This window comes from Pleuronectes platessa, chromosome 16 (assembly GCF_947347685.1).
Source record: "Pleuronectes platessa chromosome 16, fPlePla1.1, whole genome shotgun sequence".
Lineage (NCBI taxonomy): Eukaryota > Metazoa > Chordata > Actinopteri > Pleuronectiformes > Pleuronectidae > Pleuronectes > Pleuronectes platessa.
This window is the reverse complement of record NC_070641.1, coordinates 16,657,807-16,926,575: the sequence shown is the minus strand read 5'-3', so window position 1 is coordinate 16,926,575 and position 268,769 is coordinate 16,657,807. Positions and strand designations below refer to the sequence as shown.

The 268,769-nt window shown below is 43.6% G+C and overlaps 3 protein-coding genes and 1 long non-coding RNA gene across 7 annotated transcripts; 2 read left to right on the top strand and 2 right to left on the bottom strand.

Annotated features, from left to right (window-relative positions):
- Positions 1–31,493: 31,493 nt before the first annotated feature.
- axin2 (axin 2 (conductin, axil)) lies at positions 31,494–47,731 on the bottom strand. The gene is made up of 11 exons (XM_053443030.1): positions 47,089–47,731; positions 44,721–45,640; positions 42,789–42,920; positions 40,260–40,362; positions 38,349–38,489; positions 37,757–38,265; positions 37,482–37,658; positions 37,147–37,362; positions 36,893–37,027; positions 36,006–36,173; positions 31,494–33,165 (listed from the first exon to the last, which is right to left on the bottom strand). Exons 2-11 carry the CDS (start codon positions 45,527–45,529, stop codon positions 33,039–33,041), a joined length of 2,517 nt encoding a protein of 838 aa, XP_053299005.1. The 5' UTR covers positions 45,530–45,640; positions 47,089–47,731; the 3' UTR covers positions 31,494–33,038.
- Positions 47,732–56,187: 8,456 nt separating this feature from the next.
- On the bottom strand, positions 56,188–182,575 carry cep112 (centrosomal protein 112). Of its 4 annotated transcripts, none has more exons than XM_053443026.1 (27): positions 182,510–182,575; positions 152,492–152,597; positions 152,107–152,297; positions 151,647–151,810; positions 146,299–146,383; positions 144,457–144,534; positions 141,465–141,512; positions 141,276–141,350; positions 134,017–134,103; positions 130,105–130,204; positions 129,544–129,662; positions 128,968–129,111; positions 125,558–125,712; positions 125,097–125,226; positions 124,882–124,974; positions 123,467–123,526; positions 122,201–122,280; positions 111,411–111,546; positions 107,661–107,768; positions 101,806–101,988; positions 93,372–93,602; positions 82,746–82,808; positions 77,811–77,960; positions 65,291–65,380; positions 58,974–59,075; positions 57,288–57,352; positions 56,188–56,537 (listed from the first exon to the last, which is right to left on the bottom strand). In XM_053443026.1, exons 2-27 carry the CDS (start codon positions 152,589–152,591, stop codon positions 56,534–56,536), a joined length of 2,841 nt encoding a protein of 946 aa, XP_053299001.1. In that variant the 5' UTR covers positions 152,592–152,597; positions 182,510–182,575; the 3' UTR covers positions 56,188–56,533. The 4 variants fall into 4 exon arrangements, with proteins under 4 accessions (XP_053299001.1, XP_053299002.1, XP_053299000.1 ...); XM_053443027.1 differs by lacking the exon at positions 182,510–182,575 and adding an exon at positions 153,000–153,064; XM_053443025.1 differs by lacking the exon at positions 182,510–182,575 and adding an exon at positions 152,709–152,922.
- LOC128458255 (uncharacterized) lies at positions 119,215–125,760 on the top strand. Its single transcript, XR_008342006.1, has 3 exons — positions 119,215–119,371; positions 124,921–125,231; positions 125,550–125,760. It is a non-coding gene; the product is annotated as an uncharacterized LOC128458255 (long non-coding RNA).
- A 1,754-nt stretch (positions 182,576–184,329) lies between the features above and the next one.
- prkcab (protein kinase C, alpha, b) lies at positions 184,330–266,103 on the top strand. The gene is made up of 17 exons (XM_053443029.1): positions 184,330–184,621; positions 184,889–184,920; positions 213,368–213,450; positions 240,932–241,043; positions 242,435–242,563; positions 250,195–250,351; positions 250,526–250,660; positions 251,837–251,930; positions 256,632–256,772; positions 256,880–257,053; positions 257,609–257,700; positions 261,107–261,169; positions 261,909–262,047; positions 262,386–262,466; positions 262,842–262,949; positions 263,030–263,170; positions 264,795–266,103. Exons 1-17 carry the CDS (start codon positions 184,455–184,457, stop codon positions 264,957–264,959), a joined length of 2,013 nt encoding a protein of 670 aa, XP_053299004.1. The 5' UTR covers positions 184,330–184,454; the 3' UTR covers positions 264,960–266,103.
- The last annotated feature ends 2,666 nt before the right edge of the window (positions 266,104–268,769 follow it).

The following is a 268,769-nucleotide window of genomic DNA, read 5'->3' as shown; positions in this document are numbered from 1 at the left end:
TCCCTTCTCCACGACCCTGCGTCCCTTCGATCCAGGCTGCAGCATCCACACACGAAATCAACTCAGAGCATTAAATCAATCGATCAATCTATTTATCGATCCCGTGTGTTCAGAACCCTGCAGCTTACACCTGGATCAGCTCCACCAGGTGCCCAGGGTTCCCAGCAGCGCAGCACACCCATCCGGAACGCAGCCTGCTGGAGTTCATCGCGTCAGATTGTGCGTGGACAGGCTGCCACCTACCGGGCCGAGGCGATTGCGTCAGAGGAAAGTGTCAAAGTCTCCACGGAGATCACAGCCTCTTCCTCCTCCACCCGATGACGTCTGCAGAGCATGGTTTTCATTATGAGAGAAGTTTAAAGGGATAGTTCACCCCAAAATGAAAAATCCACTAATTATCTACTCACCACTATGTCGATTGAGGGGTGATTAAAGTGTTTGAGTCCAATAAAATTGCATTTCCTAACTTTCTCGTTTCTTAGATGAAGTTTTACAACGCTCTTTATTCTGTGAGGAAACAGCTCAGCATCTTCTTCCTGAGTCAAAAGAGGCAGGATGGAAAAACCTGCAGACTGGGAAGGGCATGTGAACTGATTCATGGGCTAACAGCACCACCTTCAGGCCACAGTGGAAACTTGACACAAGAGTTATTTTTTTGGCTGCAACAGTAGATTCCGCTAACTGGTTGAAAGGAGCCACTGAATCTCTGGAGGACGGAGGTTTCTGTATCTGACCTGGGTGTGATCCCCCACTGATGCTCCGGGGTGTGAGCAGGATGCTTAACCGGATGTTCAGCACCGTCCCATTTGTGAGCAAAGCCCAATCCTCACCATAGCCTCCCGCTTCACCTGTTCAAAAAGCGATGACCCCAGTAGAGTTCAATTTAAGCCTTGCAGGACTTCTTCAGTATAAAGAGAAAACTATCAGGAAACATTTTGTTGGCATTTTATATTATTAACAATGAAGAAGAGACAAACTCCCATAGGGATTTGGCCCACACCTTACTCTGTCATCCAGCCTACATACTGCATGGAGTGATGGCATTTGGCCGGCCTGCTCCTTTTTGCCTGATCTGGGCCACAAGTCAACCATTTACCGCTACAAGGATTTTCTTGTGCTATCTGGGCCATATTCTCCATTTACCACCACTGTACGAACACATCCAGATTACACCTTGTTGAGAGCACTGCATGTTTTGAGATACTCTGGCCACTAGTTTAGAAGGGGGCCACTTAAGGTTCATAACTGTGTTGTGCGTGCCACAAGAGGGTCAGAAGTGCTGCATCATTGCCTGTAGTAGCCACATCTGTATGCTGCCTTTCTGGGAAACTCCCTTTTTGCATTTGAACCTGCAACATTGCCGTAGGTCATGGATTGTGTTTTAACCCCAAAACCTGTGAGGCCATCCCACGGGCTATGGGTCAGGGAAGAATAAGTTACATTTGCAGATCAGAGGGCTGATCCAGGAATTTATTTTCACTTGCCTAAACATTGCGTTATAGGGCCTTTTTTTTTTTTACATTATCATAGATTTTCCAGGACAAACGCATGGATCTTGATCATATTTAGAGGACATCTATGAATGCGTGCAATCTGATGCAGCTTGATTGAATTTAAGTAGACTGTTGGGCCTCGGTGGAGGCACGTGCTCTACTGAGTGATATTCTAGTTAATATTTTGATGACCAGGATAAGCTAGAATTTATTATAACATTTGTATGAGTATTACTAAAAACAGAGATACAGCAGCTTGTCTTCGGTGTGATGTCAGCAGCATGTTGCTCACTGTGTGTGATGATGGATTCATAATCTTTGTGTGTTGTCACGTTCGTGTAACTGCAGGTGTAAAAACAGAAGAAACACAGAAATAGAGAAAGGGTAAAAAAAAAACAAGCTCAATCATCCCTCATATAAGAGGAGCTTCGCCTCTTGTGAGGTGTCAGTTCCTCTCTCTTCCTCTCAAAGATATTTAACAGAATGATTCACATCAAAGCACTTGGGGACTCCTGCTGCTAAACTCAAATAGCAGACAGCTCATCTCCACTCTGATGCTCTAATAACCATCCCTTTATGAAGTTCATAAAACCCTCTCCTCACTGCATCACTGCAGATGGTGGGTGAAGCTAATAGCTGGAAAAGTAGCGCAGACCACCACCTCACTGTGACTCCTTTGAACTGAAGCATATGCAGATTGAACAGTGGGGAAGCAAGTATATGCATGTTTCTGTGTGTGTGTATGTTAGTATGTGTGTGTGTGTGTGTGTGTGTGTGTGTGTGTGTGTGTGTGTGTGTGTGTGTGTGTTAGTGTGTGTGTATACCTGTTTTTGTTGCCTCCTTGGGACCTTTTCCATCTTAAATTCTCACCTTGTCAGGACCAGTGAACCTCATGGGGACCACAGCCTGATCCTAATGAGGTAAAGCATAATTTCTGAGGTCCTGGTTAGGGTTAGTGGTAAGATGTGTATTGTGATTTTGTTAAAGTTAGGGTTAAGGTTTTCGGTAAGGCTGTCCACAATGAATGGAAGCCAATGCAAAACCCTAATAAGGATAACTGTGCAAACCTGCATGTGTGTGTCTTTGTCCTTGTGAGGACCATTTTGAACCTAAACCTATGAAGAGAGGATATATTGGGAAGGTTAGGCCACTTTGGGCCAGACCTCAGGGTTAGACATTTAGTCGTAATTCTTAAGGTTCGATTAAGGGACAACGAAATGCATTATACCAATGAGTGTCCTCAATGAGATAGAAGTATGTGAGTGTGTGTGTGTGTGTAAGTGTGTGTGTGCGTGTCCTCATACTTATCCCGTCGCAGCGGGGGAGAGACATGAAAGACTTTCTACAGTGTGTATGGTAACAGCACAGTCCTCCGCTCGGTCTAAACAGCAGAAGAGATGACAACCTCATCAGGACACGGTCGAATCCAGTCATCATCTCCTCTGTGTGTATCAATCAACACGCTCCTCCACACAGACACACACACATGTGCACACACCTTTCGGGGCAGCTGGCCAATCAGGGCTTCTGACTGTGTAAAAGCCCACAGAAGTGTGTGCATGGCACTTTCTCTTTTCCACACAGGCCTGTCTTTGTTGTGCGTAACCTTTTGATCTAAATGAAGAAAAAAGATTCGGGGCTTAGGTAGGCCAGTGTGTTTGAGCAGTGAGGTTGTGCTAAAGAGGGTAGAGGGAGGTGAGTCGCCACCTTTTCATCTCAACTCTCCTCTGCTTAGCTTTTTAACGAATGTCAACGCTGATAACAAAGCCTCATTTGCATATCATAATCCCCATCTCTCGACCTTCTGATCAGGTGTACTTGGAAGCACGGCTGTGTTCTTTCAAAAAGAGACAGAGATACAGAGCGAGCGAGAGAGAGAAAAAAAACTCTGCTCACTTTGAAAGCTGTTTGAAGTTTCCTGCCAGAGTTCAAATAACACTAAAACATGTGCATGGCATTGAGTGGCTGATTTGTATTAAAAAAGAAGAAAGGCGGAGGGATGGAGGGATGAAAGGAGGTCATGGAGGGAGACTGAGGGAACATTCTGGAGCTAGTGAGGCCAAAATCCTTTGGATCTCATGTGTGTGCACATACAGAGAAACAGGCCCTTTTTTATTCAGGCTTTGACCTTAAACGTGCTGTGTTAGGTTATCTTGTTGTTTCCTCAAATGTTGCACTTATTTTTTTGTATGGACTGGCGTGTCTGTGATCTGGGTTTGGCTAATGCTGAAGGAGCAAATTTGAGTCTAATGTTACGCAGTTTTTCAACATGGAAGAGAAGCAGCATTTTTCTTTATTTGTCCCATTGGTGCATCACATTTACAGACAGCTGAGCAAAACTGTTCTGCCAATCTTCCAAAGAGCTGCTGCTGTGTGATGGCAAAACGAGAGGAGGAAGCGTGGAATGGTGGCAACGCTTTCTGCAGAGGTCAAGGTGTGAGTCTGCATGAGTGAGAGAGTGTTATTAGCAGCTCTGCGTGTCATAGCAACAGATCCAAAGGTCACAGACCACCCCAACTGTGTGTTCACACACTCCATCATCAACCACCGTGCAATTAACAGTGGCTGGACTGTTCATACTGGGCGGAAGGTTTGGATGACTCCCAGTACACATATGTTTCTGCCCTCTCTCTGTCAGATAGTCCTCCTTGGCTTGGACACGCTGTTCTCCGCTGCCTATGGTTTCTGAATCCCAGTTGTGAAGACCAGACGTCCTTTCCCATGTGTGAAGAGGGGCCTCCAGCAGAGCCGCTTCAGCTCCTACTCATTCTAAGAGTCCTCCGTTTGGCCAGAGTTGTAAAAGCTGGGCCCTGGGAGTCGCCGGCCTCCACTCTGATCCACTCAGCCCGGCACTGCAGCAGAGGCTGTCCTGCCAGCTCCTTTATCCCAGCTACCGCACACCCAGGGCGGGCAAAGCCAGACTGACAGTCCCCCGCTGCCTCCAGAGCCTCCGTCTCATTTCCCCCGGTTGCCGCCCACCACCCCTCTCAGCTTTTCAATCTTCGAAGCAATTAGAAGGAGATCCCTTTCTTTTGTTGTCTGTCCGTGGAAAGAAGAAAAGGGAGAGAACCAGAAAAAAAGAAGAAGGAGGGCCAAGTTGTTGGTGGTGGTGGAGCCCAGGCCTAGCCAGGAGCCACTTGTGAAGCCCTGGGTATTAGGACTCACATGGTTTGTTTGGAAAGGCTTCTCCAGGGGCCAAAGTGGGATTACGTTGCAGATTGCAAGTTCCCATGGAAGGGGCCTATACCAGCGAGGGCTTTGGTGGGTGGGTTTCAGGTTGGGGGCCATAGAAGAGGTCTTTATGAGTTTGGGGTCCGTCTGAATGGAAAGGGCCAACTCCCAGCATGCTAGTCCTCCATATTAGATGGACACAGAGAGGCTATTGAAGTTACTCAGACACCATCCTTTATTTCTTTCCTTTTCTCTCTCTCTCTCTCTCTCTCTCTCTCTCTCTCTCTCTCTCTCTCTCTCTCTCTCTCTCTCTCTCTCTCTCTCTCTCACTCTCTCTCTCGCTCTCTCTCTTTCTCTTTCTCTGCTCTTGAAGGTTAAGCTGTTGGCCAGTTAAGAAGAGACTGTTCTCGGAGCTGAAATGATTCTTGTTTTCATTTTTACGATCAAAATACCATCTGTGATTTTGAGCAAACATAATATGATACGACTGTTAAGAGGCTTCACTTTTAACCACAGCGTGTGTGACATCAAAGCCGCGGCTCAGTGAACACAAGAGATCACAAAAATCGACTGGAGTGGAAACCTATCAGGCCCCTTTTTTTAGTGACGACAAATTCAGATTTTGACATTGGAAAAATATGAATTATTCACTAATCAATAACTGCATCACATTGGTTTTACAAACAAAGATATTATATGAAATGTTTATAGAATATAATATCACTTAATTACATTGAATGATCAGGGTCCCCTTTAAAAAACATATCTCATAAACAGACAAAATCTAATTTATAACTAAACGGGTCTTGTGTTCTAATCTTAATGAATTACTTTATTGGAGAAACACAGTTTTTCTGACAAAAAATGTGATAGCAAAACAACTTCCAAGAGAAAGAAAATTGAAAGAAAAGAAAACGAAAACAACAGACATTGGTATGAAGACAGGAGGAGGAGGATGAGAAGGAGCCGAGGGACCACGATGGGGCGTTTGAAGCAGATTTGTAAGGATTTTTATTTTTATTAGATGCTGCAGACCATCATTTAAAATTGTCAAGGAAATAGCCAAACCCCCACAGAGAGACGAAATAATGGTCATTTGGTTTTTTTAAGCAGGAAAAAAAACAGGCATCGTCGACGGGGGTGAAAAAGGAGGACGGACTACAGTGGTGTGTGTGTGGGGCCGCACCTCTGGAGCCACATCTGGTAGACAAGGTCTGAAATCCTGATCAAGTATTAATTCAGAATTTAAATGATTCAACGTGTCTGGGCTTCGTTTATGACTTGTTTTTGTTTGATATTTAACAAAGTTAATGTCAAATCCCTGTCACCGGCAACATAAGCCTTTAATTAACCAATTTGCAATGGAGTCTATCGAATTGTTTTTATTTAACACATTTCTCAACACAAGAGAACTAAGAAAATTAATGAAAAATGTATAAGAATGAGACATTTAAAAATCTGTATTATGGGTCTTATGTAGAGGCGCTCTTCTCTGCCCTCTAGTGTTGATCTTGTGCTACTTCAGGATAATAAAGATTGTTTTAAGAAACCATCAGTTTGCATTTAAAACAGTTTCAAATGTGATTTAGAAATACAGAGAAATACTTGCCTATGAAATAATTGAAGGATCAAAATAATATATAAATGTTTTTAATTATACATTTTTATTCTATTTTATGTTATTATCTATGAGAAACTGTATCTCCTCTGCCAGGGAATCCAGGTCAAGATGGGCAGCAGTGAAGTAAAAACATTTTCTCTCTCTCACACACACATACACACACACACACACACACACACACACACACAGCAAACACATTAAAAACATTCCTAAAAACATGTATGAATCAGTGGCTAAAATGAATTATGGAAAAAAAAGCACATGTTAAAAGCAATGATATTGTTTTACGAAAACAAATTTTAAAATATTATGTTAGATGCTAGATGATCTCATAGACTGAAATAGATACTTTGATTTTGTTCTACATTGGAAATGAATCCTAATTATCAGCAACTTTAAAGAGGAATAAAAAAAAACTTGAAATGATGTCTGAGACATTTCTCTGAACGTGTCCACATTAAAGCAAGAACTTCTGAATCAGCATCATCGCTCTCCAGATGTCCCCCCCCCCCCCCCACACACACACACACTACCCCATCACTCTCTGTCTGTAGACCTAACAGCCTCTATCCCCTTTTTCCTCTCCCCCAACCCCCTCCAGCCATAGCCCTTTGAGCTGTGCCGTCGCAATGCATAAATACATAAATCTGGTGTCAGTGTATGCATATGTGTGTCAGTTTGTGTGTGTGTGTGTGTGTATGTGTGTGTGTGTGTGTGTGTGGGCGGGGGACGTCGACATATAGACGACGGGTCGGCAGCCCCACAGGCAGACCTCTTTCATGTGTCACCAGATCACAGACGCTCAGTGTTTACACACCAGACCCATCCAGACACATGACCAGCACCCCCCCCCCCCCCCCCCCCCCCCAGACCCCGTCCCAGTCGCGTCCCTCCAGAACCTGTCACCCTGGCAGGGGCGGGGGGTGGGGGGGGGGGGTGGTGGGGGGGGACTCAGGGACAAAGGCTGGGAGTCGACCTGGAGGTGGTGGTGCCAGACTGACTCTCTGATCTGACCGACTGCCGCAGAGCGTATGGGAGATACGGCCCCGAGGTCAGAGGTCAAAGAGACCATTAAAAAAAGTCAGCTGACCTCGTCCAGTTTGGCTCCATCTTAGCTGCCCCCCCCCCCCCACACACACACACACAAACACACTTGATTTAATGCCATGTGATTACTGCGATTTGAATATCAAGTTATTGAACTCTTTACATGGTTACTGCTGAGTCACATCACTGAAAAGAGCCGTTGTTTCAGAGCGGTCGTCTTTCACAAAGCTCGTTCATATCGTGATCATCTACAAATGTACAAATCTACAAATGTCAGGTAATTAACAATTGATAATGTACAGTTAAGTGTCAGAGTGTGAGCGTGATGATTCCTGCAAAGAAGTCGATTTTTTTTTAAACGCTGTCAACCTCACAGGCACAAGTGATAAGGGAGGAAAGAACAGGCAGAGATCAGACAGTCAAATCACAACCGGGGCAGAGTGAAGATGACTTCTCTGATTCACTTTTGCTTTCGACAGCTGAATTCAACTTAAAGTTCTGTGGTAACAAGCGTGAATCAGTTTCCTACTTCCTGAATCAAAAAAGGTATTCAGAGAACAAGTCAGGAGGAAAAGAGGAGAGACCAACAAAGCTAAAGGGAGCACATTACCCTGCTGTGTTCAACTGGGTGTGACAACCAATTAATCTGAGGCCCGGAAAAGGGTTAGAAAACACACACACACACACACACACACACACACACACACACACACACACAGAGGTTTGCGCAGCTATCTTTATTCCAACTTTGCATTGACTTCCATTCAAACTGGACAGCCTATAACCAAACCTTCTCCTTCACCTTAACCAATTCGTGACTAACCCTAAACTTAACCTAACCACAATTCACATCTCACGTCTAACTTTGAAGAGGAGCTCAGAAATTGAGCTTTTCCTCATCGGGCTTTGGTCCCCATGAGGTCTACTGGTCCTGTCAGGGTCACAACATCAACCATACGTTCCTAAACCTTAAAACCTGTCTTTACCCTAAAATATAGTGATTTACATTATGGGGCCCAATAATGTGACTGTTAAAACAGCTTTAGGTCCCCACAGCATGAGTAATACAGTTGAATACACACACGCACACACAAACACGCAGACACACGCACACACACACTCACACACACACACACAACAAAAACAAATTAACATCTAAAATGCTCCAGCTCGTTTCAACCGTTCACTTCAAACCATCATCAGGCCTCTAATGGGGGCCAAGTTCAAAGCTTCACCAGACTCCCACTGCTTTGCTGACATGGAGGAACAACACTTTCGTCTCCCTCTCCCTCCCTCCCTCCGTTTGTTTATCCTCTGCTCTCTTTCAACTCTTTTCCTCCTTCGGTCTCTCTTTCCTTGCCTTCCCCCTTTGTTTTTCATCCCCTTTTTCTCTGAGAACATCCCTCGCTTTATTTAACGTCGACCGCTTCTCGTCAACAGATTTTTTTAGTTTCCCTTTCTCTCCACTCTCGCCCCGACACCTCTTATTCCTTCTTTCAACATTAGCACATTTGGTTCTTGTACTTTCGCTCTCTCTCTTTGTATCTCAAGCCAGCTTTCATCACATATGCCAGCTTTAAAATCTGACAGACATTGATCAGTGCTCGGCAGCAGGGATGCTGTCCGGTGAAAAGTCCGTTCAGAGGAGCTCCATCTATCCCCGGGTCCAAACAGAGCCTTGAACAGCAGAGCGCCTTCAGAAGACAACCACTGGTCTGAGATAGACAGTTGCTCAGCGCCGCCCTGCAGATATCTGCCAGGATCAAAAACCCCTTCCCGTCTCGCCCTCTTTCTCTCCTCTCCCTCTCTTTCTCTTCCTCTCCGCCCTTTACTCTCTCGAAGACGGCACTTCCACAAATGTTTAACTCCGGCTATCTGCTCATTAAGAGGTCTTCAAAGCCCTCCATTGATGTAAAAGCATCCATTTGAATTTGTAATCACCCTTTGCTGTTTGGCTGCTGCGCTCAGCGTAATTTTCCCCTGGATTTTCTGATAGCCGGCTCAAAGAGCTAACAACCCGTTTTCTCCTCTCTGAGCAGCGGGAGGAAGAAAGACAGAAAAGGACTTTATCAAGCTTTTGGAAGCAGGGAGGTGCGTATTTGTGAAGGCCTTTGGGTTTGTTTATATATGCTGACAAAGAGAGTAAGAACATAGAAATCCAGTTTGCCGACGACGCTCATCAGAAGATAAGAGCGGTGAGAAAAACCCACTAAGGTTTGTTTGAAGATTAAAGTTCTGTCGTCATCGCAGGACAGGCCACTCTCTTGAAAGGCTTTAAAACCGCCTATTAATTGGTTGGTCTATGGGGAGCACCTTCAACTGATACTGCCTTTAACGCGGGTTATTTTTTAATATTCCAGACTTAAAGCTGTCCGAGGCTGCGAGGAAGCACACTCTGCCTACATCATACATTTGAAAAGAATGTCAAGCGGCACATTCGGGAGAAACCTGTATGCATATTCGGCTCGAACGTCCTCTGTGTGTCGGGATGATGGAGAGCCAGACTCTGTCACTCCATCAAGACACCAAGAGGAGGAGGAGAATAATACCGGGGAAGGGAGAAGAAGAAACTCCTCAGATCCTGGAGGCAGAAGAACACTCCTTCACATCTGGATTTCCTCGCAGGACACGAGTGTTTGAAATCTAATACATAAACATTATTCCCCCGGCGAGCCAGTTCCCCCCTTCACCTGCAGAAAAAGCAGCGTCTTCTTCTGAGCCACTTTGGGCAACTTTTCCACAACACAGTCCATCAGCAGGTTCAATAACAGACTGACTGGGATTTAGCTCCTGTCATGTTTTCATCAAACACGTCTGTCTTAAACCAGCGCAGGCCTGTCTGTCTGCAGCAGCTCCTCGTAGACAGCAGGTCTCCACTGACGGGTAATCAAATGTGGATATTAAATGAGCCCTGGACCAGATAGAGGAATTTACGCCAAATTCTCAGGATGCTCAGGTGCAGACAAGTGGGAAACATATAGCTCACGGCCTGCTAATGCTAACACTAATGCACAATACTGCTAATAGACAGATGACACAAGCAGTGGCAGCGCACCCCACATACAGATATTCTCTTGCAGCAGGTTCCAGTCCAGCCCACTGCTGCTGCTGCACCCCGTCTCCCTCTCTTGTTTGTGTGTGTGTGTGTGTGTGTGTGTGTGACTTGAACTGGTGGCAGACATGTCACAAGCACCATTGACTCCCACCTAATCCCTTCCTGATGGTCTTTTCTTCAGTTGCAGATGGAGAGTAGGGGCTCTTGACCTTTGACCTGCGCCACTAAATCACATCAGTTGTTGGCTGCAGGGCCCTGGGACTCCGCCAGGCAGATGGACTGTTGCCCACACACACACACACACACACACGCACGCACACACACACAAACACACATGCCAATGTGTCTCCATGACTTCAGAAGACGTTCCACACAACCACACTGTGGGTGCGTCACTCTGACACACGAACGTTGACACAACCAGAGCGATGCAGTAACTGAGATGCTTTCATGCATGGATCTGTATGCCATGACTTCACATATATGACACACAAATCCATGCACCTTTCTCACACTAGCTTGCTTTCATGCACCAGCGTGGACAAACAGATCGATGTGAACACACACATCCACACACACACACACACACACACACACACACACACACACAACACCACTAAATGGTGGTCTTGCATCTCTGTGTTTAAAGTATTCTCTGTCATCTGTGTCCTTTTACCCAGCCACATCACACACTCTCTCTCTCCAGCCCTCTCCTACACTGTGTTTTAAACTCTTCTCTTCTCTTCTTTTCTCTTCTCTTCCATCCTCCTCAAACACTCCTGCGGCCCTGTGATGTGGCTTCTCTGTTTCTGCTGAATAAAACACAGACTCTGAGAGAGAGAGACAGAGAGGAGGAGAGGAGGAGAGAAATGGCGAGAAATGGAGTCGGCTAAGAGACAGAAAGAGAGTGAGAGAGAGAATAGACAGAACGAGTAAGAGAAAGCCAAGACTTGTTCACGGTCTCTTTTTAATGCGGAAGAATCTGTTTCTAGTTTTTCTTTGACAAGCAGGATAACACAGCAAACACAAAATAATCGTCAGCTACGTTGGACAAATACAGTTTGTCATCAAAGTAGTTTTCTCACATGAACTCCGGAAAATGACCTGAAGAATATCGGGACATTTTCTGGAGTTTGCCTCTCATACATGAGGAACGCAGCAGGAGATTGTCTGGGTCAATCATGTTCTCAACAACAGGAAAATGTGGGGAACGTGCAGGAAAGGGGGGGTGCATGAGTAGAGTATACAGGAGGCAGGACATGACGTGTGAATTCCACTGTGGAAATCACATGTTTGGTTCACATTGGTTTATAGCACATCGATAACAGCATCTGCCCTCAGCGCCAGAAGCTCTCGGATCTCATTGTCTTTCCGAGTTGACAGCTCCATCTGCATCTTCTTCATGTAAAGCTGCTTTTTTCATCCCAAGATATATATTCTTTTGGTTTGGAGTCTGCTGCGTGTTAGAAATGTCATCAATACACCCACTCACGCTGGGAATTTTCCTGCTGTGTTCTCACACGGGCTCGCTCAGAAATTCAGTACATCTGACAAGAGAAGTTCAAAAGAACACACGGAGCATCGGAATCAGACATTTGTGTTCTCGCATTAGAGTCGTGCTTGGGCTGCACGAACCCGATCTGACTGGTTTTCTGTTTTTGAGTCCGAGCCCATCCTGAGCCCGACCTGAGCCTGACTTTTTATATGTGCAGTGTAAAAAGTGAAGGAAATCGCAAAAATGACCCAATTCCAACGCAAATTCAAAGATGGGTTCCTCACTCATTTCATACAGTACCTCTGGAAATTTTAAGGAAAAGTTTCACGCATGTGTCAAAGCAGCTTTACAGAAAGCTTCAGTCATACGCATTGTATACGTTCTTCTGCAGTAAATATTCTGATGAATCTATCGAGGAAATCTTTCAGGCGGGTTTAAGTAAAGCTGGATAATCAGCTGGAGTGAAAGTACAAATTTCCTTTTATTCCCTCTCTCCGGATTTTCCGACCTGCTGTCACGTAGTATCTAGCGCAGCTTCACACAGCGACAAGGCAGCACCTTTGAAACTCAACTTTGAACAACTGCTTTGCATGAGAAGCAGGTTGAGGGTTGAAATGTGGGCTGGGCTCCCTCACACCGACGTGCTGCTTGCCCACGCTGTGCTCCGGCGGAGGTCCTCCTCACTTTGTTGTCTTCACAGCAGGCACCTGCATTCCTGGCATAGCTGTCTCCAAAGTTTCAAGAGCAGCTCACTATCTCTCCGTCGACCGGTTTCTGTTTCCCTCTCTGTTTCTCGCTCCGCTCAGAATTTCGTTGCCTTGTTGCCTGGAGACGAAAAAGAGCGAGAATGGGGACAACGGAGAGAGAGAGAGAGAGAGAGAGAGAGAGAGAGAGAGAGGAAGAGGGGGCCTTACCAGAGGGAGATGAAAGAGGAGAGAGATCAGAGGGGAGAATAGGCCAGGCAGGGGAGTGATGAAGTTTGTTTGGGATACTTTGGATTTCTGCGGCCAACATCCTCTGTCTACTCTCTGGCTTATAGGAAAACATTTCTTCAGGCTCCAGTTTACATTTCTCAACACAAAGAAGGAAATACATGTTTAGATCACTGATAGTGTTCACTTGAGTTATGCCGAGGCGGAGATGTGAGGTAATGTAGACAGGTAGTGATCTGATTGTAAGCAGCTGTGATGGTGTGCGTGCAGCTGAGACACAAGATCATAGCGAATATATAGAAAATGATATATGGTGATAACAAATTAGGTGTTCACATCTCAGGTCTTGAAAATGACATCAAATCAATTAATTTTTCTAGATTTTTCAGGGCATATAAAGTTGACATCTCCCCAAAAGTGGAGTGAAGGATAAAAGTCTTGATCACTACCCGGATGCTGGCTGCAGTACAGCTCATAAACCCAGCCTCCTCCATGTTAAAGGACGGGACATGCAACTAAAAAGTCAAAGTACGTTCATGGCAGCGTTCATATCTGGGACATTTCAGCTTTATTTCTGGATAGTGGAAGGGAGGTGTCGGCGTTTTGGTTTATCCTAAATATGAGAAGATGAGCCGAACTCGATTTGTTCAATAAAGTATTTATTTAGAAACCAATGACAGGGTATGAAAAGATCAGCAAATAAATGGGCATCGAACACACTACCCCAGAACTCTAGCAGCCCTGGGGAAGTCTTGAGTCGCATCAGAACACCAGACCCATCAGAACGCACCAAACAGCCGGCGTCTGTACGATTTTATAACAGTCCTTGGTTCCTCCTTGTGCGCACGCGTAGTCCATCCTCTTGGCTTTGGAATAAGGAAGTGAACAGGAGACACTCCCAAGGCCTTGAATCAGCTGATGCCATGAGGGCCAAACTGTTGTTGTTGGACAAAATATATTATTGTGTTCCTGCTATATCGGCTGTACATTCTGTTTGTGCAGACATTCGAAACAACTAAACCAAAACAAAATTTGACTCACTTACCTTCTAATTTCAAGATTACACACTAGGAAGGAAAAGGTTATTATTAATCATTTGTATAGAAGGCATTATATCTGGCCCAAACTGCTTCTATCTTTATTGTTAAGAGTACAGCTATAATTTGAAATGCTTCTATCTTTATTTATTTAGAGTTCAGTTAGACACAGACTATAGTTAAAATATTGAAATCCTGACAGAGGCGAGATGCATCTTCCATCTTAATGCACGGTCTATGGTGTCAGTGGACAGCAGCAGCATGTTCCAGTGTTTAACACCATTGTTGACAGTAAGTAACAGTTCCACCGTCGGCCCAATAAAAGAAACACTTCCTCCTGTATGGAGATGACTTCTGATTCAGAGCCACAACACTCATCCGGAATTGTTTTACTTTTAATAATCATAATAATAATAATCTTCTCCGTCAGAGGGGGGGACTCTCACAACAATCTCCCTTTTTAAATCTAGATGCGTCTCTGCTCCTGTGCTCCACACACAGAGTCCAGGCTCGCTCCCATATCCGCACAGTGCGGCCAGATCTTCAGCTGTTTTTACTCCGACGACTGAGAGTCTCAGTCTGAAGACGGAGAGTCATGATGTAAAACATACGCTCTCCACTGGCACGCAGCAGTGGAAGGGAGTTGTTGTGAAAGCCTGTCATTTTGAAAACATATCCATAACAAACTTCTAAAACTTGTGTTCCATGGTTACAGCACAAACACACACACACACACACACACACACACACACACACACACAGAGATGGAATAAGTGGTAAACAGATCTGTGTGCCTGTGTGTGTGTGTGTGTGTATTTGTGTGAGCGAGGGGGACAGATTTTTTCTTTTGGAATCTCAACATTCCCATTTCCTCCATGAGTCTCTTTGAGCCGCCATCCCGGCTTATTTATCTTTCCCTCCTATCCCAAACACGGGAACGCTCCCTGCTGCTCTCATCTCGCCTCCTGCCCTGATGCGTGCACGCACACCGACCCCCGTGAACCCATGTGCACTCTGGATCTCTGTTTTTCTCCCTCTTGCTCATTAAAACCTCAGCCCTCTTCTGCATCTTTGTTTTGTTTTGTCTCTCTCTCCCTGCTTTTGTGCTTTGAGAAATGCTCCGGGGCTGTGTGGAGTTTCTGGTTAACTGTCCTGTGCCCTCCATGACGTCATCAGCTGTTGTTCTCTGTCACAGCGCCTGAGGTTTGTCTTTGAAGCCAAAGGCTGCTCTTGAAGAGGCGTCTGATGGCTTTTGCCCTCTCTTTCATTCGCTCGCTTTCATCCCTCTGTGCAGCAACAGACATCAAGGCAGATTTTCTAACAAGCATGTTATTTAGACAGTGATGTCATGGCCGTGGGGACGTAGTGTTATGTCTGAGGCCGAGCAGCACCGGAAGGGAGAAAACACAGGATTTAGACGTGGTTAAATCTGGCCTTGGTTTCCAAAATATAATGACAGTCGGCAGTTATATCACAGACTGCTAAGTTCAGCTGTTTTTGCCCGACATGTTCCCTTCCCTTCAGATGAGTGTGGTGGAGAAAACTGTCTGTGAAGGGAACATGACAAAGCCACGACACTCTCTGGATAATATCCTTGTTTTGGGTGATGAGGTCATTGTTAGAGCCGCAGATAAACCACCATGTGCTGCATCGACAGGCTCACTTTTAAGCAACTCTCAGAAACGCCGTGGTCCAGATTCCGGTCCTTGATAGAGGGCGGCTGGATCAGCAGTGTGCCCACGCTGAATAAGGCCTCCATTGTTGGCTGCAGGTGTGTGTTTGTGCGTATCAGTGGTACTTGGCAGAGGGGTGGGAGGAAAGTGAGGAGGGTAAGCGAACACCTTGAGTCAGAACGTGCATGTGAGGGGGTCGGGAGTGGAGAAAACCACTGGAGATGGAGAGAGACATTTATAACCAAACATACACGGATGTTTTTATCAGTTATTGTAATATTATACTATATACACCCATCCTTCCACCAAGTTTTGTGTTAAAAAACCGAGCAACAAACAAACAATAACCTGTCAGGACAACTGTGTGTGCACATGAAGTATGGTTGGCTGAAGCTGAACGAGGAAGTCAGGTCATTTTCTATTCCAAAACCTGTAAGACCGTCTGACTGCTCGTGTTTCCTTGTAATAAAAAAAAGTGACAGGTTTTCTTCTAGAACATGTGATGTTTTTACCAAGGAAGGTCTCAAACCTGCCAGACTCGTGCTCCTCATGTTTATAGCTGCTTTCAGACATAAACTGAACTCTATATTACCCTGAGGAGTTCTATGAGAGAAAGAAAATGTTTGAATTAGTTTCCGCGGACTTTCTGCAGAGTTATTTCTTTCAGCTCCAGAGTGAGCGTGTGTTGATGACCCTGCTAAAATGTGACGGACACAAAACTTAAAAAACTAAAAAAATACAATTATATCAGGATTTAAGAGATGTGCAATATATGCGGAAGATGCTGAAGAAGATATCTCAAAATAGAGGGCAGACGATACGCTGTCAAATAAAATGTGATTCCCACAGCGGAATTATGCCGTGTTCCATTGTACCTAAAAAATCGGCCCTCGGAATTACGTCACAAGTTCATATTGTTCCAGTTGAACAGGAACAATGTTTACGTTAGCCAGCTAGCCATTGTTAGCAAAACTATTTCATAATAAAACCTTACACGACATAAATCATCAACAAACAGTGATTGGACAGCGCTATGTGTACGACAAACCTAATGACAGAAGTGCTGATAAACAGTAAAAACGGCAGCGTCTACTTCTGTTGATACACACAGTGGCCATCTTGGATTTCTAAGTCGGGGATGTGAGGTTCCTCCGACCTTCAGAGTCAGATTCCGACCTGAGGCGGCGTTCCAGTTGAAACTCCTGACTTGGGGGTTCTGGTGATTCCGAGCGCTGAGGTATAATGGGAACACGGCATTTTACATCATATCCTGCCTCCTGCCTGCTGGGCCCAGGTTCCACCCCTCGAATCAACGCTCTGGAGGTTTCACCGTTGTTAGGAACACATCTGACCCGGAAAATCTCCTGCAGTTTTCCTCATATGTCAAAAGGCAAAGTCAGCAGAAACTGTGGACACGATTGTTTGGACAATTTCCGGAGTTTATGTCTGATTGAACAATATTTAAATAAACAAAGAATACGAGTAGCAAAGGGTCATACCTCTTTGTGTCAAACAAAGATTGAGCAATGTGTAAATCCATGCATGGGCATTAATACACTTGTGAACTCTCAAGCATGCACTGTGAGATGCAAAACATGAAACCCGGTTGCAGTTAAAGAAGATTTGAACAAAAGACAAAGAGGATATGTTTACGATCCTGCAGAGAAAAATGATCACACCAAATATCTGTGAGTAAGCTACACCGAGACGTGTTGAAAAGTGTGCTGCTGAAACCTGGTATGGACCGTCCCAATGGAGGAGGAGGAGGTGGTGGTGGGACTAATTTGAGAAGATGAGAGGTGACAGTCATCCTATCTGGCCTAACTGGTCTGGCACTGCTGCACACACACACACACACACACACACACACACACTCACACACACACACACAGAGGCAATTACAGTGTTGGGTGACAGAGTGTCGCTTCCTTTGGCATCTCTAGTTGTAGCTGCCATCGGACAGTCTCTCTTCTTTTTCTTGTCTTTTCAAAGTCTGTGTTTTCCATTTGGACCGTCTAGATTTCTGGCTTGGTTGACTGACAGCCGGACTAAATGTTTGTCAGCTCGTCTGACTGATCAGCCGACTGACTGACAAGTTGACCGGCTTTTTCTCTCCGTCTATCTGGCTTCCTGTTCTTTTTCTGCATCCGCTGCTCCGATGTCCCCGTTTGCCAGCATGGCCGTCTGGCCGATTACATCCCTCTCACCTCCATCAACAATTTAGAAATCTGAGAGCAGAATGTGCACTTCCTTAAAGGCTCAGGAATTTGCAGATTCTTTTTAAAAAAAGGTGGAGGATGTGCCAAGCTGCAACCTAAGACAAGCCCTCGAGCGAGTGTATTCTCACATTTCAGGCACCAGGAATGGGCAAAGGTGAGACAAGAGGTAGATTCACTACAAAGAGTTGTGAGTGTGTGTGTGCGTGTGCACCTTGGTGTGTGTTCGGTGTGTAATCCAAGCCTGCCAGATAGCTCCGGGGAGAAGGACATTCTCTGTTGTTGTTTCCCCTATCCTGCATTCCTGCCTCCCCTTGACGTGTGGCACCAGAAGAGGTGAAGGAGGAGGAGGAGGAGGAAGGGATGTAACAGGTTGTTTCATGCCAAACTGATCGCCTCTGTGCTCCCTCCTAGAAACTAATCACATTCATTCCAGCAGACATCTGCTCTCATCAAGGCTGAAAGAAAAAAAAGAACCCCACAGATGTGCGCACACACACTTGGTCTGCACTGTCTCCTTTGAGCCACCTTCCAACCACACTGCTCTGCTGTCAGGACTCCGAGAAAACAAGAGTCTGCCCTGCTCTGAAGTAAGAGCAACACTCTATTTTTGAGTACAGTGGATGATGATGAGGCCACACAGACGCTTTGTGCCAAGCGCTCAGGGCTGGGAGAGCCAAGAATATACGAAATAAAAGCAGAGCGTGACAGCAGGAAAAGAAGGTATGCTCAGGTATTGTTTGGAGTCAAGCCTACTGTGTGTGTGTGTGTGCAGCGGATTCAGAAGTTTGTTACAAAGAGCAAAGTAACTCTGCTCCTGAGGGAGGCTCTACATCAGCCTGCTTGCACTGAATCCTAATACCAGCCACTTAAAGTATGTAAATACACGAAAATGAAACTGTGCAAATAATATTCAAACTGCGTGCTGTGTAAAACTGTTCAGACGGCATGTAACTGACGTGAGATATCAGCATTTCTGTTTACAGCACGTGTCCACATTTATAACATACCATGAGACATCCTCCTTGTTGGAGCTAGAAGTAGGACTCCAAAAATACTGTCCTTTCCTGGCTGATTGCATACATTGATTTAACATTTATATCAATTGTGCCTTCTCCATCAATTTTAGCCAAGTATCTCATTTGCATTCATACAGGACCAATTTGAAGGACATATCCAGTGCCAACGTTCATCACCCGAACAGCAAGTACAGAAAATACAAAAATCTAATCGGAGATAAAGACAAAATATCAGGAGAGATATTATTTTCTGCAAAGGGAGCAGCAATATTCTCTTCAATCAGGAATGTAAGTGTAATGCTGAACTGAATGTTGGATGTTTATTGATGTGGGTGTGAATGGGGAGCCATGGCTCTGGAGTTGCTCAAAGTTATAGACAAGAACATGAGTTCCAAACAAACGCACACACACACACACACACACACACACACACACCTCCTTGCTCTCTTTCTCTCGCCACTACTTTGAAAGTGATCAGAAGCCGAGACTTTTGCTCTCTTTCATACACACTGAATCCGAATCTGAACACACACACACACACTTATGTTACAGTAATTAAGTCACACACATCGACAGTTTGAAAGAACCGTAGCTTCTCCTACATCAGCTAATTAAAGCAGGGCGTGTTGCAGGGGGGTCAGCGGACCGGTGTGACGCGTCCCTGACATGATTGATTGTGACCGTCAGCCAGGGCTCTCAGCTGGGTGTCTCCCTACATCGGGCCCCAAAAAAAGGATTACACAGGCCCTTGGTAACCTTGGCTGGCTTTGTGTGCCTGGGTCTCGCATCAAAGACCCGGCAGGAGACATTAGCATTTTTAATCAGCGGGCCGGGCCCCGTGCTGGCACAGGATGCCTGATCACTTTCATCAGAACGACAAAGAGAGCGGAGATGGAAGGGTGGCACAACCTGAGGCCTGTGAAAGAAAGTACATACATGCACAGGCAGCCAGACACATGCACACATGTCCAAACGTCTAGGAGCGTAAACTCGTTCCTATAGGAAAGACTAAAGGAGGACCCCCACTGTACTTTGTGCACCTGCTGTGTCATCTCTCTTCCCCTACCTTTCTTAAAGAGATGAGTAAAGACATAAAGCTTCACATCTCTCTATGTATCTGTTATCTCCACCCCCTCTCTTCCTTGGAACCATGCTATTAAAGCCTCTTCTCGCAGGCGTAAAGACACGATGAAGTCCATTTTGTTTTAGAAAGTCTCCAATTAAACCGAGACCCCTGAGTGGCCTTCAAAAAAGTTCTGAAAAGACGCAGAGATCACCTGTTTTGCACACACTTATTCTTTGACCCACTTGTATATGTTGTGGAGCCATCTATAAATACATGCCTTGTGTACAACGTTAGACACGTATACAGAAACAGAGACAGATCCTTCTGTCTATACTCTGTGTTCATTCTGCCTGTATTTCCGCAAGTCCTCTGAAATCTCACAAATACGGACGAAATAGCCAAAACGGAGCAGTACTACAGGAAACCATGTGGGGGCAGTATATCAATGAACTTAGAGGAAGAAAATTTAACAATGGCGCAAGATTTGAGAAGACACTTTGCTATTGGTTAGTAACTATGAACATCGACAGTATATGAGATTACTGTGCCTGGGTCCTTGTCCCTTTCTTAAGAGGTACATATATCTAAACCTCCTTCATCGTCGACATGTTTTTTGTAGTCGGAAACTCTAAACTCTGAGCTGCCCTCTAGTGGATGTACTGCTTAACAACCATGCCAACGTAAAGGACGCTCGTGAAAGTATATTGGTTGTGAGTGACGGTAACATCATTTGAAACAGACTTTATCACTTTTCATATGTAAAGGCAACATAAAGGAGTCTTAAGAAGGAGGAGATATGTTCAAACTGAGCATCGCATAAAAAAAAAACTCAGACCAAGTTCATGACGAACTATATTTGTTAATTTGCTCAAGACACCAGCACGAGAACCTCTAGGACATGATGAATAAATCATGCCTCCTACCTTCTCTCTGGCTGAATACTGAGAAATTCGGCAACGGGGGCGAACATATGCCATTTGTGCCATGTGGCAAGCACATTAAATCTTCATCACAGGAAAAAGCCTCTTTATTGGCAGCTGTAGTTTTAACACGATGCCAACAAGAGCCAGAGGAGAAAACAATGGAGGAAAAATTTGAGAAGAAGAAGAGAAAAGAATACAACATCGTCAACAAAAGCAGCTATTCTGATAATAATGGCAGCAGCTACGAGGAAACTGGAAGGACAATGTGAATGAGAAGAAGAGGAGATAAAATTCAAATGCAGTCAGGTAACACCATCAATCTATCTGTGTTTGATGTTTCCTTTCTGCTCTCTGTGGTGCGCTATCATCACAGGCTCCTCACAAGCACATGACGGCTTGGAATAAAAACCCAAACTGAACAGTTGCTCCAATGTCTGAGATGCAAATTCATCACAATAGCAAGGATAGTGGCTAAATCTCTGTCCGTGAATAGCCTGGCATGAGACTTCCAAGACTTAATATCCCTTCAGAAGTCCATTATCTCTCCCTGGCAACTTGCATCTTGACAAAACAGCCAATCCCGTGCACACAGAGCTTTAAAGTAAACTGCAATCCTCGCATCTGGCGCTTTTAAATAAGAAAACCTTATCAACAGCTCGGGCCGGTAAAACAAATAAGACTGTTTGTTGTGTGTCTTTCTGAGCTTTTCTCTCTTTTTTTCTATTCCTCGATTTTTTGTGTATCTTCCGCACACGTACAAAAACCCACACACACCACCCCCAGTTTTTCCTTTGAGGATGACGTTTAGATATGGACATCGTTTGATGTGACTCATCAAAGCGCGGATCGGGGTGTGACAGGAGCGTCTCCCGATGTTTCCCTCGCTCCCCCGCTGTCAGCCAAGCGGACACACAGTCAGGAGCCGGGAGGAGACCACTGGAAACTTTTTATTTGATCAACTGATAAGCACATGCAGGCCCCCTCACCAGCTTAGTTCAAAACAGGAATCAAGGATATGAACATGGCAGGATGCAGATGCAGAGAAAGGTTCCCTGATGGGCTCGACTCTGTGCGTGGAACATAAAGGTGCAAGGACATGAAGGTGTGTCAAAGCTGTGTGTCTGTAGTGGTCTTTTCTCAACATCTTTACTGGACTGAGCCCTCTCCTGAGAGAAGGTGGAGAAAGATGAAATGAAACCAAACAAGTGCAGGAGAGGAGAGGCAGCTCCCAGCAGTGTCCTGCCTGTCGGACTTTAAAGAGCAGGAAAGAAACTGGTCAGCCTTTCTCGCCTCCGAGCATTAACAGATAAGGAGAGACAGAAACCACAAGGAACACAAGGGACGGAAAGAGGAAGGGAAATAAATGGACAAGCCTGTGCAAGACGATAACAGTTTATCAAAAATCCTCAGATCCATTTCTTTGTCAAGAATCCATGATGGCTATAACAAGCTATGTTTAATTAGTGTGACGAATAAAATAGGTTTTACTAAACGTTCTAACAAGACAAAAGCCGTTTTCAAACTTGACCTCCGGGTTAAATCTGGAGAATTGGGTACGGACTTCATATGCAGAGGATAAGTGAGCTTACTTCCACTTACTCTAGAAGGAAGATGGTAGCGGATGAACAGAACACAGTGAAACATATTAGGACAGGTGCAGTCACAAGGGTGGGAAACACAAGAGGAAGTAAAACAACCTACAATTAGATACAGGAACAGGAGGTGAAGTGATTGTCAAAATAAAACAGGAATCAAGACATCATACATGCGATTGCAAGAAAGTGACTTAACTGAGGCAGAGAAACACATGATAGTGTGAGTCAAGGATTAAAATATAAAACACAAGATTCACAGGGAAATCAGTGAGGATAAAAAGTCCTCAAACTGATGACAAAAAGAAAAAACAAAAGTTTCTCAAGAGTCTCTCACAAGTTCTTCAAATGGACGGGTAGGGGGTCTGGAGGGGCACTGGTTTGTACGTCTCCTCGTCTATCTCCCCTCCTCAGATGCCTCTCTGGAGGACAGGGAACTGCTGGCGTCTTGTTCCAGACGATAGAAGATGATAGAGCTTCCTGAAGGTGCTGTAAACAGTGAGTATGATCCAGAACACCTTGTATAGCTCCAGCCTCTTTACGTTTATCTAAGGACTAATACCATCCTTGTTACAGCTCTATAAGGGGTAATCAAGGACAAGAGCACTGGCCTGAAATTAGGGTCCACTACCAACATCCCTACTCCTACTAATACTCCAGGCCAGTGAGTGCAACAGACCTAGGTACCACTAGTCTTCTAATTAATATTACCAACTGTAAAACAACCATGAGAACATAAATTCATATCATTTCATCTTAAACTTCAGTTCTTCATTTAAACAAAGGTTAGATGTAGGAAACCATTCATCATCACTTGACTAACATATTTATGAAATGAAGAAAAATATAATATCTGTATCATACTAATATGAAGACTGGATCCAGACCTGCGTGTCCACTGTCCAGCGGTTGTAGAGTTGTGCCTGCTTGTTTCCATCCAGACTAAGTTGAGGTATTCCTTAAACCAGTTCTCCAAACTTAGGTTTTCTTACATTTCCAGTTGATGGCAGATTGTGTCATCGCAGCAGAGCCTTCACCGGAGCAATGACCTGCCGTATTTTAGTCGGGACCAAAGTGGTGGAATTTGGAAGTTGTTGACTACAAACAAAACATTAGATCAGCTCCGAAGGGGAAAAGCTGAGCAGATAAGAATCATGTTTTCGTATTTTTTTCCAAAACGCCTCTGATGCAGTTAATGTGACGGCTCTGGTGGTTTGTCGGGGCAGCTGGGATAGCGTGGCAGGTAGCGAGGGCAATTTTAGCTAGTTGAGCTAAAGTGGTGAAAAGACTGCAGAGTCTACAGCTGCAGCACAAAGCCGATCAGCGTTTGAATCTTAACAAGAAGGAAAAAAGGCCCCTGTGCACAGGGAGAGAGGGCAGAGCCTGGCTTAGATCTTCAACCTCTGCTCACTCACATGCAAACACACACAAACACACACACACACACACACACACACACACACACACAAATGCACGCACAAAGTCACGGCTCAGCCAAACACATACACTAACATCAAAACACAAACATTAAAGGGCACGCAGACAATCACATCAAGACACACAGCAAGAGCCACAAGAGCACCGACACACAATCACACAAAAAGAAAACAAGCTCATACACACGCATCAAGAAATAACGCACATGTGGCGTGGGTCCTGAGCCCCTGGCCAGCCAGCAGTGGGAGGTCACACGGACATGACAGCCGTGCTATCGGGCCAGCATTATGGCCTGCCGCTTTAAACACAGCCTTTTGAAGTCACACCAAAGTCAGACACTAGGATCTCTCATCTCCCATCTCCCTTTTAACACTGCAGTGCCGACATTTCATTCTGCCCCCACCGCACCCCCCCTCCACCTTTTCATGCTCCCAGCTTTGAATTCCGCCTTTTAAAAGACTAATTTTAACTTCTTCAAAGCTGGAAAACAGGCAGAGCATGTCGTTAAGATTCCTCCGCCTGATGTACTTCTTTTTCAGCCAAGTAATGGTGTTCAAGGCTACAGCCAGGGTGCACCAAAGGGAGGCCACGTCTCTGATGTTCAGGTTGCGTCCGAACTGATCCCGTCCGGCTCGCTATCAGGAATTAAAATACGCCCATACTGACACAGAATAAACAGATTGTCTACTCGGCAGCTGTTTACATGGCTACAGAAAATACCACAAACAGGGAACAGCAATGGCTGACCACTGACACTGAGGTGAATGACGACATGTCAGCAAAGCTTGTTATTTGTTATTGATGCTGCATTCACTGCTGCTAGTGGAGGCTATTATCGTTTTGTTTTCATCAGCATGTGATTGGAGGGTGACAAATAGGATGCAAGGTGACCGATATGACACAAACAGGAAGTTAATGTCTGACCCTCAGAGTTTTCAAACTAAAACGTGACCAGCAGAATTTCTAACAGTGGGTTTATGAGGGCCTAAAACAAGAAGTGTGAAAACCGCTGTTGGCCCTTTTTCCGTCCAAGCAAATAAATCTAACTTTTACATTTCAACATCGTTGTTTCAATCTGTTTCCTGTTAACACACATACCTTGTGTACGTGAATGGTCATTCGATAAATGTTTTACCAGGTTTTCACTGATGCATCACTTAAACGGGGATGAATTTAGTTTCCAAAATGTTGTTTTAAAATAAAAACATATTCGTATGGTTGTCGCTTCAGACACACTTGTGCTAGATGAAGTCCCATGGTCCTAAACTTCCCACTGTGCTGCTTTAACATAGATAGTAAAATAAGCTTTATGATTAAATGGCTGATGATGTTTGACTGGTGACGACAGTGCCTATAAACACAGGGAAGAAGAAACCTACATGATTTATCTACAGAAATCCGTTTGACTCGTTCCCCTGGTGGAATAACATCCTCCTCTAATTCAGAAGCCACTTTGTTGGAAGCTCAAGTCTCAGAATAAGCGACGACAGGCTGAATTCGAGGTGCTGAAAAGTGGTCATCACAGACCATGTGAGAACCCCCCCTTCTGTTTGCTTTTGGGTTGGAACAGCCAACTTGTTTTTGGCATGTATCTACCCACCACCCCCCGGCTAGCGCACACACACACACACATGCACGCACACACACTCTAGCTGACCCAGGCAAATTTTTCTGTTTACTCCACTCAGTGTTTCGCCGTTGAACAGATCAAATGTGCTGCTAAGCTGTGGGTTTGTTTACTCCGGCTCTGACCCACGCCCAGCCAGAGACGAGCTAGCGCTGCAGCCCTTTTTCCACTTTTTTATTTATATATTTTTTCCTTTTCATCTGGATCACAGCTCTCTCCTCTCTCCCCCCCTTGCCTCATTCCTACTTCTGATAACTCCCCCTGCCTTCTCTGCCCCTGAAAAGTTTTGTCAGCCGGATACTCAAGGTTACTTTTCTGTTCGCATTCAAACATAATCGATTATCCTCTTTCGCCTCTCCAGCACCTGTGGAGCCTTCATCCTCCGTCACACTCCTCACGACTTCTTTCATCACAATCGTGCAGCATTTTCTTCTTCAATCCCCCCCCCCCTCCTGCCTTCTCACACATTCCATGTTATCCTCTCTGATTCTCTGCTCTCCAACACTTCTCTCCCTGTGCTCTCTCACGCACAAGGATACTCACTCCCTTGCAAGGAACATGTGCTCGCATGCACGCTCATACGTATGTGCAGGATCTGTGTGATGTGACGCCAAGCCCCGTTCCTTTCCCAGGCAGGCCGGCTGGAGCGAGGACCCCGAGCTCATGGTCACCCTCCCTCCCTGGCCGTGACTCTCTCCTTCCTCCCTGTCTTCCTTTTTCTCTGTTGAACGAGGTAAAGGCAGAGGACGGTGAGATGACATCATTCAGGGGGAGCACAGAAGGATGTCCTAGCATGATGAAAGCCAAATAACCAGCGGTGATGACTGTGAGGCCCTGTTGTAATCAAGTAATGATATTGACCATGGTCCTCACTGGCCTCCATCTTTTGCATCACAGATTTTGCTCAGCTGTACTTTAATCCTTGGATCAGAGGGTTCAGACAACTTTGTCCTGGAGGTTTCTCAAGACACAGAGGGGCTCATGTAGAGACGGACATAATAGTCTCTGACTAGTCTTCTGTCTTACACTGTTCTTCTACAATGTCCCTTGATTTCCCATTAACTGTCGGAAACAGACAAGTATCACATTTGTGCGTGTTCAGCTGAGCTGCTGTGCACCGACAAAAACAGTCCCCAGGTTATAGCTGTTGATTATTAGAGCTCCATCACTTCATGGCCCTTGCATTATGGCCTCTCAGAGTTTTGGGGGTGTGTGAACATGTAAAACAGCTCATTACCCAGAGGGCTTTGGAGTTATGTGGGTGTTGCTTGTATGTAATAGACTGAAGGCGGGCTGTGGTTCACAGCCAAACTTTATTGCACACTGTAGTGAAATCACAGAGCCCAGAGGCATCACGCTAATATGCTCCCACGTAGTCACTACCGACAGGAAACCCGATCCAGGACATGAGAGATAGAGAATATCATAAGAGGAAAACTATTTGACAGATTAGTCTTATGAGAGTGTGTGTTTGAGTTGTGTGTGAACTTCAATGGAGGGAAAAGTTCAACCTTTGACAGTCTGAATTGAAAATAAAGAGAGTTGTGTGGCTGATTTGTTGTGATCCTGCTGTGTTTATCTGTTTCTGGTTCACGTTGAGGGGCCATGAGAGCATCCATATTGTTTGATAATCAGTGGGATGTTTAGATTGTGGACGCAGGTTGGAGCAAAGAGAAGCCAGACCCACCATCTCTTCATGCAGCGCCCCAAACAAGAACCACATGTCCACACTCCTGCTTCTTTAATTCTCTTCCTCCGAGTTCCATCTCTCTGCCCCATCCTCATGCTACAGACTCTCCCCAGCCCCATACCCTGGGAAAAAACGTGGAAGCTCAAAGATTCAAAAACACATGTGGTTAGCCATAAAACTTCACATGCACTCTGTGTACCCCCCCCCCCCCCATTCAATCCCCCCAACCCCTGAGCTCCCATCCCCTGTAACCACTCAGCACACATCGACCTACAAGGAGAAGAGTCATATATAAGAGGAGACGTGGAAACAATGGGACGAGAGGAAGCAACATCAGGCAACAATCTGAGCTGTCTGTGGCAGGGTGCAAAAACAAAGAGGTTTGGGGGGGTTGGTGGCGGGACAATGGCGACAGTAAGAAAGAAGGTGACTGCAGGCTACCATTCCTGCACGGGCCCAGAACAATGCCTATCCTGTGGCTTGGTGGGGCTATGGCGTGCACTAGGTGAAACTTAAGACAAACATAAACACCAAAGAAGGACAATGGCGCGTACTCTTTTTACAAAAGATGCTTTTCCTTCAGCTGCGGGGAGGATGCACACAGAATCCCCCGGTGCGTCCGGGCCAGCTATCATACCTCACGTCCTCAGTGCCCTTTTAGCAGCACAGCATCCGATACCTCCGCGCTACACTGATGGCAGATTAGGTTTCGGGCCCTGAATGTCAAACCCTTGTCTTCTTCATTTCCCAAAGCATTTGTGAGATATATAATCTTGCAATGTGATTAGAGAGGGACATATAATGCCTTTTTTCTGTCAGCGCCGTTGGAAAAAAGCCGACTTTGGAAGACTTACTTTCAGCCTTCAAATGTTTTCGGTCACATATGTTGGTCATTAAGTTACCAGGCGCTTGTCTCTGAAAAACAGGAGCGATCCAGTGTATTGTTCCAGGCCCCGAGACTCGAGATATATCCTCCAATGGTATTCTGTGTTACTTCACTCAGCTATAATATAAGTCCATGATGTCCATATTCCACTCGCTCAGTAGAACTGAACAGTCTACAAGCTTCAATAATAGCCTTGTTAATTTCTTTTTGATGGATAGGTTCTGATTCTCTTTGGCCAAGCAGCTGTCGTCTGAACATGTCCGCAAATTCAACATCGGTAAAGATCCAATGTGAGGGAGCTTGCCATTGGCTAGAGTAGAGAATCAGACAGTATACAGTCACATGATTGGTCACATGGTAGGGGGATCAGCTACCGCAGTGGCGCCTGGCCAGGATCCAGACGCGGCCCCCTGGTTGACCACAGTCCCTGGGCTGTCTGGGTCGATGCCTGTGTGGAACAACTCGCACGGCTGATCTAGGTTCCAAATGAAGGGGTTCAGGACCCAAAATTGGGGGTCTCGTTCACATCCGTCTATGGTGGAAGGATTTGAGTGTATTTAAAAGAGGCTGAGGTTCGCGGTGACAGAGATTTTTTTCCCAGGGCCTCCACTCTCATCCATGCTCTGGTTTGGTGTTTTAGTCTCTACTTTGACCTACATTATGTTCTAATCCAAGTTTCCATTACTGTGTTTGTGATCAAATCCTGATCCATATTTCAGACTGTGTGTACTTTGCCTTTACTTTGAAGGGGTCAAGGTCACATCTGTCTTACCATAACAACCCTTTTCGGAAAGTGACTGAACACAGACGTCAAAGCCTCGCCGTCAACAGTCAAAGCGCATCTGTGTGATCCTGGTTCTACTTCCTGTTTAGGTTCCTGTGTGGTGCCATTGTTCACAGCCGGAGCCTCTGATCTCGCTTCATTAGGGCGGGACAGGTAGCAGACTTTAGAACTCAGCGAGGGAAACAATAACAGGCTGAAATGTGGACATGAGGGAGATGAGGTGACTGAGTGGCACCGAGTTGTACTGAGTCATCCCAGTCCACAGCTGATTTCAGAGGGGAACAGTCAGTGGCCGAGACAGCTGTCAGTTCTCATGGTATAAGACAAGTTCGTCCAGAGTGAACAAATGTATGGAGGTGACGTGAAACTACAAAACACAGTGATTATGGTGAGGTCAGGCTGCTGACTGAGCCTGGAAATCACATGGAATCTCTTATGTGTGAGTCTTAGACTGTTGCTCATGGACGATGGGCGACATAACAGCTCCCGGAAAGTGAAGCCAAAGTGTCTCAATCGCCCCCTGGTGGTTGGCTGCCATAGAGGTCATAATAAATGTTATTGAATGGGACGTGGAACAAATACAATTTCCAAATACACATCGCATAACTCTCTCTCAAAGATGGTTTAATTTAAAGTTTATATCCCACCGATGTATGTCTAAGTGATGCTTTTTCCATTAATTTTTAATGAGTTATTTTGATTCTGGAATAATCTCAACTCAAGATCAATTCACTAACTACTTTGGATCTTATACAAGTATCTTATGTTTTTTTTCGTGAAATTGACTCATTTGTCATCCCGTCAAGGCTAAATGACCAAAATGCAACGTGAAAAACTGCCACTAGGCACCGGGGGTGCCCAGGAGTCTCAAGAGCCCAAACTTCTCTGTGTTCATTGATTTGATAACTTTAAGATTTGTGTGAGAATTTGCGCCTCTGTAGTAAAATATCAACTGGAGCCTGTATTGATGTGAAGCTTGTTATGAAGCTTATTTAGTTGAACTTATTTAGACTTTTCCTTTTCAGAGTTGTTATTTAAAGATCTAGAACCATCATCTTCACTGGTAAGTTTTTTTTTTAACATATGCTGTTTCTGCTCTTCTGCTCAGAGTTAGTCACTGTTGATCCTGAACAGCTCAACGGGCTTTAAAACATGAACACAGGACCGGCTATGCTGTGTAATCTTATCAAAAGATTGAGTAAACACCTCTTGTTGAAAGCTCTTACTTACCAACCTTCAAATGTCCCTAAATCTTCATACCCACCAACTAAAAAGCACCTTCGTTTATGAATAGCAGCCTGGAGTCGAGAGAAACCCAGTGCACTCTTCAAAAAGATGACCCCATCTAAAATAGCCCTCGACACAAAGATCGCTTCACACGGCTTTCTGACAGTGGAGCACCACTGAGAGAGAGCCTCTTAGTTCTTAAGGGTCCAGAGGATGGCCTTCAAGTGTATGCACTGACCTTTGCTGATGAAAGGACGGAAAATGGTATTTTAACAATATCATGATGCCCTTTCAATTTGAAAGGCGGCGTAAGAAACGCTCTTAGCCGATGAAACTTGAAAGGGGGGAAGTGGGTGTTGGAGGAATGTGGCGCGCAAAATGTGTGTTCAGATATCGGTGTGTGAAGCTATAAGCTATTACATATTGAAATTAATTGAGGTAACGTTGCCTCGTCGCACTCTATGATCCTCAATGGCTTTCCTCACATCTTACACAGCTGCGGGTCACTGCTGATACTGTGCCGAGAGAAAATCTGAACATAATTAATTTCATTAGCGGAGATATTTTAATATTTCCTGATGTCAACAAATACAGCTAAAAAGGAGAAATGTCTTATATTACTCGTCTGTGTCACAGACCTTAGACTAAAGCACCAAATGTGTGTTCATCCGCAGCTGAAAATAGTCCCTAACAAATGTTCTATTACCCCTATTGGTGTCATGTTTGCTAAAAACTAAAACGCCCATGTGTTTCAAGAAATTACCTATAGACTTTTTAGAAAATAATTTGTCCGACTCAAACATTTGAAGCCTCGTATTGAATTTAGGTGTTGAATACATACATGGAAGAAGGGCTGTGGTACAAGGATCGCACATCGGCAGGTCTTAAAATGATCAGTATGAACAAGGTACCTGACTATACCTTTTAGTTAGTGCTGAAAGTATGTCAACCTATCCTTTAACCTATTCTCCCTCTGAAAACATTTCACTCCCCAGGCTCCCTGATGGTTTATACAGTTAAATTCCATTCATGCAGCAGTCTGGTATCATCTATTCACTGGGATCTTAATTGGGTCTGAGCTAAAGACCAAATTACACTCACACAGATCATAAAGTGCCACAGGAGGCCAAACGGTTTATCGTGTAAATAGCCGGGTACTTGTACCTATGGCACATATTTGCCAAATGTCTCATTAACACATACTTAGATAGTCTCCCTCTCTCCTCCTTTCACTAAAACACACGGAGGCTCTGGTGGCCAAATTAATGCTGCATGTTTTAATTTACTCCCTGCTGGAAATTAAGAGCTGATAATGGATGCAAATCTGGCAGATTTCTCACTGGATCTACTGAGTTGCACTCTCCACAGCGGGGGGAGTGTGTGTAGTTAAGTTTGGCTCACACACACAAACACACACACAACCATCACAACATTCCAATTAGAGCTAGGAAAACCCATATATTTGCCTAGTCACAAGATACACACAAAAACATGGGAGGCCATTTGCTAATTTGAAAAATAGACCATTTTAATAAAGGCTACATCTCTTCGTAATTACAATAATTAAAGTACCGAGGCATCTTTTCAACTGAGCTCTATAGAACGTATAATTTACAGTTTACAAGTGGAGTTGAGGAAGCCATGAAAAATATTATAAAACATATACATGATGAAACGGATACTAAAAGGCATAAAAATATCTTTTTGACATAAGGCCCCTTGAAAAACCAAGGGAGTAACAGGACCCTGAAAACTGGGTAAAACACGGCAAGAATCCATGTAGGCACAGCTTCTGTACTCTATTAAAACACTATGGACATAGTGTATATCACCACCATCATGATCATCTGCAGCTCATAGAGCAGGTTTCAAACACACAGAGAGTAATCCTAGTTGAAAGCATCTCAGTCACATATACACATAAGTAAGCACGTAGGGGAGCACATCATAGAGCTTTTTGTTGGTAAATATTACTATTGGTGTAAACACATTTTGGGGACTCTAGGACCTGTTCAGGGCAGTTTCCTCTTAAATACATAGGCTATTTGTGCGATGCCTGCGCCGCTGAAACAAAGGCACTAAGACGCGACAGATCAAGGCTAAGCTGGGCAGAGACCCAGAATTAGGAATTAGACATTAAAAGCATTTTTCATAGTACACTCAGGGCCCTTCAGAGCAGATGGGGGACACGGCCACAAATAGCGCTGTAGTAGTAAATATATTATCAAACTTTAAGTGATGGAGAGCCGTTCTCAAAGCTTCAGCAGTGAGCTCTCCAGCAAAGAGATCACAGATGTCCAATTAAATTCTCCAGAGCAAGGAGTGGACATTTGGAAGAGGTATTTTTGGAGTTTACAGTTCAATATAAGGGGCTGAAAAGGAATACAACCATTTTCTTTGATCAAGAACTGATGCTCAGAAGGGGGGGGAGAAAAAAATCATGGATATGGAAATTGGAGCAGATCCTCCAACTCCAAGCAGCTCGTCCATGGCAGAGTAATTAGGGTGGGACAGGGATATCTTCAATAAATAGCAATAGAATTCTTTACACAGCAATACGAGCATCACAATACAATGCAATGTACATGTATATCTGCATATACATATTAGCGATGTGCGAGCAAGTGCCCAGGGGCAGACGCTGGCGCAGGCAGGGTCAGGTCGGGTATCGTGTCCGATTTAAAACCCTCTGCCCCATTTCTTGACAAGTGGTCATTCACCTAGAGTCTCTAGAAATTTCTCCTCTGGAACCATGGAGATGTTTCAGCCCAGCGACACAGTCCATCATTCTCTTCACTTCAAGGTGGGCTGTTCACATGATAGTCCTGCAATAGCGCCAACTTGCCCTCCTTCCTTTTTCCTTCTCCATATTCCATCCGATCCTTTCGCCAAGACCTCGACGACATTCCTTCAACAACGTCTCCAGTCCGACAGTCTTGGCTTCAGAGGACACAAGCTTTGTGTGTGTGGGCATGAGACAGAAGTACATCCACAGAGGTGCGAAGCGTTCGTAGGAGTTTATTCCACAACATGTAGGCGCCCCGGCCTCACTCCATCCTCTCCACCTTGCCCAGGATTTTGCCCTGGTACGTGGGCAGCAAGGAGCCTTCGTCTGACACTTCCTCGAACACCGCGCCGCAGTCAAACTCATCACTGGCTTTTTTGAAGTAGTACCTGCAACACAAAGACGTGACAATTAAAGTACATTCCAATCCTAGTACACTCAGTGCGCAATCAACCAAGCCTGCTGACCCACAGATGAATTTCGACGGGTGAGGTGGGACCTGCTGCTAAACAGTCTTGATCTAAAATAAGAGACCGGGTCTCCTTATCTACTCTCTCGCTCCTTCTCTCTTTAACATCTGTATTTCTTTTTTCTCTCCACTGTGCTGTTGTGAGTTTTGTCCCGGCTAACACAGGCCAATTAGGCCCAAGTGCTAATGAAGGGGTCCCTATGACATAAGCTGACATTTTGGGTGCCTGCGAGTCTGCCTGTCATTACCCCCCAACTCCTACACATCCGCTCGTGCACGTGTTAGAAGGCACATGTGCATGGGCATTCCCTCAGCCCAGTTTATTAATATTACAGTGACAAAGACGAGAACAGAGAATATGTAGAGGAGGGGAAGATGGAGGAAACAGTACACTGTGTCCTGGCTTACCCCTGTCGATAGCATGAGCTCTCACTGAGTGCTATGGGAAGGACAGAAGACGGACAACTTTCTGTGTGTGTGTGTGTGTTGTGAAGGAAAAGAAAGTAAATCTAAGGAGGGGCCTTATCGTCAGCCATGACTTCACTGGGCCATTAATGATGCAACCCCCCCTCCCCATCCTCATTTTGGAGGAAGAGAAACCAGCAGGGGTGGGTTTGTTAGGGGGGGGTCTCAGAATTCACTCATTAACTATGTAATGGAAAAATGCCTCAATTTGCTCCATGTGTGGGGCCAGTGGAATGTTTGTGTGTGTTTGTGAGACTTTTGTTTTTAACGAGACGAGAGGCTGACAACGCCAAACATGCAACACTTATAAAACGAGTGCTGTAGTCTTAAAATAAAAAAAAATCCTCGCAAAATAAAAAGGTGCCTGGGAGTGCACGTGCTCCAGTCAGCACAGGGGTGGTCACTAATAAAAAGCAGCTTCATCTGATATACAGGAAGGCTTCAACTTAGTGGAATGCAAGAGGCTTCTCTGAGGAAAATGAAGAGAGTTAATAAGACTAAGTAGATAAATAAGACGGCATGAAAGAGCACAAGACATGCCTGATAATTGTATCCTCCTTTCCTATCTGGAGGAGGAAGGAAAAAAAAGAAAAAGTTGAGCAGTCCTACTCTTATAAAAAAAAACTTCAAAGAGGCATGATCTTTTTTTGCTGAGAGAGACAGACAGAGACAGAGAGAGCCTGAATTTCCACTGGAACATGTTTTATGTGGCTAGATCTGTTTTTCCCCCCTTCTCCCCGGTCTCTGCGTTCGCACTGACATCTGGCACCAATATCGTCTGGCAGGGCCCAGCAGTACTGTTCTTTGTTGAACCGCTGCCATGTTGAAATGACCCAACTCCACACATTCTCTGGCTGCTATTAAAGCGCCGCGCAGCTCTCTTTCCCAAAAAATGTGGATGGTATGACACAGGAACTGAGACAGCGAGCCAGGGAGAAAAGAAGAGGTGCGGGGGGAAGGGGTGGGGTGCAAACAGACAGATGTGAAGAACTCGGAGCTAAGTGCCTGTCACATTTGTTGATCCAAAAACACTGCACACATCTGGAGGAGGAGGACATTTCTGGGAGTTCCTTTGCCTTTTTATTCACCCAGAAATCATAGTTTGATACCTATAATTATTAACACAATACTCAACCCGTGCTTATCCTGGAGACCGTGGCAGCCCAAACAATACGCTTTGATCTTTTCCCTTTAATGCCCACTGGTAAGAAGCAATCAAAGAAAAATCTCTCTGAGCAAACACACACTGAAGCGGTGCAGCCTCAGCCGGGGCCCTGTAAGTACGGCAAACAAGCGGATCTGGCGTTTAACAATCTGCCTTTCAAATATATCCATAAAATGATTACAACATGTGTAAACATTGTGCGTGTTTGACACAAGCACATTCATGCATGTGCACACACACACACACACACAACCACACACACTAAAGCTGAGGGAGAAAAAAAAGAGCCCCTGATAGCATCAGTGAAGAATTTGCACACTGGCCATTTGTGTGAGTCTTTGTTGGTTGAAATGAAAGGGGCCGGGGCTTCAAAGCCATGTGTATTAAGTGTGCCTTAGCATGGAAATCAATACCAGATGGGACCCAAATCGCTGCAGTTCAAACTCTCCCTCTAACCCCCGCTCCACCCAGCCTCCCTCCCTCTTGTCCTTTCCTTTTCAATGCAGCCCCCTCAAGAGACGCACACACACCACAGAGGCCTGAAACTGTTTGCACACACACATCGAAACAAACCCTGATAACGGCGCTTCACTTAAACGTGCATGAAACACATTTAAAGTGAGGAGGAGATTTTATATATTTTAAGGTCGTGAAGGTCACAGGTACTGACCAAAACCCAAAGATATACATTTACCACAAGATGGTGCAGCCTGGCCATGTCACCACATTATGAGATGGCAGTAATGATCACAGATCGCGAGGTCAGTAATACTGCTCCCATGCCATCGAAGATACCGGACATTGCTCATCTATATCCGTCCTCCACATCTTGCCTTTGTGTTGGCCATTTTGAGGAACTACACCAAGGAGGATATGGCTTAATGTGTTTGTTGGCATGATAACACAAAAACTACTGGACAGATTACCATAACACTTAATGGAAGGATGGGTCTGGAAAGAACCCATTCAAATGGAGCAGATCTGGATCAGGGGGCGGAGCCAGAATTTTTTAACCCATTTTAGGTAAGATGTTTTTCAAAATGTTTGTTGAATTCTAGTATATATAGATGCAGTTCCATGTAAAACTTTAAACGATAACCACTTCGTATTTAAGTTTTTTCTCTACACACCTGTAGTTGCCCTTCTTGCGGAGCTGCTCCTTGAAGTGGCCAAGGGTGAGACTGTGGCTCTTCATGCTCCTCCGGTAGGGGATCTCCTCGCCACAGAAGAAATATGTCACCACTGTCTCGCCACTGCAAACTCCATTGCTTCCTAACCCCTTCTTGCACTCCTTCACCCTGAAAGGAAAAGAAATGATATGTTAGCAGGAGCGAGCACAGTTATGATACGATCCAACCAATGATCGACAACTTGCAGCTACAGAAGACAGTGCTAGACTAGAGACACAAACAGCAGTCTGACTGAAGAACAACACTAGTGAGTGAGTGACCCAGTGCCATCAGTAAGTGTGTGTGTGTGTGTGTGTGTGCATGCAGAAGGGGCACAATATTAACAATTCCCCTTCAGCTATGTCCAAGGCTTTGTAGGCCCACTTCAGAGGAGCGCTCCCTTTGCTAGGCTCTGCTCGCCCCAGCTGACTGCCAGCTCACTGAAGGACAGCCAATAAAAAATGATACATTTATATGAAAGCGATGTCTAAGTCAGGTGGTGCAGTGACTACACAATCCTCACACACAGACATCACAAGTACACAAGAATCATGCAAACACAGAAGCAGAGCCAGGCCTGTATGTACAAAGCTTAAAATAGGCTTCGCAAAGGGAGTCACCTTCTCTTTTCAGTGACTGCGTGTGTAGGCGTGGGCACATGTGTTATGTGTGGTATTGGGCAAGGCTACGCGTCTGTCTCCCTACATGTGCGGCGAGGAGTGCGGGTGACAAGAAGGAAGAGTTAAAAGAGTAGAAGTACACTGCAAGGTGGAGGCTATGGCTGAGAGGAGGAAGAGGAGCAGAGAGGAGGAGAGGAGGGGGAGGGCAGGACGCTAGAGGCATCGTACTCTTCTGATTGGAGACTGGTGCTGGTTGCGAGGAGACTGGCAGGGCTGGGATTGGCTTGAGAGAGAGGAACGGACCCCCCACCCTGGACAGGCACTAGGTGGCTCTTCTCTCGCTGGAGACTGGAAATTGAATGCCTGGGAAGAGATCAAACCGAAAGTTTAATGCTATGATCAACAATACTAACCGATATTTCCTTGTGGGACAATTAGAAATCACAGCTTAGAGCAACATTCAACAACTGTTCTCTTTGTACCTTTGCTTGGTGGTCTTGGTGGAGACCTCCTCCAGTCTGCGACAGGCCTCCTCCAGCTGGGCCAATGTATTGGGAGGGGGCAGGGGAGGCATGGCAGGGTCTTGGATGAATGGCTGGGCAGGCTGGTGGCTACGTAAGTGGCCACAACTTCCTCCACCACCCCATGTGTGTGTCTGGGTGGAAGTGCCTCCAAATGATTTCTTGGTGGTCTGGGTACTGGGAGGGCAAATGGACAAAAAACAACATATATCAACAATATGCAAGGGTGGGGAATTTTAAAATAAAACAAAACTTATGTTAACCCTTAAGAGTTCCAGCAAAAAGCCACTGCTCACCTGTGAGCCTTATGCCTGCCCCGCTGTTTACTTTCCAGGATCCACTGCAACACATTTTGGGTGGGGTCCGTCGTGTCACTGGGCAGCTGTCCAAGCCCACAGTCTTCCATAGACCTCTCTGCCACTCCATCCTCAGCTCCAGAACGACACACACGCCTGGATAGAGAGCTGGAACGCCTGGAAGGAAGAGAGGAGTAAAGAGAGAATTGTTTATTTTTATGCAATCAACGGATGAAAAGAAGAAATATAATTGACGCAAAGTGCATGGAACTGACCCCATATTGTTTTCTGTTGTAATAGGCCCGCACATCTCTCTGCCCAGGCTACGGCTGCGTTGGTATGGCTGGCACTCTCCACTGCTGGAGCACAGGCCATGCACCCTGAGGGCGGCCTCTTTTTCAATTTGCTCTTGAGTCTTGGGACTGGCATGATGGTGAATGTAGTGGTGGTGGATGTGTTTCTGGCTCTGCCGGCTTACGAGGGTTCTGTTGGGGCCCAAAGCCAGAGTGAACGCCCCTAGGTCAGGACTGGGGCCCCCAGTCCTCACAGGGGCCTTGATTCCAAGGCCTGCCCGAGCGAAGGTCCTGTGTTCTGGGGAGCTGGAGCGAGGGGAATGACGGATGACAGCTGGGGACTGGCAGCCGGGGGTCTTCAGGACACGAGAGAGGTGTTCATCCAGGATGGCCTGGGGGTCCTCATCAGAGGAGCCCGAGAGAAGGGTCAAGGGGTGGGGGGAGAGCTGGGGAGCACTTCCCATGATCTCTGTATCTTCTCTTTCCTCCTCCTGGTTGAAGCAAACACCGTTATTGACTGACAAAAACACCACTTTAAAAAATGCAATTTTTCCAGTATGAACCAGTAACACACCTCCTGAATCTGCTGCAGCCTCTCCTCCAGAGAGCTGATGGTGTCCTGCTCTCTCTTCAAGCTCTCCAGGCGGGAGATGAGCTGTGCTGCGAAATCTGCCGGCTTCAGTGGGACCATCTCCTTTGGAGGACAACGAGTGCGCTTTTGGGGAGAAAGACATCCATTAGCTGTTGTTTCATATTGTTATCCACCCATGATAAAGCTCCCCAATTCCTACAAAGACATCCGTCCTCCTCTCGCCTCATCTAATTATGCATTGTTCTCCACCAGCGCCTACTCCACTGTTGGTGGTACTGATCGAGGCACTATCATAGGCACACAGGAGGCTGTTTAAAGGGGTGGCATGCCTGGTGTATGGTCACGCTGGGCCAGGCCTTGGCTGGTTCCCTCTGTCAGCATCAGCAGGCCTCTTTAAAGTCAGCTCACTTCAAAGACTTTCTCGTCAAATATCAAACACGCAGTAGGGGGAGAATAGGGTGGTGGTGGGAGGGATGGAGGGATAGATAGATGGGAAGCAGTGGCTTTACATCTAGGAATAAAAGCCACATATCGACAGGGGGTGGAAGAGAACTACAGGGAGGAAAGGATGGGGGATTAAAAAGTGGGAGAAGTTGAGATGCAGAGATGTGTGCTCGCAGGAGGGCAGAGAAAGAAGAAATGAAGAGAGGAAAGGATCGGAGGACAGAGATAAAGGTGCCAAGAAGGATGGGAGATAAGGTTGAGGTAATTTATTCCCCCCCTTGTCACACGCTGGGCACCTTTGAGGTACAGTATAGTGACAGTATGAGAGTCTGTGTGTGCACTTATTAAATTATTTGCATTTTTGCACTGGGGCTTTCTTGATTTTTTTTCCTCATTTTTGTTTCTTCCATTCCTTTGTAGTGGGGATGAAGGGAAGAGAAGACAGAGAAAAAGGAGGAGCCCGAGGCGGGTGCACCATGGGAATGGCAGCCATCGCCAAAAATCAGACGGGAAACAAAAACAAGAATAAAAGCGAAAATAAAGCAAAAAGGGGACAGCGGGGGGAAAAGTGGTGAGTACCAATCTGTGAATCTTTTTCTAATATAAGTAACACACTCCCATCATGTTGAAAAAGGGGCTGACATCAAGTTTATTTTAACAAGCTACTCCTGCATGATATCTTTTCCTATCCTTCTCTCAACCTTAAGTTAGCGTCTATTAAGCCTTAAGCTACCAACTCCCCTCTGACCCACTGAGACGTCACATGGCACGCTCAGACTCTTTGCTGTAGTTAGATCCCTCAGTTTTAGGGAAGGGGGGCTGGATGAGTGTGTGTGTGTGTGGGTGTGTGTGTTGGGGGGGGGGGGGGGGGGGGGGGGCAATGGAAAAAAAGGGGGCCAGCTCTGTTGGAAGTTGTCACTTCCCTGTGCGTTTGCTCCATTCATCCTTGGATCAAAGCGCTGCATGTGAGTGCGTGTGTGCGCGCGAGTGAATGTGTCGAGTATCTTTGTGTTTTTGTTGGGGAAGTTGGCTGATTTCAGAGCCCTCGGGATAAAGCGGCAGAGATCTTCCTCATCTCTCCCTATTCTCCATATTTACAGCATCAGTGGGGAAGAAAAGCCCTGGTGTGTTCCGAGCTCTGGGGCGATAAACAGCTTAGAGACCTCCCCGTTTCCCGCAGACTTCAAGGAACCCTAATGGGGGTGTAGGTGACACCAAAGGTAGCGGGTGTTTGTATGTGCGGGTGTGTGTGTGTGCGCGATAGTGGGAGGCTGGGTCTTTGACGTTACTCTTTAGATCTTTGCTGGTGTTGTCGAACTGAGGATGCCGAATACAGTTTGTGCGGTACTATTCATAGAACCAAGAGACCCGGAACAGAGGGTGGTATGGAAATTAGACAGTGCGACCCAGGTTCAAACAGACTGAGTATGTGTGTGTTTGTGTACTTACAGGGAAAGCAGGCAGAGAGACTTGGCTATTCATCCTCATGTTGCGTTGCATCTCTCTGTGTAGCTGTTTCTTGGAGCCCAGTTTATACGGAGGGATGCCATCTCTGGGGGTGTGCAGACAGATCACAAAGGTCAATTACCCAATCAGCTACATCATTAAAGACCAAACATCCATTCAGGAAGAAGCTTATTAGCCAACTGAGTAGATCAAACACAGTGCAAGCCAGAAGAAATCTAATTTATTAATTCTCCTAAGATTTTTTTTTTCATCTTTCAGGCTTAATTTGAGAACAAAGAAGATACTCAGAGGTAAATTATGCTCGCATTTACGGCCTCGTATGTGTGTCGGAGCCGATTTTGTAACGTGGTTCTGAGTGAGGTGGTAAGAGGTTCTATTTGCATTTGAAGTGACACAAATTCTTTGCTCTGGCTTCAGCACAGCACCGGGAAACCCTGCTGGTCAATTCCTTTCAACCTACACACACACACAACAACATCTACTAGCCAGATGTGAACCATTCTTTCATATGAACCCGATTCTTCAGAATCATCCAGAGTTTTCCTTTAACACCTGAAGCAAAAAAACATATATTGTCTGTATGGTATGCACTCTCACCTACTGGAAATACTTAGGGCTTAGTGCGTGCAGAAGAGATTATAGGACACGTCCATTCAACCAGCACCATTCACGCATGAGCTCAATCAAATATTACACAGATTTTATACGAGGGTAAAGTCTGTTTCAATTCTGGTCCAAATGATTCAGAAAATGTGTGTCGCATGCACAGGTCTTCTAGATAAGTTCAGGGTTGCAGTGCATGTGTGGAAAGCAGCTGTAGTGTCAGCATTAGCATTCCCCCGCTGACGTTTATGTTGAACCGAGGACACCGTTAGCATTAGCGAGTCATTCCACTGATTCAAAGTGTTACTGTGGGACAGGACCCAAGGGTGCAGCTAACCTGGTTAAATCTATCTGAGGGACTGAACGGCTGACTGGCGAAAAGATGAAATCAAACAACAAACGGTAAAAGCTCCGGCTTCAAACCGCAGCACTTGACAGAGTGAAACAGTGTCTTTTCTCCCATGCTAAACAGCAGAATCCTGGTGACCTAGCCTAACTGATGAGCACTTTTCCACTTTTGCTTTGAAATGCCACAGTCATGCGCAAAAGCAACTCTCCCCACGCACACACACACACACACACGTACACACACACCCCACCTCCCACCCCCAATCTTCATTTGGCAAGCGCTGCCGCAGCCAGCCTCTGATCTCCGCACATCAAAAGGCTGGTTTGTAAGATAAGGTAATGTTTGAAGTCTGCGCAGCTGCATTCCCCAGCGTCCAAGCAAATCCATAAATAAGATATAAGCAAAAATCCCCCCTCCACCACTCTCTTTCTCTTCCCACCCAACAGCCTCGTCCCCCGTTGCTTTTTTCCCCCTTTTCTATTCTTTCCGTTATCAGTAAATGAGATTCAAATGTTTATGGGTCGTTTTAAGTGACCTAAAGAGAGACAGATATTCTGATCAAGGACAGAGCAGGCAGGAAATGAGAAGGGGGGGGGGGGGGGGGGGGGGCATTGCTGTGGCCAGGGCTTTGTCATTGCACTGGGTCAAAGTACAGCAGAATAGGACTATATTGGCGTCTGCTCTTTTGAAGCTGGGCCGTCTAGAGATATGCCAGAGCAGAGGGCTCCCTGTTATAAAGAGAAACTCTTTAAAGCTGCCATATTCCTGTGTGGCCCAGCCAACTGGTCACACTAAACATCAGTGTCAGTCTTTAACAATCATGATCTCCGTCATCTTGCTAGCTATTTCAATGACATCATCCGCGCAGGCCTTGAAGCCTCCCATGTGAGATGAGGTAAAGAAGAACTCGTACCAATATTTTTCTGCTTTCTGTCCAAAAACCAGCCGACCTGAAATATTCTGGCCTAGAGCTGTGCACAGCTATGACTTCATCACACCGTGTCACTCGACAGACACGTGATTACGCCAAGCTATCCTTTAGGTGAACGGGGCTCTAAGCATGTACACAGATAAGCACTAAGCATGTGAGGACAGCTGCGTCGAGCACATTGGACAATCTCTGCATTTAATGACAACAAGCTTGCAATCACAAATGATGCAAATGTTTAAGTATTAAGATCTTTGAAATAATTTGGGTTTTTGATCAACAACTTGTCCACTGATGCACTAAACATAAATTCTCTGTACTCTTTACAATGCATCAACTCACAAAGTCCTCTAGTGTTCACAGTAAAATGTTATTACACAATATATAAGGAGGGGGCCTGGCACTGACTCATGCCAAAACCTGGCAGCTCCAGAGTCTTTAAGGGTTTTTCAAGGGGCCACAATTCACCAGGATTTCCACTATAAAGACTCCGAACAGTCAGCAGAGGGAAGGTGTGTCCTTATTCTCTTCATTTATTTATTTAGTTGCGTTTTCACAGCACCTTTATTTCATATTCCTGAAACATGCTTCGGTTCTGACATTCTCATGTATTTGGTTTAGATCCACTTACACACTGCTGTCAGTCATGGACATGGCGTCGTCGGTCAAAGCGTCACTGGACACCTCACTGTCATTGGTGCTGCTGACAGGGGCGAAAGAGCCCATGTGGCAGGGGTTGAACGAGTCTCCTCGTTTGTAGGATCTGAGGAGGTTACACGAGCAGAGATCAGATTAATACTAATGCAGCACCATGAAACAGCATACAACAGGTGGCTGACATTTAGTTTCTACTTTCTTGTGTGCATTTCCTGTGGGTTTCAGATCTAAAATGAAGACAGAGAGGGTGCATTTGTGTGACCTTGTCTCCTACCAATAACAACTCCAGCCTGTAATGAATGCATGTGACTGGCTGGTCTGGGGTCAGGAAACCTCCTTCTCTGAAGTACAAGTTCATCTGCATTGAGTAAAACTTTTTTCCCCTTATGCCTTCTTTTGCAGCCCACAATTTCTCTCTTTCCAATTCTGTCTCCCGCTGTGTGTGTGCATTCTTGCCATGGTACAGGAGGAGAAGAAAAGGGGGGGGGGGGGTTACCAAAGAAAAAAAAAGTATAGAGCGGAAGCATGAGAGTGTGTCAGAGAAGGAAAGAAAGGGGAGAGGAAAAAAAAGGGGGGAGAGACCCAGCATGACTAAAGCTGTAGGCCCCCAGCACCGGGCTGACCTTCAGAGGGGCTTGCAAAGAGTCAGGTATTTAACACAGCTGGCCTTGCATTCTTCCCTCCCTGCCTCTCTCTCACCCCCTCATTTATACTTTCTCCTCCCTCCCTTTCTTTCATGAGAAGCCCCCCCCCACCCCTCTGTCCTTCCTTTCCGCTCTCTTTCCCCCTCACTTTCGCTCAAAAGCAATGCCCCATCGTCCCCATCCCCAAGTTTTTGGAGAAAAAAAATAAGATAAAAGTGGTGAAGGCGGAGGGGAATGAATCAGGCAAGAACTGTCGCAAACAAGAAAAGAGGGAAGAAGAGAGTGAGAGGGTTGGTTGGGGTCGGGGGTGTTGATTTTCTGGGGAAGCTGCTGCCATTCAGGGTTTGTTTTCTTTCTCTCTCTCTCTTTTTTTTTAAAAGAAAACCTGAGATGAGAAGAGGTGAGGAGAGGGAAGCGGAAAAAGGAGAAATGAGTTCCACATGGTTGGAAATCTGTGGTGTGACAATGGGAGGGGGGAAAGCCGTCTGTTCTACCTGCTCAGCTGACAAGCATCACTCAAAAAAGAAAGCCTGGGATGGGAATGATCATCCCAACAACACACAAATGTTAATCCCTGTTGTTCAGATTCAATAGCTGTAATTTGTAAAGTTATCTTAGCACAACTTGGGATTTAGTGGTGCACTAGCAACAGGAGCATCCGCCCATGATCTAATGTTGAGACTCCTGAAATACCTCCATAACTTTGGTTATTTATGATAATTTCTGTTTCATGGATTTATAAACCCTTCAGAGCAACTCCAATTCCAGAAAGTGCCCTCTATTGATCTGCTAAAGATCCTCTGCCAAAGGCGAGAGGACAGTGTGATTGTATACAGGAGGAGGCATAGCATAGCAATGTCATCATCTATTATTTGCTGGCTGGGGTCAGAGCCAGTCGTGCTCTGAACTTTTCCTGTGGAAGACGATCCCTCATTCTGCAGAACTATTTCAAAGCCCCGGAAATCCAGGCGAGCGCCAGCAGAGGGCTGCCGCTGGATACGGTGACAGGGGCCACAGAGAGCCAGGGAGGGGGGGGGGGGGAGAGAGAGAGAGAGAGAGAGAGAGAGAGAGAGAGAGAGAGAGAGAGAGAGAGAGCGAGAGATCTGCAAACTTAGCAGACACTCCGGGATGAAGAGGAGGACAAATGTATTTTCCACGTTTACGCATGCATGAGAGAAAATGTATGTGTTGTGCATTATTTACGCACAGCATGCTCTGGATCTTAAGATAGATAGAGATTAAAAAAGATGTTGCAGCCATACCTGTATCCCCCCTCCAGCATCTCCACCGCCCTCATGGACACGGGGGCCCTGTTCACCTTCGCTGACAGTCCAACCAGCGCTTTGGCTTTGAAATCACAACTCCACTCCTCCTCTTCATTGAGCGTGGGCAGGTATCCACACACAACTTTCAGGTCGCCCAGCCCGTTCGAGTTGACGTGGTTGGGGTTTTCTCCTCCACTCCTCACGTACTCGAGGTAAATGTCAGAGGTCAGAAACATCTGGTACGCGTTCTCCTCCATGTTGGTCTGGATCTCGGTCTGCGCCTGGTCGAACATGGCAGAGTCTACGTGCTGCTTCTTGATATTATCCCGTATGTAGGTTTTAGTCGCGGGCTTGAGCTGTTTGGCGACAATGCTGTTGTTCTCGATGTAGCGCTTGTAAATTGCTTTGGCGACTCTGTGCGTTTTGGTATCCTTGAGGTCCATTTGCCTGAAGCCATTGCAGGCGAACCAGAAGTCCAACGTGTCGACGCATTTCTGCCGCTCCAGGAATGTCCTGAAGAGAAAAGCCCCGTCCTGGTCCCCGAGGAGAGAGTGCAAAGACTTTGTCCACCGGGAGAGCGGCGAATCCGGGGACGCACTCCCCTCGGGCTCCCCAAGTCCGTCCTCGTTCCTCCTCGCCGATGAGCCCGGAGAGCCGAGCAGAACCGACCTGGGGAGTTCCGCGGTTCTCATCACTGCGAGTTTGCCGGGGTAGCAGGGCGCCTCGCCCTCCTCCCCAGGCACCGGGGGTCGAGGGGCATCTTCTCGGAAACTACTGGCGATGTGGTCCATGAGCGCCCGGCTCATGGTTCTGACGGCTGAAGCCTGTGTGTTGTTCGCCTCCTCTGAGCTTCTACTGTAATCTCCTCACTCTCTTGTGTCAGCGGGGGAGCTTCTCTCCGGCTGCCCGTCTTCTCCCTGAAACACAAAGTATTGATCTAATCAAAACCAGATCCGCCCCAACTTCAAAGCGGCAGAGGCGCAGTAAGAGTCTCCTCAGTCCCCCCACTGACTTTTACAGAAATAAAAGAGACGAGGCTAGTTCACAGAGAAAACGCTGCGGCAGCATTACATAAACAGTGATGTTTCATATCTCAACGTGGAGTGGGATTTTGTTCCGAGGCGCTAATGGCTGGGACGCGATTTAACTGATTCCCTCACATGCGCCGGGGAGAGCAAAACGAAGCATGCACTGAAATCACTTCTCCTTCCGGTGCCTTAACGCGGGTAAAAGTAGTAATTACACGTGTGTCACGCGGGGTTGTTAATTGAAATTCATTAATGAGTAATTCATCCTGGATGCCGGAGCATTACGCACGGACTGCGCGGACGCTTCCGGATCCATCCCGGCTGCTGTCAGGGTTCCAGCCCGGCTGACCGGCTGCTGCAGAGCGCAAACACATGCCTGTCTTCTCCCATCCCTGCTGCCACTTTCTTTTTTTATTTAATTCACCGTGTCTGATCAGTCACTTCCACGCGTCTCTAACCCACATCTCATCACAAGCGACCAGGAATCCCATCGAGCCCGTCGGTGATGAGAACCTGTAGGACACGGGACAAAACTCGAGGAGATCGAAAAACGTGACTAAAATTGTTAATGGAGCCAACTGGCTGCTGCTGCTGCTGCTGGCGTGCGTGTGCGAGCTACAACTCATGGTGCCTTAACGCGCTCAGATGTTCCAAACGTCCAGATGTTGTGCCAATAACGCAGAGATTACGAGCAGTTTAAAACAGACGATCAACTCCGCGATCTATCAGCTGATGAAGCAGATGTCAAAGAGAACAACTGGTTCCAGGTTAAACTTGTCAAAGATGAAAGAGCTACAGCTCAAAACCCTTCCTAAACCAACACCCTGGGCTAATTATCGAAAAATAACTTGCCGTGCATATTTATATTCCACAAATGTACATTCCAACCGCACTCAAAGTCACACTTAAAGTTTCTTTAACGGTACATTCAGGGCTAAAAGAGAGAGAGTAACCTCACCCCTCGTTACCGTCCAACTCCATGTACACAGCAGAGGTCTCAGATCTTGTGGGGGAGGAATTCCACACACACACAAAAAAGAAGAAAGCAGCACTTGAGAGAAAACTTCTACTTTAAAGTCACGAAATCGAACAAACCGGATTAAAAAAAAGGTCGAAATGAAGCAAAGATACAGAAACGTCTGGAGGTGTTCTTATTTCATTTTCGGTGGGGGTCTTTAAACGCAACAAAAGCGGCACATTTCCCACAGAACAGAACTTCAAAAGCGAGTCAACAGCACATCAAAGGCAACTCCAGCGGGGGCCAGTTTGAGTAGGCGCACACACACACACACACACAAGCACACACGCGCGCACACACACACACGCTTGAAACTTACCATCGATCTGCGGGTCCTCTCCTCAAATTAAAAACTCCTGTCCTGTTTGTTTCGTGTCCGAAAGCGCGAATAAATCCACAGAGCTCCGTCTCCACAGCGCGTCCACATACAGTCCGTTCAGGCTCGACTCGGTTTCACGGAGAGGAAAACGCACTCGAGAGGAAGAAGAAGAAGAAGAAAAAAACCAGCGCGTTTCTCCCTCCTCCTCCCTTTCTCCACCTCCTCCTCCTCCTCCTCCGGTTGCTCTCAGGCTGCCATGCCGCACGGTGGCTCTCTCCTGCAGGCGACTCCAACACCAACTGAACGGAGAGGCTGGAGCAGCGCACTTCAAAGCCAGGAACCGACTGCCGGGTCCCGACAGGAGCATAAAAAACAATTACAGCCTCTCGCGCCTCAGAAAAACATCAAAAACAAACCGAACCGTTGCCGGTGAAAGTGTTTAACGTCAGAGTCACTGTGGACGAAATGTAATCCGAATGTTTTTTACATTTTTTTTATTTCCAGACCTTTGCGCCCTTATTTTTCGGTCACGTATCTCCCACTTTCGTTTCCCGGCTCGCGAAGTTGCTTCGCGAGGACCTTATCAAAGGCAAGCAATCTTGAGCCAACTCCCCGAGGCTTTGGAGCGTCAGAAGTAACTGATCTGCCGCCCTAATAGCATTATCGCTACAATCCCTCTGTTGCTACATAAACTTTAAAGACGCAGAGATCTTTTTTTTTCTTCTCTTTCTCTCTTTCTTCTCTTTTCAAGAGCCGCATAGTTCTTGAGATTAACCCACTGGAGTCCACAGTGCATGCAACCCAGCGTAGATATCAAATAGCACGTTTCTATCCTTACATGCATATTTTTTTTGGGGTGTGTGGTCACATTATAAGAAAAACTAAATGATTCGAATCTCCTGAGTGCACACCGTGGAGCCACAGAGCAGAGCCCCCCTGCTGCAGGATTCAAACACTTGCTCAAGGGAACCTCTGCAGAACAAAAGTGTCCCCCCCCCCCACACACATAGTTGAACATAAGCTTTTACTTTTGCAATCCACATTCAGCCCTTCACTTGGAGCATGCTGCAGTAGGAGGTCATAGCTGTGTTATCGCTCCACAGCTCCTACCAGTGGCAACAGAGGCCACATGCACATGTGCCAGATTCAAACATCTGCTCCTCAGTGGAGATAAGTTCCGTGAAGGATGTTATCATATCATTTATGAGACAGAAGAATGACTCCCCTCTGCAGCTCGCACTGTGCAGCTCTGTGCTTTGTGGATACTCCTTAACTGCAGTGTTAGATAACGGGAACAGGGGTGAAAAGCGCACACGTTCAATTCACTACACAACCATTTACTGGTCTGACTGAAAGGAGTTGCTCGGACATTTTTTTAGAGACTACATTTCCTTTATTCGCACTAAAACCAGCTACAGTCTGTGATGCTGGTTGTGTTTATAGAACAGAGTCAATAGGGTTTTGGATAGGTCTTTAGTGTTCAAATGAGCCGCCACAGGGGACTCTTTGTACAAGATGACTGGCCATATTCTTGAAAGAGAGACAGTAGGTGTCTCTGTGTTGTCCTTGTTTTCTCAGTGGACACAAATTCAAAAAGTACAGTGCAAGGACACCAAACACTTTGATCAAGCGCGTTTGCCAAAGGTGCCGTGAAACGTTCTCCCTCGATGCCTCGCTTCCCATCAAGGTTAATAAAAGAGGAAATTGCTCTTGAAGAGGCCATGATGCCGAATCCCTTAGTCATCATTCAGAGGCCACTTCTATCACCCTCATATTTTGTGCGCTCTCATCCCGCATGCGGAAAACCCCTCACTGATGTCTGTCCACCGAGCTAACTGTCCCGCCAAAAGTAGAGCAGCGTTGACTCCCAACTCAAACTGAGAGGTAGCTCATCTAAATTGGGGCTGCATCAAAAAGTAAAGGGTAAATGGACCAAACAAATATTGTAGATGTGTTATAATACACATGGGCAATGTGGGCGTGTCTGTTAAAAAAAGGCTTGAGGCTACTGATGCACAGTATATACCTGACATCTGGAACCATGCCAGATGTGAGACAGTAATGAGTCAATGAGTCAAAACAAGTCTGCACAAAAACCCAATTTCTTATCTCATAAAAGCTCATCCTCACAGTCCGGGTCCCTCTGCAGGTATACAGGTCATCTGGGTAATATACTGAGAGCTGCCCGCACAATGTCAGCCTTTGTTAACTTCGGACGGCCGCGGCTGAACTCTGACAGTAAACACACCAGGGTGGAAACCATTACCATGGCGATGGTGTGGACCCCCCGCCAGTACCAGAGGCCAGTTGGGCAATCGCATCCCGTCTTGTCAACCCCCTCCATGGTTCATGGGAGGTCCCCATAGGTCAGGTCTTCCCTGCTGCCCCTCAGGAGCTGACCCCAGGTCCGTGACTGGCCTCAGACCAGGGGTGTCCTTGGCTCCTGGCCCTATAAAAAGCCCTTGAAAGAGGGCTTCGGGGGGGAGAGGTTATGGGATGTAACCGTCCCTCTGTTTGGGAAGATATTATTACATGGACAGGTCAAATTCAGCTGGACTACAAAGAGCACTATAAATAGAGAGGGGAGGGCACGCATAAATCACCTGTGGGTCCAATCACTTCTTTAATGTTGACTCTTTCCTTTTTTGGATGTGAACTACATACTGAAACAAATTGAGTTTTTTAAGGCATCTAAAGTCATACCTGATGAAAAACACCTACTTTTTAAAAAAAGGACCAAGGAGGTTTTAACAACTGGGTTATATGGTCTCCTGAGCAGCCTTGGCCTGTCGTAACTGCAACCGGCCACCTCAGTAGCAGTCGTAAACACCCGGAGTGTGTGTGTCTACCGGTGCTGTCCTCTCTGAGCTGCAGCTCTGTGATCAGTAACTGCTCTCAATTACAGTATTGTGTGCTGTTCCTTTTCGGCTCGGGGTTAAACTCTTTGCAGACCCCTTTGAAGTGCTCATCCCTTTATCTCAAGCCAGAGCCAAGAATTTGGGGGAGGACAATGGCAAATGAAACCAAGAGGGAAGCTTATGGCAATTATCAACCAGGGCCATGAGTAGGAAGTCAGCTCACACAGACAGAGAAAGAGAAAGAGGGAGAGAGAGGACGCAGATAAAGAGAGCAGGAGACAGCCGATGTAGGACAGGGGGTTACTGTTTCAAGTTTGTTTGGTGTGTACACACCCCGGGCAACAAGCGACTGCCAAGAGAGGAAATGGAGGCTACCTCTTCAAAGTAGGTGACAACAGGGGGACAATGGCCTCTGAAGGCAGCAAGGAGCCGATGAGAGGAGCTGTGTCTGTGTTGGTGCCGGTGCACAGGGTCAACACACAACACAAGCAAGGACCAAAGAGTGGAAGAAGAGGATGGAGGAGAAGGATGGTGGAGAACGGAGGGAGAAGTGCTGTTGTCAGCAGAATCAAATGGCATGCAGAGAGACAGAGAGAGAGAAAGAGAGAGAGAGAGAGAGAGCTGGGGAAGATACAATTAAAGTGTGGAGTTAAGACAGGCTTTGAAGTTGGACATGGTGCATAATACCCTTAAAAGTTAAGGAAGGGCAACAATTTGCCAGTTTGTTATGGGGCTGTTTTGAAGGAGGGGGGGGGGGGGGGAAGAGTGCAAGTGGTAGGGGGTTTGTTTTTGAAAGGGTTCAGTTTGAGGGGAATGAAGTTGGATTTCAAGCACCAGTTGGCCCCAGTAGGATGATGTGTTCTTTTTTTTTTGCTAAACAGAATGTAAAGTGTGAGTGGGAGCCGGCCCCTTCCTGTGAATTTTGACGATGGGGATGAGTGCGTGAAAGATGCAAGAAGCTAAGGAGAGAGTGAGACAGGTGAAGACAAAAGACTGCGAAGAAAGAATGAGACATGAAATAGGAAGGGAATTGGTAGCGAAGGAGGGCAGAGAAGAAATAACAGAGTAGCAGAAAGAGAGGGGGGGGGGGGGGGGGGGTTGTTGAAGGTTATTTATTGGTTTCTTTCCCTCATTTTAATCCCATTTTGCGCTTGACTTTTAAGTCTACCAATGTATAGAAACAATGTCGGATGCACTGTCTAATCCCGTTTGGGCCATGAAGCTCACTCCACACTGACAGTAATGACTTTCATTTCCTCTGCCGCTCTCCCACCAAAGCACCACGCAGACACTTCACAGGACGGACGCCACTGTTCTGCCACGCTCGACAGGACAGCTGTCTCGCTCTGAGTCGGTCTTAACCTGGACCCTGGGCTCCCTGACTCATCCTTAATCCTTCACTTTAACCCCGGCTTCTTCTTCCCTGACTCAGGAACGCAGGGTTCTCAGGCTGGTAAGGTGATTAACTTGCTCGTTCAAGAGATTCCCGATTTTTATCTCTTTCCCCCCGTTTCCTGTTGCTTCATATGGGGGGGGGGGGGGGCGTATCAACAGGGTGAGCACCATGGCAACCCAGAGACTAGCTCTGATGAGGGCAGACGCCTCAGAAAGTGTCTCACTTGACACCAGGATTTTTAATACTGTTTATCACATTCAGACAAGAACCATGTCCACAGGAATGCAGCGTCTTCAGATGCTGTTTTCATGGTGTGTGCTGTGCACTGAATGGTCAAAATGTGAGCTGTACAGGCTCAGTATATTCGAGGCAGCTTCTTTAAAGAGCTGTTTGTTTATGGGAGCAAGTATAAAGACTTTATGTGTGACAGTCACACTGGTTGTCACTATGTCAGGGCCACATCTGCCAATCATTAGTTTAATGACCTGAACAGGAGTTTATATGAAGTAAAACACAACTTTTTTTTTTTTTTATGGTTTTATTTTCTTTGTTTTAGTAAATATAGAAACTAAGATGTGACCCTGTTAGGTAGAACATTAATTGAAGTCAAGTGATTAAATTCTATCCACCACATATGTAGCTATGAAGAGGAGGATTTGAAACTGTACAGAGAAATTGTGAAATATCTTAACTTTATATAACATTTATTTCATCAGCTGTTTAAATAAAATTACTTTTTTGGTGCATCTTAACTGATTGCAGGTAAATTCAGAGATGGCAAAGCTGCATAACTGAGTGGACACGATTGAGCAAAACAGTGTGCTTGTCTAACTTTATGAATGAACAGCGACAAAATAAAAAATACTTAAGAATGGACCAACCTTACTAAGTAAAAGAAATTCCTGGATCCACCATCATGTCCAGATATGTGCCAACATGTAATATGTTTTTTAGTAGAAATCCATTTAGCAGTTTTTGCGAAATCCTGCTGACAAACCAACCAACCAAAAGGAGGGAAAACTAAAACGTAAAATATCTGACTAACAATCCTGGTGCAGATAGACAGGCCAGAAGGAGAGAAACTATGCATTTTAAACTTTGCCAGTAATGGTTGAGATCACCGATGATCCCTTTAGGTGCAAGAAATTTAGTCAAATAAGAAAAGAGGCTGTGAGAGATCAAAATAAAGTGCATGGCGGCAGAGCTACCAGACACTCAGACAGAGACATATAGGGCATGCGATAAAGGCGAACCTCCCACACTGTCTTCTTGACTGCATGGTCTTCTGTCCCTCTGCTCAACCCACACCATCAGCCCAGACGGCAGATACATGGCACAGTCACACAAACACAACCTGCTGTGCCCTCTTCTCTGAGGCCGTATAGCCTCTAACACGCAGCTGCATAATCCTTTTCATAGCTCTTGCAGCGTGTGAGTGACAGGGCCGGGGAAAAAAGGAAAAATCATTGCCATAAATACCGTTATGAACAAAGAGCGACACGAGCGAGGAGCGAGGCAAAGACGGAAGAGGCAGGAAACACGATGGAAGACGGAGAAAATATAGCCTAAGTGAAATGCGTTGTGTGTGTGTGTGTGTGTGAAGTGTTGGCGATAAACAGGTTTATTTATGCAAGCAGCGTACGGCAGCCAAACACAGGCCTCCTAGGGTCTGACTCCAAATACTGCTCTATAAAAAGACCCAGTGACACAGCTCACGCACGCGCACACGCACACACGCACACAAACGCACAATGACTTTGTCAATCACACGCCGATGTACAGTCAATCCCAGAGGCCCGTCACAAGCGCTCAGAGTGAGACACGTCACATGTGTAAATCTCGTAAGCGGCAGAGAAGCGAGGCGGTGAATGACCTCGAATCCCCCCACGGATTCAACAGATCTTTGAATTCATGTCCTCATAAAACGCAGACGACATCTTACAGGAAATAAATACTCCAAACCGAAAACTGGCTCTGACTTAAAGAGAGAAAGAGAAACCCCATTGCCCGCTTGCTGTACAGTCGACTCAGTGTCACAAGGCGGTTTGTTCGTGTGCACTGGATTTTAAACAGGCCCTTGTGCACTCAGGTCATGTAAACTGCTCATTAGACAATGAAACATTAAAAACCTCCAGCTCAGGCGAACACATGAGAATCACCCAAATTCGACACGAGCAAGTGTTATACCCACCAGCACAAAGCACGAGTGCACAGAGTAAGAATATCCTGGACGAGTGGAAACCTTGGGAGTTTCCTGACTGCCCTTCGCTGTTGTCACACAACAGTCCACTGTCTGATGTGGAGATAACCGAGAGGAAGCGAGGGCTTTGATCCTTAATGGGGCCGAGTCGGCCGTGTGGAAATGACATTCATGCCTTGTATTTACACAAGCACAATTATGGAGGTTATTTTGGTAGCAGACAATCAATTAGAGCGAAACTAGTCAGGGTAATAACACAGATTAAAGGAGAGGTTATGGCTGGAGCATGCTTGGGTGTAAATGAGCAGCTGGCCCGAGTACACATTAACCTTTATTTCTACAGAATCAGCAGCTCCATGTAAAAACCAGTCTGAAGGACTCGGTGTGCATTGGTTGGATCCTCTACAGTATCTCCCCGGTGGAGGGATCGGGTGTGGCTGCATCCAACAGTTTCTGTACAGGCCGGGGTACGTGTGAAATGAAATGTTTCATATGATGTGTCATCTGATAAATACCAGGTGGATCAGCTGATGGCTCAAATAGGCCTAAACTGTGAGAACAGCAACACACATCAGTGCACGAAGCTCGCAATGACTTACATGGACCGAGCTTTGGACCTTATTCAGAATGAGACATCACTTTGATTATAATGTTTACATGAGTTGCTGATTGACTATTCCATTCATATTCCACTTATTACCACATGTTTCCTGACACCTCTTCTTGCTCCAGTGGTTTGACTTAAAGCGTGACTGAGCGTCTTCTGTCTGAGTTACATTAACTTTGTGCTCATCTCCACGAGTCACTGGGTTCGAGACTGATCAGAGGAGCTGAGGGATGCAGCTCGGAGGAGGCAGGCTCTTCAGAACAGACCTTTGTCTTCACACAGCCAGTTTAAAGCAGACTGAGGCCGTTGCTGACACAAGAATCACACATTCCGAACATGCAAAAGATGCATGTACGATGCTATGTTGCAATAGTTATGAATCCTCTGCTTACATCTTCCAGGAACAACAGACTTTTCTAAGGGTTTGTGCTGAAAGACAAAATTCCTGTTTCTCAGATGTCGGTCTGACAGTGCTCTCTCCTTTCGTCTCTCGTTTTTTTTTTGTTCTTCTCCCTCTGTCTGTCTCTCTCTCTCTGTGCCTGGGCAGCAGAATCAGCACATCAAATAAATACAGAGAAGGCTATAGTGTTTCGTTTGGAGACAGCGAAACAGGTCACGGACAATGGGAACACATGGAAATGCCTGAACTGCGGGTGTAAAATAAGAGAAAGCAATTCCAGTGCAAGTTAAGTGTAAGGGCCACTTTGAAATCAAATCCGATTTTGGAATTTAATAACAGCTCCAAACTGTTTTCCAGGAAAAAAAAAAAACGTTTTTAAAATGATCAGTATTCGAGGCCACGCATTCTTCACCTACCAGACACACAAATACCAGTGGATGAGGGCTCATTATTCATCCCACTCTCGGTCCACCAAATGTTATTATCGTCATAAAACCCCCCCCACTCCTGGAGGACCCTCACACACTCACCCTCGCAGTTTATGAGGTAAATCAAGCTAAAACCAACACAGTCTAATGCAACAGTGCTGCAATAAATCATCTCTTCATGAAGGTCAGATTTTTTTCAGTTTTTATTCAAACTGTGTTAAAGGTGTTGATTCAACTGGGCTTTGAACTGTGTTTATGTAGAGTTGTCTGTTTTTAACACAGCCTCATTAGCCGTGTCTCCTTTCTGGGACTGCGTCCTTCAGAGGTCCAACTCCAGTTCAACTCTGAACTGGAGGGGACACTAAAACGTGATGGACGTGGCTGGGACACTGGCAGTCAATTCAAATAATCGGGGGAAAATACATTTGATTAATCGAGAAACAAGCTAATGTCATGTTGGCTGGCCATATAACATGCTAACTTGATATTATGCAGATCAACATGGACCGCATCTAACTTTCAAACAACACTGAGGGATCTCCTAATTCTACTTCAGGCTTCACTAACCATTGAGCTCTCAGGACCACCGTAGGATCCTCTAGAGACAGAACACATGCAGCTCGAAAGCATCGCAGACTTCATCATGTAAAACAATCAGTTAAAATCAACAGCTGACACAGTTCAAACCAACAGTGAACGATGAAAGGCCACAGATACAGTTTCTACTGCACAACTGTTGTTTTGGACTACACTAGGTACAAAGGCGTTCCTAACAAACTGCTTACTGAGAGTACTGTGGCCACTTCGTGAACTCCATTGTCTGATTGACTCGGCTCTGGTTTGAGTGGAGCCGTTGGTAAAACACAAAGTGGTGGCAGAGGCAGAACCAGCGGGCCCAAGGACTGTAGTGTTTGGCCAGAGGTTCAAGCAGCGCTCTTTATCTGAACCGACCACAAACCCCCAACTACCATTTACAGTTCAAATGAGGGCTTGGGCAGAAAGGCGATGGTAAATACTGATGGGGGCGATGGGAATTCAAGGTCTTTGACTTTGTGTTAAGTTACAAAGCTAACCTTGGTTAACATGCTTGATGTGGTCGTATAGAAACAAGGGCAACACCGTGAGTTCCCTTATTGAGGGATTAATCATGAGATTTTTGAGGCAGATGAAATCACATGCAAAAATAAAAGAAACGCATGACAACAGAAAGTGATAAAAAAGTCATTTATTAAAATGATGCATTTTGGTGTGATTATGGTAAATTATGTTGTCTATCAAATAACAACAATTTCAGTAATAAAATAAAACAGAACAAAGTTAAGTGTTGAGAACATAAAAATACTCTTTTTACAAAAATACACAGCAAAGGTAGAACATGAGAATTAATAAATATGTTTAGAATTCATGGGAGGCCACAGCATGTGACATTAAAACATGACTGGTCCAGGGGGGTGACGGGCGTGTAAAACACTTGAGAAAGTCAATGATGCTCACACCTGATTGGACGTCTTCTCCTTCATGTCCCGGTGTAGGGCCAGCCTGTGGTTACACCATCGTTACCTGTTTAGTAAAAAGTTTAGTTATTAATTTGTTAAAACATTTGACCAACTTAATTCTACAGATAAACTTTAATTTAAACCAACTGTTTTTGATGGAGTTTGAGATTTCCAGTCACTTTAAGTTGAGAGGTAGAAACAGCTGATTATTAATGTGATAGGTGTGACTGACAGTGTTTACAGGCGTCTGCAGTGATGTGAGCGGCAGCTTCATTTGACGGAGCCTCTTATCACTGCACAACTTTAGATGCTTTTAAAAAAAGAAGAAGACACAAATGGCTCTTACAGTGATGACAACGAGGCAAATCAAACAGGACTGACACTCAGACTTAACTGTTGTCAGTAACACACAAGTTTATGGGAATACTGGATGTTCAGTGGCCTCAAGTGCAAATCAAACACAACAGCAAATAAAAAAATATATAAAAAAAAAAAGAAAAGAAAACAACGGCATAACTAAAGGAAAAGGTGCCTGATATCGACAAGGCCTGTCGCTGATTGGAGAAACGCACAGTCCACCTTTTTAAAAGGAAAGAAATGTGTTTTCTGATTCGTCATGTTGTCTGATTTGTCGTTGTGTTCTCAGATTTGCAGTTGTGACTTTTGTCGCTGTAGTTTGCACTCTCACTGGTAGACCTGCAGGGCATTGAGGTGTTCACGTATGTGCACAGTACAGAAGTTCAAACGTCCACATGAACTCTGTACAGGCGTGTTTGCACACATGTTTCTATACAATCTAAACAACCATGCTAACCTCCTGCTGCGACTGGCATTCAGGTCTTCCTGCAGCAAAGACGCTCTCTTCTGGAGGAAGTTAACCTGCAACGTAGACACACAAAGCAAAATAAAGCACTGAGAAATCTTCAAATTGTTTTGAATCTGATTACACAAGTAGGAAGTAGGAAACCGGTGCATCAGAAATATAGAAGTGGGACGTGGAGGAGGAATGATGGCAATTGTGCCGTTGGGTGCCGGGGGTTAGCGAAGAAGAGGAAGGTGAAAGAAAGACCTGGTTGTTGAGTCCAGGGGTCAGGACAACAGGGGTTGGGGGTCAGGAGATTAGGTCAGAGGGGTTAAGGCACAGAGGGACAGAGGGGAGATTATGAGCCAGGTTAGTCGAGGTTAAGAGGCTCCGAGAGGAGGCAGCACCATTCTGCTTCTTGGGGGCTACAAAGCAGAAGTTTATTTATGAAGTGTCTTTGGCTGAAGTGAAAATAAACCCCATCTACATTTACACGGCATCTCCAGCCTGGCAGAGTAATCACGGCCCCAAAAGAATCTGTATTGTTCTGGGACTACCGTACTGGAGCCGAGGGTACATTCCTTTCTGTGGGGGAGACCTCAGGGAAGTTCTAGCATTTCATTTGGCACTTCACAGTCAAGTAAATGCAAAACTCCACCGAAATGTGGTCGGACGCCTGAGACACAGACCCCCCCATGTAAAAAATAATGAACTTTCATGTGCAAAACCGAAGACATGGTCAATGAGAGGAGCGACCACTCGTCATTAATTACATCTTATAAACATATTGGATCACGCCGCTGTGGTCTTTGCACTGAAACAAGATCTTAGCAGACCTATGAGAACGAGGCAGGGGTTCGTGATGAGCCCATTTAACAAAACCTTGTACCCCCGTTACAGAAAACCCTCTTTTGTTTATAGTAGAAACGCTGAGAAAATGAAAGCCCTTTATTGAAATTCATTGTCAAAGTGGGTCGGATGAAGAAAGACACATGGCTCCGAGCAACAACCTGGCGAGATGAGTGTGGTTTTTTGGGGGGGGTGAGTGTGGTTTTGCAGGGGGTGATTTTGTGATCTGATGGATAGAGAAGTAGAGATTAAAGTTTATAAAGAGGATTGGCAGGGAGACGAAAGCAAAGGCTGTGATCGAGTCTTTCACCAAAACCAATACCAAAGATATCTTTAGTCTCGAAACAAATAACTCTGAGATGGGTATTCAGTGTTCGGTTTATGTTTCCGCCGGTTTGGTTGATTAATAGCAGGGGGAAGTGAAAGATAGCTTTAAAAAAAGAGGAAGCAAGATTCCAGAACCGAAACAAGTCTTTGTAGTTGACATGACCACACACTCTGTCAGTTGTCAAAGACTTGTTTGACAACCTACCCAAGCTACATTATCCAATGCTGTGACCGCTTGTAATTAATATAACGTTTTAAATGTATTTTTCATTTCAGCTAGACTTCTTCACGAAGCAGGGATTTACTTCTGTAGGACATGTACAACTTGGATGTTCCTACTGAAGGTACAACAGTAGGAACAACAACACACCGCCCCTTCATTCACTGCTTTCAGACATAGACTGAAGTCCGAACATTTACAAGGAGGAATGTTTTATATTTTCACTAGGTAGATAGTGTTGCATGCCTCTTCTCATCCTGCTTGTATCTGGTTTGTATTTTTTGTAAGCAGCAAGTTCTCACCTGAGCTTTGAGAGAGGTGATGGTGTCTTCCAGTTCCTGTCGGAGCTCCGCTGGCATCAAACCTTTGAGCTTCTCCTGGAACTCCTGACGCACCACAGTCACCTGAGAGGACAGCGGGAAGACAACCAAGCAGAGACAGTTAACCTGAACAGTTCACCAAATGCAATTCATAACTCCAGATCACACACATCAAACGTACACGTCCGTGTCATCCATGCACATATACGAACAAACACAAACTGTCAAGCGAAAGAATAACACTAATCAATTCAATCAGTGCCTCAATATCTAAGTCATATGTGGATATTGTTGCTGAATAAGTGTCTCTGCTGCCCCGTCACATCCAAACTCACATGTGTACACTTTCAAACGCGGCGAACAAATGAACAGCTCCTCTGGAAGAGGCACACTCATTCACACCAGACATTGGGTATCCTCTCTTTATTCATGGCTCAGAGTATTCCCTCGCTCTTCACAGCTCCTTCACATCTCCACAGGGGGTCCGCAGACCGGAACGACTCTCTCTGCACGACGACCCCTACTGGCTGCTAATAACTGCAGCCAGATCTGACACAATGCATTTATGGGCTCTACACAGCTGGGTTTAGAAGAGGACAGGGGCAGGACACATCAAACACGGCAGCAGCTCGCTAGCTCCACTGGGGAGGACCGGAGGAAGTCTGTCTGGGGCTAAATTACACTCCACTAAACCAGAGTCTGATTATAGAAGTTGAAAAGGATTTGGTTAGCGCGGCCCCCCCTTTCACCCACAAACACACATGACTGGATGCGCAGGCGCACACATACACACACACACAGACACACTACCAACATAGAGGCCTGTCTCCATGACTTCAGAGGACATTACATTGCCTTACATTCATTGACTGGAGACTTGTACTAACCTTAACTAATACTTAACCCTAACCCACGATTCACATCCAACCCCTATTAGGACCCCATGGGGTTGACTAGTCCTGGCAAGGTCAGTGCTGGGTTAGGTCTTTAAGAGGAAACAAAAACGGGTAAATGCTGAAATAGAGTTGCTGACTTAATTAATTCTGAGTTTGATGAATAGTTCAACAGACCTGGACGAATCAGCGGGGGCTGTGAAAAGCAACAGTCTTCACCCTCATATTTCAAGGTGTAACCAGGGGAGAGTCGAGCAATTTAACCGACCATAATGTGTTTGACAGAAACAAAGTCCAGCTAACATCAAGAATAACCCCCCCCCCCCCCCCACTTCTCATCAGTCCCCGTCTTTCAAGCGAAGGGTCTATGAATGTGGTGGTGAGGAGGAGGAGGAGGAGGAGGAGGGAGAATGACAGGTTTTCTTAAAATAATTTTCCTGTTGTGGATTTAGCTGATTGTTCTGGCTTTGGCTAATTAATCTTCCTGGGCACAATGAAAGGGGAATTGGGAAGCACTTCAAAGCGAGGCTCAGTATAAATGATCCCAATATGAGGCAGCTCACTTTGTGTCGGCACAGTGTGCAGCAGATTACTCTGCCACAGCTTTGCCAATTTTTTCATCAGGCTCCTTCTGCCCTGCCAGGTCAATAACACAGGGAAGGAGAGAGAGTCCATTGGTTTACAGAAATACGTATTTGACTCGCTGTGTGAGAATGAAGTCAAGGATAATTTGAGAGTGACTTTTTCAAACAAGTGGCAAAAATACGGTTTTCAGAAGCTTTAATTTCAATGTCCAGGAGTTAAAAAATGAGCTGAAGCTACCGGGCTGCAGATTTTTCAAAACGTCTATCTCTATCTATAGAAGCTTCTGTAGTCATAACAAAAATGGCTGGCCAAGACAAAACACACTCCACTACCTCAGACCAAAGCAATAAACAATGGTTGAATAAACACATCCCTTACCAACCACTCTGAATATAAGTCTTAGATTCTTCAAAAGCCAAGCTCCTTAGTTTTGCATTCTTGGTTCATGTATGGTGCAGTCACCGCAGCAATGAGAGATCCGCTCTGCCTAAATTACAAGCTCCTTTGTGGCGATGCTGTCTCCATTTCCCTTCCCATACATTAGAATGGGCAAGGCTGCAGCGGCGTATTCACCGGGACTCTCGGAGAGCAACGGGGACGACTGGATCCGGTACATACAAGTGTGGAGCTGATCAAACTGGACAAGCCATGAACGTTTGCTTTAACATCGGCATTGAGAGAAACCATGAGCTAATGGACTGAGTGATACAATAAGGTTGTGTCTTTCCCAACGACTTCCTGGACAACGTGACCAACCATTCAGACAGGAGAGTATAATAAAATACCCCTTGTATTGGACAGTTGCCTTTGTATTATTGCATCACATATAATGAACATATCCATAAGTATATATCATTAAGCATGTGAGACAGATCTCTGCTCTTGCTGCAAAGTCGTAGACCAAAGCATTTGCAATCACATCTTTTCCCCCAGCATGTCTAACTAAAGCTCAGCCATAGTTTACGATGCAGCGTGTGTGGGTGGAAGCAGCAGCCTTTTTCTGTAACAACACCTCTGTTGTGGAAACGAATGCAAGAGGATGCAAGAGGACGAGGGAATGCACCGATTCAAAATGTCTGACTACGCCGTCGCTCTCCTTCAGTGGTGTTTAAACACAGGAGCATCTCTGAAACTCCCAGAAGATGTCTGCCTCGTTCCCTGAGAGACATTGGTTCGCCTCCTCTTTGTCTCTTCCATGGTCCCTCCTCTCACGTGTCCATTTGTCTCCATGCAAACACACATTATTCTCTTCAACGTCTTTTTGCAGCAAAGACACGTTTGTTTTTCTGACAGGTGGCAGGAGGCATGTGATGGCATCTCGGAAACAAAAAAGCCTCCTCACCATTAGGACAGATGTTGGACGACTTTGAACAATACTGTTGATCAAGCCTTGCATGAGGTTTTGGTCATTGACGGACTCCAGATGAGAGTGAGCACGTGAGAAAAGAGAGGAAGGGAAACACAGGGAAGAAAAGTGAGCTGCGATTTTTCAAAGCAATCAAAAGGGACTTTGACATTCTGGAGAAAAATGAGGTTTCATCTCCACAGCTCTTTTCAAAACGAGATTTTGTTTGTTCCTGATGAAGCAGGATTCTCTAGTTTTGAAGACTGCAAGGAGCTGCAGTCGTTTTCCCCTCCCAGTCATCTTAAAGCGATAACATTTCATCTATATATAGTCTTTAGATTGTGGTTTTGACTTTCCCCTGCGTTTGGTACTGTCGCATGATGTGGTTTTTGACAGCTGCCAGCAGAAAGGAACAAGCCCTCAACACTTTCAACGTTCAAATAAAATTTGTCACATTGTTGGGAAGCTTGATGTATGCTAATGAATTTGGGTTGTGTGTGTGCGTGTGTGTGTGTGTACAGATTTGCGTGGGCCGGTTTGTGGAGTTTGGGGAGGAGTAGCTGCTGGAAAGACATTTTTGATATACCCCCTTGTTCCAAAGTGACAAAAACCTTGTCAGGAACAAGGGTGTACATCAAAAATGACGCCACTCATGAAGTTCGCACCTCCACATTCACAGAGTTGGCACTGCGAGAGTTCACCGAGGGGCGATTTGAATTCAAAAATGCTTTGTTGCGAGTGGGAAAATAAAAAAAGAAATGAGAAAAAAGAAAAAAGACAGGAGATTAGAAGTTGCTACAGATCTCAGGGAAGTTGTTAGAGATGGATTCGTAGCTGCTGATGTAATGTGCCTCAACAAAAACAGCACACAGGAAAATGACTGAATCCACAGAACTTAAGTTCAACTCCTCCGCATCAATACTGAAAATTAATTTTTTTTATCCAACCGAGTTCCCGGTGCTACAGGAGGATACATCTTTAAAACGAGTACAGTTCACCGTGCTCGCTGTATCATTACGTATTTATAAAAAGAGCTGTACATTCTGCACAGCTCCTCGAGGAGAACTGAGCCTCACAGTGAGCTGCCGAGCTGCCATTTTACAATAAGGGAGCCTGCGAGGACCCACTAACATTGGGCTTTTTTCTGAAATGGGGATGGATTCAATTTGACAACTCCTATTGGCACTCGTGGAAACATGACACCCAGGTGAACGCGCTAATTTGGCGAGACGTTGAGGTGAGAGAGTTGTTTGTGCGTTCATGACATTGAACATTGCACAACGGGGGAGAAAAACACAGAGTCAAACTCCTCCACTGGCAGTGGAAAGGATTTTGAATGCATTTATTAAGCAGGATTACCCACATTGAAAAGAACCCGCATATATTTGCTAACTGTGGTGTAAAGGAGGAATGAAACTGGAGAAGAAAAACACTAACACCCGCTAACATCAAGCTTTCCTTTTACCTAAACACATTATACATGTAAGATAATGAACAGGAGGTGAATCCTTTTATTCTGAAGTTAGATTGTTACACTGTTTTTCTACATTTTTCATGTGACATATTCTTGAATATAATGTTGTAAATACTACAGCGCATTAGCATCAGGGGTTCTGCAGCTTGATTGATGTCAGCTACATCTTTGTCCCACAAATGCATCTTCTCTGGTTGCCAGAATTTGCTGAGGAGTTTTGCCTATTTATATTTCTTAAGGATGATGAGATGAAGAAAAGGTGGATGGATCTTGTCAAAATGCCCCCCCAACAGCGAGTTGTTTTTCTCGGAGGTTTGATGTTTTCCATGACATTTCTATGATGAATATTCATATGTGTTATGCTCATATAGAAGTGGCGAGGCTCAAGTGTTTCCCAGAACCTGTCCGTCCAACAAGAGATAGTGTTTATCTGGCTGAGTCGATTTAAACGTCTCCACTGCCACTGCCTCTTCTTACTGGGAGGAAGTCACACTTTATGTCAAACCGTTACCTGCTGCACCTCATTAAAAAGCTCTTACTTTAACTGTGCGCGTCACATCTCCAGTCTCACATGTCCTGTCTGTTCAGGCAGCGGTTTCAGCTTTGACTTCACTGAGATTCCTTCATTCTTATCCCTCCATCACTCGCTTCCTGCTTATTTTGTCACAACAACACACTCTGCTATAAATTAGCGAGATGTGTTTGTGGCAGAGAATCAAGAACTGTCAAGTTTCTAAAATTGGTACCAAATGCTTAGTCAGATTCTTGTTTATGGATTCTTTGCTCCATCATATCGCCTGGTTTAAATCATACTGTTGCTGATTTAAACCAGAAAGAAGCATCTTTGGTATCTGTACGAGAAGATCCTGATGGCAGAATAAAAAAAGATCAACATCACAAATACTGGTGGTTCTTGAAAGCTGAAGCGTATTTCAATAAAACACATTTTTCAAGTCATCAAGTGCAGAGTATATTTCACGGCTTCACGATCTTGAATACGAAACATCTTTCACGAATAACAGAGACTTCAAGTGGCCTGTAAATGTTTTAATAATTACAACTTTGGGTCGGTGGTGTCCGCAGCTGTCCGTGTGTGCATCCGCCGGGGAGTGTTATTGAGGATTAAGTCACAGGAAACATTGGGCAGCGCCTCTGGGACTGGGTCAGTGACCAACAGCTCCTAAAAACCACTGACCCTTTCCTGCTGATTTATGACGGCCAGACACTAAGGTGTGTGGCGAGTGTGTGAAGTGTGTACAAGGGTCAGTGGGCGGATCAGAGTGGACACGGGAATGAATGCCTATGGTGTACATACCAGGGTACAAAGAAGAGTCTCCTGTGTGAGCGTAGTCATTAGTGCTTTCTTCTCTGTGTGTGTCAAGGTCAAAACAGAGCCTGATTACAGGGCATTCTGGAGAGCCATGGGGAGTGTGTGTGCATACAGAGGGTTCCCTCTGAACACAGGCGGTGGTGGCATTCCTGGCCCTAGGCGCTGGCTCTTGAAGCCAAATCTCAAGGAATTTGGGAAATGTGCGAGGGGTTATATCTCTGGCTCTGACCAGGAGAATGAGATATGGCAGAGTGATGAGGGGAGGGAAGGAAAGTAGATGAAGAATCTATTTTGTTTGTATTTTGTGGCCCCCTGGAGGGTCTAGTAAGGACAGCAACTAAGGGGTGAGGGGCTTGGGACATGAGGTTTCGGGTGAGCAAAGATGTTGAAGAGTTCAGTTAAGGTATTCAAGAATCCCCAAAAAAGGAAACCAGAATTAATAAGAAAAATTCCTATAGATGTTTTGTGCGAGCGAGAAGCAAAAGAAGTTTGACGAAAAGGCTGAGGGCAGCGGATGGAAAAAAGTTCATGTTGGGCAAGCGGGAGTGATGCAACGCTAATGGTGAGCAGCAAATGAGTTTGAGTGAGAGGCAGTCAGCCTCTCTTGCACATGCCTGACAACCATGAAAAAGAGAGTGGGAGATGGAGTGGGGAACAGAGTGAGCGTATTACCTTCTCTTCAGTCTCCAGCTCTTTGCTAAGCAGCTTCTTCTCTGAGCAGTGCAGCTGCCTCTGAAGACTTTCCACCTTTTCCTGCAGAGCCTGGGGAAAGGGAGAGAGAGGCAGTGCTGTCAGCTGACTGACGGGGAAAAAGGTAACTCGAGATCTGTGTAGTGTGAGTGACCCAAAGTAGAATACACACATCTACACTTTCATTTGCACAGGGAAGACACACAGGCTGACTCGGAATGAGAGACTGATCCAAACCATTCAATAAAAAAACAAGATAAGCCATTCGAGACACAAAAAGATGTCAGGGAGCAGAGATACAGCCTGTGATTAGTTATCATGCGTTCAAGGGCTAATAATGAAATCATGATAGAAATTACTGGGAAGCATCCCTCATTAGGACAAAACTTATTTCAAGACAAGGACACACAAGAAGAGCTTCTGACTCGTGGAATTAATAAAAACTCTCTTGGCTTTTGTGAAGAAGCATTTGCGTAAGGATCATCATTTCTGTGAAGGCAATTTAAAAGACCCATTGTATCATTTAGTGGATAAGGACCCTTCTCTATGTGGCCCACTATCTCCGTTGATCAAACTTCCAGCTAAGGTTGCAATAGAAAATGTAGCTTTACTAGAATCAGGCAAGAAAGAAGAAAAACAAAAGAAAGTGCACTGTAGGTTTGAGTGAGTGTGAGTATGGCAGTTTTTCCCCTTTCTGCCCGTAAGTGATAGCAGTGGAAAGAAAGGAGCAGTTCCTGTCTGTGACACAGAACCAGATGTTTTGAGTGCACATGTGGACACTTCGTTTTTGGTTAGTCTGCATGAACAGCAGAGTGACACACACACACACACGCACACACACCTTATCATAAAAAATAGACATTCAGTCAAACTTCCACACACGCAACCACCATCAAGCGTGAGGGCCACTGTCTAGCATCAATATCCTCTCTGTTTCTCCCCAATGGAGTTGATTGAAGAGTCCAGGTGTTGCCTTGTTGATTCTCAGAGCTGAAGGAAACCCAGTCCAGGTGACAGCCATGACCGCCTGATCTACAACCCACTGCACTGATGTAAATCACACACTGAGTGTTAGGCTTCAGGGCCAAGATGAACTTCAGGGTTGCAAGAGCCTCGGACTAAAAAAGGAAGGAAGCGGCAACAGAAAAAGAAAACTGTGGTGGACAGTTGGACGGTCAGGAGATATAGAGCTCGATACAGTAGATCGTACATTATATTTCTCCTTTTTTGACATGTAATGATTTTTCTTTTAATAATTTCTAACCTCCGCATTGCACCTCGAGATGAATCAACCACCCGAACTGCACTGACACAGGTAAATTCACTTTTTCCCTCGCAGTGATGGATTTCTCGATCAACACATATAACTGGACTGTTGTGATCCGGGGGCGCAGCGAGGTCAGTTTCAGATCTGCAACATGAAAGGCAGCTGGTCTCCAGCATGCTGATCCTATTAATCAGGCTATTTCTCAGGCAGTCACGATCCTATTACAGCCCACATCTCCATCCAATGGGCCCTGTTGCCTTCGATTTCATCATTTCATTTTGTTTATTGGTGAATCAAAGGCTCGACAACCCTGGAAAAGCACTTGTTGTGGAGCTCGCACCATTTACGCACGTTTACAGATTGTAGTGGTCAAGGCGTGTGAGAGTGAGGTTTTTTCATTCTTTTTTATTTGTTTGGATCAAATGTCTTAGAGGCTTCAACCAAAACGCAGCTCGTTCACTTTGAATGGGGGTGACGATATGAATGACCAAACTGTGATTCTGTTGCGTCACATTGCTGGTGCTGTGTACGGCAGAAGTTATGCAGAGATCAAATGTTCATGCTGCAATGGAAATGTGTATAATGCGAAAGAGCTCGGCAGCTGGCTAACCTGGTTTGTGGCTACCTGGTCGTTGATGTATTTCCTGTTTACTTCTCTTCACAATTGCATTGATAACTAGCATGGGACGTTAGCATGAAAGTTGACTTGGATGATAGCAGACATGTTTACAAAGACACCTATATTTTGATATTAACCCGAGAAATGCTTTGCCATGTTAATAGTATTTTCTGACGTTAGCTGCACTATATAGACATGTTTACAGCAGAATCACGTTATAACGTCCTATTTGAGTTTTCACTGTAATTTGCAGCATCGACATACGGCTGTTACCAACTGCTTGAAGACACGACTCTACTTGACTCTGGGTTCCAGTGTAAACAAGTAGAAACACGAGATATAGACATGAATTATGATCAACCTATACATGTAAACAGGAGAATGAATGGAATAGCAACTCATGTACATAACATAATAAAAATAATGTCTTTCAGAAGAAGGTCTACAGTAGGAATATTGCCGTCCATGTTAACGTAGTCAGCGCCACAGAAAGTGATCTACAGACTGTAAAGTTTTCTGGGATAAATCTTGGATTGTTGGGTTTATTGAATAAAAAATCATAAACCAATGAGCACAACAACATTACACTGATGATAGAGATTATTTCTTGTTGAGCGTCTATGGAATATATAGTAGGCCTTTCCATCAGTTACTTACTTTTAACCTAATGTCATCTATTCTGTTAGGCAGCAGCACAGCTAATGATGAAGATGAGAGACCCCAGCAAACCAACCCTGACTTTCTAAACCGCCGCTTCTGATTCACTGCATTGTGACACAGCCTTTCTGGACCAGGTCTTCTGGGAAGCGAGGCTGACTTGGTGTGCCTCACCACTGACGTGTTTCTCCCTTTCATGTGGGTTCTGTATCTGATGTGCTCAAAACAACTCTGAGGAAAGGAGTTCAGCACTTGTCACTTCATTAATAGAAATATATTGGATGATCTGCTGACGAATAGAAGCTGTTGATGAGTCAGAAAGGACCACGGAAATATTTAGTCATTATCGCTGTCTGGCTTGGTGGTCACATTACATGATATTTAGGGCTGGGCTTATAGGCACACAGCAATAGATATGAATCTGACAGAAAAATGTGAATTAATGTAAAAGATACTGCAGACAGGTGCTAACATCTGTCCTGTGCAAACCTGGGGGCAAACTTCTCAAACGATAATTAATTTGTACATTTATATCGCTTTCAGAGGTAATTTTTAAAATAGCTTATAGGTGAATATAAGTATGGACACTTACTATTTTCTAAATTCAACTTCCTGACTGCCTCAGATTAACACTTACATACACACAAAATCCAGGATGTTTCTATAGCATTGAGTGTGTAAAGGTGTGTGTATAGGGGATCAAGCTTAAGTGTTTCCAGATGCTAAGGGTGATATGGTCTTTATCAGCCGTGAAGACTGGGATCATTGAGAACGGGCGAGGAGGAGGGGGACATCAGATTTCCTTAGAGACAGATGGGGAGAGGGGAGAGAATGAAAGAGAAAGCTGCATGAGGGAGAAAAACCCAAAACAAAATGGAAAGACAAAGGCCTGTGAAGAGGAGACAGAAATATGACAACATCAGAAAAAAGAGAAGAGAAAGTTCAGAAATAACCGAATGAGCAACAGCAAGATACTGATGAGGAGGAGGAGGAGGAGGGTGACATGAAGGAGAAAGAAAACACATGGCCACAGTGAAGAGATGGGGGCAGCAGTGCACCTCTGCTACACAGTCCCACAGTCGAGAGCTGCAAGGCCCCTCTCACCTCTCCATCAGCAATGTGCCTTTCATTCCAAAGTTTTGCTCAAAGGATTAGCGAGGCACACGCGCACACAAGCACCAACAAACACAACGCTCAGAGCGATCCATGCAGGTATAGGCATGCATTAATATTAACAGCAAAAGTTCTAAAAATGTGAGTGCTACACTCAGTCAAATGAGTGTGCGATTGTAGTGTTGTATGCGCACACACACACACACACACACACACACACACACACACACACACACACACACACACACACACACACACACACACACACACACACACACACACACACACACACACACACACACACACACACACACACACACACACACACACAAATCCCTGAGTCATCTTTCCTGGGTGGTCCTCGTGCTCAGATAAGGGAAGCATGTTTCCCTAGGGTGAAGTTAAAGCAACAGAGGGCAGGAAAAAAGCAAAGAAGGAAGGAGGGAGGGAAGAGTGGGAGGAGGAAAAAAGGCCAGGGGCCTCTTTAAACTTGGTGTTTTGTTAGGAGCCGAGCTGCTCTTCATGTGCGGCGGGGCCTTCTATTTGCAGCGTGCTGTCAGAAGTTTCTCCCAAAGTCTGGATTAAAGAGATCCTCTAATGACACTGAGGCTGGACGACTTCAGAAAGCAGCAAAAACCTCACACTGCACCGCCTCCAGCCAAGGACACACATGCACACACACACTGACAAGCAAAGGGCTAAGAACAGATACATACACATGGTGCACAAAGCACATAGACATATAAGCAAAGACACAGTACGCGGACTGCGCCCCCACACACACCAGCTTTAGTAGAACAAGGCAGAGTGTGTATGTATGTCTACTGATCTAATAGTAAATAATAAAGGAGGTGCTAACCTCAAGGAGAGATGGATGGCCAGAGAGATGAGCACAGACTCTCTTTTATCTGCACTTTTATCAAAGGATTGTGGGAAAGGTAAAAAAGTGAGTGTAAGAGAAGCTGGAGGAGGAGGAGGAGGAGGAGAGAGGTCTCCCTCCTGAGGTGTTAGAGAAGAGAAACTTTTGCTTTTGCTTTGCTGTCTGCCAGTCAGTGTGCAGGAATAAAAAGACGTGCTTTAGCAAGTCGACCAGGACAGCCCCTGTGAAAGATATCACTGATATTGGTATGAACTGACTTGCTTTCAGCACTTTGATGCTTCTCAGCCCTTTTCCCAGAGTTGATTCCAAACTGAAAGTGGAAGATACTGCGATGTAGTTTACCTCCTGTGAATGGCAAATAGAACAGTAATCCTGTCTGTTGCAGTGTGTGCACACATGGCGGCACAGTTATGGAGGAACCTTCGCTAGTACTCATGAAAATAGTAAGAAGACAATTGCTGCAGTAATGAAGACATGTTGCAACTGAGCTATGCCCACAGGGGGAACACACTGTTCTCTATCTTTCCGACTCTGTCTCTTTCAGCTGCTGAGACCTAAAGTAGAAAGAGAATAGGAAACAACTCTGTAATGTGCACCATATGCCGAGTGCATGTGTTTACGTGAGGGCTTACATACATATATTCTGTGTATCAAATAGAATATCGTTTAATTGATGCTAAGTTTAGCTAAGTTGCAACTCTTGACAAAGTGTTGTAAAAGATACAAGAGATCACAGTTTTCATCCAACATCGAATGTTCAGATAAACATTCACTTAAGTTGCTACAGATACGATGAGCAGGCAACAGTATGCGTCTATAAACAACTTTAGCTGAGATTATTTGACAAAATAAGATGAAGTTAGTTTTCCATACTGTTGACCAGAGCATAACTGTAGTTTAAATAAATCAAATAAAAAAGGTGGTACTGATTTCAAGTAAAACGCGGGATTTTAATCATAGACTTTATATTGAGATGGATTACAGGACTTCTCCCCAAAAGTGTAGCCGAGGTGTCTCAATCTCCCCCTGATGGCTGGCTGCAGTATAGGTCATTAACCACCTCCACCATGTTAGCAGATGGGACATGTGCCAAACTAAAAAGTCAAAGTACACGTCAAATTCTTTTTAACAAAGATTATTATTGTTATTTTAAGTAGTTCTTATCACGCTGATATTCAAATTTGGTTTCAAATAGTTATTTGATGCTATAAAAATAGGTGGGAAACATCATGATTGACGGTTGAGACTGACTCACAGATGTATTGGTGGGACCATGATACTGTGGCTCTTTCCCCCTGTCGCTACACCACAGACTCTGGTTGTAAATGTGCAAGACGGCAGAGCTCGTACCCAAAATATTTTAGCTTAATAGAGGAGACATGTCGTCCATCTTTACATACAGCCTAGGATATTAACAGAATAACTATCACTGTCTGATTGTGAATGAGCTGCTTGGAGTGCTGAACATGATGAAAACTACTACCCAACACTACAGAGATTATGTGGATTAGTTGTCCAACTGTATTAAAACTATATATTTTTTACTTTCTATGGGATTCATCAAACAGGGCAGCAGGACATATAAGGCAATTATGTGGCTTGTGGTTTAATGAGTAATTTCCGTTTGTTGTCCTTGAATGGAGTCTGTCCTCTATGAGCTGTTCTACTTCCCACGTTCCCTCGTAGCATCCTGGAATGTTATCTCTCTCCTGCTTCCACCTCCTCTGATATGTGGATCAAACACTGCCGGGAATCAGCCCACAGCCGGAAAAGTCATCAATCAGCCAACACAATGCACACACAATACACGCAAGCCAGCGCACTCAAATATTTACGTGGACATGAAGGCATATGGGTGCTTATACAGACACATGAAGACAATACGAGATAAAGAGAGAGGGGGAGCTTTACCTTCACACATACTTATACAGATACTAAGGCTACATCCGTACTATTACATTTTAATTTAAAGAAATGCATTAACTCTGCTACCACATACTCCAGAGTGTTTGGAGCCACTTAAATGGAGAAGTTTGAAATTGGAGTATGGACAGGTATTAAAACAAAATGTTAGCGTGGACAGATATCGTTTTAGTTAAAAAGACACAATTTTCAAATAAAAATATAGCAGTATGGATGCAGCCTAAATTACATAATTGTTAATATAAAATACAAAACAGGCCTAAAATTAGAGTTGGAGCACAGTCTTAATGACAACTCCTCAAACCCTCTTAGATTTATGAGCACCATGGCCACTCAAGTGTAGCCAGACTTCTACAAAATGCAGTTGGGGCATAGCTGAGCAGCCACGCTGGGTTTGTAACATTACACTAGACTTCAAACTTTAGAAGTCACACAAGTGAGAGCACACAATGGCAAAAATCTATTAACTGCCTGCTAAGTTTGGGTTCAAGACACTTAATTGGATGGAGACGGCATGTTAAGGAAAGTCTGAAAGCTGCACTAAGCAAATTAAGTAAATAACTGAACAACTTCTTTACATGTCAGGGTTTTTGTACAAATTGTCCACTTACACATTGAGCAAATATACAAATACAAAGCATCAAAGGCACAGTAATGTTATCCTCTCTTCTTAACACTTTGTAAAAGTCCATTAATAAGTCTGCTAACAGCTATTTGAAGTACTGTAGGTAAATCTATTTGAATTGTTAATGCTCAACGTCGTCAACGTTCGAGAGGGAAGTGAAGTAACAGAGCTTTTCCTTCACTCAACAACCATGGCATAAGTGCTCTTTAGCAAGGCACCAAGACAACTGACCGAAAGAGTTTAGCAGTAACATGCTTCCATATTCCGGGAAGCCATGAGAAACATTTCTTGATATACCTAAAAAAGTAGTCCTCACGGACAGAATAAAAAGAAAGTGACGGAAACACAGATGGCTTAACATCAATAAACAAATGCTAGTTCAAGGTTGACATGAAGAACGTGGACACGTGTTGAAGGACATGAACAGACCCACGAACAAAGAGGACAAACATACACACAACGATTGAAGCAACTCTTTGCCTCTGCAGCAGAGGGTATCCAGCACACCTGTTCTTGATCCACTGCTGCCATTCCTTCCCACAGGCAAAGTCATCCTTTCAACCCCCTCAGAAACTAATGCATATATAACTACAGAACTACAGACAAACTGCAGCTGCTACAACTCAGGCCAGTTGAATGCGTGCATGTTTGTGTGGCTGTGTGTGCGCTCTCCGGCAACTTGTCCCTTGTTAATGGTTCGCATGCATAAAAGCAAAGCATCGGGATCACATGGACGACATCTAAATGTGACAAAGATATACACCCCACATTGTACTGTGCACAAAAAACCAGTGCAGCATGTATTCACTCTGATCCTCAAACAGAGCAAGACAATGGTCACTGTGGTCACTGTTGCATTATGTAATGTGTCTGCTGTCACTTCACCAAGAGGACACTGCAACAGGACCTTCCCTTTAACTAGCACCAGAAGTTACTGCGGTATGGGCCACAGATCCAAGGTGTGTAACGCCTGTCTGTCCGTCTATGCTTGTGTGTTTGAGTGCATGTGTGTGAAAACACAGGGTGTGTGTGGGTTTTTGTAGAGACAAGGGCACTAACTCAAAGCCATGTTTGTGGGCGAGTTTGAGGGACAGAAAGATACAGATAAATACTTAGTGAGGAGAAAATATGAGAGAATGTAGGCCCATGTATAAGAATGAGACATGAACAATATGTTAAAGGTGTGTGTGCGTGCGTGCTTGTGAGTGCGCGCACGGCAACATTCTGCAGGCAGAGACAGGAAGCACTGCTGTGGGGAGCAGGAACAGCGGTGCTGATCAAAGCCCAGGCGGGTGACACTATGGGCGGAGTGCCATTGTTTATTCACCAGCCACCTCTCCCTTTTGGCAGGGTGAGGTGAGCATGTGTGCTTGTGACTGTGTGTGTGGAGACAGACAGAGTTTGAGACAGAAAGAGTTGGAAGATACCGACTTCTACAGAGAGGGTTTGTGTGTGTGAGAGAGAGAGAGAGAGAGGGAGGGAGAGAGAGAGAGAACGACAGAGAAAAGGAGAGAGAGAGAGAGAGAGAGAGAGGAGAGACACGTGTGTGTGTGTGTGTCTTTGTACCTTTCTCTTGGCAGGCTAATGTGGGCTTGAGGTCTGTCAGATTTGGCAGCTGCACATTTCAGGGAAGTGCACACGCACACTCATTCATACAGCCTCGCACACTCAACATGCACACACTGACAAATATGCATCCATGCCTGTGCATATTGCTACACAAACGCACACACCATGCACTCAAGTAATTCCAATAACTTCACTATTAATCTCGAACCCTTGTGTCTCATCAAAGACAAATGAAAAAATCCATCCACAAATGGAGAAACTTGACGAGGTACTACAAGTACAGAAACAGATGACATCAGGAAGTGAACACTAACCCAACTGCTGGCTACGTACCAGCCCACTACACTGGCTTCCTCTATATTGGTTTCCATTTCCCTTATCTGATATGAATAGACTGGACAGATGAAAGCAAGTACGATGCTTTCATCTTGCTTTCACCTTCCACGGTCCTTTGACACCGGCCCGCTTCCAATGCATTAAAGCTGCCCACTCGTGCATTGATAACTGTTAGGAGATAATTGGTAACCTAAATATAGCTGGATCAGAAATAGTGTCCCTCTAACGACTGTGACCACAGCTCCATAAGAGAGATCATTCATAAGAAACAAAGGCAGGAAGTAAGGTTAAACACTGGAGGGGGAGTTTTACCACAGAGTTCAAAGGGGCTTAAAGACAGAGATACCAACTTGGGTTCAGAAAGTGCGTTTGTATTACATGCAGTTATTTGTTTCAGTTTTATATTAAATCCTAAATTGATCTTTAGTTTCACATAAGGTCAAAACGACAAATGATATTTAGTCGATTTGATACTCAAGCAGAGCAGAACAACATGCTCCCACACACGCCACACAAATATCCTACTCCACCTAAACATCACTTACACAGAAAAAACACCCAGATAATGAGCATACTTAACTGTACTACCGTTGTTCTAAAAAAAGGGGTTTACGAGATACAAAGGTCTCTGCAGTGAACAACCACATTTAAGAAGTCACGAGTACAGTAGAGCCACAGAAGGAGCTAAATTCAGGCTGGAAATGGCAGAACACGGCTGGTGAGGAGGAAAGAAAACAAGAGAATCTGATTCGGTGCAGCATGCATTCAAAACAACTGTTTTGGGATTATCCCAATTCAAATGCGCAGCTAACTTTGATGTTATTTTTCTTCCCCTCCCATTGTCTGAAGCCCCTCGCTCTCCTCATAATCCGAGCCCTTTGAAGTGAGCAGCATGGAAACAATGTCAGCAGGCGACACACTCCCTCTGATGGCCCGCTGACAGCTCTCCGCCATCTCTGTCTTTCTTTCCTTTCTCTCTCTCTGCCCCTTTCTTCTCTCGTCCCTCTGTTTGACTCCATCCATTCTTTGCCTCTTCTCCCCGTCTTTTCTCTAATTGTTTACGATCTCAAACTTCTCCTTACGCCAACTCCATCTTGTTTCTTTCTTTCTTTTTTGGTCTCTTTATTTGCTGATTGATCGAACTTACCTAGCTCTCCCCCACTGATTATCTTCTAACGCTCATGTCTGGCCTTTAATAGGCAATTCAACCACTAATTGGACTCTCATTAGCGGGTGGCTAATACAGCAGGGATCATATTAATGAGGACACAGATAATGGAAACTGAAAGCTTCTGTCTGATCCCAACACATACGCAGAGGCCTGTGTACTACAAGAGGGGAGCCTGTTTGCGTATGTGTGTGTGTGTGTGTTGTGTCACGGTACAGTTAGATTACAAGCCACACAGCTACAATATGAGCATGTGAAGCCAAGAACAGCGTCTTCCTTAATGTGACAATCAGGAACCCTCTGGAGTAAACAAGGGATGAATTGTTGTGAAATGTGCCTTTAAGTGTACAGTGTGTAACCGCATCATAGAATAATGTTTTTGTCTTCCATTTAGATAGCAAACACTGAGAAGGAATAAGTAACTACTGTTTCCATTGAAACAGGAATAAAGAATTCTTTATAATAATTGCCCATGACTGAATATCAGTTGATTTTTGTTTTGTAATATTGTGTAACTGAAGTATAAAAAAGCAAACAGCTAGTCATCTGCAATGTGTGTGTGTGTTTAAAGTCCCAATGAAAATATGTGTGTGAAGCTTTGTTGATCCTAATCTGAAGACGGTGCAAGAATTAATGTGTCAGTTTATGAATAAAGTGGCTGTCAGACATGAACTCTGGAAAATGTAAAGAAACTGATGTCCTGACATTTTCCTGAGTTTTGACTTTCGTTTTTGAAGAACGCAGCAGGAGCCTGAGAAGAGCACGCAGGAGGCGGGACATGACGTATAAATTGGTAGTAACAGGGGATATGATATTTCAGACAGTTCCTCTAGTTGTGAGGCAGAGCTCAGAATAGCTATTACAGAGCAAAACTGCCAGCTTTAGGAGAGAAGTCAGGTCTGTGTGTGTGTGTGTGTTAGTGTGTCTGTGTGTGTGTGTGTGGGGGGGGTAAGCTGCTAGGGCCTGGAGGGAGAGGAGATATACAGGGAGGCTCACAAAACCTCACTACTTACTATATGAGGCAGCTGCAACCACAAACAGACAAGGTTGAGTTCGGAAACATGTCTTGATCCCAGACACAACAACTCTTTATTTAGTGAGCCACACCCAATCAACCGACACTGTGTCCCAGTGTGGCTGTTGGGGCAGAAGGCAGATTGAAAGATCCTGTGATTGTGAAAGAGGACTTTGCATGGCGGAGGTTGGGGAAATGAATGAATCATCCACTTTTATTCGCCTGGAGTCTAAATTATTAATTGTCAAACCCTCAAAAAAAACATTTGCATTTCCAGCTCTACATATCAATACCTAAAATTATGCTATAGATGAATTTAAATTACATTCAAAGCAATAAACATGAGTAAAAAATTAAGTTACGCTTAAAAAAGGAGCAGAGCGTAACATTGTATCTGTAAAAGGGAATGACAGAAATGATATAGAGAGGTTCTGACTTGAGAAGTGGGGGGAGGCAGACACAGCACAGGAGCGACTTTAAGACACCATAGAGTTTGTAGCTAGCCATAAAAACGAAAGAGCGCATGCACAAACTGTGACCTTGCTTTAACAAAAGAAAAACGGCCGGTGTCTACTCCATAAAAGTCAAATCCAGACAAGACTTTTTTTTAAGGTTTACTGACACACCCCACCCCCTACAGTTTTTACGTGTAAAGGTTTTGGATTGACACCGCAGAGACCAGGGATAAAGGACAGGAGGTACATAAGACTGCCAAGAGATAAGAAAGACAGACAAAACAAATGCCACCTTGTGGACTCACCAAAGTGAAGTGCGGACGTTGCTAAAGGTACAAGTTTCAAACCCCCCCATTAGTCAGTCGTAAAGTGAAACGAATAGGCAGTTAATCTAAAGCTGCTTTCAGACATGCACTGAAGTTTAAACACTTTTTCTGTTGGGACTGTTTGTAAGGATGTAAATTTCAGGGTCTGTCATTTTTTCCGAAACAGCCCATGTTAGAAAACAGCAAGAAAATGTCCAGAAGATTCATGAACAAGTGAGTGGGCAGGTAAATTATTTTTCTAACACGCAAAAAACTTGAATAAATAAGTTTATCTTATTCACACGTCTCACCAGATTGAGCCATTTGCTTCTACTTTTGTGCTTTTCCACAAAATCACCTCACTGACAATACAGTAATATTGCTCTGGGCATCAAACCTAATACGTTTAGTAAAAATATCCATATTATGTGAAGAGGAGAAGCAGTTTTTATACTCTACTCTATATAAAAGTGGAATATTTTAGCAGAATAATCTAGTTTCGCAAATCAGGATTGCCACTAGATGCAAGTGATATCAAGTGAGTGTTCTCTTAAGTGTCTCTTCGCTGACCTTGTTGACCTGATCGGCTCGGTGAGTTATTGTCCTCCGCTCCTCATCCCATCGGGAGTTGGACTCCTCCAGCTTCCGCTCCATCGCCTGCTGCAGACGAACATCCTCCTCCTTTGAGTCACATACAAGCGTCTGTAGCTCCGCGATGAGCTAAAGGTGAGAGGAACATGAATGTTTTTGATTTATTTTCAATTGATCCTCGTGTGTGTTGAGGATCGAGAACAACTGCCTGCCGGACTGAATATTGTTATGGGCAGTGGCTTATATTTTGTAACGTGTGATGCAATCAAAATGAAAAGAAAACCTGCCGCCAGATGAAGTACAACTGGTGAGGTGTGTGACCAATGCAGAGACTCATGCTGTTTAAAGGGGAAGAAGGTCATTTTCTACAGCTACAAGTTAAAGATGTCACCTAAACACTATTTGTAGATGCTACAATACGATGGTCTTTAACCGCCTCAGGCTACGAGAGAGAAGCTACAGGCTTTGCTCAGAGAACCCTGTGTGTTCCCTACTTCAGTTACTGCAGGACACTCGACTCAGACAGGTGTGTGGGACAAAAATAGGTTTGTTAGAAAAGACTGAAAATCCTGTTTTGTAGAGGAAGATTAAACCAAGTAAAGACCACATGATTTTATCTCCCTGGGCAGGTCTCAATCTACCTGGGTGGGCTGTGAAACACTGTCATGGATTTGGATGGCAGTAACAACCTCCTTAAAACACTGCTCTTCCCCGAGTCTCATGTCTTTTTTGAGACGAGACAGAAGACAGAGCGAGCTGAGAAAAAGAGAAAGGGGAGGCAAAAAAAAAAAAATAGACAGGAAGGAAAAAACAACTTCCTTTTTGAAGAGCAGAGTGACTTTGTGTTGGTGAACTTGCGGTGCACACTAAGATGAAAAGGAACTGCCTCAGCTTTGAAATCCTCCAGTCAAAATTAACATTCTATTTAAGCCACTGTCAGGGAAAGGCAGAGGAAAGATGAGAGACAGTAAAAGAGAGAGGGAGAGGAAGGCAGAGAGGGGGAGAGAAGAAGGGGGTGTAGGGGTGCTGCTGCTAGCTTTGGGCTGGATAGATAATTGTTTACTGCGTTCAAACGCTGGAGGACTAGCCCTGCTGGAAACTGCACGTTGTATGGGAGTATGGGAGTTAGGATGGAGCGGGTCGACGAGAGAGAGTGAGAGGGACAGTGTGAGAGAGTGAGAGGGAGAGAGAGAGGGAGAGAGAGATTAGGCTTATTTTGTCAGTGGGAAAGCCACATGAAAAGAACAAATGGCACATTATTATGGGAACATCATTTCTGGGCATAATAATTACTTTGCAATTTGGAGTCCCTGCATCTGCTGGTCTTCGGCCACGGGGCGGTGGTGGCACTCTCAACTACACAACTCAGCTGCCTGTGTTGTGATTCCTGTGTACCCACCACTACACCTTTCTCTGTGTGATCGCCAGCCAGGCCTTTTTAGTCACTAATGGTCTGGTGAGACTTGTCTATTTTCCCAGCCTGCTAGCATATCTGTTTAGGGCTGAAGGCTGCCTTACTTCTCCATGAACCTGAGCCTAAGCACAACACAGAGGTGGGGGAAATTTCTCGATTCTTATATTCGTTGCAAGAAAAGTTATCGAAAATATCTGGAGCAACTGACTCGGATATTTACATTCATATATACAGCCCCTCCAGAAAATGTCAAGAAAATATCCAGACTTTAGTGCACGTCTGAAAGCAGCTCTGGTCTCAGTTTGCTTCTTGTCTATTCTTTGCTCTCACACAGTATTTTAACACAGCTGAATTCCTGATAAAGCTGTTCTCATCCATGTTTTCTGTAGTAAGGGATAGTGACTGAAACTCGGCCCATTATGACGACATGTTCGCCAGCACTTACTTTCGAGCCATGTCCGACATGCTGCTCTGCTAAAATACAGATTATATAACCGCGACATCCGATCAAAAGACCATACACAGAAGTTAAAGACAACAGCTGTTCAGAGATTTCAGCTATATGTACTTGTAAAACGATCACTCGGAGGGAAAGCTGGAGGCAGCAGAAGATCTTTTATATTTTGTCTCGTCAAACAGCCCTCAACCTCCATCTGCTTAACAAACTGCTGCTCAGCAACTTACTCAACAAGAGTAGACACTAGACACGGATTTGTGTGACTCGCTTCCTGCGGAAAGGAGCTAATGTTTGTCCACAATGTTGTAAGATTTGACCGCAGATGCTAAATTGAGTCAGTGAATGTAGACGCTCCTCATCCCCATGGCATGATGGAAAGAACAGCAAATGGGTCATCCCTCACCGTATTGAATAAGTCTGGATTATAGCAACTTTAACATTGATCAATAAAGATAAAAATCCATATTTGAACAGTGATGGCAATATAATACAATATAAGGACTGAGATTGTATCAAAAGGATTAGTTCCTGTAACCGGTTTGGTGAAAAGATGCCTAAGAGACATGTAAACACTGTAGAACTAAATAACCAGTGTTGTGCTGAAATAAACGAGATGTATTTGCATATTGATTGAACTTCAACCTTTTTTTCCCCCAGAACATGGTCCTTCTCATGCACTGTGCCTCCTGTGACAAATGCCTTCCACCTCCCACCTACTCCCACGAGGACGGTCAGGGATAAAGTAATGATCTCCCACCAGCACCACTGCTACCACCCACTGTACCCTGATCATTAAATGGGGAAAGAGAGCAGCCCTGTTCAGTTCACAGGTCACCCAGGAGGACCACTCACAGCTAGACGCTTAACACAGAGGATTGGATTGGAGAGACACTAATTAGGAGAGCCTGCCTGTGTGTGTGTGTGTGTGTGTGTGTGTGTGTGTGTGTGTGTGTGTGTGTGTGTGTGTGTGTGTGTGTGTGTGTGTGTGTGTGTGTGTGAATAAGAGAGGCAGTGGAAGAGAGACAAAGCAAAGAGGTAAGTGCAAGTGAGAGGGATGTGTGTGTGCATGCACGTAAACATATACTCTTACGTGGTGCGTCTCCAGTCCCCTCAGGATAATGTATGGCATGGTATGTTTTTAATTGGGCTATTAGCCATGCAGTTGAGCTCAAGAGCGATGCCCCCTGTCAGACACTGAGGGGTTAACAACTGGGGTTAGCCTTTGAGGTTCAGAGGCCTCTTGTTTACATTTGACTGAGTTGCCCCAAGGGGTAGGCAACAAAGGTCCCCCCGTTCCACCTTTACCTTTTAAAACAAAGCCGTCCAAGCCCATGACAAATAACCTGCATTAATCACACATATTAACATGTTTGCACAAAAACCCACACCTCCAGCATCAGCCTCTGTATAACAACCCACTTCACCAGAGGTGTTGAATTCTGCACACAGAGACTTTTCTTTAATGTCAGAGAGTGTTGTTTGTTGAGCCTGTGCCAGCTTTCTGTCCCTAAAACAGGGAGAGTAGGATTAGTCACTTGTTGCTGTCTGTGGCGGCGCACCGCACTGGGCAAATCGGGCAAACATGGCTGAACTTTCACACAGCGTTCAACTTCCTTTGAAGTCAAAGCATTGTGTAACCTAATAAGCTACCGTTTTCTCACAACATCTGCGCGTCAACCCCGCTTTCAACTCAGCGCCTCTGCCAGCCAACCCAAAATGGGGGGATTTAAAGAGAAGAAAGAAAGAAAAACAACAAAGCCCCCTCTTTGGGTAACGAGGTGCAATTAGGGCCAAATGATTGTGATATTTTAATCTGCTAGAAGACGACTCTTTTCTTTTATATTGTAAACACTACTCCGGGTGTTTTGGATCCTTTAAACCGACGAGGTTAGAGCCACCTGAACTTTTGAGACCCAGTGTGTCTCCTGGTTGGAAGTTATATTCCTGGCTGGAGTGAAGAAATAATGTTAAACATATGGCCCTCGAACAGAAATATTTGGAAGTGTGCCCGGGCAGTGCTCTGACAGGAAGAAGTTATTGAGGCAGTTGATAGAGAATGAAGGGGTGGAGAAAACATACAAATGTTTGCAAGTGTGAGAAATATAATTCAGTTTCTTTTGAGGTGGATATACACTTCGGCTTCAAGATGTTGCACAGGCTAATTGTGCAGGATCAGTAGCTCCAATCATAACTGATCCAAACAGCTAAAGCGATCACACAGAGAGGCGAGCTTCTGGAGATTCTAAGAGAAAATTCTCCTTTTGACTAATTCTTCTCCAAGTTGCTAGCAAAGCTTTTCCCAGTGCAAACGTCCCATTATCACTGATATTAATTAGTGCACGACATGGACGGTTGATAAACGACACACTGATCAAGTCTGAAGTGATTCCATGGACAAAATTATACAGTCGATGATAAATCACTTCCATTATTGGAGATATTGATGTTTGAACAGATGGAACAAATAAATGCAGAAGCATCAATGTGGATGCATCATCGGCACTCAGAATTCTAACAGCTCGCTATTACAGTGCAAGTAGGCACTACACAATGAACAGTGCAAGGTAGAGCAAGCAATGTGTGGATTTTAAAGTAGCATCAATTGATTTGTGGTCACTTGGGGGCTACTAACTGATTCAGGACACTAGGAAACACCAGCAGGTATTTCAAGTTGTGTTTCAACTTACGAATGAAAGGTTAATATTTGCTGACTATTATCTTTTTGATATCACACAGGTATTGGATTAATTGTTGATATGAAAACATGGATTCGTGCAGCTTTAAGAGCAAAAAAGGGAAATCATAAAAAACCTCATGCCAGATATTGGGAGTGTGTGTCCACGGTCTTGTGCAAATGTGAGATGCTGCATATCTGCTTCAGGGTAAAAGGCAGGGTAACTTGTGTGTGTGTGTCTTTTCATGTGTGCTTCTTCACATTTCCCATCAGTACATTTGTGCACATTTTCAAACTGTCCCGTGGAAAAGGCAGAATATAAAATGAAAGACGGTGGGGAAAAAAGGTAGAAAGGAGAAAATTGATTACCTGGGCAGACTTGGTGAGCCTCTGACTGTACTCCTTCTCAATCTGCTTCAACCTGCTGTTGGTCTGCAACAAGAAGGGAGAGGAAGGTGTGAGGAACAGATATGCAGACAGACGGATAGACACACACAAAGAGGGCAAGTTGTGAAATTGAATCTTCTGTTAGGAAATGCACAGACACATCACCTTCCCAATCTGCCCATGCCTGCTTGCACACACAGGCTTGTGCACCCACACACACACTCACAATGACCTCTGCCTCTTGGCAGGGTCCCTGTGGCCCCTTGGCATATCGCCAGTCCCAAGGCTCATGTGTGCCAGCAGGCCGCGACAGGCATGGTGCACAGTGGGCACCACCCTACTGTCTGATGCACTGCCAATAATTCATCACTTAACAAGAAGGGGGGCAGGGGGAATTAAAACTTTGCTGCCAATTAGCTAAAGGGAGAAAAAAAGAGGTGTTCGGGAGAAGCTGGGAGACAACACAGTGAAGACAGAGTAGAAGTGAGTGGAGATTGTTGTTAAGCGTTTATTGGGGACCGCTCATCTCTTTGTTTTGTGTTGTTTCTCTATGGGAAAGTAGCCAGCTGGAAGCAAAGACCGCGAGTTTCTCATACCAGATCGGTCTCCTTTCAGCCGACTGTGTTGTAATGCCAGAGTTTCAATGAGGGGCTGAATGGTGGAGTGAGATAATTAGGTGTGAAGTGCTGGAATTTGATGGTGATGTCGATGGATACACAAGGTCCAAAAACTATTGTTGAGTTTCGGCAACATTCGGGCGAGGGGTGGAGCCTGGGTAGAGCGTGCAGGAGGCAGGACATAACGTTTAATTTCTACTGTGGAAAGCACAGTGGTTTTGTTTACAGCACATTGATACTGGTGCCGTCCAGAAAGCTCTTGAATCTCTTTGCTTTTTTCCCAATATGAAATCTTCGTCTGCGTCTTCCATGTGTACAGCACATATTTTTATACTTTTATTCTACATCTGTTGCGTATTAGGGCTGGCAGAAAAAGTTCTGAAAATATCTCAGGATTCAGCTTTAGAGACTCGGAAAATGTGTGATATGATAAGCAATAAAGTTCAATGCTGTCTTTTCCATTCAAGTTAATCTCTGTCCTCAAACAAATTACTATAAAGATTTGACACAATCAATGCAGAGCTTTTTAAAAAAACTATATTAATATGCATAAAACCTGATTTATACATAAAACCCACATACAGACTGATCCATGCAGCCTGTACACCCACGTACAAAGACACACACGCACACACATCTAGCTTGTCCTGACAGCCACTGACAGACCGACAACTCACTAACAAACACGGTTTCATTGAATACACCCCCCGTAGCCATCAACACCTGAGCTTCGTTTGGACTCTGCACCCCCGTTCAAACACTTCCTGACAAACACCGCCGTCCGCTCCGAGCGGACACACCTGTCACCACAGAAACACAGAGCCATCACCAAGGATACAGGCCTGTCTTCCTACGCCAGGACGCTTTGAGTGGCGGCCCGCTCGTCCCTAGGGGCCCTATAGCAGCTGATGAGAGAGGGAGAGACAAAGAAGGGTGTAGAAAAGGCAAGAGAAAGAACGGTGTGTGGGAGAGGAGCGCAAATGGAGCCCTTCGATGTTTCTTCTTTACAGCTGACACGTTTGTTCCCTTTAATGCTGCAGGACTGCTCAGTCTTGGCAAGAGCCTAGCTCAAGTGACACTGGGACAGTTAGTGTTTAGAATAGTGGGCTAAACCTGCACTGTCTGGATTTGGCTAATTTTCTTAGAAAAAACCCTCAAAATAAAATGGCACTATTAGAGGCACCATTCTTTTGATTTGATGTTATATTTGTAATTAATATTTCCAAATAAAAGCAATGTGGCTCTGTAGTGAAAATCAGCATCCTCTCTGCGTCTGACTGTGGGGTAATGAGGTGTGTGTGACTATCTACTGAATATGACTGAGTTCATATGTGAGCGTATTCCTGGAAACATATGGCCATATTTACATGCAGGCGTGTTCAGATGTTTCATAAAAACATAAAGAGCTTGCTACTAGCCTATTCCTTTTACCGACAGTCACTCAGGGGAATTTGGCAGGAAGCGTTTTACAACATCATCCATTATAGAGCTCAAGCATCTAAAAACACATTAAAATGGCTGGATATCGATGAAGATATGGATGGTACAAGGAAGGAAAACAGCCAAACAAGGCTGTGACAAATACAAAGGCAAAAATCTGAGATAAATTAAAAGCCCACTCATAAGTGTGTGTCAGTGCGAGTGTGTGTATGTGTGTGTGAGCAATTTCAAAGAGACTACCTGTGCTCTGCCAAAGGCATTTTCGTGCTGAAGGCACTTTGAGGCTGTATCAGGCTCTTCAATCGCCTCTTAATCCTAGCAGTGTGGAGTGCGGCTGCTTTGAAGTGTGTGTATGTGTTTCTGCATGTGTACAGGGTTTGCGTGTGTGTGTGTGTTTAAGAGAGTGGAAGTGAATCTGAAGGCAAGGCATGCACCGCTTACCAGAACTTAATTAATAATCTACAGTGGGAATCAGGCCAAACACACACAATCTTAAAAAAAGGAATGACGGGAGTGGCAGAATGAAGGGTGACAACTTCCCCCCTCGCCCTCACACACAACCAAACACACATACACCCATACACACAAACTGGCTTAAAGATATGCACACAAGTCACACCTCAACAGAGACGATCGACAAACAGGATACATGAGGTGCAAACAAACATCAATAGTTTTATCTATAGCTATTTGGAAGTGAGATTGTGTGAGTGAGAACGTTTGTGCTGTGTCTGGTTCCAGCGGTCTTATTAAAAAAGCATTTTCCAGCCCTGGAACAAAATATTGTCTCCATATGGCTTTTTCTACGATATGTTTCCAATCATCTCACATTGCATAAAAAGCAGCCATGCTTTTTGGAATTGCCCTAAAGCTGAATTCAAAAATCAGACTAAACTCAATACTCGGACAGGACATAGACGAAACACGATGTGACCGGTGAATGGAAAAGGGGTAAGAAGGGTTTTAAACCTATAATATGTAACTTGTAAGTAACGTCAAGAAGCTGTGTGGGATCATGGGAGTTGTTATCCTCACCTCAAACGCCAAAGAAAATGTACCAGACATTACTCAGGGGCAAATCATGCTCACAGATAACGCAAAGTATAAAGGTTTTATTCACGTTATGAAACAAGTAGTCGATTATACAAGTGACCAATACAGACAGCCGACTGGCTAACTGGCTAGCAGTTCCTCACACGTCACTTGCCGCAAAAGTTATAGCAGAGACGGGCAAAGCCACGAGTAAAGAGGATAAAATGCAAATAAGAGACGACCAAAATGAAACACTCGGTTACATTGAATAAAATTGGGCATTTCTCTGCGTTTGAACATTGGTTCGAAACAATTTGTATAATAAAAGTACTCAAAAAATATATAATTTAGCTCTAGTTGTTTTTAGACAATTTAATCAAGAATTGCTACATTTTACATCTTTCGGGTGAAAATTATTCTCACAGCACATTCCCTTTATAGTGTTTGGTAGTTTCACCATGCACACAACTTGCTGTGTATCCCACTCCATGCAGCCGACTCGCAGGGTTAATTTCTCCAAAACAAAGCACAAAACCGATTTCAAAGAGAAGCTTTTCCCCATTGCTGCGCCAAAGCCTTCAGTTTTAGTGGCAGCAGTATTTGTAAGCATTCAAAATGATTCTCTGTTCACCAACGCATGTCTCTCATAACAATTTCAGTTCAATCTGCCAGCGAGGGAGAGCAGGGAGATGTTAGTTGCTAGTTTGTCTGTAATCATTGCTGTCTTGCTGTGCTCGCCTGTGTATCCGTGTGTGCAAGAGAGAGAGTTTGTGCTGTAATGACAAGAGGCTTTATTTCCATTTCACAGTTTGCCATCGCTGGCTGTCAGTAGTGATTCTCTTCATCCCTGCTGCTCAGTGTCAGTGCTGCATCACACACAGTACAGAAATAATGCATCATGGGCACACACAGACAGGCATACACAGATAAACATACATCAAATACACATACACACGCACACACACCATAACAAATCTTCAGTGATTACACACTCAACCAGCCAGTTCATGGTATCAGAACCCCAATTACATCCATTACCATCAGTTTGAGTGGGCTTAACATTTAGCACACATCATAAGGTCTAGAAATAAAAAAGCCTTGAATACTTAATGGAGGGAGTTTCTTGTAACATACGCAGGTGGACAGATGTAGCAGTCTCACTCTCCATGTACGGAAAAGTTCCCAAGTTTGACTAAGATTTTTAACAATTTAACTTTTTCAATTGGTCGTTGAACTTTGATTGACCCATGACAAAAAAAAAAATCTGTACTTCTAGTTTTCTGGCTGGTAGATCTCTCCTCCTGTCTATTTATGCCTCCATCCTTCTTTTGATCAACAAGTCTGCCTGATGTTCAGATCAGGAACTTAACCCCCAAAAAACAGAGCCCATATCATGGTGTCCCACTTAAAAACTCAACTTCAAACCAAAGTGTAATCTATAGCGTGCAACAAGATGGGAGCTGCCTGATGCCATGTTTTAATGCGATTGAGAAAGTGTGTCGCTTCCCTCCCTCCTCTTGGATGACTTCAAAAAGTGAGCAAGGGAGCTGTGTGATGTTTTTTTGGGACGGCAGATCCTTTACTTTGACTCTTTCATGTGCTGGGTGACTCACTCACTCTCTCTCCCCCCCCACCCCCCGTCTCTGCCTCTGGGCCCGATGGTGCACTGAGGAAACGAGGAGCTCACATAGGTCTGGGCATGCGTACACTCGCACAAACACACAACATGTGTTCACACAAGAGCACAGTCTCCAGCGCATTAAAATGCTTTAATGTGTGATTGTGCATCCGCTATGATGTAAACACACTTGCAGCAAACAAATTCCGACACAGAGCTCTGATAATCTGAATGCCCCCGCACTGAATATCCTAAACTTTACACCCTTTCTCCTCTTAAATCTGATTCTCCGCTCCCTTTCCCCCCCATCTCTTTGTCTCCCAGTTAGTCTGTCAGTGAGGTGAATGTGAGCCCTCTTTGATCATCCCTCAGCTTGTGTTTCTCTCCTCCTCCTCTAATCCATGACCGACTGAATAATGTGATTTGGTGTATCTCCAAATGGCAGAGGACCAACCTAATAAGTCAGCAGTGACAGGGGGCAAGGGAGAAGAACAAGACGTGGCTATGACAACAACAATGACAACAACCTTGTACCACCATCTTCTGGCAAAGAGATAGAACAGTACCCTCACTGTGGGAAAGTATTTGGGATCAAAGCTGGTGTGTACGGACTGATACGGATGTCATTTTGTAATCTTTCTGCTCATACAAAGATTTCTGTATACCTTCGGGAAGATGAAAAATATCCTCTTCATTTCAATAAATGATCTCATGACCTTGAGGATATTCTTCTTGTCTCAATAAACTGATAAACAAACCCCAAACCGCTTTCTGAAGAGGGAAGATGCAAGCTGCAAACAAGTGTGGTGCAGTGTTGTGGAGGGAGTTGTAACTTCTGTGGAAATTTAGACCAATCTGCTGCGCATGTTTTTTGCACTAAAAGCGCTTTGGGTGGTCCGTTCACAAGTGCACAGCCCCAAAATATGAATGTGAATGCAGCAGGAACACACAGAAGACACATTAAGATCCAATCAGTCAAACCACATTGAGCATGGTCAGAGACACATGTGTCCACACATGGGAAATTGTGTAGATGCGTCTCCAGCCACATAAAAAGACCGTCTCGTCAGCTCTGTTCATAGCACAACAAACAACAGTTATATACAGATAATTTTCTTGTGCCAAACAACTTAAATGAGGTTTTGAAGTCTGATGTACCAGAAAGCAGCTGCAGTCGTCTACCCCAGCTGGGTCCCTGAGCACAAACAAGTTTTTCAGTTTGTAGCAACTTGCGATGGTCGCTTAGAAAGGAGTGTTTTATTTACTTCTCAGACAAAATCAATGTGTGTCGGGAGATAAAATCTGCTCAGAGACGATCATTTGAGACATGAATGAACTGCAAATCCTGTCAACTGAATCAAGATCTAAGGGAAATATCTGGATTGTAGATTCAGATCTATAAAGGGCAGCGATGCTCATAATCTAAATAATCCCCACAAGTTAATCTTACCCAGTAAACTTTTGATCATATATATTGGTTATTGTCAGTTTTGATCTGCTTGATTCCTGACATTTTCCAGGGGGGCTATAAATGAGAACACAAGGTGATATGTCAGTTGCTCCGGACATTTGGTGGAAACCTTCCTGCCCATGTGAGAATACAGCATATAAATGTCAGCGAGTGAGTGTGCGTGCCGATAATGTTTCTAACGCTAAAATTTAAACAATTATAAAGAGTTGCCGTACACATAGAAGATGCCAACAAAAACATAAACTTGGAAAGACAACTAAATTCAAGAGCTGTTGTCGAGCAGGGCCACCACTGGTGTAGTTAACAAAAACATGGGACCTCTGCAATGGAATTTATACTTCATGTCATGCCTTTGACATTTAGTACCCAGGTGCCACCCCTCCTCTAAAAGGTTCCAGAGATCCAGATATGACCCCAAAAAATCTGCTGCTTTATTTAAACTCTGGAAAACGTCTGGACCCCCAATTTTTCCTATCTGGAAAGGGTTTCAAAGAAACTGATTGGTGCCAAAGAATATTAGCACCTACAGTACCTTAGAGCAGTCCTCGATATCTGAAAGGTTTAACATAACAAGTCGACACACTCAAGAGAAAAGTCCAGTTCCAGTTAGAGGACAAATCTCATACATTGTCTGAGCCGAACTAACTTTTATTGGGAAAACCTCTACGTTTTTGAAAGAGCTTACACTATCTCCTCGAAGCCTAAAGAAGAGACTGAGTGCAAAACAGAGGCCTTCAAACCTGAGCTCTCTATTGCACAGCTTGTGTGTGTGTGTGTATTTGTATGTGAGTGAGCGCCTTCGTGGCTCTCATGTCTCGATAATCACGTGGTGCATGGCTAGCGGGACACTGGTGGTGCTGTGACACAGGGAGCACCGATTGGCTACTGCATGCCAAAAAGATGATTTCTCATTGGCTGATGTTTGCCCCCAGGTGTTTTTTTCACACTTGGTTATGGTTTGATCAAATCCCCTGTCCATTCTATCTGAGGTTAAAGTAGGTGTGCGCGCACACACACACACACAAACGCTCATGCACAAACATGAACTGTATTTCAATCTCAGTGAGGTCACTCATTGACATAATGCATTTCCTTGCCCCTGACCTTAATCCTCAAAACTACATGCCCCAACTCCAGCCCTTACCCTGACCTAAATCTAACCCAAACCATGACCCTAAAACCAATGCTTCACCTTCATACAGCCTCTCAAAGGATGTGTCAGAAAGTGACGATGGGGCAAAATGTAGGTACTCTACAAGGTCGAAATGTCAAACTGGTCCTCACAAAAATAGAACTATAAACACATGCACACACAAGCAGTGGCCTAGGGAATCATCATATTTTTATTTAATTCTGTTTAATACATTTTTTAAGCACAGTCAATGGGCTGCTTACTACATTATACGCAGATATACCAAGTACACCTAAGTATGCACTCACACTCTCTCTCTCACACACACATACGCACTCATGGACAAACACACTCACAGACAAACACACAGGTCAACACAGACAGACAAATTTGCAGATCTAATCTCTCTCTCTGCAGTTCAAAGAGCCGCGCTTTTCAGACGGAGAGTAAATATGAATTCAAGGTTCCAGACGTTATTCAAGCCTCCTGATCTTTTGCTGCACACGTCTCCCATCTCTAGTATTGACAAGCAGTGCGAGGTGAAGAGGCTCAACACAAAGGCCTTTTCTTTAATAACCAAACTTTTAATTTTTAACGTGTTTAATATGCTGCTCAGCATACAGAAGTGTGTGTGCAGTGTGCACATGTATGGGTGTTGTTCCCACACTTCCTCAAAGCTTACACCTGATTCCTGGTAAGGCCGACTCTTTATAGGAAGCCCTAATGTTCTAGGCTTTGCCACAACTTGAAGGAGGAAGGAAGGACGGGGGGAAAGACAGATGGACGGTGGGGGTTTTGGAGGAGAATAAGAAAGTTAGATAAGGAGGTGGTGTGGGTGAGAGGCAGGATTCATGCTAACTGTGGCCCAGAGATGAGGGTTTTTTATCAGGCACAGAGGCAGCTTCACAGACCCCTCAGTGGAGCACAGAGATTGGGAGGTCTGTGCACATTCATTCTAACCCATGAAAACACACACACACACACACACACACGTGCACCAGTACACATCCACACACACACAAAGTCACCCCCACACCTGCTCAGCCTACCTCCAACACTTTTCCTTCCCACTTTTCTTTCTGTTTGGTGAAGCTCAAATGTATAGAACTACCCTAACATCTGATTTTATCTTCTCTGATATTCCGTATCTCATTATTTTATTCCAACAGCTCCAACTGTCTACTCTTAAAACATCCCCCATCTCTCAGTATCCCTCTCTGTCTTTCCTTTAAACGCTTGAGTCTTTGATGAGAATCCATTCATGGATTTAATGGATTTCTCTGGCCTTTTTTCCAGGATCTGGGCGATGTGTTCAAAAAAAAAAAAAAAAAAAAAAAACTGGCCTGCCCAGCTCTGCTTCTGAGAGCACAGTGGACTGCAGAGGACAGCATTTCTGTCTGCATCAAAAGAATGAGACATTTTCAGCTTACAAAACAGGGTGAACAAGTCAATATGGATCTGAGGCCTGGCTGACTTCAATCCCATGTGAGCCCCAAAAAAAAGAAAAGAGCGATGAAGTCGTGAAACTTTTCACTGCCCACTCCGAAGTCAAACTTGGAGTCAGATTTGACAGTAGAAAAAATTGAGAAAGTAAGATGTTCAACCTTTGGTGAGTTTTTTTAGAAGCTTGCACTTTCAGCTGACATAAAAAGGATGGAGAAATCATTAATCTCTTTCACGAAAAAGCAAAACTAGCACATTGGCGATATCGTTATTGGTCTAAGTTCAACATTTATTCTCACTGCTTTGAATCCACTCCAGATTCCCTGACAACTGCAGGTCCTTTTCAACATGTAGAGAAAGAGAGAGAAGAGAAAGGAATTAAAGTGTGACAAAAAGATAAAAAACTTTTAGCTTCAAAACTGCCTTCACGTCCAAAACGGACCGGTAGGAAATAGCGTAATTTCTTCAAATTAAGAGTACTCTGTCATAAGGGCACTCTTTTCCTTGGATCCCTCTCCCCTCAGTACCCTTAGTTCTGTGCACCATATGGAGCCAAAATGGCTGCCTGGGTGCTTCGGAGGTCCCTGCATTCCGGGGCTAATGCTGCGCAGCTGGCGTGGGATGGTGTCTAATGAAAAATGCTCTCTTTGATGGGCCCTGCCGAGGGATTAGGTTCTGATCAACACCACCTTAGGTCAGCTTCCTGCTAGACCAGCACAAGATTATGGGTGATTTCCCAGCTGTGGGGCCAGTTTCCGTCGTGGCGAGGAGAGCAAATATGACACAGAAAGAGAGAAAGAAAGAAAAAAGAAGGGACTTAAATGAGGAAGTTTTAATTGAAGCACTTCCTGGTTCACCAAGATAGCAAAAAGCAAAGCTGTATAAAGCATCTACTGAAACGCTGTGGGATCTCCTCTATGACCGACCCTTAAGTTCACTCCTTCAGTAGTACACATTTAAAAAATACACATGATGCTAAGTCGGTCAAAAAGACTGAGTTTCTACAAAAGTACTTATACGAAAGTACCTGTAGTGTAGATTATCTTATTCAACTCTCTGTTTTTGGATCTAGAAAGAATATGTCATAGTAACACGCAGTGTTTTAATTGGTGTTCAGCACGAAATACCTCAATAACACTGAGCCATCTGTCGGTGCTTCTGAGAACATTAACTTCTCTGTGGTGGCATGACAGAGTAGCAGATCTCTGCTACGGTGGCAAACCCAGGCAAGCCTACCTCCCCTGGGAAAGGCTCTGGCTCAGTAGGTAAAGCGGGTCGTCCACTAATTGCAGGTGGTAGTTTGATCCTCCTGTCCACATGTCTAAGTGTCTTTTAACAAGACATTTAACACCCATTGCTTCTGATGATCAGGTCAGTGTTGTGCATGGTTAGCTTGCTGCCATTGGCGTGGGAGAGCGTGTGTGTATATATGGATTGCAGGGGAATTGTAAAAGCCTTTGGATAAAAGCTTTATATAACTAGTCCCACTCATATATACAAACAGGATCTATTTTCACTGTAAACACTGATATATATATATATAAAGATGAAATTCTTCAGATGTTCTCTGACAAATATCAATCTGAGGCAGCAAACAGTGGAAGACAGAACAACTTTGTGAAAGGAGGTAAAAAAACAAATATTTTCAAAAAGCTTGAACAAAATATTGCAACAACGAGGTAAGAAAACACTTTTTAGACTCTAGTTACAGGGTGACCCCTGCCTCCTTGTGTACTGCTAAGTATTTAAAAACTGAACCTGATGGATAGAACTACGTAATAGCCTTTTCTCAATCCCAGTTTTCTTCAGTATTGGAAACTGACCACATGTCGTCTTTTATTAAACCTTCACTCACCTTTTCCTGAGCGGCGTCCATCGCCTGCAGGTGGCTCCTCTCGAGGTCACTGCGGATGTGTTCCATCTCAGTGCGGAGTCGGTCCAGGGCCGCCTTCTTGTCCAGGAGAGCCCTCTGCTTTTCCTCCTCCCGAAGCAATGCCTGCTCTGCAAGCTGCTGCTTATGCTGGGTGATGGCCGCCTGGATCTCATCGCGTAGACTTGACAGCTGAGCGTCCAATTCTGAAATTGTCTGCAAAGAGAAAAACACAGAGATGTTCAGTGGATTCAGGTGAGTGATATTAACTAATGCCATGCCGGCATCAACCCGTCTTGTGAATTATCTGGCGGGATCTTAAATAATTGATCTGACAAATACAAGATAGACGAACAGAAACAGGAAAAGATGATCTGTCCTGTGGAGTGAAAATATAGGAATAAATATCTCCAGATTACGTCATTAATTGCGTCAACTCCTCTACACCAATAATTTATAGTGATGACACCACAATCAGATCTTAAAAGTCCTTATACTTTTCTGGAGTTTTAAGTTTAAAAAAATCACTAAGCAGGTGTAATTGTGAAGAAACCATCTCACTGTAGTTTTACATCTGCTTTCTCGTGTAACTATAAAGATAGTTGCTCGGAACGTTTCACAAACATGCTCAAATGTGTCTGTTGTCCCTCTGTGAGGAAGTTGCTGCTGCGATGGCCTGACCCTTCCCTTGACCTCCCTTTTGAACTGCTCAGCCTTGAATTTTCCCAGAAGAGCCCTTTATTAGTGCTGCCAGTGAAAGTCAACAAAAGAAAGCAGGAATGATAACGACTACTACCGCACAGCCATTGAAACACCAGGAGTTAGACTGTCCCGACACGTGCAATGAAGTTTTATCTCAGGGGTGGGGGGGTTAGGGTTACACTTAGACTGTTCAGACAGAACTGCATCACTTAGGCCCTGTTCCGACATGGTATAGTGGACACAAGTACAACAGTTCCCACCTGACATTAGGATACTGCCTGATAAACTCCTGGTAAGATCTAATTTCCTCGCTCTATAAGCAAATAAACGTGTGTCTAATTTTTTAACAGAAAAAACTAATTCTGTTGTTTTAAGCCAATCTGACTATACAGATGTATCAGTTGTGAGTGTGTGACGGTAAATGTATTTGCGTAGCTTTACAATGAAACATTTCCCCCCTTTAAAATATCCAAAATATGGTGGTTAATGGTAATATTGAGGCAGTGGCCACAAACAATACAACATATTGGAACTGAGAAGTGCAAAAACACGGTTCATTGTGAAGCTGTAGCAGGTCAGAGGAAGTCAGATGAGTAAGTGGTACGTCATTGTGGCCAAGGACGGATTTGCATTAACACTATTAAAGAACGACCACGGGTGACCGTGATCCGATTTGAAATACCTCCTCAATGAATATTAGGGGCGTTCATATAAATCTGAACAGGTCTGAATGGGTCGGTATTACAAAGATTGTTGCAATGGATATGAGGAATAAGCCTCAAAACTGAAATAATTTATTATTGGACATTTCACATAATTTCAAAATACAAGATTCAGTAAGAAGCCCTGTGATACGCTGGCTGTGCCCCTCCTCTATCCCTGTGTCAGCTCAGATTGTCTCCTCCATGATCCTTAGGCAGAATCGAGGATGGAAGGATGTCAAATTTATAAATACTGAATAGCATTTATATGAAATGAGGCATCCATGTAACAGTAGGACGTCACAGCTTCTAAAATCGACTTTATATGTACTAAATAAGGAGCCAAACATGCATTACATTCATCAGTTTAATCCAATAACTCCCTAAATTGTACAATATTAAATTAGCACAACATATAAAGTGAAGTGTAGGTGGCATTGAAGGATGGAATACAGCTGCAGTATTTCACCCTCCACGACCTACATTGCATGTGTGCCACAGCTATTGCACATCCTCCCTCCTCTCCTTGGTTTACTTTCTTTCTCACTTTGGTTTGCACTGTGCGCTCTGCCTCCTGCCCCCCCCCTCCCCCATCCTGAAAGCCTGGGCATCCGAGGACAACGCCATGTTAAGGCAATCAGACAGAAAGTGTCTAAAGTCTTTTTTAGCGGGCACTGGGGAGAATTAAAGCGACTTCAAAGGAGTGTCACAAAAACAGGCAGCTGCTGTGGCTCAGTGTTACACTCCCTCCGACACTGGCACACACAGACACATCTACTCGTGCACACAGAGACAAACAAGCACACATGATCGAGCCGTCACACACACAATGACATGTGAATGTGGCACGTTTAGAGAAAATGATATTAAAAAACAAACTAATGCAGCCTTCTATCTCCAGTCCCGTTCCCCTGCCTGCCAACATTAACAATCTCTCCGATCTGCTTGTGCCTTCAAGGGCAAGCAGCGATCAGATCTGAGCCCACAAGACTCTTTAATGTATAATTCTCTCTTTAACAAATGTGGATGATCTCTCCTCCAAAAAATCTTTGAATAAGTGAGAGTATAATCTCCCAGAGCGGAGGCATTGGTGGTGTCACGTCAGAAAGTCAGGAGGCCAAAAGCACACGTTTCTCTTGGAAGTCGCAGGCGCTTCGGCAGGACATATTTTAGCATGCTGATGTGAGGCTTTGTGAAGAGGCAGTTCTCGGTGACAATAGGAAAGTGTCAGAGGAAATATACCGGGTTACACAGTGTCAGCTAAGACGACAAAAGACTGGCAGAGGAGAGGAGAGGGACACCGGCTAACGGAATGTGTTCATTTTAAAGAAAATGTCACAAAGTAAAACGCAAATGTAAAATACTACACTGCATTTACACTGTAGATTTTCACATCGAGACATTGAAAAAATGTGAGGTTAAAGACACAAGAAATAACTACACTTCCTTGCATTAAATGAGTATAGTTGCACAGACAAGTTATATTTATTTAAACCTACATCTTACTGTGACTGTACCTTTTTGGACTCAAGAGCCAGGATGTGCAGACTTTGATCACAACCCCAGCTGCCACTCTTTTTCACTGTTCTCTGATAGGAAAGCATGAAGACAAATGTGTGTGTGTGTGTGTGTACACACAATTGACACTATTTTTGAATTTTAAAGAATTGGTAATAAGTTAAATACGTCATCACCATTAGACGAGTCTCCATTGTATATTTCCATAATAGCAATGTGGTTGTAGATTACATGGGACAATTAAAATAATTTTGCATTCTAAAGCGATGACATGTAGATGACAGACGGGTCAGAAGATCTTTCTCACAGTCGACACTATGTTTCAGCAAACATGGGTGGAACTAATGACATTTATAATAGCTGTATTCCATCTACGCATGCCAGTCCCATTATCCTGGTATTGTGTGTTCCGGCTCACAGACACACCTAAATGGAACCGAGCCATACTTTAATCATATTAGTTACACCTGCACTCTTCCTGCAGCGACGACTCAAACTTCTGCTGTGAGGAATGTCTTTGGTTTGACTTGAGCACCTGGAAAATATCTTACTTTTAATTCTGTTAACCTTTGCTATAAGCCGCACGAAAAAATAAGTCTATGTCTTTTGACAGAGAAGTTTGGGACTTTGGGATTTTGTTTATTTTTGCAGGTTAAATAACCATTTAGATCCTTAATGTTATTGATCTTCAGAGTTTGTATTTTACGTGGTGTTATTTACACGCGGACATTTTTTGTACACAACTTGCTGATGTCATCACCTGTAATTTTACAATCAGCCCTAAATGGTAGCTTTTATTGTCAGCTTGCAAACTGCATTTTCACCTCTTACAAGTGCCTGACACTAGACTTTACAGATTAACATGCATACGCTTTATATTATTTATATGCCTGTAACATCTGATCCCTTCTCTTTGCTTTTTATTATGGTGCAAATATTGGAAAGATGAGTGAAGGAGTTGTGTAAACACTCTACACGCCTAAATGCAACACATTTTGTTTACAGTGTCCATATTTTTCCCACATTGGGACTTCAAAGCACAGGAACACACTGAAGTCGGAACAACAACTTCACGACTCAGGAAGTGGGACCCACTGAGGAGCACGAGAACACACAGCGAGTCTTAAAGTCAAGTGAAGCTAGACACCTCCTGCATCTAGGACCAAAGTTCATGCGAATAACTGGGTGGACTCAGTATTTTCATCCAACTCTGGACAAGGACACTAAACACGACTAATTACTAATCAGTAAACCACTGTCACAGTTTAATATAGTGTATTTAACCACCTATACTGTGAGTATACTTTTCTTAGTTAACTCAACTTAGAAACCAATTTGTAGGAGTATAATGCGAGTGATTCTTAAAGCTCAATATGTATATATATTGGGTACAATACAGGCATATAGTGTAAGCAGTATAACTGACATACACATGTATGATACTCGACTGAACCAGGCCGACTGTTGTAATGAACATTTCCCTGCTGTCAGTCAGATTAAAAATCCATCTGGCTGAAATCCAAGATGTGATGTATGCACATACTAAATGGCTTCATGGTTTGAAAGAGAGTATGCTGTAACTCTCGACACATCACAGAGCATCAGTACATGCTCACGACTTCGCCCATGATCAATCGTTCTGAATGGAGCAAAAGAAAAAAAACAGCAGAGTTCTAACAGAAATTCTCAGATGTGTGTGATGAAATCATTTAAAGCATCACAGTGACACGCCAGCTCAGTGGGACCCTCCTCCACTACTGGAGATCAATGGGTAACAAGACAAGATTTACTTGACAGCACCAGATCTCAGGGACCAATCATTCGGTAAATGACAATACACACAAGCACTGAGACAATCACTGTCCACACTGGTCTCACTGTCTGCCTGTTCTCTTCATCAAAAATCCTCTTAGCTTTGACTTAGACTGTCATCACCCTGTTCATTTGCCTCATCTTAATCACGTACTTAGGATTGAAACACTTTGAAAATTGACAGCATCATTATTTAGTCCATCACGGCCCAGAAGAAAGACCTCACAAGAGTCTCGCTCTCTCCCATGCTGTTTGAAGTCCAGATGGTGTGTATGTTCCTTCAGAGAAAAAGAGGACATAATTATTCTGGAGAATAACAGCCATAAAATGAGTTTTGAGGGGGAGCTGGTGTCAAAAATATGAATGTTGGTTTTTGCACAGAACAAAAAAATTCTGTTGTATGCTAAAAAATGTAATATAAACAAAGCTTCAAATTCATGTCAAATGTTGAGTTAAAGTTTCTGACGTGATAAAAATAAACAAAACAGCGACAGCGAGTTATAATTAATTGTTTTATCATATAATGGAATTTAAAAAAAAACTTTCTTGTGGTTTCAGTGTAAAATAGTTTTCATATTTTCCCACAGTCTGTGGGAGGAAAAAACCAAGGACACTAATTCGAGCATGTTAAAAGGTGAGGTTTTTCGGATGCCCAAAAAACGCTCCATGGAACTCCTCCATCCTCGGGGGTGGATTGATCAGCTCACAGAACAACAAGGTACCCGCTGCGGGGCAAACATGTTTCATCAGGAAGACGTTTCATCATCCTGGACTCGCAGCCAAACTCAAAGCTTCCTTTCACGCTTTGCTATTTTGCAAAAAACGGTTTAAGAAATACCTTATTCTTTTGAGAGAACGGCAAGATTCAGGTCCACCAGACTGGGAATGGTGAGTTAATCCCCTGATTCGGTGAAAAGCAAACAACACAGCAGGCCTGAAAACCAGCTGCTTTATTTAATTCTTAGAGATTTCATAACATGGAACGCATAAGGTTTAATCAGCAGAGGAAAGGAAAGATCATTTAAAAGTGTGGACGTGAACATCCTGAAAACCAAATGAGACCCATACACACAACAGGAAGTCTTAATAATGTGTCGTGCCTACACAGCGGGTGAAGTCAGAGTTCCTTGGACAACTAACTTTAGTGGGATCAGGACAATGTGTCCCTGTGTTAGCTTTCCCCTCCAGTCGCTGCTACGACTCATTGGCTCTCCTTCTCAAACACAAGGCAAGAGTCAGGAATGCTATTTATCGCTGTCCCCCCAACATCAAGGGGATGAGTGGGTATTACTCATCCTCGAGAGTGTGTGGCGGACAGTTGCTGTTCTTTTAGCCAATAAACTCTGAGCTGCAGTCGTCCTTCCACTGAGTCCAGGAAGAGAAAGTGTGCGCAGGAGAGAGGCAGAAATAATGAGGCTCAATTGCCAGAGCAAACAATTGTGTTGCCTGTTACTGACACATCACTTGATGATAATATCATTGTCCATCTCACACAACTGGTGGAATTGTTTTGTTTGATTGGCTGTGAAAAGTTGAGAGTCCAGGAACCACAGGATATGTGAGAAGTGAGAGAAGAAGAGAAGCTGTGGGATGTGCTGGAGAGGAAGTGGTCTATGTTTTCTCCAGGCATCATCAAAATGCTGCCTTTTTGGAAAATTTTCACAGCAGCTTTATGTGTCTAAAAAAATGCCAGTGAAGGACCACATTAGCTGTGGTTTAGTATCAGTGTGAGAGATAAAGAATTCTCAAGGGGTAAACAACCTTGGTGATGCAAAAGTGTTTAATAATAAGTGGATTTGCTCAATATATTAAAAAAAAGCTCATCTTTAATACATTATCTGCTGGTGGGGTGTCAGCTTCTTGACATTTTAACAGCACATCCATGGAGCGGTGCTCACACAGGAAGTCAAACCAACTCGCATCCCCAGCAGTTTCAGAGAGCTCACAAACCTGTCCTCCATCTTTCCGAGGCCCGAGTGAACATTTCTGTCGCCTTAACATCTGACATTAGTCGGGCGTGTGATCGCTCCTCAAAATGCTGCACGGGCAAATAGGAATTGAGAATACGAGATGAGGGCAGGGGAAGTTTGTTTTCTGTCACCTCCTGAGATTTGCCGAACTGCATGTCATTTTGACACGACTTGGACAGCATGTTATCGGCTGTTATCGTCTCGTTGTGACGGCATCTCCAGAAAACCAAATAACACACTGCCTGGTGTCATCGGTGGTGTCAAAGACATTTCCCCCCGAAAATATTAGAAAAAGGAAACATTAGACAGGGAATGAAAAAACAGCACTTTTCCCTCATGTTTCACCATTTCCAGTTTTTTGATATATTTTAGAGTGCTGTGATACAAGCCAACCAGTACAGCAGTTTGCTGGTGTGATGGAATACAAGTGCTCTTTACCTCAATATAGAGACTTATATTTTGACATTTGAGCCAAATTTGAGGTAGTGGTTATTTTGAACGTTGATGGGAACATCCCATATTTTCATTGTTTGCAAGTAAAATTAAAACATTGTCGAAAGACAAAATGATTATAGTTTGTTACATTTCTTAATTCTTCAAATATCGAAGCATTTTACAAGAAAAGGCTTTAACCTGCAACAAAGTGGAGAAGACTTTTTTTGAGAAAAAAAAAATCGGTTATTTGTTGTTAGTGGTAAATGTAAATTATCTCTATAATGACACACAAATGATCGTGACGAATGAGGCAAAAATAGTACAATAGTTAACAAGTACGAATTTGTCGCGATTCACTCGGTGTCTGGCTCCATCTGTGCCCACATTTTGGTGTGAGCACGTTTTGTCCACAGATTATAAATATGTTGTCCGAATCTCTGTCCCCAGCAAATAATAGGGACATTAGCTCCTTTTAATCAGAAAGTTTGAAGAGTCGAATACATCCCCAGTTGGGGGCTGGTTTGTCAATGGTTTCCCACAGAGCTCCAAGCTAGCTCAGGCTGCAGAGCGGCGAAGGCTGAGCGAGGAGCATGAGATGAGAACCTGCTGCTGGTTTGGCTTCTGTTATGGAAACAGAATTATTTCTCAGTGTCAGGGATGTCCAATAATATAGACACAAATGTCATGAACTCATTGTGGCCGTCCATGGTAGGATGAGGGAATCACCACTGCTTCCAAGAAGGGAGATGGATACCTGCGGTGAGAGGGGGATGCCATGCGGAGATGCACTTCGCTGGGAGCACTGGGCGCTTGCCGCTGGTCCATGACCGTACAGCGAAAAATAAAAGAAATGCTCCGGGGTTTGAAATAAAAACTGGGCATTCAACGCAGAAAATGTACTTTCCTTTATCTGGCTACCTGGTATTTTTGGATTTCAAGTCTTAACAATTGAATTACGAAACTCTGCGGCGAGACATTTTTTTGATATTTTAAACTTTGTCTTAAGCACAGCGCAGTTTTTACCAAAACAAAACATATCTTTCAAAATAGCTAAGTCTAAATTCGTACGTACGTTTGCGCTAAATACATAGTAATCCATAAATCGATTCCCGACCTATATTTAAGTCTGTCTAGTTTCAAGTAAAAAAAGTGTCTTAACCCGCTAAGCTTTTGAAACCCCTGGAAAACGTCAATGGATAAACATACAAAATGGTTGTCCATGGGAGAGCGGTGGGTCAGCATGCAAGTGTGTGCGAACGAAGATCAGTGGAGACCCCCTACCTGGGCATCGCGCTTCCTCCACTCCTGGGTGTGCTGTTGGTGCTGTTGCAGGGCGGCCCTGGCCTGCCTCTCCAGGCTGCCCACCTCCCGCTGGCGCTCCTGGACCAGGCTGTCCTTTTCCGCGCTATGCTGCTGCTGTAGCCGCGTCCTCTCTTGCTCGTGCTGCATGCGCTGCTCAGCCATCTGATTGGACAAGCAGGCAAAGAGAGACTTCATCAGCCAACACACACTCAGAGCAACCCTGTCGTCATGACAACTTGTCCATCCACCTATCCATCCATCCTTTCTTCGTCCTACTCCCTCTATCCCTTCCCTCCACCCAAAGCACCCATGTGCCCAATCAATTTGGTGAAATTGGTAAGGCGGTGGGGGGAAAGACAGGCGAGAAAGTTTCTTCGCTTCCTCACATTGTCAGAGGACAACATGATGTGATGTGTTTACATCTGGCTGGCACCCCCGCCCTCCCACCTCTCCTGCCAATTGTGCCGACTGGCCCTCAATGTCCCACTCCTTTCTCTCTTTAAATCTGTCCCCCTATCCCTATTCTGCGATCGGCATATAAAAGAGCAGCTAGTTCGTGCTATGCATGCAAGCTGGCAGGGGTTAGCCATCTGGCTGCAGCAACCACCCGATGCCCCATGCTAGGCGCCTGACAGCATGCGAAAATCGGCTTAGGCGATGACTACGATGTTCATTATAAACCCTGAATCAAAAAAAATAAAGAAAAAAAATGGATAGGGAGGTGAGAACAGCTTTAACTTAACATTACCGATATCAGTTTACATTTTTTACAAGTATGTGATTATGCTCAAGGGATGCTCCCATTCTGGTTAATGAAGCAGAAAGTTATCTAAGTCAGAATATAGAAAAGAACCTGAATGCACCAATCAATAAGCAGGCTCGCTATAGACAAACAGTGGACTTCAGTGTCACCAGAGTACTACACACAATACAGTACAGCAAAATAAAACCCTTCTAATGGGACACAAAGCCCACATTTTTCAGGGCTTAATCATCCTGTCAGCTGAGGCAAGTCTGTTTCCCAGTGTAACTGGGAGCGGAGTCACCTGCTGAGAGGTGAGCATTGCCAGCGGAGCCCCCAGCCCCAAACCTCCAAGCCTTTCCCAGGCTCCGTTCCATTCCCACTCCCCCATGGCGGGGGAACCAATGACCCCCACACCATCCCGCCGTGCAGCCCCAGCCGGAGCCTTGAAAGGACAGCAGGGGCCTGGGGCCCATTCGCCTCCCTGCTTTGAAGCTAATCCCCTGCACATTGTGCTTGACGGCACCCTACCTGGCCTGCCAGAGAGGTGGAGATCCACAGCTTCCATGTCCTGTGCTTGTTCTATCCACGGCCATATCTTCGGACGTTGCATGCTATTCAGAGCAGGTGATGAATGAGGGGCTATCTGCAGGAAGCCAGATTCTGTCTCCAGCACTGAGAGCTGGGCCACAATAGACACTTCATTTTGGCAGCGAAGAATTTACCCTTCAGCTTTTTGGAAAGCTTTGTTTAATGTCCTCAAAAAAAAGGGCAATTGGAGGATTTATAGCTGGATAAAAGTGTATGTTATGTCTGTGGCTCAGTAAGTGGCACGGCAGACAATACACACACACACACTCATACATACAGCACAGCCTCAAGATACCTTTTCTTAAGTACACAATAGAACACCACAAAGCTCCATTCGACAAATACTATGCAAAATGTGGGCAACATCCTCTACATGACGATACTGGCAATGCTGATGTCGTCTACGGTACGTTCCACAAACAGAAACATGCAACGCTTTCTCTATCCAAAGACATAATAGATACAATTCAGATCCACAGCCAGAATATGTAGTCCCATATGGATAGTCAGAACCATTCACATAAATCACAGCTGACAAATTGGTAAGCAGGAAATCGCTTCGAGAACTCCCCAGCAGGACATGCGGTAACAGAAATAGTTTGAGGACGTCCTGGCTGACAGTTCGCTCCTGTTTAGTTTCTGAGGCCGAGGGGATTTTGGAGGCAAGAAGGGATCTGAGGTGAAACGAGGACGAAGAAATGGACAAGATAGATCCATTGTGAGAAAAACATCATAAGGAAAAGGCGCAGAGGAGATGACAGTAAGCAGACCCAGCGAGGAGCCTGGTTGTGACATCACGCAGCGCTAGCATGCAGTGGAGGATGCTGGGTGCTGCGGTTCTTAAAGGGACCGGCGTGGCACTTATGAGGGAAGACGGTTAAAGCACAGCTTGGTGCCACAGAGACAGAGTGGGTCGGGTGTTACTGCACAGCACGACTCCTGTCAGCCTCGGCTGACATGGTTGTGTGTGTGTGCATTGTACGCATTGAGACAGGACAGTGAGGCTTCTTTCAACCCCAGGGGGGATATCTGACATTTTTGGGAAGGAGGAGGGATAAGGAGGGTGTAGAGGAGAGCAGGACAGAAGGCTTGTCTGGTCTCAGCAGGGGAGGCTGGGGCGAGTTTTTTGTGTGTGTCTGGGGGGGGGGGGGGGGGGGGGCAAACCTCTTCTTCTTCACTGTATCATTTGAACAGAAGATGGTCAGTGAGTGGCGCCGACTCTGGATATGAGTGCACTTTTGGCTGTGACTCCCTCACTGTTTCTTATCCCAATCTAACACCCAAAGTATGAGGCTGTTGAGCATTATAACAACTCTCAAGGTCATGACTCCACAGCAGCCATTTGACCTCACTACGTCACTCCAACGTCAAGAAGCAGAGCTCTGTCAGGTCACCATGATGTCAGCTGGAAAACAGCTCCCTCATACATTGCTCCCTGTTTGAAGTCCCACTGAAGCTGCCCTTTAGGGGAAGCTCTCTTGTGAGCCGCTGAATGAACAAACTTGACCGCTGCAATCTCGTGACACTGATCTGTGGAGGAGTGGAGGCTTAATGCATACATCATGCCGACAAGGAAGAATGGACCCACACAACAAAGAACAAAGAATGTGCACACAACGTAAAACAACAGTCCTCACAGTAACTTACGAACAATCTCACATCTTAATATGCGTACGGAGACACATTTATTCTCTTTGTCTACCCTTCTAACTGTGCAGCTAATGTCACATCAGCACCATCACAAAGACAGGCTCTTTGTCTTTAGATGTTTATATCGTCAAGACCAAAGCCTCCTGATGTGCTGCTAACCCTGTGTAGCTGTCGTCAACTGTCAACTCCACCCCCACTCCGCGTTGCAGCAGATGCTAATCGTCATTTGATTATTTTCTATGAAGCTCTGATTGCTGATCTGTTTTTCACATGAAAGAAAAAACCTGCTACTCCTCAGAACAATAAACTGCAGAGAAGCGTGTAACTGCTATGACAGAAAATAAATCATGTATTAATATGAAAAGTTCAAAAAAAATAAATGATTTGGATGTTATGACAAGATATTTTTTATGTTGTAACATATTTTCATTATTAACAAAATATTATTCATCAACTAACTAATCAACTCATCCACTGTTCATCTTAACGGCTTTACACTTGGAATGTATATTGTTAAGAGCCCAAGGAAGTGCAGTGTAGAATTTATATAATTGCAATTTGAATCAACGTCGTTGTTGTGAATGAGCCCATTGACGTGAATGTGCTGTGGTCAACAACAACAACAATTCTCAAGTTCAGGGTTCTGCTGACTGAGTCAAGCTTTACCAAACTTTAAAGAAACAGTGGAACAGCTCTCGGTTTCAGAAAGAAATGTGCAAACTGGTTACAAAAAAAAGGGGACTGCACTAGTCCTGTTGCTATGTGACAAACTCCTATAATGTCATAACCTAAAACTAATGCCCACTTACATGATCCGAATAAGTTCTACTTTTTACATAAGACAGAGAAATTCTGCTTTTTTTGAGCAAGGTGGATGATTCTGTGATAAGTATGCTCACACTGAGAGGAGAAAGAGTCCAACCCTCTGGAGGTAATGTCCTTTTTTAATTGATCACCCGGAGAGGCGCAGACTGCTCCATGGATAGAATGAATGGACATTGTCTGAGCTGCCACCGAGCTGGGTATTATAACATATTCATCTTTGCTCAACACCAAGGGGGTCGAGAAACTTTAACAAAAGCCTTGATGTACTTTCAGTCATAACATTTCCATTCTCAGTTAATCAGTGACGAATGACACTATCCAACAGTCTCACTCATTCTCCTGTTCGGCCCAGGATTGGACTGGGAGAGATATTGAAATCTGGACTTATCTGCAAGGGTGTGGATGGAGTGGGTTTACACTTGGTTGTGATTGCTCAGTGGTTCCAGCTCCACATGCAAATGCTCCCATGTTCGCCGCAAATGAAAAGTACACATATAGTGGTAAATATACAGGGGTGTTAAAACACTACAGATTTTTTTTTATCAAGGCTCAAAATTTCTACTGGTGCTCCTGATAATAAAAGTATATGTATACACACGTCCACTAAAAAGGATTTTAAAATGTGGCTGTACGGAAAGAAGAATGTGTCAGACCCATTAGAAGGAGCATAATTTGACGTTGCATGTGGAGCTGTCTGTGCCCCTCGTGCTGATCAATGACAATGGGTCCAGACGGTCGGACGACTTATTCCTTCTTAATGAGGCTTCTCTGATTTCTATGACAATGTGCCATTGCAGCAAGTGAAACGCTACATCTTCCATCGTCCTTAGATCCGCTATTGTGTATTATAAAAAGATTTAAATAAAATCCATACATTATTCATCCAATTCAAATGGTTTTTTTTAAACCAGCCACAAATGTCATAGTAACAAACACAGCTGTTTGACCATGGAGCAAATAAAAAAAAACAGATAACTGTTTCTGCAGTTTTTTTTTTTTTAAAGTAACTCCAGCCTTGTATCCTCCACTTACAACCAATCTACAGCAAATTACACGCAGTGTTAACTCCATCTGGCCTGGAAATGAGTGCTAGCATGCTTATTAACTGACAGGCTGAGCGCTAGTTTGCTGCTTAGAAATCAATCATGTTGTGGATACAGATGGAAAATAGAGATGACACATCAGATACTGGAAACTCCCAAAGCTTCTGTCACATGATCATACTCATATGGGGCCACACACATTGTTTAACATCTTTCAAAGGAGGAAAGTAAATAATTTAAGAATTATGTATTATTTATTTAATAGCAATCCACAAACGAGTTCATATATCTTGAAATCACACACAATTTACATTTATGTTCAGATTCATGATTATTCCTAACGTGAAAATCCTGCTAATTTTGCCTTGTGTTGTAGGTACATTTATTAATCACAATACGTTTGTTGAGTCGTTTTAAATTATATTTTCTATGTCATTCAATTAAAATATGAATTTTGTGTTTTAAACAGCTAAAAATTCCTTCTTGTAGGCAGATGAGCTCAAAGGGAAATATACTGTAAACTATGCTCTGATAACATGCCTCTAATAACAACCATTTCCCTGGTTTAATTGAATCCGATGTTCTATAAGAGATGTCCTCCTATCAGTAAGCTAGATTTCAATAAGTTGTGAAAATGGTTACTAGACTCCTAATCGAAGGAGAGTGATGGAGATGGGATGATAGAGCAACAGTGCATCTGCTATGCAGATTGCATTAGTTTTCAATTGGCAATATTTAAGATATTTATTGAGCTGCAATTTATAGTTAATCTGAAGCGTGTCCCTTATCATGAGAAATAAATCGGGCAGAACAGATGGGGAGGAAAAACATGACAATTCCAAATGGATGTCAGTCCCCTTGGCTCCATCGGGCCAAGTGTTCACTGATAATGTAGAAACGATAACAATGTGATTGTGATGGTGGAAGCAAGAGGAGAACTCTCCCCCCTGGATACAGCAGCAACACAGATGTTTCATACAGACCTGCTGCTCATATTTCTCTCTGAGAGCATCAAGTAGTTGGGAGGAGTCTTTTGCCATGTTCTCCCTGAGGGACTTGGAGCGGATCAGGTCCTCCTCAACCTTCTCCATCTAGAGGCATGAGAGGATGAAAAAATTAAAATGTATTCATTTGATTAAAATAGGGGTTGGCAATAAAATAATAACAATGTAATTTTCATCGAAAGCAAAAAAACAAAAGTCCAATATATATATTGATATAATGCATATCTATCTCGCAAGCACAGTGAGGAGATAAAACACATATCTAACTCAGATATGTAATATGTTTTGCAGTTTATCAAGTGTTTGTCATTCTCTGGTCCTAAAGAAGATTATTATCGTGATAATTGTCGATATTGACTGTTATGAATATTTGATTTTGAGATAATTTTTGTCACATCACCCCAGCCCTAGACTGAAACTGAAATTAATATTCAAATAAATATAGTATTGAGTGTTTGAGGAAAACATTAAGACTGGGCTCACAAGTTGGAATATAAACATGTTGCTGCAAATCGACTCAAATTCACTATTCATCACTAAAATCGAGTAAAATAGAATTGTGCGAAGACATTTTAGCTTTTTTGATTCTTAGAATTATTTGTTTTACATTAGCTCTACTAATAACTTTAAAGCATGCAGAACTTTTAAAGCAATGCCCCGCTTCTGCAGCAACATTTTTCTACTGAAATGAATGAACTGCCACTGGGATTAACAGCACATCAATATATTAATATATCGTCAAAGTTCAATATTAAATTCAGCAATAATATGTAATGCCAGTAGTTCATAATAGTTCATATATTTACAGCTGCAAGACGACAACTGCAATGACTCATGTTAAAGAGGCAGAGTGAGAAATAACAAAGTCACAATCTTCTGGCTCAATGTGGACTTGTTGTTTATGGAGAAATAACATTATTTCAACACGTTATCTTAAATCACCTTTCTTGCAGCCAACCATTTTTTCATTTTGTTTTCAGGTGATGAGAATCAAGCACAATTGGAGAGGTAATTTACTGAAACGCCTCCGCATCTGGGCTGTGTGCAACACTCAGGAAATGCTAAATGTGTTCCGATTAATCCATTTAAAATGCCGAAGCCTGCTTTGAACTGTGCATGCATCAGAGATTTGATTCCTTATGGTGGTGCTTGGTTTTCCCCCCCTCACCAAAATAGGGCAAACTCTTTCCTTTAAGTATAGTCTAAAAGAGAGATGCTGATTTTAAAATGAGGGAAAGACAGACAGAGGAAGGGAGTGATACAGATAATCCATTTAGATATAACACCATCTGAAGACAGAGGGTGGGAGATGGTGAGAGGAAAGATGGAAGGATGAAAAAAAGAGAGTAGAAGCTTCTTTTGAAGTACTTTCTGTAACATTAAAGCCTTAGCAGGATAACGTGATGGAGCGATGCACTAGTGTGCTGGAGAGGAGTAGAGGAGAGGGAAAGAGGCAGAGAGGATGACAGGGATGCAGAAGAGACTGCTCCCCTCTCCAGTGGCTTTGATGTGGGCTGAGAATAAAGTCAGATTGGAGACTGGGATGCCAGGGGCTCAATGGGGAAAGAAGGAGTGAGCAAGAGGATGGGAGGATAAGAACAAGAGAAAGGAGTAGGAGGAAGAAGAGGAAAAAGAAAGCAATACAGACATTTTCCAAGCATTGAAAAAAATAAGATATCACTCGGTGCCCAAGTTTGAAAAAAGGATCCCAGCCTGTTGTCAGTCGCCCAGTGCAATGTATTTATTGTAGTGGCTACAAGGCAAAGAGAGCATCCAACGATGTGTTTCCGTGTTGCTCTGTGTACTGCTTCTGTTTTGCTTGTCTCTTCTATGTGTTTGTGCTCTATAAGCTCACTAATGCCTGATTAGGGCTCTCTCTCTCTATCTCTATCTCTCTGACTCCCATCAAAAGACCCAGCCAAGTTATCAGTTAGTGGGATTACTGAAAACTATTTTAGTGAAACTCGGTGGAAGAGTGGGGTATTGGCTAAGGAGGAGCTCCATGACTTTGCAGTGGAATCGATTAAGGGGGCGGATTTAAGGGTTTGTTTTGCACTTCCTTTAATAATGTGAGACGTGAGGCTTTACATTTTGTTTTCCTTTTGTTAATATAATGCAGACATCTTTATGAAAATAAAAGTGCAGATCTTGATGATGTGGATTTATCTGATCTTAATAAACGTTTATGCAACATGGTGATAAAGTGGCCAATCAACCTTGGCATGGATATACATGCTCTCCAGAGGTCCTCTGCTACTTTATTTATGTTGCCCTTTTCCTAACCTAACTGAAAACAAATGGCACAGTATTGTGTTGTGGTGTGCTCCTCTTGTAGCTTCCATGTCAGTTATAACAATACTCAAAAAGTGCAGTATTTATAGGCAACCTATTAGCTATATACTTATACAATTATTTGCTGAGGGAGTTCAAGCCTCTGCAACCTTGAATGCAGCATCTTTTTCACAATAATGGAAAACCACTTATTTTTTGGTGCATTCTAAAGAGTTGAAAGGCAAGCAGCACAATTTAGACACAAGAAACATTACAACATGCAGTCAGGGTCAGACTCAGGATGCTCTGTGCACCCCCAAAGATCAACGCGTGAGTTGGACTCCCACACAAACTCTCATTTCACTACATGCGCCCCCGACATAATGATTAGCTGAAAAAACTTCACTAATGAGCGACTTAAACTTGCTAATCTCCCTAACATACATCGCTGTAAAACATTAAGGACCACACTCTCTGCTGCCTTGTCAATACAACACACACACGCGCACGCACACACACACACACACACACACAGTATAGCCATAAAATGCTTGACAAAAACGCCCATAGCCAAACTGACTTGTAAGACAGCATCAGAAGTTTACAGCTGAGTCCATATCGATCGAAGAAATCTCCAAAAAGGCAGCAGCCCACACGGTGTGGAGCGCTCATCATGAGGCTGGTCTGGTGTACTAATTAGTCTGGCTGCTTAATGCCTGTGACCTGCTCTACATCCAATGCCGTACCGAAAAAAGGAAGTGAGGTCAAACTGTGATAGCGGAGAAATGAATGCACCCAAGTAATGAGCATGATTATGAATCATTTCATTCGTTTGGAATGACTAAATGAGTGAATATGGCCTGGGGATAATTATGTTCTTGGCTCTCCCATATAGATTTTTTTCACTATAGGAGCAGTTAAAAGGTCCAGAAAAAGACCCATGATCGGATGTAGGGCTCCCTACACAGCAGCAATGAAGGAGAAAGAGCGTGACGGAGAAAGGAGGACATAGGAAGGAATTCCAGCACAGCCAGAGTGGCGCCCTATTGCATCTGTGGTCGGGCTGCGTCTCTGCAATTGCAGAATGTGCGCATATGTGTATGTGTATGTGTGCCTGTATTGTCTTGGTTAGTGCCTGTCAAACAGCTCACTCTGTTTTGAGTAAAGTAAACATGAAAGGGGGTTAGGTTAAAAATGTTTGTCTGAGCAAATGCAGCTATATTTGGCACATAACAGAAAACAGGGAAAATGCATCAGACTGATGTGCAGCATGTGAACATGAGAGACTGACTGGATGTAAGGAATGTTTTCACATAACAGAAAACAGGTGTGCGTGGATACAGCTTAGAGGTAACTAGCTTGCACCGTGCATTCAATGTGAACGTGCTTTTTATGAACACACATATGCGTATGTATATGCAGGCAACATATGTGTGTGCTGCAAGTGTATATTCAGACCTGGAGCTTCATGTCAGCGTAGGCCTTCTCAGAGCTGAGCTCCACCTGTTTCTTCAACTGCTCCAGAGCCGTGTCCGCCTGCTGGATCTGCTGCCTTTGGCTCTCCCTGGCTCGGTTCAACTGGCTCTCCATCTCCCTTCAAACAAAGCACACACGCACACAGATGAATATACGAACAACGCCATAGAAACGCAATTGCAGACCAGGATTCCAGAAATAATTCAAGAAAGGAACTTTTATAGAACTTTTCAAAACAGTAGTTATAAAGTGATTTCAAGAAGGGAGAAAAGTAAGAGATGAGAATAATAGATGGATGTAGAAATATAAATGTTGGAAAGAAAAAGCATCGGCCTGTTCTTTCTTGCGAGCACAAAATGACTTTTGGTTATTACTCCAGGGATATAAACCCATTTAAATCCATAGCACACAACTAAATCTTTTCACATGTTGAATGAAATCTTTGCAGATTTTAAAGGACCATTTTATTATACTGTCACTTGCTTTTTATTATATATTGTAGAGAATGTAGGAAAGTAATTTTTAGTAGCTCACTTCACACACTATCAACTTTATTTATGTGTGTGTGTCTTCCATGCAGGCGTGCTGCAGGTATCGCTGGCATGTGTCAGGTCACAGAGTTGCGAGCAGAGCGGATTGACAGACACACTGAATGGGGGTAGCCTCACATTGAGGGCTGTCAGAGCCAAGCCAGGAGGCCCCAGCCGTAACATCACATACAGCAACACCGAGCCGCAGTCAAGCCCAACCCCACCAGGCTGTGTGGGAACAGAAGTCTGTGTATTGGCGTGGTGGATGGTTAGAGTAAAATTAAATGATTTGTTTATGAGCTGGACATATACTGCAAACAATCATGTTGGCATGTGCTTACAACATACGTGCTCTATCTGCTCCAAGTGTTTTTCATATGATCCTCATACTGGGCTTGGAGTGCAAGAAGTTCAGAGAAAATCCTAAATCCATAAAACGACCATTCCTGACGGGAACATGCTGCCGAAATCTGGCCCAAAAAATGCATAGCACTGTTAACTGTATGTGATTCTTTGATTCTTACTTACCAATTCATGCATATTTTATATATGTACACCATCACATAGAACCTTACTGTGGTCTGGGTAAATATACAAAGACCACACCACATTAAATTCTAATCATCTAAAAAATGTTTACTCAAATACAATGAACATCTTTATACCACTAATATGTTAAAATGCCTAACTGGGAAATACTACAACTGGGGTTTATAGATTAAAATGCATGTTTTTCAGACAAAGTACAAAAAAGTTTTATTTTATACTTAATCACACAGTCTTACAAAAATCCTTTCAAATAAAGTGAACACGATGAGCTGTGGCACCCCTGGCCCTGCCATCCGTTGATGCTACATGGTGAGAATTTTAAGGATGGTGAAAACATGGAACTGATGAAATTTTCACATTAGTTGAACTCTAAACTTCAAAAACAATATGCAGCTCTTTTCTAGTCGGCAAAGACACGACTGCTGCATAGCTTGAAGTTCACAGCAGCAGCTATTGAAACCATTCAAGAGCGGCCTGCTAAATAATGAACAAGGATAACAATGCTGCACAGAGATTAACTTGCTGTGCACGGTTTTATAGTTTAGATTTGACAGTGTGTTGTATACAGTACTGTGTGTTTGTGTGTCACTTTGTCTTTTATCCTGCTCCTGCAATTGATACTCCAACAATTGTATTTTGGTCCAATAAGTAAGATTTTAAAGTAATTAGAAGTACAGGTACTAATTTACAGCAGGTACTCAATGGGTAGCTGACATTTACAGTGCCTTGCATAAGTATTCACCCCCTTTAGACTTTTCTACGTTTTGTCATGGTATAACCACAGATTAAAATTTATTTCATCGTGAGTTTATGTAATGGACCAACACAAAATAGTGCATCATTTGGAAGTGGGGGGAAATATTACATGGATTTCACAATTATTTACAAATAAAAATCTGAAAAGTGTTGAGTGCATATGTATTCACCCCCTTTACTGTGAAACCCCTAACAAAGATCTGGTGCGACCAATTGCATTCACAAGTCACATTTGCAAGTCACATAATTAGTAAATAGGGTCCACCTGTCTGCAATTTAATCTCAGTATAAATACACCGGTTCTGTGACGGACTCAGAGTTTGTTGGAGATCATTACTGAACAAACAGCATCATGAAGACCAAGGAGCTCACCAAACAGGTCAGGGATAAAGTTGTGGAGAAATATGAAGCAGGGTTAGGTTATAAAAAAATATCCAGAGCTTTGAACATCTCTCTGAGCACCATAAAATCCATCATAAGAAAATGGAAAGAATATGGCACAACCGCAAACCTACCAAGAGGAGGCCGTCCACCCAAACTGAAGAGTCGGACAAGGAGAAAATTAATCAGAGAAGCAACCAGGAGGCCCATGGTTACTCTGGAGGAGTTGCAGAGATCCACAGCTGAGGTGGGAGAATCTGTCCACAGGACAACTATTAGTCGTCTACTCCACAAATCTGGCCTTTATGGAAGAGTGGCAAGAAGAAAGCCATTGTTGAAAGGGATCCATAAAAAATCCCGTTTGGAGTTTGCCAGAAGCCATGTGGGAGACACAGCAAACATGTGGAAGAAGGTGCTCTGGTCAGATGAGACCAAAATTGAACTTTTTGGCCTCAATGCAAAACGCTATGTGTGGCGAAAACCCAACACTGCCCATCACCCTGAGCACACCATCCCAACAGTGAAACATGGTGGTGGTAGCATCATGCTGTGGGGATGCTTCTCTTCAGCAGGTACAGGGAAACTGGTCAGAATAGAGGGAAAGATGGATGGAGCCAAATACAGGGAAATCCTTGAAGAAAATCTGATGCAGTCTGCAAAAGACTTGAGACTGGGGCGGAGGTTCATCTTCCAGCAGGACAATGACCCTAAACATACAGCCAGAGCTACAAAGGAATGGTTTGGATTAAAGAATGTTAATGTCTTAAAATGGCCCAGTCAAAGCCCAGACCTCAATCCAATAGAGAATCTATGGCAAGACTTGAAGATTGCGGTTCACAGACGGTCTCCATCCAATCTGACTGAGCTTCATCTTTTTTACCAAGAAGAATGGACAAACCTTTCCATCTCTAAATGTGCAAAGCTGGTAGAGACATACCCCAAAAGACTTGCAGCTGTAATTGCAGCGAAAGGGGGTTCTACCAAGTATTGACACAGGGGGGTGAATACTTATGCACCCAACAGATGTCAACTTTTTTGTTCTCATTATTGTTTGTGTCACAATAAAATTTATTTTGCACCTCCAAAGTACTATGCATGTTTTGTTGATCAAACGGGAAAAAGTTTATTTAAGTCTATTTGAATTCCAGTTAGTAACAGTACATAATGGGAAAAAGTCCAAGGGGGGTGAATACTTATGCAAGGCACTGTATTTGTGTTTGACAAAGCAGAGCTACCAAGTGTGTAAGTAGATGGTATAGCACTATGAACATGCAACTTTGTGCACATACTTGCAGAAACACACACCTCTTAAGAAAACTGTAAAATTGTGTCAATGCCTGCCCACACACACACGTATTCAAAGTTCACTTTTAAATTTTTTAATGATTAGTAGTCAAGGAAGCAACTTTCAGTGTTTATAAGGACAAAACACAGAATGAAAAAAACAGAGAGACAGAAGAGATGAAAAAAAACAACAGCAAAGGAAGGCAATAAAAAAGCAAAGAACAGAAGCTGAGGATTGAAAGAGGAATGTACAAGCTTTCTCTCCTCTTTATAGTGTTCAGTCTCTTTGTAATTTTGGTCTCTCTCATGTTGCACATCAAACGACAAAGAAATTGTTTTTTTTCTCCCTCTCCCAATTTTGTGTACTCTGTAATTATTAATCAGTCTGGTTGCATTACTGCCTTCCAGGCGCAGACAGACACAAAGGGTATGTGGAGAGGTTAAGATGGTTAAAGACGGAGAGAGAGAGAGAGAGAGAGAGAGGAAGATGGAAAGGAGGATGTCACAGAAATAGCAAGTTTTGGAAACTTCCAAAGCAGGACAGAAATGAAGTAGGTGCGTGTCGTGCTTGAGAGACGACAGAATGCGCGCGTGTGTATGGGTGTGCGCACGTGCGAGTATACAGCCCTTTGTTCGTGAGCCACAGCCTCAAACTCTGTGTGTGACTGACAACTCCACTCAAAGAATGCACTATGACTGAGTTGGAGGTGGCTGCTGGGCCTATACCTCTGAGGATACACTGAAAATCTCACTGCAGCTAACTTCAAGAATGTGACAGCCTGAAACATATCATGCTCTAAAGCTGAGGACAGCAGGTAAACACATGGCAACTTCAGTGATTCCTGGGAGAATAATTCTGTGTGTGTGTTTCTGAATGCGTGTGGTCACTGCAGCGGTAGACAGTGTGTCACCATCAATAACAGAGCGATGAGGGCGAGATGAGAGGACAGAGAAAAAAGAGTCAGGGAGGCCTGGCAGGGAGAAACAGAGAGGGAAAGGAAGGAGAGGGGTGCCAGCGCCAGGGCGGCCGGTTGGCTTTAAATGGATCTCTGGTCAGAAAAGTGGAAGGAGAGGAGGTTCAAATTAAAGATGTGCCTTCTCTAAAGAGGAAGTCCTCTCATCCCTCAATGCTAAGCAGTTGTTTAAAGGGGAGGTAGAGAGGGAGGAAAGGAGAGAGGAGAGTTTGTGTGAGAGAGGGTGAGGGAGCTTCCGCCATCCAGCCGCCCTGGCAGACAGGAGTGGTGCAGGGATGCCGGTGTTTTCCGGACTATCCTGACCACAATGCCACGTGCTGCCTGTGTGCGCCACATGCTGGATATAGACCCAGAGCTTCATGTATATAAACATTCACATGCAGTGAACGCACATTAAAGTCAATGCACACGTAAACAACTCTTAATTACTTATGCAAATTTTCTTTTCATGTAAGCAGAGTATTTGAGAATTGTATGGGCAGCAATGTGGGTGGAGCAGCGCAGGGAAAAGACTGACAAACACACTAGAATGCACGCTTGCCTCTGTACGCCTCTGGTCTCCAGTATAAAAAGAAAGAGTGAGAGTGTGTGTGCACACGTGGTGTGTGCGCAAGTGCATGCGAGTGCCCGCGCATCTGTGTCTGTGAGCTCATCCAAACGGAATGATAACGAATCCACAGACACATCAAAGGGGCCTGGAAAAAAGAGAGGGAGCACATAAAAAGAGAGAAAATGCAAAACTGAAATATTCAGCGCCCTCTGAAGAAAAAAATAAAATGGGCTTGGTTTTCATCCTCATCCCCAGAGAAAGAGAGAGGGAGAGGAAAAAAAGAGACAGAAACAGACACAGAATAAGAGACAGACCACAAATAAGTGAACACAAAAAAGAGACAGCACAAGGGCAAGAAAATATTAAAGACAGAGAGAGGAGGAGTTGAAAAGAGAAGAGGAGAAAACAGAGAATCATTGAGTTAGATGGCTTTAAAATTGCCTACAAATGTGGTCTGTTTATGAAACAGCATTTCACAACACGATATGAAGCAACACAGCCACATGCACGGAGAACGAGGCTTCATTATTATCATCACCGAACGCAGCATCGGGACGCCACAGTCATCCGGCCACTTGCTAGGAACTGTTTCTTCCTCAGCTATGGCCACCAGCTTCTTTAAAAATAAATTAGCACTTCCTGATTGTGGATTCTTAAATCAAACTTTATCTTTACAACCGTTCCTGTGATTTGTCTTACTTTTTTTCTTTTGTACTTATACCTTTTCCATTGGGAGTTCAACTTGTGACACGGCAGAGGGCTTAGTGCCTTGCTCAAGCATTTGTAAATGGGACAGATGACATTTCAAATTATCTTTACAAAGTGTCTCCGATGATACGTTCACACTCCAAACAACAGCGAGGATAGAAGCTGTGATTTTCCCTCGCACTAGTTAGTGTCCTACCTCAAAGCCAACTACACACCCTAAGGAGAGGGAAGGATGAAGAGGAATCTGGTGCAGTCCGGGCTGACAGTACCACTATGTGGGTGGATAAACATGTGGGTGAGACAGAACAAAAAGAGACACACACACGCTGTCTCTCTACTCCAAATGGCTCTGCAGTTCAGTTAGTTGCAATGCAGAAAAATTAAAGTCATTTAATATTCCTACACAACTGCTTCAGTATAATTCAGACACAGTGCACCGTGATTTTATCTCTTCTTTTTAAAAACACAACTTAAGCTACAGCTTCAGTCTTGATCCAGCAGAGTGAGTTATATCTTTTCTAGTGGAGAACAGATCTCACTCATCACATCACAAGCGGGGGGGGGGGGGGGTTCTTGCTTTTGCTGTGCATTTAAATGCTATTTGGCTTTATGAATTATGCAGACTACAGCATAAAATGCTAAATCAACTAGGCACGAGTCCCTAAAGTAAACATACTGTATTTACATATCCAAAACATTATACAATATTATACAATGGCAAATTAAGCTGGAAGGTTTTTAATTAAACAGTGAAAGCCCTAAAGACAATCTATCCGGATTGAGCTGTTTCAGAGTGACGCAGCCGGCTCTTGGATAAATCAATACTGACGCTGATGTTTGTAAGTAAGCTAGCTTACTGTGGAAATGTCAAATTTTGTTATGTGTGACAATCATGTTGGTACGGCGAGACATTTAACATCATTACAGCACGATATGAAAATGTCAAAATATCAAATGAGACTAATTTTGAGGAATAGAAACTGCAACAAGCAGATACGACAAATTATATCTGAATGACTAAATGTCAAGAATACTTTTTTCAGAGCACAAACTCATTATCGGCTTCATTATCTTTCAGTATAATTCAATATTTGACAAAAGAAACACTGGGTAGACTGACTTCAAAGCATTACACTCAATTGCAATAACACAGGCTTTTCTTGTTGATTTTTTCAGATGCTTGTTTTGGGGCTAGAATTTAAATACATTTAATAATATAAAAACGTATATCTCGTATTAGGATCGTCTCTGAAAATCCGAGAGTATCTGAGACTGTAATTGTCCGTTAACTCCGAGAGGACCCAGTTTAAGAGCTCTTTACTGTTTTCCATTTGCCAGGTCTGTGGGATTGGATTGGTGATTAACCCATCTCCATCCTCTCCTTTCAGTGCAGTTGCCACGGGAGTAGATATTGAGCCCCGCTGAATCTTTTCAATATTCAGGATCCATACATCCACCTGCTCCTGCACCTCAGCACTTACTGGGGCTGCAGGCTGTGTAGCCCGGACTCAGCTATACCTCTGTGTTCCTCTCTCTGGACCACCACCCCTGCTTCCCTCCATCTCTCCTGTCATGAGACAGGAATGCTGAGAAAGATAAGACCACTTCAAAGACCCACACAGATGTCGAGTACGCAGTTCTGCACACGCATGAGATAACATAAAAAGGACATATCGATAATTCCTACACCTTTAAGAGTAGAGGGAGTCTATCACATTCAAGCATTTGGGTTTACGTGGACACACACTAAGAGAGACACACAATGACAGACACAGACACACACTGTTAATAATTGGCCAAAATACTCAGTTCTTACTTCTCAAGGTCTCTTTAACGATAGCTTGATGGTGTGCTGTGAGAAAGCATGAGGAAATAGGAGTAAAAAAAAGAAGCTAAGGATGAAGAGACTTAGTGAGAGAGTGGGTGTAAATTCTACACACCGTGACAGTGAGTGTGGTGAGTGTGTGCACTGGTTTGGACAGGCACTCTCACAGCCAGTAGCCACTCATGAAGACGAGCGCACTTTCCCTCCAGCTGCCTACAGTAGAGGCTGCTTCTGCCACTCCTCACTGGAAACTATCAAACTGAGGAGAAGTTGCTGCCGAGACGCAGTGAGAGTTTTCTTCAGCACGGCACCACACCTAACCAGGCACATGTTTTTATAAAGCCAGCCGGGCGCCAAGTGGCAGGGAGGAGGAGGAGGAGGAATCGGTATGGAAAACAGCCTTTTCACCGAGAGAGAAACACTGTAATGTAGAAATTAAGTTGTTTTCCTTTCCCCCCTACTTTAACCACTCAGGCGGCTTTTCTGATGTTTCGTAAATCGTGATTTGGAGGTCATTGTTGCAAAAGCAGGCAAGCTGTTTTCAAATGAGCTCCCTCCATCTTTTTCCCCCTCTGTAGTGCATCGCTCCATCTCTATGCTAATGCCCTGTAATGATCTGAGGCACGATGGGATGAAAGACGAGGAGAGAAACTTGTTCTCGGCACAGCTTTGTAGTGCTTTCTGTTGTTGTTGCTATAGTAACAAAGCCCTGGAACTGAAATTGGCACAGCGTTGCCTATTTGCACGGCAGGACCATACAGTCTACGGGCAGGACGGGGTGATGTTGTTTTTATACAGGAAAAGAAAGAGTGGGTGTAAACCATGGAAAGAATGGGGTGTGGATAACAGCTACTGTATATACACAGCCTATGAACAGCTATTGTCTGTTGTTGTCACTCTCTTACACAGAGGACATAAAATGCAAAGTGTGTAGGTACTTTTTGATGCATTGACTGAATTGTTAATGATGTTTGTGTTGATAAACTTGATATAATTGTTATGTAACAATATGCACACACAAAATACATATCATAAGAAAAGGTACGTAATGCAGTGTCTGGCACATGAAAGCACATTGAGCAAATCTACTAAGATTCAATTAAAATTTATAATAGATTCTACACACACACACACACACACACACACACACACACACACACACACACACACACACACACACACACACACACACACACACACACACACACACACACACACACACACACACACACACACACACACACACACACACACACACGGTCTTCCTTTGACTTGCTTTGCCTTCTTTGAAGTTCTCCTGGATCACCTTTAAAGGCCGTCAGCGTTGCCACGGCAGCAGGCAGGTAGCAGACATCAGACTGCTTAGTGTGTGTGTGTGTGTCTGTGCGTGTGTTTTTGTGTGTATGAAGCCTGAGTACTTAATTAGCTAAGAGTCCAATGGGCCACTTGCCGTTTCTCAGTGTTTTATACTAAGTGAGGGAACGACTGGCTCGTTACTGATACTACTAACAAGGATAATTCATGCGCCACTGGATCTGTCTGCTGTGCTTTAGCTCGTCCTCTGTTGTAGAGCTGACAATGACAAACAATAAGCAGGCACAACCGTCAATGTCCCTTTGCGATCCTTACGCAAAACTTGTTTTCATGTTCTTTCACACTGACAGAAACTAAATGGAACAGCAATAGTAACTATCCTCTAAAGCTTAACACAAATTCTTCCTCACAAACACACACCAAAAAAAGGATTTATCCTTTCTTTCTGATGCCTATAAAGACACACATTGCCTTGGGCAATTGATGCGCAAATCATTATTTGAAATCCACAGCATCTCGGTTGCTAATATATTGTGATAAACAATTGAAAATCTCTCAGGATGGCACTGTGACTAGCCTTGGCCATGCATGACCAGAACTGGAAATGAGGTTGCAGAATGTGTTCATTTGTGCAGAACAAACTCATTTCATCAGGAAAAGTGTCATCTATTTGTGACCAAGTAAGGCAGGTCTGTATGGGATTAATTACCAAATGGAATGCACTGACTGAATGACTCTTATATTATACTTATACCGCATTACTTTCATTATCATGTCTCACGTTAAAGCTGCTTTCAGATGTACGTGTACTGAAGTTGGGACGTTTACCTGGAATTTTCCAGAGGGTCTATATGGGAGAATGCAAATGTCTGAGTCAGTAGCAGGTGACTTTTTGGGGAAACTTTTCCTGCCAGCTTCTAAAATATCTTGAAAATGTACAAATAGCCATTAGAATTGGCGATATGAGGTCGTTGATGTGCTGTAAACAAAAATGCTGATTTCCACATTTATTATGGTTTGGACGGTTTGATTTAATTAGTAGTATTAGGTTTGATTGCTCTTCTCAAACAAACAACACAAATGCCTGCTACATGTGAAGTTCTGATCAGTAAAACTTCTCATCAGTTTCCAGCCTCTCTACTCAATCTGTGAGTAACAAAAAAGATCAAAGGGTGTGAGCAAGGGATGGCTTGAAAAGCCAAACTCCACCTTAAATCAGAATTCATACACACCTCTCTTATGATCAAAGGCTCAAGTCAGTAGATATAAAAAACTCTCCAATACAGTTTGAAGCCACTAAGTTAAGGCTAAAATGTCTGAAAGTAATAATTGTATAATAAATATCATGCTTCAGATATATTATATACGATGGAAATGTCATGACCAAAAGGGGGTAAATGTCTGTACAGACACTAATGTGCCAACAGACCTGTCAAACAACCCTGGGCACTGTGTTTGTGTGTTGATGATGCTATGAGACTTTGATCAAGTTTGTGCACTGCCTTTTCTCTCACACACACAATCACACACGTTTTTGCAGCTATCCTTATCAGGACTTTTCATTGACTTCCATTAATTTTGGACAGCCTAGCCAAAAAAACACAAATACTTCCACTTCATAACTAACCTTAAACTAACCACAATTCACTTCTGACCATTAACCTAAAACAGGACTCAGAAATGATGTTGTCTCTCATTCAGAATGGGCTTTGTTCCCCATGACGTCCACTGGTGCTGAAAAACTCAGTGTTTATACTGGAGAAGGTCCTGGGTTGTAAGAGGTTACAAAAAGTACACACAGCACACATGAACACACAAATGCATGCAGCTTCCCTGACAGTCTTCCAGTCTGCTCCATCATGCAACAAACAACACTTTAGACTTGGCCCTCACCACCTTACCTGAGTGAATCCTCTAGTTTGGCTATCTTCCTCTTAGCCTCTGATTTCTCTTTCTCCGCCTCACTGTGGACTGCTAAAACCTGAGAGGTTGAGAGAGGGGGGGAGTAAAAGAAGAAGAGGGAGAGAGAAAGAGAGAGAGGCAGGGAGAGGTGTAAGTGAGTGCAACGGCAGACACCATCAAGCATCACTCAACAAAACTCTCCTGCCTGTGACCTTGTGCATCTGGTCTCGTCTCTTCTCTCTATCACCCCATCAAAATGTACCACCTGAGACTATCTGCCTGCGCAGAAAGGGCCTCTCACTCTGGATGTATGGCAGCCATATGGGCCCGTCTTATGTCCAGATACCATACTGTGGCCCCCTCCACATATTTCATTTAACACTACTGCGGAGTGGAAAGAGAATTCTTTCCAGGGGAAACGAAAAGGAAACTGAACCACTGACTTCTCTGTATTTCATTTTTTATTTAATCTCATGTCACCTTGAAGAAAAAAAAAACGGAAATGTGGAAGTAAGATGAAAGGACAGAATAAAAAACAGTCTGCTGAGGAAAACACGACAAAGCCACAGTTTCTTTTAGAGAGGAGGAATTAATAAAAATTCTCTCTGACCATGAAATATAAAGTGGACAGAGGCCTGTTAAGTTCTTGCAGGTGCATCAGTCAGAGGGGCCCGGTCTTTAGCTATGCCAGCCCACCACCAACACACACATCGTTATTGTGGCACTTTGAAGATGACCCAGGTGCAGCATGGTCTTTAAATCTGCTCTTCATCCAAGAAGTCTGGCCTGGTCTGGTCCAGCTCAGATCTTTAACAATGGTCTCCATACTCTTTGGTTTATGACTATGAACTATGGCTTTGAAGAGGGCCTCTCAAAAAAGAACTGGGTGTAATTTAAGCATAGGACTAGGTACACTGACAGTGCAGGCTTCTGACAGTAGAAGGTCCATTTTAGATGATTACCAAGTAACAACGACTTTGTTTGGATTTACTTACGACTCTTGTTCTCAAGTTTTTTTGAATGACGACTTGTTGCAAAAAGTAAAAAGTATCCAAGCTCCTTCATCCGGCCTTACATGTAGATCTTAATCATAGCTCTGATTTTACGAGACCAGACATAAAATCTAAAAGTATGGGGAACCAAAAGGAACATGTGACTCCATGCTTTGATCTCCACTTGACCGTAATCACTTTGTCCAGGGCTTTTTGATCTAATGACAGAAGCTGTGGAGCTCAGTTGATCAGAGGGAGCAAGTTGAAAACTACCTTTTTCTCACAGTTGATCTGCAGCTCATCTTTTTCTTGCTGAAACTTTATCTCTTGATCCTGGAGGGAAGAGCAAGCAATATGGTAATGAACGAGTGATACTGTGACATGAACAATATATTGTGTTAAATACTAAGCTACACACACACTTCACAGAGACAATCCCATTCTAACCTTAGTCATATTCATAGCTGGTATTACCATGGTGACGGCAGAAGAGACACATGCTTTTTGTGCATAGATAAGTTGTACATGCAAACATCAAATGTGCCCCAACACAGATTTAAACGTAGAATATGTAACTTCAGCCACTAGGGGTCTCTCAATCGAAACAATAACAAAACCAGTACACCACTCCTGTTAATGAAAATCTACCTGATGTAACTCAGGTAAAAAAATCCTGTTTACAGATGATGTCATGTATTAAAGGGGACATATTATGAAAATTCCACTTTTGTAGTGCTTCTACACGTTAATTTGGGTATCTGGCATGTCTACCGTCCCAAAAACGAGATTTGTTGTGGTTCCTCTATGTCAGAAACGATACGCTAGAGTGCGTCGAATGGGATTACGACCGAAATAAACGTCATAGTCACACCATGCCAATGTAGGGAGTCTCGCTACATGGCCTTGGACGAGCGAGCTAACACTAGCCGGGCTCCAGCGGCCCGGTTAGCTCGCAAGCTAACGCTAGCCGGGGAGCAGCCCTAGCTCCCAAGGGGCTCCCCCAGGCTAGGGGAGCCCGGCTCCCCAGCTAGCGTTAGCTCGCAAGCTAACTGGGCCGGTGAAGCCCGGCTAGCGTTAGCTCACTGCTGCTACCCGTCAGACATTTAAGTGGCCGCATAAACAAGGGACCCCCGGGACAAATCTAAACGTTGACTCAACTTGCTGGGGAGCTGGGGCTCTAACAGCCAGGCTCACCGGTGGTGAGGGGGGCGGGGCACTCAAAACAATCTGAGGAGGGCTGTTTTAGACAGGGTAAAATGGTGCTGTTTTAAATGATCCTTGTGGTATTTTGACCAAAATATGTTACAGACATTTCATTAAGACCCCAAGAAACCATATCAACTGTGGTAAAATGGGCATAATATGTCCCCTTTAAAGTTTAATTTGTGTAAAGCGGCCAACACCGACAAAATGATCCTCTACGAGTCAATGATACATAAAGTGGACGGTTAAAAACCGCAGACTAGCAAAATGGCTAACTGGCACGGAGTGTGTTTTTCCTTTATCATAGGTCGATTGCCCCGGAGGTTATAGCAATCACAGGCAAATCCATGGGGAAAGAGATTCTGACGCAATTAAAAGGCGACCCAAATAACTCCTGTTACTTTTCACACAATGGGGGATTTCTCTGGGTTTGAACATTGTTGAAATTTTTTTGGGATATAGTTAACAAGTCACTCAGATCATACTCTGACTTGCTGGTGTCTTCGATGTTCATTGTCCTGCAGGTGCTGTTTGAGCTGAGCCACAGTATTCTCCAAGTCTTCTATGACCTCCGACGCCTGGATGAAGAAAACAGGGAGGAAACTGGTTAGGAAAAAATGTTAATCAGTAAATTTGCCCTCAATAACAGTAGATTGATCAGGTCAGGGAGGAGGATTTGAGGTGTTGTGCTGATGTGGACCTTAGCGGCAGACAGAGCATGTTCCTGAAACATGTGGCTCATGTCAGTCTCGTGTTTGGCTTGGAGCTTCTGGTCGCTCTGCTCGTGCTGCTTGCTCTGCTGCACCTTCTCCTTCTGCAGCATCATGGTCCTGTGGTAAGTGAAGAACTTTATTCAGACTGCGTGGTTGTATTATTAATACACACACACACACACACACTAACTTACTCCTGTTCCCGCGTCACAGTTAAATCATTAGTCACTTAACTTTCTAATTGCATTAGTTACATGTTCTCAAACAGCAATTTTAAATTTAAGGATTGTTACCCTGTATCTATACTTGGCAGATTGTTATTAGCTTTCTTTCTTTTAAATTAGCTTGATAGGTGTCATATAAGTAAAAGCAGGTGTATCCTCTTCTCCCCTCTACATTTCTTGACCCCTTTCTCTCTCTCAATTTCACATGTCAAACAGCTCCAGACCGTCTGTTGGCCTCCTGAAGTTCAGCGCTGATGGATGCAATGTGGATCTCCAACTGGGCCTTCTCCTGTGACACCTTCTGACGCAGCGTGTTGCCCTTTTCCACCTCCACAGACTGCTGTTTCACCCGCAGCTCCAGCTCACGCACCGCCTGTTTCTGGATCACACGGATACACGGAAACCAATGAACCATCCAGCTTGAACCACTGAAGCCACTAAGCTGAGAAAATGTCATGTCAGACGACTGCGTGGTCCCATAGTCGAGTCAGACAGAAATCTGTTTCGGATTAACACAATTCCCAAAATTGAGAGCTGTTGGTGGTGATGTGATGTATAAAGCAGCAACGTGGCAGTAATGTCAAAGTAAATATGGACAAATACAAGTTTTACAAAAATGTTGGCTATGCAAATGTTTTTCAACAGAAAGATATTTTTGTGCCTCTATTCAATAGAGTCTATTGATAGAGGTGAGAAAACAGACAATCAGGGGGAGAGATGGGAAACGACAAACCAACAAGACCACTCACACTACGGATGTTACACTGTATGGATGGTAATATACAAGAAAACACCTCTGCATATTAGGTACATGTGTACATTTATATAATGTGAATTGATTATATGTATTAAGTGGCACAAATTAATTGAAATTTAAGCACTTTACTTTACACTAATCATTCTCATTTCAGTGTTTATTCTGAATGCCAAAAGTCCAAAGGATACAGAGAGCTTCTTCCGGCACCGCCTTTATGAAATGTCCCCTCTCTGCATACTGTCCCTCAGCAAGAGTGAGTGTGTGTGCACATATGGAAACATGGAATGCAGTGTGGGCAGGCTGATAAAGGCGATGACGGGGCGCTGATTAAAGATGGAGAATGCTAGTAGATCTGGATGATGACAGAGTCCGGCGACGACAGAGGGTGAAATGACAGGAGAGGAGGAGGCCGCGGTGCAGTTGAAAAAGTATGAGAGCAGTGCTTAGCGAGGCCGGTGAGAGAGAGTTTTGGTCTCTGTGTTAACAGCGTAGGGTGCAGAGGGAAGGAACAAGGGGCCTGTGTTGTGCTGGGACGCGTGCTGACACTTAGGTTTCTGGCAGGAGATGAGAAGAAGCACCTCTCCATACCGACGCGGGACTGGGTACACCTGGACACGCTCACTGGGAGCAAATTATGAGCCTTAATGAGGTATTTTGGAAGAAGAATTACAAGGTGTGAAAGGCAGACTACATAAGCCACACTGTAAGCTCTGTTCTCCTTCAAAGTTTTAGAAGTGATTAAGTGTTTGAAGATGAAAAAAGAACATGTTATAACAAAAAAGATTCATGCAGAGTGAATGATGACCTTTTACAGTTAACGTGTCAGAACTAAGGCCAGCGGCTGCCTGCAACACTCATCTCCTGAGGCGTGTGTGTATGAGTGCAAGTTGCGTAAAATAAGTTTTAGAGGAAGAACTGTAAGTGGAGGAAAAACATCTGGCAGAGGCCACGAGAAATGGAGACGGAAGACTTGAGGAAAAAGCTAAAAAACCAAAGGCCCCTTTAAGTTTAGTTCACTCAAGATCATCAATACTGACTGTGCATAGACAGGATTGTTTGCAAAGCTGTTACAACTAAACAGAATGATATGATTAGCTATTTGTATCAAGGCTATTCTAGTGTGCAAGTCTGATAAAAACTACGAGTGAAACAATCAGCAATGCAAATGAAAGCGTTATTGCTGCTAGTGCATATTTGCCCACTGCACAATATTAATAACATCATCATTAACAGCCATTTGGATTTGGAAGTGCATGGACCATAGTCAATGTTATGCTGCCACAATAAAGAGGTAGATACCCGCTTGTCTCTTCTTTAAAAACATCTACTCAGTCATTCTGTCTGCTCTGCCCAGTGCATCGCTTCCGTCCAAAAATAACATCTGACATATCTCTAGGCCCCGTGTAAAATCTTTGATCTGCGTTGGATAGAAATCAAACCAGGTATTGATGGGAGGGAGCGCATTCTTCATTTCACTGTTATTAAACTAGATCCAGTGTTGTGTATTTGAATGAGCATGAATCATCGATGTGTATTTGTCTTGGCTTGCACGCAACACATGTGACCTGAGCAAACTTTTCACATTCCGCCCTGGGTATGAACTTTTATTAGTAATACCCCCCCCCATAGTGAGTAGCAAAGCAGAACCCTTAGACAGATGAGCATGTAGTGCCAATGACTGTACAAACCAAGTATTCGCATTTGATTAATTGGTAATAATTAACTTGGTTTTTCTGACAGATATCTGAAAATGTCTATAAATAACTAAAACAAGTCAACAGCGCAAGAGACAATATAACCTTGACTTTGAAGGTTAAGGCAACACTGGTGTAATAACTCAGCTGAGAAGTCCACTTTGAACATCCTATCCTAGGTGTGTGTAGGTCAGACCAAACTCAGAGCAGAACAGCAGCTAATTTTAAATGACAGAGGGCTCTTTTGATTCTCTGGGGCCTTGTCTGTCTTTAATTATTAAAAGAGGGGCCTTACCACCGGCCCCGCACTGTCCAGTGTTTGATGTCTTTTAAATGTGAGCCTGCTGACAGATTAAGGCCAGCAGCAATATGTGTGTCTGTGTGTGTGTGTGATGGTTATGACAGCCCATGAATGCTGATACTGACAACAACACTATTAACGAAAAAGTGCGTTCAACTGGCCTCTGGTGTTGATGGCCTGCACTGACGAAATGTACGCGATAACACCTTAAACCAAAGTCTTTTCATATGACATCAAAGAAGTGGGGGCTGAGGGAGGTGCGTGTAAATATGTGTGAACATGCGTCTTTGAGCTGCCATGACCAAGATTTAATACACACTTGGATCAAAGACCTTTATGAAAATGACAGATATAAGATATGAGAGTCATTCTCGCCCAGAGGTTTCAGGATGTCTCGTCTCATTTGCGCCATTGTGGTGGCTTGGGCCACTAATTCAGAACCGGAGATTTGATGGATGTTTAATTCTTAGAGCTAAACGACCTGTGTCATCAGCCAGATCAGTTTATGCCAGTCGAGGTGAAATCATGTCAAATGACGTCCGGGTAAAGTTAAAATGAAACAAATAACACTTTTAAATAATGTGATAAGGGAAAAAATTCAATATCGAATTTTAATCAAAAATAGCTGAAGTTATTTATGTATTTATTATTTACATGAAACCATCATAGGGACTTTTAAGTGCTTGATTGCATTGTAATTAAAGAGTATCACCAACCACGCTATTATGTTATAGAAATTCAATAGAAGTATAAAGTCACATTAAATACAAATACTCAACTATAATACCTAAAGTGCCTCTAAACTATAATAAGCACAGCACTTGAGTAACTTTTTTTAACATTCCACCACTGAAAATAACGACACACTGATGCTGTACTCACAGTGGCCTGTGACCGGGCGTTATACTCTGCCTCCATCTTCGCCAGTCTGGTGTTGGTGTCCTCCAGCAGCTCCTGGATGCTCCCAGTGTGTTTCTTCTGCAACTCAAACTTCTCCTGCTCCAGCTCTGTCACAGCGGCATGCAGCTGCAGGAGCATAGAATAACTATCAGTCACAGATTCCCTCTCTTCTCCTCCATCCAAGGGGATTAAACACCATTATGGGTCTATGTATATTTTTCTATTACATCTGTTAAAAATTGTTCCACACGGTTGCTCATGACACCCTAACTGACCTCAAAGAGATGAGTGGAAATTTCATTAGGATCTTATTGAACAGAAACAGCATGATATGCTAGTACAAACACAATTTACCCAGGACAGAGCATTAATATTTCAGCACAAAAAAAAAAAGAAAACATACTAACTTAAGCACAGCATGAAAGAATCAGGATTTTTTTCTATCAGTACAGTAGGGCCTGGCTGCTTGCAGTGAAGTCTGCTAGTCTCATGCTATCAAACAGTCTTCCTTTAGCTCAGGGCTGCAGAATATCCAAGCCCCTCCACTTTTCCTCGTACCTTCTTCTCCCACTCGTTTTTCAGGGAGTCGGTGCTCTGATCCGACATCTTCTTCAGCTCAGCAATCTGCTTCTCTTTGCTCTCGCAGATGACCTGGGATTCCCGCAGCACACTTTGAACTGTGGGAGCGCACACAAACATACATACATACAGACAGAGCAGTCAGGCCCTGCCTCAGGGTATGTACACAGATGGACACACACATACACACAGACAAACATATACTTGGGCTCATTGTAGCGCTGTCAGTAAATCAGTCTCCATAAAGATATTGCTGTTATCAAATGGCCGGTAGCGCTTGTCTTTGCCAAGTTGATATGGTTTTCATCAAATTTTTTCTGACACAGGTGGAGGGTTGAAGAGGAGGAAAAGGCAGGAAGAAGAAAAAAAGGCACACATTATGCGATTACATTTCTGGATTGAGCAGCACAGCTGGAGAACGTCACTCTGCACCAGTTCAGTCTCTGGAATTGCAGCTTTTGGGGCTTTTTGCTCTGAGTGTTCAGAGACACTAGTATAAACATCCCTCCAGTTAACCCTGCATTTCTTGCAACCTCTCACCTTTCTTCTCCAGCTTATGGATCAGCTCTTCTGATTCCTTCTGCTTGGCCCTGTACAGGCTCTTCATCTCCTCAATCTCACCATTCTTTCGGTCCAGGATCTAAAGAGAGAGAGAGGGGGAGCGATTTCTTTAGACATACTGGAGAAGATACAGCTTTTTTACAACTAGAAAATGACAATCATGTTTACATTATGATGGTTCTTATTTAAGTGTCATTGTCAAGTGTCAATTCCACGAGTACCTATCAAAGCTATTAACCAAAAACTATCAATTGATATGTTTTACGTATAAAGTTTGCGATCACTCTGTTCGCTGCAGCGATGAGCTAACAAGGCAGGAGGAAAATCCACTAGCACGTAAACATAAAGGAGAAACATTGAAAAATGTTTTCACGAGGATGAAAAACTCCACATTTCGTTTGAGATCAAGGATATTCAAAGTACTTTGTTGAAAAAAACTGAAGGTAAACCAATGATCGAGGTTTTGGAATGTTGCTATAGGGTTTGTTTACATCCGTAATGTGTGAAAGACCCTTTATTCTCAATCATGACCATCTCACGAACACAGCATGCCGATTATTTATTTGTTATTATCTCCTCAATTGTGTATTCCAGTTTATCTTGAGTCATAAAATGAAAGATTGGGTTATTCATGAGCATACAGAACATTTACAATGCTTAATTCGCTGCATGACCTGACAAGATGTCAGCTTCCTCATGCATATCTAATCTTATAGAGAAGACGAGCTAACTGAGCGAAATGGTGACTGAGTGAACCACCTGTGCTAACGGCGCGATGAGGCGACTGCATCTGCTTGCTGCTGCCATCTGTGTGTAATTAGATAAATTAGACCATGGAGAGTTGGAGCTCCAGCAGAGAAGGAGAGTTTAGCACTCTCCACGTCGAGGAAGATGATGTCCTGGCTCAACTGTATAATGCACATATGCAATAGATGTATAACGTGTAACTGGTCTAAGCGATTGGTGTAAGGAAGTGTTGTGCGATATAACGTTCATTCTGCAATACTTGCTACTCATTGGTCATTTAATATATATCTTTTATATTCCTATTTTAGTCAGCCATTTAGCTTTAAGTTTATCCTTTTATATTTTTACATTTTGTAACTTATCTTACCTGTATTTGTTAGATATTTAAGTGTTTTGTCTTTACACACTCTTGTCTTTTGTACTTATCTTTTTATACCATTATATTAATATGTATCCTATCTTATCGTATCATATCTTATAGTATCGTTGTGCTCAGTGTGGCAGAAAGCATATTTTCTGACTGATCAGAAGGGTGGGTTTATTTCTAGTTTCTTGTAAAATACTAGTCTAATCCAGAATCACATGTAATCACAATCAACTGTCCTAGTTTCACATAACTGAATTCCCCCCTCACAGTGGAATGAAATCATCTACTTAAAATGTTAATCTCAGCCTATTTTTAACCATATCTGATAAAGGTATTGATGTATCCCATCCAATTAGCCAGACAGGATAAACAGACTTGATGCTACAATTTGCTGGCTGAAATGGCAGAAAGTAAGAGGGATTATTTTTCTGTCAGGAACTGCCCCGAACCCTGGAAGACTTTATCTCTCCCGCATTTTGTTTTACCCAAGTGCACTTAGTGACCAAGCCTGTCATCCTCTGTGTGACTGAGATAGGGGAGATGAAAGCAGGATGGGCCGGCTGGAGTAAAGTTCGCAGGACATTTAGGGAAAACAGAATTTCTTCCATTTCACCAACCCAGAGAGTGTGTTGTCTTTTTAGGGGTCCACCAAGTGAGGAAATGATACAGAGTCACGTCCAGGGAGAGTGCACTACACGCTGGGAAATGACAGCTTTTACTGTGCCCATTTCAGGCTTTTATAAGCCTAATGCACTGGGAGTTCAGTCTGGTTGTCCGTGGCTTTAACCATTAACATCAGTTAATAGAGTAAAGAGAACTGAACTGGAAGAGTAAACACAGCTACAAAATCTGGGGTTAGAACATACGTTTTCTTTCTCATGCAGAGAAACAGACAAAACTAGAGGAGCACTCAGAGAGGACATGTCTCCGCAGAGACCCAACAGTCCCCTCATGAAACCAGATTTAAGTTCATTAGATCTGGATTTTATTTGGATCTGCACCAAATTCCACACTCATAAATTTCCCTCCACCAAAACATGCCTGATTTTGTTTCAACTAGATCCATGAATAATTCGCTGAGAAGTCAACGACATTGTTGAAAAACACCCAATCTCAACGCACCAACATTTAATGGGTTCTTCCAAGTTTCATGTTAATCTGTCCAGTAGTTTTTGCGCAGGTCTGCCAAGTAACTAACAAAAACATAACCTCCTTGGCAGAGGTAAAAATCCACAACACAGATGGAATAAAATCACAACAAAAAGCCTCGGGTTTTCCCTTGTGTACCCTGAGGTCCGCAGTTAATCTCAGATCACTTGCATGTTGAGAAAATTAACATAAAGATGTGTTTCTTCACCTGAGGTTATGTTTCAGAAATGCACATACTACTGATCCACAACCATTAGCTTAGAACACCCGCCTGGTCCCTCATTACCCTCTCCATTTCAGGCATGGGGGACAATGACCAGTAGCCTTTTAGCAGCCCCTACATTATTCATAAGGAGACTAATTAAAACTAACTCTTTGCTTTCTCACCTGCCATCGGACTCGTTAGAGTGTGCCCCAGAATCACTCCGCTTTGAAGCCATTACAGGGAATACTGGGTAAAATTCTTAGGAAATTAAGTTGGACATAACTCGCAATCTGTATGTAATTAAAGAAAGACGGAGGGAGAGCGAGCTAGCTGTCATCCTGTCTCTTGTCAAACACAAAGAAGCCATGGACATCTCAAAGTGGAAAGAAAATTTTAGATTTTTTTCTTTCTTATTTATTAAAAGCTTCTGTGGCAGCAAAGGAAAGTCATAGCGAGGACGTGACAGATCCCAGGTGCTTGATCTGCAGCCTAACTGATAGGCACCTAGCGTGAAATAAACCAGCTTTACTGTTATTGCCACCAGCCGACAAAGAGCTTTGAAGAGATGATTATTTGTGGAATGGGGCGATGAGAGGACAGACTCTGTGCTTTTCCTTTTCATTAACCACCGAATGGGATCAAGAGACAACGATGGGCATTGTGGCACAGGTTAACTAGATTTCATGAGCACTAGACTCACGTTAACAGCTCTGCCTGTCCAGCTGTTGAAGAATAAATAAAGTAGAATAATTTAAGACTAATTGTGTGTGTTATAAACCAGTAACTATAAAGACTCATTATCAGCATACAGCGGACATCGTACTGGGCACAGTCGTCTTTGGATTTACATTTGAAATTATAGTTGCCTGATGAGATTGCCAAATGCAACCAAAGAAAAGCAGTAATTGTCCAGAATTGGATTCCGCCATGGTCAGACTACGCCCTTCCCTTACTGACTCTGACTTTAGATGCAAAACTGAAAGAAAAAAAAAAATTATACAAATACCTAAGAAGATGACACTAGATGTGCTGTAAAATTAAACGTGATTTTTGCAGCAGAAAATGCGTCATGTCCTGCAGGCTCTACCAAGTTGCCTCCCTTTGCCTGAAAGTACCGTTAATGATCCTGTTGTTGTAAACATGCCTGTTGAGCATAAATCTTCGGCTGCGTTATTCACATGTGGGACAAACACTGGGAAATATCCAGAGCCAACTTTCCAGAGTTCATGTCTGAAAACATGTTGTGATGGGGGACTGCAAAATTTCAAAATTGCTAACACGTAACAACAACAACAACAATCCATGCCTGTTCACAGTCAAGTCTGTACTAACTACGGCCAGAAATCACATATTGGTTGTGAAATGTTCACAGTGGTAGTTGTTGCTGGCAGAGAATCCACCAGCTTTCAGTTTGGATTCTTACTTTCTCAACATCTGCGTCGTGTCTCTGCTGCATCTTCAGTTTCTCCTCCTGGTGCTTGGACTCCAGCACTTTGATCTTCATCTCAATCTGGAAACACACAGAATACCAAATGTCATATGTGTAACACTATGAACCACTTTGAACTCTCTAAAGATTCATTTTTCCACCCCCGCCCCCCCCTCCTTTCAACTATAAAATTAAGTTGCTAAGCAGAAAACATGTGTTAAGTACAAGCAACAAATGCTGTTGTAGAAAGTTCTACGTTGAGATTTGTGTCCAAACTCTTTCGAGATGTGCGTTGGAAAAAAACCAAACAACCCATCATCATTTAGAGTGACAGGATAACAGAGATAACATAAATCAAGATGAGAGTAGATACACTCTGTCAGTCTTCCACTGGAATGCAGCTGATGATGAAACAAACCACATTAACATTTAAAAATAGTTATCATTGCACACAGCTTCAAAAACCAGTGTGAAGCTGAGATGTATCTACCTCGTGTGTGTGTGTGTGTGTGTGATACAGTCTAAAGTCACCCTATGGTAAGAACATCAAAGTGAAAGCCTGTGTGTTTGTGTGCTTGTACTCCTGCATACACACGGCAGTTACACAGGGAGAGAGTGTCTATTTTGATTTCAACACAGTCTTTTCAGAGGATCAAATGTTCAGTGCCGTCGTGTGCATGTTGGAACAGATCTCCTTCAGCCAGAGGGCTTCCCAGTGCTAGTCAAATAAAAAACCCTAATGACCTATTCATCAAATTCCGTAATTGACCAAGATAATTACAATCCATTTTTCATAGTCTATTGTCTTTTTTTGTACAAAATGAGTCATTAGTAATTTTGTGATTACCAGAAAATAATTATCACATCTTTGGCAACACAATATTACTCACAAATGAGGCCTGGTCTTTTGCGGCAATCACTTTGCATGAATGCACTTGTCCGCAGAGCGACAATAAAACTAAATGAGTTTTTTTTAAATTGTTCTTAATGTTAAATGATGAAGACGTTAAGAATATTTTACACAATATTTTGTAATACCATTATTTCTATTCATTACCTCAACCAAGGAAGATATATTTTCATCTGCGTTCGTTTGTTTGTCAGTCTGTTCATGAGGAGAATTAGAAACTATAACCACTTGATTGATTACCACAAAACTTGGAAGGATGCAGTAGTTATCAGGAAAAAGAACGTAGTGTACAATTTGGTGGTGCTTGATTGAATTCAAATGGAATGTTGGGCCTTGGCCGAGGTATGAACTCAGACTGCCATTTTAGTTTTGCAAAAAAATTTAAGAAATCTCATTTGCTTCCAAATACCCATTTCGTCATCTTCTTCAAGCTAGTTTTTCTAGCTCGTTTGCTACACACAACACATGGAAATACAAAGAGAACCTTTGACGGAAAGAGAGCTGGCCATTTACTTTGATGTCACAACTCACGTTTAGTCACTGTCTGTTCTGGTGTGTTAATCAACCCTGGAGCACGGTGACAACGCTCTTCCTTTGAAAGTGTGGTTGTGTGTGTGTGTGAACATGTCAGCAGTTAACAATGTCCCGAGGCTAGCTCTTGTTTGTTCTCGTCATCGAAACAATTAAGTAGAAATTTCCCACGACTCCGCTTGGCACAGTCAAACCACATTAGACCTTCTCTCGGTATGAATCAAAGAAAAGCAACTGTGATAATAGACCAACTAAAAATATTATTTAATTACAGTATGATTGAAGTATAAATATTGACTTAGTATAATTAAGACATCAACATTATCCTAGACGTTAAAGAAAACAATGCGTATGCGTGGTATGGGAGTGAATGGGTGGAATCTTTGAAGCCCTGTGTGATTTTTACATGTGTTTGTGAACTAAAAACAAACTGCCGCCTAGATGCCGCTCCTCATTATTACACTTGAGGTACATTTAGACGCCGTATCCTTGACAAAGGTCTGTTAAACATTTTGTCGCTTTATTCATTGTCTTTTTTCTTAAATTACTGCCATTTCGCATGAATTTGAGGGGTCCACAGGAGACCTGTCGGAGTAGAAAGGAAAAAGCAAAAGCAAGCGTGTGAAAGATAGGCAGAGGGAGATGCTGCAGCGATTGAAAAGCGGAATAAGTGGAGCCCTGATTCTGCAGGCACCTGAAAAAAAACAAAAACATGTGTGGGTGTCATTTTCTCATCCTTTCTTCAAATGCTCTTTGGAGAAAGTTTGTCAAACTAGATCAGGGGCGTTTGAAACTTGTTTATAAAGGCGTCAGTGAAGAAAGGAGGAGGAGGAATGTCGTACACCTAAGGCTTCTGAGATGTCTTCAATCAGCCTAACTGGGTGGTACAGCTTTTTTCCCTCTTCTCTTCTTCTGAGTCGTAGCGAGTGCTGTAAGATGCCAAGTTTTTTGACACTTCACTCTTGAAAAGATGAGAGGGTTGGAAGGATTGGGGGGGGGGTATGACAGAGGGAATGCGAGAAGACGGAAACAGTTGCTTTTTCTGCTCTCAAAGCCAGCACGGGGTCAAGGCCTTTTTCTTCGGGGAGCTGTGTTCACAAATCGTCTTCTAACTGCTTGGGCTGCGCGATGCAAGGTTGCGTCTGTGAATCTCCTTTGTCTTGCCTGAGATGTACAATGTCTTTGTGCATCTTTCATCCTCAGTAAACACAGATGCTCCAGGATAGTTGGCACTCTGCTATCTACTAAGGAACAGCTACATTCCATTTCCATTCTCTGTTGACAAGTTAATTTACTGTAGTCTGCACATATAGTGAGTCTGGATAAAGACTTTGGATAAAATTGAATCATGGCAAGTTTCAGATAAGGGCGTTCTAAACTAAGAATAAGTAAAAAGGTCATTAGTCGCTCAAATAATAACATCAAGAGCACAAGAATTAAGGAGAGAAGACAGAAATACTTGAAATACTAACTATCATTATAGAACACTGTTGGTCCCTTGTGTCTCCCAGCCTGAAGCCCCATCTTGCACACCAAACTACAGAACTAGCCCTTAAAACTACTGAGGCTCGCTAGGCTGCTCTTGTTTTAGCTTTGAAAAGCGATCAGATAAGAAAGGCTGTGGCCCTCTAAATCACAGGCTGAAGGCTCAAGCTTCATCCCAAAGGATCCACAAATTAAAGAGACTATATCATTATGGTATCGGCGAGCAGAGGGTCTGATCCCCAGTCAGGGGCTTGTGATCATTAGAGTGTGACTCTACTCTACTCTAACACATTCATTTACCCTGCAAGGCCTGCTGCCAACAACCCCTCAGGTCAGGCACCAAGCAGGTATGTATAAATACATATATTTCATCAGTCTGTCCGTATCTTTAATAAGCTCCTGACTCTTGCCTATGGCTAAGCCTGAGTCATCAGTCTCTATTTAATTGAATTTCCAAATAAAGACCCAGCCCTCATAACATTCAGCCGTGCTAGGGTGTGCTAAAGGATTAGCAGGACTTTGCTGCTCCCGCGAGACATTTTCCACAACTCACCCATATGCAAACACCCTGCATGAGCTAAGCGACTCAAAGCAATGGCAGCTAGTGGTGAAGTTTCTCAGCTGCCACTCATTTTCATCCATAGGAAAAGAGAAGTCAGCATTTGTATCAGGGCAGTCGGTAGCTTTGCGTGAGGATGTGCTTGGTGTGAAAGCGGAGATGCTCGTTAAGCCACCGCCGGCTTAATGACATGTGGCCTGTATAACACTTTAAACCTGGGTAAATTTTCAACTAGGATTTGGGGATTAAAGGGAAGTGATGTCACTGTGATTTCCTAGACTGGACCTAGACAGCCACGCAATAGCAGGGATGGACAAGGCTTTGATGGCTCTATTGGAAAGCTTAATGTGGCTATTGAGGATGATATGGTTAAGGTGGGACTGATGACATGGATCACTTCTGCAGAAAAATACTGTGTGTGGGTGTGTGTGTGGTCACAGCTGTATCCTGTGGGGTTCAGGGTTCCAGAAATCCATTTAACACTCTTTTGATTGCTAATGGTGACGGAAGACACATGATCAGTGAGGGCATCTGAAATGATCATGATCTCAGTAGAATAATAAGTAGCATCATATCACTACCATCTGAAGTCAGACGCCTCACCAAAGACGAGCAATGCCAGCCATTACATTAGGAGATGCCAGTGTGATGTGTGTTTCAGTAAAAAGTCAACTCATATTTCCTTTTTAACACACATTCTATTTCTAAAGCTCTGGTTCCATTCTATTAAAAGCCTCTATAAGAGTTAGACTACAGCAGAAGTGCAAGAGACTGGCACCAGTGGGCAAATTGCACAAATATAAGCACCCTGGAGAGAAAATACACCAGTTCTGCACAATTTCCTCTCATTTCCCAACGTTTCTATGTGACTTTCCTGAACTGGTGCCCATACTGAAAGTATTGTGGCCTCAGGGGAAATGACATGCCAGTACAGTTTCCTACAGCTTCCATACTGAGAATTAAGCTCTGGTTCAAGGCCAGCTGTGCGGTAAATGCAAATCAAACACACAAATCTTAAAAACATGAGGGGAAATATATGAACATCAATATAACAATATTCCATTTTGGAGTTGATTCAGCAATCCATGACTCAATACATCCATCCATCCATTATCTATAGTGTTTATCCTCTGAAGGTGGCACTGGGAGCAGGAGCCAACCCAAGCTGACATTGGGCAAGGGGCGGTGTACATCCTAGACAGGTTGCTGGCATAGTGCAGGGTCAAGACACAGAGACAAAACCATTTACTCTCACATTCACACCTACTGTCAATTAAGAGCCTGCAATTAAACAACCTGAGATCTGCACATCTTTGTATTGTGGTAGCGAGACAGAGTACCTGGAGAAAACCCACACAAACATGGAGAGAACATGCAAACTCCACATAGAAAGACTGGTCCAAACCGGGATTCGAACCAGGAACTCAATAATAGCACATACTAAACAATATAAGCTACATAATACTATTTATTCCAGGGATATTCAATTGGGTTGCATTACTGAAGATTGTACCGGTGTAACTAATAAACTTCTGAGATGTGATCAATTTATATTCCCGCCACACACAGCTGTATGAAGCCAGTGAGTCTGAGGAGGGATCAAACAGCATAGGACGTTGTTTTAATGTTTTCGTATTGGTTATGCTTGATTCAGCCTCAGCCCACAGGTAGACAACCCGACTGGGTGGATGTGTACAGTGTGTGTCCACGCATGCAAATCCTCTTTCCGCAGTCAAAAACTGAGCTTTGTTATGACAGGCCAATAAGGACGACTGTTCTTCTCCATCATGTCCGTGTGTTTCTCTTCCTTTCCCCTTCTTTCTGCCTTCATTTTCTGCCCTCTCCCGGTGAAGCTGATGTAACTGACTGGAGTGCTTTCCCCGAGCAGACATGAAAAGCCACGGCTATTACAGCCAAGTCATGCTCAGTTTTATATTTAACACTGCAAGTAAAGGCGGAGGGTGGGGGGAATGAGTGGTGGTTCAGAAAGGCGGGGAGGTGCAGAGGGGACTTCAAAGCATACTTTCAGAGTGGGATTTTCAGCTTAATTCCACATAAGGAAAAAACTGTCATCACTGGGAGCTGGCATTATTTTTGTCTTCTAAAAGGAATGCATGCGTTTGCCATTTCAACAATGCAAACTTTGCACAAGGAAGTATGTACATGTGGGGGTGTCCACTGCCATAAAACAAAAGATCATCTACCGCTCTATGTGTTCAACACTTGCCTCCAAAATCAAACTGTGTATACCGAGGGTTTTCCTACCATTAGAAGACCTGGGTGCAACTGAATGAAAGGAAAACTATGTTGAGAGTTCTCGACCTCTCTGTAGAGAGAGGACACTGTATTGGTCCTAGTATGAGACAATGCATCATTTCTTACAATTCGCTTTTAAAAATGACTGATGTCATATACTTCAGGACTTGGAGCAAGAACCCACGTAACAATAATATTAAATAATTGTTTTATTATTGACTGTTTTAGACTTAATGTTGCGAGGCTTTAAGTTCATCTACGGCATTAAAATGTGTCTTGAATATGTCTCATGTAAATCGGATCTCCCTGCCCTGCTCTATGTGCAAATAATAATAATCATTTGTGTGCATGAAGATTCTTTTGTTTTTAGCCAGTTTGAGTTTACCAATGTGTCCATTGTCGGAAAGTGTATCGATCGTTATGTGGTGCTCAGTTGTGAAACTGTAGCATGTCAGAGGCTGAGCAGACAGTCTTTCACATGCGGCCCAAGATGCATTTGCATTCACACAGCAAAAATAATGTGGCCACATGCATCGCAAACCACCTCCGAATGTGATACGAGTGATCGGCCCCAGGTATGCACTGAGAATGCATAAGGGTGCATGCGGATCTCTGCGCAGACCACTTGTGATCAGATCACTCAGGATGGGTGTTAAAACCAGGTCTGAGTAGTGTTGACAGTGACTCTTTCAGAGTTACTCAACCTTTACAGTGTTCAAAGGCTGCGGTAACATCTGCCAATGTATTTGCAGAGAAAATATGTCAAACAGCCAATACTTCAGTTCGTCACAGATGATGAGCTCACAAAGACTGAAGTGTGAAACATGTTAAATGTCAGAGAATACAATGATGTGAGAAGAATCGAGTGGATACAGTTAGTCAGTCAACAGACTGGTGGACACTGAGAAAGTTAGCTGTCTACAGACACTCATTCAAAGAAAGACTATATAAGCAGCCAAATGTGGTTTCCATCGTCTTATCACTATGGGAGGGTGAGAGAAATGTATATATATATATATACACATATATACACACACACACACACACAATATATGAATATCATACAAAAACTTGTTTTACCAGTGTTATATTCTGAGGCACACAGTGTGATACCTCAGACGTGAAGAATTACTACAGGCCATAGCACCGACTTCATCAGTGAGCCTATCGTTTCATTTTTCTTCTTGCTAATGTCTGAGTGTAAAGTGAAAAACAACAACCTCTATTGTGTTTTTTTTCATATACAGTCTATAATGAGAAAATGTACTACCCCCCTCTCCCACATAACCACCACCACAGGGCCTAAGCCCCCCCAGAAACTAAGGGGACACCCCGCTAAATAGTGAGTATCAGCAATCGAGGCTTACTGGAATGGATATAAAGGGCAGGCGCTTAAATTGACTTTGGATATACAGGGAGATGGTATCAGAATTATAAAAGAATTTTGATATTTATCACACAAAGACACTTTCATGTACAGTTGAGGTTTGCTAAGAGGTCTTTGGTGCATACCTCCTTGCTCTGAACAAGCTGTGGGTCATGATCTTCAGCCAAAGTGCTGTTCCTCCCAAAGCTCGACTTGAAAATCTACAGAGATAAAGGGGAGAGAGATTAGTGGACAGGGTGACTGTAAAGTTCAAAGACAAACACTTGTGTCTATGTAAGCAGACATAAACCTCGAGGGAGCCCCTGACAACTTACCGGAGACAAGGGAACGGGCTTCTCTCGCAAATACCTGGGGTTTTCAATCTGGAAGAGTCAACAGAAAAAACTTTAGACCTCTCTCGTCTTCCTCTCCTAACAAAGCCTGACTACCACCAGAATCTAACCTCCACCCTCAGTTTGTCGTAAACAAAGTGGGGAGCCCAGGGCTGAGGCATGATTCTCTTGCGTCAACTCTTGTCTGTGTAGAAAGACAGACAGGGTCAGGATACTTCGATGCATTGTGTGTGTGTGTGTGTGTGTGTGTGTCTGTTTCCGCTCTCAGCCCCTCTTTGCTGTCCTGACACAGTCCTTTTGTCAACACTCGCGACCACTAATCTGTAAGCTATCGCCGGTCCGTTTACCATCAGATGGAGCCCAATGTGTACACATCCTTGCCAAACACTGACACGCCATGTGCTTTGATTATAATATGAAACACAAAAGATGGAAAAGCGAGTGAGCCGCTAAACCACCTGAAAGTAAAAAGGGTCACGGTTCAATTGACTCTACAGCATTACATCAATACAGCTCACTCACTGTGACTAAACTGAAAAAAAACAACCCTCTATTTTCCTTCCACTATTTGAAATGTGTTTATGACCCCATTACATTTTTTTTGTGAAGAAAGTATCACACAGTCTCTCTTATGCACTGGGGCTGTCTGTAGGTGCTGCCAACTAAGAGCAGGATGACGACCTTTCAAACAGGAGAGATGACAGCAATGACGACGCCCAGCAACAGTTCTGCTGCAAATATCTTCAACATGGGGGAACAAGGAGGAGAATGAGGTGGAAGTGGAGCAGGGGGAGGAGAGTGGAACTCATTCAATGGAGGTAAAAAAAAAAAGAATAAAATGATGTTGTGAGGTGGCACATCCCACACGAAGCTAATCCAGAATGAATGGAAGATGAGAGAAGAGAACCTGAAACAACCTCAGAGCTCAGGAGGAAAATAGTGACGGTCACAATCTGTTGCTTCAGGGTGAGCCAGTGACAGGTGAAAGTAGGTCCGCCTCCTGACTGTGTGATATAGCTGCAAACAGGCCAGACATAGCACTAGCCCACATACTGTAAGCCCTCAAGAAAGGAGGACTTCAGTAGAGTCAGATTTTCTGTCAAACGCATTTACACAGAAAGACGTGTGCACAAGAACAGACCACTGAACACAGTCAGTGCAGAGCAGCATCAGTAGTGGATGCCATGTTGTGTGATGAATCGCTACTTAAATTTGGCGCTGGCTAAAATAAAAAATCCATATTTACCAAGGGATGAATCAATCAATATCCTTCTCAACTAGTGCCCAGGCTGCAAACAAGAATGGGATTCTTTTTATACCCACAGACAGCCGGTCATCAGATTTGATTGAGCACAGTCCACAGGGTAAGGAAGACATGTAGACTAAATGCTGTGGTGTAATACTGGCACGGTGTGATACTAAACTTGGGAACCCGGGTACACCCCTGCCCCTATGTGTGTCTGTGTGTGTGCCTGTTTATTTGCTGCATGCGCACACAGACGTACACACACATGCGCACCTTGTTTTTGTCCAGTCTCACAGCTGGCTCGGCATCCTGTGTCATTGGAGCCTGACGTGGATGGATGGATGTACGCAGAAGAGCAACAACACTCCACATCACAAGGCCGGACTCTCCAGCCAAACAAACGAGCTGTGATTGATGACTTCCTAGTTTCGGACTAGTGTTGAGCAAGCGGCAAGCACACCCAACTAACCACAGACAATGGATGGCCAAGTGGAGGGGACTATACCATTAAATTGAAGTTTATGTGAAGAAATAGGTCAAGATATTATGCAATGTTTTCTCGTCTGAAGGTTTTTTAGTTTTCCTCTTTACAGGCAGGTCAGTGTATACTGCGCCTAATTCTATTGACTCCAACATATTAAAATGATCTAATAGATTCAAGGAGAGATGAAGCCAGTGGTAGTCCAGCTGACTCGGGTTTTGTGTATCTTAAAGGAACTCTTATCTGAGTCTCAGGCAATCTGCTGTTTGTTGTCCAGTACGACCTCCATGCTGACACCGTCTTACATTGGAGGTGAGATGAACAAACTGGTGCAGACTGCAGCCGAACATCTGAAGCAAAGCTAAAGATGTGCTAGACACAGCGACGCTCGGTTGTGCTGAAATTTTGCAGGAGATGGGCGCTTTGAAGTAGTGCATCTATGAAACTTCTGTAAACTTGAAGGGGGTTTGTGTGTGTGTGAGAGAGAGTTAGTGTGGTTGTGTGAAGGAACATCTGTTGATTTGAAAGATGCAGGCTTGGGGGGAGCGTTGCCAAGCAATGCATCTTATCAGCGTCTCAACACAGAGGAGTGCAAAGCGGAGCAGTGCACGGCTTCACGTCTGCTGATGGAGACCTCAGATTACCCTCGTCTTGAAAGGGAGAGGGAGAGCAACGATGAGAGTCAGAGAGAAGCTGGATGGACGGAGAAGTGGCGAATGGCAGAACAGAGAGAACTGGAGAACGAGTCGGAAATGCCGAAAGAGATGAGCCGCTCTGTAAAAATTTAAGAAATAAAGGAAACTGTGTGTAAGAATGTGGGGGGGAATGACAGAGGTGAGGAGAAAACGAAAGAGAAAAAGAGAGACTCTAGGTCATGCGGGTGAGGAGATAGCGAATATATAAGAGAGTAAAAGACATGAGGGCACAGTGCTTATCGAGCCCTGGCCCGGTGCACTCCAGGCAGATGCATCTTCAAATTCTCAGTTTACACAACCCCTCATCATCCGACCCTCACGTCCCATAATCCCACTGAGCTGCCTCGGGGAAGTGGTTTCAAGAGGACATGGGTGAAAAGGATATTTTCCCCTGTGTTCAGTGTGTAAGCAATACAGCCAACTCAGCATCAATGCACTATTGATTTGATTTACACGTGAGCTCAGGCATTCAGTAGCCGTCACTGCAGATGAGCTGCAGCGTGTTGACAGCTGTATTTAACCCAGAAGCTCAAGGCATGCCCCTGGACTCACCCCCAGGTTCCAGCTGTTGAGACGAGCCTCCAGGTCACTGTCATCGGGAGACATTTCCTCTTTCAGCCCCCCATCCACCTGAGGAGGAGAAAGTGGGGAGGAAAAGAATGCGTGAAGCAGCAGAAACAAAATGGAGGCAGAGGGAGGGGTGATAGAAATTAGAGGAGGGAATTTAAAATATTTCTGACGGTGCTTTGATTGGCATTTTGGCCTGAGGGAGAGAACAACAGACAGTGATGGAGGTTATTATTTTGACAAAATATAATTCCTCTCTTGGCAACGACAAAAAGGCTCTTCAAAAGCTTACAAATATACATACACCCACATGTGTTCTCCTCCCATACAAAGAGCGCTCGACTCCCTCGTTATCTCCATTTCTCCACCCTTTGCTCCTCCACTCCCCTCCCTCTCACAAGCAGCACTCCAGATGTTTGGCAGTTCCACATCATTTCCGTCACGCAGTAAATTCCACAAGAGGGTCATACGCAGATACAGCCCTTGTCATTCTTGTTTTCCCCCCCCGGCCCTTTCATTACCACGGGCCTCCGGATTTGTTTTATACAGTATGATACGAATGCTTCCAGGGGTTCTGTTGATCTAAGGTCAGTTTACCTAAGTCGAAGTTGGGCAGAGAGGTTGGAGTTGGGGGGAAATATTTAATAAAGTCGAGCGAGCGATACGGAAAGGAGAGATGTTGTTGAATTTGATTAGGATCTGGTGGAGTGTGGACCTTGGGTGTTCCTCAGTGGAACCGCACTGATACAGAGAAATGGCTGAGTGGAAAGGCTCAGGATTGAATGCCCACATCTGATTAAATGGGCATTAAGGTCCCGGAGCCTCACTCTCGAACAAACACAGTAAACGTTTCATTTCAATATCTTGGAATGCAAAGTATGCGGCTGTTCAAAGCTGCATGTCACCGTCTCTGTATCACAGCAAACATTTTAAAATGAATGACCTCAAATGCTTTTAGTCACAGAGGTCGAAGCAGTTCTGACAATGAAAACACACGCCTACTTTATCAGACACCTGCACTATCTTATCCAGCCGCCCTGCTGAGTCAATACAGAGCTCATGATGTTCGGATTTTAGTGACGTCGTTGTAAATCTGTAACTGATGTGTATAGAGGTGGTGTTGTACTGGACTGCATGATATTGAGAGAAGTTGTTGCTTCCAGTTGCATACATAAGGGGGCAGTATATGAGAAACACCACGCAATAATATGCAGTACAGTAAACCACCACTTTTATACTCCTCAATAAAAATAATCCAAACATAACACAGAACATGATGAGCTCTGTACAGATGGATGACTTGGCAGGGCAGCTGGATTGGAAATTAGCCACTATGTGTGTTTGTTCATGAGAAATGTACTATCTAATGCACAGAGTAGATTCAACCACAATGTTTGATATGAAAGTCCCTGAACATATATTTCCCCACACCTCTCTAAACCAGCTTCAACAAAATGTCATTTGTTGTTGCGCTGTAATGCATCAGTTTTCGCTCGGTGTGCCTAATAAACTGGCAGTTGATGTGTAACTGAAACATTGTGTTGTAACCACAATCATTAGCTATTTTTGTTCCTTGAACATGCAAGGGTTGAGTTCTGGGAATTTCCTCTGACTTCATGGGGAAACTAGAGCAGGAATTTCCAAATTGGTCGGCACTACAGAAGAAGGAAGGACTTTGTGGCTACTGATTTTATTTGCATCAGCAGGTTGATTTTAATATTCCAATGTATCATTACGGCTTCCTTGCAGCAATCTAACAACACTAAAAAAATAAAAACCTACTTGATGAATCTCTAGACAAGTATGCAAAGGAAGTGATGAACTAACCCTTCTGGCGTCTTGTCTTGGTGACTGTTTGATTGGACTGGAGGCCACGGGTTGTGATGGGATCTTCTCCTCATACAGCATCCTCCTGGAAGAGATAAAGCAGTAAGAGGTTATCCTACAGTATATGTGTGTGTGTGTCTCTAGAGTCTGCTCTTGTCTCTATGTTTGCATATGAATGTGCTTGCGTAGGCAGAGTGCCTTGCTATTTGCACAGATCAACATCTGGCATCGGTTGCATGGTTTGTGGTCTGCATTTCATCCCATCTGAACAATAAACGTGGCAGCTATACATCAGCCTGTTTCCATGTGCAGCCCACATGGCACCAGTACATGGCTTGTTCAATCTTTTTATAATCGTTCAACTCATCTCATTGTCCCTCATTATGTCCATCATGGTTTGAACAAGCTGCCTAACAAGGGACCTGCTTATATTCGTTGGCAAACATGCACAAACACACATTTCTCATTCACACTTCACTTTCCCCTTTCTCTCTCTAACACACACGGCAGTCTCATTACGAGCAGACACACAAGGCACTAATGACCCACTAATGCTAATTAAATAAAGAGGATGACGGCGTCAGAAAGATGTACAACAACAATGAAGAAAGAAATCGGTCTTTTAATGAAGACATCACATTACGTTCAGTACGGAGCCTATAGGCGTACTTTTTTTTGTGATCCGGTGTAATTTTATTTTATTTATAAGAATTTTCATTTATCTCAGGAAGGAAAGCACTGGCGTTGTGGGGTTTCTGCTGAATATAGATCAGGAAATTATCTGTACAAGCAGATACCTGCAGGAGCCACCTGAGTGATTTGTGTCATCGAACACAAATTTGTTCTCATTTCATTTCGAGTGTGTGATGACTGCCTCTGAATGTAGCACACTGCATTATGTGCAACCTGTATATTTACAATATCTTTATTCATTTCAAATAGGTTAATCTCTGAGGCCTTTTATCAGAAGAGGTTTTTGTGTAAGTTGTTACTTTCATTGTAACATTGAACTGTCCGCATGTTTTCTGTGCTTTCGATTCTTATTGACAGCCAGGCTCTTCTTGAACCTGGTTGATTTGTTCATGTTTAATTCAATGAGGAACATGCAGTGCACTGCCTTAAGACTTACAATGTCAACTCTTGAAGCTGCACAGACTTTTCTGCAGCCTTTTATAATAATGTCACAATCACATTTTGCTTCTGTACATGTCAGGTTGTGGAAGTCGCTCAGTAACATGGCCCAAGTTGTTTTAAACGGTTAAAATGTATGAATTACCCTGCAACCCAATACACTTGTTTTTTCACACCAATTACAATGTGAGGGTGGCAACAGTCACAATACATCAGCTCAGATGTCCTTACACAACTTAGATTAAAAAATGATCACAGGAAAATACTAATACTGATTGTTTTCACTTATCTATAACTAATTCAAATCAAATCTTGCAAATCACATAGTAGTGGGTTTGTGCACGCATGCACACACAGGCACACACACACCTGCATGCACAAACACATGCAGCTGTGAAACCTGGACAGGGGGGCCAAGCTTCACAATCTTGGGCCTCTAAGTCAACAGGTGGATGAGGATAATTGAATCAGATGTGTCTGGAGTCTGAGGCCCAGAGATCAAAGCAGTGGCAAGTCTGGCCAGAGCCGCACACAGGCGCTTGCACGAGCGGGCGCGCGCACACACACACACACATGAACACACACACACAAAGATGAGAACACCATGTCAAGCCTCAGAAGCTGTAGCTTGGCTGATTAAAGCGTCCTGACATCCATACCCAAGCTTGACCTCCAGGTGCATAGCCAGAGGGCCCAGGTCTCAGCCTCGGGCAATCTCAGGAAAGCAGCCTGACCTTGGGACACAAACATCCCCCTGCCCATGCACACCCTCCAACACAACCCCATGGCACCCGGAGGCTCTGAGATCAGTGGGAACATACTGGACTAGACGGGAGAGACTAGAGGCGTTTACAGCAACATCAACGGCTGACTCCTGCAAGTGCAAGTGCACTGTTATTGTCGCACTTACCCAGAGAGAGAAAAAACAGGGGAGGGGGAGTCGCAAGGACACAAAACACAAAACACAGATTGAAAGCAGAAGTCAGAGAGAGACAAGCGGAAGATAAGAACAGAGAAGGGGCCTTAAAGAGACCAAAGGAGATGGAGAGTAGAACCAAATAGAGAGATAAAGAGAGAACTACATGCTCTCCAACTATACTTTAGCAGTGAACCTGACCCTCGCGGAGCTGATTAGCAAGTTAACATGTCAAAAGCAACCACACATGTCATTTCCCCCTCACGTCTGTATCAGGGTGTCTCTACCTTGAACTCCAGTTGACATTAGAAGACGGATTGGACATGTGGACTAATCACCAAAGCTGTTTTCTATGATCCTTTGACCCCCACCGGCTGCATTTGCTTTCCCACAGAATTCCTCCTCCTCAGTGAGTGCTATACACGAAGCACTGGCTCCATCTTGTGGCTATTATTAGGAAGAGCAGAGCAGCAGCAGTGGAATGCACAGGGGAGTTTACTCAGGGCATTTTGGACTAATGAAGGTTTTAATGGCGCGTCCCTTAACGCACATAAACACATCACAACACTTCCGCTTCTGTGTGAAAAAAAAGAAAAAAAGAAACAGAAAACCTACCCAGCTGTTCCTTCAGATGTTGAAACTGGAATTGGCTCTAACAGTTTTTTATGAGCGAAAAAGAATCCCTGCCCATCACCTGACTAATGGTGAGTGAGACCGAGATCAAACGTTGCCACATCATAGGGAGGGAGTCAGACAAGCTCCTTCCATTTAATCTTATCTAAATGAGAGAGACACATAAAAAGACCCTTGGCCTGAATAATTTTCTCCATCAGGACGTTAGCCTGTGATCTGAGTGTCTTTCATGGTCTTATCCCAATCAGACACTATGGTACTCAGCAGTCTGCTCCCAACAAAACCTCTCTATCCCCACCCTCTACAGTAGAGAGAAGGAATGGCTTTGCCTTACAGAAGGTGGCCACACATGAAGCTATAGAATTACGCAAACAGCTCGAGCTTTTGATTCTCAGCTTTTTGGTCACGCAAACTGGTCACTATTGATTTAACAACGCCTCACTGGTGGACATTAACAAGTTTGATCAGGTCATATAAAGTCAAGTCTTTTGAAAAATAACAGCCTGTGTTAAAGTCAATGAACCGATGAAAAAATATGGGTCATTCTGTGTCAAATCATCGTACTTTAGAGCCAAAGGCAAAGATCTTTATAAAAATTTTTGCTGATATGATCACTCATTAAACCTATGGAACAATTTCCTGAATCTCGGATCACAATTAAGGAAAATAATGGAGTACTGAAGTCTGAACTTCTTGTGAGGACTGGTCATATCACCATTAATGTAGGTCAAAGAGAAATTATTCTCATAATGTTAATTAATTAAGATCCAAGAGACTTGACATTTCAGTGGGTTTCTGTTTCAAACAAACCAGCATGAAAACTCTCATCTAGATCTGTGATGATTTGACCAATTGTATACAATAACAATCATCCATAAACAACTAATACTGCGAGTCTCTTGGGCATTTTAGCATAATTCCATTGCCCCTGTATTTAAAGAACGAGTGATTAAGTATCACTGCTGACAAATTAAACGCAGTCCAATTTGTTTGTTTGGCTGTAAATGTAAAATCTCAAAACAACTGTGACAAATATTTACAGACAAGTCCTAATTATCAATTTCAAAGGATAAAATAATCTACGACCCTTTATCAATTACAGTTTACTGTAATAAGATATGGCAGGAAGGGGCCTGTACCAGTTCTCTCACTGTGCCACAGTGGCTATTAGACGCGTTACTAGCTCTCTTTTTTTATGCTAATGAGCATATCAAGCCACTGGGCTCTGATTTTCCGTTTCTTGTTAATTGGAATAAAAATCCTGGAGCCATTACTAACATCATTTTGTCAAACTCCTGAAGTGCCTGCAGTCAGAGCAAATATCCCTGAGCAAAGAGGGATCACTGATGATTTAAAGCATCACATTCAAAAACATTGTGTAAATATTTATGTACTTACACAAGGGCCTGAGTGCATTGTGATTTTTTAGTCATTCAGTCAGACCATTCAAATTTCAAAATACATATATTTAAGTATTATGCATTTATAGCTGATGTTCCTTCGAGAATAGAAGGCAAACAATCAAAGAAAAACACAGAATGCTAATGAGCTACCAGACTCTATATACTATGCTTCCCTCTCTCCTCAGGTTCAGCGACTGGGAAAGTGCAACGAGGACAGGAACAGAAAGATGGAACGAGAATAGGAGAGATTCCTTGTCCTCTCATGCTGTTTTTGAAGTATCTCTCTTTGAAAAGTCTGTATGGACAGCCAGGGCAGACTGATGCAAGTACTTGGCAATGTCTTCGGCTTCTCCGACAGTGCTGCTGAGCAAATATGACGGGTGATCAGTCATGAAAAGCTGTGAGCATCCAGCTTCACAACTCGATATTTTCAGTCTGGTAAAAGAACTTCTTAAACAGAATGCTTAGATAAATATCAAATGTGCTCTATGCAGCATCTGACTATACATCATCAGAGATGTTTAATCACAAGCTGGAACAAGAAGAGCGTCCTCTTTTTAATCTTCTCTTTGTTAAGACATAATTAATAGAATTAATTTAGATAAAGATTTATTTAGATATGCACCATTTTGCACAAACGTATAAATATCAGTCCCCTAAACATGCCTATCTCACAATGTTAAGAGAGGTGGAAAATCCTAGGAATATTGTGTCAACTTGCATTTGAGTACCAACTAATATCTGTTCTAGACAAGACTCAACATGACACAAGCTTCAGTTCATGTTCACATCAAACACCAGAACGGGGAAAAGGTATAATCTCTGACTTCACTGTGATCAATGACAGACTGGTTTGACTAATTCTGAAACTGCTGATCTCTTGAGATTTGCACACACAACAGGTTCTACTGAGCATGGCATGAAAAAAAGTAATAACACAATTTGGTTTGGTGATGAGATACATTTTATTAGCTACACTGGGAGTATGATCAGCAAGTCCGACAATCAATATGCAGGACCAAAAGTTTGCAATTGCAATAATATGAGAAGTCTGAGTGCCACAGTTATGACTCCCCACAGTAAAGACCAATGTGTCCTACCTATAAGATTTGCTACTACTCTGTAAAAAGATGTTGCAGTGCCTTTAAAACACAATCAAATCTATAAATACAATGAAAACAAACAACTTTGTTTGTTTTATTTAGGGGGATTTTCAAGCTAAACCTGTGTTTATTTGAGCAAGATGATGTTCAGAGGAAAAGTACCTGTGATGAGTTCCGACAGGTGTGGAACTGGCTCTGTCCTTAAGGAGGCCAATGCTCAAACTGTCATCAGTAAAGCCGCTCAGCTCTCCTGTCACCCAGTCAGGCAGACCTGCATTGCTCTGCTGAGCGGATCCACTCGTCAGTGGCTCATCAAAGTAGATGGACTAGACATAAAGATGCAAAAGCAGAAGATGAGGATTAGATTCAATTATATCATCTGCATGTGCAATCAATTACGATGGCAGCTACTGGGTTTCAACTGCATAAGATTCTATCAAAGCTACAACCATGTTTTTGTCACTTTGTGGACATTGCATGTGTTGCCTTGGATATGACAGAATCTTTGGAGTGCACTAAACTCCAACATCGGGTGCAAAAGTGTCTCGAAACCGGGAACATTGTTGCACTACTAGATGGTAATACGGGTTTATTGAGGGTTTGATGTAGAAGCCATCCTCACCATGTAGGTGGGGAGCGTCTTGAGGCTGCCGGACTCTGGTTTGCTGACGAAAGGCGCCTCCAGTACCCCTCTTTTGAGCATGTGAAGAAGCAGGCGGGCGTACATGTTGCGGTTCTTACGGCCGATTAGGCCTGAAGCACACGTGGCCGGGTCACACAGCTTCTTTATCCATGCGGCACACTGGTGGCGCGCTGAGAACAGTAGAAGAGATGGGGGACAAAACAAATGATTATAACAGGTGATTCAACACATCACATCGGTTTTCTCGGCATGATTCCTGAGCTTGAAACAGCTCAAAGGTCCAAAACAGAGACGTGAAGTCACCCACAGCAGAGGTGTTTGGATGATGTTAATGGAGGAGAAATGTGATGAAGTGAAACCTCACCTCTCCTGTTGGGATGATTCTGGACATGTGGCTTCAAGTCCAGCAGAAAATGGTCAAACTCAGCGTCCAGCGTCTCCCACGAGTCCTCACGTTTGCTCATCGTGTCCTGAGGGGGATGAAGAAGTTGTTTTCACGGCTAATAAGAAAACTAGCACTTCTACTCTGTTGACAAATACAGCCAACGTTAGCTAGCTAGTGCTTCAGCTGATTTACTCACTAGAGCCTCAGACCTTGTTGTGTCAAACATAACAGCATCGTGTCACGTGATGTGAGAATGCCATGACAACCCGATGATCACAACTAGCGATAACAACAAACTAGCTAGACACCATTTAAAGGGCAGCTAGTTAGCGTGTTGCTAGCCGAGCTAAAGCTCTCAGTAACACCCTGGGCTAGCACCGGGGAACTTCCTCTCACGGGCTCCGTGTGACGTCAGCCTGTCAGCAGCGCCGTGCTGAAGACACAATGTCAGTGCCGAGATAACAAAACGGGATAAAGAGCCACTTACATACAGTTGTGATTTCAGCGCTCAAAACGGTTCGAAAACTTCCTCATCACTTTGCGTCACTTCCGTCTTCCGCGATGGAGTGGCGCGTGCCCGTTGCCATAGAAACGGCATACCCCGGATTCCCTTTCCCTGTCAGTCACATTCATCGTCTTTTTTAATTTGACTCAACAGAACCTGTGTTTACCCACTGTTATTATAAGAAAAATACCCACATTAAAAACAAGTCTATTGTGTTCTGAATTCAGTAATATTGTCTTTTTGCACATTAATCTACAACTGAATGTCAAAGTGTATATATATGTTTTTTGGTTGTTTTTTGCAAATTCATTCAACTTTGAAACGGTGAAACTTTATGGCTGAGTGGTGATGGAAGCTACTTTGAGTAAAAGATATAGAAGCTGGGTTGAAGTTCACCAAACAGGATTTAAAAACCTCTGGGAGCACGAGGAACCAAATATTCTCTGGTCTGAGGAGACAAGAGCAGATCTCCAAACACTATTTTCATTCTGGCATTTCATAGAAAAAATCCGTCCATTTTAATGGATCATTTATAGGATAAAATGACATCTATATTAATTTACTTTGAAATGTGCAACATAATAAAGTGTACAGAAAGTCTGAATACTAGTCTGACGCCACTATATATCACATATTGAAACGATTCAAGATATTTTATGAGACCAAAAGATAAACTGTGTTACAGTATTTTTTCCATGTACAGCCTCTGCTCTCATCACGTCGCTATTTTAACTGAAACACAGACTCAGTCACAATGGAAAACATTTGTTTTTGCTGATACATGATTCTCAGCTTCATCAAAACCTGCAGCATATATTAATTCCACTGGGCGGCGAACAAACGCTGTTTGTGGTATAATCAGCAACGGATCGAGAAATATGTGGCCTTCAAGTGCTCCTATTTTTTTCTTTCGCTTTGTTTCTATTGTAATTTGTCGAGTTTTGTAAGATAGCTCTTCAGTAAAATATTCTGGTTGTTCTATAGTGTTTGAATAGAAATCAAACATGTATAATAGATTTGTATATTCGTACAATTTTATACGCTTATAACAGTATATTCATGCTTATATGCATACATTTATTTCAATATTTCCCTTTTCATAACACGAATAGGATATATACTATACTGCCTGTAGTGAAAGTGTACATTATATATACACGATGCCCTGTATTTTCACAATGTGATGCTGTAACAAATCAACATGTCTGAACAGGTTTAAGTTTCTTTCAAAAGACCTTTAAAAATGACTGAAATAATATATTTACAGCACTTGAAATAAATGTAAAGTGCTTCAAAATAAGACTACATAAAAACTAAAATGTAAAGACCATTACAGTTGTAAAATCAGATTTGGGGTATGATAAAAATGTTTTAAACTTGGATTCAAAAGGAAGCTACTGACAACCTTCTGTATTTCCTCAGGTGAAGTGTCCCACAGTCTTACAACTTTTTATCTTAAGCCCTTTCATCTTTAATTCTATATTTCCAGGTTTGGATCTGTTAAAGGCCTCTGCCAGAGCAAGTCAACTTCGGGATTAAATTTGTCAGACCATTAATGCCTTGTATTAAGTGTTTCATACTTTAGCATCTATGAAATACATATTGATCGCCCTGGTCAGTTTGACGATCTCCAAAAGCTCCCTGTTGAAGTGAGAAGGCGGACTGGCCCCGCGTCACAGTGAATGGAAGAGACGCGCTGAGCTGCGGTGCAGGCGCAGAGCAGGTGAGTGCGCGGACTGAGGAACAGCGCCACTCCTCCCTCCGGAGCTGCGAGGACACAACCAGCACCTCCACTCATCTGTCAGGACAGCGGCAAGGGCTGCGGAGTTTGCCCTCCTTTTTTCTTTTCCATCATGGCTGACCACCTTTTACACTACAGTGACTCCGCAGGGGTCGGAAACCGGTTCGCCCGCAAAGGTGCCTTGCGCCAGAAAAACGTGCAAGAAGTGAAAAAACACAAATTCACCGCGAGGTTTTTCAAGCAGCCGACGTTCTGCAGCCACTGCACGGACTTCATCTGGTAAGAGACACACACCCCCGGTCATTTCATTTCCCCTGATCAGTATTGAAGTGAATTTCTTTATGCAAAAGTTGTGCAGCAGGGAGTCTTTACATTAGTAACGCAGATGTAAGTTTTTAAGTCATGAGCACATTTACTGCTGTGGTCGACTATTGCAGATTTAAAGATATTAAACTAGAATAAAATAACTTTTATAAACCGGTGACAAAGTTCGAGTAGATTTGTACATGTCACTGACAGGGCACCTCCTATTTGTTTTAACACTTACGCCTTTTATTTGCAGGGGATTTGGGAAACAAGGATTTCAAAGCCAAGGTAAAAGACTCAACTGACAGCAACAGTGCCATTTCAAAACCTGCATTTGACCCAAAGGACACCCATAAGAAATTTACCACTAAAGTTACACCATTTTGTTTATCTACCATTAAGCATATGCAATTGTGTTGTAAGCAAATACAGCTTGAAGTTGGTTATTAAGTCACATTGAAGCACACAGCAAATTGTCGAACTTTTTAAAAAAGTTTATTTTCTGGAGCACACGTCGTTCTGCAACCAAGAAGGCAGGGGTTAGTCATTGGAGCTGTCAAGTTGAGATTTTTAATGTTAAAATCAGAACATTTACCTTTTGTGGACACTATCCCTGTATGAGTTTTCTGGAAGGAAACGCAATGATTAGGCATATTTTCACAAGCATTAAAGAGACATCATGTTGAAGTGGAGGATATACCTTTGAGGGTTCCTCACACCCACAGGGGCAGGTGCCTGTCTCCTTGCAGGCGCTGGTCTTACAGCCGGCGGAGGGGCTAATCCTGGCGAGTATCTGGATTTGTTTAAGAGGTAACTGACTCTCACGAAGCCATTTTTGTACTGGATGATGTAGGATGGTGGTGGTGGAGGAGGGCGAGGGAGAATAGGTTCACTCACTCTCACGGGAGCTTCTTCCTTTGGGCTGGCGACTGGGTTTTGTTGTTGGTAACTCATTTGAGCAGGGGCTGAGCTTCCCGTCGCAGATGAAGAGACCTGTTGAGCTCCTGCATTACTTGGGTACCTTTGGTAGGAGGGCTCTGAGGAATATTCAGTAGAAGACCCTGTGCTCATATAGCCAGCTTGACTGGGCCCTCCTGCAGTATTAGAGACACCATCATTTGGGGACTGCTTCTCATTTCCTGAGGGATACTGAAAGACTTCCTCATAGACGAGATGGGGAACATATTGGGAGCCCCCGCCTTGTGTACTGGAGTCAGTGTTGGGGCCTGGCTGAGGCCCTGCTGGGTTACTCGGCTTGTAGCTTAAAGGAAACATGAGTGGCGAGTTGGGGTTATTCAGGCTCCAGTCCCTTGACTCACTATTAACAAAGCCCTCTGCTGCAGGAGCACTAGGCACAGTTTGTTGAGTTGCGACCGAGATCGGCTTCCATAGAGCTGAAGGACTGTTGTAGCTTGTGTAAGCAGCGGCACTCGGCTGGCCACCGGAAGGCTGCCAGTCATGGGACATAAGCGCCTCATCTTCCACAAAGTCACCCATGTTTTTTGAGTCAGTTCTGTATGGATATCCATACCCTGCAGGATAAACAATTAAAAATTAAACAGATATTTCTGAGGCCTAATGTGGTAATTATGAAGAGTCATCACCTTTTGTGGCTGGAAAACCAACACTGCCATTAAACAGCAAAATGCAAATCCCTGAAATCCTGCAAGAGAAGCCAGTAAAGCACAAACATCTAATTAACATCCCTATTTTTAAACATAATTGGAACAAAAAGTGCTCAGAAACTCATGGCGCTAATAAAACGTACCACAAAAAGCATCCAAGAGCCATGGCTGTTAGTAGAGACGCGACGCCTGTCCTCCTCAGAAGCTCCGGTAGGAGTGATCTGAAGGATTGACTGAACTCGAGTGTGACCTCTGCTCGTCCCGTGTCTCCTTCTTATGAGGTCTCACTTAATGAAGAACATTGGCAGCAGCTGCACGCAGAGCAATCTGTGGCCCGAATCATTAACAGGTGTGGCGGCCGGACAACACTGCCACCCACTGGTCAGCTGGAAATCCAGACTTATTATTGTGTCCAGTGTGTTAATGCTGAAACCTTCTCTGATGTTTGTCTGTTCGAAGAGCAGTTACCACCTTTCTCTGATTTGAAACATTACCTGTCAACGGTCATAATCTATAAAAGACCCATCATTAATCATGTTTGTTTTTCACCAGCATCTAGTCCCCACTGACCTGTCCTGGTGTCTTTGCACCACAGTGACTAACCACCTGTGTCCTCTCGATCCAGTGAGTGTCACTGTGCAGGGTCATACTACAGAGACACGCTTCAGTGAAAAGATCTGTGGCTCTAATTAACTGTCTGGCTGAACTACGTCTCTCTCTGTACCAAATCCACATGGACAGTTATGCTTTTTATGTATTCAAGCAAAAGCTTTAACTCCACCTTTAGAAAACCAGTGTTCTTTTGCATCATGGAGTCTTAGGAGATAGACAAATGACATTGCATCTGATTTAGGTTTCACCTGCCTTTTTCCTAAACGATTTCAAACTCCTCACTTTCCATCTAGGTGTGTAGATCATACAGTATGTGTGCATGGGCTGACCTGTCTTCTTGCTGCTCTGTTTGTCAGCGTTGTGTGAATATATTATGGAAGTGGGCTGACAGGTTTGTGTTCTTGGATGTGGACGGCGCTTGTTCCTGCAGAGTGTGCATAAGGAATGCATTGCTTCTTCCCAGAAGCGTATGGTGGGATGATCCTCCAGTACGCCATCATGTACAGGCCTCTCTCTTTTTATATGTCAGGCTTTGTGCTTCCCTCTGTCAAATTCTTGCAATTTCTCTGGGTAGAGTGTGAGGGAATTTTGTCAAAGTTGTTCAAACGTTTACCTGGACGCGAGGACAAACAAAATAGACAATGGTAGTTTTAAATGTCAAAGGTCAAAGGTCAAGATCAATGCGAACTTCCGGAATACTTTTTGGGGCCTTGAGTCAAATGTTTTATTATATTCCAAACACACTTGGATATAAGTTAACCGACTGCAGACAAGATGCAACTGCAAGGATAGAATTCTAGTTTCTTTATGGTTTCCATGCATGATGACTTTTGTAATTGTTGATAAAACTATACAGACATACGACACTGGATTGTTATGGCATGGGGCTCTGAGTCCGCCAAGGGCAGAGAGACTGTAGCTCAAATATATGTTCTCATAAGACTGGAAGTCAAGGCATATTTCTCTCTGTGAATGAAAACTTTATGCAAAAGGCTCCAGAGCAAATCCTCAAAGAGCCGCAAAGTCCTAAACTAAGCTAAGAACTAAGCTAAGCATTTATGCCTCTTCCAATCATTGTAATATATGCCACTGATGGTGAAATGTTCCCTGAATGAGGTACAGCTCACCTGGCTTCTAAGAGTGAGTAAAAAGATGAGTAAGCACGGATCCTATCATCAATCCTCTTTATCAATTTCCCTTCAGGGTTTATATCAATTTATGTGTTTTTAGTCTCCTGTGATCGCCCAACTCAACTGCATGATGTCAAGAAGTGGAGCGCCACCCAAAGTAGAAGAAATGCCTCTGTGTGTGTGTGTTGGGGGGGGGGGGGACTCGAGTTCCTAACCCCTGCTTCTGTCTGGTTGGGGATGAAGGATGCTATTGCTTCAGCTGATTTACTCACTAGAGCCTAAGACCTTGTTGTGTCAAACACAGCAGCATCATGTCACGTGATGTGAGAATGACATGACAACCCGATGATCACAACTAGAATGACAACAAACTAGCTAGACCCAATTTAAAGGGGACATATTATGAAAATTCCACTTTTGTAGTGCTTCTACACGTTAATTTGGGTATCTGGCGTGTCTATCGTCCCAAAAACTCTTGAAGAAAAAACCTCCCGCGATTTGTTGTGGTTCCTCTATGTCAGAAACTATACGCTAGAGTGCGTCGAATGGGAATACGACCAGAATTGACGTCACAGTCGGTCTACATGGCATAGCCCCCCCCCCCCCCCTGGAGGCGGAGACCTGGCGGAGGAGGAGACCAGGGTAAATTACGAGCCACAGCGCCCTCCTAAACTCGAGGTGGCGGGTGTTAGCTGGGAAGCTAGCCGAGGGGGGACGCTAACCAGCCGGGGAGCGGGGTGAGAGGCAGAGGAAACAGAGCCTGCGGTCGGGGTAAGTTACGAGCCACAGCCCCCTCCTCAGCTCGGGCTCGCTGGGTGATGTCCGCGGGTTGCTGGCTCCATGTCAGCGGCTCGCGTCTGGTGGACGTGTTGGTGTTTTTTCCGGGGATGTGTCGGTGTTTGTTTAGGGGTAGCAGCAGCGAGCTAACGCTAGCTTCTGTGTTTGTGTGTCGCCCTGGTAGAGGCTGCAGGTATAAATAGAAAACAGCTGTTTGTGGGGAGCTAACGCTAGCTTGCTGCTAGTTTGTGTTTAAAGTTGCAGCACTTTCTGGAATGGTGGCTTTTGCACGTATTTACAGCAGTATTGCAGGGATATGTGGCACCCCACCCGTGGAGGTGCCGGTGTTAGCTCCGGGGACGTCCCAGTGTTAGCTCCGGGGACGTCACAGTGTTAGCTCCGTGGACGTCACAGTGTTAGCTCCGGGGACGTTCCGGTGTTAGCTCCGGGGACATCCTGCTGTTAGCTCCAGGGACGTGCCGGTGTTAGCTCCGGGGCCACTAAGATGCTTTACGTGTATCAGCAGCGAGCTAACGCTAGCTTGCTGCTAGTTTGTGATTAAAGTTGCAGCACTTTCTGGAATGGTTGCCTGTGAACGTATTTACAGCAGTATTGCATGTGGCACCCCACCCGGGAAGCATGGGGCTGGGAGGTGGGGGGAGAGATCCCATTTTGGGTCCGGAGTGGAGGAACAATGCTCTCGGAGTCGTAGCTTGTGTGTGTGTGTCTGGCGCCCCGTGCATGCAGCAGGTATAAAACAATGCACTCGGAGGCTAACCCGAGTCGTAGCTTCTGTGTGTGTCTGTCTTTGTTAGAAAATAGCACCGGAACGTGTTCCAGGACCCCCCCGGTCTCCGGCTGCATTGTACCCGTGCTTGGGCGCTCGCTCAGCGGACAGCCTCTCCTGTGATGCCCGGGCGGCGAAGCGGAGGAGGAGGAGGGGGGGAGAGAGGTGCGCCTTATAACTTTTGTGGGCCGTACAGATTTGCACCACGCACCCCGAGCTGCACGAACCGGTGCCGGTCACCAGCACCCCGGTTGCCGCCTCCATCACTCGCTTTAAAATAGACTCATACCCGGGGTTTTATGTGCATTTCGCCGCAAAAGTTCCAGCAGTGTTAGCCTCCGAAGCTGTAGCCCCTCCACGATCCCTTTGTCTGTGTGTGTGTGTGTGTGTGTTTGTGCGCGCGCGCTCAGAATATATGCCCTGTATGAATAAATATACACATACAATTATATACTGTATACACACAAATCTAATGCATGTTTTTAAATAATGTACATCTTTATCAGAAGGTGTAGTAATTTGAAAATTGTAGCTTCAATGAAGAAACACAACAAACGGATAACAGAAATATATGTATAGGCCAATGAGTTAAAATGATTTTAACAACCTTAAATATGCTAAGGGGAGGTTTAAGACGTGAAACTGGATGTGTGTGAGTGACAGGGGGGGCGGGGTGGTGACAGGGGGGGCGGGGCGGTGAGAGGGGGGGAGCTGGGCACTCAAAACAGGTCAATCTGAGGAGGCCTGTTTTAGACAGGGTAAAAAGGGTGCCGTTTTAAATGATCCTTGTGGTATTTTGACCAAAAAATGTCACAGACATTTCATTAAGACCCCAAGGAACCATATCAACTGTGGTAAAATGGGCATAATATGTCCCCTTTAAAGGGGCAGCTAGCTAGCGTGTTGCTAGCCGAGCTAAAGCTCTCAGTAACACCCTGGGCTAGCACCGGGGCACTTCCTCTCACGGGCTCCATGACACGTCAGCCTGTCAGCATCGACCTGCTGAAAACACAATGTCAGTGAAACGGTGAAACTTTATGGCTGAGTGGTGATGGAAGCCACTTTGAGTAAAAGACATAGAAGCTGGGTTGAAGTTCACCAAACAGGATTTAAAAACCTCTGGGAGCACGAGGAACAAAAGATTCTCTGGTCTGAGGAGACAAGAGCAGATCTCCAAACACTGTTATCATTATGGCATTTCATAGAAAAAATCCGTCCATTTCGACCGATCATTTATAGGATAATATGACATTATATTAATTTACTTTGAAATGTGCAATATAATAAAGTGTACAGAAAGTCTGAATACTGTCTGATGCCACTTTATATCACATATTGAAACTATTTATTTGCATTTCACTTATTTTGTTTGCCATTTTTCTGTAATTCTGAACTCATTTTAACACAAGATATTTTATGAGACCAAAAGATAAACTGTGTTACAGCATTTATTCAATTTACAGCCTCTGCTCTCATCACGTCGCTATTTTAACTGAAACACAGACTCAGTCAGAATGGAAAACATTTGTTTTTGCTGATACATGATTCTCAGCTTCATCAAATCCTGCAGCGTATATTAATTCCACTGGGTGGCGAACAAACGCTGTTTGTGGTATAATCAGCAACGGATCGAGAATTATGTGGCCTTCAAGTGCTCCTCGTATTTTTTTTTCTTTCGCTTTGTTTCTGTTGTAATTTGTCGAGTTTTGTAAGATAGCTCTTCAGTAAAATATGCTGGTTGTTCTATAGTGTTTGAATAGAAATCAAACATGTATAATAGATTTGTATATTTGTACAATTATATATGCTTATAACAGTATATTCATGCTTATATGCATACATTTATTTCAATATTTCCTTATTCATAACACGAATAGGAAATATACTATACTGCCTGTAGTAAAAGTGTACATTATATATACACACACTTCCCTGTATTTTCACAATGTGATGCTGTAACAAATCAACATGTCTGAGGACAAGTTTAGGTTTCTTTCAAAAGACCTTTAAAAATGACTGAAATAATATATTTACAGTACTTCTTGAAATAAATGTAAAGTGCTTCAAAATAAGACTACATGAAAACTAAAATGTAAAGACCATTATAGTTGTAAAATCAGATTTGGGGTATGATAAAAATGTTTTAAACTTTGATTCAAAGGAAGCTACTGACAACCTTCTGCATTTCCTCAGGTGAAGTGTCCCACAGTCTTACAACTTTTTATCTTAAGCCCTTTCATCTTTAATTCTACATTTCCAGGTTTGGATCTGTTAAAGGCCTCTGCCAGAGCAAGTCAACTTCGGGATTAAATTTGTCAGACCATTAATGCCTTGTATTAAGTGTTTCATACTTTAGCATCTATGAAATACATATTGATCGCTCTGGTCAGTTTGACGACGATCTCCAAAAGCTCCCTGTTGAAGTGAGAATTTCCCACAGCACATGAAGGCGGACTGGCCCCGCGTCACAGTGAATGGAAGAGACGCGCTGAGCTGCGGTGCAGGCGCAGAGCAGGTGAGTGCGCGGACTGAGGAACAGCGCCACTCCTCCCTCCGGAGCTGCGAGGACACAACCAGCACCTCCACTCATCTGTCAGGACAGCGGCAAGGGCTGCAGAGTTTGCCCTCCTTTTTTCTTTTCCATCATGGCTGACCACCTTTTACACTACAGTGACTCCGCAGGGGTCGGAAACCGGTTCGCCCGCAAAGGTGCCTTGCGCCAGAAAAACGTGCACGAAGTGAAAAACCACATATTCACCGCGAGGTTTTTCAAGCAGCCGACGTTCTGCAGCCACTTCATCTGGTAAGAGACACACCCCCCCGGTCATTACATTTCCCCTGATCAGTATTGAAGTGAATTTCTTTATGCAAAAGTTGTGCAGCAGGGAGTCTTTACATTAGTAACGCAGATGTAAGTTTTTAAATCATGAGCACATTTACTGCTGTGGTCGACTATTGCAGATTTAAAGATATTAAACTAGAATAAAATAACTTTTATAAACCGGTGACAAAGTTCGAGTAGATTTGTACATGTCACTGACAGGGCACCTCCTATTTGTTTTAACACTTACGCCTTTTATTTGCAGGGGATTTGGGAAACAAGGATTTCAATGCCAAGGTAAAAGACTCAACTGACAGCAACAGGGCCATTTCAAAACCTACATTTGACCCAAAGGACACCCATAAGAAATTTACCACTAAAGTTGCACCATTTCGTTTATCTACCATTAAGCATATGCAATTGTGTTGTAAGCAAATACAGCTTGAAGTTGGTTATTAAGTCACATTGAAGCACACAGCAAATTGTTGAATTTTTAAAAAAAAAAAAGTTTATTTTCTGGAGCACACGCCGTTCTGCAACCAAGAAGGCAGGGGTTAGTCATTGGAGCTGTCACGTTGAGATTTTTAATGTTAAAATCAGAACATTTACCTTTTGTGGACACTATCCCTGTATGAGTTTTCTGGAAGGAAACGCAATGATTAGGCATATTTTCACAAGCATTAAAGAGACATCATGTTGAAGTGGAGGATATACCTTTGAGGGTTCCTCACACCCACAGGGGCAGGTGCCTGTCTCCTTGCAGGCGCTGGTCTTACAGCCGGCGGAGGGGCTAATCCTGGCGAGTATCTAGATTTGTTTAAGAGGTAACTGACTCTCACGAAGCCATTTTTGTACTGGATGATGTAGGATGGTGGTGGTGGAGGGCGAGGGAGAATAGGTTCACTCACTCTCACGGGAGCTTCTTCCTTTGGGCTGGCGACTGGGTTTTGTTGTTGGTAACTCATTTGAGCAGGGGCTGAGCTTCCCGTCGCAGATGAAGCGACCTGTTGAGCTCCTGCATTACTTGGGTACCTTTGGTAGGAGGGCTCTGAGGAATATTCAGTAGAAGACCCTGTGCTCATATAGCCAGCTTGACTGGGCCCTCCTGCAGTATTAGAGACACCATCACTTGGGGACTGCTTCTCATTTCCTGAGGGATACTGAAAGACTTCCTCATAGACGAGATGGGGAACATATTGGGAGCCCCCGCCTTGTGTACTGGAGTCAGTGTTGGGGCCTGGCTGAGGCCCTGCTGGGTAACTCGGCTTGTAGCTTAAAGGAAACATGAGTGGCGAGTTGGGGTTATTCAGGCTCCAGTCCCTTGACTCACTATTAACAAAGCTCTCTGCTGCAGGAGCACTAGGCACAGTTTGTTGAGTTGCGACCGAGATCGGCTTCCATGGAGCTGAAGGAATGTTGTAGCTTGTGTAAGCAGCGGCACTCGGCTGGCCACCGGAAGGCTGCCAGTCATGGGACATAAGCGCCTCATCTTCCACATAGTCACCCATGTTTTTTGAGTCAGTTTTGTACGGATATCCATACCCTGCAGGATTAACAATTAAAAATTAAACAGATATTTCTGAGGCCTAATGTGGTAATTAAGAAGAGTAATCACCTTTTGTGGCTGGGAAACCAACACTGCCATTAAACAGCAAAAAGCAAATCCCTGAAATCCTGCAACAAAAGCCAGTGAAGCACAAACATCTAATTAACATCCCTATTTTTAAACATAATTGGAACAAAAAGTGCTCAGAAACTCATGGCGCTAATAAAACGTACCACAAAAAGCATCCAAGAGCCATGGCTGTTAGTAGAGACGCGACGCCTGTCCTCCTCAGAAGCTCCGGTAGGAGTGATCTGAAGGATTGACTGAACTCGAGTGTGACCTCTGCTCGTCCCGTGTCTCCTTCTTATGAGGTCTCACTTAATGAAGAACATTGGCAGCAGCTGCACGCAGAGCAATCTGTGGCCCGAATCATTAACAGGTGTGGCGGCCGGACAACACTGCCACCCACTGGTCAGCTGGAAATCCAGACTTATTATTGTGTCCAGTGTGTTAATGCTGAAACCTTCTCTGATGTTTGTCTGTTCGAAGAGCAGTTACCACCTTTCTCTGATTTGAAACATTACCTGTCAACGGTCATAATCTATAAAAGACCCATCATTAATCATGTTTGTTTTTCACCAGCATCTAGTCCCCACTGACCTGTCCTGGTGTCTTTGCACCACAGTGACTAACCACCTGTGTCCTCTCGATCCAGTGAGTGTCACTGTGCAGGGTCATACTACAGAGACACGCTTCAGTGAAAAGATCTGTGGCTCTAATTAACTGTCTGGCTGAACTACGTCTCTCTCTGTACCAAATCCACATGGACAGTTATGCTTTTTATGTATTCAAGCAAAAGCTTTAACTCCACCTTTAGAAAACCAGTGTGCTTTTGCATCATGGAGTCTTAGGAGATAGACAAATGACATTGCACCTGATTTAGGTTTCACCTGCCTTTTTCCTAAACAATTTCAAACTCCTCACTTTCAATCTAGGTGTGTACATCATACAGTATGTGTGCATGGGCTGACCTGTCTTCTTGCTGCTCTGTTTGTCAGCGTTGTGTGAATATATTATGGAAGTGGGCTGACAGGTTTGTGTTCTTGGATGTGGACGGTACTTGTTCCTGCAGAGTGTGCATGAGGAATGCATTGCTTCTTCCCAGAAGCGTATAGTGGGATGATCCTCCAGTACGCCATCATGTACAGGCCTCTCTCTTATTTATATGTCAGGCTTTGTGCTTCCCTCTGTCAAATTCTTGCAATATCTCTGGGTAGAGTGTGAGGGAATTTTGTCAAAGTTGTTCAAACGTTGACCTGGACGCGAGGACAAACAAAATAGACAATGGTAGTTTTAGATGTCAAAGGTCAAAGGTCAAGGTCAATGCAAACTTCCGGAATACTTTTTGGGGCCTTGAGTCAAATGTTTTATTGTATTCCAAACACACTTGGATATAAATTAACCGACTGCAGACAAGATGCAACTGCAAGGATAGAATTCTAGTTTCTTTATGGTTTCAATGCACTTTTGTAATTGTTGATAAAACTATACAGACATACGACACTGGATTGTTATGGCATGGGGCTCTGAGTCCGCCAAGGGCAGAGAGACTGTAGCTCAAATATATGTTCTCATAAGACTGGAAATCAAGGCATATTTCTCTCTGTGAATGAAAACTTTATGCAAAAGACTCCAGAGCAAATCCTCAAAGAGCCGCAAAGTCCTAAACTAAGCTAAGAACTAAGCTAAGCATTTATGCCTCTTCACATCATTGTAATATATGCCACTGATGGTGAAATGTTCCCTGAATGAGGTACAGCTCACCTGGCTTCTAAGAGTGAGTAAAAAGATGAGTAAGCACGGATCCTATCATCAATCCTCTTTATCAATTTCCCTTCAGGGTTTATATCAATTTATGTGTTTTTAGTCTCCTGTGATCGCCCAACTCAACTGCATGATGTCAAGAAGTGGAGCGCCACCCAAAGTAGAAGAAATGCCTCTGTGTGTGTGTGTTGGGGGGGGGGGGGGGACTCGAGTTCCTAACCCCTGCTTCTGTCTGGTTGGGGATGAAGGATGCTATTGCTTCAGCTGATTTACTCACTAGAGCCTAAGACCTTGTTGTGTCAAACACAGCAGCATCATGTCACGTGATGTGAGAATGACATGACAACCCGATGATCACAACTAGAATGACAACAAACTAGCTAGACCCAATTTAAAGGGGACATATTATGAAAATTCCACTTTTGTAGTGCTTCTACACGTTAATTTGGGTATCTGGCGTGTCTATCGTCCCAAAAACTCTTGAAAATAAAACCTCCCGCGATTTGTTGTGGTTCCTCTATGTCAGAAACTATACGCTAGAGTGCGTCGAATGGGAATACGACCAGAATTGACGTCACAGTCGGTCTACATGGCATAGCCCCCCCCCCCCCCCCCCCCCCCCCGGAGGCGGAGACCTGGCGGAGGAGGAGACCAGGGTAAATTACGAGCCACAGCGCCCTCCTAAACTCGAGGTGGCGGGTGTTAGCTGGGAAGCTAGCCGAGGGGGGACGCTAACCAGCCGGGGAGCGGGGTGAGAGGCAGAGGAAACAGAGCCTGCGGTCGGGGTAAGTTACGAGCCACAGCCCCCTCCTCAGCTCGGGCTCGCTGGGTAATGTCCGCGGTTTGCTGGCTCCATGTCAGCGGCTCGCTTCTGGTGGACGTGTTGGTGTTTTTTCCGGGGATGTGTCGGTGTTTGTTTAGGGGTAGCAGCAGCGAGCTAACGCTAGCTTCTGTGTTTGTGTGTCGCCCTGGTAGAAGCTGCAGGTATAAATAGAAAACAGCTGTTTGTGGGGAGCTAACGCTAGCTTGCTGCTAGTTTGTGTTTAAAGTTGCAGCACTTTCTGGAATGGTGGCTTTTGCACGTATTTACAGCAGTATTGCAGGGATATGTGGCACCCCACCCGTGGAGGTGCCGGTGTTAGCTCCGGGGACGTCCCAGTGTTAGCTCCGTGGACGTCCCGGTGTTAGCTCCAGGGACGTGCCGGTGTTAGCTCCGGGGACGTCCCGGTGTTAGCTCCAGGGGCGTGACGGTGTTAGCTCCAGGGACGTGCCGGTGTTAGCTCCGGGCACGTCCCAGTGTTAGCTCTGTGGAGGTGCCGGTGTTAGCTACGGGGACATCCTGCTGTTAGCTCCAGGGACGTGCCGGTGTTAGCTCCGGGGCTGCCCGTTGTTAGCTCCGTGGAGGTGCCGGTGTTGGGGACCGTGTCTCTGCCGCTGTGGCCACTAAGATGCTTTACGTGTATCAGCAGTGAGCTAACGCTAGCTTGCTGCTAGTTTGTATTTAAAGTTGCAGCACTTTCTGGAATGGTTGCCTGTGAACGTATTTACAGCAGTATTGCATGTGGCACCCCACCCGGGAAGCATGGGGCTGGGAGGTGGGGGGAGAGATCCCATTTTGGGTCCGGAGTGGAGGAACAATGCTCTCGGAGTCGTAGCTTGTGTGTGTGTGTCTGGCGCCCCGTGCATGCAGCAGGTATACATAGAAAACAATGCACTCGGAGGCTAACCCGAGTCGTAGCTTCTGTGTGTGTCTGTCTTTGTTAGAAAATAGCACCGGAACGTGTTCCAGGACCCCCCGGGTCTCCGGCTGCATTGTACCCGTGCTTGGGCGCTCGCTCAGCGGACAGCCTCTCCTGTGATGCCCGGGCGGCGAAGCGGAGGAGGAGGAGGGGGGGAGAGAGGTGCGCCTTATAACTTTTGTGGGCCGTACAGATTTGCACCACGCACCCTGAGCTGCACGAACCGGTGCCGGTCACCAGCACCCCGGTTGCCGCCTCCGTCACTCGCTTTAAAATAGACTCATACCCGGGGTTTTATGTGCATTTCGCCGCAAAAGTTCCAGCAGTGTTAGCCTCCGGAAGCTGTAGCCCCTCCACGATCCCTTTGTCTGTGTGTGTGTGTGTGTGTGTTTGTGCGCGCGCGCTCAGAATATATGCCCTGTATGAATAAATATACACATACAATTATATACTGTATACACACAAATCTAATGCATGTTTTTAAATAATGTACATCTTTATCAGAAGGTGTAGTAATTTGAAAATTGTAGCTTCAATGAAGAAACACAACAAACGGATAACAGAAATATATGTATAGGACAATGAGTTAAAATGATTTTAACAACCTTAAATATGCTAAGGGGAGGTTTAAGACGTGAAACTGGATGTGTGTGTGAGTGACAGGGGGGGCGGGGTGGTGACAGGGGGGGCGGGGCGGTGAGAGGGGGGGAGCTGGGCACTGAAAACAGGTCAATCTGAGGAGGCCTGTTTTAGACAGGGTAAAAAGGGTGCCGTTTTAAATGATCCTTGTGGTATTTTGACCAAAAAATGTCACAGACATTTCATTAAGACCCCAAGGAACCATATCAAATGTGGTAAAATGGGCATAATATGTCCCCTTTAAAGGGGCAGCTAGCTAGCGTGTTGCTAGCCGAGCTAAAGCTCTCAGTAACACCCTGGGCTAGCACCGGGGCACTTCCTCTCACGGGCTCCATGACACGTCAGCCTGTCAGCATCGACCTGCTGAAAACACAATGTCAGTGAAACGGTGAAACTTTATGGCTAAGTGGTGATGGAAGCCACTTTGAGTAAAAGACATAGAAGCTGGGTTGAAGTTCACCAAACAGGATTTAAAAACCTCTGGGAGCACGAGGAACAAAAGATTCTCTGGTCTGAGGAGACAAGAGCAGAACTCCAAACACTGTTATCATTATGGCATTTCATAGAAAAAATCCGTCCATTTCGACCGATCATTTATAGGATAATATGACATTATATTAATTTACTTTGAAATGTGCAATATAATAAAGTGTACAGAAAGTCTGAATACTGTCTGATGCCACTTTATATCACATATTGAAACTATTTATTTGCATTTCACTTGTTTTGTTTGCCATTTTTCTGTAATTCTGAACTCGTTTTAATACAAGATATTTTATGAGACCAAAAGATAAACTGTGTTACAGCATTTATTCAATTTACAGCCTCTGCTCTCATCACGTCGCTATTTTAACTGAAACACAGACTCAGTCAGAATGGAAAACATTTGTTTTTGCTGATACATGATTCTCAGCTTCATCAAATCCTGCAGCGTATATTAATTCCACTGGGTGGCGAACAAACGCTGTTTGTGGTATAATCAGCAACGGATCGAGAAATATGTGGCCTTCAAGTGCTCCTCGTATTTTTTTTTCTTTCGCTTTGTTTCTGTTGTAATTTGTCGAGTTTTGTAAGATAGCTCTTCAGTAAAATATGCTGGTTGTTCTATAGTGTTTGAATAGAAATCAAACATGTATAATAGATTTGTATATTCGTACAATTATATATGCTTATAACAGTATATTCATGCTTATATGCATACATTTATTTCAATATTTCCTTATTCATAATACGAATAGGATATATACTATACTGCCTGTAGTAAAAGTGTACATTATATATACACACACTTCCCTGTATTTTCACAATGTGATGCTGTAACAAATCAACATGTCTGAGGACAAGTTTAGGTTTCTTTCAAAAGACCTTTAAAAATGACTGAAATAATATATTTACAGTACTTCTTGAAATAAATGTAAAGTGCTTCAAAATAAGACTACATGAAAACTAAAATGTAAAGACCATTATAGTTGTAAAATCAGATTTGGGGTATGATAAAAATGTTTTAAACTTTGATTCAAAGGAAGCTACTGACAACCTTCTGCATTTCCTCAGGTGAAGTGTCCCACAGTCTTACAACTTTTTATCTTAAGCCCTTTCATCTTTAATTCTACATTTCCAGGTTTGGATCTGTTAAAGGCCTCTGCCAGAGCAAGTCAACTTCGGGATTAAATTTGTCAGACCATTAATGCCTTGTATTAAGTGTTTCATACTTTAGCATCTATGAAATACATATTGATCGCTCTGGTCAGTTTGACGACGATCTCCAAAAGCTCCCTGTTGAAGTGAGAATTTCCCACAGCACATGAAGGCGGACTGGCCCCGCGTCACAGTGAATGGAAGAGACGCGCTGAGCTGCGGTGCAGGCGCAGAGCAGGTGAGTGCGCGGACTGAGGAACAGCACCACTCCTCCCTCCGGAGCTGCGAGGACACAACCAGCACCTCCACTCATCTGTCAGGACAGCGGCAAGGGCTGCGGAGTTTGCCCTCCTTTTATCTTTTCCATCATGGCTGACCACCTTTTACACTACAGTGACTCCGCAGGGGTCGGAAACCGGTTCGCCCGCAAAGGTGCCTTGCGCCAGAAAAACGTGCACGAAGTGAAAAACCACATATTCACCGCGAGGTTTTTCAAGCAGCCGACGTTCTGCAGCCACTTCATCTGGTAAGAGACACACCCCCCCGGTCATTACATTTCCCCTGATCAGTATTGAAGTGAATTTCTTTATGCAAAAGTTGTGCAGCAGGGAGTCTTTACATTAGTAACGCAGATGTAAGTTTTTAAATCATGAGCACATTTACTGCTGTGGTCGACTATTGCAGATTTAGATATTAAACTAGAATAAAATAACTTTTATAAACCGGTGACAAAGTTCAAGTAGATTTGTACATGTCACTGACAGGGCACCTCCTATTTGTTTTAACACTTACGCCTTTTATTTGCAGGGGATTTGGGAAACAAGGATTTCAATGCCAAGGTAAAAGACTCAACTGACAGCAACAGGGCCATTTCAAAACCTACATTTGACCCAAAGGACACCCATAAGAAATTTACCACTAAAGTTGCACCATTTCGTTTATCTACCATTAAGCATATGCAATTGTGTTGTAAGCAAATACAGCTTGAAGTTGGTTATTAAGTCACATTGAAGCACACAGCAAATTGTTGAATTTTTAAAAAAAAAAAAGTTTATTTTCTGGAGCACACGCCGTTCTGCAACCAAGAAGGCAGGAGTTAGTCATTGGAGCTGTCACGTTGAGATTTTTAATGTTAAAATCAGAACATTTACCTTTTGTGGACACTATCCCTGTATGAGTTTTCTGGAAGGAAACGCAATGATTAGGCATATTTTCACAAGCATTAAAGAGACATCATGTTGAAGTGGAGGATATACCTTTGAGGGTTCCTCACACCCACAGGGGCAGGTGCCTGTCTCCTTGCAGGCGCTGGTCTTACAGCCGGCGGAGGGGCTAATCCTGGCGAGTATCTAGATTTGTTTAAGAGGTAACTGACTCTCACGAAGCCATTTTTGTACTGGATGATGTAGGATGGTGGTGGTGGAGGGCGAGGGAGAATAGGTTCACTCACTCTCACGGGAGCTTCTTCCTTTGGGCTGGCGACTGGGTTTTGTTGTTGGTAACTCATTTGAGCAGGGGCTGAGCTTCCCGTCGCAGATGAAGCGACCTGTTGAGCTCCTGCATTACTTGGGTACCTTTGGTAGGAGGGCTCTGAGGAATATTCAGTAGAATACCCTGTGCTCATATAGCCAGCTTGACTGGGCCCTCCTGCAGTATTAGAGACACCATCACTTGGGGACTGCTTCTCATTTCCTGAGGGATACTGAAAGACTTCCTCATAGACGAGATGGGGAACATATTGGGAGCCCCCGCCTTGTGTACTGGAGTCAGTGTTGGGGCCTGGCTGAGGCCCTGCTGGGTTACTCGGCTTGTAGCTTAAAGGAAACATGAGTGGCGAGTTGGGGTTATTCAGGCTCCAGTCCCTTGACTCACTATTAACAAAGCTCTCTGCTGCAGGAGCACTAGGCACAGTTTGTTGAGTTGCGACCGAGATCGGCTTCCATGGAGCTGAAGGACTGTTGTAGCTTGTGTAAGCAGCGGCACTCGGCTGGCCACCGGAAGGCTGCCAGTCATGGGACATAAGCGCCTCATCTTCCACATAGTCACCCATGTTTTTTGAGTCAGTTTTGTACGGATATCCATACCCTGCAGGATTAACAATTAAAAATTAAACAGATATTTCTGAGGCCTAATGTGGTAATTAAGAAGAGTAATCACCTTTTGTGGCTGGGAAACCAACACTGCCATTAAACAGCAAAAAGCAAATCCCTGAAATCCTGCAACAAAAGCCAGTGAAGCACAAACATCTAATTAACATCCCTATTTTTAAACATAATTGGAACAAAAAGTGCTCAGAAACTCATGGCGCTAATAAAACGTACCACAAAAAGCATCCAAGAGCCATGGCTGTTAGTAGAGACGCGACGCCTGTCCTCCTCAGAAGCTCCGGTAGGAGTGATCTGAAGGATTGACTGAACTCGAGTGTGACCTCTGCTCGTCCCGTGTCTCCTTCTTATGAGGTCTCACTTAATGAAGAACATTGGCAGCAGCTGCACGCAGAGCAATCTGTGGCCCGAATCATTAACAGGTGTGGCGGCCGGACAACACTGCCACCCACTGGTCAGCTGGAAATCCAGACTTATTATTGTGTCCAGTGTGTTAATGCTGAAACCTTCTCTGATGTTTGTCTGTTCGAAGAGCAGTTACCACCTTTCTCTGATTTGAAACATTACCTGTCAACGGTCATAATCTATAAAAGACCCATCATTAATCATGTTTGTTTTTCACCAGCATCTAGTCCCCACTGACCTGTCCTGGTGTCTTTGCACCACAGTGACTAACCACCTGTGTCCTCTCGATCCAGTGAGTGTCACTGTGCAGGGTCATACTACAGAGACACGCTTCAGTGAAAAGATCTGTGGCTCTAATTAACTGTCTGGCTGAACTACGTCTCTCTCTGTACCAAATCCACATGGACAGTTATGCTTTTTATGTATTCAAGCAAAAGCTTTAACTCCACCTTTAGAAAACCAGTGTGCTTTTGCATCATGGAGTCTTAGGAGATAGACAAATGACATTGCACCTGATTTAGGTTTCACCTGCCTTTTTCCTAAACGATTTCAAACTCCTCACTTTCAATCTAGGTGTGTACATCATACAGTATGTGTGCATGGGCTGACCTGTCTTCTTGCTGCTCTGTTTGTCAGCGTTGTGTGAATATATTATGGAAGTGGGCTGACAGGTTTGTGTTCTTGGATGTGGACGGTACTTGTTCCTGCAGAGTGTGCATGAGGAATGCATTGCTTCTTCCCAGAAGCGTATAGTGGGATGATCCTCCAGTACGCCATCATGTACAGGCCTCTCTCTTATTTATATGTCAGGCTTTGTGCTTCCCTCTGTCAAATTCTTGCAATATCTCTGGGTAGAGTGTGAGGGAATTTTGTCAAAGTTGTTCAAACGTTGACCTGGACGCGAGGACAAACAAAATAGACAATGGTAGTTTTAGATGTCAAAGGTCAAAGGTCAAGGTCAATGCAAACTTCCGGAATACTTTTTGGGGCCTTGAGTCAAATGTTTTATTGTATTCCAAACACACTTGGATATAAATTAACCGACTGCAGACAAGATGCAACTGCAAGGATAGAATTCTAGTTTCTTTATGGTTTCAATGCACTTTTGTAATTGTTGATAAAACTATACAGACATACGACACTGGATTGTTATGGCATGGGGCTCTGAGTCCGCCAAGGGCAGAGAGACTGTAGCTCAAATATATGTTCTCATAAGACTGGAAATCAAGGCATATTTCTCTCTGTGAATGAAAACTTTATGCAAAAGACTCCAGAGCAAATCCTCAAAGAGCCGCAAAGTCCTAAACTAAGCTAAGAACTAAGCTAAGCATTTATGCCTCTTCACATCATTGTAATATATGCCACTGATGGTGAAATGTTCCCTGAATGAGGTACAGCTCACCTGGCTTCTAAGAGTGAGTAAAAAGATGAGTAAGCACGGATCCTATCATCAATCCTCTTTATCAATTTCCCTTCAGGGTTTATATCAATTTATGTGTTTTTAGTCTCCTGTGATCGCCCAACTCAACTGCATGATGTCAAGAAGTGGAGCGCCACCCAAAGTAGAAGAAATGCCTCTGTGTGTGTGTGTTGGGGGGGGGGGGGGGGGACTCGAGTTCCTAACCCCTGCTTCTGTCTGGTTGGGGATGAAGGATGCTATTGCTCCAGCTGATTTACTCACTAGAGCCTAAGACCTTGTTGTGTCAAACACAGCAGCATCATGTCACGTGATGTGAGAATGACATGACAACCCGATGATCACAACTAGAATGACAACAAACTAGCTAGACCCAATTTAAAGGGGACATATTATGAAAATTCCACTTTTGTAGTGCTTCTACATCTACATCTGGCGTGTCTATCGTCCCAAAAACTCTTGAAAATAAAACCTCCCGCGATTTGTTGTGGTTCCTCTATGTCAGAAACTATACGCTAGAGTGCGTCGAATGGGAATACGACCAGAATTGACGTCACAGTCGGTCTACATGGCATAGCCCCCCCCCCCGGAGGCGGAGACCTGGCGGAGGAGGAGACCAGGGTAAATTACGAGCCACAGCGCCCTCCTAAACTCGAGGTGGCGGGTGTTAGCTGGGAAGCTAGCCGAGGGGGGACGCTAACCAGCCGGGGAGCGGGGTGAGAGGCGGAGGAAACAGAGCCTGCGGTCGGGGTAAGTTACGAGCCACAGCCCCCTCCTCAGCTCGGGCTCGCTGGGTAATGTCCGCGGGTTGCTGGCTCCATGTCAGCGGCTCGCTTCTGGTGGACGTGTTGGTGTTTTTTCCGGGGATGTGTCGGTGTTTGTTTAGGGGTAGCAGCAGCGAGCTAACGCTAGCTTCTGTGTTTGTGTGTCGCCCTGGTAGAAGCTGCAGGTATAAATAGAAAACAGCTGTTTGTGGGGAGCTAACGCTAGCTTGCTGCTAGTTTGTGTTTAAAGTTGCAGCACTTTCTGGAATGGTGGCTTTTGCACGTATTTACAGCAGTATTGCAGGGATATGTGGCACCCCACCCGTGGAGGTGCCGGTGTTAGCTCCGGGGACGTCCCAGTGTTAGCTCCGGGGACGTCACGGTGTTAGCTCCGTGGACGTCCCGGTGTTAGCTCCAGGGACGTGCCGGTGTTAGCTCCAGGGGCGTGACGGTGTTAGCTCCAGGGACGTGCCGGTGTTAGCTCCGGGCACGTCCCAGTGTTAGCTCTGTGGAGGTGCCGGTGTTAGCTCCGGGGACATCCTGCTGTTAGCTCCAGGGACGTGCCGGTGTTAGCTCCGGGGCTGCCCGTTGTTAGCTCCGTGGAGGTGCCGGTGTTGGGGACCGTGTCTCTGCCGCTGTGGCCACTAAGATGCTTTACGTGTATCAGCAGTGAGCTAACGCTAGCTTGCTGCTAGTTTGTATTTAAAGTTGCAGCACTTTCTGGAATGGTTGCCTGTGAACGTATTTACAGCAGTATTGCATGTGGCACCCCACCCGGGAAGCATGGGGCTGGGAGGTGGGGGGAGAGATCCCATTTTGGGTCCGGAGTGGAGCAACAATGCTCTCGGAGTCGTAGCTTGTGTGTGTGTGTCTGGCGCCCCGTGCATGCAGCAGGTATACATAGAAAACAATGCACTCGGAGGCTAACCCGAGTCGTAGCTTCTGTGTGTGTCTGTCTTTGTTAGAAAATAGCACCGGAACGTGTTCCAGGACCCCCCCGGTCTCCGGCTGCATTGTACCCGTGCTTGGGCGCTCGCTCAGCGGACAGCCTCTCCTGTGATGCCCGGGCGGCGAAGCGGAGGAGGAGGAGGGGGGGAGAGAGGTGCGCCTTATAACTTTTGTGGGCCGTACAGATTTGCACAACGCACCCCGAGCTGCACGAACCGGTGCCGGTCACCAGCACCCCGGTTGCCGCCTCCATCACTCGCTTTAAAATAGACTCATACCCGGGGTTTTATGTGCATTTCGCCGCAAAAGTTCCAGCAGTGTTAGCCTCCGAAGCTGTAGCCCCTCCACGATCCCTTTGTCTGTGTGTGTGTGTGTGTGTGTTTGTGCGCGCGAGCTCAGAATATATGCCCTGTATGAATAAATATACACATACAATTATATACTGTATACACACAAATCTAATGCATGTTTTTAAATAATGTACATCTTTATCAGAAGGTGTAGTAATTTGAAAATTGTAGCTTCAATGAAGAAACACAACAAACGGATAACAGAAATATATGTATAGGACAATGAGTTAAAATGATTTTAACAACCTTAAATATGCTAAGGGGAGGTTTAAGACGTGAAACTGGATGTGTGTGTGAGTGACAGGGGGGGCGGGGTGGTGACAGGGGGGGCGGGGCGGTGAGAGGGGGGGCGGTGAGAGGGGGGGAGCTGGGCACTCAAAACAGGTCAATCTGAGGAGGCCTGTTTTAGACAGGGTAAAAAGGGTGCCGTTTTAAATGATCCTTGTGGTATTTTGACCAAAAAACGTCACAGACATTTCATTAAGACCCCAAGGAACCATATCAACTGTGGTAAAATGGGCATAATATGTCCCCTTTAAAGGGGCAGCTAGCTAGCGTGTTGCTAGCCGAGCTAAAGCTCTCAGTAACACCCTGGGCTAGCACCGGGGCACTTCCTCTCACGGGCTCCATGACACTTCAGCCTGTCAGCATCGACCTGCTGAAAACACAATGTCAGCGAAACGGTGAAACTTTATGGCTGAGTGGTGATGGAAGCCACTTTGAGTAAAAGACATAGAAGATGGGTTGAAGTTCACCAAACAGGATTTAAAAACCTCTGGGAGCACGAGGAACAAATATTCTCTGGTCTGAGGAGACAAGAGCAGATCTCCAAACACTATTTTCATTATGGCATTTCATAGAAGAAATCCGTCCATTTCGACCGATCATTTATAGGATAAAATGACATTATATTAATTTACTTTGAAATGTGCAATATAATAAAGTGTACAGAAAGTCTGAATACTGTCTGATGCCACTTTATATCACATATTGAAACTATTTATTTGCATTTCACTTGTTTTGTTTGCCATTTTTCTGTAATTCTGAACTCGTTTTAATACAAGATATTTTATGAGACCAAAAGATAAACTGTGTTACAGCATTTATTCAATTTACAGCCTCTGAAACACAGACTGAGTCAGAATGGAAAACATTTGTTTTTGCTGATACATGATTCTCAGCTTCATCAAAACCTGCAGCGTATATTAATTCCACTGGGTGGCGAACAAACGCTGTTTGTGGTATAATCAGCAACGGATCGAGAAATATGTGGCCTTCAAGTGCTCCTCGTATTTTTTTCTTTCGCTTTGTTTCTGTTGTAATTTGTCGAGTTTTGTAAGATAGTTCTTCAGTAAAATATTCTGGTTGTTCTATAGTGTTTGAATAGAAATCAAACATGTATAATAGATTTGTATATTCGTACAATTATATATGCTTATAACAGTATATTCATGCTTATATGCATTCGTTTCAATATTTACTTATTCATAACACGAATAGGATATATACTATACTGCCTGTAGTGAAAATATATATTATATATACACGATTCCCTGTATTTTCACAATGTGATGCTGTAACAAATCAACATGTCTGAGGACAGGTTTAAGTTTCTTTCAAAAGACCTTTAAAAATGACTGAAATAATATATTTACAGCACTTGAAATAAATGTAAAGTGCTTCAAAATAAGACTACATAAAAACTAAAATGTAAAGACCATTAGTTGTAAAATCAGATTTGGGGTATGATAAAAATGTTTTAAACTTGGATTCAAAAGGAAGCTACTGACAACCTTCTGTATTTCCTCAGGTGAAGTGTCCCACAGTCTTAAAACTTTTTATCTTAAGCCCTTTCATCTTTAATTCTATATTTCCAGGTTTGGATCTGTTAAAGGCCTCTGCCAGAGCAAGTCAACTTCGGGATTAAATTTGTCAGACCATTAATGCCTTGTATTAAGTGTTTCATACTTTAGCATCTATGAAATACATATTGATCGCCCTGGTCAGTTTGACGATCTCCAAAAGCTCCCTGTTGAAGAGAGAAGGCGGACTGGCCCCGCGTCACAGTGAATGGAAGAGACGCGCTGAGCTGCGGTGCAGGCGCAGAGCAGGTGAGTGCGCGGACTGAGGAACAGCGCCACTCCTCCCTCCGGAGCTGCGAGGACACAACCAGCACCTCCACTCATCTGTCGGGACAGCGGCAAGGGCTGACAAGTTTGCCCTCCTTTTTTCTTTTCCATCATGGCTGACCACCTTTTACACTACAGTGACTCCGTAGGGGTCGGAAACCGCAAAGGTGCCTTGCGCCAGAAAAACGTGCACGAAGTGAAAAACCACAAATTCACCTCCAGGTTTTTCAAGCAGCCGACGTTCTGCAGCCACTGCACGGACTTCATCTGGTAAGAGACACACACCCCCGGTCATTTCATTTCCCCTGATCAGTATTGAAGTGAATTTCTTTATGCAAAAGTTGTGCAGCAGGGAGTCTTTACATTAGTAACGCAGATGCAAGTTTTTAAGTCATGAGCACATTTACTGCTGTGGTCGACTATTGCAGATTTAAAGATATTAAACTAGAATAAAATAACTTTTATAAACCGGTGACAAAGTTCGAGTAGATTTGTACATGTCACTGACAGGGCACCTCCTATTTGTTTTAACACTTACGCCTTTTTCTTGCAGGGGATTTGGGAAACAAGGATTTCAATGCCAAGGTAAAGGACTCAACTGACAGCAACAGTGCCATTTCAAAACCTGCATTTGACCCAAAGGACACCCATAAGAAATTTACCACTAAAGTTGCACCATTGTTTGGTTATGTCATTTTGCTTATCTACCATATTCAATTGTGTTGTAAGCAAATACAGCTTGAAGTTGGTTATTAAGTCAAATTGAAGCACACAGCAAATTGTTGAACTTTAAAAAAAAGTTTATTTTCTGGAGCACACGTCGTTCTGCAACCAAGAAGGCAGGGGTTAGTCATTGGAGCTTTCACGTTGAGATTTTTAATGTTAAAATCAGAACATTTACCTTTTGTGGACACTATCCCTGTATGAGTTTTCTGGAAGGAAACACAATGATTAGGCATATTTTCAGAAGCATTAAAGAGACATCATGTTGAAGTGGAGGATATACCTTTGAGGGTTCCTCACACCCACAGGGGCAGGTGCCTGTCTCCTTGCAGGCGCTGGTCTTGCAGCCGGCGGAGGGGCTAATCCTGGCGAGTATCTGGATTTGTTTAAGAGGTAACTGACTCTCACAAAGCCATTTTTGTACTGGATGATGTAGGATGGTGGTGGTGGAGGAGGGAAAATAGGTTAACTCACTCTCACGGGAGCTTCTTCCTTTGGGCTGGCGACTGGGTTTTGTTGTTGGTAACTCATTTGAGCAGGGGCTGAGCTTCCCGTCGCAGATGAAGAGACCTGTTGAGCTCCTGCATTACTTGGGTACCTTTGGTAGGAGGGCTCTGAGGAATATTCACTAGAAGACCCTGTGCTCATATAGCCAGCTTGACTGGGCCCTCCTGCAGTATTAGAGACACCATCACTTGGGGACTGCTTCTCATTTCCTGAGGGATACTGAAAGACTTCCTCATAGACGAGATGGGGAACATATTGGGAGCCCCCGCCTTGTGTACTGGACTCAGTGTTGGGGCCTGGCTGAGGCCCTGCTGGGTTACTCGGCTTGTAGCTTAAAGGAAACATGAGTGGCGAGTTGGGGTTATTCAGGCTCCAGTCCCTTGACTCACTATTAACAAAGCTCCCTGCTGCAGGAGCACTAGGCACAGTTTGTTGAGTTGCGACCGAGATCGGCTTCCATAGAGCTGAAGGAATGTTGTAGCTTGTGTAAGCAGCGGCACTCGGCTGGCCACCGGAAGGCTGCCAGTCATGGGACATAAGCGCCTCATCTTCCACATAGTCACCCATGTTTTTTGAGTCAGTTTTGTACGGATATCCATACCCTGCAGGATTAACAATTAAAAATTAAACAGATATTTCTGAGGCCTAATGTGGTAATTAAGAAGAGTAATCACCTTTTGTGGCTGGGAAACCAACACTGCCATTAAACAGCAAAAAGCAAATCCCTGAAATCCTGCAACAAAAGCCAGTAAAGCACAAACATCTAATTAACGTCCCTATTTTTAAACATAATTGGAACAAACAGTGCTCAGAAACTCATGGCGCTAATAAAATGTACCACAAAAAGCATCCAAGAGCCATGGCTGTTAGTAGAGACGCGACGCCTGTCCTCCTCAGAAGCTCCGGTAGGAGTGATCTGAAGGATTGACTGAACTCAAGTGTGACCTCTGCTCGTCCCGTGTCTCCTTCTTATGAGGTCTCACTTAATGAAGAACATTGGCAGCAGCTGCACGCAGAGCAATCTGTGGCCCGAATCATTAACAGGTGTGGCGGCCGGACAACACTGCCACCCACTGGTCAGCTGGAAATCCAGACTTATTATTGTGTCCAGTGTGTTAATGCTGAAACCTTCTCTGATGTTTGTCTGTTCGAAGAGCAGTTACCACCTTTCTCTGATTTGAAACATTACCTGTCAACGGTCATAATCTATAAAAGACCCATCATTAATCATGTTTGTTTTTCACCAGCATCTAGTCCCCACTGACCTGTCCTGGTGTCTTTGCACCACAGTGACTAACCACCTGTGTCCTCTCGATCCAGTGAGTGTCACTGTGCAGGGTCATACTACAGAGACACGCTTCAGTGAAAAGATCTGGCTGAACTACGTCTCTCTCTGTACCACATCCACATGGACAGTTATGCTTTTTATGTATTCAAGCAAAAGCTTTAACTCCACCTTTAGAAAACCAGTGTTCTTTTGCATCATGGAGTCTTAGGAGATAGACAAATGACATTGCACCTGATTTAGGTTTCACCTGCCTTTTTCCTAAACGATTTCAAACTCCTCACTTTCAATCTAGGTGTGTACATCATACAGTATGTGTGCATGGGCTGACCTGTCTTCTTGCTGCTCTGTTTGTCAGCGTTGTGTGAATATATTATGGAAGTGGGCTGACAGGTTTGTGTTCTTGGATGTGGACGGTACTTGTTCCTGCAGAGTGTGCATGAGGAATGCATTGCTTCTTCCCAGAAGCGTATAGTGGGATGATCCTCCAGTACGCCATCATGTACAGGCCTCTCTCTTATTTATATGTCAGGCTTTGTGCGACCCTCTGTCAAATTCTTGCAATATCTCTGGGTAGAGTGTGAGGGAATTTTGTCAAAGTTGTTCAAACGTTGACCTGGACGCGAGGACAAACAAAATAGACAATGGTAGTTTTAGATGTCAAAGGTCAAAGGTCAAGGTCAATGCAAACTTCCGGAATACTTTTTGGGGCCTTGAGTCAAATGTTTTATTGTATTCCAAACACACTTGGATATAAATTAACCGACTGCAGACAAGATGCAACTGCAAGGATAGAATTCTAGTTTCTTTATGGTTTCGATGCACTTTTGTAATTGTTGATAAAACTATACAGACATACAACACTGGATTGTTATGGCATGGGGCTCTGAGTCCGCCAAGGGCAGAGAGACTGTAGCTCAAATATATGTTCTCATAAGACTGGAAATCAAGGCATATTTCTCTCTGTGAATGAAAACTTTATGCAAAAGGCTCCAGAGCAAATCCTCAAAGAGCCGCAAAGTCCTAAACTAAGCTAAGAACTAAGCTAAGCATTTATGCCTCTTCCAATCATTGTAATATATGCCACTGATGGTGAAATGTTCCCTGAATGAGGTACAGCTCACCTGGCTTCTAAGAGTGAGTAAAAAGATGAGTAAGCACGGATCCTATCATCAATCCTCTTTATCAATTTCCCTTCAGGGTTTATATCAATTTATGTGTTTTTAGTCTCCTGTGATCGCCCAACTCAACTGCATGATGTCAAGAAGTGGAGCGCCACCCAAAGTAGAAGAAATGCCTCTGTGTGTGTCTGGGGGGGGGACTCGAGTTCCTAACCTCTACTTCTGTCTGGTTGGGGATGAAGGATGCTATTGCTTCAGCTGATTTACTCACTAGAGCCTAAGACCTTGTTGTGTCAAACACAGCAGCATCATGTCACGTGATGTGAGAATGACATGACAACCCGATGATCACAACTGGCGATTACAACAAACTAGCTAGACCCCATTTAAAGCTGGCGTGTTGCTAGCCGAGCTAAAGCTCTCAGTATCAGCCTGGGCTAGCACCGGGTAACTTCCTCTCACGTGCTCCGTGTGACGTCAGCCTATCAGCAGCGCCGTGCTGAAGACACAATGTCAGTGCTGAGATAACAAAACGGGATAAAGAGCCACTTACATCCAGTTGTGATTTCAGCGCTCAAAACGGTTCGAAAACTTCCTCATCACTTTGCGTCACTTCCGTCTTCCGCGATGGAGTGGCGCGTGCCCGTTGCCATAGAAACGGCATACCCCGGATTCCCGTTCCCTGTCAGTCACATTCATCGTCTTTTTTAATTTGTATAGACTCAACAGAACCTGTGTTTACCCACTGTTATTATAAGAAAAATACCCACATTAAAAACAAGTCCCATGTGTTCTGAATTCAGTAAAATTGTCTTTTTGCACAATAATCTACAACTGAATGTCAAAGTGTATATATATGTTTTTTGGTTGTTTTTTTGCAAATTCATTCAACTTTGAAACGGTGAAACTTTATGGCTGAGTGGTGATGGAAGCTACTTTGAGTAAAAGACATAGAAGATGGGTTGAAGTTCACCAAACAGGATTTAAAAACCTCTGGGAGCACGAGGAACCAAATATTCTCTGGTCTGAGGAGACAAGAGCAGATCTCCAAACACTATTTTCATTATGGCATTTCATAGACGAAATCCGTCCATTTTGAAGGATCATTTATAGGATAAAATTATATTTATAGTAATTTACTTTGAAATGTGCAAAATAATAAAGTGTACAGAAAGTCTGAATACTGTCTGACGCCACTTTATATCACATATTGAAACTATTCAAGATATTTTATGAGACCAAAAGATAAACTGTGTTACAGTATTTTTTCCATGTACAGCCTCTGCTCTCATCACGTCGCTATTTTAACTGAAACACAGACTCAGTCAGAATGGAAAACATTTTGTTTTTGCTGATACATGATTCTCAGCTTCATCAAAACCTGCAGCATATATTAATTCCACTGGGTGGCGAACAAACGCTGTTTGTGGTATAATCAGCAACGGATCGAGAAATATGTGGCCTTCAAGTGCTCCTCGTATTTTTTTCTTTCGCTTTGTTTCTGTTGTAATTTGTCGAGTTTTGTAAGATAGCTCTTCAGTAAAATATTCTGGTTGTTCTATAGTGTTTGAATAGAAATCAAACATGTATAATAGATTTGTATATTCGTACAATTTTATATGCTTATAACAGTATATTCATGCTTATATGCATACATTTATTTCAATATTTCCCTATTCATAACACGAAAAGGATATATACTATACTGCCTGTAGTAAAAGTATATATTATATATACACACTTCCCTGTATTTTCACAATGTGATGCTGTAACAAATCAACATGTCTGAGGATAAGATTAGGTTTCTTTCAAAAGACCTTTAAAAATGACTGAAATAATATATTTTCTGTACTTCTTGAAATAAATGTAAAGTGCTTCAAAATAAGACAAAGAAAATGAGAAACTGTAAAGACCATTACAGTTGTAAAATCAGATTTGGGGTATGATATAAATGTTGTAAACTTGGATTCAAAGGAAGCTACTGACAACCTTCTGTATTTCCTCAGGTGAAGTGTCCCACAGTCTTACAACTTCTTATCTTAAGCCCTTTCCTCTTTAATTCTATATTTCCAGGTTTGGATCTGTTAAAGGCCTCTACCAGAGCAAGTCAACTTCAGGATTAAATATGTCAGACCATTAATGCCTTGTAAGTTATTAAGTGTTTCATACTATAGTTAAACGCTCCGGCCCCCTACTTGAGCATCTATGAAATATATCTATATCTATCTATATCGTCCTGGTGGTCAGTTTGACGATCTCCAAAAGCTCCCTGTTGAAGTGAGAATTTCCCACAGCACGTGAAGGCGGACTGGCCCCGCGTCACAGTGAATGGAGAGACGCGCTGAGCTGCGGTGCAGGCGCAGAGCAGGTGAGTGCGCGGACTGAGGAACAGCGCCACTCCTCCCTCCGGAGCTGCGAGGACACAACCAGCACCTCCACTCATCTGTCGGGACAGCTGCAAGGGCTGCGGAGTTTGCCCTCCTTTTTTCTTTTCCATCATGGCTGACCACCTTTTACACTACAGTGACTCCGCAGGGGTCGGAAACCGGTTCGCCCGCAAAGGTGCCTTGCGCCAGAAAAACGTGCACGAAGTGAAAAACCACAAATTCACCGCGAGGTTTTTCAAGCAGCCGACCTTCTGCAGCCACTGCACGGACTTCATCTGGTAAGAGACACACACCCCCGGTCATTTCATTTCCCCTGATCAGTATTGAAGTGAATTTCTTTATGCAAAAGTTGTGCAGCAGGGAGTCTTTACATTAGTAACGCAGATGTAAGTTTTTAAGTCATGAGCACATTTACTGCTGTGGTCGACTATTGCAGATTTAAAGATATTAAACTTTTATAAACCGGTGACAAAGTTCGACTAGATTTGTACATGTCACTGACAGGGCACCTCCTTTGTTTTAACACTTACCCCTTTTTCTTGCAGGGGATTTGGGAAACAAGGATTTCAATGCCAAGGTAAAGGACTCAACTGACAGCAACAGTGCCATTTCAAAACCTGCATTTGACCCAAAGGACACCCATAAGAAATTTACCACTAAAGTTGCACCATTGTTTGGTTGTGTCATTTTGCTTATCTACCATATTCAATTGTGTTGTAAGCAAATACAGCTTGAAGTTGGTTATTAAGTCAAATTGAAGCACACAGCAAATTGTTGAACTTTAAAAAAAAGTTTATTTTCTGGAGCACACGTCGTTCTGCAACCAAGAAGGCAGGGGTTAGTCATTGGAGCTGTCACGTTGAGATTTTTAATGTTAAAATCAGAACATTTACCTTTTGTGGACACTATCCCTGTATGAGTTTTCTGGAAGGAAACGCAATGATTAGGCATATTTTCACAAGCATTAAAGAGACATCATGTTGAAGTGGAGGATATACCTTTGAGGGTTCCTCACACCCACAGGGGCAGGTGCCTGTCTCCTTGCAGGCGCTGGTCTTGCAGCCGGCGGAGGGGCTAATCCTGGCGAGTATCTGGATTTGTTTAAGAGGTAACTGACTCTCACAAAGCCATTTTTGTACTGGATGATGTAGGATGGTGGTGGTGGAGGAGGGCGAGGGAGAATAGGTTCACTCACTCTCACGGGAGCTTCTTCCTTTGGGCTGGCGACTGGGTTTTGTTGTTGGTAACTCATTTGAGCAGGGGCTGAGCTTCCCGTCGCAGATGAAGCGACCTGTTGAGCTCCTGCATTACTTGGGTACCTTTGGTAGGAGGGCTCTGAGGAATATTCAGTAGAAGACCCTGTGCTCATATAGCCAGCTTGACTGGGCCCTCCTGCAGTATTAGAGACACCATCACTTGGGGACTGCTTCTCATTTCCTGAGGGATACTGAAAGACTTCCTCATAGACGAGATGGGGAACATATTGGGAGCCCCCGCCTTGTGTACTGGAGTCAGTGTTGGGGCCTGGCTGAGGCCCTGCTGGGTTACTCGGCTTGTAGCTTAAAGGAAACATGAGTGGCGAGTTGGGGTTATTCAGGCTCCAGTCCCTTGACTCACTATTAACAAAGCTCTCTGCTGCAGGAGCACTAGGCACAGTTTGTTGAGTTGCGACCGAGATCGGCTTCCATGGAGCTGAAGGACTGTTGTAGCTTGTGTAAGCAGCGGCACTCGGCTGGCCACCGGAAGGCTGCCAGTCATGGGACATAAGCGCCTCATCTTCCACATAGTCACCCATGTTTTTTGAGTCAGTTTTGTATGGATATCCATACCCTGCAGGATAAACAATTAAAAATTAAACAGATATTTCTGAGGCCTAATGTGGTAATTATGAAGAGTCATCACCTTTTATGGCTGGTAAACCAACACTGCCATTAAACAGCAAAATGCAAATCCCTGAAATCCTGCAAGAGAAGCCAGTAAAGCACAAACATCTAATTAACGTCCCTATTTTTAAACATAATGGAACAAAAAGTGCTCAGAAACTCATGGAGCTAATAAAACGTACCACAAAAAGCATCCAAGAGCCATGGCTGTTAGTAGAGACGCGACGCCTGTCCTCCTCAGAAGCTGCGGTAGGAGTGATCTGAAGGATTGACTGAACTCGAGTGTGACCTCTGCTCGTCCCGTGTCTCCTTCTTATGAGGTCTCACTTAATGAAGAACATTGGCAGCAGCTGCACGCAGAGCAATCTGTGGCCCGAATCATTAACAGGTGTGGCGGCCGGACAACACTGCCACCCACTGGTCAGCTGGAAATCCAGACTTATTATTGTGTCCAGTGTGTTAATGCTGAAACCTTCTCTGATGTTTGTCTGTTCGAAGAGCAGTTACCACCTTTCTATGATTTGAAACATTACCTGTCAACGGTCATAATCTATAAAAGACCCATCATTAATCATGTTTGTTTTTCACCAGCATCTAGTCCCCACTGACCTGTCCTGGTGTCTTTGCACCACAGTGACTAACCACCTGTGTCCTCTCGATCCAGTGAGCGTCACTGTGCAGGGTCATACTACAGAGACACGCTTCAGTGAAAAGATCTGTGGCTCTAATTAACTGTCTGGCTGAACTACGTCTCTCTCTGTACCAAATCCACATGGACAGTTATGCTTTTTATGCTTTTAAGCAAAAGCTTTAACTCTACCTTTAGAAAACCAGTGTTCTTTTGCATCATGGAGTCTTAGGAGATAGACAAATGACATTGCACCTGATTTTGGTTTCAGTATGTGTGCATGGGCTGACCTGTCTTCTTGCTGCTCTGTTTGTCAGCGTTGTGTGAATATATTATAGAAGTGGGCTGACAGGTTTGTGTTCTTGGATGTGGACAGTACTTGTTCCTGCAGAGTGTGCATAAGGAATGCATTGCTTCTTCCCAGAAGCGTATAGTGGGATGATCCTCCAGTATGCCATCATGTACAGGCCTCTCTCTTTTTATATGTCAGGCTTTGTGCTTCCCTCTGTCAAATTCTTGCAATATCTCTGGGTAGAGTGTGAGGGAATTTTGTCAAAGTTGTTCAAACGTTCACCTGGACCAGAGGACAAACAAAATAGACAATGGTAGTTTTAAAGGTCAAAGGTCAAAGGTCAAGGTCAATGCAAACTTCCGGAATACTTTTTGGGGCCTTGAGTCAAATGTTTTATTATATTCCAAACACACTTGGATATAAGTTAACCCTTCTGCAGACAAGATACAACTGCATGGATAGAATTCTAGTTTCTTTATGGTTTCGATGCATGATGACTTTTGTAATTGTTGATAGCACTATACAGACACTGGATTGTTATGGCATTGGGCTCTGAGTCTGCCAAGGGCAGAGAGACTGTAGCTCAAATATATGTTCTCATAAGACTGGAAGTCAAGGCATATTTCTCTCTGTGAATGAAAACTTCATGCAAAAGGCTCCAGAGCAAATCCTCAAAGAGCCGCAAAGTCCTAAACTAAGCTAAGAACTAAGCTAAGCATTTATGCCTCTTCCAATCATTGTAATATATGCCACTGATGGTGAAATGTTCCCTGAATGAGGTACAGCTCACCTGGCTTCTAAGAGTGAGTAAAAAGATGAGTAAGCACGGATCCTATCATCAATCCTCTTTATCAATTTCCCTTCAGGGTTTATATCAGTTTATGTGTTTTTAGTCTCCTGTGGTCGCCCAACTCAACTGCATGATGTCAAGAAGTGGAGCTCCACCCAAAGTAGAGGAATTGCCTCTGTGTGGGTGGGGGGGGGACTCCAGTTCCTAACCTCTGCTTCTGTCTGGTTGGGGATAAAGGATGCGTGGGACAGAATTACAGATTAATTAATTACTTAAACCTGAATTGCGGAACTGTTGTCTCCTCCTCTTGGCAATGAGATGAATTACACAACCAGAAATGTCTGCAGTCCTAAAACAAGAATTATATTAGTTATCTAATAGCTACAAATCCTACAATGAATATTTTACAAATTTCAAATTGTCAAGGAACAGTAGGGTGGGGTCCCTTCATCCCTTCTCTTCTAATTGAACTCCAAAATACACTCCAATCATTGTCTGGGTTTGTCTTTTCTATTGATCACTTCCTGTGTTACACTCTAATCCTTCCTCTAAAAAGAGATAACTTGAGCATCAGAGACCTCAGATGCATCCTGAGCTTCCCCTGCCATACTCCCATTTGCTTTGGTGTATTCAGTCTCCATCGCTACTGTTGTTCTTCAGGTTTAGCAAACTTGCTGGTAGACGTAAAACGCATCGTTGCTGATGCACAGAATGGGCGGGCCGCCACAGACAGACACAAAGAGAGAGAGAGAGTTACCTGCCAGTATTCTATGAACTTGTTTGGGCAAGAGCTTTAATGCTACTGGCGTTACTTTGCATTTAAGGTTCCCACACACCAGCTTTAATAACAAACATCAAATGTATAATGTTTTTTTCAGAAGCTTCTCATTCAGTGTAACTTACTTATTCTGGTCACCATAGGAACTCTATTAGATCTGACTCACCGATGTATATAAAAAAAAAAAAAAACATTATTTTACCTGACAGTTGAATTGCAGTACAGTGTTTTGTATTTTCAGAGAGGGGCAATGTGTGAGTCTCGTTGGCTGTGACTTGGACCACTGTGGAGAGTCTGCAACTGTGATACATCCTGTCATATGGACATGCTGAGTTATGTCCTATACATGCATGACCACTATACACTCACCTTACCAATACATCACTGTCCCCTGAACATGCAGATCAAGATCCGTGAATTATTCTCTATCTCACACTGTTAAAGAAGTGGAAAACAATCCCTGGATCGACCCCCTGATCCGGTACCACAGCAAAATGGAAAGATCCAGTGTGTACGATTTAGGTGACCGGGATCCATTGGCTAGAAGAGGAATATAGAAAATTCCTAGGGATGTTTTCACTAGGGTGTAAACACTCACTCACACGCAATGGTGGATGCTCTGCTCTCCCCCTCGCCTCACCCATCCTCCCCTGATGCTAAAGTTGCGCCTCTGTGGAAGTGACTGTGTCATCAGGAGTGAGGTGAGACATGGAGGGAGAGGCAGTCAGAAGTAGAAGAAGAAGAAGAGGATGCAACAAAGGAGACAGGGTGGAAAGAAGGCGAGAACGTGCAAAGGTGAACACAGGAGACTAAATAACAATCTGCAGTTGTATGGGTGGCAGTGCTGGGGTGAAAGAGACGATGAATTGAAAGAGGCCTTTCACACAGTCTAGCTTCTTGCTACAGAGTTTTGGCAAAGACAATGCAAACAGTGGGACTACTCAGAGCGGATGAAAGAGAGAAGAGTGGAAACAGTTGTAGATGTCATGTCGACTTGAGCGATTATAAACTGTGGCCAAGTTACATCTTAAGTCGTCATGTCTGGGATTGTCTGGTGGGGGGAAGATGGTGAAAGGCCTCTTCTTCTCAGACTCGTAGCAGTTCTTGTAGAAGCGACGCCTGCACTAATCTCTGACCTGCACCAGGAAGATGGTCTTAAAGGTGTTTATAAACTGCCTTCGGATCAGTTTGACTTATATCTGCAATAAGAGACTTTTTTCGCCACTTGCAGGTTCACCAGAAAAAAATGTGTGACTTATCGCTCCGGGTGAGAGGCAAGGTGCACCCTTGACACGCCGCCAGTGTATCACAGGACCAATATACTATATATATATGTAGAGAGAGAGAGAGAGAAAGCAAGAGACAAGGACGAGAGAGAGAAACAACCATTCACTCACACTTACAGTTCATTTAGAGTCTCCGGTTCACCTGATCCCAATCTGCATGTTTTTGGACTCGGTGGAAGGAAGCCAAACTCCCCCTGGGAATCAAACTGAGCTCCTTTTATGCATTGAGGCAATGGTTGTTTAACACTGCACCACCATGCAACTCCCTTTAAGTTGAAAAAGTAAGCTGTAAGTGAACATGTTGGAATAGATTTGCTTATTTACACATCCAGCATGCAAGGGAACAGTGATTTTCAGTCGTGTAGTAAAAGCTCCACTGTGTTCATCAGCTGTCTGTGGCTGTTTGGTGCTGAGCAGGTTGTAGTACAGGAGGTTTGATGGGTTCAGAGCTTATTTGCTGCAAACAGATGTGTGCTGAAGCTGAAAATAGATGCCCTAAGAGCGGTGACAGTGAACCAAAACTGTCATGTTGTGGATGGACAGCTAAACAATGAGCTGAAATCATGAATTACATCTGTAAAGCAGAGGAGAGCTGCAGACTCGGGCGATAAGTCACTGTAAGTTCACAGGACGCCATTCACCCCATTTACATTTCCACAGTATTTTCATGCGTTGTTTGACTAAAATCATCTATAGTGTACTCCTAACCATCCATTATCTGGATCACTTATCCTTTCAGGGTTGGAGGGGAAGGGGGCTGTAGCCAATCCCAGCTGACATTGTGCTAGAGGCGGCGGACACCCTGGACAGGTCGCCAGTGTGTTGCAGGGCCAACACGTTTACACCCAACGACCTGGCCAACTGTGTCTTAAAAACCCTTTTAATTTAGTTTAAAGTTCATTCAGGTCTCCATTAGCCACTCTCTTGTAACAGTGGACACTCTTTCTGGGGTCTCAACAAGTCTTTATACAGTACTTCAGTAGCAGGAAGTCAGTAATATCTATGTTGTACTTCAAATAATGAACACAACCACTACAATAACCAAACTCACATAGATGAAGACAAACATTGTTCGTAGAGTCGAGATGCTTTATTTCCCAGGACATCTAGAAGGATGGATGTTTGCTGCCTGTTTGCAGCCTTACTGCTCCTTACTGTCCGTTATTGCTGTGCATAATCTCTGATAGTCTCCATCACTGTAAGCAGCCTGTTTTGTTCTGTTTGAAATCTATTTGCATGTGAAATGCAGCCAGTTCGCCTCCTCTCATCTCCAACCCAGCGCTCATCAAGTGGTAATGATGAGATCTTTGTCACGATGAGGGTGTTCGGTGTGGGCTGCTCCACCGCTCCCTGAGACATTAGTGGGTGACACCATGTATGTGTCAGTTAGCGTGAGGAGGGCTGACACATGCCTCCAACACGGCTGTCGCTGAGCCATAATGGCAGGTTGGGAGGGGAGCCAATCACTTTCTGCACTCAGGAAGGAGCGGCAGTACGTCATTTACCAATCAAGAGGAAGTCAGGGCGTGCTGGACCATGAGGGCGAGAGCTGTGGATGGGGGGGCTCCTAACAATAAACATCTTACACAGGAGTAAGATTCAGTGCTGCTCGTCTGAAGGGATGTGGCTGAGATCTGAAGGGTCCTCCTGCTCCATCTCTGCTCTGACTGTCAACATGGCCTGGATATATAATAATCTTTTTTATGAAACAGATCTATGCTTTGTTGGTTTAATATGGATTTAAAAAAAGATATACGTATCAATCTCCTCCTCAACATTGTGGGAGTTGTTTTGCTGTACTTGACTGTTCATTCTGCCACGTGGGAAACTGCACGAGTTAGAGAATCCATTCATTTAAAAGCCCTGGATTTTTATTTATTTTTATATAATAGCTTACATGTGCCAGAAAAGTGAAGCTTGTTCATTACAAGCTTTTGTTTTTCACGACTGAAATACCAATCGACGTAAGGAAAGAAATTCAGGATAGCACACTGTTTCATACATTGATCAGTTTCTACATAGTGGAAGATGCAGGGGGCGGGACATGACGTTTACATTCCGTTGTGGAGATCTGGTGTTGTTGTTTTACAGCACATTGACATGGGCCCTTATTGTCAAAAGCTTTCGAATCGCGTTGTCTTACCCAGCTGACTTCTTTGTTGGTGTTTTTCTACGTGCGTGGAACCTCTTTGTCATCCTGAGATATTTGTTTTCTTTCCTTTTTTGCGTCGGCCACTTGTAACAAACTGACTCGGACGTTTGTGTTTTCACGTACAGCCCCTTCGGAGGATTTTCAGGAACACGTCTGGACCTCAGTGAACGGCTGAAAACAGCTTAATAGTGGAGGCTAAGCTGACTGGGATAATTACTGTACGTGTTGGCTGATTCTCCCTCTGCTCGTTTCTGCTCCATATTCAGAATGCCCCTTTGTGCTATTGAGTGCTGGGTCTCTCTCCCTCCCTCCGTTACTCTCCTTCTCTCTCTCTCTCTCTCTCTCTCTCTCTCCCTCTCTTGCTCTCCACTCCTTCACTCAAGACGACTGTAGCAACAAAGTGGGCCACTTCCATGTAGTTATCATGGTAACAGCTCTTCTGGGCGGTTTTAATGGGCGTTTTACATTATCGGATCTCCTCCAATCTTGGTGCAGCCCTTCGGTCCTTTTTATTTGGCCAGTTAAAATCACATGCAATATTTAACAACCGCGGGGTGCAATGTTTCCTGTTCAGACCTTTTAGGAAGTGTGTGTGTGTGTGTGTTTCTGTAATTCCCCTTTCAACAGAATCTAGACTCAAAATGGACTATTGCATTGAATTTTCCTGTCTTGTCTCATCTACAAACAAACCACAAACACAAGGTCTAGTATGTTCTGTACATTATAGATTGAAATACTGAGTGTATCTTCAAATGCAGCCACACTCTCATTATCCTCTGTCTGCATTGAGGGGGGGGGGGACCTTAACAGCCTGCACCCGAAAGGCATTTAGATGTGTGTGGCAGTTAGCTCCCCTAAAGCCACAGTGACACAAGCCCTTCTTATGTGTCAATATAAAGGGATTGCCACAGTCTGGGTGCAAGACAAAGAGCTCTCATTTCTAATTCCTCACTGTGAAGAGGGGATGACGATAAGAAGGAGAGCGGATTGGCACCAACAATAAAAAGGAAGATGGCAAGGGGAAGTCTAGAGGAGGCTAGGTGATGATTGAGAGTTTTCATACGTACTGTACTGTAAGCTGGCCAGTGCCCATAACACCATATGATTGTTGTCTCAAGGCCTTTGCACACTAGACGTATTTATTTCATATTATTAATCTTTATCCCCCTCCAGTCACTGCGAGCTTTCACATCAGCAGCAGAATTTAACTGCATGGATATTGAGGCTTTACATTTTTTTTTTGTGGGCCAAGGGCAATTTTTTTAATTTTCAAGGTTTCTCTTCTGACACCTACAAATCCAACCAATGAGACTGCTCGTATCATTTTAAAGCACTAGTATAAGAAGTGCCTAACCCTCTGCATTCTGATATAAGTGTATTTCCTCATTTATCTAAAATAATTGGCTCACAGTTACCTTTTCTTTAAAAGGATGATGTAGCCGACTTGAAGCTGCTGTCGTAGAAAGAGAATGAAACAAATGCAGCTGGGACTGTTAACAATCAAAGGGGACCTCAAATTAATTCATCCAGAAACTCAAATTAATCCCGAAGCAGTTGTGATACAGTGTAAACTCCTGAAACCACCAGTTCTCCTCTCCATCAATATTGGGTCTTGCACCAGATCACCATTGCTTAATGTTGATTCTATTCCAGGTGCATTTTTTGTTTTGAATCTTATATTTTATTTGCTAAATCTCGCTTAATGTGAAACGTGCAAATGCCTCCATTTAGTGGATGTATGTCGACAGATATATTCAGTTTTCTTTCACTGCTTCATAAAAAAAAGCGGGCTTGCGTTTTGCCAGTGAAACACTTTAAACGTGAAACAGCACAGTGACTCTGATGTGACCGCAATGGGCCGATAACAATGAGATCAAATTGAAAACAAGTATATGCGTGTATATTTTAATGTGGATGCCTTGTGCATAGATGGAATTTGAATCTAGTTTGGTAACAGTGGCCATTTACAAGGACGACTATTTTTAAGAGAGGTAATTACTACTTTCTGCTAGAAATAGCAAAAAAATAACATTATTTGGGATTCCAAACACTGATATGAATTTTGCAGAAATGCAACTGCTTTTTTAAGCAGGAACAAGCGCCCTGCAGCTCACTGCATGTTCACAGTCACCTTTCCCACTCAAAACGACTTCTGCTTTAAATGTCACGGAATCTCTTTTCAACTAACATGGTTTGTCGATATATTTGTACTCATCATGAAAAAGCGACTGTAATTACCTACCTAATATTCCAATATGGTGTGTCAGAGTTATCATGGTAACAGTTCTTGGCCCCCACGCTTTGCCTGTGATGTGCCAAATCTGTGCCGTGTAACGTACCCCAGGCGAGTACTCCCCCCCCCCCCCCACCCCCCACCCCCGAAAAAACAACACAACATTAAACATCCCTTGTTTCCAAATAATCCTTAAATGATGATTCAACACGGGAGCTTGGCATCACCTCCTCAGCCTCCATTTATGCAAATAGAACAGGCCTCAGTAGCCAGGACCATTGGTTTGTGAGCCTGTCTGGGAGAAATGCTAAGACAGTATGTAAGTCAAGATATGAATGAAGAGCTCAGATCCCAGCCCTACAGGGGGGGGGGAGAACATCTCAAATCCAGTTCTGGACAGACTCTGCCCCCGTTGTCAGTGCGGCAGTCACCGCCACAAGTGCAATATTTTCATTTTAACAGACTGTCTCAGCCGATCATGTCATATTGTTTTGCTTGCATAACACAATGTCATGTGGTGACATTAAAATGGGGGTCTTTTTGGAGGCTCGGCATTACTCAGCTGAGAGTGGGTAGTTAATTGTTGGGGAGCTGCCTGTGGGTTTTTGCTGTGACACAATAAAGTGTAATGCGATGACAATAATCTCTCTTTTAACAAACAAAGGCCAAAGACCATTTTTTAAGAGAGGGCTCGGAGGGACGCTTCTTAGAGACGAGAGAGAGTGCTGCAGATTCTCAAAAGATGTGCGTGATACTATCCTCGAAAAATGTATAAATGCTTTTGCCTGTGCTCTGTGCATAAATAACAATAGCGCGTGACAGAAGCAGTCACTGTGCTGTGATTTAATCCGTGCGGTTTCCAAAAATGGCAGCGTGAGGAGACCCAGAAGAGTTTCCTGACGAGATGCAATAAACGTCTGGCTCCGAGTGCAGCCGCAAATCTGCTGATAACTTTCTCCCACACTTTTAGAACTTGTGCTACAAAATGACTTCTTTGTCCCCTGTGTGGTGCCACCATAGATTTTGTTGGTAGATTGTTGAATGCTCATGCTATTGTGTCTGTCTTGTATTATTTCATCCATGTGCAGACAGAGGTGAGGAGAAGCCTTTTCCTCTATCTGAATAATAAGATTGGCAGCATGTTGAACCTTCATCCATTATAGATGTTCACCAGATATATATATATATAAAAGACGCCATCAGCAAATAAGACCTACACTCAAGCATCGGCCATTTAACCTTGTCACTCCACTGAAACCATCTCTTGCCATGACTACGTGTAGTGAGTTAAATGTTACTTGGTCGCAAACTCAAGGTGAGCGTATTAATAAAGTGTGCGCTTGTGTGTGGATTGTGCAAAAAAGGTAGCTGTCTGTTTTAGACAGAAAGACTCAAGTGCTCACCTCTCTGTGTCTCCGCACTCCAGCTGTACTTAATGAATTCAGCGGTGATTACACCCACAGCTATTTCGGGACTGGTTTAAGTCAGAGATATCGCATCTTGACCCACATAAGGTGATCACAATGCGCACTCGGGAGGATTTGGAGCTCGCTGGGCCTGCACCTCATGCAGCGGTGTGTGACGAGAGTGTCCTCGGGTCCGGGGATGAAAAGCTAAACATGACAATCTAGTTTTAATTTGTGGCTCCTCTCTGAGATCTCATACTGCGCATTCACCTTCGCACCAAAGGTTGCAATCGTCTGAGTTGTCTATCCAGGAAAAGGTCATTGTGGAATGAAAATCAATAACCTTAATATAATGTCATCATGCGTATTCTTCAGCACTGCGCAGAACCCATTCCATTTTGGTGGTGTTCCAAGAAACATTGTGAGATCGGGCGTTTTCTCAACATTTTGATTGATTTTAAATCAGACATGTTTAGGGGTCTGATATTTATGAGTTTGTGCATCTGGTGCAGATCAAAATCAAAATGTGGATCCAATGAATTTAAATGTGGTATCATACAGGGACAGTTGGTTTCCTATGTTTTGCTATAGTCACTTTATAAAAAGGTGTCAGTAAAATATTTAAAAGAAAAAGCGAAATGAGAAAGGTGCAGATGAAATGGGACTAAATGCAACGTAATTGAGAAAAAGCACAGAGTGCGGGGCTAAGATGAACACATGGGACTTTCCCAGCCCCAGTCCTATTTTTTGCTATTTCTGTGCAAGGACAAAGATGCAGGGGGACAGACAGGGAGAGGCAGAGGGTTAGAAAATGTGTGTGCCAGTTTTCTGAAGCGTTCTCTCCCTCTTCCTGCTCCTGTGGTGCTGTAAGCGTGTGTGTGTGTGTGTGTGTGTGTGTGTGTGTGTGCGTGTTGTACAGTGTGAGGGTCACCCAGTAAGAGACTGCAGCGAGGCTCTCAGTCATCCTCACACCTCGCTCCCCTTTCTACCTGACAGTCCATCTGTCTACATATTTACCAGCGGATACTGACTCCACACTGTAAACAAATTAAAATATGCAAATGTTGGACCTGAATGCGAGGTACCGTGCAGGATGAGCTTGGAAATTGGAATGAGCCTAATGAGCATTTTACCTACAAAGAGCACTAGTGAAATAGAGTTGAGGGAAGAAAGCAGGTTTATAGTTTGAATGCCAAGCTGAATCATAAGTTGTGAAACCTCAGTGTGTTTTACCTTTTTATGCTGATTTCTATTCGCAGACCTTTTATAAAACCTAAAAACAGGATCAGATATTGTTCCCTGTTTTAACAATCTACAGAAAAAACTTAAAATGTGTTCTCTTCTGCTGTCTTTGTCCATTTCAACCAAATAAATAAATTAATAAATTCTTAACGAATCGTTAGACTAATCTTCAGTTGAAAAATATATTTAGATAGGTGAGTTAAACGGTAACCAGATTAATTCCACTAGAATCCCAGAACACTGATAACATTGCACTCTGACAGTTATTAGCATATTATATACCTATTCATATCTACCCATCCTCATTTATACATATTTCAGATGTTTAATTTTATTTTGAAGCATTTGAGCTGATTTTTATGTATGAAAGGTGCTGTATAAATAAAATCTATTATCATTATTTTATGCACAAATACAGTGTTCAACACACATATCTGTTAAATCTGGGTGCGATTATCCTCTGTCACTGAACTTTGTTCATGTACTTTTCTATCCATAATATCTTTCTGAAGATAAAGTTGTTAATTTCATACACTTGTTCCACTAATTTCATTGCCTTATTTTTACATTTATTTATCTGATTTGTTGTTGCCATGGTCACCCCTTTCCTGTTTACCGTGATTACACATGTGTGGGCATCTTGTAAATGACAATGAAAAGGCAATTGTATAATGTAAGCTATAGATAGTGTGTTCTAGCACATTCACACATTGTGAATATTTAGTGCCTGTGTTGCTGCATTGCTGTGTTTTTCATGTAGACTATCATGAAAGTATTTGCATAATTTGTATTTATTTTTACACTGAACTTTTTACTGAAGCATGGGGGTTCAAGGTCTTTTTAAGAGACCATGAATCCCCATGTCAAGTAGGAAGAGAGTAGCTAAACTAGCTTTAACTTAGACTGTCTCACCAGCTATCACCGGAGGCAGGACACGACATGAAAATCCAGCTGCAGAGATCAGAGGGTTTTGTTTTACAGCACGTCAAAAGCTCTCAAATCTGACTTTTTTTCGTTTTGTACCCATCACATATTAGAAAACATCAGCAATGTGCCCACTCGCTTGCTGTGAGTTGAACACTTTCCTGCCGTAGTCGCACATGGGCTTACTACGACTTTTTATTTGGGGGCTGGCAAGAAAACATCCCAAAATGTGTCCTGATCAATTGAATATCCAGACTTCAGTGCATGTCTAAAAGCAGCTACTAACAACAGTGTCAGTAGTTTGGTTTTTACCTCAGTCTCTATAGGTCTTGCGAAATTCCTATATTGTTTTATCTCACTCAAAAATGACACTTTCTAAAGTAAAGCAATTTCTATTGTAAGTTTAAATGTCCAAAAGTCACATTTCTGTCGTCACTCCAGATATTAAGTTACTACATTTTTTCTTTACTGGGGTTTTTGCACTGTTATTGCTTGATAAGCTTTTACTGGGTGACAACATTACACTGTTTGTCACATTTATGGAGAGTAAGCTTTTATGAATGTGTAAAAAAAACACATCACACAGCAACAGACGTGAGTTCATGCCAAGAAAAACTGCAGGATGATGATATACCGTGATGATAAGTGAGAATATGTCCAGAGAAGGCTCCAGGCCGACAGTTAAGGGGAAACACACACACAACACACACACACACACACACACACACAAGCGCGCGCACTAGAATGCACATAGTCGTTGTGTATGATATCAGATGCCTATATTCTGACAGGCTGCTAATGTGCTACAAGCTGCTTCAATGACAAACTGAATTATTTCAGACGCTGCCGCTTGTCTGAACACATCAATGCACATAGGAGCCTTCCACCTCCTTCCACTCTGTCTTCTACATGCATGCATTCTCGTGCACGTTCACAGGAACTCCATCTGCGTTGTTCTCACATCGCTCTCCCCTGGCGGAGCGGGGGGGCTGAGGTCAGGAGACCGGGCCTGTCAAGTCCGAGCCTCTAATTGAAGGTGTCACGGTTGTGTCCCCTCCTCGTCTTTCCCAGCCTCCCCGCTCCGCTCTGGGCAAATATAGCAACAGGCACCACGGGGGAGAGTCAGCGCTTTGCGACCATGTTTTTTTTGGCATCGGCATGGTAGAATGGAAGGAATTTTATCCCTTTTGATCTGTGTTTATCGTCTCCAGGGCTCCACTAATGAAATTATGGGGAGATTGTTTCTTAGACTCAGTGCTCTCTGTTGTTTTTGTGTGTCCTTCTTTAACTCTCATGTCTTTTGTGAAAACAGCCGCTTCACTTTATCTTGGACAGCATAAAAATATGAAATTCAGAACAATAGCAGAGATAATGCTTGATCAGACACAAATACAGTCATACATCTATCAGTTAGAAAAATTAAAACATGTATTCATCAACACTGTTACCTTTGCTGTCCTATAAAGGGCGTATGTGGGCTTCAGGCGGTTGCATCATTTCTAACCAACTGTCATATTCCAGAGCCAGCGTCCTGGCAACAGTGTCCATTTCGAAAGATTTTAGGGACTCAAGGAAAGCGGGCAAGACAAGCATGACAATTAACACAAACTGGTTTTCAGTCACAAATGACTGTAAAGTGTTTTTATTGCTCTGTGTCTAGACATGCAAAATAAACATGCAAAATGATGGAAGGGGCTGCCCAAGAGATCTCCCCGTTGGCTCAGTATTCAAGCCAGAGGGAGGAAATGCTAATGCTGAATGAGGAGCTCTTAGTTGTTATGTGTCATTAGGATCATAAGTCTGTTGCTGGCATGACTGAACGAGGAAGTGGAGCTCAGTTTGCTGCTGTAGTCTGTGTTGAGCGTTGTTGGTATTGATTTGGAATCTCCATTTACCTTCATTTGACCTGTTAATATATCATGTTCTTTTTCAAAGGGCAAGGTAATAAATACTACATGGATTTTCAATAGGATTTTAAAGAACCATCAGCCATGCCTCTGTTTAGAAAGATGGACGCCATCACTGCCGCCCAATAGTGAAGCCAAAGTGTGTTTATCGCCACCTGGTGACTGGCTGCAGTATAGGTCATGAACCCTGTCTCCTCCATGTTAGTGGATGCGACATGGATCAAACTAAAAAGTCAAAGCACGTGTCTAACACATTTTTTTCTGAGATGGTTTGTGTCATTTTATGATATAAAAAACGGGGTGAGACGTCATGATGACTGACTTGGGATTGGTTGAGTGCATGTATCCGTGGGAACTCTTTACCCTGCCTCCATCCCCCGATCGCTAGTGGGAGAAGCTTGATCCATTAAATGTTTGGCTTGAGTTAGAAAATGACTTCAATCATTAATTTAATCTCAGAGCTGTTGCCAATTATTTTCTGTTGATAAAATTGATCAACTAATTGCTTTAGCTGTGGTCATGTATCTTAATTGAATTCATTTTAATTTTGCATTCGGTAACTATGTTGCATGACCACGTGTTTGCCGATGTACGTGCACAAGTGAGCAATGCATCAACCACACCCTGCATGGCAACGGACGACACGACCGCTCACACCTACTCGCACTCTGTACACGCACATGCACGGACTGGTCTATGGTGGACGGCTGCTGTGTGTCTTTCACACGCTGCAGTCTGTTTCCATCTAGCAGATAATACAAAAGCACATTATCTCTGAAACACCCTTGCAGGCTCTGTAACGCAAACTGAATGTCAGACAGACACGGTAGCCTTGACAAGTCAGTTCAGACTGTGTCAACAGCTCTTTGATCTCGGCCCGGCAGTGTGGACGGAGCAGATCCCTTTGGAACAGTGTGGTGGTGGAAACCGTTGAGTGAGAAATTAGGCTTCCATCTGTAAGGGAAGCTTTTCACGAGGAGCCACAGCTTCCTAGACAAGGTCGTGCTTGTCTAGGTTAAGCTGATTTGTGTGAAATGTGGCTGGGAATTTGTGCTTCTGCAACAAAGAACCAATGGAAATCATGAGCCTTTCTTTGTAAAGAATATGTTTATTACGCAAGGCTTTGAGGGACACGTCTGCAATATATTTAAAGATGGATTCTGAACCGGATCCACCCCGATATGTAATGCTTTCTTCCTTGGGTCATGCCCTACCCTTCCACAAAATATCATGAAAATCAGTTTAGTAGTTTTTGTGATATCAAACATAACATTCAAACAAAAATGAATACTTGAACATGCATCCCTGTGATAAGAACTACGTAAGGGGACAGCAGCCATCTTTGAGGAAATTGTATTTAACGTGTACTATTCTGCAGCTAGCAACCTAGGGGAGATGGAGTCACTTTGGCTTCATTTTTCATCATGTCATTCATTCTTGTGTACAGTCTGTGGTCTGCTCCGATGAGGACCTTGTAGCCTGTAACCTTGACCTAAAACCGCTGCTGATAGAATTATGTAAATCTTTGTCACGAAGGCTTGAACAGTCAAACGGTCAATCAAACTGACTTTTTTTTATGGCGTCACCTGAAGGTCAAAGGTTTTACATTGAGCACCTTGGGTCATGTCTAAATATACGTGAGGGTATATACTGTACATGCATTCAGTGGAAAGTTCCTATAAAACAATCAAATAACTGAAGACAAAAGGTGAATGTGGGTATTCATATATCATCAAATCATCCATTCAACCTGTGTGACATGTTAAAAGGGATACAAGTCAAGCTCATGCATTTCCATTTTCACTGACATATAGTCCCCTGTTTGCTCAGTAGGATCATGAGTTATTTAGTGCAGGAGACAGCAGAAGTGCTGACCACATATGCTATATATAATAGGTATAGGTTTCTTTATCTCCCTCTGATCTCTTTGACTTTTCTTGACTTTCTCAGTTTAAGAAATACCTCATCAGTCACTCACGCAGACGAAAGGTTTTGTGGATGTGCATGTATCCATGGATTAGTCTATACGTGGCTACGCAAGTGTCAAAAAACCCTTTTAGCAGCAATAAGGTCTGACTGACCTGGCCGACTCTGCCATCTTTAATGCCCTCCCAGGAGCAGAGCGAAAAAGGTCAACTCATTGTTGCTGAAACTGAAAAGTCAGAGATAAAAGAACAAGAAAGCATGGGAGGCATCGGAGGTAGCAGGTGCTAATTGAAACCATCTTGCAGAAAGAACAGAATGCCATTTCACCACAGCTGCTGCCTTTCGGGGTTTTTCCTCCCTTATTCAGCTCCAAATGGTACGTGCCAGGCGCTCGACAGGCTGACTAATCGCTCGACGCAGGCCTGAATGCAGGCATGTGGATTAACTAGGATAATTAGTCAAGCACTGAGACGCCCAGTGATGAGAGGAGTCATGCTCCCTTTCTCAGCCGAGTACCATTTAATCAGCAATAAAGATGCTGCAGCAACACTACAGTTTACTGATTCCCCCGCTACTTACAAAGGCCAGGTTTCCTGGCTCAAGCCTCTTGACCTCAATACAGCATGACTGTGTTTCTCTGGGGCTCTGCAGTTTTCGTGCTACAAAAATAAATTTCTGGTCGGCTTAAGAGAAGGACAAAGAGTGAGGATGTGTGTGTGTGTGTGTGTGTGTGAGAGAGAGTGTGTCTCTGCATGTTTGAAGAGGCTGAATGGTTAAAGCTGCTTTCAGACGTGCACTGGACTCCACAGTACCGTGTTTTCACCAGAAGAGGTGCATGGGTGAACACAAATATCTGAGTGAGACGTCCGGAGTTTCTGCGGACTTTCGTGACAGACACAAAAGTGAAAATAACCGAAAACAAAACAAATAACTCCTGGTGAAAAAGCGTCATACACGTAGAAGACACAGACGAAGATGTTAAGAGAGTTTGTGGTGATAAGAGCTGATGACGGTGTTGGGGTGTTGTAAACATGATCACGTGATCTCGGCAGCGGAGTTAATACGTCACTTCCTGCCCCTGTCTTCAGCACCCTGCTGCTCCCCCTCTCGCCTGAATGATACTGCGATGTGCATGTGTAAAAGGCGATCTGCGCGTAAACTCCATAACTGATTCTCCGGTCTCTACACTTAGGTCTTGTCTTAAAACGGCTTAAGTGCCCATCTGTGAGTTTTCTCCCGACATCTGGATAAGAGCATGTGTTTGTGTGTGGATGTGTGTATTTGTACATGTGTGTACATGTGCATGTATTAGTGCGTGCATATCTGTGTGTGTGTGTGTCGTGTGTGCACATGCCTATCTATAGTTATGAGGGACAATTATGTTTCAATACCATCATTGAGAGGACATTTTGACGTTGTGAGGACAGTTTGGCTGGTTTTAGGGTTGGGCATTTAGATGTGATGGTTAAGGTTAGGGGCCAGTGTGTGTTTGTGTTTGTGTGTGTGTGTGTTTGTGTATACGTGTGTGTGTGTTTGTGTGTGTGTGTGTGTGTGTGTGTGTGTGTGTGTAGGCACGTGTGTGTGTGTGTGTCTGGTAGAGAGCAGGCCTCGTGGGGAGAGTTGTTCTGTCGGTTCTTGACAACTTGGATGCTGTGCTGTAAACTTGCCCCAGCTGACCCAGGATCAGATCATTGACTCATTAAAATGAGAAGAGGGAAACATCTAACTACTTTGTTGTCTGCCTGCCGACTCACAATCAGATAATGCAAAGTCAAAGTCAAAATCTACTTTATTGCCTCCTGTCTCAATTTGTTTCCTGCCATTGAATTATTTTCACACACTTCCTCCCTATTCTAGATTAAGTTTATTTGCTGCCGTTGTCTTATCCTATTTTATTACTATACCAGTTTGATAGATAATCAGCAGTGTCATGATGCCTCCTCTATCTTTAACCGTGTGCTACAATACCTCAGACTAATTGTTACTGCTATAATGTCACGAATTACTGCCTGGTGTTTTCATGCTCACAATAGGCTGTGATGATTCATGTAATTTAGGCGTTGTGTTTGTTCATTTCACTCGAGTTAGACTTCTCTTATCATAGGGGTAGAAAGATGATTCATGCATAAATTCGCTGTGATTCATTCCGCTCAGCGAGGGCACCATTTGTAAAAACATTGTCAAGTGCACTTGTTATCAAAGCTGGGGTCTTGCGTCATTTTACAACCTGCAAATGGTATTTATTTGTCATGTTTTACATACCAAAATGAAATGCAACAGTAGGGTCCTGAAGTCAGCAAAGTGATGCAGTGACGTCAGTTTTTTAGTGGTGATAAATTAAGTTACATGGAGTTGCACATTAGTATTAGTTATCAAGCAAGTTGTCAAAAAAGCCTTCATGGGGATAACAAAAAAAACAACTAAGGGTATTTTTGTATCGTCCTTTTTAATACTGGTGAACTCAGCTTTTCCTTGAAAGATGGAACATTGTCTTCTCTTATTTCAAAAGTTACATTCAGTCACTTTAATGCTGGGACCAGGAAACAAGTTTTCAGGAGCTTATTATTTAAACTACCAAAGATCTAAGAAAACAAAAAACTTTCACTCAGTGGCAAAGAAGAATCCGCAGTAGTGTGTGTGTGAAGTACGTGGCTCTGATTTCTGAAGCTCATCAGCATGTATGGTTGTTGCTGAAGGAAAATGCAAGAAAACTAATCAGGATTACAGAAGAGGTTAAAAAAACATCTCTGCTCATTGAATATAAGAAGAAGTCAAAGTATAAGAAACGGAACGAGGCAAGATAAAGGTCAAGAGGAAACATCAAAGCCTGCCACATCGTATTGAGTTGCCATTAAAGCCTTCCAGTTGTCTGTCTGCCTGTAGCTTCTCATAACTTATGGCCAGAAGTGGAATTTGGTGCTCATTTGTTTGCATCTTATATAGTATTATACAACATTTGTACTCACTGAATAGTGTGCCTTGGACTATGCCGCGTTATTATCATGTCTAAATTAAAGAACATTTTTTTCCATAATGATTTTTTCCCCCACCGCTTTTTAAGAAGTGAGTTCTGACGAAGGTCGTTGTTTTGCAGCATGTTTCGTTCCGGCTTCTCTTTCATTTTGTGTCTGAGTGAGAAAATGAAAGACGGTGAAAAGATGAAAAGCGAGTGGTTGAGAGGATTTATGTAAAGTGAGTGAAATGAGGGGGAAACAAAGTCAGTTATTTATGTTTCAAAATGTCCTGAGACAAATTTAGCCTTGACTTCACTGGTCGCAAACAAATTGGTTGAGGACATGCAGTGCCGCAGGAGTGGAAGATGCTCTGATGCTGATGTGTGGTATCAGCCTGTCCCCGGGCATCAGACTTGGACTCGGCCGTGACCTTTGCCATTTGCCCGACCGCCTGTTCTGTGTGTGTAGGCTGTGCACAAAGAAGCCATAGTCAAGTAAACCGATACCTCTAGCGACTGGCTGGCTGTGAGGATGTATGCTTGTACGGGTTTTTCAGTCACATGTATTCATTTGCTTACAGCTCCCACTGATAGTCGGTCCTTTGTATGATCTAATTCAGTCCTGTCTGTGCGCAGCCTTGTCAGTCTGACAGCTACTGTGTGGACCACAGCCACACAGACTCATTACTTTACTACCACTGTGACACCTGATACATGGACACAAGGGGCTCTGAGCCAGACCACTGCAGGCGATACATCCCTTGCTAGTGTGTGTCTGTGTGTGCGTGTTTCTAGAAAGATGAAGAGACATGAGAACCAGACATATACAATTTATGTGTACTTACTTAAAGGCATTGAATAAACATGTTTACATTTTTTTTTATGTTTGCTTGCCTGCGTAGTACAATGAGCACCTTTCTGCATCTGTGTGCATATGACTGTGTACAAATTAATCAAATCAAATCAAACGGCATAAATGTGTATTCACATTTTGTATGTAGTATAATAATAATTTATTTATTTGTTTAGCACTCATCTCAACAAGGTTAGAGTGCTTCACAAACAAGAAGAATGAATTATAATGAAAGGAATTCAATTCAGTTCAATTTTAAGGGCCAACTCATAACAAACACAACAGTATGTATCTCCCGGCTTAATCCTATGTATTTGTGAGCATGTCTGAGTCATATTTAATTCATGAGGCAGTATCACTTCTCCCATGTGTGACTCAGAGATGTCTGGCAGCCAAACACTCCCACCTGTAGTTTGGAATAATTGATCCAGTCCCCCTGTGGCCGTTTCTTATACAAACACTATTAGTGCTGCAAAGAGTGTGGGCTGAATGTACATGCACGCCATTTGCAGCATGTAAGAGAGGACGTCGTGAAGTGAAGCTGAAAGTTTTGAAAAAGCAAGTAATTATTATCCAAGAAAGACTGTGTGTAGTTTGTCATCAATAAAAGAATTGAACAAAATGTGCAGGTACATGAAGATGGAGCAGGTCTGGGGATCAGAGTTATTACAATTCATCCTCTAGGGACCAAGGTCTGTACACAGGTCAGGGCAATATAATGGCTGCTGAGAAAAATAAAATCCCAAACCCACATCATCATCCATAGAGCCATACCGTTAGCATATTTTGAGTATTACAGTTTTTACTGTCCTCTTGTGGAGCTCTTTCCTGCAGAAATAAACACCAGCATACACCCTGGGGGCATCCTCTTTATTGCCTGGGTTAGGGCTGGGCAGTGAAAGAAGAATCAATAGTTATAGCAATATAATTCCCGTCAATAGCGATATAACAAAAGTCCAGTATATATCGATATAATGCTTATTTATTGTGTAAGAACAGAGAGGAGGTTAAACAAGAAATTAATCTTTCTCAAATTATTTAGCTGTTTGAGTGTTTGTCATTATTTGCTCATAAAGAGAAAGTTTAAACCAACAACCTTCACCCAGGAGGAAAAATCAGTCTAAGAAATATTATCCTGATATGGATTGAACAGGAGCCAAAATTTTTCCACTTCTGCATTCATGTATCTGTGAGCGTTTGCTTAGTGTGTGTCTTCTGTGACAAGCTATCCAGACATGCATAATCCAACACAGAGCGGGCCTAGGGGAAAACTGCCAACTACAGTTTGGATACCTGACCCCAGGCCTCTGAACCCATCTGGATCAGGAAGGGTTGGAAATTTCCAGACTCTGTGGCTGGGCTAAACAATTGTTTTACATTACACTTCACATGTCTGTAATTGGAAAAAGTAGGAAATACCCATGTGGTAACACAAACTCAGTGCAGCTTAAGACTACATCAGGCTCAAATCGAGTTGGGGACTTGTTCGGCCACATAAGCACTGTGACGCAGTTTTACATAGAAAAATTCACCTTGAATGCCTCCTTTCAGCCAATCAGATGCAATGAGGCCCTTTCCTCTGTAACTGAATATGAGCACAATGATTCACTTGCATCTGTCGTGATTGTTTTGCTTTGTTCAAAACTGTGGAGCCTCCCTGCTGTGTTGAATCTCCTGAGGTGTTTTCTTCTCTCTTCTCTGCGATTATCTGGTCCCATGCAGAAAGTGCATAATTCCTGACATATGCATATATATGAACAATCAAATGCACACACACAAACACACACTCACTCATCCATATTCATAGAGCACAATATTATGGTGATGGAGATAATTGCCAGACACAAACAGAATTCTTAGGAAGATTTACTAATTTCATGCGCTCTCCTTGAGGAAACACAAGCAGGAGGAAATGTATTCTGCTCTTTTCTGTTCTCATCATCATATCTTGTCTCTCTCTATCTCTTCATCTTTGCTCTATTCGTTCGCCCGTCCCATCCCATCTCTTCTCTCCTTTTCCTTGTAAGTCGGTGCATCAGTGGAACATCTTTGCTGTTGCTTTCAGGGTCATGTAATCACTGTTAGTTCTGCACATAGGGTCTGGACGTCTTTGTCCTTTATGAGCCTAAAGCATGCATAATTGAATGTATGTGCTGAAGTAGAGTTTCCATGCCTTTGTTGTGGCTGTGGCTCTGTTCGCTTCCTCCCCCTCTGCAGGTGAACACTGTTTGTCGGCATACAGTATATCACACACACTGCATCTCCCTCGAGTGGCGGAAAGAGGACAGAGACTTGTATTGTGATATACTGAGGCAATTAAGTTCGCTACAGTGTTGTCCCATTGTGTAGGTGTGAACCGAGCTGAAATAAAACATTAAATTAAATTAAAAAATGAAACAAAATAAGTAAAAGGAATATAAAAATACATACAGTATGACATTTGTAGCGTCTGATACGTATAGTATGTAACACGATATCGACCCATATCCTGATAGGATACATCGGCAGAAATAACCAGAAGGGAATGTCTGCTTTTGGTAAATACAATGAATTTGACTTAAGATAGTTAAGCTAATATTTCATTCATCTGTTCGTCTGTCCATCCATCAATCCTCATTTGAAATCAGTTTACCGGTGACAGATGGTTAAGCAGGATGTTCCAAAGGATCCCTCTCCCCAGCCAAATTTTCCAGCCCCACTTGGGGATCCCAGGCTAGATGGGATATGTTGTCCCTCCAGAGAGTTGGGGGTCACTGCCCACCTGGGAGTTCCCGGTGAGCCTCCATTGGAAAGTTCCCAGGCGGCATCGTACTGGCACCGCTGTTAGATGCCTGAACAACCTCGGCTGCCTCTCGACGTGAGGGAGCAGCAGTTCTACTCTGAGCTTCCCACAGACGTCCAACTCATTTTGGTTTCTTGGACTCGTGATCACTAATATTAGATCATATATGATATAAAATTATCTGAGACATTAGATAGGCAGCTATTACTTAGATATGGCTAAATATCTCCAAGCAGACAGATTTATATTCTCTATGTCTTCATTGTGCATTGCCCTATTGTATGATGAAAATGATGGAAACAGTGGCATCTCATTGGCTAATGTAAGTTCTTTGTGTGAACCGCCAACGGAACTATTACAGATATAAATGACCCACAAACATTGTGTTTAGATTATAGATACAGGAGAAACGCCAGGGCAACTCAAATCTCTGTCCCAAAATATCCACGGGCATCTTCTGTAGAAAGGCCACTGCTTGGCCTCTCTGACTGTCCTCACTGTCAGTCCGTCTGCAGTCACAAGCCATCCATCTACACCGGCCTCCAGAGAGAGCTGGTGGGTATGGGTCATGTGACCTGGGGCTCTGGGAACTTCAGATGTGTCACTCTCTGCAGCGGTGGGAGTTCAAAGGTCTCTATTGAATTTGGAGATCTCTGGAAGAGAAATTACACTTTTATGAAAGATTGCTTTTCTTGCTTCTGTGGCGGTGCTGACAGACATTTTGTACACATGAATATCACATCTGGCCACAGTGTGGACTTAGATTAGTGCTGGACAGAGATGGAATTGGCCTGAGAAGCCTCCTGTCAGGCGGTAAACATGCGGACTGATGTGCTGTGCGGATGAAATCGTGTGTGTCTCGGCTTGAGAGCAGGAGGGTTGTGAAAACCATCTGCACGGTAAACAACAGACAGATATGGTTTCACTTTGACCCTTGAACTCCATCAAGATTTGACGAGAACTAGACACAGCATAGGAGTAGGTCTCTCCGCTGCACATGGGCTACAGCGCTTCACATTGGCCCTGTTGTTTGATTCTCTCTATGACTCTCTCCCAGCCTTTTTCCACCTCTCTCATTCAACACTTACACAGGCTCGTGACAGGAATAGCTCTTCATTCATCACTCGCCGGCCTGTGATTATGTATGTCACGGTGTTGGTACATGGACACGTGTCTCCTGTGTATTTATAGTATCCACTGGCCAGGTGTGGAGGAAATGTCTTCCCTCTTTTTCCTCCACGCTGCCTCGGTGGGGTTCGACACACCTTGTTCCAGTTCTGGCCGGAATCGAGCCTTAAAATAACCAAGCAAGGATAAAGCACCCTCCTCCCCTCCTCTCCCCTCTCTTCTCGCCATTTTCTTTTATGTTTTACCTGAAATGACAATTTACAGAAAGAGCCATGAGCCGTCACCAGGGGGGGAAAAGCTTGTCTTTGTCTGTTTTTATATTTGTGCATAATTACCAGACAATTTGTGTAATCTTGTGTCATTTTCAAAGCTGTCAGCTTACTTCACCTCTGCAGTCTTTTGCCACTAAAATCTATGTAGGTGCAGGAGTAACACAGTTGTTTGAGCAGATAAAGACATTTTGGACTTCCTCGGAACATCCATCTCTACAGTCGCAGGAAGCCTTGACCCCTGGGGACTTGGTTCCTCCATCTCCGCCCGTTCATCCCTTCTCTCGCACTCTTCCCCGCTCTCCTCCTGTGGATCTCAGATCAAAGCTTCAGTTCTCTTTGTGTTTGGATGCACTCTGGGGGCCGGATCAATTGAATGTGTCCGGAGGGTTTTGAATTGGACTGGCGCTACAGGTGTCCGGCCTTGTCTCCCTTATCTCCACTGCAAGCCTTTTCTTCTGGGCTGCAGCGCTGCATAATTCTATTAACAGTGGCTTGATAGGCACCCAATTTTCACCAGATTACCCAGGGCCAAATCCACACTTTAAAGAATCAGTGGCGGGGAGATAGGGGGATAGAGGATGGAGAGGTGTAGAAACGCCACCTGCAGTCATAAACTGCATGTGTGAAAACGTGCCACAAAATGGCCACCCGTAGAGATAAACGCTCAAATTATGCATGCAAACGTAGTGTATAATGCGCTTCCCCCTTCTGCTTCACTCGAAATAAAGTGTTTGTGTTGTTTAAGCTGATCTGTAATGCCAAAGCCCCTTATCTATGTGATTATGAAATTAAGCTGCTGAAACAAAGCCCAAGGTAATTAATCAGAATAGCCCTGATGATACAGGATGTCACCATGTCACCTCTGCTCCTGCTGCTTCACTCAGTGCTCTAAGACGACTGAACCACCTCGAGATTGGGACACTTCCCACTATTGAGTTTCCCTGGGCTGGAGTCATATGAAACATTTATTATAGTTGCATTGAATTTACAGAAATCGTCTTAATTAGGTTCTCGTCCAGGGCTTGTAGTGCATGTTCCTTCTGTTGTTATTCTCTCTTTATATGAAAGTGTGGATAAACAAATTTGTATTGATTCAGCCAACACAGAGAAAGAGTAGATGTGGGGAGTATGAGGAAGCTTTTCTTCTTATTCCCTATTGGTGGGCAAAAATCCTTTGCGTTGACTGCTTTACACACATACACTCCAAAACTAGATGTATCCCCTCCACATAGATTAGCTTCCCCTTCTTCAACCTCTGATCTGAGATGAGTGTCAAGTCAGTCTGCTCAGTGCTACACTACAGCATGAACAGAAACTGCTCTGAGATCAGCACCAAGCAGAGGTGGCGATGGACCAGAGGGTGTTTGGCTGCGAGTGTGAGGAGCCCCTGATAGATGGAGGGAGAGAAAGTAGATTGAACGTCATGACGGCCGTGATTCACATGCTGTAGGTAGGCTGTGGAGCGGAAAGAGAAACCTGATGGTTGCGCTCAGAGTTACTCCCGCTGAGTAAAAGTGTTTGTTGACGAGTTGCTGCATACAGGATGAAAATACAGAGCAGACCTCATGTGTTTTTTACTTCTTCTTTGCATGTGAGCAAATATTTTAATTTCATTGACAGCAGAGTGGGCAGCATGTGGGATGGGAGGATTGAAAGTTTGACCTGGGGGCGGGTGGTGGGTGGATATGGTGTGGGAATGAAGGCTCTGAGGTCACTACCAAAACAACTGCTCATAAACTCAGTGGTCACAGATTTCTAAAGACTTGCTTTAAAAAAAGTAAAAAGCTTCGATGCTGTTTTTTGTCTGTGTTTACACAACCTGTGATGAGTAATAAAAAAATAAACTCAAGACGGCTGACACATAAGTAGTGTTAATATGAATGAATAATTACTGAATCCACTTATCAAATCTGAACTAGGTCCCTTTTAGAATCTAATAACAACATGAGGTGTTCACCCCAACGTCCATCACACTTCACAATAAGGAAACATGTTGATTTGATGTATCTCAGTAACCTTTTCACTTTGTCCGGCACATTTTACACCCTGGTTTTAAGGTTTTAAAGCCAGTTTTCTATCTTTGAAGCTTTATATCCTTTTAGTGTTTTATAATTTTAAGTGTTTTTAGGGCAGGTGCTGTATTAAACTCACTTTTATTCTGCGATATTATTCTGGGTCTTACACAATATGTCCTTCGGAACTGTATTTTTGTCGTTTGTTACACAATGTCCTCTTCTCTGTGGCCCAAGAAAGATTTCCCCATTGGAACAATGAAGTATATTTGATTTGATGGCATCAGCGAGTACATGAATCTATATATGTACCGATGTGATACAACATCTTAAAAGTACATTGCCAAAGTATAACTGCAATTTCCTTTTCCCAGAAATCACCTCACTGGCAAGTACCTGTTTTAGAGAAGCGATGAGGAAATGATTTCCAGTAGAGTAATGTAAGCTAGAGCTAGCTAAAACTTGAAGGTGATATTTCAATCAGTGGGTTCTACCTGTAAGTAGAACTAAGCCTGAAGCACATAGTTAAAAAACAAACGGCTCAGGCGGCAACAATAGAGCTCAGTTTAACAAGTGTTAATATTTGGATCAATTTAATAACCCCCTTCTCGCTCTCTGCCTTATTTCCTCTTTATTACAATAATTAATGGATTTGTACTTTAGGTCTAAACTGCTACTGCCTCAGAATTCATCATTCCAATCACCCATCTGTCTATCATCAATCTAACTGAGCATCTTGAAACAATAAAGCCTTTTGAATTGACTGTCCCATCCCCTGCTGTTCCTTTGGACTACTCCGTAAACTAATTTCTCCCGTTTAACCAGTGCCCGTCAAATTCTCTGGCAACTCCAACGTAGCTGGCAGAGTCAGAGACAAAGATCCACACAAACACGAGGGTGGTGGAGCACAGAAGTGCAAATGAACAAGCCGCCAGCTTGACAATGAGAGACACAGACAGATTGTGTGAGAACGACAAAGAAAGAAAGAGGAATTTTAACTAATGGCAGGAGAAGATACAGTTGGACACACAGAGTGCGAGTCGGAGAGAGTCGGCCTATGTTCTAGCTGTCACAGATGCCCACACTTTTCCCTCCCAATATCTGCGGCAGAGTTGGAATGTAACTGCCACCGACAGCAGCATCAGGTGTCGTGTCGGTCATGTCGCGCAGAGGGACACTTCGGACGAGTTCAGTGGGAGACAATGATGCAATCCCCGTCAACCCAACAGATTTTAAAGAGCTGAGGGCTGCAGAACACAGTGACATTATTTGTGTGGGTGTGAGTGTGGGTGCACACGTGTGTGAGTCTGTTTATCTGCTTACATTTTCTCATGAGTCCATATGGGACAGGCTTCGACTCATTCTAAGAAACATTTGATAATAATTGTTGTCCATTTGTCAGACAACTTGCATAAAATACTTGACAGAAGGACATAATACTTTTTGTGTGTGTTTGTGTTTTAAGAGGCAGATTTGGCAGGTGTGTGCACATTATGTGCATGTCAGAACAAAATGAGACAAACCGTTCACAATGTTGTATTCTAAACTCAATTCTCTCTCTCTCTCTTTCCTCTTAGTGTGTTGTTTTGTGGTTCACAAACGCTGCCATGAGTTTGTCACCTTCTCCTGTCCCGGAGCCGACAAGGGCCCCGACACAGACGTAAGTTGATATTTTCTACACACTCTCCTTTCAGCCTTTTCTCCAAATGTCCAGACGCCTGAGGATGTCCGTCAGTACACAAAGAGATATTCCAATTACAGGGTTACGTGATTGTAGGGTGTCTCTTGTTTGCTTCTCTCATCTCTACGCCATTTCAATCAATAATATGTTATGACACGAGTAAATAGCAATATATCACCATATTGATTTTTCTGTATCAGCAGGTTTATGGCTTCCACGCGTCAGGTTCGATAACATTGTCACTCATTAGCCTCCTCTCTGCCCCCCCCCCCCCAGCTGATGCGATGCTGGCGGGGGCAGAGGGGTGATGTTCTACCAGTGTTGGAGTCTGACCTCTGTGGTCCCTCCAGGTGGAATATCTCTGTTTGGGGTCCACGTGTGAATCTGCTGTAAAAGTTGAGCCTCGCTCTCCTCTTCCCTCCGGCCAGGAAAGAGGTCTGTCCTTGGTTAGATAAGAGAGGAGGTTAAGCACAGCTGCAACATGGTGTCTGTTTAGTTCAAACACGCATCAGCAAAGAAAGTAAACCAGAAACCAACACTATATTCATGCTCACATTTAGAGGACAAGCCTTTGTGTCCTCTCATCCGTAGCAGAGATGCTCAGAAACCCCTTTCTCTTCCCGTTACTTATTCTGATACCTGGACTATATGGGAAGTTCCAGTTCCTGAAATGTTGCAAAATACGTGACATTTTATCTAGCTCTGACTGCGCTACCAGAACTCACTTCTTCTTCGCCGCCCTCCAAACAGTACTAGCCATTGGGGGTACAGTAGTATAAGTACTTATAAGAATTGATTGCCGTTTGTATGTTTGAAACCATTACAATTAAAAGACGTGGTCTTGGGTCGTTTTAAAAGATTTGTGTACTCCCCGTTGCCCGACCATTTTCGTCAGTATCTGAGTAATTTCCACTGCTGGTATCGGGACACTTGTGAATCTCTACTCTCTGCGATCTCCACTCCCCATTTGCAAACACAGAAAGCCAATTAAACACTATATGCTCCCTCTCCATCAGACTGAAATACCATCTAATGAATTTTTCCTTGCTAACCCAATTAATATGGAGAATCATGCCCACACCACTATTCTCTCATGTTTACACAGCGGCAACATCACAATCGGTGTTTTTAGAATCTGAATTGTCTGATACACTTGATTAACTCCTCGCAGTGATTCCCAGCGTCTCCTCATTAAATATGTTCAGGAGTCATTACATTGTGTTAAATGGACGGAAAGTCAATGTAGTTTAGTGATGCTTTTTACAGCGTCCCAGTTGATCAAGAGCACACTTTATCGTTAACGCCTGGTGTTTTATCAACCTATATCAAAGCTGTGGCTCTGTATTGGCTTCTCCTCATCATTGTGTCGTCTTTTAAAGGCTCATTATTCTTGACCTATTTTTCATTTTATCACTTCATCAGTGCTAGGCTACCTTCTTGTTATTTAACCACGCTGTACCTCTGCTCTTTCTGTCCATCTTCCCAGCCGCATTAACAATTCTCTGTCTTTCTTCTCTTCTTTTATTTATTTATTCCCTTTATTTTATATACAATAATTTGTACTTCTATCTTAGTGAGGACACTCGTTAGCCTAATGTTTATACAACTAAACAATAACCATCACAACTAAATGTCTAACCCTCTTCTACACCAAATTCTTACCCTAAAAACAAGTCTTAACCCTCAAACAGCCCAATGAAAAAAGGGGTTTCGGCAAAAGTGTCCTCACTCCATAAGACCGAACCTAAAAATGGTCCTCACAAAGATATAAGTACAAACGCACAGGCCGTACATCACTGGCTTCAACTGCCCATTGTACACTTTGATCTGCCTGTTTCTGTGGCTCATTATCTACCCACTGGCTTTTGCTTTGGCCTGGAGTGAATACACGAAGCCCATTGGGGAGGGACCTCTTTGAATTCCAAATGTTGATATGGGATTAGCCAATGCACAACCAGCTCTTTTCTTTCTTTTATTTCCAGTCAGTTTTTCACACTTTTTCAGAATAACAATAGTTTGCCTTTTACCGTATTCAGCTTATTCTCAATAAGTCCATGACTCTATGAATCTGAGAAACACACACACAAACATAACTTTGTGGAGAAACCCTCCATTGGCTAAACTGCATAACCTTTCATGGTTGGGGTGTCAATCCCAGTTGACATTGGACAAAAGGTGTGGTACACCCTGGAAAGATTGCCAGTCTATCACATGAGTCGTTTTCTGACATGAACTCTGACTTTGAAGAACAACAACGCAGCGAGAGATCATCCGGGTCAGACACGTTCACAACAAAGTGAACATTTCTGAAACATGCAGGAAAGGGCTGGTGCAGGAACATATTAACATGACCTCATTGTCTTTAAGGATCCTGTTTTCAGATATTTTTGTGGAACAAAAGATCGATTGAAGGGTTGATCAAGAAAATCGGCTGAATAATCAATAATTTGGCGTTTAACAGCTAATTTCCAGAAAACTTTATTTTTAATCTCCCTTAAAATGATGTGGTATTTTCTGTTAATTACTAGGATATGACTAAGAATGGTCTCAAGCAATTTGCTTCAGGTATATAAATAGGTATATAACTAATGATGTATAAAAATAATTAGCTGTAAAATTTTACTCCCATCAAATTTACCAAAGTCATTTTTAGGTTCAGGGTTACACATGAGGCATGAGGTTTGTTAAAATAAGTCCTTAACCCAAACCCTAACCCAAAAATATGTTTTTTAGGCCGAGCTACGTGGTTTGTCGTCCATGATTTATTGATTAACATGGTTTTATGTGTTGAATTCAGAGAGAACAACTGAGCAGGGACTCAGGTTTTTGAGGAGGGCGAGTGAAACTAGCTTTTTCTCTTTTTTGTCCGGCCTCAGAGTGAGTGAGTGAGTCACGGTATCATATCCCTCCATCCCTCCATCCCTCCATCCCTCCTTCCATCTCTGCCCCTCAGCATCTGAATCTACGTGTTGACTCTTTGACTTAGGCTTGGAGCTTGGATGGAGACACATTCTTACTCTTTTTCACTCTTTCTTTCTCTCTCTCTCTCTCACTCACTTGCACATACACACACACAGGTTTGCGCAGATATTCTCATTATCATCACCTTGTATTGAATTGTATTGATTGTGGACAGCCAAAACCATAACCCTAAACTTAACCCTGACAAATTAATGTAGAAAACCCTAACCTAACCACGATTAATATCTTACCTCTAACCTTAACCAGGAACTTAGAAATTAACTTTTGTGTCATTAGAACTGAGTTTGGTCCCTGTGAGGTCCACTGTTCCTTTGTTTATGCTCGAAAAGGTTCTGAACAGCTAACAAAAGCGAACACACAGACACACACACACACACACACACACACACACACACACACACACACATACACACACGCACATACACCCTCTACCCCCCATTGTATCCGCCTTGGTGGGTGAATGGCGTTATCTGTACGGCAAATGCTTTGATCCACTCACAGAACAACATGTAGAAGAGATGGAGAGGGAGAGATGTTCACATTAGCATTTGAGTGAAAAGTTCTCCCTCTCCCTCTCCCTCTCTCTCTCTTCTCTCTCCTCTCTCTCTCTCTGTTTCTCATTCAACACGTAGTGATGCGTAGGTGGTAAATAGTGCTGTATTGTCAGTCAAGGATCTCTCTGGAACCAGTGAATGAAGGTGACTCATCCATAGAGAAACAATATGGCTTTCGCATTCAACTTTACATCAGCACAATGGGCCAATATCTCTAACCAGATCAGGAGGGGGGGGGGGGGGGATATGACTTCATTGCAGTGACAGATTTGATTAGTGTGACACGGGCAGATTATGTTTTACATGCTTATATTGCCGTTACACTCTTTGGCAAATCCTCTTTCCTGCCATCTGTCTTTTGCCCTGTTCATTATCAGCACTGCTGCAGAGTGTAGTTTAAAGATGGCTTTTCCTTTTTCAGCTCCATGTGTTTTATTCATCATGTGTTGTTGCTTCACAGGACTTATGACATCTTTGACATACTCGTGGGATTTAGTGAGCTGCTGACTTTTTATTTTGAACAATGAGGAAAATTCTTTTTAGGACTCAGTTTCAGAGCTGTCCCGAATATATTTTGTTTGGGGGAGGGGCTTCGATGCATCAATGGGACTCAGCAGCAAATATCTGTTTTGGGGATCTCCAACACAGGTACCCCATGAGGATTAGAGGATCTGACTAGATTTCCGTGAATTTGCGAATCCATGAGGTAATACATGTAAACAGATGTAAACAGAAAATGATGTGAAAACGCCATTAGGATGCCATCATGTAATTAATATGTATAGATGTCTAAGATCAGAACAAGCCACATGCCTGTATTAATATATTGCTTATTCAGAGTAAGACCTTATTCAGATAAAGGGGATTACAAAATGCTTTTAACATGTCTTATTCAGACTATATGGATAAATATTGGAACATTGCTGTCTATGTAAATGTGTCTATTGTGTCAATCTCACGTGCAGTTTTATTCTCCCACAAAGAGGAAGAGGCAGAGAAACATTCTTGTGAGCAACAAACGTCCTGCTGGTTGATTTTCTTGCTCCCACCATTGGCTTAGGGTATTTAGCTGCGTTTAACTAATTCTCCCTTATATATCACTGCCGCTTTTCCTGAGACAAGAATGACACGATTATGTGCTCATAAATACTCAAAGCGAGCCTGATTCCCCAGAGGAACTCATATTGTTGATGTCCCACTTATTTGTGCAGAAAAACAGGATTGCTGGCTGGTTTATTGCCTGGTGTCAGTACCTGTCAGCTGTCATCTGCCTACCGTCAACCTGCACTGAAACACAGAGTCAAAGCATCACAGTGACTCAGATGAAAGCTGTTGAGCTCCTGCATGTTTCTGCATCACTTTGACACATTGTCAGGTGGAGAGGTGAAACGTGGCAAATCCCGTGTTCCTTCTGCCTCCTCGTCCTGCTGGCGGCAGCTGTGACTGCTGAACGCTGCTTTGTTTGTTCAGCCTCAAAGGCCGCAGCCTCGGTTCTGACGTGGTTACCGGGCATCACTGCAGTTCTGGGGACGTTTCTTTTGCTTACTTTGACACCTTCACTTAAAGGTTCAGTGTGTAGAACGTCAGGACATCTAGTGGTGAAGTTGCATGTTGCAGATGAACACCCCTCACCCCACCTTCCCCTTGCAAATATGAAAGTGAAACTGTGGTAGCCTTCAGTTGTCATAAAAACTCAATAGGTGTTAAGTTCGTCCAGTTTTGAGTAGTGTAAAAACCATGGCAGCCTCCGTAGAGAGGACCCGCTTTCTGAAAATATAAAGTATTTAAATATAATTTAGGGGAAACACACTAGTGAAAACATCTATAGGATTATTTTATATTCAATATCTGCCAATAGATCCGTTTCATCTAAATCTTACACACTGGACCTTTAAATATAGCCGTGTAGCAAATTTGTATAGGCTTGACTGAATGACTTTCAAACATTGCCAAGTATGTTTGTTTTTTGGTCATTGTAAAATCACCATGTAGCTGATTATTATATGCTTGACTGAAGACTTCACCTTCAAACTCAGATATCAGTGGCTTCCTCCTGCACAGGTATCATGGATTCATCAAAGTTCCTGCAGCCCGGCCTTGTTAGCAAACTAGTCCACATATCCTATGGCATCCTGCACCATTACTGTGCCAGTCTCGAGCCATCACCCTCCCAGCAGCTCAGCTCTCCAACCTGCTGCAACAGCTGGGCGAGCTCGCGCAATAACACAGCCGATTCAGCAGCTTACACAATGTCAAATCTCTCCACATGTTAATGCCCAAATGCACCGAGAGCAGATTACAGATTAGAGAGTCAAACCCCGTTCAGCGTGCCGTGCAAAACACAGTGCAAATGATAAGCAGCCAGAGACGATGAAGTAACTTGTGGTAACCTATACAATATGTACAATAAGTCAGAGAGTATAGCTGAGCAGATGAAGGCCCGTCTGTGTGTCATTAACCCAGAGGAGCAGATCAGTTCTTTAGATTAGATTATGTAAGGTGGCTGCACTGAGAGGCTGTGGACATGACGCAGCTCTTCAGCCAAAAATCACAATCTGTCTGACTGTTGAGTAGCAAGCAACAGGACTTCAGGCTCACCAGATGTCCCAGGCTGACATGGCTTCTGGTCATTTCACACACACACTGCTCTTAATGGGAAGAAATATTGTGTTTCCACTGTTTCAAAAGTGTTAAAACTGTAGAAAATCAAAGTCAAAATCCACATGAATTTCTTTTCTACCTCAATGATTATTAAGGTTAAGAATTAAATACAGATGAGGCAGGTTTAGGTCATCATATATTTTATACTATTGTATACTACTTTTTCAATACGTTCGCATAATCTCAGTTGCTGGAACAGCTGGAGAAATCTGAGTGATTGCATAAGCTGCTGATTCAATTACAGATATCAAATTGCAATCTGCAGTTATGTGCCTGATGCCTGGTTACATAAGCCAGTGTGTTAGTTAGTTAGATAGTAAATTAATATTTGGGCATGTAGGGGACACATTGTTTTCACCTCAGTGACGACTCCCGGTGTGATCTGGGAGCCGTCACTGACTGCAGGTGAAAAACGATGTGTCCGTGATTTGTGTGAGACGTTCATATAAACAGGAGAGAACTGTGACATCAATAATTACACAGAAAACTTGAACTCATTTTCTACTGTAAACAAATCTTGTTATTTTTATCCCTGCCATGTTTAATGCCTCTGCCTGAGTGTGAGTGGTGCACGGGGACAGAATACACTCGCTGTCAGATGATCTCTTTTTAGTGTTGTTGATGGGGTGTGCAAATGAAAACATCACACGTTCCTTAAATGCGGCACGTCTAAATGCTGGAGTGTGAAGAACGCCGTTTGCCTGACTGTCCCCAGGCTGCGCTGCAGAGGAAAAGGAAAACACTCTGTCGGCTCTCACTCAAAGTCCTCCTCTCCTCGCCTCAGGTCTCTCTGCCCTAATTATCTGTCACCCGGCTACACTCGCGTCGGAAAATGGCCACCTTGGCAAAACACACTCAGTGGGGCGTCTGTACAGAAGCGCAGCCACCAGCTGACTTCTGCAAACGGCTGGCTCTGTTACAGCAGCGCCGCTCCTCCACATCAGTGGGTGGGGCACAGTTTAGAAGGTCTGAGTCGTGTGGGCCAATAATCAGCTGTTTGCCTCTCACAGCTGGCATTTTGTTGTCGACTCGCCTCGGACTAGATTTGCTGGATGGACTTAACCAACAATGTTTTTCATTTTATCAAGCAATCCGTCAATTTCTTTCATCGATCAATTCCTCATTGAGTCGAAAAATATAAAATTTGTTGACCTGCACTGACCATTGTGTTGACAAGAAACTAATATTAGAAAATTGTACCAACAGATTTACATAACAGCCTGCAACACCAACTCTCTCCTACACTTCCCTCTGCGTGCTTTGCTCCTGAAACATGTTTAATAGAGTGATTACGTAACCCCACTGCGTGTGTTTGTACGTTAATATGTTTATATGCGTGTGTGGCTTCGCAGCACGTGGTGATGAGTGGATGTTATTACCAGTGTGCCTCATTAAAATCCACTCGTAGGCCGACAATGACAGAAGCCCTCTGCCTAAATAAATCCCCAAGACCTGAAGAGGAGAGGGAGCCGGGGATGAAGACACGAGTGTGAGGCAATTAAAAAAAAGGGAGAAAAGTTGGTAGAGCTTCAGCAGAACACTTGGGTCAGAATGTTCCAGTGGTAATATAGTTAAAGAATGATAGTGAATTATGAGCAGAGCAGAAAGCACAGTAATGTTAGTGGACTTCGCCATAATTAAAGCCATGGGCTGGTTTTAAGCCCACACAGCCGGTATGTTACACACGGGAGACTTGTTTCAAATGTTGTTTTTCGGTTAAAGAATAAAAGAGCTAATGCAGAACGTTTCCTCTGCATTCCTATTAAAGCCTCACAGTGTTAGTGTGACCAATGCCTTATTTTAGGCAGTGTAATTATCATCTCCAAGATAAATGGATAATATTTCAGCGCAGATAAAGCTTCATTGTGCTGAGCAACATGCCCTGCATGCCAATTATGGCCAACTTCCTCCTGAATTCTAATTAATGGGAGTAGGTCATGTTTGGATGAGAATTCATTTTCTCCTTTTTTATAAGGGGAATTCAAAATGTGGCCAGACATGAAGGAAAAGACAGTGAGACCATGTTTAAAGGGAGAACTGAGACATCAAGATAGGGGTCAGGGCATTGAGTTCCCTTCAAAGTTTTATTAAATTCAGAGGAATTTAGTGAATCGACTCCTGGGGAAAAGAACAGTGAGTTGCTGCACCTGACATCCTGGTCTTCAAAAGAATCTCAGAGAGTGGGAGGAGGAGTGGATAATGACGACAGGGGAGAAGGGAGATGGTGGTCGGAGGAGGGGAAGATGTTTGAGGGGGGAGGGCCAGTTAGTAATGTGAAGTACAAACTAGCACGTGGAAATTAAGCAAAGATGGTTAAACGGAAGAGGGAAATGTACAAGGTTGTCACCTCCCTCTGCATGAACCCTTCAAGCAGCAAAAGTAGAGCAAAGGGAGAAGTCTGGGAGCTGGAGGGCTTTCACCCTGCAGGGACGATGGAGGAGAAAATTGGGGAGATGTGTCATACGCAGGGAGAAGAAGTGGAGGAGGAGAGTGGTTTGTAGTATGTTGTGCGTGTCAAAAGGCCAATCCCTGCTGGGCTGTGATGAACAAGAGGAGGAGCGGTAATCAGGCCAATGGGCACAGCCTGAGAGGAGCATGAGGAGACTGAGTGACCTGTGAGTGGCCGACATGCACAGACCCTCCGACAGTTACTGTAGAGATGGTCAGATGATGACGTGCACGGAGCATGATCACTCTTGTGTTCTTGTACATGTGCAAGTCGCACTGTTGGATGCCATTGTTGGTGTGTTCTCCACATTCTGCTGTGCCATATGGTGTGTGTGTGTGTGTGTGTGCGTGTGTGTGTGTGTGTGTTCCCTCTTCACCAGTTGCATCTGCTCTCTCTCCTCATTTGTAGGAGTTATCAGAACACTTGTTCTTCTCTTTCCTCTTTTCGGTCGACAAAGACAGTTCTTCTTCCATCCGTCCATATCTGTACCACTAATCCTCTCCAGGGTTGTAGGGAGGTATTTGTTAATTCGTGTTCAAGCTCAAGTTTTAGTTTGAAAACTGAGGCATTTTATTGTGTTATATTATACCTTATCAATTTTAACAAGTCCGTACAGTTTCAAACAACAAATTCCTGTCAAGGTGAAGTTATCAATTACTTTTACTCAAAACCATCTGGCAGTTTAATCCCAGCTCTTATTTTCCTAATTTATAACCTATAAACCTCAATCTTCTATGTGAATGAAAGCAGAAACATCACATATAAGTCAGTCAGGGCTGGAGAGACTATTTAATCGATTAACTGATTTAAATAAATCGATGCCTTCCTATTTAAAAAACAAAGCTACACCAAACATCTGTAAGAGATCTGCGTTTTGTTTCTAATACAGATGAACCTTTGAAGCATTTCTTCCTTTTGTTGCATGTAGAATGACAATGAGATAAGACAGACAATGTCTCTGGAAGTCCACAGTATGGTAGTATCAGGTCAGTTGATAAATACCCGAGGCAGATTTGTGTAGCGTTGGCAGTGTCGTATATTTTGTGTCGAGACAGAAGGAAGGAAATAGCACATCGCACGACAGGACAGGTCAGAAAGGGGCTAAAAAATAAGTCTGTGCAGGTGGTTTATTGGTTGAATTATGATGCCACATGGTTGCGTCCCTGTGGAGGTAGACTGGGTTCGTCCATATGGTCAGAGACAAAGGGAGAGAGCCTGAACACGATGGAGAGATTGCATAACCCATCTGGTCGGGGAACACCTTAGGATGCCCTGGAAAGAGGCAGAAGAAGAGAAGTGTTGTCAGTTCTGTGGCTACTGTAGAGGACTTTCTGTGTGAATGGAGAAAATTAAGGGAGCGCAGAACTAGACACCAGCTCAAATGAGCTAAATGGAAGTCCTTGTCGTTCAACCATATAGACAATAGTAACCATGCAAGCCTTGGCAACTGCGATTCTGAAGAGACCAGTAAGTGATTGGTCTGAATGTTTCACTAAAACCCAGCCATGGTTCAGTTTGATTCCAACTGACACCCCCTCGAATTGGTCGGTTAGTCTGGTCCGTGGTCTGAGGAACATTTCACACCTGAATTCTACTGGTTTTATACCAAATCTTAGGATACATCTCTCTGTCGGGTATGCACACACACAGACACACACACACACACACACACACACACACACACACACACACACACACACACACACACACACCTGCTGATAGCTGCCCCAGAAATGTCAGTCTGAGCCGGTGCTTGATGGTGCAGTGTTACTGAAGAGTTGCTCAGAAAGGTGGACTCTTAGCCTCTCTGACATGTCTTCCTCTCCCGGGTCGACAGGCGCTGTTATCATGACCCATTGCACTCCCCACACCTGAAAATGCTGTTTATCCGATTAGCTCGGCCCATTAGATCACATTAACTGGAAAAGTTTGCAAGTGGCTTACACCAGTTGAACTTTGAGTCTCTTAAGTAATAATTGAATATTTAATGCTACACCAAGAAACCTTGCACTCATCCCTCCATACACAGTCAGCTCACCTGATTGAAAGGTGTTAAATTGCATGATCCTTAACGAACTCTCAACAACACGACAACTGCATCTTTAGTTGCGTGCTTCGTGTACAAGGCGCTTACTCTGTCTTTATTCATTCCAGACACACAAGCACTCATTGCTGGGTCTAATTGCTGAATGAGTGGAAGCTCATTTAGGGCCGACAGACTAACGATGGTGCCACATCCCGCTTCCCGCTGAGGTGAAGTGCAGAAGATGAATAGTCATAAAACCTGCACCCTCAGCGGGTGAAAGACTTCGGAGTGGCCTGATGGGAGGTGTTTGAGATGAGGAAGCACACCGCAGAGCCTAACCTGATTCAGGAACTTAATGGCTGCTCATGAACAACACCTCACTGCTGAGCCTAATTTCATGAAGCGCAAATTAGGTTGTGTCATCGATGATTAATGTGCATAACAATACGTTGGAGTGCTCGGAGTTTGTGGATAACAGAGGTGGAGTTTCAGTTAAATGCCACTGTCTTTTTCTCTTTGGCATTTGGGATTTTAGTTTGTTTTCCTTATAATGAAAACGGATTGAGCTCAGCGCACTGGGTCGTGTTTCTGAACCCCGGTACAATCTACAAAATTATAACATTGGAGCTGTGACAATCGTTGCACCCTCTATTCCTCATTTCTTTCCTCCCTCTCTCTCTCTCCCCCTTGTCCTCATACTTTACAGTTTTCCTCAAGTTCATCACTTCTTTTCCTGCACCTCCTGCAGTTTGCTTCCATTGTCGTTCAGTCATCACAAACGCAACAGCAAAGACTGACCAGGGACACAAAAGTTGCTTTGCTGTCATAAATGCACTGCTTGACGTGCTGTATAACACTACAAACACACACACACACACAAACACACACTCACCGACACACACACACACACACACACACACACACACACACACACACACACACACACACACACACATACACACTCACTCACTGTTAATCTCTCTCTGCCTGAAGCCTCTGGTGTACTAAGTATTTGGTCAGCAGAAGAAATCAACGCTCTTGTGTTAGCTTTTGCTTTTCCTAGAGTTCTTGCTGAAATATTCACTTGGATGAACTTTGTGTATCATAAAATTAGATTTATGGTTAAAGTGTAAACGATCAAGGCTTGGAGACCCTTTAGCGCTCCACTCAAATTAGTGAGAAAGCTTTGTTTTTTGAAGCAGGGCTCCCAGTTGCAAACCCTGACGATGTAAATGAGTAAATGAAAGTTAATCCTCTGTGTTGCTTGCCGGTGAATCTCAAACTTAATCTGCAAAACCTTTTAAGGGAAAAACAATCTTAACTGAGGCCAAATCATAAATAGTGTTATTTACCACTTGAGGATTATCAAGTAATGAAATTGAATTTATCAGATGAGAGTTTTATGACAGATTTATACACCCACAGATCACCTGGTGGGTATGTGCATGAGTGGGTATGTGCATGAGTGGGTATGTGCATGAGCCTCTGTATCTACTCGTGCCTGCCCGTGCGTGTGTGTGTATTTGCAGGCTGATAAATAGTGTGTGTTTGCGGGCAGACGGCGGCCAGGGAGCTGACCTATTCCTCAGTCTGGAGGCCGCGGCTGCTCAATGTTTAATGTCAGCACCGGGGAGGGACCCCAGGAGAGTTGGGGAGGTGGGAGGAGGAGGAGGACCAGGAGGAGGAAGGGATGTAGTAGGTTTGTTGCTGCATTTCCATTCCGAGAATCCACATTCCTCTCTCGGTGCATGATGATGTCCAAAACAGGCTGAGATGTGTCACTTACAGTATCAGCTTTTCTTCTGGGAAAGTGAGACGACTTGTTGGAGTGTTCACCGTACAAGGCGTGATGCCAATGCTGTGATTTGTTTTTTGTCCTGGAAGTACTGCCGCACTTTATCACCCACGACCTGAAAAAGCAGCCATCAGGTAAATCTAGAGCTGAAACAGAGCCATCAGTTTCCATGAGGCGCCAGGGCTGAGATTCCACTCTGTCTGCTCTGTCTCTGTAACAAAACCACCTCAGTGTGTGTTGCTCCACTGTGGACGTCACCTCCTCTCCTCCTGTCTTCATTCTGAACACACACACACACACACACACACACACACACACACACACACACACACACACACATACACACACACACACACACATGCACAGACACATTATCATCACTCACCGGTTCACAAATCAGTTTAACCTTATGTACTCCTCTATATAAAGAAAAATAAATGTCCCAAGGCCTGGGCCTGAGTCCCCAGGGTGCATTTAGGTAGAATGTGTGAACGTGTGTGTGTCCATCTATGTGTGTTTGTGTTTTATCTCTCCTGGTTGTGCACCTTAAATATGTTTTGCCCGGGGATGAATAAGCAGCATTTCGGTTGACGTGTCCTGAGTAACCTCTGACATTGACACAGGTTTCAAACTTATACACAGGTGAACTCAAGAGTGATTCTTTTTTCATGTGATTTTAAGGTCAATAAAAAAAAGGCATTTGATCATTAAACGATTCCGTCCCTCACTCATCCACACTCTCTCTTCTCTCTTTCCGCTCTGTCGGTTGCCAACTTCCTCTGACTGTCTCTTGGTGCGAACGTGCTGAGGCAGGCGTAACCACCTCGCACCCCCGACAGAGCTCCCATCCCCAGCAGTGACGACAGGAGGGACAGCCCTTCCTAACTGTTACTGTGGGTGACTCATCTCACACCAACACAAGGAGGAGGAGGAGGGGGATGAGATGGATGCAAAATAAGGCTCCCGCTAGAGTTGTCACTTTTCGATTAATTAAATGCACAGAGCAGTCGGGGATGCTCCTCACACACATGCACACACACACACACACATCAGGAGTGGGAGGACATCAGTGGGACACTTTACACCTTCTCCATTCATTTAACTGCAAGGTCCCTGCACTCTTATTTATCTCTGTTTTTTGCTCATTCCTTCGCTTTGTCTTTCCTCCAGTTTGCTCTTGTCTGTTTTTTCTTTCCTGTTCATTTTTACCCTCCCTTTTCCTGTTCATCTTCCTCCACACCACCCTCCTCCCTCTATCTCTGTAAGCACAGAAGCCTTCTGGCCTCATTAAGCTGTCGCTGATCCCTCCTGCAGCGGCCAAGCCCCTGCGATCATTAGTCAGCGCTGTCTGCGACACCCAGTCTGACAAGAATAGATCGGCCCGAACCCCCAAACCTCTAATATTCTCTAAATGTCTTGGACGCAATCAAGCCGCCGCAGACGCCACCGGCGTATTAAACGATCCATCAGGTCAGCCGCACCACATGAAAATGTGATGTGTGAAGTAATCATGCATGTACACAAGGGTGATGCAATTGAACATTTGTGTCATGACTGGGTTAATTACGTGCTGTTGTGTCGTATGTAGGGGTCTGTATTTCTACCGCAACATAATGTCCTCGTTACTTTTTAATTATCAGTTTATCACCTCATACATCTTATTACAATTAAATGGTACTGTGAGCACATTTCTTTAATGAGGATTTCCAGGGAGAGGGAAAAACATATATATATATATATATATATGGATATATACTGTATTTTAGTGGATTATAGCCCTATTACATTTAGTCTATTGAGGCTAAAAGGTCAGGTCAGAGTTGGTCTGCCTTATCAAGGGAAAATACTATGATGATTATGATTGTTGTAATGACATTTGTTTGTCATTTGGAGAATTGGTCTTAGATAAAGTAGTCAGATGTCATAGATATCATGCTCAGCATCGACAGAGGCTCTCTTTGGAAATGATATGTAATGTATTTGTTCTATATTAAATGCTCAGATAGAGGCATGTATTTAAATACACTGTGAATGATCTCAGTGATACAATCAGAACAACAACAACTGAGTCATACTCACTGCTCTTTTTTTATCAGCGATCAGATTTAGTCACTAAATATTTTCAGTCACTTCTGTTGTTTTTCTTTCCATTTTTTCAGAACTCAAAAGCTTCTGTACGTAGCGGAGTATTAGGTTCCATATTAGAGAATCTGAGATTGCTAGTATAATGATGTCAAAGAATATATCTTTCATTCATTTTGTTTAGAGAATAAAGAAAGTTAATGAAATAACCAGCTCTATGTTGGAGTTCCACTCCAGTCGTTGTAGTTCTTTCCTGCACAGTCTTCATTAAATCCTGTCATAATAATGTGGTGCCTATGTGCCTAAAAATTCAGAATTTCCTTATTTGCCAAATCAATTTAAGTATAATTTAACAAGATGATGATATTAAGATATTATATTACTCACGACATTGTACATATAAAGTCTTAAATGTGAATCTGCTGCAAGAGGGGGAAGTAGATCTGAATCTCCTTGTCTGATCATCTTAATCCTTCATCTTGTAAGAAATAGTCACATTTGCTTATGGCACACTTGTTATTCAAAACAGGATTTTTATTGGGAGGGCGATAGAGTGACTGTCTCGTACTTTAACACAAATACTAATCTTGTATTGCTGCACTGAAGCACTGCACATTTATCTGTGATGAGTTTTACAGTCAGGGGTCAGAGGTTCATCTTAGACCCATACGTCTCATCTCATCATCAGTGATGTTTCCTCTGTCTAATCGTGAGAGTGTATGGTACGTATGGATAAGCCTTACAAGGATGTTCCCATATCACTAACACCTCTGGGATTAGCAGCCCTCTGACGGGCCGGCTGTTGATCTTTTCACTTCATCTTAAAGCTGCGTATCTCTGACAAGATCTGAAAGTTTTTAAGTTAGTACGTCAGCACGTTGGGGGGGGGGGGGGGGGGGGCACAAGGTCGTAAACTTAACGTAACTCCGGACAGTGGCAGGAGCAAAGCTGAATATTCAGCACTTGTACTGAGGAAAGACAAGGCGACAGAGAACAGCTGGGTTCCTTATGTAATTGTCGAGACGTAAATAGTAAGGGACGCATGTTTGCAGCCATGCACACACACACACACACGCACACACACACAGTCACAATCAGGTGGCATTGTGGTAATCGTCTGCTGTTTGGATGCTTGACAGAAACATCAGGGGCTAAAGCAGTCTCTCTGCCAGCTACAGGGCATCTGACATAATCCAAACACACACAAACACACACACACACACACACACACACACACACACACACACACACACACACACTGTTGACGTCAGAGGGTTTAGGACACATGACATCACAACACACACAGGCTTAATCTAGCAGAAAGACAGAGGACACCAAAACATCTGTTTACATGTGTTAGACGATGGAAACACCTTAAAGTCCAACTGAGCTCACTTCATGTGTGAGGAACATATAAAATATAACAGCCCTAGAACTAAGCTTTCTGATTCCAAAGACACTTGAGTTACCAATAACAGTTTTATTGACATATTTGTGGGAGCCATGCCTAAGACTCAGTTGTTGACTAACGTTCTAGGGCTGGTGATGGAAGGAGTTGAAGAGCAGTACTGCCTGAAGCACATATTGTCCTCTATAACCTTCTCACACTGATACAGCTCCAACAACAGGGGAAAACCTCCTACACAGATTTGGTTTTGCACAATTAATAATTTAACACATCTAGCTCTAACATTTGGGAACTCCGCAGTCATGCTGTTAAGTTTTGTTCACCCCCGAAGGGCTTGTCCGTTCAATATGGTAAAATTAAAGCGAGCTACTGAGACTCGAAGTTACGGCTTAATCATGGTTAAACCTAATAATGATAATTAATTACACATTAAAAGTCTTGACTTGCATGGACAGATGTCATCTTTTACAGGCAACATGAAGTTTATCCTGGAAGTTGCACAGTCGCCTCAGATCACAAGAAGATGGCTGGTTCAAAACCCGGTTGGGTGGCCTCTCTGTGTGTTTGCATGTTCTCCCCTTGTCTCTGTGGGTTTTCTCCGGGTACTCAAGCTTCCTCCCATAAGAGCCAACATGCAGACTGGTGTTAGGTTAGTTGGATACTGATAGTAGGTGTATGTGTGAAAGTAAATTGTTATCAAAAAATATTTTGGCCCTACGTCGTGCTGGCTACCTCTCCAAGGTGTAACCCGCCTCTCGCCCAATGTCAGCTGGGATCAGCTCCAGCTCACCTGCGACCCTGAAAGAATAAGTGGTATAGAGGATGGATGGATGAAAGTAAATCGTGGTTAGAATTGTTGCCATTGATATGGGCTACAACTTGGCCCGAATCTTAAAGTTTAACTTATCAAATTCGTGATTAGCAGATGCACCATCGGATGTACTGACAACTACACAGAATGAAAGTTCTTTGATTGGAGGTTTGGTTTTGAACTTTTACTGTTGAAACAAAGTCCAGGGGTTTTAGAGTAAATACTTTCTCTCCACCGCTGCAACCACTGATTATATTGAAAAACCCAACCACATAACTATTCATGCGCGCGTGTTTGTCTCGTGTCTCTCCCTCGGCACCTCAAGTGTTTTCAAACTGGAAACAGCCCCGATGGCAAAGTGGCCCAAATTATATCAACCTGCTCAAATCAATTTGTATCCACCCAATTAAAGAATCAAATGGTCCAACCGGGCGGGCACCTGCCAACTGGGGCGAACAGCTGCGCCAGGAAATATAATTTCAACCTCCTCAACATCCTCCAAGCACGTTATTTTCACAGATGGCTATAGAGGATTACCATGAGTGTAATTAAGGCCTCTGCTTCTATGGGCTTTAGCTATCCATCTCTCCAATGTACTCCATAGGCTGGATGTGCCTTCTCCAATTTCCTGGGTTTGTTTGCCAATCGACATCACGCGGCCTATAAGCACTTGTGTAAAGCTGCACTTCTGGTGCTCATCAACACTGAGGGATTTATCAAAGAGATGATTATTATCAAATACTGTGGGTGAGCTGATTTGATCTTGAAGGATGTGTAAAGTGTCGGGAGCTTAATGATGCTCAAATTACTGTCCAGCTCGTCACAAACAGCCATGAGTTCAACTTTATGTAATCACAGTAGGATATATATATATGTGACTCTGTTTATATATGTATAATATTGCTTTTAGCTCTGGTCTGGGGCAACATACTTGAGGTCCACCTATATTTAATATTCATAGGCTGTTTACAAAGATGCAGAAACACTCTATAATGTATTAATATATTTATAGACTATTACTTTTACTTGAATACTCGTGTTGTTCCTACAGTTAGAGTGGCACAGTGGCACAGTGGTAATCACACTGCTTATACAGTTGAAATATTGATTTATATTCCATGCTCACATTAACCAAATAGAGAAAATTACAATACTGGTTCTACCTGCTGTTTTCAATCTCTGTAGTATTTATTATTTAATATGCCAATCATGCTATGTTGTGTTATATCGTGTTTTTATATCTATACTGGAAACTTCAGCTTGACCTGTAAATCCTCAAGGGGGCCCCAGTAAATGGAGTCTGATGCATAAACAGATAATGAATGGCCATAAATTCAGTTGTAATAATATATGTCATCATAGGAGACCTATAAATGCTTTGATTGTATACTTGCTGACAAAAACATAATAAACACTTTAAACTGTGGCTGAGATTAATACATTATAGTGTTTTATCATTTTCCTCTATGTGTTTTAAATGATAAATGTGGGATTTAAAGTATCAGTAGGTAATTTAGTTGTTAGTGGTTCCTATGGATAGTACTCTCTCTCTCGCTCTCTCTCTCTCTCTCTCTCTCTCTCTCTCCTCTGTGTGTGTGTGTGTGTCCATGTACATGCGTGTGGTGTGTGAGAGGGCGAGAGCGAGATGGCCACCTGGGGCCTGTCCTCCTTGGTTTCCATGGCGATGTCCCAGTGATTAACGTGTGCAGGTATGATACCGGCCAGTCGTCCGGTTCTCTCACAAGTCAAAGCTTTAATAACCACGCTGGGGGAAGTGGGGGGGTAAAACGGGGACGGCAGCAAAGCACTGTGGGAAGGCAGGTGATAGATGAGCGGAAACATTTCCTTGCTTTGCTTGAACTTTAGTAATAGTTTGCTTGAGTCCTTGTAAAACTGCCCTGTGTGAAAATCCAGTGCAGTAACACGACTTGTGTAATTATTCACCGCTGAGCCGAGTCAGACGTGTCAGCAGCAAACAGGAAAAGTGAGAAAGAACACTTAAGATATCCTTAAGCAGCAATTACTCTGTGCGTGTCTCCTGTTACAGCTCTAGCCTGCTCACTAAAGGTCTCGTGGTTTTTTTGTCCCTCATCTGCATAATGTTGTGAAGCTTTTATATTTAGCTCATTCCTGACTGTTCCTATTGGACACATTTGCAGCCCTTTGATAAAGACAGATTCTCTTTGTGAAGACACACATGCACCTTTGTTACAGTCTTATCTCATCTTTTAATGATTCGAGTATTTTAGATCTCCATGTTTTTTTCTTCTCAGCTGGGAGCTGCTCGGTACAACCACAGTATCTTGGTTCTGAGCTGAAGCTGAAGGTTATAAAGGGTTACGGGCCTGACTCGAAGGCATCCATAGGAGGCTCACAGCTCTCATATGATGTAATAAAATGAAACAGGTGTTGTCAGTAAACAAGATACAGTACCTGTCACCTGCAGAGAATTTTTATAAGAATGAAGTCAGTGTTTTTAAAGACTTTTGAAGACTTGCAGATACACTGAGTGTGCGCACAAGCCGAGGATATCTGAGGGTATCAGTGCACTTTTCATCGTAGGATGATCATGGAGAGAAACTCAAAAGGAATAATGTAGTTTTAACCTACTGCAAAATATCATATTTGAATTTATAAAAGTACCACCTAAAGCTCAGCTCCCAGGTCTGATTGTGTGTGTGTGTGTGTGTGTGTGTGTGTGTGTGTGTGTGTGTGTGTGTGTGTGTGTGTGTGTGTGTGTGTTAATATTGTAGAGGTAGTTGTTGGCTGTGTTTACATTCTGTATGTAGTCATGTGTGTTGGCTTGGAATCGGCACAGTGCCAAGCCTGGACTCGAATCACCCTGAGTGGGATCCTCCACTGCCTCTTGACTAAGTCAACTATCCTCTGAACAGCTCAGCCACTCTCGCAGCTCAATTACCAGCGATCAGCGATGGAGCCATCAGCACCGGTGTCTCTTAACGGGGCCCAACAACGGCAGCCGCAGAGACCTCCAGTCGGATGGAGGACCACCCAGGAAGTGATGATACTCTCACAGGTTGAAAGGCTCCGTGTGAATATAACAAAGGTTCAGCTGCAGCTCGTGTCAGAGAGAGGCCCACACACACACTCACACACACTCACACACACACACATGCATATGAAAGCCAGCCTCATATCCCAGTCAGTCTAATTAAATGCTGTGTTTGATGATGAAAGTTGGGCTGTGATGAAAGGGTGCGTGGTGTTCAGAGGAGCAGTGTGAATGCAACCGAACACTGGATCGCTCCTCCACCGTTAATTAGAGCACGGCAGGGAAGGAGTACGCACCCGACACAAGTATCTGCCCGGTTTCACTTTACTGTGTACCTTTTTGTGTGTGTGTGTGTGTGTGTCTCAGTGGTGGGAAGGTACTTTCAGAGGGAAATACTGTACCACCACAGCTGAAGTCACTGGTAACTTTTCAGATAATGATTTTACATAGAAATGTACAATGCAATGGGATGCAATGTGATCAAAGGGCAGCACCCGGCTTTCCGTGTGGAGTTTGCATGTTCTCTCTGTCTCTACACGGGTTTTCTCCATGTACTAGTGCTTCCTCCCACATTCAAAAGACATGCAGATTGAGTTTAGGCTAATTGGAGACTCTCTCCATGGTGTACACGGTACCCATGAGTAACGTTATGGGGACCGTGAGATTGACAAGTCTCTAAGGTCCCGACAATATGAGTAATACATGGACACACACACTGAAACAAAACAGTCCAGAACACGTGTTTAATACGACTCCTCCTTTGAAATCAGTGTTTCTGTTTGCTGCCTCATTTACAGCCAATAAATGTGTCTTGTATATAATGAGGCTACAGTGGGAGATTCTGAAGGCGACGGCCCATTAAACACTGACAGGTGGAGAGAGGGAGAGACATGTCACCCTGCTAATTAGATCAGCGATTGATAGACAATACAACGGTTTCTCCTTTTACAGCCACAGCGTGAACAGGCACATGACCTGCAGATAAACAACACAGTCATGGTTGTGAGATAAAAGCAGAGATGATAATGAGCTTTTTTTCTAAATCTGTGTTTCCCAGCCTTTCGCCTTCATCTGCTTCGTTCCCTCCTCTAAGTCTTGCCCGGATTCCTCAGTCACCGTGCCTGCCGCCGTTTCCCACTGTTGATATATCTCATGTCAGCTCCTTCCAACCACTGTCCTCCCTCCTCTGTTCTCATGGACTGAGTCACTGCTTCATTATTGTTTTTATCAGTGTCAGAAGACAGATTAGTTCCTGCAAGTGGCACAATTGATCGCGTGGAGGGCAATCTCTACCCGGGTGTCAGGGGCTGTATTTGAATAGCTCAGTGTGTACTTGAGTTTGTTTTTCTGTGTGTATGTATGTGTTTGTGTGTGTGTGTGTGATTGAGTGATTATAGATGAGTTATTATTTGTCTATTTGGCATAAGTGAACTCAAGCTAATGTTTTGTAGCAAACTAAAAAGGTTTTAAACACAATAAATCAGCACTTTGTTTTGACATATTTAGACTGAACTTCCAGTGGATCTGTGATTTTTGCTAAAATACATTCAGTTTTTCACTAACGTTGTGTTGCAGCTCCTTGATTGTAAAATTTTCTTGAATTTATTAAAATTCTGCACAGAAAATTTTAATGAGATTTATATTTAATGATTTTACTAATTCCCTTCTGACTGACTTTTCCATGTTATTATTTAACCTTACATGGAAAAGTGTCTGAAGCTTCATAGGATTTATTATATCACCTTAGTATAATGCAAGTATCTTTTACCCCAATGATAATAACTGAGCTGCATATTGATAAGCTGAACAACATTAAAAAAACTATATTTTCATACTATTTTTTGTCGTTTTCAGGCAGAAATGTCAAATATTCTCTGATTGTGAGGATTTGATGCATCACGTCCTCATATGACAGAATACATTTAATATTTTTGAGTTTCAGACTGTTAGTTGGATACAAGAAGGAATATTCGCTGTGGTAATTATTCTCTCTCTTCCCACATTTCATGATGAATCTTTGAATCAAGAAGTAAATCAGCAGGCTAATCAATAATGAAAATGCTCATTAGTGGTAGCCCTAAATGACTCGAGGTGATTTCGTTAATGTGGCAGCTGAAGAGCAGATGATTTGAAGATTTCTTTTCTGAAACGCTCCCGATGGAGATGAAGCACAGCGAAGACTGCAGCAGTGTACAGTGGATGTGAGGGGTTAGTCACACAGACATTTGTAGATTCAATATTTCATATTTGTCGCCTGCCCCAAAATACAAACCTGCTGTCAGTCATGGTTAAGTGTAATTGCGTCTATTTAAGTCTGTGTAATTGTGCGAGTGACAGTTTGCCTCCACAATGTGGACACACGACTGTTAGCCGGGGCCCACGGTGGCTGGCTGCCTGGCTGACTGTGCAAAGTGTCAACTCTTGGCCTGGAGATTTGGTGTGACTTGGATTCCACCCACACACCCACAGAACAGACCCCGTCTCTGACATCCATCTCCTCTTCTGTCCATGTGACTCTGGTTTGCCTCTCGATCTGTTTCTGCAGTCCTGACTTTCTTTTTTCCTCATCCTTTTCCTTTCTCTAAACCAGTCGGCTGCTTGTTAACACTGTACAAATCTCCCTCTGTCTGTTTCTCCTTCACTCACGTGCAGACACACTCTCTTTGAGATGGTCATTGATGAAGTGGTGTGTGGGTGCGTCTCCACCCCAGGTCAGATCTGCTCCACCGTGGCTCTGGGCAGTGTGTGTTTTTGGACTCTACTCACAACAGACCACCTTTATCTGAGAATCCTCTGAGCTGCCTTTTCTTCTCTTTATTTTCCACCGAGCAGCTGAACTCCAGCCTTGAGGAGAAAGAACATTGCATCTTTTGTCTTGCTCCAGTTTGGCTCCATGGTGCTCACCTCTTCTGTTAGTTTACCTCTAGCTGCATGCTCTTCGATGCTGTGCTGTCTTTCATGCAGATGCCTGCCGAAACCCGCACACACTTAATTTGTATTTAACCACCACATTTATTCTCTACTTCTCTTTCTCCTTCTCTGTTTGCTTTCTCTCCACTGACTCAATCCATCATAGAATCCTCTGTAAGACATTATCACCATGGCAACTGTACAGTTGTTCATTTGTCCCTCATCCTGACACACACACACACACACACACACACACACACACACAAACACACACACAGACCCATTCACTAGGAATCTTGTCTAAATACTTTTAGAGTTTTTTGTGTTTGTTGATGAAAAATTCCTCTTGCTGATGTCTCGGGATCATTTTGCGAGATTAAAGTGTGTTTGTGTGGCACATAAATAGTTCTAATGACCGTTGGGAAAAACAACAAATAGGAAAAATGCCACATGAAACTCACTGCATCAAATCATTTTAGCAAATCAGTTATCTTGACTATTTATGTGTTTATTTATGAAGTCTTAAGATGTCTAAATCCATAAATTCCGTTATAAAACTTTTGCCCCACTGTTTCCATTAGCAGCATTTCGACCTTGATGCGGGCTAACATCATCTTCTTCTCTGTTTAACTCTTTGTTCTCTCACATATCACATTTCCCATAATGCTTTTGTTTAATGCAATGTATCTGGTGACTCTGAAAGTCAGTACAGAATTAAATGGTTGCTCAATTAATTGTCTTCAATTAAAAGCAGCAATTATTTAATTATTATTGTTAATCGTTCCAAAAACTGGCTCTGGAAATGTTTTATGAGGAATAAAAGCACTTTGTTCATGTTAAGGACAGACTCACTGTAATTTAGTGAGAATCACAGAAGGTACAAAGTTGTTTTTCACTTGTAAACCTCAGTGCAGCTTGAAGTTGGGGATATGTGTGTGAATCCATACAAAGGTGACATTTCACTGGACTCTGCAGAGGCTGCCCTTGCTTTTCTCTGTCCCGGCTCTGGGGAGATACAGTGTGTTGCTTAGGGACACGTCAGTAAGCGGGAGGCTTCTCATCATATACACATCAAATCAAACAAGGAGGAATATCACAGATTGAATAAAGTCCTTTGCTTATGAAACATCATAAGAGGAAATTACACATTATTCACCCAAACTGTATGAAGCAGATGGAAATGTAGCTCTAAAGAGTTGCTTGTTAACCAATTAACCTCAGATATGAATCATATCGGCTCTTTCGCTCTACGCTTCACTTTTTATGACCATAATGTCCGATTAGTAATTAGATATCAGTTACTTCCTGCGTTGAGGTGCCCGTCAATGCCTGATTATAATTACCCTATCCTCAGTTTGACTCATTGTCACTCTGCTCTCATCTTTCCACTTCTCCCTCATCTTCTGCTTCATGGGGCTCTCGTTACGCTCCGAGGAATTCGGCAGCGGCATCATCTCGCCTCACTGCAGCCATCTTCCCCCCTGGTTTAGCCTCAGCAGCTCTGTCTGTTAGCGTCCACGGTTTGTCCGCTGGCGTCTCTGCCCAGCGCCGCATGATGTCCGGTATTTAACCGGCTGACAGGATGTTTGATAGATACAGTCTGAAGAGATGTCTCATCAAGCTGCTTGGAAATACAACATTTTAGATGCGCCACTCCACTTTCTGATGTTTCTTTTTTATGTGTTTTTGCAATAACAAAATAGAATCATCTGTGCTTCGTGTTTGACTGTGTGTCAGGGACTCGCGTGCCTCGTAAACAGATCACCTGAAACAAACCTAAAGGGAAAGTGCTGAGGTGTGTTTGGCTGCATGCTTGTTATCATGTGGCAAAACAAAAGCAAGGACTAGATCCTTCCATCTTCCCCATGGACAGATCACTGAACACGTGCCAAGCCAAACCCAGGGGTCCAAGCCCTTTGGCACCATCGCCCTCGACTCTGCTGGAAGAAATCAAAAACATCTACAACTTTGTGTTGACTTCACCATAAAAAAAATGGATGTGGCGGCGTGGGCCAGAATGAAAACTGCCAAGTTCTCCACCTCTTCACGCATTTGCACGTTTGATATTATTATTATGCATATTATTATGTCTGATACATAATCAAAACAAAGGAAGGAACGCGATCAACCTCTTTAAATCCTTCAAGGTGCAGGAAACAGCTCGCAATCTTTCTTGTACTGGCAAAATCGAAGTTTATACTGGTGTGAGCAGGATGTTTATGGTTCCTGACCTAAACTGTGTAATGCTTTACGTGTTGCTGTATGTGATATGCCGTCTGCTAATTTATACTAATATAAATAATTAAAATATATATATATCATATATTTATATTGAGAGCAAGAAGATGGACTGGGCACTTTTGGTCAGATGAGGTGAGCAGAGACTAAATAAGGTTGCAACATGCATCCACACTTTTCCTGGGTTTTTGCTCCAACTCAAGGCTCAAAGATGAGTAAAGGCATTTGTACGCTAACACACACACACACACACACACACACACACACAAACTAACACACGCTGCAGTTGAGGGCAGTGAACGGATTGTGTCTTCGTTCTCTGCCTCTTCCTTGCGTCGGCCTGAACCAAGTCGAACACACTAACTGGTTTGATATGAAGCCAAACATTGGACCAATGAGAAAGATCTTTGCCACAAGGTGTCAACACTGTTCTCTGTTTCTCAGAGAATAATTCATGGATCTACATGAAACAAGCCGGGCATGTTCACAGGACCGGATGGTTTCCCAAGGGAAGTGTTGAGCCTTGGCCGAGGTTCACACTCTCAGTGCGCCATTCTAGTTGCTATTGCAGTACAAATTGGATTTAGCTCTGTGATGCTGGTGGTACAGGTTCCTGATACAGAAGCTGTCATATCGTAAATTGTCAGTTCAGCCGGTTTGCATCAGCTCCCTGGACCGCAGGGAAAAAACGGATATCGACCCAACTATAGGTGTGAGTGGAGATCCCTCCACTTTCATTTTATCTGTGACTCCAAAGAGCATGGGGGAAATGAATCCAAAGAGAAAACGACACTGGGTAAAGGTGAGAAAATATATACGTAGGCAGTAGGAAGATGAGAGAGGGCGGAGACGGCTGGCCGTAAAAGTGAAAAACATCCAGGGGCTCGCTGTCCAGCAACGTGAAGAGAGGAAGAGGGCTGATGAAGTCAAAGACAGAGAGAGAGAGTAAAGGAGGCACTGGGTCCTCTGTGGCTGTCTGTTGTTCACTGGGCAAGCCTCCTGTGAAAAGTTGAAAAGAATGAGTGTTCGTACAGTGTGGAGGTGAAAATGGGATGCGGGTTGCAGAGGGAGAGAAGACGCAGTCAGGACACAAGGGGCCTGACCACTGAGCCATTTGTTGTTTTCTTTTCTGTCTCAAGAAAAGCCTCCAGCAAAAGATCAAATATGGACGAGCTCACTTAAAGGAGAATATGCAATTTTTTTCAGATTATTCACTGATCCTCTGTCAGTCACAACCTACAACTTCCTCTGTTTCCCATACACAAGCATCTCCTCTACATCTCTCTATTCGCCATCTTCTTCTTGGGTCATGTTACTTGCTTGATTAAGCGTGTTTGTGTGCACTCTCCAATGATGCGGGCCCACTTACACAGTCAGTGGCCTGTATAATTACACATGCAGCCGTTCTGACACATTTCAGCTTGATGGAGGCGATGCTAGTGGGGGGGGGGGGGGGGGGGGGGGGCTTTATCAATCCTCATTTGCAGGGTTTTAATTACAGCCATTTTTGTTTTGTGGTGATTGTAGGAATTAGCAAACCTGGAAAATCCTGACTGGAAAACGTATGAATCGATTTTTCCAACGAGTTAAAAAGCTTGGTCAGTGCAGAGCTGCAGAACAGACCTGAGGAGATCCCGCTTGAGATGCTTTGACCCTTCATGCGATGTGTGCTGCAGAAAACATTTAAAGACTGATCACGATATCATCCAGTTCAATACTGTCCTGCCTGTTTTCTTGGAAGCCTACCTCAGCATCAATCCCCATTTACTCATTACAGCTACATTTTTACTCAGCCCCATTGCCAGATGTTCAGTCCAAGTCAAACAGTTGCTCAGTTTCGCTCGGTCCTGGTTCTACAGGATCGCTGCACGGTGTTTATTTGTGCCGGAACATTTGTAGCCTGACTCGGGGAGAATTCTGCTGGGCCGGCTTCCAGGACGACAAGATGGAGATAACTGACACCGAGCACGAAATCACATGAACCGTGCACGTTCCCACGCACTGATAAGGACCTGACAAATCAGTTCCAGCTGGATGTGTCTTTTTGTTTGTTTATTTGTTTCATTCTTTTCGGGGGGAGGGGGGGGGGTTTGTCTTGGATGTTACGATGGACACGATGTAGGATAGTTAGTATTAGTGTGATTTGTAAACTAATAGTTCAAGTGAGACGATCGTTAGACACAAGGAAGGAATTTCAACGATGGTGGAACTAAGCGACGGGCACAGTGACATCAGCCCTTTACGTTCTCTCAACTTCCTACACCAAGGCAGCACACAAGGAAAGAAGTCACAAAGTAAAACAGGAAACAATTAACTGAAAATAAAAAAAGACCAAAACACAAGAAAAACAAGGCCAAAGTCCATAAACACAACGATGTGTCCTATAAGAATCTAAAAGCCCACAGACAAACACAGCAACGACTGATTCTCCAGTCAAGCTTCAATAAACTTTATATAAAGAGGTGACTGAAGGTCGGAAAGAAAGGTTCAACCAACCAGCATCACCATCATGTTTTCTCTTCCCTGCCCAGGACCCCAGAAGCAAGCACAAGTTCAAGATCCACTCGTACGGCAGTCCCACCTTCTGCGACCACTGTGGTTCGCTGCTGTACGGCCTCATCCACCAGGGGATGAAATGTGACAGTGAGTACACACCCTCTCTCTCTCTCTCTCTCTCTCTCTCTCTCTCTCTCTCTCTCTCTCTCTCTCTCTCTCTCTCTCTGAGTGTGTGCACCTGTGTCGAATGTGCTGTGCTGGTTTCTGTCGGCCCTAATGAGAACAGATGGGAATAGACTTGTACTGTACTACACTCTGCTCCATCTGAGGTTCGGGCAGAATCCACTTGCCCGACCTGCTGAGTCCTCTCAGCGCTCCCATTCTTTCCACCCACATCCACCTCTTTGCATGTAAGACCCCATCCTGCAATGAGCTTTCCCCATTTGGTTTTCCACTCCTTTTCCTCCCTTTTTTTCTCGTTCTTCAGTTTCTTCTATGCCGATTATTTTCCCCATACTACCCCACTTCTTCATCATCTTTTTCCCCTTACATTACATTTCTTACATTCCTCTGCCGCCCCCCCTGGTTGTTTTCACTTAATCTCCATCACCCTCCATCCATCCCTCCCTCCCTCCCCCCTCATCTTCCTCTGTCTATCCATCTGCGGGACTCTGGTGGCGGCCTCATCGCAGATGGTAATGGGAGCACACCAGAACAAATTGATGCGGGGAGGCCATCGCTATTACGAGCTGCTTCCCCGTCTCTCGTCCCTCCTTGTCTCCTCCCTGCACGTCAGCTTGACAAGCCTGCCGAGCCGAGGGAGGAGGCAGGATGGATGGATGGTTGGATTGGAATTACAGAGGGGAAGAAAGGGAGAGAAAGTTAGAGGGCAGAAAGGGACAGAGGAGGAGACGAGGGGGAAGAGAGGAACAAATGTTCACTCTCCCCTCTGGTCGCTCATCTGTTGTGAAAGTGTGTGTGTGTCTGGGGGAGTGTGTGTGTGAGATTAGAAGAACAAGCAACACAAATTATTTAATTAAAGGCCAACCAGCCTCTTCATCATTTGTTTCACTTTTGTGCATTGTTAGATACAAAATAGAAAAGTTAAACAAAAAAGATATATTTATACATTTGAAATCAGAGCAGGTGTTTTTTATTTCTTCAGGTTCAAGTTAGATTTGAGTGAGAATAAACCACAGCTCTGTGTCCTCTTGAAGACCTCTAGTCTTTTCTAGGAATCTGCTTTAATTTGATTTATTTATCTTTAATTCATTATTTTGTTAAAAAATTCATTAGAGCTCCAGCTGCTTTATTTTGTTGTGCAACTCGTCTTGTGCATTTTCTTGAGAGGCAGAGAATTTTCCACACAACTTAGTAAATCCTGCAAAATGTACAAGCAAACTCATATTCTCCATTCCTTTGTTTGATTCACCCTCGACTGTGTATTTTGATAAGGAGGAGGAGGCACGTTTCAGTGTTGACATGAGTTTCACACTAACAATCATGTATGTTCCCCTCTGTTTTCTGTCTCTGTCCAGCCTGTGACATGAACGTGCACAAGGTGTGTGTGGTCAACGTGCCGAGCTTGTGTGGGATGGACCACACAGAGCGCCGGGGTCGTCTCTTCCTCAAGATCGAGGTCAGCGGGGACAGGCTACACGTCACAGGTTGGTCTGAAACTCGTCTCTGTCAGGTCAGGGGTCAAACTCTGACAACACTTTCATGTTGGCCCAGGACTATTCTGGGATTCTTTTCACCTCATACAAATCTTTTGAGCTACTTCCTCTTTTATTCAGACCATCAGATAAATCAAGTGGCCCCATTCAATGACATATAGTTACATATTGCTCCTGATTTAACACTTAAGTATGGATTTTTTATTTGAATATGATTTTTCAATAAAGCCGGTGGAGTTTATTTGATTTCTTTATTTAAGGAGATATAGTCTAATCTGTTGCAATTACTCATATTTATACTCAATAAAGTGTTCAAATACATTAAAACTGTATGTGAGTAGAACAATTCACAGTGAACAGGTGTATGTGACGTCCTCGGGCACAGAAAGGATTTGGCTGATGCACAGTCACTGCAAACAAAGAGCAGCTGAGAAACAATGATGAAACGTTTCGGTGCGTCACATTCTTATTGGAGGCAATGGATGAAACGACTCACTGTCTTTTCCTAGTTTCATCCATTGACTCCAATAAAAATCAAACTGTCTCAAACTGTCAAATCAGAGTTTATTACAGGAATGAGACCTCAATCGTTCTCTCACCTTCACCAAAAGCATTATGATCATAACTGAACAAAAAGTACCACTACTGCCTAGTTGTTATTTTACTGCAATATTGGGCAAAATGATAATTATGAATGTTTTTGTGTTTTACCAATTATGTCAATTATGGCTGAGTGGTTAGTGTTCATACAGTTTAGCAACACTGTTCACGGCTGCACTTCCCGCTGTGTGACCTTTCCTGAGTCTCTTCAATGTTCCTCTATGCTGCCAAATAAAGACCATAAATAAGCATATTTATATTTCTCCTTAAAAAGAGATTTAAACTTTAAACTCTAAACTCAGAGTAGGATACATTCCGAGCTGGTCGGCTACTGTGCTTTTCCCTGAAGGGATGGGGGAAAAAATCCAATATTTTTCTTAAGATTTAAATCACACTGGTTTCCATCTGCGTCAGCATAAGTTATGACGCCGTTCATGACGTGTGTCAGGTGTGTGTGTGTGTGTGTGTGTGTGTGTGTGTGTGTGTGTGTGTGTGTGTGTGTGTGTGTGTGTTATCCGTGTGTACATTTTCAACACCACCTAATTATCCTGTCAGTCAAAAGCAGCACCTGGAGTGGAGAAACTCTCCGGTGTTCAAATGCCTTTGGTAGAGAGAGAAATCACTGCTGGGTCACATCCACAACCTCTCTCCCTCTCTCTCTGTCGCACGCACACACACACACGCACACACACACACACACACACACACACACACACACACGCACACGCACATGCACATGCACACATAGATGCAAACAAGCAGCATGGCGAGACAGGGCTGGACAGGGAATATTAGGAACATGCTGAGGCCAATAAAGTGTTTCTAACTCAGTGGGGATCAACCTGGAATTGTCTGCCCTTCAAGCAGCAGTGACGTGCATGTGTGTGCGTGTGTGTGTGTGTGTGTGTGTGTGTGTGTGTGTGTGTGTGTGTGTATGTGTATAGGTATATGATTCATGGAGAGAGAGGTACATTCAAAGTTTTCACAGTAGACTTCTATAATTTGTTCTCTCTACTTGCATTGCTCAGTTTATTATTTTCTGGTGATTTTATTCTGCTCAACACCAAACTCCAACCTCCTGCTCGTTCTCCTGTTGTACTGCTGAACCGAACACAGGCAGCTACCTGTTCTGCTTAATGTCCGCGACTCTCCATGAATCTGACTGTGGCGTGTGATGGTGGTGACCGTGGTGATGATGACAGGGGCGACAGCGGTGGTCCCGTTGGCATGGTTACCTCAGTCGGACAGAGCTGAAACTGAGCTGGCTCATTTTCATCCTCAGAGTGGGAGAGACGGCTGTTACCATGTTAAAGTGATGTGCGTGTTCTCCCCCCGCACCTCGTGTTTTCCCTGATTTGATGCTTGTACACACACACACACACACACACACACACACACACACACACACACGCACACACACACACCACAAACCACCCACCAGTGTTCCAGTGTTTATCAAAGTGTTGCTGCCACTTTACACTGTGTCAACTTCAAGGAAACATATGACAGTATGTTCCGCAGCACCTGCTACTAGCATATGTGATGCCTGCTATTCTAAATAGTCTATTTTCTCTTCATCATCATCATCTGCTTATCAGAGCGGCACATGGTCATTTATTATCCTTTAGGCTGTTGATCAGGATTTCATCATGATGTCCCTGATGTCACGATAACATCTTTAAGTTGTTTGTCTTGAGATTTGAAGTGGTATGAAAAGGACTGCATTTAGAATTCTGGATTTAAAAACTAAGATTTATTAATTTATTGTCTTATTAAGTTTTGTCAATTGTAATCCATTGAGCCAATCTTTAGATAAACTGTAAATGGCTGCATTAATCTAATCCACACTTTGGCTTTATTTGTGGGGAGCAGTCATGTTGTGTATATATTTATACACTCTATGTGATAGACATAGTGTATTTGTTTTTTGTAGTTTTAAGTCAATCATGTTGGCTGTCAGTAGCATATGTACACATTCAACAGGCAAAAAAAGGCACTTTTCACATTAGACACAGTAATTTGATGCATTAGTAAGTACAAGGTCTCTATCGTAGGTGCTGCTCATTACATTCCAGAAGCTCAAGATAGAAAGAAATGGTAAAATAATGAAAATGATGGAGCCAGACAGAGAAGAGAAGACAACGATCAATACTGAGAACAATACAGCATGAAGAGACGGCAGCTGTGGAGTTTGTTCTGCTGTTGTTGTTTTTTTCCTCTTCCTCTATAATGGCAGCGGACTGAACAGTGAAGCCTCAGCTTGTCCTCCCGCTCCCCTCTGGCTCCCACAGACAAGTGGCGGGCCTGTGTGGTTCACCGCACCGATGTGAACTTGATTAAATCTTTCCAACCAAGAAAACAGACACATCTCCCAGGCACTCACTACCCCCCCCCCCCCACCCATCCCCCCTCGCCTCCTCCCTCCGCTTTTCCCCCTCTAACTCTATTCTCCACCCCTTCTTCCAATATTGACATTTCCTGTTATTTTCCCGTACCTGCTCCTCCGAGACCTCGGCGTGTCTTCCCCTCTTGTCATCCATTGTCTCCCTATACTTGCTGAGCTCTGTCCATTCACTCATTTCTTGATTCTCTTCCGCAATAAGAAATCAACATCTGTGCTTTCTCTTTTCATCCTTTCTTTTTCAACCAGCTGAAATCATTGCCTAGTTGAGTGACTTGTCTCCTCTATTCTTCTTCTTCTTCTTCTTCTTCTTCTTCTTCTTCTTCTTCTTCTTCTTCTTCTTCTTCTTCTTCTTCTTCTTCTTCTTCTTTTTCTTCTTCTTCTTCTTCTCCTTCATCCTTTTCCTACTCCTCCCCCTGATCACTGTCTCTTCTTGCTAAAGTGACATAAATAACCGACGGACACAAGCAGACGTATATTTTCGGAGTTAAAGAAAAGGCAAACATGCAAACATCCCTCCATGACCTGTGTGCACACAGACACAGACAAACACACACACACACACAAAAACAAACACACACAGGGCAAATGAGGATCAGGCCAATGTGAGCACGCAGCAGTGAGATTTCCTACAGCTGACATGCCCGCCCCAGGTTTAAAGCTAAAGTTAAACAAGAATTTGTTTCATCCTCTGACACAACTCAGCACCATCAGGGCTGCGGTACAGACAAAGGCCTCAGGTCTGATATTAGGCTTTTTCTACCACTTGGCTTTTCACACACATGAGAAACATAAATATGTCGATATCTGAAAGAAAGAAAACACTAATACTGAAAAGGTCTGGTCATACATTGGTTAATGTTATTGTATAATGTGTTGTCTTTCAAATACACTCGACTGCTAGATACATAGATTGTATATAAAGAGTCTCTTCTTTCTACCACCATCCAGAAATGAGTTCAACGTTTCACCCTGTTTTCATAGCATCCTTTTTTTTTGTATTATTATTATACATTTGGACATACAGCAATGGATAAGGAATACCTAAAATCATGTACTTTGTCTTTTTAGTGTGGTCCGTGTCCCGTCCACTAACACGGACGAGTTGGGATTTGTGACCTACAAGCAGCCAGATTGAGACACATTGGTTTTACTTTTAAGGAGCCGTCATGTCGTCCCTCTTTATACACAGTCTACAGCCGCATACCGTGCATTATATCGTGCTAAAAGACAGAGGCTGAAGCTTACTGCTCCGAGTCTAAAAGGTAGCATCCTAGCCAGGAGATAATCACTTGCAGAAGAAGAACTTCAAAGGGCAAAATTATCATACAAATACAATTTCCGTACATCTGACAAGGCTGCGGTGCATATGCGTGGGAGGGTGTTTAGTTTTCGCCCAGTTTCATTATCAGTGAATCTCAGCTGAAGAAATTGTGTGAATTGTTTCTGTATATTGGTTTCTGCTTTTGATGAATTATGTCTCTCAATAATTCACTTACTCTTCTTCTCACATTAAAAAAATCTCAGTTTTTCATTGTATTCTTTGAGAGTGGGTGGATTTTTTACCAAAACACAAAGCACCACTCACACTTCACTGAAAAGTGTCTTGCCGAAGCCTGGTCTGTTAAATCTCCAGATTACACTTCTTTGAAGCGACAAAAAAAACAATACATTTACATTTTCGGTTCATCCCGGTTCTCCTGCTCCCTCCACCGTGACGTGTGCCTCCAGATGCCTGACGCTGCACAGCAGGGATCCATCCAGCCCCTGTTTGGCTGCACGGCTTCTCCTCCGCAGATCATCAGACATCCACTCTGTGCACATGGCATTGTTATGCAACTGCACATTTGAATTTTAAAAACCTTTTCGGGAGATTGCACTGACCTGTCCCACCACAGCCCTGCACTCGCCTGCCCCAGGATCCAAATGGTGTCATCTAATTGCTGTGGCAACCTTTTCTTTGTTACGTGATGAAGGTGGCGTAGATATTTTTTTATATGTTTTAGGAAATGCTTCCAAGCCTCTGCAGACTGAAGTTTAAATTCAGCCTATCTTTTGTAGAGAAGCTATAAGGCCGATGTTGTGTTTGGGTTTAACAGTAGCATTAAGAGCAGAGAATAACATGTATCACTTCAGGTAAATTATCTGAGATACAAGACGATAAATAACCGTTTTGAAGAAGAAAGAACTTGAACTTTGTCGTTCATTATCTCTTAAGCACAGAGGATCCAGGCTAACGGTGTCGGCTAAGTGCCGTTGTTGTGTTTTGTAGCAGAACATTTCACTTCTGTGCGTGGGATGGTTTCAGACAGAAGCAGAGAGGATGGTCCGTGGTGGTTCAGCTTCTTCTGTGACACGTGTGTGTAACGTAAACACCGGCTCTAATCAAGTTAGCGGAAAACGTAATGTGTGTCTGTATTTTCTCTACATCCTGTCAGTTTTACACGTGTGATAAGAGCAAAACACACACACACACACAGGAAGTGCACACACTAATTGTATTGGTAATGACCTCATAAGGAGGAAGGAGAGGGGAGGAAGAGAAGGCACGCAGCTCCTGTTGTATCCAAGCAACAACAGAAAGAGATGGTCCTTGATCACCGCTGATGGTGATGTTTCATGTGTGGGTGTGTGTGTGTGTTTGTGTGTGTGTGTGTGTGTGTGTGTGTGAGTGAGAGAGAGAGAGAGAGAGAGGAAGAGAGCACATTCACATATTGTGCACACATACTTCACATTAACTATTCAGTGTTGTGTGTTTCTATACATGATGTGTTTATTTGTTTGTGTGTGTGTGTGTTGTCTCATTAGTGTGTTTACAGGCTTGTTGAAGTAGCTTTGGCGTTGTTTGGCTCCAGCGTTGCCATGGAAGTGACTGTACGCTACCACAGACAGCGGAGGGGTGGATGTAGATGAGAGGGATGCTGAGATTTTATCTTCTGCTGCTTGTGTGTGCGTGTGTGTGTGTGTGTGTGTGTGTGTGTGTGTGTGTGTGTGTGTGTGTGCGTGTGTGTGTGTGAATGAGTATTGAATCAGAAGTGAACTATGAGGTTCATGAACATTCATGAATGTTCAGAAGCAGAACATTCATGAACAAGGTCAAAGCTTCTGACTCTGGATCTTTCCATGAGATATTTAGATTTGAATGAGACACTACACTGCCCTCTACAGCACGAAGCTTAGCCTGAAACAAACGTGATGTGATGAAAATATTCAAATATTTCCGCAAGATTCCGCAACTTCCCATCATCCTTTGTGTTTTTAAACACCAGGTTATAACTGTAATTAACTGTCTGTTCTTTTCCTTCCAACTAATCCTGACAAATGTTTTACTTTTATTAAAGTTCATTAAAGATAGTTAAATGAATGTTAAAGCACAATAACAGTATTTATTTATTTTATATTATTCACTTTTCTTCTTCCTGTTGCTGTTCAATCACCTCAAACGTTAGTGTCCCAATATTTTGAGAATAAACATTTAAAGTATCAAAATAATCATAACATAAATAGCAGAACATTTCCATGTTTAAAAGAGGAAGTAGATTTTGTCCTTATTTTGACTTCATGCACTAGTAACTCTGTTTCCTCCCTTTTATTGTCCTTACGCTGCGTTTTTGCCTCATTCTGAATTCTCAATCCCTTTCAAACCCGTTGCCTTACAAACCGTGTTGTCACATCCAGTGAAGAGCACGACTAAATGTCAAAATAAATTCGATTACAACTCACAAAGACGCAGCTAGACAAGCTGCGGTGACTCCGCGTGACATTTGTCTGGTGTTTCTGTTTGCTTTGTGTGCTTTGCCGCTGTTTAATGAAGACTCAGCCAACATGTGAGTTTACACTGACTCCCATTCAGTTTCCTCCTGATTACAGTGAACTATGCAGAGATGGAGGCTGGCGCTGAAGAGCAGCATTTGAGAGGATTGGTGTGATCCTGATTCTGCTTTCTATCTGTTATAGTTCTTTCTTTCTTTCTTTCTTTCTTTCTTTCTTTCTTTCTTTCTCTCTTTCTTTCTTTCTTTCTTTCTTTCCTTCTTCCTTGTATTTTACTTTCTTCCTTCCACCTTCTTTCCTTCCTTCCTTCTCTCTCGTCCGGGGGCTTCCACTTGTTGTGTGTGTGTTCACATGATATTGCTAAGTGGGGCAGTGATGGAGTCGGCCCCACGGCCACTTACAGTAGATGTTGTCGCCATGGTGAAGGTGACACGCTCACGCCATCCCGTCCCCCTGCTCCTGTTGCTATGTTACAGGGTTTTTTCTTCCAATTTGACAGTTATGAGACGTCACGCCTCCCTTACATTATCCACTCACCTATTTCTTAACAAAGAGAGAGAGAGAGAGGGAGAGACAACTCTGCAAGAAAATCCATTCACTCCATTCTCTCATCATGACTGGTCTCATTGACTATGAGCCATTCGTTGAACAATGAAGAGCCGACCCATCTATCTGTGGACACTAAGAAGATGTTTTAGATCAGTAATTTAAGTACAAACGTAAAACACAGAGAGGTCATTTTCATGGGACTCACGCCCTTGAGTCCCATGGCATCTGAATGTGGCACACACACAGGCACACAGACACACACACATCTTAATGCCGTCTGTGTCGTCTTCCCTTCTCCCAGTGGGTGAAGCCAGGAACCTGATTCCGATGGATCCAAACGGTTTATCAGACCCGTATGTCAAACTCAAGCTCATCCCAGACCCAAAGAATGAAACCAAACAGAAGACCAGGACCATCCGCTCGTCTCTCAACCCCCACTGGAACGAGTCCTTCAGCTTGTGAGTCTAGTCAATTCAAGGGCGTGTGTGTGTGTGTATGTGTGTACTGTTATGCCTATACTGTTGTATAGTTTTAAATTTGCAAGAGAATCGAGTAAAACGTTTAAAAATAAGCATTTGATTCCTGCAGTCTCCATCATCACATGTCATTTTCCTTTTACTCTTACTGCTCAGTAAGCTGAAAGCGTCAGATAAGGACCGCCGTCTGTCCATCGAGGCGTGGGACTGGGACCGGACCACCAGGAATGACTTCATGGGCTCCATGTCGTTTGGAGTGTCCGAGCTCATCAAAGCTCCCACGTGTGGATGGTCAGTTTGTTTCACTCACTTTTAAAAAGTGAAATGATGTCTTTATATGATGCATTTGTACAGCTTAGTTCAGAATGTCGTGCCTCCAGACGCCGGCAACAGCCACTGTCTGGAGGCTTTTATGTTTTACGGGTTGCTCGTCCCATTTCTTCAAAGTTTGTAGAAATGTCCACTTAGACTCAAAGATGAACTGATACGATTTTGGTGGTTGAAGGTCAAAGGTCAAGTTCACTGTGACATCATATGAAGTCTGGTTGGCGGAGGCATCCAACTTTAGGGAGGTAATACGACTTTTTCCAGTAAACTTCCAGATCTCAGCCCTGCTCTTACTGGTTATATAACCTTCATTTGATCAGATCAGGTCCCATTGAGATTGAGACCTCTTCTTTTAAATGAGACCAGAGTTCAATTAACAAACAATGCAGAACAATGAAGAGCAGTAATATTCAGTAAATAACCAAAAAAAACAAGAATAACAATACAAAGCAAATTCTTTTAAATCTTCCAAACCTTTACAGTGAGGAAGGGATTACAGTAAAGGTGATGATGTTCTCTTTAAGAGAGCGGTTGCTTTACTTTGAAACCTGTCTCTCTCACATCATTTAACTTGACTCTACACTGACCCCCCCGATTGCATTGTGACTTTACTTTAAACCAGCAGCGCATCATATCACAGTCGTTCACTCTGGAAAACAGCACCTGCTGGCGTCATTTCCTCGTCTCTCTGACTCTGATTCCCCGTTTTGTCTCATCCTGACAAACACACACTCACAGAGACATCGCAGCCGCTCTTCCTCGGAACATGTTAGCATACCTGCCGCAATTTAACCTAAACCCAGCTTGATCGACTGCTGCTGTGAGGACAGTTAAAAGCTCCAGGAAATGCCTGCCCGTAAGAACGCCTGGCACAAGTGGCGCCTGAGGATGCGTACATGAGAGGGGAAGCAGAGTCAGGTTGGTGCTGCTGACAGAGAGCAGACCTGCAAACACTCAAGTAAGCAGCTATTTATGATCCACGTGGTGCAGAAAGGCAAAGATTCATAGCTGTGAGGGGAGACAGAGGAAGAAACACATGGATCAAAGATTAAAAGTAAATTTTAAATGCCTAGTTTCAAAGCCCCGGGGATAAATTAAAGAGCAAGCCTTCACCTCTCTCCCTCTTTTTGTTTGTCTCAGGTACAAGCTGCTGAACCAGGAGGAGGGGGAGTACTACAACGTGCCCATCCCCGAGGTGGACGACGTTGACCTGGAGCTCCGACAGAAGTTTGAGGTGAGGACTTGTCCGATTATGACTTTGGTACATTTAATATTTAATAGTAGCACAAGTAGATTTCCTTTTTCCACACTCACTTGTATGTGTTCCTCTCTCTCCCCTGTCACCATGGTAACCCTGTCCCATTCCCACTGGTGATTTTCCTCCCGTGCGCCAAGAGACGGAGACCACTGTCTCCTGGCGTTAAAGTGAATGCTCCTGATTTTTATGAAAAGTTTCACAAAAGGCACAAGGTTACATTTTAATGAAGAGAAGCACAAAGACAACAATGGAATCAAGTCTGCAGTCGCACATAATAACTGTCAACACTCTCAATAGATATTATGTAACAATCCTACATTAGATTATCCCAAAACAAACAGATCCATGTGATATATTTTGTTGACTTGTGTACTTACATGATCCAAATATGTTTTTAGCAATGATTAAAATCCCCAATAAATTGTTTTCATTTTGGTCGCCTTTTAATTGCATCATTATTTTATTATTTTATAGCGTTTATTTCTTAGTAGAACTGTGCCTGTGTTTTGCAGGTTAAATCCAATTAACTAAAATCATATATTATCTCTGTTCTACCTTCCTGACAGAAAATCATATTATTACCAAAACAACCCGAGAGATAATCAGAGGGAATGTACTTTTAATTATATGATGATTTGAACATTCTCTAATGAACTTACAATAGTGTAAAATAAAAGCAAACATGATCTTTATTGTGTAAGTCGTTTATTTGTGTGAAATGAATGAAAACATGTACATAATTATTTACTTTTTATTAAATAAACATGCCAAAAATACTGATATGGTCCTTTATGAACTCAAAGGAAAACTCTATTGCAGCTAAGGCTCCCTCTAGTGGCTACTCTGTTGACTGCAGGTTTCTGTTGACTCGCGTTAACTCAATACATCATCCACACTTAAAGTAAAAGTCCAACACCTCCCATAACATTAACACACAGTTAGAAGCAAACAACATAAGCAATTGGCAAAAATTTATTGGATTTAAGTAGAGAAAGAGGAGTTCAGTTTTAATCCGCGTCCTGCTCCTGGTGTTTTATAAAACTGGGTGTACATGTCATCTCCTTACAGCGGCTCTCAAGACGTCCTGTCTGGTTGTTGTTGTTTTTCTGCTTCTCGTTGTACTGTACAACAATGACCTTGACTCTCCTCGAGGCTGCCGTCTTCACACAACAGTGCGGTTGCCGTGGAAACTAGTGTGAGCTACGGGCCTGATGTGACAGAAAAAGATTTAATCTGTTTTCTAGTCGTGCCTTTGACTCACTTTGCTGTTCGCGGAGTTTGCGATTGAAACAAATCAAAATAACGACTGATCACTTCTCCGCGAGCATTGGTTTGTTGTTTTCCATGTTTTGTTCACAGCGAGTCACACACGCACACATCAACTTCCCTTTTTACAGGACTAATGAGTGAGTTTCTTCTTCTTTCCAGGCCTGCCAGTTAAATATCCACTATCTCAAGGTAGCCGCCTGCTTTGTCTCCTATTCGTTCACCCCCCCCAGCCTGCATCACGCTCACTTGAGGTTCTGCACTGGGATTGTTTGTGGAGCTCCGCTGGGCTTCCACAAATTAATCTGATTTACTAACAAAGGCTCATCTCAGCAGCTTACAGCTGAACCGGCTTAATTTGCTCATTCGTATTTACACATCAAATTAGAGTTATGTGCTTTTTGTTAATTCTAATTCCTCGTACACACTTATACCACTTTGTCCTGCTTTTGCATCCTAATCACACACCTACAGATATCTTCACACCTTTATCCCCCGCTGCAATGGGCAGATCAACCAAATCTGTCATCTGCAGCCAAGGTTTTAATATTGATATGAATATAAAATGTTAAGAGTGTTGCATGTTAGCTTTAAATTACTTCCTATCTTACACTCCCTCACCAAACAGCATTATTGTTAGTAAATCCTGGGACCAATCAGGCCTCTGGTGCTGTTATGTTCTGTCATTGGCCAAGAGAACATCCCACCTGCTCCTCATTGGCTGACAGTGTTGTCCACAGCTCGTCCTCTACTAGTCCTGTGTGGACTATAGAAGGCTGTTTGGACATGAAGCATGGACTCACTGTAAGTGTATGAATGAGTGCACAGGGGGTCTTGGTGTGCATGCTGAGTTTCTCCACACGATGGCAGTGTTCCATTTACTGTATAAGATATAAGACTGACGTGGGGCTGCACTGTGTGTGTTTCTATTTACAACTGTGTGTGACCATTCTGATGTGAATACTTTTGCTCGTGTTGCAGCAGGTGGAAGTGTTTTTGTGAACCGATTGTATGATGTGAAGTTTTCTCATTTGTCTGAGGCAATTTGTAACAGTAAAAAAAAAGCGTAATTTGAAAATGACCACTAGATGTCTCTGTAGTGTGTGGATGCTGTAAACAAAGTCAACACAGGATGAAAACATTGTTCAGGTGTTTCCTTCTGACAGAACTTTAACAAATGACATAGGCAACATCACAAACTTTTTTGTGTAGAACCGACATTTTTTACTTAAACTGTTGTCAACACACACACTGACAAACACAACAAACACACACACACACACACACACACACTTGGTTAGACATAAACTAGAAGAACATCCCTCTGGCAATGCATAGGAAGGGTTTGTGTCACAGGCTCCCAACGCTTTTGACTTTTGATTCCTGATAAATTAAGCAGTGTGAACATGGGATATGTGAATATTAAGAATTAAGACCAAAAAGTAATTTTTCCTCTGGGTTTTTGTCATTTTAAGGATTTTTAGAGGCTTGGAGGGAGTGAAACTATCCAGTATTTTACAAGAAATAAAGAAAAATTAGAGAAAAGCCAGAGAAAAGTAAGACTTTCATTTTTTCATTTACATCTTTTTTGGGTAGTCTCAGATCTACTGTGGGATTGTGACCCATGCATTAAAAACTCCAAGTTTAGCCACCACACATTATAATGAAACCCCCAATAACAACTCAAATATTAAATAGTAATTATTGGTACGAGAGGTAGAAATAATCACATTTGTAACCACCATTACTGTAAGAATATTAAAGTCATGGCTTTTAAGAATACGATTGATATGTTCCTCTTCTTTGTTGTATCACTTCATATTTGTGTGTCGGCTAATTGTCTTTCCAGCTGAAAATTACACCTTAAATGAGTTATGCAATGAATTTTTATTACATATAACAGCAGCATTTAGAACCAGCACCACGCTGATGTTATTAGAGTATTTCCTCAGTAAGTGACCACCTGTTTAAAGTTAATGCTGATGTGATGTCAATTGACCCAGAGGTGTCCACATAGAGAGCCACTTAACCCGAGTCAAATAAATATGCGACATTTATATCGTCGAGTGTATTTCCAATCAAGAGCAGTGAACTTAGTCGGCCTGGCAACAGCCTCCCAGTGGCCCCGCTGGTCGCCTGCTCTCTCCGCTCTATCTGACAGAAACAGACGACTGCTGGAGCCATGAAGGGAGCTGGCGGAGTCCTAATTGCTCTTTTTTTGTTCAAAGAGACTTGGCAGGCCGGTCATTATAACAACAGGGAACCTTGCAGCACTGGCACCCCGCCTGCTGACGGCTCCACCTCACAATTCCCCCCTAAAACGCACCAATCCTGGATGAGTAAAACAAAGAAACTGCCGTGTCAGTGTTAAAAATAGATCACTATGTTCTCTCTCTATAGAAATAGAGCGGAGAAGTATAACTTGCTGATGTGCAGCTAACCAGGTATCATGACGCCTCGTAGCCAATGATGATGTAATAATTGCTGATAGTTAAACGACCTTATCATTAAGTATAAGGATGTAATGACCAGCACACAAACATATCTAACATATTTAACCCCTGACTGTATATAAAGATGGACGACGCATCGCTACTTCCTCCTTCTATCTAGAAATCAAACCAAAATATCCTTGATACCATTGACACCATCTTGCCGATGTAGAGCCACAGTCTGCAGTCGTGATTGGGGGGGTGGAGCCGTAGTAGCGAGGTCCCGACAATACACATGCTTGACCAATTAGAGGCCTGTCTCAGCTGTCATCATGATTTTTGACTCCATTTTATATCATCAAATACCCAGAAAAATTTAAAACAAACATCAGTGTGATACAAACTACTTAAAATGACAGAAACCATCTTTGAGAAATGTATTTGATGTGTACTTTGATGTTTTTTATTTCGGGCCCTTCTCTTAACTGAAATGGAGGAGGTGGGATTTATGACCTATACAGCTTTCAGCCACTAGGTGGTGATTAAGATGTTTTGGCTTCACTTTTGGGAGCAGTCGTGTCGTCCTTTTTTACATAAATGTTTTCAAATTGGTGTAATTAAGTATTTGATTCATTTCTTTATTCTCTGCACTTCATCATTAGTTCATGTCCTGGACAGGATTTTGCATTTTCAACCCATTTTGGAGATTTTTGGAAACACGACCCAGTGTCCCATGTCCTCTTCAGTGTGATGGGAAGAGGAAGCTTCATACAAAGCTTTGCCTACTTTCTAAAACAGACTCATTGATTCGCCTGAGATTTACTTCATGGTTTAGGATTTGCTTTTTTGTAAATGCTAAACTATCAAACAATGTCAATAAAATCTCTTGAGAGACACACACACACCAGTAGAAGTTTTAAAATTGAAAGTTGTAATATTTTGTGCGTTTGTGTGTGTTTCAATGCTCTTTCCACCACAGAAAGCCAAACTGGGCCACGGTAAGAAAATGATCACGCCGTCAGACCACCGGCGCTTCAGTCTGCCTTCAAGTAACCTGGACCGGGTGCGACTCAGTGACTTCCACTTCCTGGCCCTGCTGGGGAAGGGCAGCTTTGGCAAGGTGAGAGCAGCAGACACAGACATAACGGGAGGGTGATGATGTGTGAAGCCTCTTTCAAACCTCAGAATCTCCCCAATCATTTGACCTTTTATCCGCTGGGCCTGTAGGTCATGTTGGCAGAGACGAAGTCGACAGAGGAGCTGTACGCCATCAAGATCCTGAAGAAAGACGTGGTGATCCAGGATGATGACGTGGAATGTACGATGATAGAGAAGAGGGTCCTGGCCCAGAGAGACAAACCACCTTTCCTCACGCAGCTCCACTCCTGCTTCCAGACTGTGGTGTGTTAAACCTTCACCCTTTGCCTGAATCATGATTTCCTTCTACTTCCTACTTCCTACACTGCTTCCAAAAAAGTACATTTAACTTTATTTAATGGATGCCATTGTGGTCCCTCATCAGCCGTCTATTCAACCCCTGGCGTTTCAAACTGTTTTGAGCGTCCTTCTGGGTTCATCTGTCTGTCATTACATCTGTATTTTCCTTCCATACTTTCATAAATGTATTCACACCCTTTTGTCAGTGCCCCTGCAGAGAAAATTGATACTGAGCTCAGACCAGCCATCAAACCGATGTATGACGTCAGCTCTGTGCGTAGACAGGGTGACTCAAGGAGTCGTCGAATAAAAAACTACATTTACAGATCAGAGCATTCCGACTTGTAACGCAGGTATATAACCTGACCGAGCTGCTACACTGAAAGAATTCATCATTTCTGGCATTTTGATATTACTGACAGTGAACCGTGTCGTACAGACTATTAGACAAGATCCCGTCTGAATATTAAACATGCCTTTCCCCCTGAAGCTCATTTCAACGTAATGCTTTCTTTGCAGGATCGACTCTACTTTGTGATGGAGTACATTAACGGAGGAGACCTCATGTATCATATCCAGCGCGTGGGCAAGTTCAAGGAGCCACAGGCAGTGTAAGGACACCACAGTTCATCCACAGACACACTGTGTGTTTGAAATTAAAGATTTCCTGCTGTGAGGCGGCACACCGGGTCGCGCTGTCACCTCACAGGTTGATTGGAGACTGGAAATTGACCGTAGATGTGAATGTGAGAGCGAGTGAATCTTCCCTGCAAGAAGATCTTAGTTCAGCCAAAGTCTCTCTGTGTGGACTTTGCATGCCCCCCCGTGTCTCTGTCAGATGAAACTGGTACCCAGAGTCTTGGTACTCCAGCTTCCTCCCACAGTCCAATGACAGACTGGGATTGGAGTTAACTGGAGACTATTACAGTTTTTTTCCATCGCTAACGAGCGCTTACCTATACTTAAAATACTTTTTCTAAACTCTTAACACAGACTTACACCTACAAAACACAATTGGCCAAATAGATCATTTTCTTCTCAAAAGCACATTTTGTTAACTATATACTAACTCTTCATTTCAAAATAGAAGACATCTTTCTCTGCACACACTAACTTTACCAAAACACTGGACATCTGACTCAAAATGAAATTATTCTTTCAAAGAATAACTCTTGTTTTCACTTCACAAGGAACATGCAGCCAATCAAAGTACACCAGGTTTCAAAATACTGGCTATTGTGGACATTACAAAAACTGCATAGACTTTTATGTTTCAGTTTTACAGGTATTTGCATGCAAAACATGCAATCCACTGTTTTTTACGCCAAATTTTTTGGTTGGGAACTGTACCGTATATCCACATGTAATGTTCACATTCAAAAGCATTCCAGTAAAAAGTGAATCAGTTTTTTTTTCTTTACTGTTTACTACAGGAGGTATAGTAGAAATACTGTTTACAGTATGATACAACAGAAAACGTTTTACAGTATTGTTTACTGTAAAGTTAACAAAATATCCATGAACAAAAAAGCAACAGCAAAAAGCCCAGTAAAAAGGGAGAACTAAAAAAAAGCACAAAATTCCTTTATCTAATCCCTGCGATCTTCAGGGTTAGGCCACAAGTTTTCATCCACATCGCATCTGATGTTATCCAAGGCGATACACCTTGGATAAAACCGCTTGGAATGCCTGATCCACCCTTGACAATCATCAACTGTGATGTCCCTGCAGCCAGCATCCATGGCTTCAAGGAGGGACAACTGGTCATGTGGCTGATGGTCATAGACTTTCCACCTCCATGTAGAAAAGAACTCCTCTATGGGGTTGAGGAAAGGTGAATAGGGTGGAAGAAATAGACGAATCAGTCTTGGGTGGACCTCAAACCATGCTGTAACTGCTTGTGAGTGATGGAAGGCCACGTTGTCCCAGGTAATAACGAAGGTCCTCCTGTTTTCACCCTCCTGATCCTGCTCTGGAACCAGGCGCTGGTGGAGATCATCGAGAAAAGCAAGGAGGCGCTCGGTGTTGTAAGGTCCAACCTGACATTTGTGGAGGAGTGATCCTGCATTTGAAATTGCCGCACACATAGTGATATTTGCCCCTCTCTATCCAGGAACATCAACTGTGGCCCTTTTTCCAATGACATTTCTTCCACGTCGACGCCTTTTGGCCAGATTAAATCCTGCCTCATCCACGTATACGAATTCATGAGGGGCCTGGTTGGCCTCCAATTCCATAACTCTCTGAAACAAAATTTATGTAAATCATGCCATTATAGTACTATATACCATACAGTACTGTAACCTATTACTGAGTAGGTTACCTACTTGAAAAGTGCAAAGCTTATAGAACTGTACATTGAATTGAATATACACACTATACCTGGACATATTGTTGTCGTAGCACCTTGACTCGCTCACTGTTCCTCTCAAAGGGAACAGTGTAGAGCTGTTTCATCCGCACTCTGTGTTTGGACAATGTCCGCGTAATGGTTGCGAGGCTGATGCTATTGATATTGTGAAATATCTCTTGGTCCTCCAAAATTCTGCTTTGAATCTCATGCAGTTTAATTGCGTTATTTGCAACAACCATATCTACTATGGCAAGCTCTTGTTGATGATTAAGGAGCTTACCTCTTCCCCCAGAGGGAGGAAGACGTTGCATTCTTTTGAGGGACAAAAAAAATCAACATATGCATTACTGTATGGCCTCATTGACATGTCAAGTGAGAATAGAAACAATCCATGTAAAATGCAAACTTACCTGTTGGTTTGTTGAAAGATGCGTATAATTGACGCAACCGTTGACCGCCCCAAATTTGGCTGTACTCTTTCACCAGCCTCCCTTAGTGAAAGACCGTGGTTTATCACATGGTCAATGATAGTGGCACGAATTCCATCACTCACCACTGCCCTTGTAGCCCTTAGAATGCCACCACCACGCATTCTTATACCTCTACCTTGCCCTCTCCTTAGGCCTGCTCTTCTCCCTGGACCTGCTCCTCTCACTACTCCTGCTCCTCTCACTACTCCTGCTCCTCTCACTACTCCTGCTCCTCTCACTACTCCTGCTCCTCTCACTACTCCTGCTCCTCTCACTTCTCCTGCTCCTCTCACTACTCCTGCTCCTCTCACTACTCCTGCTCCTCTCACTACTACACCTCTCACTGCTCCTCTCACTGGGCCTGCTCTTCTCCCTGGGCCCCTTGCTCTAACTCGTCCAGACATCTTTTTCAGTTTCTGTTTCCAAAAACATCACTCCTCAAAGTCCTCCTTTTAGTAATGCCATTGATTCTAAGCCAGAGTGGAATCAGCTGTGGTTGACCCAATATACCCAACATACATCAGATGTGTGTCAATTATTCAATTGTTTGTTTATTATCAGCTGAGATATATTGTTTTAGAACTGATATTACTGTATTACAGAAGCAGAGGTTTTTATACTGTATCTAAGGTTTGGAATATTGTGTTTGCAATTGTGGGATGTTGTGTGTTAACATTTGTAAATAATACAAAAACAATCCATAATTTTGTTTGGAGGTATAGCTTGTCTGTTAAGAAAATGTAAGCATTATATAAATGTGTTCACTGACTGCATATTGTGTGAAAACAACATGAAATGTGTGCATGGTATGGCCACAAAGGACCGATGTTGTGCTAATCGTGTTTAGAGTTTTGAAAATGTGACTACTGTTTAGAAAAACGCTTGTTAGCGACTGAAAAAAACTGTAATTGACTGGTGTGATTGTGAGAGGGAAAGTTTTCACAGAGTGGTATATTCCCCATCTCTCTTCTCCCTAATATGCAGCTATCTCTCCACTATTGTTATCTATTAAAGACCGAAAATCTCACAAAATTGCAATAAAGGTTTTGGTTCACATGCGAACCAGGAGCTTTGTCCTCCTAATCACAGGTGTTATTCATATTTAATATTTCAGACTTTTTTTTGTGTGTGTATTTTTCATGAAGTCATAAATAACCTTTCATGAAGATGTTTTTCTCTTCTTCAATCATGCAGGTTTTATGCTGCAGAGATTGCTGTCGGTTTGTTCTTCTTGCACCGAAAGGGAATCATCTACAGGTGGGTGACACAGAGGGAGGCATCACATTCAGGCAGACACACCAGGTAGGTAGGCAGGTAGGGAGGTAGTTAGGTAGGTAGGTAGGTAGAGAGGTAGGTAGGTAGGTAGGTAGGTAGGTAGGTAGGTAGGTAGGTAGGTAGGTAGGTAGGTAGGTAGGGAGGGAGGGAGGGAGGTAGGGAGGTAGGTGGGTAGGTAGGCTGGTAGGTAGTAGGTAGGGTGGTAGGTAGGTTGGTAGGTTGAACGGTGGGTTAGTGTGTGTGTAACCTTGCTGCTCTCACTGTGATTAAACTGCATTAATACTCTTGAATCCAGACTTATCACCCTGATGCATAAAGCAAAAGTAGAAAGGACAGAAAGAAGCAGTCCTCAGAGACTGAAGTTATCTCATTCCTCTTGGACTCACTTCCATCCTTCATATCCTGCCAGCGTTGTGTCTGGCATCCGGACGCCACTGTGTGACAGATAGAACTGTCAGAAGAGTGGATGACACTGAGGAGCTGAGACTGAGGCTGAATTATAAGAGCAAAGAGCTGCAGAGGAGGCAGGATGAGCTTCTGAGGCCAAGAACTGATGGTTTGTTACTTAGTGAACGATGCGTGCAGGGGAGATAGAGGCAGAGGTGTCTGACTCTTCAGTGTTCCCCTTTAGTCTGGACATCAACACACATAAAGTATTAAAGTGATCACAAATCCAGATACATACACATACATGAGTGTTCACAACCCGTCTCGGCTGCAGGGATCTGAAGCTCGACAACGTGATGCTGGACTCCGAGGGCCACATCAAGATAGCGGACTTTGGCATGTGTAAGGAGAACATGTATGACGGCATGTCCACACGCACCTTCTGCGGCACACCGGACTACATCGCACCAGAGGTGAGGCATCTGATTACTTCCTGGTTGTGTGTGGATGTGGGTGTTGTATTTCTCTCAAAAGCGAAAAGTTGTGCAAAGTTTGCATCTCTAATAAAAGGGAGTGCAGTTATGATTGTTGCTCTTTGATTGTTAATGTGTTTGTGTGTCTGTGTTTTGGAGGGGGTTGTGGGACGGCAAATTGGATGGTGGGAGAAAGTGCCTTTGTTATTTCGGCGTGTTTAACAATGGTTGATCTGGTGAAGGTTAATATGAGAGAATGTGATTGTCGTGCTCTCCTTTTTCAAATTCTGAATCTGTGTCTGTTATCATTCCACTTTTATCTTTTTTGTCTTTATCAGATTATAGCATATCAACCCTATGGAAAATCAGTGGACTGGTGGGCTTATGGAGTTCTTCTGTATGAGATGCTGGCAGGACAGGTAACTTTGTTGTTTTGTGTATTTGTTGTTGTTTTTTTGGGTTAGGGTTAGGGTTTTTGCTGCTCTTTTTTTGAAAACTAATTTGTGTGAATTAGATAAATATTAATTAATTTGTATTGTCAAACTGTTAATATTGTTGTTATCGTTGTTGTTAATCCATGATCTGGAAGACTTGTTGTTTTATCCTTTTGTGACGCATTTCGTTCAGATAAGCAATAAAAAAAATAAAAGTAACACCTGTGCGGGTTTGCTGCATCTCTTCCTATTTTTCTTTGACACTAGATTGAACATTTTAAGCTTGTTGGTCAGTGAAACAAGACATTTTTCAATTTTGAAAGTGTGTTTCACATTTTTTCACTGTTTTTCCTTCTTCAGCCCCCGTTTGATGGAGAAGATGAGGACGAGCTCTTCCAGTCCATCATGGAGCACAACGTTTCTTACCCCAAATCCATGACAAAAGAAGCCGTGTCCATCTGCAAGGGAGTAAGTTGTGCTTAAATGACCATGTAGTATTTTATAACTATACTATAATATTCCTAACTTTCCCTTGTGTTTGTCCCCAGCTGATGACCAAACATCCGTCGAAGCGTCTCGGCTGCAGCCTAGAGGGGGAGAGGGACATCAGAGAGCAGGCCTTCTTCAGACGCATCGACTGGGAGCGCCTGGCCAACAGAGAGATCCAGCCGCCCTTTAAACCCAAAGTGGTGAGTGTCCCATCCCTCCATCAGGTTTGGTAAAAATGGGTTTGGTAGTTTTTGTGTAATCAAAACAAACAAACAAACAAACTAGAGTCGTCAAGGAAAGAGCAGCCAGTTACCTTAAAGCATTTCATTGGTTCACGTTCTGTTTGAAACCCTCCAAGCCTGAACCCAACAGTGATTTAGTTTTGTTCTGTCCTGCTGCACTGAGTTTGTGTTTCCCTGTATGTCACATGCATGGTTACTGCTTGTTTTCCCTGATTACAGACAGTAACAGACAGTAACAGACAAACATAGCAGCATAAACAATCAGCCCAGCCAACGTGACCGACTCAACTGGAACCCAATGGGCTCCGGTCAGATATCCACATTCTGATCCACATTTTCTTTGAGAACTTTTTATTAATTTCTGCAATTCTATTCTATCTTTGCTCTTAATTTTTTTAGGTTTTTGGGATGTAACCGTCAGTGGGAGCAAAACATTCACGTTAATGAAAGTAATACAAAGATGATAAGATAGATGGTTTTCTCTTTCATTCAGGTTCTTGAGGGGATTTTGTGTGTTTTAATTCTCTCCTGTTTGGTCTTTTCTCGCCCTCCGGTGGTCGGATACTTCCTCCGAGAGTCTTTGAGTGTATATACATGAATGGATGCATATTGTAAGAGTGCATATATGAATGGATGCATGTTGTGTGACTGTGCTCTCAGTCATCCTCGGCCCAGTGTAATGTTCTTCATGCAGCCAGTGTAGCTCGAGGCTGGATCCCAGCTGCAGCCACCAGCCGACACCTAAACCTCCTCCTGTCACCGCGGACGCTGCTTTCCTGTTTGCAGACTCCCGCGTGTCCTCCATCCCCTCGCTGCCCCCCCGGCGCCTGAAGCACCAGAAGCGCTGCCACAATGGATTAAAAATAGATCTCTAAGAGCAAAGTTCCCTTTTACTTCCACACAAGGGCCACAATAAATGCAGGGTTACGCAGCAGATGTATGTCTCCGCTCACAGAGAGGGGGAAGGACAACATTTCCTAAAAGCGGATGCATCCATTCAGGGGGCTTTTGTGTGGCGGAGTGCAGTTGTGAACCCATTCACCACGTCACTAATTGGTCTGAGGGGATTCGCAGAGAAAAGATCCATCTGAGGCGTATGGCTCAGCTTTAGTAAAAAACGACAAGGCAGCTGAATAAAACCTGACATGCTGATGCGTCTCTTGAGAGAATGTTTTGCACGATTCGGCTCTAAACTTCACATTTGGTTTTGTTGTGTATCACTCACTCTGAAGGAATCCGTCTCCTTTGCTTGTTGATACACAGCAATATTCTCATATATGTATATTTAGCTACTTGAGACCCATAACAGCCCCGGGTGAAGCCGCACTCTGCTGCTGATGCCCTCTGCTGCGGAAGGGTCAGATTTCTGATCTAATTACAACTTCTGCCCAGTTACACATCAGGCTCTGTCCCCTCTGGGAACGCTGGGGAGCTTTCTAATAAAAGACTCGTGAGGAAAAGCCTTTTTAATCAAGACTCCACAATCCTTTTACCGTTAAACAATCGTCTTTTCCAAGTCTTTCAGAGATGGAGACAGTGATCCATCCTCTCCACATCTGACCTGTCCTTTAATCTCTTGCAGTGCGGCAAAGGAGCGGAGAACTTCGACAAGTTCTTCACGCGCACTCAGCCCGTGCTGACCCCGCCCGACCAGCTGGTCATCGCCAACATCGACCAGAGCGAGTTCGCCGGCTTCTCCTACGTCAACCCTCAGTTCCTGCATCCATCCCTGCACAGCGTGGTATGAGGAAGGCCTGGAGAAATGGAAAAATCACGGACTGTCAGTAAAAATACAGGACCCTTCCAAACTCCAACCGACGTCCCCGCTGTCAACAGACTCGTATCATTCTCTAAAGTGTTCTGTCTACTGGTTATGGACAACTGCCCAATGGAATGACACGTACAGGAGAGAGGAGCTGTGGTGAAATCATGTTAAGTCTGAAGTGAGAGGAAAAAGAACATGGCGCTGATGTTTTTACATCATTTTCCCCCCGAAACATCTCATATGACATCTCTTTATTCTTCACCGTTGTCTGTTTCTCAGCCTTTTTTCCCGTGTATGAATGTGTCCTGGTATCAGTCGCTCTCTCATTCAGATATGAAACATGCAAGATCCACGTCATCCCACTTATCCCCCCCCCCCATCTTACTACGCAACAAGCTGCAATGCACGACGAGAGCGGAACATGATTTTTCTGCTCTGTCCCGGCTTTATCTAATGCTCAACTGCTACACGTGTAAATTATATTTATATACTCAACAAAGAGGTCGTGTCAGTACACATGAGTGCCAAAGTGGAAGTGGGAGAACGCATTTCTTGTGCAGTTGCTGAAGTCCTTGTAAAGGTTTCTCCCCTCTGCCCCCCCCCAGCAGTGTCAACATAGCGAGACCCTCACACAGGGGGCGTTGAAATTTTTTTCTTGTAGGACGTGGAACTCTTGATCGCCGACGGTGCGTGAAAGCAGGATTCAGGGGGTCAGGAAATCAGAGAGACAGTATTTTTCAAATATAAAGACGCTATTTCCATATGCACACGGCAGATCTCTGTTGCATGCTTATTTTCTGACTCGGTATGAGCAGTAGACTCTAGGATGCAGTACACGTCTGGTATCATTGTAAATTTGAGTATTATGATATAAACTGTGTTGATTGTCTTTTTTTTGTTTTTCGAGGAGTCTTATCCTGTTGAGGCGAAAGAGTTTCCGTTCCTGTTTTTATGTTCTGCTTAACTCAACTTGTATGTCCCGTTGTATGTCAACCTCTCTTCTCCCCTCTTTCTTTGTAAATAGGTTTCAAAAAGAGAAGTCATCTGCAGATTTTATACTACGAACTGAATGTGCTTTTATTACCGTAGATGGTTTGGACATTTCTATGTTTAGAGGACCCCCCCCCCCCCCCCCCCCACCCTAAGAAAAGGTATTCATAACGTTTGGCTGAATCTTTGGTAGCTTCGGTGTCAGCGAACCCTGTTACATGTATTTCCACGACTTCTCCGTTATTTTCTACTTCTCAGTGTCACATAGAGAATATGCAGCACCCCCCTGAGCGTGGAGCATTTGAACGCCCTCTTGCCTTGGACGACTCAGGGCTGACTCCCTCTGTAAACGAGCTGAACTCACGCAGATAGTGTATGAGGATTTCAGAAAACATGTCTTTTTTTTCGTTGTGAATCGTGTGTGCATGCCAGCGGCGAGGCCTGATCTTAGCATGAGAGAGACCCCCTGCATGATACAGCGATCCCTGGTGTGTGAGCATGGAGTCCCCCCCCCCCCCCCCCCACACACACACCACCACCAACACCACCACCACCTTGTTGCACAGAATGAGACGAACCAGTCCAACGAGCACTGTTTGCTTTACTGCTCATCATCTTCTCCTCCACCGTCACAGAGCCCCGACCTGTTTGGTTGAATAGCCGATGTGTTGGCTTATCGTTTTAATGGTGCCAAACTGAGTCTTCTTGTTCCCAGTTAGGTTTGTCCAGCAGGTTTTTTTTTTTTTATTGTAAAAGGCTTCTACTGCAGCACAGCACAAAGCCATGATGTTTTGTACAACTGCCAAATTTAGCTGCCACAGCTCTGAACCACTGAATTAGTTACTGAACAGTAAACTGGAGCTGTCACATCTGGACCAAAATGAGATTTGCTTTGACGCTTAAGAGAAAAATGAATGTTTACATGTCTCACATTGAGAATCTGTATTAAAGGAGAGGTTAGACTACAGGAAAACCTTTTGACGCATGACAGAGATAATCCACCAGGGTACAGCACCACTACAGGCGGGAACCAGAGCCACTGGGATGTTTGTGTGTTTCCTTCCACTGCCCCTGCTTTCGTTTACCTGAGTTTTCTTGTCCCTCTGTTCATTGTGGTATGATGGATACTGTGCATTAATAAAGTAAGAAATCTACGAAAGATATGAATCTGCTGTGTCAAGTTTCTTGTGTCCTACACATTAGACACATTGTGTTACTGTGACAACTTTAGGCTTGGACTCAAACCCGAATAAAGAACAATATTGATTTATTAACAAAGAACAGTTAAATAAGGGGAATAAAGAACACTGTCACGACAGTAAAATCACACACATCACACACACTCTTCCTCTCTCTCTCACACACACACACACTCTGTCTCGCTCACACGCACAGATACAAACTCTCTTTCTCTCTCATACACACAAGCACTCTCCGTCTCTCTCATACATACACGCACACACGCTCTCTTTCTCACAGACACATACACACATGTTCCCTCTCTCTCTCTCTCTCTCTCACACACACACCTACACACTCACACACACACACACAGATACAAACTCTCTTCTCTCTCACTCAACCACAAGCACTCTCCGTCTCTCTCATACATACATGCACACACTCTCTTTCTCACAGACAGACACACATACACACATGTTCCCTGTCTCTCTAACACACACACCTACACTCTCTCACAAACACACACACTCTCTCTATCTCCCTCCATCACCCCCCTCCCTCTCTCTCACACACACACTCGAACACATACGCTCTCTCTCTCTCTCTCTCTCTCTCTCTCTCTCTCTCTAACATCCCCCCCCTCTCTCCCTCTCTCTACCTCTCCCTCGCTCTCACACATATTCAGCAGCCTGAATGAGGAGCAGACGCTGGAATTCTCTGACGCGCTGCTGTTCGTCTTGAAGGAAATCACAGAATCACAGAATCACAGAATCACAGAATAACAGAATCCCGGAGCAGCTTCGCTTCTCGTTTCTCTTCTGATCGTCATCACTTCTTCTTTCCTCCATCACTGCAACTCAAGATCTTTTCTACATCCACAACTTTCACTCAGTGCTGAGCGGAGACTCGAACAGGTGAGCAGGAAAAAAAACACAGCATGCAATGAGATCACTTTTTAATTCTCACTTGTTCTTAGCTGGAGTTGAGACTTAAATGTATTTCACTTATTCACTGGTCTGTATCATGTTTCATTGAGGTTTTGATGTTATTCTTCAACCCACAGTCCTGTGTGCACACTATATATTCCATAATACTGATTAATAACCACTGTATTTAGACTAAAAAATACGGTTTGGATTTGTGAAACCTTCATCTGATTTGTAAAAATGTTAATACAGGGACAGTAAGCTTTGTCGAATGCGGACTAAATGATTAGCTTGAGGCTTTATTAAGAATATTTACATTTTCATATCAGGCTTAACATATGATAGCTATTGTAAATTGTAGTGTGGTGGTATTTTTCTTACTGTAGCCGAAACCGGACAAACTAAACACCTTCTGAGTTTTTATAACAACTGAAGGCTTCCAGAGGTTCTCTATCATGTTTGGAAGGAGAGGTTGAGGTGCGGGTTATTCAGCTGCAACATGCAACTTCACCACTAGATGTCACTAAATTCTACACACTGAACCTTTAACATATTTTAAAGTAAGAGCAGGACAAGACAAGAGGCAAGCTGATTTTGTGAGTTTCTATGTGAAAAACAATACTTTACACCATTAGTATCGCAGAAGTTTCTCAGTGGGTTAAATTCTAGTTGTTAAAATGCCAAAAGAGAAAGT

Bases quoted from the DNA above. Each gene is read 5' to 3' on its own strand.
- cep112 (XM_053443025.1), bottom strand. From the start codon at position 152,738: ATGTTTGACACAACAAGGTCTGAGGCTCTA. The intron at 129,112-129,543 runs GTACGAGGAAAA...ATGCTCCTGCAG, and splicing joins AAAACGAGTGGGAGAAGAAG to CTGCATGCCGCTGTGACAGA. The intron at 82,809-93,371 runs GTGAGTGAAGGT...TTCTTGTTGCAG, and splicing joins TGGACGCCGCTCAGGAAAAG to ACCAACAGCAGGTTGAAGCA.
- prkcab (XM_053443029.1), top strand. From the start codon at position 184,455: ATGGCTGACCACCTTTTACACTACAGTGACTCCGCAGGGGTCGGAAAC. The intron at 251,931-256,631 runs GTGAGGACTTGT...TTTCCACCACAG, and splicing joins AGCTCCGACAGAAGTTTGAG to AAAGCCAAACTGGGCCACGG. The intron at 261,170-261,908 runs GTGGGTGACACA...TCTCGGCTGCAG, and splicing joins CGAAAGGGAATCATCTACAG to GGATCTGAAGCTCGACAACG.
- axin2 (XM_053443030.1), bottom strand. From the start codon at position 45,529: ATGAGCCGGGCGCTCATGGACCACATCGCCAGTAGTTTCCGAGAAGAT. The intron at 38,490-40,259 runs GTAAGTACACAA...TCTCCCCAAAAG, and splicing joins TCTCTCTGCCTGCTTTCCCT to CGCACTCGTTGTCCTCCAAA. The intron at 36,174-36,892 runs GTACGATGCCTC...TTTTCCTTTCAG, and splicing joins ACCAGTCTCCAATCAGAAGA to GGTGAAGGAGTGCAAGAAGG.